Source organism: Leuciscus leuciscus (genome assembly GCF_965113295.1).
Source record: "Leuciscus leuciscus genome assembly, chromosome: 2".
In the NCBI taxonomy this organism is placed as follows: domain Eukaryota; kingdom Metazoa; phylum Chordata; class Actinopteri; order Cypriniformes; family Leuciscidae; genus Leuciscus; species Leuciscus leuciscus.
Genome location: NC_138726.1, coordinates 35,815,642 through 36,103,999, shown reverse-complemented (window position 1 = coordinate 36,103,999; position 288,358 = coordinate 35,815,642). Strand labels below are relative to the sequence as shown.

Here is a 288,358-nt window from a genome sequence, read left to right as displayed (position 1 = left end):
TACTCGCTAGGCTGGGCCAGGCCCTTTGACCTCTGAAGGCTAAGCCCAATTTGGTCTAATTATTAGCCAAAATGACAAATTTAATGTCCTTTCAAAAACCTCCATATAACAGGCTGCATCTCCCCATAGCATGTTTGGGCAGCGAACTAGTCCTTTAACGATGAAAGATACACCACACTGCTCCTTGGAGAACAATCATTCCCATAATCCCCTACTGTGTTGTGACCTTTTGCCCTATCTGTGGATGCAGGATGGAGGGATCTATAAGTTGATTTGGAAGTGGTCAGTGCAGTGGCCAGCGAGGCTGACCACTGTTGTTGCCTAGATGTGTGTTCTGTTTGCAGAGTAAACATACCTCACACTGATTATCCCAGTTTGGAACGACCCTGTTTTAACACTCAGCTTCTGTGTAAAACTGTAGGACAAGAAAAAGAAAAGACGATCATGTACAAGTTTTAGTTGTAAAAAAATTCTGACTGTGTGTGTGTGTGCTCTGAACATACAGGAGCAGTAGTTGCCAAACACCTGCTCTGACTGAAGCATCCATTGGCTGGAGATCTGCTCCTGTCGTTTATTTTTTACACTTCTTCCAAATGGGCTGCTGTCTTTACAAGCAAGGTGATAATCCCACTTTTTATAGCTGTTAAGATTGCAAACTGGCCTGCTTTTGGAGTGTTAAAACCAATGACTGGGATCTGGAAGACAGGAGATCTCTAAACAGCAGTCGCCACAGCCGCTCTGAGCGAGACCTACTGTATGTCTCAGCCAAGCTGGATTAAGTCCTAACCTCATCTTTACAGTGAGATTTAGCACAGGAAACATGACTGTGGTGGGATGGAGAATTTATTTTGTGTAGAGATTAAAAAAATAAAATAAAATAAAATTGAAGACAAATAAGATCCCCATATCTTAAATATCCATAAGGAACAGAAGGAAGAGCTGAGTGATACAGACTGAATGCCATTGTTTGTCTGCATGTTGTTTTTGTGTGAGGTCGTATATTGATGTAACCTCTTATCAGAGCAAGGCAGGTCAGTTTCATCTGAACAGCATTAAATGGAGTCTTTCATACGTGTACCTCAAATACAAACACGCTTCATTCAAGGCCAAATTGTTTTCCATGAAAAACTGATAAAAAAAATGTGTTCATCACTGTGCAAACATTGACCATTATTTACATCTGTGAGGCAAAAAAAAAAAAAAAATCCATTTTGGGTGGAAGGAGCAAGGATTGATGGCTTATAGCTGACAGGGCGTGGGAGGAGTGTTTCATGTGGTCGGGCTACTTGTTACTAAATATCTTTCTCACCCTTTCTGTCGCGCTCTCTCTCTTTCTTACTGTGAGCATGGAATAATATCACAAGTTAAGTTTATTAACTTTCCTGGTAGATGATTTCAGACCTGATCAAGGTCTACTAGACATACAGGAGAAACACAGATGGGAAAATTCCCAGAATTCCAGAAATGTTAGTAGTTATGACCTCAGTGAATAAAAAGCTAGTAACAATTCTAGGCCTTACTGTAAACAGTACAATGCTGGAATCACACACAATGCAGTGTGGTCATTCAGTCATCAAATATTAGGTTAGAGTAATATTGTTTTGCCAGATGTTCATGTTGTTTTACCCCTAATTAGCTCACATTTTTACAGGAAGTTGTGTATATTTATCACAACAAGAGAACTGACTCATACCACAGCTTTTAAACATTATGTGTGGAAGTGATTCACATAACTTAAGCACTTATTTCTGGAAAATCCTGTTTGTTTGTTTTTTGGTTTGCATAAGTGCATAGGTGTACGTTTTTTTACGACTTTGTATTTTGAGGTAATATTTTTTTTTTTTTAAGGGGAAAAAATCTAAATTATATTTTTAAATTAGAATAAATAAAAATATGTTAAAGTGCTCCTATTATGCTACTTTAAAGGTTCCTAAATTTGTTTTGCGGGTCTCCTACAACAGGTTTACATGCATCAAAGGCAAAAAAAAAAAAACACTTCTCATCATATGCATTGCACATCACCTCATTTCACAAAGAGTCTGAAAACAGTTCTTTCGAAGATTCAGTCTCCCTAAACCTCTCCTTTCCAAGAGCCTACTCTAGTCTGATTGGTCAGATGACCCAGTCTGTTGTGATTGGTCCACTGCTTACAGCGTGAGTCTGAAACACCTCTCACCATATCTGAATGTCAGCTCCGGGGGCTTTCTCAGCGCTTGATACACTATGATACGAATGATGCCGCCTTTTTCGCCCGTATCAATTCCAGTGCAAAGTGCATAAAAGCGAAAAGCATTACCGACAACACAAACCAAACTCTTCCAGGCCTCAGCTACAACTACAGTGTTGTCTAAATTGAGGGCGGGTCAAAGTAGATGTCGTTTGTGGGCAGCGAAAAAAAGACCATAGGCTGGCATTATGCAAATTCGTTACGTTGTTACGTAACAGGAAGGGAGGCTGGAATTGCTGACGACTCATTTCAGCAGTTCAGAATCGATTCTTTCCTTTAGGAGACAATAACTTTATTTGTTGTGCACTTTGATCTTTAAAACTTTGCAGACCTGTTACAGTACATTCACAAACAGCTATTACACACTGCATTAGAGGTAATATTTGAAAAATCATAATAGGGGGTTTTAAATCTTTGATCAAATATTATATTACAATTTGAAGAAAAGCTTTTAATAAGATGCAGAGTATAAATAATAGTTGGGTCTTATTTTTGAACTTCCATCATCATCATCCCAGGATGCCAGGGTTGGATCTATAGTATCTTGTTCTTGTCAGTGTCAGATAGAGCCTGCATGTTTAGCCTGCCTGTTCCCAGCTGGAGGAACTGGCTGATCAGAGCAGACAGGTGTTCACAACACAAGCACAAAGGCACTGCCATTGATGACTACATGTACCAGGCACACAAAAATATCTATAAAATAGATCCCTTACTAGCGAAAATAGATAAGGTCAGGCGGTGCGGAAAAAAAGAAAAGAAAGAAATCTATACGGCAATGATGCTAAGAAAAAACACTGTTAAGCAGATTTTATGGTATGCAGCAAGAACCTTTCTAATCAGCGAGAATCTATGAGAGCCGCAGTGTGGGTGTTTGTGCACACTAGCGTGGAAGCTAAAAGCCACAGAGGTATCATAGTTTTAAGTTTGTGTGGAAGAGTGTGTTTGTAGGCAATAGCGTGTCAGGAGAAAGCCACAAAGCCAGATATCATAGTCCTGGAGAATTTGTCACCCCCATAGAATAGCCACCCCACTATGTGCTGAATGAGTTCTGTGTTTTATGACGTTCAAAAAGTCTAAAATAAGTCTTCTCGCCATATACTAGTTTGTGGATACTGATCATTTCAGCAGTTAGAGATGTAGTTGAAAACTAAAGATACATAATGCAGCGATCTCAAGCTTTGTAATTTTCTGTTTTGCATGATCACTTTCACTTAAGATTCTTAATTTTAGTAAATTAAGAAAGAGGGGACGAAAGAGAGAGAGATAAATGTAGATTGCTCTTTCCCAAGCATTTCTAAGATTCATTATGTGCATAACTTACTTAATAGCATTCCATTCATGCTGGCTAGGCGCTATGTCTTCCCTACATGCACTGCAAAGCCTTTATGTTCTCTTGCAATGAAGGAGAGGGGGATGAATGGAAGCTGGGAGGGAGGGAGAGAGGGTGCAAGTGGGAATAAAAAAAAAATTTAGACATTAAGTTTAGTACATTTTTAACATGAAACAAGCTCCAAAAGTGGGGGGGAAATGTGCTATTTGAATTTTGATGCACAAACAAACACACATGCACAGAGAAACACATGAATATAACGAGAAGGGTACATTATGTTTTTGGAAATAAAGCTTGGGGTGAACAAAAAATGTAGTAATAAAGGGGAAGCCACCGCAAACAGAGCTGATTAATCCCCCGCTCCCTTCCTTTTTCTGTCTTTCGTTCTCTCTCTCTTTCACACACACATACCTCTGAAATGGTTGAAAATTATTCAGCGCAAGCTGTGGAGCTTTTGGCTGTGTTTAGAGCAAATGTAATTATGGTCTTGGGTAAGCAGCCTTCTTTTCTCTGCCTCTCTCTGCCCCACACTTCACTACCTGATGATGTCATTGGCCTTTGTGAGATCGTAGCAACTTTTCAAATCAACTGCTCGCCGTGACCTTTTCTTTCTCTAAAGTGCTTATCTTCTTTACCTCTATTTCGTGCTCTCTCTCTTTTCCCCTCAACCATTTATCTTAACGGAAGTCCTTAAATAGTGTATTAGGTCACCGATATTGCCCTCACGTTTTAATGACCCGATCCCGCATGAAGTTTTCACATTTCAGAAGGAAAATCAAGCATGCTATTATTACGCAAATTACATTATTCCAATTTTGCGTTCATTATATTTACTTTGTGAAGGAGTAAAAAATGTAAAAAATAAATTTTTAAAAAGTTACACCCACTGAGTTTTTCTGTAGTAAAGCTGGTATATAAATATGGAGTATAAGTGCATTTTGTTGCCATTATAAATTTTCCAGTACGTCAAAGGAATGCAAAAATCTGGAAAACAAATGTTGTGACAATTGGTCTGTTAGTCTGGAGAGATTTAAAGAGCGTCTGCCTGTTCAGTCAGCGGTTTAAACATATCACACACATCTGCCCATTAAACCAGCGGTTGAACCATATCACACACATGCTTGGAACAGAATTCCAACCCATCTCGATTAAACATAGGCCATATACTGTGGATCAGAACAGAATAGTACAACTCTAGAGTTTGTGTTAATAGCAAATACAGAATATTACAAAATATAGGCTAGATTTAATCATGTAAATTATATTAAGCTCAATATAATATTAGCTCAGTACAGAATAGTTTAATCTAAAAACCATGGCAAGATCATTTCCCATCAGTGCTTACGTTTTACATAAATAACGGACCAAACAGACAGTGACAGTGAATGATATAGTTATTTTCGGTGTATACACTGTATATGGCCCTTTAACATCATTCATTCATCTGTTCTCATCTCTCTCTCTCTCTCTCTCTCTCTCTCTCTCTCTCTCTCTCTCTCTCAGCCCCCACCTTTACAACCTTCCCACCCCCTTTCTTTTTCTTGTTCATCTCTTCCCAGAAAGAGCGATAAAAGACCTCCTATGTTACTAATTTGGCTTGCAGTTTATTAGTGATACTATTATCAGAGGGGCTCTATTCTTGCCTGTCGAACCGTGTGTGAGCGGGAGACAGCATACAGCTTTCAACACTATCCATAACTTAGACAGGCCAGTTATATACCCTCTTTTGTGCTTTGCTCTCTTATCCTCCTCAGCACAGACACCCCTTTTCTTTTCTTTTTTTCTTATCTTTAGTACTTTTATGTTTTTAATATAATGTGACATTTTGCACAGAAAATAAGTGTTTTTAATAAATTCTAAATAAATGTTAATTAAGATCATAATGGGGGGAGGGGGTGTAAATTAAGCATGATATGCTGTGACACAACTCTTGTGTATGACATTTGACTGCATTTAATACTTGTACCTTCAGTTGACTTTTTTTTTAACTTTTTTTTTTTTTTTACCACAGATATAGTTTATTGTATTATTATAATTTTCGTTCGTGATTTTTTTTATTTATATATTTTATATTTAATATAAATATATAAATATAATTTATTATTTGTTTATATTTAATTGTGTACATTTTTTTAACAGTACAAGCATACATACAGGCCTATAGAATGGTGCGCAAGTAAGCAATAAGGTACGAGGGGCTGTGCTGTATCGTGAAGTCACGGCTGAAGGGCGTTGTTAGGCACGACGCGAAGCGGAGCACCTTATTGCTATAAAACGGTTACCACACAATACAAATATTAAAGCCAAAAAATATGTTTAAGAGGGGTTGGATTAAAAATTCATGTTCCGTTGAGTTCGGAAAAGTCTTTGCCTCCAGATTTTTTAAATCTTCTTGCGGACAATCATTTTAGGTGGCGTTTAGTCAACTAGGTGACTACAACACATAAAAAATATACATAACCGGAAATAAATTAGTTGTACTATATCAAAACGGAAGTGCATCTCGAAGCAAGTAGTCCTGTAAACACATTTCAAGGGTTCCGCCAGAAGTGGGCACTCGTGCAACGTGACGTTAGCAAGTGAAAGGGCATACAAATTTGGAGTGGAACAGCCCTGAAGTGTGCATCCGATAGACACTATCCCATGAGACCACGGGAGATGATTTGTAAATGGCAGTGAAGCGACTTATCTGACGCTGGTAGGTCTCGTGATAATGACAGCATGGCGAATGTAGAATGTCCTTATTACACTTATAATACACTTACTCATACTACATAGAATGCACCTTTTTTAGCGGTCGTGAAGTAATTATTTATTCAAATACCTAATAAGTACCTACTCAAGAGAGTATGCTATTTTGGACGCAGCCGATCTTAGAAATCCAGGCTTATTACATAAGAGATGGCCGAGAGAATAGAGACTCACGTTGCATTTTCATTTAATTATTCATTCCAGTGTGGGTTTTGCTTTAAAACACGAGCGCTGTCATATTCTGTGATTGTTTTTCACAGCCTTCAAGTTTCGCGCTGTGTGAAATATAGACTGAACGGAACGCCAAACATCCCACCGCTGTATGGCCAGATGATACGCAAACTACGTTTCTCGGCTGGATAAAGCAAACCAGTGTTTTCGCTTGTGAAGTTTCGATGGATGAGTTTTGCAATCAAGGACTGCGGTGTCATACAGGAACTGTACAGTAAGCATGCGTGAGTCCGTTATATTGATTCGCAAACAAACCGTGTGTGGGCTCTCGACGCACTGATCGCACATTTATGCACAGACTCATTTCAGAACATTCACGCTGTTTACACACACATTCCGGATAATGTTTTGATTTGTCATGCGTGTGTTGCTGTGTTAAGTAATTCTGAATGGATCCGTGTACTGTAGTAAGTATATATGCAGTCAGGTCAAGGGCTAGGCGGTTGGTTTCATAGACAGTAAAAGAAATGGACACACCGACCCCATAGACTTCAACGGAGAAAAGTGAAGTCAATTAAAAGCACTCACTTCCTGATGGCTGAGTGTACTGCGCAGACTCAAACTGAGCTTGACGACGTAGATGTGACGTTAGCAACCTGTCTGTCTTCTAGTAGCCCTGCCAAGAGAAATCTGAATCATTCCCTTCCGAATCGTGCAGAGACGGAGACTGTGAGTAGGAGCTGTCCATGAGCTAGGAGCAGGAGCAACTTTATGACTCTCTATGGGCTTCTCCCTTGACTTTATCAGACTTTATGCCTCCACGTCCCCCCGATTGCCGCGAGCTTCTCCTCCTGTCTATACGGTAATTTCTCTACTGTGCGACAGAGAGTCGGGTGGTTATGACGCAATCGTTAGCCTATTTTTACAAAAACTGCTTCTATGGGGCCTTTTTATTCGATATTCGAATATGCAATCGAACATGACGTGAAATATCCGTAATCGAACTATAAATAAACGATTCGGTTTTTAAAGTGCTATGTGTAGCGCATTTTTTACAGTCTATGATTAGACTGTTTGTTTTTTATTTTATTGTTTGCCATCTCATCCAGTAGCGGCCGCTCTAAACGTATTGTAGCGTAGGCCCATGACCAAATCAAGCGAATAGTAGCCAATAGCCACCCTGTTTTGAAAATGGAAGATAACACACAGAACGGCCAGCCTGAGCGGACAATTACAACCCCAACTCATCTAAAAAGTAGTGTCTGGAAATATTTTGGGTTCTACACCGCACATGGTAAAGTAACCATTAAAGATAAGGTAGTTTGCCAAATTAGCAAAACACGTTTTACTTACTCATCCTCGACATCCAATCTTCGCGCTCACCTGTCAAGTTACCATCTCATATATACCATCTCGTAGATATTTGATTATATTCGAATACATTGCTTGATATTTGATACCCATTCAAATTAGATTTTTCTCAAAAGTGACAGCCCTAGTGTGCATAAATGTATGAATTATAAGGACTCTTTAATATCATTTGGTCCTTTTGGAGTCTCCAAGTGTCCTTTTTTGGAAAGACACCTAAATTTACATTGAAAAAAAGCTTGCAGAAATTACAGTTTTGTGAGAATCACCTTTCAATAGTTGTTTACTTTGCTGGATATAGCAAATGATGACAAAATTAATTTGTTAAACAAGACGAAGGTGTATGCTTAATTTCACGATAAGGGTGTGATTAATCACGTTTAAAAAAAAAATATCTATTGACAGCCTTAATATTTTTTGGTGAGTTTGTTATATGACTGTGAATTAATGTATGTATTTATTTAAAAATCTATTTATATATCTTTAAGGCTTATGCATGACAGCTTGGTTCATTAATGATGCTTTGCCCTGTTGTTTAGTTGTTTATTAGTGTGTTAAAACCTTTACAAATATGGTATTTTTATCCTCTCAGCAGGTCCCAAATGAGAGACTCTTGAGTATTCATCTTCTTCAGCAGTATAGGATCAAAGATGTCCAGCAACTCGGGGTTTAGCAGTTTGATAGACATGACTCCACCTCTTAATGAGCAGCCTGTTGTTTACTTCCTCCAAACTGTCTAGCCTCAGACAGGTAGACAGGAAGTTCATCTCCGCCTTTTAGCGGGCTGACCTTTGAACTGCCTGTAAGAAGTTCAGTCGCTCTCTAAAGCTCTCCTTTTCTAGAGATAGATAGATAGATAGATAGATAGATAGATAGATAGATAGATAGATAGATAGATAGATAGATAGATAGATAGATAGATAGATAGATAGATAGATAGATAGATAGATAGATAGATAGATAGATAGATAGATAGATAGATAGATGGATAGATAGATAGATATTATGTTGTGAATTTATAAGTTCTCATGTACCACTGATCTCTCATTTAATTTATGCTCTTTTATCTCTGTAAATATGTGATCCTCTTAATGACCACTATATTTGAACATCCAACAATACAATTAAAATATTTTCCCACAGCCCAGTATAAAGGTCTTTCTAAAACCACCTACTTAATAATATGTGTGTGAGGTGGCTTAAATGACTCATGTGTTCATTGTTTTGAGCACATGTAGTACCAAATCATGCATTTCCCCTTATTACACAACATAATACACATTATGTTCATGAAATATGAGAATAGCTCACCACATGATTCACAAGGTGTGAGTTTTGTGTTACTGGGTGTCATGGTTTGTAGAGTTCAGTGTGTGTAATGACTCAACTTTGGGACAGGGATAAGGGTTTAGGGAAGACAGAATGTTAAACACTGATGGTTTTCAAACATGCCAAAGTTTACGACATAAGGGATTAACATTTGCTAAAATTGTTAAGATTGCCAGTCCATATCTTTGTGTGTGTGTGTGTGAGAGAGAGAGAGAGAGAGAGTGAGAGAGAGAGAGAGAGATTCTTTGAGAGCCAGTGAAGCCAGGGAAAATTGTTTGTTGACTGCACAACAACAGTCGAATCTCAGCTGTCAACCTCTACCAGACAGCTTTAAATTCCTTTGGGAAACAGATTAATAGTTTATTTTCATGGCAATTGCATTTAAAGAGGGAGAGAAAGAAGCAAAGTAGTTTTGCTCAAATGTAGCTCTTGTCACCCTTAATTCACCCTTTTTTCCCCACCTATGAATATACCTCATAATGCCTGCTGGATCTTGACATATCCCATGCATGGCTTAACATATGCTAATACAGGGGAAGGGGGAAATAATGTTTCTTTAGATGAACGCATTCTTTCACTCTGTCCATCAGCGAGGAGGCGGAGGAGTTTTGTTACCCTCTATTTAAAAAACTACATAATATATGGGAATGAACACTGGGAAAAGAAATCACTGCTTTAAGAAAAGGAAATTCATCGCTGGTCTAAATAGATTGTCATCAAAGACACTCCAGACAAGACTTGAATTTTAAAAGAAATGCCAGTTTTACAATATTTGCCCCCTTTCTCTCAAGCCTTCTGGGAATGTTTTGTGACCATAATTTTAGCAGTACTATACACACAACTCTCGGATGAAATAATCAAAAATAACCACGGGCATAATATTATAGTTGTTATATTAGCATGATGTATTTAAATCATAGTGCCTGAAACAGAATCAGTGTAAAGAATGAAGAAAAGATGTGACTGACAAATCTGTAGCTACAAATCTTCTATTGAATTATTATTATTATAATTTATTTATTTATTTATTTTAATATATTTTCTATATATTATATTATATAGATACCACAAACTTATGACTGTATAAAAAAACAGAACTGGTCCTATACATTAAAACACCAATTTATGACATTTTGAATGTCAGAAAATGTGTTAAAAGCTTTGTCTCATGTGACTTTAGACTTTGGAAGAGCACGTTTCTCCTTGAATATTTTTGTGTCATCCTAACTTTTAAAGGTGTTAAAAAAGCCCTCGGAGGAGGTGATCGATAAGGCGTTTGGCCGTTTACTGTGCATTAGCAGCCACATTAGCCTTCAGTGGATTTATGAGGAAGCCCCTATAAATGAGGAGTGAAATCAGCATAGTGGACTGGGTATAAATATCTGTATAATGGCAACATTGTCCTATTGTTGCTGTTGTATAACAGAGCCATTATCGATTGTTTGTTTAGTATGGGTTGGCTTATCAGTGTGCTCAGGAATCATAAATCTGTAAAAGTATAATCAGGGAGATATGACGTACAGAATGAGAATAATTATCATATTCTGCATGTTTTTTTTTGTATGTATTAAGAGACAGAGAACAAGAGTGTGAATGTACATGCGTGTGTGTGTGTTACATGTGAAGAGTTTAAACTGATCACCCCGTCCTGCATCGGCAGGTTTGCTCTCTGGCAGATAGACAAATGCCCAAGTTGAGCTTTCTGTCATTCTAAGAATTTGTGTTAGCCGTAAGTGTTATCCTTCCACTCTTCACTGCGTTTCTGTTGAACGCTGTCTCTTATTTATTGAAGGCGGTGAGAGCCGCATGTGAAATCCTTTCTCTCACACAGACATTGGTTATATTACACAGAGCATCACTCATGGAGATGGCTCAGGTCAGGGGGGTTTGCGTTGTGCCGGATGATGAAAAGGACATTTTAAACAAAAATGTCACAATAAAAAAAGAGTTCACTTAAATCACAACACATTGTGAGCATAAACTTAACAAATCAAAGACTTTAACAGAACTGTAGATTAGGGATGAAAATCCTTTTTAAGCCAATTGTGTTAGTGTAATTCCTTGAAGGACATTCAGAAACCAATCCTCTCTCTCTCTCCTTGTAAAACCCTCTTTTGAGAATAAGGCATACAAGATAACCCTCTGAGCCTGCTGAGGATAGACCGATCACACACGCACAAATGCATCCTCACTCTCACATACGACATATGGTTCAGGGTTTTATGTGGAATGGTCTTGTTCCAGATTAAAGTTGGATTTCCAATGAAGTACTTTTTCATACTAGATTCATAATGAGCGTTATATTATTCTGAGATCTGCAGTAATAAACCAGGTTTACCTAAGCTGCTTTGTATTGTGCAATATGTATTTCATAGTTGTTGAAATATGTAATTTTCAAGTAAATTTTAAGTATCATTGTCATTTTTGGAAATGAAACTCGATAAATGGCAATATATCACACTGTAGATTAGGGTCCAATTCTCATTGGACTATTAACTACAACTTTTGCCTCAATAAACTCCTAACTACTGCTTATTAATAGTTAGCAAGGTAGTTAAGTGTGCGGATTGGGTAGGATTAAGGGGTGTAGAATATGGTCATGCAGAATAAGGCTTTAATGTGCTTTATAAATTCTAATAAACAACCAATATCCTAGTAATATGCATGCTAATAAACAACTAGTTAATAGTGAGAATTGGACCCTAAACTAAAGTGTCACCGTGTGTGTGTGTGTGTGTGTGTGTGTGTGTGTGTGTGTGTGTGTGTGTGTGTGTGTGTGTGTGTGTGTGTGTGTGTGTGTGTGTGTGTGTGTGTGTGTGTGTGTGTGTGTGTGTTGTAGCCAGTGCCTGTGAGCAGAGCTGAATCTTTCCCTACAGACACTTAAAGAGTTTGACCCACTGAACTCCTCTGCAATGGGACTAATGCAGATTACAATGGGACAAGCGCTGAAAGACTAGACCAGCTGTTTGTAGTCCCTCTCTTTCATATACATCCTCTAGATGTGAGAAAACCTTTTCTTAAAATCTTAAATAAAAATGTGCAATAGTTTAGAGTATTACAGAAATTATAGAGCTGGAGAGAGAGACTACAGCAGTGAGTAATTAATAGGGAGTGTGTGTGAGTGTGTTATGAGAGCGGGACAAGGAAGGGGGAAAGCAATAACTGGTTAGCATTTTCAAAGAACACTCATTTCAAATAAAATGCTTACATTCCACTACAACGTCATCTCCTGTAACTTTTTTTTTTTTTAATCAGCTTTAATGGAATTTGATAAAAAAAAAAAGGACATCTTATTTGGTTCCATAAATGCCTCATAAAACCAGTAGGTTAATGCTTACAACCTGTGAGGTTCACAGTAATGAGATTTTATAATTTCCCTCTGTGCGTGTGTGTGTGTGTGTTTGTGTGAGCGTGTTTGCGACTTTAAAGCTGTGTAATTCATTATGCTTTGTCAGTGGATCGCTCAATGTATTGAATGTATTCTCTCTAAACTAACTGACTAGTATGGCAGAGACAGGCTGAATTACGCCAATAGGCCTCAGGATAGGAAGTTGGACTTGATTTACTACTCTGAATGCTGAGCTGAATCAATGTCCCAACCCCACAAAACCCAAGCATTCCTCCACTCAAATCATTGTTATAGTCCAGAAAAGGGAGATTATGCAGCTCTAATGGGTTTCACTCACTCAGCGTGTTTTTGTCAGTCAGAAATCATATTTAAAGCCTGACTCCTCTCTCTCAAGGCCTCTTTTCTTTCTCTTCTTTCATCTTTTTGGAATATGACAGATGTCAAAAAGAGACTGACCTGTTGCTTCTGATGTAAAGGGTTAGTTCACCCTAAAATTAAAATTCTTTATTTACCTATCCACGTCGGAGCACAAAATTTCAATTTTATTTTAAATTTAAAAGCCCTGGCTTTTATCTTAGTGAATGTTCATTTTTTTCATTCATTCATTTGTTTGACGCTTTCGCAGGAGTAGTTGCCTGGGTGTGTAGATGAGAAGTGTTGTGAATGTGTATTCTGTGAAGAGAGAGCGAGTCTGTTTCCCTTCCCATGAGTGGAGATGTCATTTATCCCGATCAACCAAGAAGGGAGCCACGATTATATTTCCACAACTACTACTGCATTCATTTGCAAATCGCTCTCGTCCTGTTTCTGCCTCTCCCTTCTTCTCTCTCTTTCATCCCTGAAATACTTCTAATTTGTAATGGGAGCTGAGAGAAGCAAACATTTGGCTTTATTCCTGAGTAGCCGCTCCACTTCGCCCCCCTCTTTCTCTCTCACTTTCCTTCTTTTATTCTCCCTAGTTTGCTTAATTTTTATTTCTAATTCTTATTGAATCTTTATCTGCTCTTCTCTCTCATTGTTTATGTGACCTGCCTGACCACTTATCTGCGGAGGGCAGAGTGCATCGGTCTGCACAAAACGATCACATTTACTAGTATCGCTGACACACCAGGGTGGTTTTGCAGCAATATTCCCACAATGCTAATCTGATCAGCTCTAACAGTCAGAGATGCAGGCCAGACTCGAGAGGATGCTGAACACTTACAGCGGCGTTGTGTTTTCTGAAGCATCGATTCAGCACTCGATACGGCTGATGCGGGCACAGATGAATCACACACCAGCCGACTGGACTGCCCCAGTAGACAAAACTCAAACCCTGAAATGAGAACACTGTAATGTTGCAGTGCCTTTGAAGACATTATTTGTAGAATTAATTCATCTCTTAGTCAGTCTAAACCAAGAGGGTTCACAGGCACAGAAATTTCACCATGAGGTCAGAATATTTTACAGTAGAAAGTCAAAAGCCATTATGGACCAATACTGACACACAAACTCTGCGTCTCAGTGGAGCAACGCATTTCGCAGCTCTAACCTTTAGTCTGGGCTATTAGAACTGATCCATGTGGTAATTTTCTCTTTAATGAGCACCAGGCTCATTTTATCCATTGATTATGCAGAGCTAATATGTAACAGTGCGAATCGATGGAAAGTTCATTCACAATTTACCCATCACAGAGCAAAACTAATTAGTCCTGGTATGCTATATTAATACATATTAGCTTAACAAGAGCAGACTGGCATGAATGTATGTAGACTATGCATAAGCATCACTGATGTCCTCCAATAAATGGGAGGTAGCATTGTGTTCTCAAAGCGTGTCAGTGAAATCAGTTGTCTTATGAAGGATTGTTCATTTCAGGAAAGAGTAGAATAAAGGAGAGAGAGAGAGAGAGAGAGAACAAAACATATGTCTGTTGTGTTTGTTCCTGACCTCTTTATCAGGATACAGCATGGTTAAGCTTTCAGAATTACCTTGGATCAACCCTGCACCATATGGGACCTCTATCTTCTGCACACTCAGATATGTCTATTGGTATGATCTCGGTCTCTTTTTTTCCCTTTTCCCTCTGTATCTCTTTCACTCTTTTTTGTCCCTCACAATGATTAACTGCATCAAGTATGATGCTACAGTTAACTTACTTCTCCTATAATGATAAAATCAATGTATTAATAATAATAATAAAACCATTTGTCCTATGTAGAGTCATGGGGATGCTGGAGCCTATCCCAGCATCTCGAGCCAAAGGCAGGGAAACACCCTGGAGAAATGGCCAGTCCATCACAGGTCGCACACACACAGACTCATTCACACTCTCACTCATACGTACTAGGGGGTGTAATGGTTCATATCACTGTTCTGTTTTTATCACGGTTTTAGGCTCACTGTTTTGTACGGTTCGGTATGTGCTATGTTCAGGGAAAAAAGGACTACTGTCAAATAAAAATAAAGAAAATAAGAACAAATAATCAAACTACAAGTAACAGCACAAATAAATACAATTGAACAAAGATACAAATGAAATAGTGCTTTTCAGGTTATTTAGGTATCTTTTCAGGTGCAGAAATCGAATAAAGTAATCAAATGTAAAATAGCATTGTTTTCACTGTATAAATTAAATAAAGATTAATTATTATTAAAGTTACAAAAGCTATTCAGTCAAGAGCAGTGATTTCCTTGTCTTTTGTAGCATAATTAACATTAAAAGCAGATATCAGGTATATTAGGCTGCTGCCACTTTAAGACATGATGCACGGATCCAAAATACTGATTATGATACACATGGGTTGTCTTTCTCGACTGTTTATGTTCACTTTAGACATAACCTACTTTGTTTGCTAGGATACTCGCTAAAGGGTGTGTTGAACACATTTTTGTGTGAATTTGTCCGTTCAAGCTCAAGACTTGAAAGAGAACTTTGTATTTACACACTGTCTGAGAAGCAGCTCGCCAAGTGTGCCGCACAAGTCCTGAAAAGTGAAGACAAAACTTTCGATCGGCCCCAGGTGGCTTGATGCAGTGTAGGTAATAAATCCCACCCTCTCCATGTAATCTAATGGGACGTGAGACAAATTAAACAATCAAATTACACTTCAAATATTTTTTTTCCAAAGATGGTTTCTGTCATTTTAGGTAATTTTTATCACGCTGATGTAAGTTCTAGTGTTTATTATTTAAATAAGTGGATTTTAGTTATTTGTTTAAGGGGTGGTTGATTATGATTTCACTTTCTTAACTTTAGTTAGTGTGTAATGTTGCTCTTTGAGCATAAACAACATCTGCAAAGTTACAACGCTCAAAGTTCAAAGCAAAGGGAGATATTTTCTTTTAAAGAAATTGCTTTTTAAGAACTACAACAAACGGCTGGTAGGGACTACATGACATTCCTCCCGGGTTAGTGACATCACTAACCCAAAAATCTACATAAACCCGCCCCCGGGAGCGATTTATAGATTATCATGACAGAATATGCTAATCAATGACTAGAAGATAACTACACATTAGCTACATAAATCTTGTCACTTCTTCTTGAGTCTCTCCATCTTTGTCTGACTCCAGTTTGAACATAAAAGGCTAAAAGTGTTTGAAATTTTCAGTGCATTGTCTGTGTAAGGTAAAAGGACACAAGCTCTTGAAGCTCCGCCCACTGCATCGGGACAAGCAGATCATTTGCATTTAAAGGAACAGCCACAAAAACGGTGCGTTTTTGCTCACCCTCAAAAAGTGACAACTTTAACATGCTGTATAAAAATATCTGTGGGGTTCACATGCACACTCTGGGGACATCAAAGACTTATTTTACATCTTGTGAAAAGGGCATTATACCACCCCTTTAAAGTTATAGTTGTAAAAGTTATTTGATGCTATAAAAATGGGTGTGTGAAGTCATGATTGACAGCTGTGATTTACAGCTTCTCTGTGCGAAGTAGTCACTGTGGCACCAACTGACTTTTTTCGGGATCTTGGGGAGGAGATTGGAGCTTTAACTTTAATTTCTACATTTCCATAACTGTTTATTTCACACTGAAATACTGAGTTGTTCTGCTGTAAACGGTAATAACCATTTCTGTGGGAGTGTGGACTCCCATTTCTGTTTCTTACGAGTGGGCCTTGATACCGCGGTTCCACTTCACGCTCACTACTGCGCAGACTCGGGTCCCGAATCAGCGCAAGATGTCAACGCCATATTGAGACATTGACGGGCCGGCTTCACTTTTATACATTGGAAGAGAGTGATTCAATGGTGTGCACGCTTCGGATAAGTGCACTCACAAATCAGTGTACGCGAGTTCTCTTTTGTGTCTTCTTGTGCTTGAGTGTTTAAATTGACGAGGCTTAAAGATGAACGAAAGTCTTTTGGAAAGTCTTTTGGGGTTTGGAATTACATGAGGGTGAGTAATTAATGAAATAATTTTCATTTTTGGGTGAACTATCCCTTTAAATGAGTTTAACACAGATAGCAACGTGTGCTGTTCAGGTCTCACCTGCACTCTCTCGCTATCAACAACCGGGGGATGACGCCGTAAATGATTGGTCATATTGAACATACTGCACTTCTATTGATCAAAGTTTTCAAAGAGTTACTGTTTTGTCCACTTTTTTTTTTTTTTTTTTTTTTTTGATCATTGCTGTTGTAACGTGTTGGGAAGCCAGAATGCGTATCCATCAACAGAAACATACATTAGCTGAACTCTGTCTGTCTTTTTTACGGATTGATATTTTCAACTAGCCATATTATAGATGCGTCATCAGATTTTAAATGAACCGCAGTGCAAGGGCATGCCAAATTGTGGGTTGAGAACGGTACGGTTAGATTTTTTTTATTGAGAACCGTTGCACCCCTAATACGAATAGGCAATTTACTGTCCCCAATTCACCTATCGTGCATGTCTTTGATTTTTAATGACAACATCATAACACAATTCTTATTTCATTTTTACTATTAATTTATAATCAATCTCTTTTTGTTCATCTCAGTGATTAACTGCATTAATAATGATAGTACACTTGGCTCAGGATATTAATAATTATCAATGTTGCTTTTACTATTAACTTTTTTTTCTCTTAAAAAATATTTAAACAGTAAACAGCTTTTCATTAAACCCTCCTCTTCCAGTAATTAGTATTGGTCAGTTTGGATAGCATGCACTTCTAAATAAATGGAAAATTGAACCACAGTTGAAAAAAAAAAGATTTATACCAAAACAGAGTGAGCAATGTGTGAAATTGGGATATTGTTCTTTGTGTGCCGTTACTTACTCTTGCCTTGAGCGATTTGAGTGGGGACCCAGCAAGCGTGTTGGGACGTCAAGCCTTTGCTCTAATTACAGAGCAAGAGCAATTACAAGAGACAGAACGAGAGAGAGAGAGCTAAATCTGTATAGTATAAGCATGAATTGCTCCTCCTGATGTTACCTGGGCTTCCAGTGGTGAGAAGTGCAAATAATCCCATCAAAGAGAACAATGGACCTCCACCTGCTGACATCTCTAGCCAATTACACACTGCAAAACATGTCCCCCCTCATCTTGCTCCTTCTCAAGCTGAAAGTGTCTCCTCCAGTCTCTCTCACACACATGCAAACTTTGTCATATTTTTCTCTCTCTGGTTTTCTGCACTTGTGGTGCTTGCTTACCCACTGTATATGCAATGAGAAGTGCATGTCTTTGAGTGTGAACACAAAAGTAAACTTGCCTGTTAGTGTGATTTTGATATCACTCTGATAATGTGGCTCATTATCATGGACGTGGACTGTTGCTGTGGTAATGAGCTGACCTTCAGGAGCGGAGGTTAAGCTCTTTCGCAGTTGAGTTGTCAACACAGCAGGTCCATTGTGTCTGGGGTGGCAACCACAGAACGTCATAGAGAGTGTGTGTGTGTGTGTGTGTCTCAGTGTCAGGGGCTAAATGTTTTATTTGTTGTGATTCACAGGCCACTGTCACCCACCATCGTCAAGTGTTCCCTAAATGTGCACACTGCATTTTAAAACACAAACCATTTCATATGTAACTTGAATCTCACTTACAAGTTTTAGTTTTAGTTTTAGTACAATAAGCTACAAGAGATTATTACATTAATATATGATATTAAGCGGTAACAGGTGTGTTTATCTGCATTTCACAAATGCTTTAAAAGTGGCTTGTCCAATCAGAATTTAGAGTCAGAACTATTCATTTGATAATTGCTTGTTTGTTGGTTATTTATGGATTGTGTTCTCCTTGTTTATTTTTTTATTTATTTTTTTGAAACAACAATCCTCCAGAAACTTACATTGTAAAAGCCCCTCACAGTCACAAAGAGTTTCTCGACAAAAGTCTGGATACCAAAATTCTTTGTGTGTGTGATGTCTAGACCTTGACACTGTTTCCCCCTCCTCAGACTATAGTAAAAAGCTTCATTTAGGGTGGGATAAGAATGGGGTCGTCTGTGACTGCCCTCATAGACTTATGGGAAAAGTCTGAGTCTGTGTGTGTGTGTAAGAGGATTTTAATAATATTTTCTAAAGGTGTTTTCACCTCTCACTCTTAACAGTACAACATTCATCATCACCTTGTTTTTTTGTTGTGTTTTTTATAAGATCTATCAATTTATTCGATGTTTAGCACAGATGTGTGACTCAGCTTGTGCATCTTCATAGGTTTGTTATGCTGCTGGCCAAGTTTAGGCTTGTTTTACTGAGTCTGTTTCCTCTGCCTGTGTTTGAAGTTTTGTGTTCATAATTCCTTCCAAACACTCATACCTCTGTCACACTCACGTCAACCCATGAAATGTGCCGTTAACAACAGATATTACAGTCTGTAAGACACACCCACACAGGATGAATGATGTATTCGATAAACCTTATTTAAAGGGATAGTTCACTCAAAAGGGAACATTCTGTCATCATTTGTTTCCCCTTATGTCGTTCAAAGACTTTATGATTTTCTTTCTGCTGCAGAACACAAAAGAAGAAATTTTGAAGAATGCTGGTTTTGGGGACTTGCACTGTAATCCTTGTTTTTCAAGTAACAAATTATTTACTTGCACTGTAAATATATGAACTTTAAGACTTTAATAATACTTTTTATTTTATTACTTTTTATTCTTTTACTGTACTTTCAATTTAATTTTAGGCTCTGTAAAACATTTGTGTCTCTAACACGTCTACTTAAGTGAATATTTCTTTCATTTATTTTCTCTTCTAATGAAACTCTAATAAGCATGGTCACACATGCACAAACAAGTCCTCACTGTTTCTTCAGGGCTAAATGAGCCTATTGTCTCATGGCAGCGAGACCCTAATCTCTGCAACTACAGTATTCCTGTCATGGCTGACAATTTGATCGTTTTTCACACTTGAGTTTTGCCAGGGTTTGTATTTCTGCTGTTGGTGAGTCAGCTGTAGTTACAACAAATATCAAATCTCCCTACACACAAGCTAGTGTAAGTTTGAGAGTCACGTACACTTACAGAGACTTTGATAGCAATTCAACTGACACTCCACTAATGGTTTACAAGGGAGGATGAGTCTCGGGAGACTATGACTATTTTCATATTTTTTAAGACTGAAATTCTGGTCTAGACCAAGGGTAAAACTGTAAAAATGTACATGTAAATGTATTTGTACTTTTGTATGTATGTATTTTTTAAATAACAAAATTTTATAGTACAAAATAAGCAGTGAAAGCGTAATAAATCAGTTTCTAAGATATTTTTAATGATGATTACTGATTTGATTTAATTAAGAGGGACAGACAGACAGACAGACAGACACTTGGTAACACTAACACATTTGTGTTATTAACACAGTTCAGTTGCATCTCTTCTACAGTTGATTTGTGGTTAAGAGCCATTCATATACACACATGTATAGATTTCACAAAATGAATCACTGAATTTGTTTGTTCTTGAATGAATCACATAATTGTTTTCCTTTTTTCCACACATATTTATTTAATTTATTCAAAATCCTGATGAATTTGTAATATTAGCAAAAAAAGTTCCAACTAATTAATTGTGTGTGTGTGTGTGTATATGTATGTGTGTGTGTGTATGTGTATATACATATACATATACATACATACATACACACACACACACAATTAATTAGTTGGATAAAAATATAAATACACATATATATCAGTTCAGTAATTCATTTGCATCCAACTAATATATATATATATATATATTCTACCTGTAAGACTGCTGTGTAAATACAGTATTAATGGGTTGCAAGTTTACACCAAAAAAAATCTCACTACATCACTGGATGTTCAATCCAAGTTGCTGCATATCGAGTAGGCACCATTGCCTCATAAATGTGTTTATATATAACTTCAATGATTTCTGGATGATACATTTTTGCAGTTTTTTTAATATATTTTTGGGTTCAGAGGAAGTTTTGATTTCTGAAAATTACAGTTAGTCCTACATGTTCTTATAGTACATTCAACTCTTTTATTTTAAAGGATTTTTCATGAAACAACCCCTTTAAAGTGAAGGAAAAAGAGGTTATGGGGTACAGGGGGTCCAAAGTTACAGTGTTGTTATTTTAGCGTGTTATGTGCTGAACTATGAGTGGTACAGAACAAATATTAATCTATGTGCAGACTTTGTTCCCTGTTTTCTGGAGCAGGCCCAAGAGCCCTGTCTAGCCTACATATGTCTTTGTATTTGTGTGTGTGTGTATTTATGCTGATTTATTTCACAAACCCTCTCTCCAGTCTAGATTATCACCACCTCCTCCTTTTGTCACCCATGTGTGAATGCAGAAGCCTTTGACCGGTGCTGACAGAACACATTTTTCTTCCTGCTTAATATGCACTCTTATGCTTCATAACAAAAACTTGACCCGAGGCGAGAAATATCGGAGGACGTTGTTCACAGTGCAGTGTCATGATAATGTCACGTGGTGTCACGCTTAAGGCGAATTATCTTACGTTTCTTCAGTGTTCTGACACTTCAGTGTGATGGGGACCACATTGTGCCTAAATCATTCAAAACAAGTTGCTGATTCATTGTTTCCTTCATTGAATGTCACAGAATTATTTACATTCGCAGTCATGTTTTAGATTGAGGTATAAGCGTGTTGACAAATGGATGGCGGTGATGTTGATATAGTTATTTAGCCTTGTATATTTGTCTATTCACCTGATGATCTGCATAAATGTGTCTGTAATCAGTTGTTATAGCAGGTGTCGGGTTAAGTTTGGTGTGTTCTAGTTCTCAGAATTAGTTCAGACGCATATACAGAAGTCTAGTCTGAACAAAAGATATTTGTTATTTGCAATAAATTCTTTGAAGGGTACCTATTTGGGTTGAGACCAGTAGTTATGGTACACTTTCTTCTCCTTGTGAGCAAAACACATCCGCTAGCAGGTGTTTTACAGGAAGCTTCAGGCTTGGTGTTAAATTTCAGAATGTTTATGCTTTTCTTGCAGCGTTTAATTTTCTCATGCCTCCCAATCACTGTGTCAGTGTGATTGCACAGAATCCCACTGGCACAAACATTTCATCATATTTCGCTGATAGTATTATCTGAAGATTGCTTTATCTAACTGAATTTGTTTCCCCTTTAGAATATCAGTTTTGTAGTTCATTGACGTCGGTGTTGTTCTGTAAGCTTTAGCCACCCCAATCAGAGAGGAATTCAGAGTACAAGACATACTGATGCAACATTTAATCATTCATAGTAAACATAGTGAGCAAACATGCATTCTCATAAGCTCTCCAGACTAGAGCAAATCGATGTGTGCTGTAATCTTTGATTTCTGAAAATGAAGGGAATTTGCTGGAAGAACAGAGAGGTGAGAGAGGTAATTTTAAGCTCTCCTAAACATCTGAAATGTAACTCAAGACATTTACTTGAACACTAGAGAGATCTTGGCTTTAATCCGGGCACCATTTGAAGATTGACAAATTCATGCAGGCAGACACAGACAACCCTAAAGCTGCGACTATTAATCTGGCTCGATTATAAGATGCTCTTTATCCCCTTCAATCCTGACCCCATTACGCACAAACACACTGTTTACAGTAGCTGTATGGAATGTCAAAGGATGTCATATTTTGTTAGTTTACATTGTGTTTAGCCTTTAACAGCATTTAGTACTATTAGTATTTGATATTTAATCATTAATAATTGCGCTAAAGGTTGTGATATATGTTATTTATTTGTTTTTGTTTTATTCATAACAGAGAAGCAGTAAGGATTATCACTCAGATTCATTTTATATTTCATTATAAAAAGCTTGGCCACAGATGTGTTCACACAAGGATCTCCTGAGCTCTATTCTGGGTCATTGTGCCCACAAGCTGGAAATTAATACTGATAAAGTGTCTCAGCCCCCCCGAACCATTCCATTCCCAAACATTTTTTTTTTTTTTTCATAGTAGGAATGTAAGCAGTGAGCATTGACGCTTACAGAGATTCTGGCCTTTCAGGTAATGTTAAAAACTCTGTACAGTGTGTGCTTATCTTGCCTCCATTTAGTAGCAATACCCAACTTCCGACTGTCCAATCAATTCCCGAGGACAAAATCAAGTCCTGCCTTCATTTATTTTTCTCATTCCAGAAGCCGTTTCATTAGGATATGTCACAATACGGAAGACTATTGCAACTACATTTTCCTGCCGATTTTTAAAATAACAATAAAAGGATTGTAGCGGTATAACATACATTTGCTTATTTATGGTATTGGGAGGAAAAAAAAAACGTTCCACTTGACTGCTTAAACTCTCAACTTGCTCCACACACACATACAGCTGAGAAAATGTCAGATATAGATGCTATCACTAATCTTTATTTCCTGCTGTAAAAGAAGTTAAAATTTGCAATATGGGAATACTTTGGATATCAAAAAAACAAATGCAAGGTTCTTCTCGAGGAAAGATATCCAATAGGCTTTATGCTGAACATCACGTGAACAAACAGGAAAACAGGTCTCATTGCATCCGCTTGTCGGAGAAAGTGTTAACTGCAGTACGAACTGATGCCGATATCTTTGGACATTTAAGGTAATCAGCTAACCTAGCTAGACAGCTTCGATTTAAATATCTAAATGTTAGTGAGAAGAAGAAAAATAAAATAACTTTTAGATATCAATCTGCATATGCGATGGACATCAGTTATGCTCATCTTTGCTCGCTCCTTTGAAGGTATCGTAACACGGCTCTATATTTAACGAAGCACATACAAAAGAATGAACTGATGCAACCTGTTTTACAGAATACAGAAGTTTTTTATGCATAGAGGTCTGCTACCTGACCCAAACCTAAAGGGTCCCGAAGAACTTACAGGTTTTGGGTCGGGTTTGGTTTAATGTTTCATGAATATCTTCTTGGGTGGGGAAAAAAAACTTTTTTATTATACATTAAAATATTACAATAATAATATTTCTTATTTTTATTTAGTAGTAATAATAATTACTGCTTAGTCATATTGATATATAATCACAAAATTGTGGACCAAATTGTGCAGCCCTACGAAAGAGGCACAGCATTGAGTTAAATTTGATTTATTCCCCAAATTGTGAAACCCTATCTTATCGGACATTACTCATAAAGCCTTCCTGATTTTGAGCAAATGCTGATAATTCTAACCCATATAAACCTCAATTCAATTGCTAAGTGTGTCAGTAAGTACCCGGGATGTTGTGTTAGCATATAACGATCTTCTATGAACTTATAAGTGCCGTCACTTAACTACGTCCAGCTTATGAGTTCAGCGCTATAGACTGATAAATCACTCAAACACACACACACATGTATGTTGCGCTGACTCACGCACAGAGAGCGGAGCAGTTATGAGGATGATTCTTGCAACTTATTACGGTTTAGGCTTGTTAAAAGCAACCTCTCGTAAATCAACAATCCAGGGCTGTTTTTGTTTTCTTTCTGTGATATTATAAGGAGGAAGCGACAGGGAAAGCTTTACAAACAGACATAAACTCCTGAGTAATCATTCTGATTGGAGAGGTTCATGTTTAGGACTCGTCTTATAATGGGCTAGAGCAACAGTATTTTAGATGAGTATCTTAAAGAAACAGTCTTGTTGGCTTAGTAGTGTTGAAATACTTGTACTCAGCCTTGAGCAAAAAAAACCTTGGGTACATTTCTCTAAGCTGTGTCACAATATTTTTCAATCATTGACCAATTTTAAGAACATTATGAGCACATGTTGCAGAGTCTGGGAAGCTCACAGAACAATATTATGAAGTAGATAGAGATTTTCACACAGTCAATTTCTCAGAGGGCCCTTCAGCTATGTGGGCTGGGGTAGTGTGAGCTTCTTTACGAACCATTGTATCAAATGCATTAGTATGCTTACATAACCCTCAGTCTGACAGGATACTGTTTTGACTATAAATGACCATTGTGATTGTATGTGTGTGCTTACACGCATATAAATATGCGTGTTACCGATTCTCTTCGGCGAGGGTTATTAGTGATGACATAGTAGTGAGTCACCCTGCCCCCCCTAGTGTGAGTAACCGCAAGCGTCAGTTACAGGAACACACACACACACAAGGACAGTATAAGGGAACCCACGCCTGTTCATACGTTCTCATTACTGAATCACTCAGCAGTATTTAACAGCTCCAGCCACTTGTAATAGAAACCTCCCGAGACATCCTGAGACAAAAAAGCGGAGAGGAAAAAGGAAAGAATTTTAACTCTGAAACAATATATACCAGATCAAAGAAGGTATCAACTGTGTTTGGATGTCCACAAGACATTGATGCCCATGTGAAAAGTGACAATTCATGGATTTTGATTTTGATTTATATTTATATATATATATATATATATATATATATATATATATATATATATATATATACCTAATCTGTATCGTTTACTAAAAATAACTGTCATTCACTGTATCATAAACTGCATATATTCTAGAAGTGACTGTAGTTTATCTTTTTCTTTTTTCAGTTTAACGTGTTAAAAATATTTAGCGCAATTAATGCAGCATCTCTTTTTTCTGTCATCCTTTGGCTGCGCTACAGTATGTTATACGCTATCATTCATTCAAGTGCTATTAAACCATTCAAGCGCAATAAGATGCAAAAAAAGAACTCCAATCTGTACTGGCACGCTGTCTGTGAAACGACTCTCTGTGAACAAACACCCGAAACACGTCCCGCGCACAGAATGCCACTTCAGACAGCGCGCCAATGATGCATTAAGTTCCCTTTCACTCTTGAACATACAAAAACACATAGTTATATTAAAATTCACATTTGTCAAGTATCCTCGTAAGCAGAGTCTTAAATGAGTTAAAAAGATTTTAAAAGAGTTATGTAAATAGGTGTGTGTGTATCAGATCCGGGTCATGTGTGTCAGTGACAGCAGCCTAATAAACCTGCTGCTGTCTATCATTAATGTTAATCAAAGAACAAAAGACAAAGAGAAAATCACTTACTGCTCTTGACTGAATATATTGTGTAGCTCTAATGAGGATTAATCCATATTAAATATGTAAGTTATGCAGTGAAGACTGTGCAGTGTTTGATTTTCAATTTATATATTTACCTGTTAGACCTACCTGAAAATCTTAAAGCACTGTTTACAAGGTTGCAAGGGTCAAAAGCAATGAAAACAATGACTTGTGCAATTTAGCAGGACAGGTAAAAATCTGAACTGGCCCGACTGGACCAGAAGAAAAAAAATCTTAGCTTTAAGTTTTAAGTTTAAGCCCTGATATATTAAAGGCACAGCTAAATGTGACATTTATTACATTGGTTTATGTGAAGATTGTTGTAAGTTCACTTAAATTAAAAGTTGTTATTTTTTAAAGCCCATTAAAATGATAGCTTTCAAGTATACTGTAATGTTGAATGGCTATAATTAATGTCTATAAATGAGGGAGGAAAATCAATTTAATAGAGACTTCAGCAGTGTTCGAATTGAGGGGGGGCTGTGGGGTCCCGGAACTCCCAAAAGCATTAAGGGACCCCCTATAAGGCCCAAAAATTACCCTTGGGGGTCCCCTGGTTTTTCATTAAAACTAGAATACTAGAAGCATAATATATGACAATAGAACTTTTTTATCAAATTATTGCACTGCCTCTCCCAATTTCATTAGAAGCTTCTCCAAGATTTGCGTCTGAAAAATGCGCTCAAGTGCAGCACACACTGTTTTATAAAGGAATTTACAGACAGCAACGTCACTGTGTGACAATGGCAGAGTGGATCATCATTTTCACCTCACGATTATGGTAAGATATACATTTTCTTTGTTTTATGATTCTTTGGTACAGCTAATTTACTGATACTGAATAAGTGTTTGTCTTAGAACCGAACAGTCCCTAGATTATTATAATTTTTATCTGCAAGTCTTATACACGAAGCTAGCTTACTATTGGACAGTTGTAATTAGTCATTGTAACGAATGTTAGTTGTTGGAGGAGGCGGGAACCAGCGAACATTCAACACACTTTAATCATCCAAAAATAAACCAACACAAAACTAAAGTAAAAGCGGCAGCCCCTCACGGATGACTGCCGCACACACATAAACAAAACAACATAAAATAGTCCAGGCCTGGTCCTCTCTCATCCTTCACTGTCGTCGCTTCCGAAGCTCCTCCGTGAGAGATACGAGACAGGTGCAGGTGACGCTCATCATCAATCATCCTTCCCCCGTTCTCTCACGGCCCTCGGCCTCGTCTCTTGTTTTTTTGTTTTTTTTTATTTGTAGAAAAATTTCATCTTGATTGGAGCTAGCAACCCATTCTGAATTAAACAAATAATTTTAAATCAAGTAGCCACAATGTGTCTATACAATGTGTTATCTATGTAGGCAGATTAGCTCAGTGTGTATGTCTAGTGAAGCAGTATCAAAATAACTCATAGTAATCGCTCACAGAACAAAGACTGGCATTGTGCTACTGTGAAGAGAAGGCAGTTCACATACTTCCTGTTACTGACGGCCTTGGCATGACCAATATTTACAGAAATGTTATGGGTTAGACAGCACACAATTAAACTTGTCATAACACAACTCATCCAAGAAAAAGATGGGAGGAGAGGTGAGAGGATGATGTCAGCTGGCAGAGAGAGAGAAGGAGAGGAGGTAAACAGCTGTTATGCTTGGACAGTCAGTCTCCTCACATTTGTGTGTGTGTGTGTGTGTGTGTGTGTGTGTTTTCTTTAATGTGCCTTTGTAGGGCAAAAGATCTGAGTTTAATGGGTCGAACCTCGATGGTTTATGATGATGCATTTCTGTGCCACTATTAATCTGTCAGTTTCAACTCTTTGAAGTTGATCTGCTTTTTGAAACATTGCCTTGTGATATTACAAAATTTGAATTATTGTGGGGATGTTAGTTGGAAACCTTATACTGGTGTGTGTCTGTGTCTGGGAGGAAGGAAGAGCAAGGTTGACCCTTTGCTAAAAGGTTGGTGTGTCTGTTTGGATTTGAACTACTAGACTTTCAAAGAGGCTTACCTTACCTAACAATGTAAAAATGACAGAAAGAGCTGAGTGTGTGTGTGTGTGTGCGCGCGCACGTGTGTGACAGGCGGGGAGAGAGATGTACAATGCTAATAGAACACTATTCAAAAGCTGTGTTTGGTCCAACTAACATGTTAAATAGTATGTACTTGTTCAGTCCTAAGGTCAATCCTTAGGTAAGCCTTATGATTATTGTATAATAGTGAGATTTGTATTCTGCCATTTAATATAATTACAAGGTGAAAGGTTAACAGTGGTTATTAGCTAATAATATTAGCTTCCATGTACTTCCTATGTGTTTATATAAAGTTAGCTTGAGTCTTTGAGAGATGCGGTCTGTGTAAGTTCTTGAGAGAGCAAATAACATGTTTTCTTTCTCTTCTTTCGTCTTTTTTTCTGGTGAGGGGGAGGTTTTGAGTCTTTATATTTTTTTCTTCCTTCTTTCCTCCTCCTTTTCTAAAAAGCCAGTTGTCAGTGCATCATATAAAAGAAGATATACAAGCGATTCACATGCTAATGCTGGGACTGGTTTAAAAGAGGACGCAGAGGAGAAGAGGGGAAAAGTGCTATTGATGGAGAAATGGGGGGAGGAGAGGAGGGGAGGGGGGCAAGAGAGGCCAGAGCAATGGGAGGAGTATGAGTTTGCTGCTGTAGAGACAGAGAGGTATTTGTGCGTGTGTGTGTGTGTGTGTGTGCGTGCATTTGACGCAGGCCTCTATGTATCAGCACTACAGAATAATACCATAAAAAGAAGCCTTACCTCATCTGCCTGGTACAGCCAGGACATAAAGAAAGAAAGAGAACAATACCGTCAGTTCTGGCCTGCCCCTCATGAGCCACTGTACCAACACAGCCAAGAGATTAATACTCTGCTTAATATCATACAGGGAGTAGATGAAAGGAAGAAAAAGACTTCATAATATTGTATTTTGCAATGTGTTGTTATTTGCATACTGATTATATAAAACCTCGATATTTATAATTCAATGTTAGGCTGCATAGATTAGGTCAGCCGGAACCAGGAACACTTCCCATAAATCCTGATGTACTCGTTACATCATAAGAAGAATGGCGTCTACGCTAATATTAGTCTCTCTGTTTATCCTACCGCAGTCCGCCGGATCCAGGGCGTATCCAGATCTGATGAAGGACCTGTGCCTTGACGCGACGACAACGCAGTCCTGAAGTGTCAACTAGTCTCTCTCCTGTGAAGGCCTCCCTCCCCTCCCTTTACCTCTCTACAGATAAAGCGTTGTCGGGATAATTCCGGTTCGCGTGGAAGCGATAACAATTCTGTATTATAAATTTTAAGGCCAGACAAGTAGTTTGTTGAGGGTTGGTTTGTAGGGAAGGACTACACGCCTGCGCACATATATTCAAACGCGCATACCTATAGACTGAACTTTTTTTGAAAGTTTGCGCAGAAAGAAGTTAAGAGTATTCTGTTAAAATTGTGTCGTGTTTGCAGCCCCTAAGTTAATAACTAATGATTGTTGCGACGGAAGTGGATCAATCAAAACTAACTTTAGCTGGGCAATAACTTTATTCTAGAGCTGAAAACATATTAGGCTGACACTGTAAGTGACATAAAACAGAATTAAATTGTTAATCGCAATTTTTTAAATGACAATTAATAAACAGCACAAAATTCCAGCATGCAAATGCTTTAGGCCACATCCACACGAAGCCAGAGCTTTCCCTATCCGATATTTTTTTTTCCCGTTCAAAAAAAAAATTCCGTAAACACGGCGTCGTCTCAAGAAATATCTGCGTACACACGAAACCACTGAAACCGACTCAAAACGATGTAGTATACATGCCAGACCAGTATGTGGCGCTGTAATTCTGCCTCAGACATACACTAAAAATGGAGAAGAAGACTTGGAGCTCACGCATAAACCTTGCGCGCTGTATACAACAATAATATTAGGCACAGTAGCTTCTTTTTTTCTTTTTTTCTTTTTTAATCAAGAACTTTGTTGAACAATATGAAAAACCATAAATGTAGTTGCTGTGACTTAACGGTGTCTGACTAGTTGACACTTGGTGTGATGACATCATCGTTTCGCAAAATATACGGATTGGCCGTACACACGAAAACGCAAGGGCGGCGTTTTCAGATTTATCCACCTTGGGACCCGGTTTCAAAAAATAGCGGTTTCAGTCTCCGAAAACGCCGGATCCGTGTGGACGAAACGCCAATACGATAAAAAATGTATACGTATACAGCGAAACGCGTCTCCGTGTGGACAGGGCCTTAGTCTGACTGGAATCATACCTTTCGGGTTTTTGTAAACAGACCTAAAGTGTCTGTAGTTCGGCTTCATTAAGCATTTGTACACTGTAATTGGACTACACTAGGCCTAGGAGTTGTGCACTTGGTCCGAAAGATAAGAGATGATGCATGAATCGTGTGTATTTAATCCTCCTAATATTCACTTAAACATTATCATGTATAGGCCTACTTAATAATAATAATAATAATAATAATTCATTACATTTATATAGCGCTTTTCTCGGCACTCAAAGCGCTTTACATGAAAGGGGGGATCTCCTCAACCACCACCAATGTGCAGCATCCACTTGGATGATGCGACGGCAGCCATATTGCGCCAGAACGCCCACCACACACCAGCTTACTGGTGGAGAGGAGACAGTGATGAAGCCAATCAGTATATGGGGATGATTAGGAGGCCATGATGGACAGAGGCCAAGGGGCAAATTTGGCCAGGATGCCGGGGTTACACCCCTACTCTTTTTCGAAGGACATCCTGGGATTTTTAATGACCACAGAGAGTCAGGACCTCGGTTTAACGTCTCATCCGAAGGACGGAACAGTCAGGGACAGTTTCTTGAGAAGACTTGACTTCTCAAAAAAAAATCAAAAAAAAGAATAATAACAATTTATATTTACATTGGTGTGTTGTCATTTCTCTGCAATCTCATTAATTTGGACACCTCACAAATCTTCATGAGCAACAGTATATGTTTGTCTCCCCAAATACTTTATTTATAAAGTCACAGCTATATTTCAAATATTTCATGAGATATTTATGAGTTTTAATGCACTATCCGGCATACAAACATTTAAATGTGTGGTCTAAATGTCTAAAATGGTAGCATTGTTTGGTCATTTACCTCAAAAACTGTTTTGACTGATCCTTCCCTTTAAGGACCTCAAGTACCTTGAAGCTGCTCAAGACCGCAGTGCTAGAGTGACATTTGAATATACCCTTAGTTATTGTGTGGAGCTCCTACACCACTGTCCATAATTCATTTGATAATGGATTTTGAAAGTACATTTGCCAGTAGTTGTCACAGCTAAAGTTACTTGGGGAGGGAAACAGCCGAAATAAACTCTTTCATCGCATCGTTTTTGTTGTACATGAACAGATAAGCTTGCCAGATCATGCTGAATGACCACAGTTTTCCCTTTCAACACGAAAAAAAGCAGACAAAAATCTATTCTCAGAGCGAACAAATAAAATGTATGTATACCTTGTTCAGTGAAGTGTTCATGAAAGTCCATTGTTGTCACAAGGATTCAGTTATCGACCATTCAGTTACAGAGAATCAGATGCATGAAACATAATTTGCATTGAATAAAATAAACTATAAACCCCAAAAGGTTTCTAAACTTTACTTTGCTGTTTTTGTATTATAAAATCTGAATGGAATTTTGCCAGTAACGTACAATTTATAATGCACACATTTTAAAAATTATTTGGTAGCTTTATTTTAAATTTTTTTAAAATTTTTTTTTACTAATTTTGCCCTTTTTTATCTTTTTTTTTTTTTATCTCAGTGTATTAATACGTTACTAGTCTTATGTACTGCAGCATCTTTTTATGAATGAAGGCCAGTAATATGTCTCGATGAAAAGATTACCCCCCCCCCCCCCCCCCCCCCACACACACACACACACATTTAAACATTAATTATAGCCATTTAACATTACATTATATTGAAAGCTATCAATTTGTTTTAACATATAGGCTTCAAAAAATATAAACATTTAATTTAAGTGAAAAAAAAATATAATCCTCACATAAACCCATAATAAATGTCATATTTCTGTGCCCTTTCTACCTGTCTAACAGGTAGGAAATATACAGAAATTAAATAAAGTTATCAGTGTGCACTTAAATTATTAATTAAATATAGATGAATCCTTATTAAAGCTACAAAAGTTCTTTAGTCAAGAGCAGTGAGTAATTTTCTCTGTTACCTTTGTTCTTTGATTAGCTTTACTGACACACAGCATTAGTGGCTGCTGTCACTTTAAGACCTGCCACTGCTGCACACGACCTGGATCTCACACGCGTCTCATTCTCACACAACTCTTTACGTTCATTTAAGACTTTATTTGTGACTTGACTTTATTTAACTATTTTAAGACTGTTCTTATGAGGATACTCGACAAAACAGACATTTTGGCATACATGTGTGTTATTGTTTGTTCAAGTGCGAAAGAGATCTCTATTCTGGCGCACTGTCTGTGTGTCTTTCTGTGCGTTGTGTGTGTGTGTGTGTGTGTGTGTGTGTGTGTGTGTGTGTGTGTGTGTGTGTGTGTGTGTGTGTGTCACATAAGGGCAGTTCTCTTTTGTCTTGTCATGCTTGAATTGTTTAAAAGCATTTGCTTAAGAAGAGCGTACTCATATAATGTAATTCTAGGATCAAAATACGTATTCTGCGTTAATTGCGTGAAATATTTTGAAGCGTTAAGCATGCGTTAACATTGACAGCAGCTCTAATAGCTAATGTATTGTTTAAATAAAAAAAAAACAAAAAAAAAACATTTTGCAACGACATGAGGGTGAGTAGGCCTAATTGATGATCATGTTTGGGTAAATATCCATTTAAAACAATAAATAACTGCAATGATAAACATATTAATATGGAATATTTTGTGGTTTGTCTGTGAAATTCAACTAAAACAAGAAAAAGTGATAAATGAAGTCTGTAGCAGTGTACTGATTTTAGTCTTTAAACATGTAAATATTTTGGTGGCAATGTCCAGGAATGATGAAAAGTGTCTATTATTCTGTTTAGCTCTCTCTCTAATTTTCTCTTTTTCTTTCTCTTTCTTTCTCTCTGTCTCTCTATTTCTGCTTTCTCTGCCCTCATTCACCCTAAAATTCATTCTTCATTCTCTTTCATTTACTTGAGTATTCAATTACATTTCTGCAGCTTCTCTCTGAAAAACATTCTTTCCTCTTTTACGCACACACGCATACACACACTTATTCTCTGTCTTTCTTCAGGTGATGGGTCCAGTGTGTGGCCTGAGCCTTTCAAAGTAATTAACCCTCTCACATTCCTATTTCCTTCTCTCTCTCTCTCTCTCTCTCTCTCTCTCTCTCTCTCTCTCTCTCTCTCTCTCTCTCTCTCTCTCTCTCTCTCTCTCTCTCTCTCTCTCTCTCTTTGATCCAGTGAGCGGCTGCTGCAGGCTTCATTAAGTTGAGGTTCTTTTGTGTGGGACGCTGAGAGCTGCTTCACATCCTTCCTGTTTGCTCTGGTCATCATGTATCACAGTTGACATCCCAGAGAGAGCAAGCCGCCCAACAGTACAGAACACACACACACACACACACACACACACACACACACACACAGCTGCAACAAAACACATACATAGCAAGAATATTTTTTACTTTGCGGTGTATTAATGCATTTAATTTATTACATACTTAAATGGAAATACTTCTGAAGTATTTGTACATTTTAACCACATGAACTCAAACAATTCTTACATATATGAAATCTATATTCACCAACATGCTTAACCAACTCTCATAATACCCTGCAAGAGATAGTGAAAAATACTTGGATATTGTATATATATATATATATATATATATATATACATACATAAATATATGAATACACGTAAATACATCATTTCAATATGCTTTGTTCGATCACATTGGTGATAGCACATCTTTGGACAATCAGTCTAATTATGTAGGTTTGTTTGCATGCAGTCGTTTTGTTGTTCTGAATGGGTGAGTTTTTGTCAAGAGGTTGCCTTCAGTAGTCGGGACACACAGGGCTTTGTGTTGTCGTGTGTCTGTTGCTAGGTGCCAGGGGGCAGGATGTTTCTCCTCTTTCCCTAATGAGTGTGAAGTGCTTCTCACTGGACACAGGCCAGCTCCTGCTGCACACCTGGGGAAACCCGGACACACTGCTCAGCGCTAACCTGAGCTCAGCTAATGCTGTCCCTCTGTATTAAGTCTGCCTCTCTCACTTTAACACTCAACATTTCTCACTGGAGTCTGAATAAAGATATCACACAGGTCATCTCTAATGGACATGCAAGGTGTTGAGGAACAGATGGATCCCAGCAGCCCCACGGTTTGCTTACACTACTAGACACTAACACCTTCTGTTTATTGCATTTTGCAGTATATTTTCCTTTCCGCTACACTACCGTTTAAAGGTTTGGGTTTGGTATTTTTTTATTCAGCAAAGCCACATTAAATTGATTAAAAGTAACAGTAAAGACTGTAGTTGGAAAAATTGCATATTTTCCAACGTTGATCAAAAATAAGTAATGTTTCTTGAGCAGCAAATCAGCTTTAGACTGATTTCTGAATGATCATGTGACACTGAAGAATGGAGTAGTGATGCTGAAAATTCAGCTTTGCCATTACAGGAATAAATTACATTTTAAAATATACTGAAATAGAAAAATAATAAATTGTAAAAATGTTTCACAATCAGTGTTGATAAGTTACTGTAAAAAAATAATTAATTATAGCTACTAATTAAATTAAATCTTCAGCAGTGTAATTAAATTACTGTACTAATTATGCTCTCTAAAAAGTACTGCATTATTTATTACTAATTACTTATAGACATGAAAATAATCTTTTAATTCTTTCAATAATAAAAAATTGCACATTATTCTTGAACTGTCCAAAGTATTTAAAAGGTTGCATTAAAAACATACATTTTACCATTAGATGTTAAAATTTGATGTTAAATCCAGTATTGTTTTACATAGTATTGTTCTAGTCTATACAGTATTTAATGCAATTACATAAGAAGCAACTGTAATTAAATTGCAGAAAAAATAAGAGTAATACCTTACTTTACATTACAGTAATTACACCGAACACTGTACACCATATTACTGTTTTTTATGTATTTTTGATCAAATAAATGAAGCCTTGGTGAGTTTTAAGGGACTTCTTTCAAAAACATTGTACCAAAACTTTTGAATGAATGGTAGTGGTACTTTATATATGAGACAGCAGGCTGTCAAACATGCATACATCTGATTTTAGCTTGTCTCTCTGTTTTTACAGGTCTGTTGGCTAACCAGCTGACAAAGAAGCCAAACCTGTTAAAACCAGCCTAAACCTTCATAAACCAGCGAAGACCAGCAAACTATCTTAGGGTGGTTTAGTTGTGGTAAAATGTTTCACATGTATTACTTTACCGAACATCATATATTGCAATTCAATTATAAGTGATTGTTTTTTCATAGTTCAACCAAATAATAGTTTTATCCCAAATGACCATTTGCCATCGGGAATTAATCCAATTCTACATTATAGTGTTGGATTTTTTTGTATTCTGTGTCTTGTACCCTGCACCTGTGTGTGTGTGTGTGTGTGTGTGTGTGTGTGTGTGTGTGTGTGTGTGTGTGTGTGTGTGTGTGTGTGTGTGTGTGTGTGTGTGTGTGTGTGTGTGTGTGCGTTCTCAGATGTACCATAATGAGCTTTGATGTTCCAGCTCCACCGTCTGCTGTGATTTTTTTTTTTTTTTTTGCCTCCATCTAAATATGAGCTAGTAAATTATCTACTATTCTCATTGGAACATCTCCCATTAAATCAGCTCACATTGTAATCTTTGTGTGTGTATGTGTGTTTTCTCACACTCCTCCACTGTCATATAGAGAGGATACCCCACTAATCATACACCCCCGATCGCACAACCTCCCCAAAAAAACACACAGACACACACGCTCTCCCAGTAACACAAGGTGTGGGTCGACACCTCACAATTACTCGCTCTGTGTTTGCCGAGAGGATGTTTGTGATTCGCACTAACCCTTGTACAGGAGCCTGAGCTCAAATTACAGCCTTGGCCGCTGCGCTGGGAACTTTATTTACTCTGCCACCTTTTCTTTTCTTTCTCTGTCAGTGACAGTCGACAACAAAACCTAATTAGAGCTTTCAGCCCAACGCCCATTAACAGCAACCCGATCCCTCCGCAGCGCAGAAAAGACGAGGAAAATAATTATGACATTCCTAGTATTAAATCATTGGTTATGTCTTTATCTCCGCCGTGGAAATATGATTTGCTGCGGTACAAATGGTGGGACCTGCTCTCTGTTTGCTCGCACTTAATTACAGCCGTGGTATTTACAGGAAGTAATTTTGTTCAAAGGCTTTTTGCCAATAGAAGCAGCATGTCTTTAGCTCCTGTAAGAGACCGCCATCGGCCAACGCACTTACATGAGACATGTGCCGGGCTATTAGCGAGAAAAAGATGTGTGTGCGTAAAATGCTCTTGTTGTTAGGGTCACTTTGAGGCGTAAAGAGGTGTAAGTGTGAGTAAAAACAAGTAAAAAGCCCCGATCCAATGAACTGGACAAAATGTGCACACACATTATGGCTGTATGTGTAAGCACTTGTTCACACATCGTGACTGTGAGTTTCAAGAAACACAAGCTTCTCCACTGTGATTTAGTGACTCAGCTATAAATCATCCATCATAGGAAAATATGCAAAGTTATACTAAATATCAAATTGCATTCCCATAACGTATCCTGTAACGCGCTTTCATGCGTAAACGACTTGTTACTTTCCAGATGCTTTTCATCTAACCCCCTCATGAGTACGAATTGAATGGCCAGACGCCCTGAAGCAAACTCGGGTTGGATGGTTGGCTCCAGGACACAATGGGGATAAACCAGGATTGTGATCTCAGTCACTGTCCTGTTCCTGGGTCATCCCTGCTTGGAACCAAAACTGCAATCTTTGCATTAGCCATCCAGATCTTCAATGATTAGGATTACAGTACTTTATTCATTTGTAATTCGCAAAATGTTATCCACATTTATATCAAACAACCTGGCAGGCATAGTGGCCCACTTACATTGTAAATTCGTAAATCTGGATCTGTTTATAGATGTTTTCCACAGTTTACGAGTTGTGTATCAGACATTGTTATTCATTATGGTTAAGCTCTTCCTTGCCACTTACGCTGATCCAATTTAAACCTGTCTCGACTGCATGCTGGATAAGGCAGAGAGCCTCTCTCTTTACCACAGGTAAAGGGCATGTCAAGGAACTATGATTACAATTAAAAGTGTGTGTGTGTGTGTGTGTGTTATTAAAGTCTGAGTCTGTGAGTGTGTGCGGAGGGAAATGTTAGTCAGGTGAGCATTAGAGTGTGTGAGAACATGTTGGGGGCAAAGGTGAGATGGGCTAATCTGCTAATCCAATTGAGCGGCTGTGTACAATTCACATGATCCCGTATTCCCTGAGACCCACACGCGTATATGTTTTAAAATATGAACAGACCGAATTCCGCATCAAATGCTGGTTAACGCAGAATCGCGCAAGTGTACTTGTATAAATGGAACGAATTAACTTTGAAACAGTCTCTCTATCTCTCTTTCTCTTTCATGTGCATGTCTAGTCCTTGTGACACGGCATCGTTTGATGTCTCTGTGAGCGGATTATCAAAGGTGACTTCTGCGACCCGAGAGAATTCCGTCCCATAATTGGCAGAATTTATTAACCAATTAAAAGTGCATTCTAAAGAGCGTCACCGGAGTTATTCCACTGCTATTATTGGCCCCTGTGATCCGATCAGCTCAGAACATTGCAGACTCAATCTGTCTACATCCTGCATAATAAAAAAGACATGTTGCGACTCACTGACAGGTCAATTTAGCTCAGTCATGGTCAGCCTCAGCAGATTATACTAGACAAAATACTATAGGTTTATGCATCTGCGCAAACATTGTTTGTCTCCAAAACCAGAATATTGACTCCGAAGAAAATTATGGTGCCAAATTCATCTCTTTGGGGCTGTTTACACAAAACCATTTTTTTTTTTTTTTTTTTTTTTTTTTAAAGCCATTAATTTACACAACAATGTTTTGGGGGCCTGAAAATGCTAACTTTTGAAAACAGGTTTCATAGTGCAAAGTGCTTATAAACTACAAAAACACGAATTTGTGAAAACGGTGATGTTGTGCACATGCGTAATGTTCAGTCTATATGCACAAAGTTTTTCTTTACAAAGTTCCATCGCCAACTACTGGCCAGGAAGGAATAATACAGCGTTTTTAGTCATTTTCGCAACGGTAATTGTTTTAACAATGATGTTGTCTGTACGCGAAAAATGCAAAGGAAAAACGTTTCCGTTTTTTGTACATCGTTGTCATGTAAATGTACCCTAAATCAATGCAACACATCTGGGGGATAAACAAAAGGCTGTTCACAATCACATCCCCTATCCCATTTCCCAAGCTGCACCTCACCCCCAGGCTCAGTGTGTATACATGTGTGTATGGTTATGTGTGTGTGTGTGTGTGTGTGTGTGTGTGTGTGTGTGTGTGTGTGTGTGTGTGTGTGTGTGTGTGTGTGTGTGTGTGTGTGTGTGTGTGTGTGTGTGTGTGTGTGTGTGTGTGTGTGTGTGTGTGTGTGTGTGTGTGTGTGTGTGTGTGTGTGTGTGTGTGTGTGTGTGTGTGTGTGTGTGTGTGTAGATAATTACAGGAGAGGGTTGCTCTTCCATGACGTAATGCGCTTCATTAGGATTGCAGAATTCCGATATATTCATGAATACTTTACTTTTCTACAATCTTTTTGCATGAAACTCTTTTGAAGAATTTTAAACTTTTAAAAAGTTTAATATAACATAAGTTTAGTTTAATATAATATAGAATTTATACTGTATATATTTGTATATACATATATATTTATATATTTTATATATAGTATATAATATTTATAGTAATCCTTTATTTGTTTTATTGATAATAAGATTAATGTTTCTAATTTATTTTAAGTTTCTTATAATATTACAATGATAGTTATAATAGAATTGTAGAGCTCCAGCGATGCTGAAATTGACATTTTCATTGAAATCTCGGGCCTGTGATATCCGTCTCTACTTTTTTTTCTGCCTGTCCTCCTCCTTGTTAATTTTTATATTTGTTGTTATTGTTCTCAGAAAGGGGGATAAAAGAAAGTAGCAGTGTACTGAAAAAAGTGCATTATTTGCATGGTTTGCCTCTCTGTGTTTACTTCACTCAGCCTTCAAACAGCTTTTTGACCTTGTTTACACCTGGTAATAACAGGTTGCAAATCGTCTTGTGTGACCACTTGTGATCTTGAGGAGAGGATCTCTGATTGTTATAGTATAAGCATGACATTGTGTTTGCGTTCTTGGTGTGTTACTATGTGTTGATAAAATATGTGACAAAAAAAGAACTTCCAGTATTGTGTGTGTAGAATTTATTTTGCACAGTTGTTAATTAACTAGTTAGTAAGCATGCCTTTGCTGTTGTCTTGAACACATCAGGATGTTTTTTTTTTTTTTTTATGTTTACACTTTTAAGTACAATGTCACCAAATGTGTAGTTGAAGTGGGCAAATCAAATCAAAACTTTTTGGATGCCATTGACAACTGTATTTAGCGTTCTTTCGTTTCACACATACCGCCTAAAAACAGATGTTAATACCAAATCTAATCGGGACCTTAGTCAAACACACTTAGAGATATGGCAGGAAGTGACACCATCCAGAGCATGAACCAATCAATCACCCCTGCAACACTCCGCCTTGTATTTTAGGGTGGCTCTGAAATTGACAGACACCTCTGTGCGAGTATGGACAATGAAGCAGTGCCAAAGACAAATATACATCAGAGAGAGACAGATAGGTATCGAGAGAGAAAGAGAGCAAGAGAAGGGTGAGAATCTGCAGAGGCAATATTTGACTTGGCCAGATGGCTGCTACATGCAGACCAATCACATCTGTAGCTATTTAGTTTGCCTGCGAGCCACCATGTTGATGAGTGTGTGTGTGTGTGTGTGTGTGTGTGTGTGTGTGTGTGTGTGTGTGTGTGTGTGTGTGTGTAAGTGGGAAGGTTTCTTCCCCTGTTAGGTCATCAGTGTGTGATTGGCGCGACATGACTAACCTCAACCCGGAGAAGTACAGTACAGTGACATCACTGGTGAACAGGAGGGTACTGTAGTTTTATGAATATTCGAATTTCATAATAGCTGAATAAGAGTAAAATTTGAACTGATTAGTGATTTTTAAAATATAAAAACATGATGGATGAGGGTCAAGCTGGCATATAAGCCAAAAATATGAATCGGAAGTCTTAAAGACTGTCTTTTTCTCTCTCTCGCTGTCTCATGGTGTGGTCTGTTGCATCACAACCCGTCCCCACCACGTTCAGAAGCTGTGCTTTCTCAGCTGTTTAATATAAATTCTCAGTGAATATCTTTGTCCAGATGGTTTATTTTTACAAACAATACACACAGCCCACATTCCAGTACAGCACCCCTTCACTGTCAGACTACTCAAGCACACAGACCGAGAAAGAGAGACATGAGGGTACATTCGAGGACGGATGCAGGATGAACAACAGATGGTTAGCTTACACAATAAAAAAGATATATGCACTTGTACAGGTACAGATACATAACACACACACATTCATATTCAGAGAGGGTATGTGGGCAGATACATTAAGGGAGAGAGAGTGTGTGTATGACAGAGGGTTATTTCAAGATGACAAAATGCTGTTTGTCGTTGCTCACAAAGTCTTTACATGGAACCATATGACAGTTGTTTAGTTTTATTAATGCCACTAACATCACCCCTAAAAATCTCTTCTGTTGTTACAAACTACTGGCAAAAAAACCCTCTCTCAGACAGAGACACACACATACACACATCCTTGGTTTCCTGCCGGCCTCTATAGACCCATTCACTCCCAGCAAGACAAAAGAAGCCCCTCCAGATAGAAAAAAAGAGGCAGGGGTATTTGGCCAGGATTACAGCCCAGTAAGAGAGCTCAGCCTGGGCTTCCAAACGCCCCTCAGCCCTCCCCTCGCCTGGAGCTCACTGAAGCGAGGGAGAAGAGAAAAAGAGCGAGACTAGAAGGACGAGGCAAAATTATTAGAAGGAGAAATATACAGACATGGATTAAACTTAGATTACAGTAGAAGCTTTTCCTTGAAAGTTTCTTGCCACATTAATTGATGGACTGGCTCCTTTCAAAATTCAATCATAGTTAAAGAAAAAAAAAGTAAATCTGATTTTTATGAAATCTGATCATTAGGGTTGTTGCCTTGAATTTTATTATTAATTTATTTATTTAGTTTTAGTTTTATTGACTTTTTCAACATGTCCTGGTCATAGATGGAATTGATTTATAATAATTTTAATAATGCTCTTTGTGGTCTTTCTGTGGGTGGTGTAATGAATAAAGGCCCTGATATTCTTCGAGCAAAATTGAAAAACAAACTGGTGTGACGTCATTTAAAACAAAATCAGGCCAAAACGAAGTTTGTTTGGTGTTCGTTTCGGGAGTTTAAAACAGCTTGCCAAAGCGAACTTTCCAGAAAAGTTTGCTCTGGCTGGCAAATACCTTAAAGCTGCCATTGGTCCGAGGCAATTGCATTATAGGTAGGTGTGCTCTGAGGCTCCGCCTTCTTTGATATGAAAATCTTCTCCGGTTCATTTCTTCTGTTCAGTCTGTAGAGTTCAGACGTCTGCAAGCCCAAACATGAACACACTGGAGAGCCGCTTTATAGAAGAAATTGAAGTTGTAATTGTGATTGAAAGAGACAACAACACTGTTTTTCATGTTTAGTACAGTAAAGCTGCTTGCTTAAAAGCAATCTATTGCATAAAGTGCTATATAAATAAATGTGACATAACTTAACTGGAGTTTGTGCAAACATCCACATCATTATGATCAGATGTTTTCTTAACTGCTGTTTTCTCACCCCTGTCATTTTTTGCTGTTTATTTTGTTGTTGAAAGGAAAGAGCACAGCACATATTAACATATTAATTTAAACGAACAAAGTCCTAATAACTCACTAAAGGCATAATAATTCATATGAGATGACAAACCTCTTTACCTAAACATGATTGTAATAATAATTAATATTAATAAACACATAAAAGTTTTACCTTACAAAAATTATTTTATTTATTCATTTATTGTAATGTGTAAAAAAATAAAATAATGTTGTAACTTTCTGTACAAGCCAAGTCGTACAAAATCTTTTGATTTTGTCATCTCATATAAATTATTATAAGTTGTTGGCTGTCACCTTGAAGCGAGGCATCTAACCCTATAATTGTTGCTAAAATAAGTCTAATGCGAGTCGTTTTGGTTAAAAATGTTTTCTAAGTATACTTCTGTTTTTAACTGTACTTTCCTGCACTCTTCTCTCCCCCACCCCCTACTCTTTCTCATTTAACTGTAGTGGAAGTCTTTCTGACAGGTGCATAAAGGCAGGAATCAGCAGTGCTAATGAAGCGTATGAAAAAACTGAATGAAAAAGTTCCACAGTTCCATTTAGAACATAGCTGCCATTCCAGAGGTGAGGTCATCAACCTGAGACCACCGTCATTGAAGTTACAGGGATTTCCGTTCCCAGGGGAACCGAAGACAGTGGCAGAAAAAGCTATTGAGCTCACAAAGTATCCAATAACATCAGAGATATTTGTCATGAGAAAGACAAGGGCATGAGACTGGAGTATATGAGTTCTGAACATCTGCAGCCTCCTGAGCGAGACTGCAGATGGTTATGGGTTTCTGACAAAGGTGCAGATGATTTTTAGCCTTATGGCTGCAGTCGATCATGGATGCTGCTGTCAGAAGTCTGTCAAATGTTTATTTGTCAATCTTTCTCTTAAAATAAAAACTTTACAGTAAGATTCAAGTCATTTAACAGTTATTAATATACACTGAAATAAAATTTGGTGTAGAAACAATTTCCACTCAGATATTGCTAGTAAATTTCACAAATAATGACAAAGAAACTGCAAGTAACACATTGAATTAAACCTGAAAATTTGAAGTAGACTGACAGAAACAGACTTTTCTTGTAAAACATACTCAACGGGAAGAAAAAAAATAGGTTAGGTATCATAAACAATGAACAATTTTCACAGCATTTATTAATCTAGATTCACGGTCATTTAGAAATATATTTATTTATATGATACATTTTCTATTATAAAATATTCTTGTAATTTATACATTTTTGCTCATTGGTATTTAAAGTTTTTCATAATATATTAATGTTAAGTTTTATAACTTGAAATGTTAAAGCTTGTATTGGTAAATATAGAAATGAACATAAATGTAGGCTACTGTTCATTATTAGTTCATGATACCTAATGCATTAACTAATGCTAACAAATTAAACCTTATCATAAAGTTAAAATCAGAGCTTCTTAAATTCATATGTGCACACGACATTATGTACATACACTCGTACCCACTTAACACCCCTCCACCACCCACTCACACTCCCTGGAGCTTCTCCCAGAGTTTGCCCCCAGAGGCTGATGTCTGGCCTCAGCACGGAGCTCCTTAGCCAGGCTTGGCTCTCAACGCCACTCCCTGGCTGCAGCGGCGGGTTTGTGCGCGGACGCCAGCGCAGCGGCAGCCAGCCGGGCCCGTGTGATCCCAGTAATTGATGCCTTACTCTGGGGATATATTTAATCACTACTACAAGCCTCTCAGAGGAAGAAATGGCCTTGTAAAGACTCGCTGGCTATGCCGAAGCAACACGCGGGAATCAAAACTATGAAAAAGGGTGGAGGTACAAGCTACACCTTCCTACTACAAGCGCATTCTACCACACACACACAGACCCAAGCAACTCCCGCATGTCCACACATTGTTCACACACACACACACATACACACACACACACACACACACACAGATATATTCAGGCCAAAAAATCGGATTCCAGCTGCCCTAAAGCGGCCAGTTTTAGAGGCCTGTAATTATTAGCGCTTCAGATGTGGCTGGGTCGAGAAAAGCAGTAAATGAAGAGGAGAGGGGGTGCCAGCCCTAAAGCTGTGAGAAAACTGAAAACAAATGATCAAGCCCTCCTCTGGTCTTCTCACTCCCCCGCACCCCCCACAAACTACATGTGGAAACATGTGCGGATGGAAGTGTGTGTGAAAAATATGAGGGACGATTGGCAATCCTGGTCATTTCTGGGTGGATAAATCTACAGCTCCAGGGTGCATCGTACCCCTTCTCTTGTCTCTGGAGCTCAGAGGCAAATTGGCAATGGTGCAGAAGAGAGTTAGAGGAAGTGAGACGGGAGGACAGGTGCATTGGGATGTTACATCTATTGACACAGAGATATTTAGAAGAAGCTGTGAGCATATTTATACACATTGAACAGTGATGTATTCAGGTTTGAAGGTGAAATTATCTGTGATGTTTGTGTGTAAGACAGAGAGCGAGAGAGATAGTTTATGAGTGTGTGTTTGTGAGTGTAGTGTGAGTGTGTGTGTGTGTGTGTGTGTGTGTGAGAGAGAGAGAGAGAGAGAGAGAGAGAGAGAGAGAGAGAGAGAGAGAGAGAGAGAGAGAGAGACCGTGTCCGGGTGACAGTACCTGGTCTAACACTAGTATGTGTGTCTGTTGTTCACTGTCTGGCCTGCCTGTCTGTAATCAAGTCTTTTAATGGTTCCAGCCAGTAATTGCACTGTATAGCCCCAAGATAGCAATCAAAGGACTCAAAGATGCTGGATTCTTCTCTCTTTCTCCTTCCCTCCAAGTCTATCGTTCTGTCTCTCAATTTTCTATGTAATTTTTTTTGCAGACCGTGTAACAAAAGCATCTTGGCATCTGTTTCTTAGTGAAAAAATCAATTCAAACTGAGCTAATGGCAAAATGGATATTTCTTTGAAGACTGGCCTGGCCCCCAACCCCTCCCTCTATCTTCTGAGCATTGTTTTCCTCTTATCTTTTCCCCATTACTTGAACACACTAATGGCCCTTTTAAGTCTGCGGCCATCTGCATTTGCTAAAAAATTATGTCCTCTTCATCTTGAGTAAAACACAGTCACTTTAAGGTTAAGTCTTAGGTCCGTTTCGCAGTACGTGGTGTGCATGTTTCTTCTTCTTCATATTAACAGGTAACAGCATTCACTGCCAGCATAAGCATTGGAAATGCACAGGTGAAAGTAGAGTTTGTTGGTCGCTTTGGATAAACGCATCTGCTGAATGATTAAATATATATTTTGTGATGTTCAAAAGTTTAGGGTCAATAAGAATTTTCAAATCTTTTCGAATCTTCTGCTCAGACAGGCTGCATTTATTTGATCAAAAATACAGTAAATCTCACAACCAATTCGTACAAATTCGTACGACCTCACTCGTACAAATTTATACGATTTGTCTAAACCTATACGTGATGGGTAGGTTTAGGGGCAATATGTACGATTTAGCAAAAATCATACGAGTGAGGTCGTATAAATTAGTACGAATTAGCCACCTCGTAAAATTCGTACGAATTGCGATGAGATTGGGTTGGTAAAAACTGTAATATTGTGAAATATTGTTACAGTTTAAAATAATTGGTTTCTATTTCTATTGTCATTAGTAGACAGAATGTCAAACAGATGTCATTTTATGAAGAAAAAGACTACTAATCTAATCTTATATTGATTGGCTGACTCCATCAGTTGATGCCATTTACAATAGCTTCATCTCCACAAAATCTCTTTGTAACTGTAACTTATAATCGTTCAGTAAATATAAACAATATAGAATGAGATAGGAGGACACCTGCATATCAGCAGATGTTCCATCCATTATCACTTCACTCCTCCTCTCCTTCTCTTCCTCCTATTGGTTTGGGCTTGTCAAGACACTGTTGCACTTCTCTGATGTTTTGTGTTATAACGTAACCTGTACATTTACACTGTACAGTGTTTATATGCCCTTTACGTATTCTGCAAAATGTTAATCATTTGAACAAAATAAGAGGGATCATAAAAGATGCATTTTTAAGTCTTGTTTGTCTGTTAAACTGCCCACTGTTCTTCCTCCTCTTCTTCTTCTTCCAAAAAAAATATATATTCCAGGTCCGGCACATTTTTGGGGGGTTTTCCAGTATCTTCTGCATATTTTAATCCATTCCAGCTGTGTCTGTATAATTTTGAGATCCATTTTTTTCACATTAACAACTGAGGGACTATTACAAATTATTAGGTTCAAACATTCACTAATGCTCAAGAAAGCAACACGATGCAGTAAGATCTGGTGATCCGGTGTCCTCTGGGAAACATGGAAAAAAAAAAAAACACATGGAAAATATCTGAAGAGCAGTACCAAATGAAAAAAATAAGAGGCATCCTTTTCAGAAGTTTACTATTTTAATGTATCATGTTTTCTTTTTGAGTATTAGAGAATGTTTGCATGTTTTCCAATAGTCCCACTATTGTCCTCTATGTGCAAAAAAATTAAATGATCTCAAGATCATACAGTCACCGCTGGAAAGGTTTCAAATATGCAGAAGAACCAAAAAAAATGTGCAGGACCTGGAGCTTCTTTTTGAACAAGAAGAACAACAGTGGGCAGTTTACATGCTTAGGACAAAGAAGGCACTTGTGAAAAATTATCACACACAAAAAAAGTATTAAGAATCAAGCATATGTAAACTTTTGAACGGGGTCTTTTTTCTAAATGCAGCTATTATGTTGTCTTGTGGACTATATGCAAACATCTGTTTAAATATAAAATAGCTTATTCAGGGTTGTGCTGAATTAAAAACAACCTTCAAATTCTGTGATGCCTTTTATTTTTGATAAAATTATAAACATTTTTCTGATTCTACAAGGTGTGTGTAAACTTAAGGCTGCAAATGAATATGGAAGTCTATTACCTCTGTGTAATGCTTTCTGCAGAATAATGAACATTAATCTCTAAACCATCACATCTTGATTTGCCTGATTTATCTTGGAATGTGCTTTTTCACACTGTAGCTCACAAACAAATTATTTAAGGTGATATTTTATTCATCACTTACAAAAGGAGCTTGTAATTTTAAATAATGAATGTTTAGGGTTTATAGTCACATGAGTGAGTTCCGTCCTCTGAGATTTGTAAACAGCAGATACTTACGAGAAAGAGAGAAGGACTCAGTATGTGCTTAATGTTTTTGCATTGTTTTGAAGTCTGGGTGATCCAGAGAAAGGTTGCAGTCTTGTTTTGTAAGGCCTGTGTGTGTATGTCTATAAGAGCGCAGCTGGTCGCTCTCTTCTTTTGCCCTGAACAGAATAATCACCACAGTCAGGTTAACACGACCCACAGAAAATGAAACGCAGTGCAAATGAGAACACTTGTACTCTTTGCAGTGCTCTCATCTCCTTTTCTAGGAGTTTCACTTTTGCAGTTCGAGGGACAGTGGGGGAAGTGGGAGCAATGAGGGATCTCTGAATTTAGTAAACTTGTGAGTAGTAAATCATATATTATAGAGTCACTGTGTGAAATACTAACTCTCAACATTAACACTGATGCCTTTGTTTGAGACTTAATGCAATAATTGTTCACATATGTTTCGCAATGAAGTTCCAAAGAAAAAACAATGACATTCTAGATACGATTTTCCACTGAGGTGTAAAAGTAGTTTGAAGATGTTCAAGAAATCATCAACATCAGGACACAAAATGAATATTAAGCTGTTTTAACAGATTTTTCTTTATATTATTATTTATTTATTTTTGCAACCCCATTACCAAAACACGGCATGTCCCTGGATTATTTCCCAACACAGGCTCATTAGAAAAACATTTTTTATATAGCAAAAATGTTATTAAATAAAAAAATTAAGTAAAACATTTTCAGTGTTTTGTTATATAAAAGATGAAGATCATGCAGTAACATTTGGCAATTTTCATTATTATTATTTTATTTTGTTAGTAAAATAATTTTTTTAATTTGCTACAATGAAAATATTAAGTAGTAATCTTTTGAATTACATACAATGTAATTATCTTAAGTAATAAAAATCCTTTATTTTATCAGTGACATTTACTCACTTAAAATCGTTTCTGAGTTTGGCTACTAAGGGGTCAGGGCTTCTTTTGACAGCCTCCAAAATCCACCTGTCTCTTCTCCTGTCTAATTCTTTATAAAAACTCTGACCTGGTTAATATAGTCTCGCTGTCTCTTTCCAACTTTCCTCTCAAATTTACGATGACAGGGGTTGAAAGTTGTAATAATATTTTGGTTGTTTCACAGAAAGGCTTGTGATGAATGCATAGGAGAATTCAGGCATTGAGATTCTGAGCATGATACTGGCACCAAACAACTTTATATGGCCACGGGCCATTCGCAAAGGATGGAGTGGAATATTTGGGGGTGAGAGCAGGGGAGTAGAGAAGAATCTAAAGGACAAGGGCTTTATTTACACAAGGATTTTTTTGGTATTTAACATTCAAAAGAGACAGATCAGAAAAACAACATCAACAGCAAAGACAAAAGTAAGTAGCCTATCATAGATGTGGAGGTGTGGAATGAACTCATTTCTATGTGTAGCACTTTTCATCAGTTCATTTCGTCTTTATTTGGTGAGGTGTTACAAAGTGTGTTTAAATCATGTCCAGCACACCTCGGCCCTCTAATGACTCCAGGCATATGCTTTTTGAAATCTCGTTCCCTCTCTTCCGCTCTCTCATTTTCCTCTCAGTGCCTCGGAGGCTGTGTGCTGGTTCCTGTAGTATTAAGGCATGCAGACTCCCATTACTAAATTGTATAGTGTCATTTCCACCAGGGCTTATGATTAGAGGAAAGAGGGTCTTCATGCATCAGATAACATCAGTTGGGAGAAACGGGTGAGACCCCTGCCTGAAGGGTGTGTGTGTGTGTGTGTGTGTGTGTGTGTGTGTGTGTGTGTGTGTGTGTGTGTGTGTGTGTGTGTGTGTGTGTGTGTGTGTGTGTGTGTGTGTGTGTGTGTGTGTGTGTGTGTGTGTGTGTGTGTGTGTGTGTGTGTGTGTGTGTGTGTGTGTGTGTGTGTGTGTGTGTGTGTGTGTGTGTGTGTGTGTGTGTGTGTGTGTGTGTGTGTGTGTGTGTGTGTGTGTGTTGGGGTGTAAATCCCAAAACAAAGTACCAAGTATCCGCTTTCATTGTGAACATCCTCAGTGATAAGATCAGAGAGAGGGGTGTGCTGGTGTTGTTGTGATAGTAAATGTTTTACCTGTGTGGTTTTGTAAAGAGCAGGATCTGCAGACGATATCTGCGATTTACAGGTTTACATGCTGATAAAAGACACAAAAGACCAGCCTGGGCCATGGAGACCAGTGATTTTAGCCACCCAGCTAGGAACATATCAGACATAGACACTCATACGCACACAGATCAGTCCTTTCAATACGCCGCTGACTGCAACATCAATTAGCAGAGGAGTGTGATAGCGTGATTGTGTGTGAGTTTGGGAGGGGGGAGGTCTGTTTATAAGGGACAATGAGAAGGACATGGAGGAGGGTGGGAGAGAGATAAGTTTGTAGGGTATTGTCTCATGACAGAGACCTGGATAAATGCCTTGTCTTTCAGTTAATGGAATGAAAGGCAGAATTATTCATTTGTTTCTCATATGTAGCCAAGACAGCTGGAGAACAATGGAATACAAGGCCCCTTTCTGCTCCGCTGCCAAGCTACTGTACAGCACAGCTAAATACAGCTCAATCAATCACTGTATGATTAGCCTGAATGCAACACACATAATATAAATATATGTAAACTACCTTTCAAAAGTTTGGGGTCAGTAATTATTATTAAAAAATGTTTAAATAAATTGTTCAGCAAGAATACGTTAAATTGAAATACTGCAACTGTAAAGACATTCTTTCTTTTAAATGTTCTATTCATTAAAAAATCCTGAAAACAAAATGTGTCACAGTTTGGCTGATGATAATAATAAGGATTATTTATTGAGCAGCAAAACAGTACATTAGAATGATTTCTGAAGATTTGCCATCACAGGAATAAATGAATTTTAAATTACATTTTTAAATAAAAAATAAAAATATTACTGACTCCTAACTTTTGAACAGTTATGTATTGATTGATTTGATTAGTCAAAATATTTTATTTATTTATTTTGAAAGCAAAAATAGTGATATGATGTCAGAGGGAATGAAATTAAAAAGTACTAATTCCCTGTTCATGTATTAAATTGACACTTAACAAATATCTTAAAATCTTCACTTAAAAACAAGCTACACATCTGCTGGTATTTGTTATCAGTTTCAAATAATCTTCTCTATAGAATTTAACTCAAGATCTTTTTAAAAACATCTCTGTAAAACATGTTTACACAAGGGATTATCAGGCCAAATAGCACAAATATATTTACACCAATGTCAGGAATCACAATAGGATTTTCTGGTCTTTAATGCGTATGTGGAACAGCTACGTATGTTTTCCGTTTTAAAGAGGATGAGTTTAATTTAGCTTGGCAATAATTATTTTGAAACAAGCCTGGCTGTGCTCCTAATCTCAGGCTTCAATCTGTACATATATAGTCAGATTAAATGCATTGCATCTTCCATCTGTTTTTCTGGGGGGAGGGGGGGGGGGGGGGTTCTGCATGCCCAGAAATACACATTTTCTTTAGTAGAAAACAAGAGCATGTGGATGTGAATGGCGCTCGGAGTGAGTGTTTACCAGATCAGGAGAGATTCATCCTGGAGTCTCTCCCTGGCACACATGGGAGTGGGCACTTTTTTTGACGGACACAGAAACGCAACATTCCTATAGTTTCCAAAGTGCACACTTAAATACGCTAATGCAAATAAACACACATACATTGTTCTCATTACGGTGCCACTGACTTTATATGCAATCAGCTTGTATATTGCTTGGATGCGTTCTAAAAACCACAGCAGTGAATTAAGGGTTCAAATTGACAGAAGGATTAATCAAACGGATGATAAAACGAATGACATCATCACATCCCTGGACTGATTCAACCAGAATGCTATGTCAGACAAAACAAACTATCCCCCCCCCCTCTCTCTCTCTCTCAATCACTAGTTTTATGAATGTACTTAATTGTAGGTGTCCTTGTAGCTTTGATTGTTCTCCAGGCATTTTCTGTGTCTTTAGGTGACCGCTTTTTTAAAAGCTCTTAGGCCCACTCATGCTGCCGTTACCTCTCCACTCACTGACTCACTCACCTGTATTAAACAATGAGGAGGAGCCAAAAGGACAGGAGAAATGCTGTTTGCAGGTCGCAAAGGATCAAGAGGCTTGGCAAAGTGCTTTTAAACATCTCAACTTGCCTTTAAACATCTCAACTTGCCAGACTGCTTTTAAAAGAACAGTGAGAACTTCCAAGATGAAGCTCAGTAAACAAGCTGCTAGAATTCCATCCATAAAATCTCACTTTTTATCATCCAGGTACACAATGATGCAATGCTGTCCAGGCCTGCAGCAACTGAAAATAACTTCTGATCATGACCAAGTTTTCTAAAGCACTTAGCAGCACAAAAGTAACTGACAGCTGGGTCATTCTGTATCAACTCAACCAGAGGTCCCTGACCTTTTTTTTTTTTCTGGTGAAAGAAGAAAACCAAAATATAAAATTTCATGAAAGTATATTTACTGAGTAATTCACGGTTTTGTAGAGGGGGGGCAAAAATGACAATTTTCACCTGAGATTTGGATCCAAATTAAAGGAGGTAAAAGTGGACATCACAGCAAATTTGCGTAACATGAGCAAAAACTGTTAAAAACCAGAATCTAAAAGGATATTAAGATATCTTTAATACTAACTGTCACCGTAAGCAAATAATGCAACAAAGATAGCTAAAGTAAACAGATTTTACTAATAGACCTACCAATCTCTGTGTAAAAATAAATGTTCAAAAAAACATCCATTGTCTATTGTCAGTAATGTAACACCGAAGTCACTTTCAAACCAAGCAGCTTTCTGTTGGTCAGCACAGCAAATTTGCTTGTCATGAGCAAAAACGGTGAACTTTTTCACCCTCACACAAAAAAAACTCTCAATCGTGTGGATTCCCATTGAAATTACTGGATTTCGTCCATGTAATTTCTTCAAGCAATGGTAAATGTGACCACACCTTATCCTGAAAGTATAATTTACAAGGTTATCGAGTTATCGTGTCACTGCTGAACAAATACATATACTGTAGCCATGGTTCTACTGTGTTCTAAAACACGTGAATACGTTTTTGGTACAGATTCCCTATAAATGAGTCAAATAATTAGGGCTTTTCAAGTGCAGGTGTGTTTCATGTGAAGTCAGTGAGATCTAGAGAAGGTGAATCTGAAACAGATGTGTCTTGATGCTTCATTCTGTTATGATGGTTATCAGGAGTTCATACCAATGAGGTGCAAGAATGAAAAGGTTTCTAGCTAGATATGGCTTGGAGAAGTTCTGAGGGGTAGTTTTGGCCCATGCCAGGTCAGGAAAAGTAAAATATTTTAGCAAACACACTTTTTGGAGGAAAACAATGTCCATGCAATAGAATTTTGGATGCACACGAGGACATAGCAGATGGTGTTACCTTCAACTGAGAAGTACATCTGTACTTTATTTGTGCTAAATTGTATATTATATTATATTTTATGCTATACTATTTAAAAATCAAATATCTTCATTGGCTGGCTAAATGTTAAACCGTACAGAGAGGTGGAATCTAGTGATGAGAAGATGAGCTTTACAACAACACATGTTCAAATGTGTTAACAGAGACTTAACAACTGTCAGCAAGAGCTAAAGTGTCTTACTCCTGTCTGACTGACCTTAGTCTGTGTGGCTGTTTCACACTCCAGTTTTATTTTATCTGTAATGCTAATACTAAACAAAAGTCATAAATCTGCTCTCTCTGCAATAGTTTTCTCTGTAAGCTGCTTGCTTTTGCTCCTGTTTTTAATGAGTGTAGCAAATCAGATATGTGCAATTGGCAACACATCCCGTCCCCTCAAACAGCATGCTATTGTGTGTTGAGGGGACATGCAAGTGAGAGAGGTTTCTAGAGTCTATGTCTGTGATTTATGTCATAAGAAGTTGTATCACATTGTATCTGACATTGTGCAAGCATGCTATAGCTTAGATTCCCATGTGTTTATGCGGCATGTATTTTTGCGTTTCATTATGGATGCAAACAGATTGTCTCAGTGTTCGTGATGAGTATGTAACTATAGTCTCATGTTGCAAGCAGCTGTTGTGTTATAAAGCTTTTCTTTTTTTGCTTTGACAGGCATAAATATCGTGTGCCATTGGCTACTGTTGTTTTAGAGAGATACTACACTTCTGTTCACAAGATTAAACTCATTTCAGGTGTTTCTTCAAATGTTTAGGACTGTACTCACAAATACAATCCATGGAATAAAAAGGTTATGATTATGTCATTTATTTGGTTATTAGTAATTTAAAAATAAAGGTGAAGCAGTTACAGATAAAAATGTTTAACAATTGGTTTGGAGGTTCGTGGGAGTTTTGTGGAAGATCTTTAAGCACTCACACAGACACACACTAGAACTGTGTGGAGTAAAAAAAAAAATCATCCATTCCACTTTATGAAGCAAGAAATAAATTTCACTCTCATTACAAAACAACAGGAAGATAATACACATATTTGTCACCACACACACACACACACACACACACACACACGTGCGCGTGTGCGCACACGTGCACACATACTTTACCAAAAGGAAATGGACGTTAAAAGCTGTCATAATTGACCATGAAATATGTTGCCATATTTTGTACCTTTCCACAGTTGCATGATGGCAAAAGATGAGAAATTTCATAAGTACAGTTATGACACATCCTCTTGACTTGTGTAATGCTTACATTATTATTTTCAGCTAATGTCAAAGTCCTGTGTTAATCTTTGTTGCAAATAGTAATACAAGCCTTATACCAGTCATGTTAACAAGTTTGGCTTAAAATGTACACTGATAATAATTAATCTGTGGTAAAGTAAATACTACAGGAAATTTTTTTTAATTTCTACAGTTAATTTAGGCAAGAATTTTAAAAAGTAAATTGAATTCTATATTAGTACTAAATTCAAACTTGTAGAAATTCAAGTTTGAACTTAAAAGTATACAATGTTTACAATGATTATTTGAGTAAATATCAAAGTTATAAAATTCTGTCTATCTGTCTGTCTGACTGTCTTTCTCTGTGTTTTCTTTTTTCTTTTTAAGGGCAAGAGAGCTATGTGACAGACTGCATGGAAGAAAATCAAAACTCCCTCAGGTAAGCTACTTACGCTGTCTCAAGAGCCTCTTACACAGATCTTCATAAGGATGGGGGATGGGGGGGGGAATTCATATCTCATCAGCTTGTGCTTCTTGGCATGTCTTGTTATCACTGAGTGCTGATTCTGCGTGACGATGTTAAACAGCATGATCACTGACCCAACGCTACTGTAGGGATCAAAATGTCAGCCTGCGTATGCGGTCACGGTAATTGTGTGGCTGCCCTCCAGGGTGACTGAACCGAGAGAGAGAGAGAGAGAGAGAGACAAACACAGCAGTTCAGACATCGCAATCACACAATCACAACACAGTTTTTGGGTCAAACTTCTTGCCCACAGGTAACTTCTTGTATGCATATGTGGATGGATGAATTGGAAAAGTATAAACAAATGAGGTGAAAAAGAGCCACAAAGAATGAGAGAGGAAAGGAGTGATGGACCTTCTCCACACACAGAGGTGCTTTGATAGAGGAGCATCTCTGTGCTAAAACACTCTACACTCATCTCTCTTTCTCTCTCTCTCTCTCTCTCTCTCTCTCTCCCTCGCTCACACTCTCTCTGTCACTTAAAGAATGCTCTCCGGTGCTGGATTAATTAAACTCTAAACATTAAATATTGATTGATGCATTATCAGCGCCTCCCAGTCGCTTCCGCCCGGATTGATTTCCGACGTGATTTATTGTCATATTTGTAGAGTCATTTCACTTGATAACAAAGAGGAATTGCTGCTCGCAACCTCAGACCACCCTCCGTTTCTACTTCCTCTGCCCCCCCCCCCCCCCCCCCCCTCCCCCCCCACACTCACTTTTCCCTCTGCTTCTCTCTCTCTCTCTCTCTCTCTCCCTCCATTTGTTAGGTGTAAGATATGTCTGCACACAGCCCATGTATATTATCATTATTCAAATTGAAATGATAAAACAGCTCATGACTGATGTTTTTCCTCTTTGTCCTGCTTCCTATCATCACGCTCTGAAATGAATCCACAGAGAAAGGGGCTGGTTAAATCAGCAGCTATAATTCATGGACAGAGTCTTCACCTTTTATTCAGTTCAAATTCTCAGAGGTTTGCTGTTATTAGTTTGAAGTGAGAAAAGTTTTGACTAAATTTGAATGTGATGAATGAAGGATATGGACCATATCAGAACCATCTAGGCTCACGTGATGTTTGGGCCTTTGTTTTATAAGCATTTGACTAGATTTCACACTTAATGTTTCTCTTTCTCCCTTGTATGTCCATGTTAGACTTTGTTAGAAAAATATTTATTTAAAAAAGTTAAATGAATATACGCACAATACAATTTGCACATTGTTTTACACACACACTTGGCCTATTTCTTTCCATGTTTTTTGTATATACAATTGCTTAAAAAATCTACAGAGGAACCACACGGTCAAAGTTTCTTTGAGGATAATCACTCATCCAGGCCATCACACTTCCTTCTTCTAGTCTCTATTTTTTCTGTTTATTGACAGCATATGTCAAGGATCACATTCTGTTAAACAAATTGACCTTTTATTACTTTCTCAGCTTCTCCAACAGAGTTTACAAATAAAATGAATGGACCTTTATGTGGACTGATTCCACTTTTAGAAGTTTTTCAAATTACCAATGACAGGACGAGGCTTTATGAATTGGATGTGGTGTGAGAAAGCATCTGCTTTACTGTTACAATCCAATTATTGTCTCTTCCAATAATCCTAGTGGTATTTTTAAACTGTGCAGTAGCACACACAAGCTTTTATTTTAAATTTGTGAACACTATATAATTCTATTTGTTCATGACTTCCAGACAAACAAATACTTAGTTTATTTAAGCATGTTCTCTATATATTTAGAATGTCTATTCTTTTCAGCTGCATTTGGTGAGGAAACTCAATTTGACTCATGTCAATTGAATTTGGTGACATTGAATTATGAGACTGCGGTGGTGTCTTTGGGTCAGGAGTTTGAAAAAAGAGGACAGGGGCATGTTTATATGTGTTGTGTGTTAGTAAGTAAGTATCCCCCGTGACTAACTCTCAGGCTCATGTTAAATATTCACTCTTATTGTATTTGTAAATTACAAGAAGCTCTCATTTGAGCCTTTAAGATGGGTCACGGGCAGGTTAATAGGTTTACGAGAAAATGAGGATATTTGGTGTCTTGCAAAAAAATACAAGAGATCCTCTTTCACCACTATAGCACTAACAATTATCAAAATCAGCATTGTGACATAACTAGAGGCGAGTTCTTGACTTTTTCTTAAAGACAGGATTCATTTTAATATTGCAATTTAAAAAAAAGTGAGAACATTGGACAGAATAATTACAAATCATTACTGAAGCATAGGAGAAATTACACAGCAATTAATGGAATGACAGAACCAATTATGGAATATATTAATAGTTATTATTATAATGGTTAATAACTATTAGCTAGGGGGGTAAGTTAAGTGCACTTAACAAATTAATGGTTTGTGTAGAGAAATAACGCTACTCGTTTTGAACAACCTTTGAGACAGATAAATCACTTTTCTCATTACTGATACAATCAATCTCCATTTCTGCAAAGGTTATAAGCCGCTGACATTACATTGTGTAATTGAATCATTAATATACCTAATCTCATTAACAGCAAAATTAAGGAACAAATTTGCCTTTTCTTTATAAACCTGCCACTGATGACCAATGAGAACTCTCAATATAATTATATTCATCATAATTAGTGCATAGTAATAAGTGATTAACATACAATAATGGCTAAGAGAAGCTCTTTGTTCCTAATTGCTGAACATGTACTCTAGTTCATACCTCTTTTGTGTTTAATTGATACCCTTTTGCAAATGATTAATCTTATTCTTGAGTGTTCTGGTATTCTAAATATCCCTGTACTTTTAAACGTTGAAGCGTTATCACTGTATGTATGCATATATGTGTGTATGAATGTACATTCATACAGTGTATATGAATGTACAGTGTATATATTTTGACACACACAAAGTGAATATATATATATATATATATATATATATATATATATATATATATATATATATATATATATATATTCACTTTGCATATCACTTTGCTTATTTTTATTCATTTACTTTATTTTATATTATTATTAAATTCTATTTTACCCCACGCTCATACAGACAGAAAAATCACACACTTTCTATTGTATTAGATTTAGCCTCCTCTGATCAATTGTATTGATCACCTCTGAAACGGCATGAGGATCAATAGAGTCTTAATGCGAGTTTGCTGTCCAATCAGAGCCTGTTAAAATCAAGAGAAGGTCTTCAATAGACTGTCTGCTTCCTGTCACATACACCAGGAGATAAATGTGCATAGTGGTGTCCTATACAGCACACACACAGTCATCGCAGATTTAAAATGTATGAATATAAAAAGTCATTATACATATATTAGCAAAGAAATTCTAAAACATAACAGTTTATATATTCCTGTGTCTACATATAACATATGCATGGTTAACCATTTTAGAATGAATACATATATATCTTATATAATCTTCCCACATTCCTCTGCTGATAGCTCTGAAAGAGACTGATCTATAGTGGCACCACCTTTAGATGTTTGTCAACTGTGTATGTTTGTTCTCACAGGGCCAAAGTTGGCTGTGACTCTAGAGGAGACTTTGTAAGTGCCTGGGCTCTTACTGTGAATATTAACGAGAGAGAGAAAAAGAAAGGGAAGGAAAGGAGAAAGAAAGAAGGAGAGCGAAACAGAGGGAGAGAATAAGGGCATGAAATCTTAGAAAGCAGCTGAGATAGAGAAAGAAGGATAAAGAAACAGGGGAAAACTGGGCCAGAGAGGGTAATAGGCTAGCACTGTCACTTCTCTCTAAAACCTGCACAAAGGAAGAAAGGAAGTGATAGTGGGACAAGTGGGAGGGAGCCAGCCAATGGAAAAGGAAGCAATAAAAACAACAGCAAACTTCCCTGCACAGGAACCTGTGTGTGTGTGTGTGTGTGTGTGTGTGTGTGTGTGTGTGTGTGTGTGTGTGTGTGTGTGTGTGTGTGTGTGTGTGTGTGTGTGTGTGTGTGTGTGTGTGTGTGTGTGTGTGTGTGTGTGTGTGTGTGTGTGTGTGTGTGTGTGTGTGTGTGTGTGTGTGTGGTCAGTAGGTCAGTTGTCCTCAAACATGTTTTGTTACATGAAGCTATAAACATGAACAGACACACTGTTACAGTTAATAATGAGATAAGAGGGAGAGAAAGAGAAAGAAGAACTTTGCACGAAACGTTCTGTCAAGGAATTTTTACTCCGCATCTTTGGCTTAACTGATCACTTGCATGCTGAAAATGTCATACTTGTTTTTTTGGTTTTCTTTCCAACGAGTGTGCATGTGTGTGTGTTTTACTGTGTGGTCTTTGTGAATGAGACTGCTTAGTCTGCTTTTCAAAGACAAACTCACATATTGCTTATCCTCCCTCCAGACAGTGGCAGTTTCAAACCACTGAAACCCCAGTTCCGTCTAATGTGTGTTATTGCTTGTTTTAAAGAACAATTAAAAATGAAAAGCTTGAAGTTAATGTAGTTTTCCCTTTGTCGGGTGCTGGAAAGATGTGAATGAAAGCGCAAACATCTTGAAACATTCATTTTACATTTCTCACATTGAAAATGCTTTGATTGTGCCATGCACTGCATCTCCTCCCAAACATCACAATCATTTCTAAAATGTGCTGGAAATTCCTTAACCGTGCAACAATAACAAAATCATATCATAATGTTCATGCGGAAGCAATTTTTATATAAAAAAGCATCACTTTTAGCCTTTTTAAAGCTATATTTAAAGTTATTTATCTGCTGTTTCTCTTTCCACTTTTTGATACTCATTTTAATAATCTGATCACATGACTCCTGCTAAAAGAGGCTTATTAGTGAATTGTGTATTTTTATATCATAAGCAGCTCTGTTGTCACACTCTTTCTCCTCATTCTTACACACTGACTCACTCTGTATCCGTGCAAGGCTGTGAGTGTATGTGTCCTAATATGTGTTCAGGCAAAGTGGATCTGTGAGAGCTCTTTCTCTTTTCTCTGACATACAGGCAGAGTGTGTCAAGTGTGTGAAGTATGAATTATTGATAACATTTATTAGTATTGAGTTGATTCAAATAATGTAATTCGTTTAGCAATGTTTTACGTGTGATTTCTGGTTTTACAGGGTGAAATGTGTCGTCATATAGTCTCCCTCTGCCACAACAACATGCTGAAGAGCTCTTACTCCAAATACCATTCTTCAGTGTCATAGGAGAAGTGAATGTGATTCATGTAGGCCAGTCGTCATCAGCTCTGCACACCTTATTATTACATTTTTAATGTTAACCATGCAGTGTTAGTTCATCAAAACTAACCATAAGCACATCTGATGGAGATGTGTGTTTGTATAAGTGAGAGTATCCACACACACACACACACACACACACACACACACACACACACACACACACACACAAAAGCTGAACCAGACCATGCATGTTTTGACTAAAGAGTACATTTTGTTTTAGTGTTATCATATTTTTACATTTTCTTTGTCCTCCAGCATTGAAATCGGATGAATTCAACACTGTACTTTTAAATATGTGAATCCGGGATAAATTGTGCTACAACTAGCCAACTCAAGATCACTAAATCAATCTTTTCTGAAGAAAAGAAACCCCTACATACTCACCTAAGATGCTTGCTTGTAAGGATGTGTAATTAAAAATCAGGACATCCGAGCATGTGCAGCAGCTGCATCTCTTTCCTTTCATTTGTGCTGTGGTGCTCTTTTTCCAGTAAGTATTTTGGGCTTTTACAGTGGTAAAGCACTGGTAGTGGACGACGACTCTATTCTGAGGAGGTCACTGAATTCTGTCTTATTTTGATTCTACACTATTAGTATCATAATCGTCTTCTCTTGTGCACACAACAAGTACAAAAGTGTGGTTCTGTGACATTTTTATTGTTTACTTGTTTTCTCAAGCAGGACAGCGCCACTAGAGAGAGGTTCTCTCTGTGACAATGCAAAAACAAACAAAGTCTATTGATGTAGAGTGACTGCATTGGACAATGTCACTGCAACAATTACAGAGATAAAGCCTATGTTGGATCAAATGTTGGCTGTGAGCTTGTGTTTGTGGTAGTGGGAGGGTGGGTTCACTAGAGGACAAAAGCTCCACTCTGATCTCTTAATTAATGGTATTCTTATGGCAGGCCAGGTATAGTATTCTATCTATCTATCTATCTATCTATCTATCTATCTATCTATCTATCTATCTATCTATCTATCTATCTATCTATCTATCTATCTATCTATCTATCTATCTATCTATCTATCTATCTATCTATCTATCTATCTATCTATCTGTCTGTCTGTCTGTCTGTCTGTCTGTCTGTCTGTCTGTCTGTCTATCTATCTATCTGTTTATCTATCTATCTATCTATCTATCTATCTATCTATCTGTTTATCTATCTATCTATATATCTATCGTTTGTTATATCATTCGTTCTAATGTTCCGTCTATCTACTGTAAAGGTTTTTAAATGTTTTAAAAGTTTTTCCTTGTTTAAGAAAGAGCTACGGGTGAATTTAGAAATATAGTTTAGATTGCAATTTGCAATACTCTCTCTCTCTTTCAGACATATAGTATAACTGGAAAAAGGGGGAATTATTACTGACTTAATATATAATTAATTAATCCCTTTTTTCCCTTTATGCTAAATGTCTGTAAAAAAAAACTGTGTGTGTGTGTGTGTGTGTATGTGTGTGTGTTTGTGTGTGTGACATCTTAGATGGTCATGTTTAGTCATAATTAAAATCAGTATGATATAGGCCTATTTGAAGCAGGCTATACTGCTGTTCATTACTTTGTAGTTGAAATAGTTGAAATGGAAGTTATTTGCATAATAAAATAGAAATGTATTTTAATATTGATCATAAGTTCAGTTAACTATTGATTACTAACACAGAGCAGCAGCTGGGGTAAATAAAACTATATGTTATTAATTTGTAATATAAAGCATTCACCCCCTGAGGTCTGGAACTTAACACATTAGAAAACTGCCTCAGTGGCTGCAATAATCCCCGTCATCTGTTGATAACAGATGGTAGATGTCATCAGGAGGCGACTGTCTGCCGCTTGACATGATCATCACGCCTGCCATGGAGACAAGATCACAATTTACAACACCAGATATACGCACTTAAACTTTGTCCACTTTATAAAGAACAAGTCAAGAAATCAGTCATAACCATGATTTAAAATCAAGATCATTCCGTTCTTCCACATCTCTAGAAACTATGAGTTTCCCACTGTATTTTGCATTCCACTCTTATCCTGCAAGAAGCGATCGAGCGCAAATGAATGTGGATAAACGAAGCTGGAAACAGTCGTGCTTCTACCTCCAACAGGCAGAGTGTAAATCAGCCTGATAAAACAAAATCCTCAAGAGGTAAAGTAAAGAGAAACATATTTTATAACACAACAGTTAGAAGGATGCAAAGAGTAGGCGCTTTTCCCTGTAACATGAAGTTTAACATTTTATAAGGTCCTTATTCGCCACTGTTTCGATTGGATCCTATGCGAAGTGTGATCCAACTGTTTGTGATTCTCCGCGCAGAGCGTGCTGCAGTTCAGCTCCTCACTGAAGGCTACATGTTGAACTCTGCTAAAAGAGGATCTCTTTTAAAAGAGATAAAGGACATAAAACGGTGATATCTGGCGTCTACACACACACACGAAGGCGAAAAAAAATCATCCATACTGCTTATGCTATTCAATTATGCGGTCAAACGCCCTCTGTTTCTGTGGAATGATCAATTATCGGTTGTCACTGATAATAGTGAATGATGACCCCACGCGCTCCCGCTGCTATATGCTTCTTATCGATTAGCGCATGACACCCCGAGTGAGCGCGAGCATCTGCGCTCTAGAAAGAGCCCTGACTTGTTCGTTGCTCAATCTATGGGACACGTAATCTTTGAGAATTCTTTCATATTCTGATGCTCGTAATACATGTTCTCACGTCTAACTTAGGAAAATGTTTCACTTTAAAATGAAACTTTTCGTGCGGTAACGCGGTGTCACCCAGATAATATTTCCAAACATTTGTCAGCCCTGCCAATTAATTGCCGCCGCATAATAGTAAGAGGGAGGGAGTGTTTGAGCGCTTTCACTTAACCCCTTCCCCCATTCTTGTGGTGCACCCCTGACTTCTCTCGAGTCACAGCCCAAATTTCTCGCCGTTAGTGTCATTCACGTGGTGATTGTCCGAGCGCGCGCAGGGAATCTCATTTATAGCGTCTCGCGCTCGGCTGAGCTGCAAATCAGCGTGTTTACAGCCCCACACCAACACTCACATCAATTAACCGAGCATCGATCCTCTCACCGGGGACATCACAATATTGCCCCCTTCTCACAGTCCGTATTCCTGCATTTATGGCACGATATGATTTTCAGCTGTTGTTGCCCTGTCTTGACTTTTCTTTAATAGCCCTATCATTTATTATATAACTTGGTGATGAGGAAGAAATAAAGAATTTGAGATAAGTCCTGTTATGGAAGCTATTTTCGGGGAAAACATATTTATGCAATTAATATGGACAGGTGGGAATGCGTTATAGGCCAGTGTAATAAAGGATTGAAATAATCTAAATAGCTTTGAAACAAAGACATAATCTGAAGAGCTTTAAAAAAAAAAGTAATACATTTATTTTTACTCCGTATATGATTTTTTTCTCAACCAAAAGCACACGTCGTCCGTTTACTCCTCTCTTCTTTCCCTCTGTTCTTTCATTAATAAGTAAATAACAGTCGTCTTAAAGTATAGATAGCTGACGCTATAGGACCTGATCCATCTCGCCGGCAGCAGTTCGTTAAATATTCAGTGAGAAATAATGGCATCCGAGACATCACCTATAGTAACGTTATTATCTTCATTTCTCAAAATCAGCTAGACTGATAGCTTCGTTTGTCTTTTCCAGGGCATAAATCTTCAGCTTTGCTGGTCGCTGCAGTGCAATCCGGGGGGAATCTCTCTTCTTTAAAACACTGCCTATTTATATTAATGGTAGATTATTATTTGTATGATTATTATAATAATAATTATTATTAAAATATAATAATATAATGGAGCACTTTACACAAGATTTTGAATAACATCAAACGTAAAGTACCATGGACAGATTGCTACGTTTTGAGTGATTAAAAAAGTCTTTGTTTTCACATATGTAGCTAAAACATATTTGTTTTTTGCATATGTTGGCTACTGATATTTTTAAATATGTAAATTCTTACTTTTTAAAAAGAAAGATGCAAGTGCTTCAGCCGTTAATAAAACGTTAATGCAAAATTTTAAGTTGCTCATATTGTTTCCTCTTATTTCAGTGGTCATTTATTATTTTTCATGTTTAATCCAAACTTTTGATTTTTGAAAATATATAAAAAATAATAATAATGATTTGAATATGTGTCAATATACAGCAAATCTCGTTAAAAGAGCAAACTGTTTAGCAGAGACGTAGTTTTTAATCCTGGTTAAATCGATTTTAAATACAGGCTACTTGTCGTTTCCAAACACTTTCTTGATGGTTTCCATACTTTTGTCACCTTTGCGCGACTTCTAACGTTTTATCACTAAAGATTCATTAGATGAGGACTTCTCTTCTCGGCGAACGCCTCGAAACATAATATGCTAAATTTGTTTTGCGAAATCATTTTCAAACAGGCTGATCGAGATGGGATGCGTTCGCACAGCTGACGAGGTTTGCTATGAAGCGCGAGCGTTCCTCTGTCTCCGTCGCGCGGTGAGAGAGTGGGAAGGAGAGGAGGGTGCGAGACTGAGAGAGACAGAGAGCGCTAGTTATGATAGAACAGAGCACTGACCAATAGAATAACAGAGGGTGGGGCTGACAATTTCTCACCGTTCTGCATGGGCCCTTAAAGTTTGTTTGTTCGCTGAATGCGGCGTGTGATGAAAACGTGTTACTGATCCCGTTCGGCAATAATCAGATGAATCTGATTTAGGACATCTGATACATTCTTTGGACTTTCGAGACGCCGATAGTTGCCATTACGCACGAAACTCAGTTGACCGACCTACTTTTAACACCGTTGCCTTGAGGAAAGAACGACTTGGTTAGAAACGGTGCGCTTGTAATCGTCCAGGAGCTGAATTACAACAACTTTAATGCAAATCACAAACGAGGATACGCGATACGCTCCGCAACATCTAGCTACGGGAAAAAAGGCTTTGGAAGATCTTTGGCAGACAGTTTGGCTATCCGGACACTCTTGGGTGAATTGCAACTTTTGAGCACCAGTTTGATGCCATGAAAGATCAGAAGATACGGTTGGTCTTTCGAAAGAGAAATTGACATTCCTGTAGTGGCTAAGTTAAGCTCCAACGTAGCCACCAGATGGTTGCTAAGAAGGGTTAAACTGTATCTAAAGGGAGTTGGAAAATCCAGCCTTTCTTCCACACGGATCAACTCATTGGGTGGGAGCAGCAAGAGAGACAAGAGTCCCCAGCAAATCAGCGGCTAATTGATTAAAGAGACTTCATTTGAATAGGGGGCTGGCAAGGTGCCAATCGCCTTTCAGAGGACCCCCCCACCCCCCTCAAACCCCCTCCCCTCCATGATTAATCGTGAGGCATTATTGATAATCATAACAGGACACATGCGCGGTGGATGGGCTCGATTTCCGTAATTTTGAGCAGATTTGATAGTAATTTTTTATTCTTTCGTGGCTGATGCGTGAGCCAGCATGTCGCGGAGGAAACAAGCGAAGCCGCAGCATTTCCAGTCCGACTCGCAGCTGGTCCCAACCGAGCACAATGGTGAGTGCAAGCCCTTATTACACACATAAACTCACTCTGCACTTTTTTTTTTTTTTTTTTTTTTTACCAAAAAGGGATTTCTAACTTTATTATTATTTTTTTTATTTTTTTATTGATGGTTTTAACGTATTTAGTGTGACTCTTCCTTGTTTTTAATCTCAGGCAATGAATTGGTAATCGTAATATCCCTATATTAGTGTGCTGCTGAATGGAATCGCTTAAAGAGCTCTATTATTTAAGTAGCCTACATTTGAAAACTTTTACACTCCTCGTGCGATCATCAGAAACTATCACTTTATCCTAAAACAAAAACACATTTCATCTTGTTCTGTTCGATTCTTTGGAGTAAGAATGACGTTGTGCCATTATTGTGTGTTTTTTAAAAGTTGGCTCATGAAAGCTGACTGATGAAAGAAAGTGGCCTATATAGGTTAAGTTATATTTTTTAATTTTTTTTTAAAGGTTTTCCAAAATTCACCAGCAATCATTTGTAAAAGTTAAAACTCATTGAATTAGTTTTGTTCTGGCCCGTTGAAGTTGCCCACACAAGAGGGGATTCGCATGGTTTCAGCTTTTCACCCTCTTCCCCGCTTCTGTAGGATATTATATTGCATCTCTAGACCTCAGCAGAGTTTTATTCCATGTTATCACCGTTATCGAAAAGTAGGCTGTCATGCGACTGTTCTCAAAGGTTGAGGCTAAATCAGCTAAACTTATTTTGTTTAAAAATATTTTCCCCTAGTATCTCCAACTTTTGTGAAACTTTATAAGAGGTAATAATTAAACTAAATTAAACTTTAATGGCGTGTAGTCACGGGCGATCGAACAACGAAATCACACAATCTCATGTAATCGAGCTTTTCCATAATGACTTCATACTTATATAATTTAGACATTTTTTTGCGCCGTATTAATTTTTTATGTACCTTCTTATACAGTAGACGGGTATCGCAAAACTTATATCAATATGTTATCTCGTTCGTTTGCTTTTAAATGAGTTTCAACTTGAGTTTTGTGATCAAGAGCTCACTAGCTAGCAGGCTGTGCCATGTAGTTTCCGACACACACTGTGTCCAAACTCATCTTTCATACAGTGCGTTGTCAACTTTTAAAACAAGCATTTAGTCTACTACACATATATTAAGCGTTTTTCGACCTAAATGAGAGTGCAAATTATTATAAATGTATTATTTTCTTTGGACATTGTAAAACAACGATATAAGCTAACAAGCCATAGCCTAATTGTATGGGGCTTTTTTTTTTTTTTTTTTTTTTTTTTTTTTTAAATATGCTTTCATGCTAAATGTAGTCTTTATAATTTCATAGTTTTCAGTGTTGGAACAGTCAGGCAGGCAGTGACTGAAGATTTTGCAACAGTCAATAACTAAACATTTAAAGTCTATAGCCTATCTGTTTTACTACTGCTAAACTGCATGTCAAAGTTCGTCTCACGTCCCATCGAGCTATAAAGAATTTAAAAGACATACTGGACATTTTGATATGTAAAGTGTCTTATTTGAACCGTTTTATAGCGCAATGTTTCGGGGGAACTGTCCTATCTCTTGCTTAACTCAGCGTTTTCTAGGCTATCATGTTTCTGATTGTGGGACCTTTGAAGATATTTTGTTTCAAGTCGAAACTAGATCCAACTAAATTTCCTTCAATTTATTTATTTTTTATTCTTTTTGTAATTTAATGCATTTTCAATTCCGTCGTGAAGAATTAGTATTAGTTATTATACGGTTAATGCAAAAGGGAAAGCTAGTTGGCTATTACATAGCACACCGTTCTTTTAGTGACGTTTCTACGGCAATCTTTAAGATTCATAAAGAAGCATTAATCACTGGCACACCGCGAGTATTAGTTATCTAATAAGGCGGTGGAGATCAACATTATGTTATGCTTCTTCTCTTTACATTAAGTTAATTTGTTTTTTAGTGTTCTAAATAAAACAATCTAAACTGATTTTCGTTACAGTTCAATGGGCCGCTATATAGGCACCAGTTGCTTTCAGATGTCTGAACTTTATTAAACGGTGTTCCTTAAACCTACAATGTATTGATGTTTGCTTATAAGAAAAAACAAAAACAAATATAGGCCTATATATCAATGATAGATAATTGTTAAAATATTAAGATTCTTAATTTTAGTGTAAAAATGTATACTGATTTCCGCGGGTCTATGTGTTGAGATACAATATTAGCCTATTGCACAGCATTGTATTTTAACATAGCTTTAACAGTTTAACCATCTATAACCTACGTTCTCTACAAACTAATTTGTAGAGAACATGGATGTACAGAAATCAGCTCAGTGTTATTAAAAATGAATACGAGAACAGGCCCAGATTTACATAAGCAGTTGGTTAGCGACTTACGTGCGAAAGGCATTCATAAGTGAAGTTTATGTGATTACTGCTAGAATTTAAGAAATGGAAAAGAGAACAGTTTTTCAAAACCATACCATTGCTGGATCTTCCCATTTAAATTTAATAACGAATTGAATGGTAGGATTTGTCAACCACTGTCAGCTGACCAAGTTCACATTTTTGCCAAATACAGCTTGCCTCATTCAAAGCAAGAGGCAAATGCACAACCTTAGTGTTCACTGTTCAGAGATTTGTTGCTGTCTTTTTGACTTCAGCATTTCTTGGTAACGTTTTTCGCTAAAATTCAATGAAAACCAGGCCTCAATAAGTAGGCCTACAGATAAACTTCTCTTGTTGTCTTCTCTTCTGAGAAAAACTTAAAGCAGAGATGCTAATTTTCTACCTATGCTTTGTGGCCTGTGTGGGATATTAGAAAGCAGTCTATACGGCTAGACTGAGGTGAGGAGTCTGTCCTCTCTGGCTTGTCACTAAGGGTGGGATGTAGAGCTTTTTTAACCTTTGCCAGGCTCCCTCGGTGGGGAGGCAAGAAGAGATCAGGTCACGGTGTGTTCTTGTGTACCATGTCTCTGACCTCCAACATGCTGTGCTATAGCCGGCCAAACAGGGGCTCTTACTTTTTCCGGGGTGGTGTGTGTGGGGGTGAGGAGGTGGGGGTGATGTGGATTGAGATCAGTGTGGCTGCTTTCCCCTTTCACCTCAGCAAATTTGCCACACACCCACCCAGAGAGATTGTCAGGGAGGTCCCCCCTCCAAAATACACACACAAGCATTGCAAACAACAGGGATTTCGTATCTTGTCATTTTGCAAGTGTTTATAGTGGATGCTTTTGGAAGTTGTTTCGACCAAGTTTTTTTTTTTTTTTTTGCTATAGTCCCCTCTCACACCAATGCTTTTAAGAGCATGTCAAAAGAATTGAGGATGAGGGCTCGGTGACCAGTAGAGAAGCCTTTCCCAGGCACACCATCTAGTGTTCAGTGGGAAGTTTTCTATGGCTTGAGAGAGAAAGTGAGGGAGGGACGCAAAGGGAAAGCATGAAAGTTGAGGGCGGGAGGAAGAGAGTAAGGGACACAGAAGGAGGTTTTGAGTGAACGGTAACTCACTCTTCGAAGTCACAACTAGCAAGGCGCCTGCAGCTGAGAAAAGTAATGTAGACATTACAAATTATTCTCATGTATGTTTATCCTCTCTTTTTTCTAGTTACTCTTTTTTTTATACTTACCACATTGCCAATTTTCTCTCCTTTCTCTGTCTTGATTTGCTTGGGATGAGATCTTTGACCTTGCTCTGTAGCATGCTGATGATGACCCAAAGCAACCACGCTGTAAAAAAACTGTTCTCATCAAAACTAGCTCTGTCTCACTAATCTACACAGCCGTACACAGAGTACAATAGCTTTCATAAACTAGCGTTGTTTCTTGCTTTCCATTTACTATTGGCTGTAGACACACATCTGGCTTTGTAAGTTGCCTATTACGCATTGTCATTATTTTGGGTATAATTAAGTTCCCGAAAATATATACTTTTCTAAAACTTAGAAACATTTATTTCTGTTGCCTTGTCTTGTTTTTGAGACGGAAAATAATTAATAAAAGGATAATTTATTTATTCATTTGTTCTAATGTTAATTTACTTTATTTATTTTGGTGCTTGAAGATGTCCATTTTTTTTGTTTGTTTTTTTGTACCAGTGTCAAAATTATCTGATTTGATATGACATAAGAATTTATTTCATCATTCATATCTGTCATATGATGATCGTCAAATAATTGTTTGGCAGTTATTAGTTCAAATGTCGACATTCTAGCAAATACATCTTGTTAGAAAACAAGGTATTTTTTAAATCTCGAAAAAATATTTAATGAAATTTAAATTTCGAAAAAAAATTACATTCAAAAAGTCCACAGTGGTGTAACTTTTGAATATGCATTTTTAAGGATATAGTATCAACTTCTGTGCATAGCAATTACAATTTTTTCAGAATTGTTTATCAATGATTTCCAAAGACTTGTGCTGTTGTTCATCTTTTAGTAAGTCTTTTATAGTAGCTACATATTCACTGAGAGGGAGAGACATTTTTTTTTTTGTATTTTTTTTTTCATTTTATGATGAGGTAAAGTGACTATGAAATGAAATTTGCCAACCGAAAACAAAGGTCTTCAATAGGTTGCAGTTGTTTAATTTGTGAGCTGAATTATCATTACATATGACTGTAAATAAACAAGCGACTGGTAGTGTGCATTATCATTATGATTATTATTATCATCATCATCATTATATTATCAGTAATAGTAGTTTTTGCTATGTGTTTTTATTGGTTGTTGTTGTTTTGTTTTGTTTTGTTTTGTTTGTTTGTTTGTTTGTTTGTTTTTGTTTTTTACGGGGGGGTATATTTTTTACAATTAATTAATTAATAAAAAAAATGCACCTACCCCAAAACTATATTCACACTTTCCCTTTCATTGGCCTCACTTTAACAGACTTTTAATATTAAAACTTATTTATCAAAAAAGTTGACTTTTTTCCGTCTGGGCAACACATCGTTTGTGTGAGACACGGCTTTACTGTCATGGCAACTTTAACGTTATCTGATGTTCCAGCTCAGAGAGACACAGGGGGAAGATAATCCCTGAATTAAACAGGATCTGCTTTAGAGCCAGCCGTGATGAGCAGGCTGGGCCCTCGCCCCTCTCCCCTGCTCTGACACTCCCATGCTGGGGAACAATGGGGAGCCATCCTGTCTCTCCACAGGGCTGGGACACACTTCTTGCAGGGGTTTCATTTGCAAATGAATCTCCACGCTGATGAAAATGTTGAGAGCAAAGCCCCACAATGAGTTTGCCTCACAATTTGTAAATCAACTTGTATGTTAAACAGCATGATTTTTGAGGGACAAAAAGAGAGGAGGTGGGGTGAGAAAGAATGAGGAAACTGAAGAAAGGCCACTGCCCTAGAAGAAGGGAGGGAGGGAACAGAATAGTTTTTCTCACTTTCTATTTCAAATTCTTATGGTTCATTTTCTAGAAAAAGTTTCAAAACCTGTTCCACTGTATAATTTAAATGAAAATCATCATGTGTTCTGGCACATGATATTATTAATGTACACTTAAACATTGTTTGAACAAGCAAAGAGTTTCTTGCTTAGTGAAATGTTCAGTAAGAGTTTTTTTTTTATATATATTTGTGCTTGCATTGAAATGCTGCATAAATCATCACCTAAAATAGTAAGAAATGTTCTTATTGATTTAATAATTATTTAGTATTCCAAATAATTTAAAAACAATGCGCTGTATTAAGATGATCATGAAATTACTTCATTCACGCTTAGCCTTGTATGAATGAGTTTGAGCTTCTGCAGAGTGCATAGCAATCTGAATGCCAAAGGCTTACTTGTTCCTGTCAGATCCTGATTGCAGGCTGACTGGATACAAATTAGTTTAGTGACAGGGATAACCTGTCCAAGATGCCTGCCGTTGGTTGAAAATGAGCAAAGTTGACAGCAAATTGAAAGTCTAATAAGTCCTTCAAATGGTTGATTTGTGCCTAGTGGACATGTAGACAGTGAGGAGTATGAAATATTGGAAATCAATGACCCTCTATGAAATTTCATTAGGGCCCATTGTTCTCAGTTCATAGTATTTTTATGTTTTGATGGATTATCTGAAGAAAATGATTACCTAAGGTGGTCGAATTGATGGGACTTTGATACACATCTTCAAAGATCACTTTTAAGCAATATTGTAAAAGTGCTATTGATTTTGTCTCTTTTCTTATCCTATTTCATCATAGCTCTACATAGTGTGAAGGCCTTTTCTTTGAGTTATTTGGTATTTGTTTCTTTTTTGATGGTTGTTTTTTGAACGTATGAGGGGGATAAGCATTAAACTGATTAACGGAAGATTAACAACAAAAGAATTTGAACAGATAAAGCTGCTTCTTCAGATACAAAACATCTCTAATCGCTAATCCTCTTGTTCCCCCCCCCCCCCCCCCCCCCTCTCTTATTTTCTTCTGCAGGGGACACAGAGACCAACCTGGACGTCTCCCCCTGTAAAGACTCGGGTGCCCATGTCTGCAGCAGATGTTGCGAAGAGTTCTTTGAACTATCGGACCTTGAACAACACCAGAAGAATTGCACTAAGAATCAATTAGTTCTAATTGTGAATGAAAATCCAGTGTCTCCTTCCGGAACCTTCTCCCCAGGATCCTCTCCTCATAATCCTGATGAGCAGATGAATGATACAACTAATAACACAGATCAAGCAGAGTTGACCGACCTTTTGGAGCAGAACATACTTGACAAAGAGGAGGCCATGGACACAGAGATGTCAGGAGTCTCTGCACCCCATAATGATGGAAGTGGATGTATGGCAGGTGGCAGCCCACTCAGTGGTGTTGGAAGCAGCCATGGAGCTCTCGGCAGCTCTGGGTCCAGTATGGGGAACTCTGTCATCTCTGTCTCACTACCTCAGCTGGGTAACTTGACTGAGTTGGGCAATTTTTCCATGATCAACAGCAACGTCATTATTGAAAACCTACAGAGCACCAAAGTGGCTGTGGCCCAGTTCTCTCAAGAGACCAGAGGAGCGGGAGGGCAAAGGGTGGCTGTGCCAGCCCTCATGGAGCAGCTCTTGGCCCTACAGCAACAGCAGATCCATCAGCTACAGCTCATCGAGCAGATTCGTCACCAGATTCTTCTGCTAGCGTCACAGTCACCTGAGCTTCAAGCACCACCTAGTTCTTCCCCTGTGACTTTAGGTTCAGGTACTAGCCCGCTAACCACTCTTAGTTCCCATTTATCTCAACAGTTGGCAGCTGCTGCAGGGTTGGCACAGAGCATAGCTAGCCAGTCTGCAAGCATTAGCAGTTTGAAACAGATGGCTAATGTTGTGCAGCTACCTCAGAGCAATTCCAGTGTGGGAGAGTCATCTCAAAGCCTCGGCGCACCAGTGCCAGCTACAGTTAATGCCCAACCTCCAGAGAAGAGACCAAGCAATGCAGGAAGCTTGCATCCTCAGTTAGGAAACCCATCACTTGCAAAGTCATCCACACCTGCCTTTGCAATGGGAAGCCTTTTGAATCCTGTGGCTAATACCCTTCTACCTCAGCCCCCACCAGGCAACCCAATATTTTCCAGTGCACTGCCCAGTGTCGGTACCACAGTTGAGGATCTCAACTCACTGGCTGCACTGGCTCAGCAAAGAAAAGGCAAGCCACCTAATGTCTCATCTTTTGAACCGAAGAGTAGCTCTGAGGATACGTTTTTCAAGCATAAGTGCAGGTTTTGTGGCAAGGTGTTTGGTAGTGACAGTGCGTTGCAGATTCACTTACGTTCTCATACAGGTGAGAGGCCATACAAGTGTAACATATGTGGCAACCGCTTTTCCACCCGTGGTAACTTGAAGGTTCATTTTCAGCGTCATAAAGAGAAGTATCCACATATTCAGATGAACCCATACCCTGTCCCAGAACATCTAGACAATATTCCAACGAGTACTGGCATTCCCTATGGTATGTCTATGCCTCCTGAGAAGCCAGTGACTAGCTGGCTCGATAGTAAACCTGTTCTGTCTACTCTGACATCTTCTGTTGGCATGTTACTTCCACCAACCATACCAAGCCTGCCTCCATTCATCAAGAAAGAAGAGAATAACGCATTGGCTATAAGCAGCCCTTCTCATTCTGCAAAAAGCGACTCAGGTCCTGCTGATACACCTATGAAGAACACAGAAAGTGTGTTGGAAGAAGGTGAGAGCACAACCCTGCCTACCTCAAATGGAAAAGCTGAAGAAAACAATCAGTCATCCAGTTTAACAACAAGCATGAGCTCTGCAGTGGAGGGTACCATTGAGTACACCACCTCCAACAGCCCTCCAATGGCCACTAACCCACTCATGCCCCTGATGTCAGAACAGTTCAAAGCTAAGTTTCCATTCGGAGGTCTCCTTGATCCTCTCCAAGGCTCAGAAACATCTAAGCTTCAGCAACTTGTTGAGAACATTGACAGGAAGTTGACAGACCCCAATGAGTGTGTTATCTGCCACCGTGTTCTTAGTTGTCAGAGTGCACTGAAAATGCACTACCGCACACACACTGGGGAGAGGCCTTTCAAATGTAAAGTGTGTGGTCGTGCCTTCACCACCAAGGGCAACCTCAAGACTCATTACAGTGTCCATCGAGCTATGCCGCCACTGAGGGTCCAGCATTCCTGCCCTATTTGCCAGAAGAAGTTCACAAATGCGGTGGTACTGCAGCAGCATATTCGCATGCACATGGGTGGCCAGATCCCCAACACCCCTTTTCCTGACAACTATCCAGAATCCATGGGGTCCGATGCTGGCTCATTTGATGAGAGAAATTTTGATGATCTTGACTTCTCTGATGAAAACATGGAAGGAATTGAGGATGGACCAGACAGCAGTATTCCAGACACACCAAAGTCAGCTGATGCATCTCAAGACAGCCTCTGTTCATCCCCTACTCCACATGAGTCATTAGGTATGGAGAGCCAGAAGTGTGCCAACCAGGGAGCAGTAGAGGAAGTGCAGTGTGACCAAGGGAAATCATTGGAGAACGGATTAATGGAAGGAGACAGACTCACAAATGACTCCTCTTCACTTGGAGGCGACTTCGAAAGCCAAAGTGCCGGAAGTCCAGCTGTCTCTGAATCTACCTCTTCCATGCAAGCTCCATCACCCTCTAATGGTACTATCCAACAGCCAAAGTCTCCGAGTCTGGAGGATCGACAGCAGAGGGCATTGTCATTGGAGCACATTAGTGCATGTCTCATGCAGTCTCATTCTGCCAGTCCTGGAGCTCTGGATCTTTCTTCAATTAACTCATCAAAAGATCCTCTTAGCATGCTTTTCCCCTTCCGTGAGCGAGGCACCCTAAAGAATACAGCATGTGACATCTGTGGCAAGACATTTGCCTGCCAGAGTGCCTTGGACATCCATTACCGTAGCCATACCAAAGAGAGACCGTTCATTTGCACAGCATGCAACCGGGGATTTTCCACCAAGGGGAACTTGAAGCAACATATGCTGACGCATCAGATGCGAGATTTGCCCTCCCAGCTCTTTGAGCCGAACACCAGTCTTGCCTCCAGCCCAACTCCATCCCTTCTGTCTGTTGGGCCATTGACCTCCATGATGAAGACTGAGGTCAACGGCTTTCTGCATAGTTTTCAACCTGAAGTAAAAGACTTGCCCTCAGCATTAGTGACCTCATCTGCTTCCACTTCTCCAGTACTTTCGACTGCCCCACCACGGAGGACGCCTAAGCAGCACTACTGTACCACTTGTGGGAAGACATTTTCTTCCTCCAGTGCCCTGCAAATCCATGAGAGAACCCATACAGGAGAGAAGCCCTTTGCTTGTACCATATGTGGACGAGCATTTACCACCAAAGGAAATCTCAAGGTAATTATCACTGCATATTAGATGCAAATAATTTTCTCAGATTTTATGAAATACATGATTTGAGCATTTCCAGATGTTTTTTCGCTATTTATATTTGTGAAAAGCCAGCCACAATGGGTATTGACCGTATAAACCAGAATTGATTGGGGAAAACAATTAGAATGCATTGTGAATTATAAAGGGGGGAAAGCACAAGTATAAACAGCATTGCACAAAACCAAAGGTGTGTGTGTGTGTGTGTGTGTGTGTGTGTGTGTGTGTGTGTGTGTGTGTGTGTGTGTGTATATATATATATATATATATATATATATATATATATATATATATATATATACATATACTGAAATAATAAAGGGGATGCAGAAATGGGATGTTGAGTCATCCCATAAAGATGAATATTGGTCTGAAACCTGAGCTTAAAATTGGTGTAACATAGCCGGGAATGCTTTACTTAACAGGCTTTAATCACAGTTACCAGCAGCTACCACCCTTAGCAGTGGCACGCTCACTTTTTTTTCCAGAGTTTGTCACAATGATCACAATAAAAAAGCCTAGCACACAAATAAATAGAATCCTGAATCCTGCAGAATTTCATATGAATGGGGAATGGATCATTTTAGAGCTATGTAAATTGTAAAAGGAGCTTGGTTAAAATTGCACCTCATAATGTTCAATGCTACACTAAGGGTTGCAACAATTAAACAAGGTTATTTTCCCGCTAAATGTATTGCATGCTTCAAGGGTGAACTGGGGGCAACTGTCAGATACAATACTGTCCACCACAATGAGAGTGGACAGTGCAATTTTCTCAGAACACATGTCTACAGACCCTTTCTTTCATATGCAGACCACCATTCTCACTGAGAGAATGTTACATAATTTTAACCTTGTTTTAATAATTAGACAAATGCTGCTTCCAGTGGGCCTATTTTAATACTAATTATTATAGTACTACTCCCCTTTTTCCATTGCATCATCTCACGTGTTATTCATTTTAATTTCCAAACTTTAAATGATGTAGCTCTCCTTATCCTTTGTTTTTATACTCTTTAATCCTTTTTCTTCTACTTTTTTTCTCTTTCTCTCTCTCCCTCTCTCTAGGTGCATATGGGTACCCACATGTGGAACAGTGCTCCTGCACGCCGTGGTCGCAGGCTTTCAGTAGATGGTCCCATGGCTTTCCTGGGCACCAACCCTGTAAAGTTTCCTGAGCTCTTCCAAAAGGACCTAACTAGTAGAGCTGGAAACGGAGACCCAACCAGCTTCTGGAATCAGTATGCTGCTGCTTTCTCTAACGGCCTGGCCATGAAAACCAACGAGATCTCTGTCATCCAGAATGGAGGTCTACCCCCTCCACTGTCAGGGAGTGTGGGCAATGGGGGCAGTTCTCCAATCGGAGGCTTGACGGGCAGCATGGAAAAGCTGCATAACTCTGAGCCCAATCCTGCTCTGGCTGGCCTAGAGAAAATGGCAAACACAGAGAATGGGACTCACTTCCGCTTCACACGCTTCATGGAGGACAAGGAGATAGTGACAAACTAGAGAATCGTTTTTGATGTGCTCATGAACAAATATACACTCTTTAACTGGCACACACAAGTGCTCCAGAATATGCGTCCATGAAAGAGAAAAGCAAGGAAAAAAACTGTATCAGCTTTTGCTTGCCATTAAGACTTTATGAAGAGGAGTTTGAAAAGAACTTGCTTTTTTTGTACAATGTACAACACGTTATAGTTTTTGGAGCTTATTTATTAGTGATTATAACCTTGCTCGAAAACCAAGTGGAAATATTAACAGTTACTTAGTTTTTATGTTATTTTCCGTTTTATCAGCAGAGTGAATCTGTATGAGTGTTTTAAAGTGTGCTTTTGAAACTTAGCTTTTCTTGGTAGAAGACTTCACCATGACATTAAATTATTTTCTATCTGTAGTATGTGTTAACAAAACTTGATGTTCATGTAATGATTTAGAGCTTAAAGTGCAACGTAAGGCTGTAAATACTTTACACTTATCTGTGCTAGATGGTTTACAAGCTGTGTAGAAACTTTCCTCTGAGAAATATCAACATTTCATAAATCCAGGGACATTGGTTAGTCCTTTTCTCTCTGTCTTAGAAGGTAAAAAGAAAAAAAAAGAAATGTAAAAAAATGGGTTTCACCTCAGCTGTTTATTTAGACCTTAGTATTTTCCTTTTGCTTTTTATTACATTCAGTTCTCACTCTTTATTTGTGCAAATAGGATATAAAGCTTAAAGGGTTGTTAGATGACAACATGAAGAGGTCCACACACTCATGAATGAGAGGGGAAAAGACAAAATACCTTGTGTGATCTTTGAGGTTTATATTTTGTTGGGCTTTCAAACTGCTGCTAGGTACTAGCATCTACTGCACATCATGTGTTGACACCCTATACATTTTTTTTTTTTTTTTTTTTTTCGAACGTGGAGCAACAAATTCCTTTACAACAATTGTACATAGTCTTACTCGACAAGACAAGGTCCATCTCGGCCAGGGGACAAATGATGATAGTGTTTTTATAAATATTATATAAATATATATATATATGGACTGTTACATGCACTTTCTTGAAAAGTTGAAAGATCTTTTAGGGCCCAGTTTCTCTACAGTTTAATACCTACTAACAACTACGATACTGTAATTCTTTACTCTAATAATCAAATACATCAGTTTTTCAAAAGAAAGAGTGTCTGTCTTGATGATTTGTATTGTGTTTTACCGCGTTTATGCAATCAACTTAATTATTTAAAATTATATATTCCTACGTTTATTTTTATTCGTTTTTTATTTATTTTTTTATTTTTATTTTTTATTATTTAAAATAATTTTGAGTTTCTCCAGTCGATATCCTGTTTTTAGTTCTGGCAGAATTTCTTCTGCTGATGGACTATGGATTTCTTCTCCCGACAGAGTGCATTAAACGTGTGAAATGTTAATCCAAAGTCGGTTACATATTTAACTTCAACGTGTCAGACCGAGTCCGTCAGGATGCAAATGCAATTACAGAGTGCTTCATTAAAACACATGCAGCTCCTCTGTAAGTCACATTTCTGAGTTCATCATTCTGGCGGTTGACAGGCTTCAGCATCTTTAATTAAACAATCGATCGTTTTAGAATCCCCTTTCTTTCAGCGTTTGTTTAGATGGATTGGTTCACCGTTCCTGTCTCATATAAGGGAAACTTTTCATATTCGCTTGGCTAATCCGTTTTCTTTAAGTTAATAGTTTTTAGATGAAAATATTTTCATATTGTAATGATAGTTAGGATGCTTTAATTTGGTAGCCTATGATTGTCTCATGTTTCCCGGAGATTTGGGTTTAGTCGGACTGTAAATGCCCTTTAGCCAACATTTGATATACATGATACAAATATAAATGAGCCTATTTATATTTATTTTGCGCTCTACAAACGAATAGTGGCATTTGCTTTATCCTCTGGATTTATCGTCGCCCTTTAACATTTTGTCCTCACCAACAAAAGCCTAGCCTAAAAAAATCCTGTTATCGGGGTATTTTATTGTTATTATATTGTTATCGATTCGTGGTAGTCTACTTATTCAACTACTTTTAAAACATTAAGGCAATAAACCCTTTAAGGAAATGTCACTGATTAATAGTGGGCTTTAAAAAATTAAATAATAACTATCAATCTATCATCGTTTAAAATAAAATATAGCCTATGTCCAGCTTTTTCACCAGCTGCATTTAATTTAACACACCATTGCACTTCCTGAAACGCAGGATCTGTTAATTCGAGGCTTGCATCCTCTCGCCCCACACCGCCTCCTCCCCGGATTTTATAGCTGGCTAAATTCCCCAATATTTACAAGATCGCGATGCTAAATGACCCCTGCAAACAGTCCGGGAGCGGCAGAGGGTCCCCGCCCCTCTCAATCTGCGCTCTCACCCCGGGACAGGCACTTTAATTGTTTGAACAGCCCAGTTTCCGGATTCTTCAATGACAGGCAGCGCGCACTTTATTGACATCATTGACACCAAACCCCTCTCAATTATGGCATTTGTCTCACGGTGTTTGCAATAAAAGTGATTTGATTCACACCCGTTAAATTTTGCTCCTGAACCGATGCATTTCATATTTGCGTTAATTTCGTCAATGTATAGGCTACATTTCTTAAGGCCAATCATTTCATTGTAATGTAAAAGTAATGTTGTGCACCTAATAGTTTCTCAATTTGATATGTAATGACTAATATCGTTGAATATTAGGCTATTAAACATAATGTTTATGCCTCCCACATCATGTTTTATGTTAACATTATGACGTCAATCAATATAGTAAGTACAGCTTGAATAATACCAATTTCATTTTAAACCACAATATGAGACACATAGTTAAAAATATAAGAGAACCTATTTTCCTAATTATTACTAATGATAAAAATAATAATAATAATAATAATAACAAATAAATAAAAAATAACTTATTTTGTAATTTTCTACTTTTAAATAATAATTCCATATTTTTCATTTATTCTCTTAAAAATAAATGAAGAAATATAGAATATTCTTGTGGAATTTTCGTGAACTAAAAAACAGAGAAATGTTAATCTTTAATATGTATTTAATAATCTTTAGTCATGTTCCTATTTCTGCAGTTCTTATTTTGAGTTGTAAACATTACACTGCATATCTGTAATTTGAAGTATAATTCCCTAATTTGTATTTATTTTTCCTCTTCTTCTTCGTTCTTTTATTATTAAAATAATAATAATAATAATTATTATTATTATTATTCACTGCTAAGTAAATGGTCTTCTTATTTAAACCAGTCAAAATGCATGGATGTCTCATAATGTGTTTTAAACTGGAATTGAACATTCTCTGAAATTATTTTTTATGAAGCCGACAATTTTATACAAAATAACTGATTAGATTTTTTTTTTTTTTAAACACCTGAACAGCAGAATGATCAGCAGAAATGAAAGTGATCCAGAAGAGAGATAATATTTGTGTGTGTGTATAAAGGCCTTCTGTACTTATCCTGTAAATGCAAAAGACAGAGGCACATTTTTATGAGACAATGAAGACACTAATGAGACAAGGACATAAAATATAAAATAATTAATAACAATAATAATAATAACACTCTTTACCCCCTGCCTTGCAGCATCCACAGAAATGAAAACAGATTCGTGACACGTTTTCTGAGACCTGTTGTTGCTTGAGCAAATAGGGCAGTGCATTTTTAAAAACACACAGAGATGAAGGAACTGAGTGCACTTTTCCATCTTTGAGTTTCTCATTGTTTTATTGCTGTTGTTTGAGCAGTGTTAAGTGTGCTCTATTTCATGCTCATGCTTCAGAGTATTAATCAGTTTCATTGGCTTTTATGAAACAGGACATGGGGTCAGTAAGCCGTATGCAGTGCATCTAGGCCACGTTATTTTACGTTTTCATTATTTATAATTTGACATTAGCAATATTTGATTTGCAGGTTAGTCTATGAAGATGCAGTTTACTTCATTACATTTAATAAAAGGGGTAGAATGTGCAAAAGAACAAGATTATAATGAGGCTTTTTCAGATTGATATGTGGAGTTACCTTGTTAGCAGAAAAGGCTGATATAATGATAATATTACAGATGAGAGATCTGCAGTCTGTACAGTTATGGAGGTGTGGTGTGAGCGAGTGAATAATAAGGCAGGTGGTCGTTGTTTCAGTTTCTCAAAGGGGAAGGTTATGAGATCTGACAGGATTCAGTATGAGCCTCGGGGAGTTCTCAATGGAGCGTGCGACCTCTTCACGTAACGGACCCACCTCTGGTCTATAGTGTCTGTACTGGCTTTAGCCCCGGGGGCTGGCTGTGACTCCCTGCTGTGTTTTTGGTCTACGCAGGGGAGATCAAAGACACCTTTGGGACAATTGAAGTGCTGCTCGACCGAACCACTGCTCAGCACCACACCTGCCCACCTGTCAATCATTCCCAGGTGACAGGCGTGTGTGGCATGTAGGAGCAAAGGATACAATTAGGGCAATTAGCATTGTCTTTTCATGGATCCACTGCTCATTTGGATTTTCATCTGTTCGTTGTCTGTTATTAGTGTTGTCCTTTATCCTCACTTTCATCCTGATTAGTCCGGTATTTTCTCCCTTTTTCTTAACTCACTCCCGCCCTCTGTTCTCATGGTTCATGATTTCCTGAGGAAAGAGTCTCAGTCTCTGAGACGTGTACACAGCTGGCTGAAAGAGAACCTCTAGATTGAAAGAGCAAACATGGAGGAAGATTTCTCAGCCTGTCTTTGTGTGTGTGTGTGTGTGTGTGTGTGTGTGTGTGTGTGTGTGTGTGTGTGTGTGTGTGTGTGTGTGTGTGTGTGTGTGTGTGTGTGTGTGTGTGTGTGTGTGTGTGTGTGTGTGTGTGTGTGTGTGTGTGTGTGTGTGTGTGTGTGTGTGTGTGTGTGTGTGTGTGTGTGTGTGTATCATGGCAGAGTAATCAAACTGCAAGAACAGCACAGAAGCTGCATCTTGAGCAGCATGTATACAATAAAAATATGACTTTACACAATACTGTTTAATGCTGCATAAAGGAAGTATTAATACAATAACAATTCACAATTGTATAAATAATTCTAAGAAATAAATTTTTGTTAATATATATATTTTAAATATATAATATTTAAATGATACATTTTGAAATATGCTCTGTCATGACAGAAAAAAATAAAGGCTTCTTTGATTCATTTACACAGAGCCACATGTAATACTAAGGGCTGAGGTTGTATATTTTATAATATTTTATTTTCACTAAGGTTTGTGCACCATTCAGAATTAAATTGATTGAAAAAAATCAGGTAGTAAACAGGGTGCAGAATTGAGTTAAATAAGTAGAAAGCCATTATTAAAAAAAATATATATATATATATATATATATTGTTTATATATTTACATCATGTTTTATATATTCCATCATATTTATTTAAATCACTTTTGTGGACCACAGTTTTTTTGAATTTCAGTTCAGTACGTTCTTCTCCCCGTCATAAAAAAATAAATAAAATCATACTCGTGAAATGAAAGTGAACTCTGAAGTCTTTCAATTTAGAATTATTGCACTATCCCAATTTGAATATGCATTGTGTCTTAAATCAGAATTTGGAGCAGGTGCGAAGTCACCTGTTTGAAACAGTTCAGTAAAAAGTACAACTTTCTCAATCTTTCTGTTTCTTACTCTTTCTGTCTCATTCTCTCTCTCTCTCTGTCTCTCTCTCTCTCTCTCTCTCTCTCTGAATCCTGAATCAGGGCTCTGTCTTCTGCTCAGTCTGGCCGCAGGTTCGCTCTGAGTCTGAGGTGGGACAGGGGCCTGGCCGCAGTCCAATTGTGCGAGTCATTTATCTGTCCACTCCTTCAGCTTTTCTCCTGGCACTGAGCGACACACACACAGAGATATTGTATTACAGCTGCCATTGTCCCTAGACAGACAGGTGGGACTCTCACTGTGGGGTCCTAAAAGCCAGGCGGCAGTGGGCAGACATTGGGTGCGTACTTTATTAGTGCACTCATGCCTGCAGAAGCCTCCCAACAGTACGAGGGGAGGGCGTACAGTAAGGTCTTGTCCCTCTCACAGAGCAATGGCTGTCTCAGGCTTGGGTTTATCATCACTGCTGAAATTGCTGGAAGTTCTTTTGTTGGGGTTTTATTGCAGGACGGGTATTTAGCCTCTTTCTGATGCTAATGCCTTAAATTTTAGGGACTCTGAGCTCATTCTCCAAGTCTCAAGGCCGCAAGGGTGGTGACACTGTCCGTTATGAAAACAGTTCCCTCTATCTCTCCCTCCTTTCTTTTTTCCCTTGTGAATAAAAGAAGAGAAGGGCTGCATTTAGGCCATCTGTGCTTCCAGTGCTTGAGTGTAATTTAATGTGTAGGTCCATTTTAAGATGAAGCCCATGTACTCTTGTGTGGTTTGTCTGTAGAATGGAGCCCAGATCGGTTTCCTCTTCCTTTAAGAGCAGTGGGAGATTAAGTAGGTTGATTGTGTTCCTTTCACCATCAGAATGAGGGCCGGTAACCTTAGCCTGCACTGTCTGCCATGGGGCTCAAAGACAGGTAGATGCTCACTCCTTCGTTAATGTCATCCCGTAGATTACGTTTCCTCATCGTCAGAGTGTCTTAAGATGCACTGTAAGGACATGCATTCCTCCTCTATCCTCACATACTGTACAATGCCAACGGAGGAACTGTTGTCAGAAAGAAGGTAAAACGACATATTTTAGCCATAAACACACACACACACACACACACACACACACACACACACACACACACACACACACACACACACACACACACACACACACACACACACACACACACACACACACACACACACACACACACACACACACACACATATATACATGAATTTCTATACACTGTGATCAGCCTCATTGTAGTATGAAGACATCCTAATTAGTTCATATATCTACACACAAAATGTTCTTCTTTGCCCACTTTTTTCCAGCCCCATTTTCCCCCCCATTTTATATATATGGTGGTACAATAATATTTAATAAAAAAGATACTAAATGATTATAAGTATAATGATAAAAAAATTCAATTATTATTTCTAATTATTAATAATTATTTCAGACAAGAGCAGTTTGGTACACTTTAAAAAATGATCAATAAGTTATGGAAATGGTTTTTAGATTACATTAAATAAGTTAAGCAATTTCAACTTTTTTTTTTTGAAGTTATAAGAGATTCAGCTTTTTTTTTTAAGTCTGGTTACATTAATATACTTTGTTTAAATGACATACAAAATTACGTAAAAATTTAAGGCAGAAAGTTCTATTACATGGATGGAAACTTCTTAAACCTTCTGTCAGTATTGCAAAATTAATTTATTGTTCATCATATTCATCATGTGAACAATATGCGAAACTCAAGAATTACTGTAAATTCAGAAACAGCAATCTACACCGTTTGTCTCTCTCTTTGTTTTTTTTCTCTCTCCAAGGTTTTGAACTTGGATACACAGCTCATTGTTTAAAACCTCACGTCTGATTTTACTTATTTGTAAATCGCTTTGGATGAAAGCAGATTAATGATTAAATGTAAATGTAAAGTTTGTTGTATTCAGCGTTTATCACTAATCTGTCTTTTTTTTTTTATCTTCACACCAGACCTGCATGTCTGCTTTATTTCCTTTTTTCTATAACACTTGTGTTCGTTTCATTCGCGTTTTCTTTCTGTTTTCCCCCCTTAATCCATCTCTTTCTCTTTCTTTCTCTCTGGTGTGGTCTCAGGAGTAACGGCTGAGTTTTAATATTAACCTGTTGCGATGAGGGCCGTGAGGCAGCGCAATAAACCTTGTCAGCATGAATATGTATGTGTGTACTCTAAATGGTGGGAATAGAGATACAGGCCCTGATAGGTCTTTTTAGGACTCTCTCACAGGAGCCATTAAGTTTCCAGTGTTGCATTATGGGCTTGGAAAAAAACCTGTAGACATTCATACTGATATCAGTGGTTCTTTCCAGGATGCCACAATTGACCCATGCTAGGATTTAAAACACCTGAAGCTTTGTGTGTTGCTGATCGAGATGCCGTAGTCCTCAGGGCCACTGACCCAGATACCTTTTTTATGAAGAGTTCAATCCAAATCTTGCTGAAGTGAGTCTTTGAATAGAAATGAATGCATCAAAAAGATGTTAGTGTGCTCTCGGGCCAGACGTGACTATGGCATCTGGCATGAATAACAGATATTCCATCCTACAAGTTAATTTTTAATTGATCGACTGTTGGGAAAGCCCAGTTTTAACAGTCAAAATTAGCCCTGCAGAGATTTTTACAGTTTAGGATATTGTGTTTAGCAACTCATTGAAGAAAATATGAATTCTAATTAGTTGCAAGTGACCAATAAAGTAGAATATTCCTTTATAATCTAAAATATCTCAAAAATCAAACATGACAAGACAGGAAATATTAATGAATAACCAGAATTAAAGGGATAGTTTACTTGCGCTTGTTCCCAGAATACTTGTGTTTTCTGCATCTGCAGCACAAAACATTTACTTTCCAATAGAAACAGAGTCCACCCTGTAGTTTAAAACCTCTAAGAGTCCTTTGGCTTTTTTATTAGATAATCGATCCATCCATATTAAAACAACAGAGTAAACTTAGTGTTTCTCATATACTTCATTATTGCAGCCATTTGACCAGGCAGCATATTATAGCAAACTGCATGTCACAGACCATCAATACAGCTCTAATCAGGGTTAGTTATGGCTGTACTATAATGGCCAAGCCTCCTGTGGTCAGTGGGTCCACTGTATTCATGTGTATGTGTGTGCTTGGGGGAAACATGGCGGAAAGAGAATGGGATGCTCAGCATTTGCACTAACAATTTGATTATGTTGTTGAATTACTGTTATATAGATCTGCTGAGGTCTTCATTTCACGGTATAAGAGAGAGAGATAGACAGTTTGCGGTATGTGAATACTATATGCGTGTTTGTTGTGGTATCTCCTTTTTGTGGTATTGGGTTTTGTTTTATCACTGTTTATTTAGTTTGCTGTGTGGGTGTTGTTTGTGTTCCTCTGAGCGATTTGCGGTGAAATACAACCCTTGAGCTGTCACTATTGTGAAAACAATTCTGATAGCCTGGTAACGATAATGCTATTTTGTCTGAGAACATTGTGCATGTGGACGGCAAGACTTGTGCAGCCAGTGCGACTGCGACCCAAGCAATGATAAAAACATTTCATTTCATTTTTAAGAACTTTAAAGAATATTCCATTTGACATTTAGTAGCTGACATCGGCCTGTCAACGATGCCTGTGATTCTCAACAGTTGGTTTGAGACTCACTCAGTGTTGCAAGCCTTGTATCTTTACAGCGCTATATTTTGGACCAGTCGCCTCCATTCAGCAGCAGTGCGGACACAGGACAGGTGTCATCTTCCCTGGCCATGGAGGCAGGTAGGCCTGACCCAGGTAAGATTATCCTCTCTCCTCACCACATAACTCAAATCAGTCAGCGCTATCACCCAGCTCCACGAGGAGCCATGTCATGAAACTCAACACACGAACATGTGACACTTACACCCGTAAAACATCTCCGATATTTAATATTCAACGGCCGGTGTTATTTACATCTCACTCAGTGATAGATGATCAGCCTCCTACCAGAGATACTGCAATTCACAAGAATCACTTTTACATATGTGTGGAATTTCTCAGGTGGCTCATGCGCATCTGATGGAGTCTTCAAAGTAGAAGAAGTGTCTTGAGACACTTCAAAGAGTTATGTCTTTTTGTTTTAGATTAAATTTTAATGTAACTCTATCCTGACTTCTACATTTCTGTAACATAACCCTTAAGTGATGTCAGATGGCAGTGATTAAATATGGATGGAGATTTGGTACATTTTCCTAGAGGGAGAGAAAGACAGAGATGGGTAGTGAGAGAGAGAGAGAGAGAGAGAGAGGGGGGAAGAAAGAGTATACTGCCCCCCAGTTGGGGGTAACCGTTTTTTACGGTTAACACCACCCCACTCCTTCAGATTGAGGAATCTCAGAGGTCCTGTCAGTGTCATCTGCATTCAGAACTAATGGACTTAAAATCAGCTCTACCTCCCAAGCTTTAATGAGTGTTAAATTAATGAAAGAATTCCATCCCCTCCTCCACCCCCTCCCTCTTTTTCTCTAATTCTCTCTCTTTCTGCTTGGTTTTTGCATGACAACATTTTCAGATTGCGTTCTGAGACGGATCAGTCCCTTGTTGGCAGTAATTGGGTGCTGGCCTGGGTTAATGCGCTCACCACCATTAATGAAAACGTTGAGCTGTAAGTGGGACTGTATGAAACGGAGAACGTTCTCAATAGCCTCCAAACAGTCACCAGGGTCCATTCTGCAGCAGGCCGGGCCCAGCTTTTATTGGAGTGAAGTGAAGCATGAATTCTGTGAGGGAAAGATGGAGCCAGTTATATTCAAAGCTGTAAGCCAGACGGTTGAATGAAATAACCTTTTTTTTTTTTTTTTTTTTAGATAAAGAGAATCTCTTGGGTAAGTCAGGTGAATAAAGGCCCACACAGAGAGTAAAAATGCAATGAAAGACACACACACACACACACACACACACACACAGACATTTTGGAAATACTGTGCTAGATGAAATCTGTTTATTTCTCAGGATACATAAAAATTGCAATTAAATAAAATGTAAAAGGGAATACAAATTTAAAAAAAATCCCAAATGTGTTTATTCATTGACATGCAATCCAGTGTCATAATTTTAAAAGAAAATCCCCTAAATATATTCATGACATCATTCAGTGAGAGTTGCTTAATTTACTCTCTCTCTCTCCCTTTCTGTATTTGCTTTTGTTGTGATTAATCCAGAAAGAAGCTGACATATTTTCTTGTAGAGTCTCACAGCTTCCTAAACTACCATACACAAACTTCAGTAGTTATAGTTTTCATGCCACCAATGTGAGAGCACAGCTAAAGGAAAATGAAACACACACACACACACACAAAAAAGACTGTAAACTTGAGTCTATGATAAGATATGTATGTGTGTGTGTGTGCGTGTGCGTGCGTGAGTGTGTGCGCGTGCGTGTGTGTGTGTCCGTGCATGTGTGTGTCCATACAGCACCACCAACAGACATTCAGTGGGGTCACCATCTCGGCATTGGTAACCATCGGCAACAGACCTCTTTAATAGGAGTTAATCATGTACCCTGAGGTGACATGAGCAAAGCGGTTCTGTGTGTTAAACTGTTCCATTGAGCTGGAATTGGTTGATGAGGGTTGTTACAGGATTTCCTGTCAACATTGTAGCTGCATTCACACAAACATTATATGGGAAAAACATGGTGTGTGAAATGGTGGATCAGTAACAAAAGTATGTAAAAGGATGTATCTTATTGTACTTCAAAAAAAGATTTTGATAACATTTTACAAGGTAACACTTTACAATAAGGTTAATTTTTATGAACTATCATTAACAAAGATAAATGAATGAATACGGTAACAAATGTATTGTTCATTGTCAGTTAATGCATTAACTAACATTAACTCATTGAACCTTATCGTAAACTGTTACCCTTTAGGTTTCATTTGTTAGCATTAGAATTAGTTAACAAACTAACAATGATCAAATACTTCTAAAGCATTTATTAATCTTAATTCATGTTAATTTCAACATTTAATAAAACGTTATTAAAATAAAAGGTTATGTATATATTATTTAATGGACCTGAGCTAACATGAACAGTTGTACTTTAATTAATTTACGTTAACTAATGGGACCTTGCTGTGTTACCAAGATTTAATAGAGCTTTTTCACCTTCATTTCTTTTCTCTCTCTGTTCCTCTTTCTCTCTATTTAACAGATTTTATTTTGGCCTTGGCTTACATCAAGACACATACTAAGTGTTAAGTCAACTGTTTTTTAATAATTAACTGTAATCAGACTGTGAATGTAGCATTTAATAATCACTTAAATGCTTAGGAGAAAAAAAAGTTCCTACATAATCAGAAAAAGTACAACTACAAAGTAGCTAAAAGAAGTGTGAGACCAGGAGAGAGAGAGGGAAGAGATGAGATCTAATGAAGGGCTGGAGATGAACAGATTGCCTGGCAAGGAAGGGCAGTCTCACAGTGCGGATGTGACTGCCGTATCGACATATGCACAGAATCTGAAATCTGAATTTTAAATTCTGGAGAGCTGCTCACACTCTTTAGTGTCAAAGAAATGCCATCCTGTACAGCTGTCACATGACACCTCAGACCTCACACACACTCACACCATTAGCACACATACATACACGGCGCATACCTAAGCTTGTGCATCCACACACACACACGGCCGTGAAGGAACTAGTAAACACCGGTCTTGCCAAATCGCAACATCTTAGACACACATGCTGCCCAAAATTCTTGTGAAAAGTCGAGAATGAACAAAAAAAAAAAGTAAGAAAATCTCAACTAAAACAAAAATGTTAATTGTAGCTTATTGTTTTAGAAATGGATCACCTTGTGTTATTTCCAGATATCACTATTGGTGTAGTGTAGTAACCATAATTTTGTTTGCTCATTTTCTGTAGCCACTTTTTTATTTACTGAATAGAAATCTCCAAACAACACTATGAGCTTAGAATTATAAGGTTCTATCTCCACTTTTGGTCGAAATTGAGTTTTTGACATAATCTGATCCATTAGGTGTTTATTAATGCCTGTGTGGTGTTATTTTTGTAAAAAAAAAATATTTTGTTAGTAGTTATTAATACAATAAAAAGGTTCCATCTCTCCATTGCCAGCTGGGATGTAAAAACTTTGATGCTCAATATCTCAGAACTACCCTAAATGGAGATAGAACCTTAAAATTCTAAACTCACGACTTGTCAGAGGAAGAAATTAATGTAATATAATATAATATAATATAATATAATATAATTAATATAATATTTACAGCAACATCAGTATCATTTTTTTCTTTCAATTGCTAACAAGCATCAGTCAATAATGAAGCCACATTTTCAAAATTCTTCACACATTTAGCGAAACAGAAGTCTATGCTGACCAAATTTTAGATCAGGGTGTTATGACAGTGTATGTTTTCTGAATGAGAATTGTTGCCAGTGTTGGAACGAGTTTATTTTGAGACATAAATGAAGTGTTTTGTTGGTCAAGATTAATGTTGGTAATGCAGACTGTATGAGAGTTTTGAAAAAGTTGCTTCAGTATTGACTAATGCTTGTTAGAAATTGAAGAAAACAAAATTATATATAAAAATAATTATAATAATTATAAACTTGCAGTCATGCTGCTTTACTGTAAAATTGTATATACTGTAAATAACTAAGTAAATGACCAGAATAAATGGGATACAACAAATAACCTTTTGCTCATCCAAGCAACACACAGACTTACAACAGGAACGGTAATAGGTGGAGTGATGTAAATAATGAAAACTGTATAACAAAACTGTTTGGGGTTTGGGTTTAGAGGAGGCCGAATTAACTGTTGTATTATACATTATAATATTTGCCAATTATTTACATACAGAAATTCTGATGTTTAATATAGGCATGGTGAACCTTGTTAATGAGTAATAATGAGTGACGCATTGGGTGACTGCACAGAGAATAGAGGAAACAAACTTCATGAGTGTGTGTGTGTTTGTGTTCGTCAAGTCTGTGAATGCCTTTGTGTATTTTTATCACACACACACACACACACACACACACACACACACACACACACACACACACACACACACACACACACACACACACACACACACACACACACACACACACACACACACACACACACACACACACACACACACACACACACACACACACACACACACACACACACACACACACACACACACACACACAAAGCCATCCATGACATGCACAGTTTTGTTATACAGTTTTCATTATTTACATCACTCCACCTATTACCGTTCCTGTTGTAAGTCTGTGTGTTGCTTGGATGAGCAAAAGTTTATTTGTTGTATTTTATCCCATTTATTCTGGTCATTTAATTAGTTCATGTGCATGTCATGAATGGCTTTGTGTGTGTGTGTGTGTGTGTGTGTGTGTGTGTGTGTGTGTGTGTGTGTGTGTGTGTGTGTGTGTGTGTGTGTGTGTGTGTGTGTGTGTGTGTGTGTGTGTGTGTGTGTGTGTGTGTGTGTGTGTGTGTGTGTGTGATAAGAATCTTTAACAAGTCTATTGAGGGTGGCTACACACTTACCCCACATCCAGTCCCCTACTGAATCAGATCTGTCTCTGTTGTCAGAGCACATTAGATACAGGCCAACACACACACATACACACACACGATCAGATGAACAAACTATGCACTCATACTACAAAGATGCTCACATCTCTTGCTAACACACACACTGACATTAGCATTAGAAAATGGGCTATCAGCTGCAATAAGCGAGATGGAAAAGAGACAGAATGTGTCTGTGAGAGAGAGAGAGAGAGAGAGAGAGAGAGAGAGAGAGAGAGAGAGAGAGAGAGAGAGAGAGAGAGAGAGAGAGAGAGAGAGAGAAGCGTAGCGTAGTTTACCATACAACACAAATACTTTAGTATCAACAAATAGGTTTCAAAATATCACATCATCCTTCCTGTTCAAACACAAGAAGCACAAACATCTCACAATTGTTCAAGAGTGTGCTAGCATCAATTATCAACCGACTGTAGCTTCATGATAATGATTTAAAATCATTTCGCGACATCACGCTGGGAGAACGAGTGCTCTCTGTACAGCTACGAAAAACCCAGGGCCTGCATCCCCACACAGAAGAACATTTCTCTGTGTCTTTCTGTGACTTTGGAACATAATTGAGTTTAAACACTCAATACAACATTAATTAGTTTAGCCGTCTGCTGGTGATACCATAGATAAGAGACTATGTAATTCATATTGATTGGAATATGCACATTGAATACAACCTCTTAAGACAAGCCTCCTTTATTAAGCTTGCACAAAGAGCAGGTCATCATTTGTACAAAGAGAGATCGCTTTAGATTTTATCTTTCTCATAAAAAGATTTGATTGGGTTTTCTCTCTAAAGAACCATCGCTCCCCACGTTATTCTACTTTGATTATATTACCTCTTAATTAGTTTGCATATTGAGTTGAACAGAGTTTATTGATTTCACCAGCTTTCATTTGCATTGCAAAATTCTTCTAATCCAATATAATCTTATCCATAGCCACAGAGAGAATAATGACTTTCTTTCTGCCAGTTTTCTTTTATCCCCAACCGTTACACTATTTTATTTTATTTTACTTTTCACATTATCTGAACGTTGTGTTTTTACATTATTTGGCTTGTTAGCTATTTGATATTATTTAGTAAGATGCAGAAACTCTTCTATCCTAACCATTACAAATTTCTGTAAATCGGTAAATCAGATCTCACCTTCTGTATTTTTTAAACCAGAAGTGCTTTAACAGTTTTGTGATAACAAACATCATAATTTTGTATTTCATGACATTTTCACCTCGTGTGCGTGTGTTTCAATATTGCGCTATGTGAAGGATAGGCTTGCATGTATTTTCGTGAGTGTGTGTGTGTGAGCGAGACTTCTGTGGAGAGGTTGATGAGGAGGTGTCAGGTCTGTAGCTGTTGATCTCACACACATTGCAGTGGCATGTTAAAATGTTAAACTATTCAGACTAATGAAACACAGGCCTGAGCTAATGACCTTCCTCGGGGAGTAGACCTGTCCTTCTGGCTCTCTCTCTCTCTCTCTCTCTCTTTCTGTTTGTATCTGCATGTTTTAGTATCGTCACCATATATAGATACACTTGTTTTGAAGTCATAGCTGGCTGGCAGAGGTGTTTTCCTGTGGACAGTGGTGATCTCATTCTATGTGTAAGTGTGTTTCATCATTGGTTTCCATGCTGTATGTGAGAGTATGCAACCCCAGGCGCTCTGTATGTGTATGTGTGTGTCTGTGTTTGTGTCTTTGCTTTAGTCAGTGACTCATTCACCCCAGGTTGGATCAAAGGGCTTTTAAATGGGCCACACTGACTATGAGGCAGAGTGAGTTACCCGGGGTTTACAGCACTATCAGCACCCAGACTATCTACACACATATGCACAGTGATCTACAGCAGTTGAGCACTATGAATAACAGCATTGTTCTCCGAAGAGAGCTACAGATTTTCACTACACATTTAAAAAAAAAGTCTTATATGAAATTAATCAAATATAATTTGAAAATATTTATAAAATATTATTTATTATATATTTTGGAACATGTTAAATCTGACACAACTAATCTCAAATTGTACTTTATTTAAGTAATCAAGCGTTGAATCCCCTTCTTCCATTTCCAGTCAGGACATCCCTTTTTTACTGTAATGGTTATATACCAGATGGATTCCAGGCCGTTTGTACATGAACAATAGGCATGGTCAAGATCATGTTTATGTGTCTGGCAAAAGAGCCATGTAAGTTAGTATGGTATTACAGGAGGAAGTGGCTATGACTAACACTGAGGTTTCCAGATCAAATGCAAACAAAGAGTATTAGTTTTCAACATTTGTAACCGCCATGGCGTCTTCTGGTAAGACTGAATGTGTCACATATGTCGCTAAGAACAGCTGTTTTCAAACGTTGTGAGGCCACAGACCCCCAAATAAAAAACTGTGGCTGTCAATAGGATAAAATAATTATGATTAATCTCATGAAAAGTCTTATTTTTATTTATTTTATTTTGTTATAATTTATATAATATTATGGTTTAATTCATATAGCAAATTCTTGCTGAGGCCTTTAGATTGGTTTTGATCTGAAACCCAGTCCTTGTAAAGCATATCTCTTTAAACTTGACATAAAACAGCCTCCCAGTTTACTGGGACCAGTCGTAATGACATGGCTAAATACTTCTCCCACAGACCCTGCAGCCTGAGGGTGCCACATCACACTGAACTCTGACCTTATCAGGTGAGAAGGCGTAAGTGACTTGTAAAGCATGTAAATGAAGACCTGTGCCCTGCGAGGGGTTACATTAGCCCCTGAGGAGGGACAGAGAGGCGGGGGGAGAAGGAGAAAGAATCGGCTCACATATGTACTGGAGTCCTGTTCCTTGATTGACACTGCTCTTTGCTGACTGCGAAGACACAGGAACGTAGAACTACTTTACATGTCTGCTCTGGGAGAGATGATGAATCTACGAAAGCTTTTATTTTAAGACTTTGAAGAATGAGTTGGTTTGTAAAAAAAAAAAAGAAAGTTTTTTAAATCCATAATTGTATTGCAGTTTCACCATGAGTTCTTAAAGATTAAATTATGTTTAACAATACAATGAAGCCAGATGGACAAACCATATTAATTAAATATATAAAATATTAAGCATAGGTCAATAAGGGTTTTTAATGCTAGCTTATTATCATCTGCAAGAGCAAACATGAATTATTTTCATGCAGTCGCCATCTCTCCTCTGCTCTCCATTCTCTTGCCGTCAGTCTTCAGCGTCCCAGCAGGCACTGAATGATTTATTGACAGGGTAAACTCTATATGAATCAGACTTAATCTTTAGTTATACAGTTTACAATGTTTGAGTAACTAAACGGCATGTGTGTACACACAGTTTTCATCCAACTATTGGGCTGAAATCCGTAGGGAGCTGGGGTAAGCCGCATTGAAGGAAATCTCAGTGTCTTAATGCCGAATGAATTTAGAATTGCACCAGTGTGTATAAACTGCTCACGGTAGCAAGTGGACACCCATATAGATGTAATAATAATAATAATAATAATAAACAGACCAGGTTTTCCAACACTGGTTTTTGAAGGTATCCGTGTTTTCTAGCATGTTGCTTAAGAAGCATCAATTTTCCAAACAAAGCAGTTAACATTTTACTCCTTTTTTCCCAAAACATAAAATGTAATACCCCTTTACCTATAACTACAGAATAACTGAGGTGTTAAGAGAACGTTTGAAATGGATGAATGAATACACACAGGAGATGACATTTTTTTTTGTAGTGTATTTTTATTTTTTTGGTTATCCCCCATACTTTAGCAGCATGCATGCCCCTGTGAAGTGGCATTTTTCTGGCATGTTTAAGTGCAGCTATTGTAAAAATGGCTGGCTTCCTGTTGCTCTGCTGAGCAAGTGGTTGTATTCAGCCGTAAGGAAGGGGAATAGTTTAAATGCAGATGTTTTCACCCTAAACACACCCATGAGACACAAAGTGTGCACAGCAGACAGAGAAACATGAAAATTATTTTTCAACCAACACTAATTCTAAATTGATTTATTTAAGGCCAGAAATGTAGTAGACAAAATGGGTCTTCATAAATAAATGTATGTATATATTTTAAGTTGTATGTTTGTACATACACTCTAAAAAATGCTGGGTTGTTTTTTAACCCAGAATAACTACAGACTAAAATTGGTGATGCAACTTGTACGACAAACAATTGTTACCTCAGAATCAGATATTGACTCGCATAGTCATTTTTAGGTGAGACGACAGATTAATACAGTTATGATTCTGTATCACACGGAACCATGAAATATGCCAATATCTTGAAAACAGAGGAAAGAGTCGTTTCTGTCACTGACAAGCGAATTGAACAAAGTGAGTCGAGTCACTCAAAACAAAACAATTGAGTAAAATGACTAACAGCTCTTTATTACCATTAAATGTACTTATGTACATTTTTGCATATTTTAAAAATGATTTTGCATTCGCTGACTTTAAAATTAATTGGCTGTCGATTTCACTGCGTATTTAAACCGTTAATTATTTCTTAATTCATAGTTTTACAGTAAAGCACAGGTGAAATTATAAGAATAACCCAGCGCTGGGTTGCCAATTGGGTTCTTTTTAACCCAGCCATTTTTTAGAGTGTATGCACTATGTACGTATGTATACTGTAAGAAAAATATTCTAGATTTTTTCTTTTGTCAAATCAACTATTTTGACTTTCTGTTGATTCAACCAATCTCCTTCATTGTAATAGGCTAACTACATTTTTTATTTCAATGAACTTAAAATGTTAAGGTAACCAGGTTACTTACCAACAATATTTTGTATGTATATATGTACTGTACACTGTAAAAAAAAAAAAAAAATTTAGAAAACTTAAAAGTTTAAGGCAACCAGCTGCAGGACATTTTTTAGTTTTCTCAACTTACGTGTTTGAGTTATCTCAACTTTTTTCATGTTAAATAGTTGAATAAACTTTAAAAACTGAATTTTTCATACTGAATTTGTAAGTTGGATTTTTTACAGTGTATGTATGTATGTATGTACACATGTATTTATGTACTTTGTACATATGTATGTACTATATGTATGTATGTGTTGTATGTATTTATTTATTTTAAAGTGCCTTATACACAATTGTATGTGTTGTCTAATGTTTTTCTTATTTACTTTGCATAATGACATCAATGATATACAACAGTGGATTAAATTTGCCCCTCATATAACTCTTTAACAGTTATGGAAAATGTTGCATTTCTGTGCAGTCGTCCTGTGCTAGTTTCAGCAGGACATGTGCTGTCTCTGTATTCTGGCCTAGAGTCAGCTGCTTCATTGACAATGAACATCAAGGAGTTTTGGAAACAGCATACAATATTGCTGCTCAGAAGCATAAAACTTGTGAAGAAGAGACAATATTTTAAGATAGTAAACTATTTGATTTAGGACGGCCTTTTCTACTGTTATTGAAATTGTTATTTCATGAGGATTGTTTTGCTTGTTAACATTATAGTGAGTTTATTGTGCATTAAATTATTCCTGATGTAATTTATGTCAAATGTATTAAGTGTTATATTTATAGCTGAAGCAGAATTACAGTGTACTTGTGTACTTCTTACAACCCCTACTATTCATCCAGAACAAATTGAGGAGATATACACACAACGAGTAAATTAGAAACATTATCAGTCATTTTGCTTTGGGAGATTCTTGAATATGAACATGCAGTTGTAATCTCCATAACTTTCCTAAAAAGTACACAGCATATTCCCTCCTCCTGGTTACAATTATTTCCATCTTTTTAAAATGGCTGTGCAACAATTAGCCCTTGGGTTTAATTTGTGTTGTGTTTGAGATGTCCTCTGATCACCGATTCCTTTTCAGACCTTTTAATATGATGTAATTGCTTCCATAGAGAGTTTGGGGGCAGAAGTGAGAGAAGCAAAGGGTTTTTATCAAAAAAGTATGTCACGACTTAAGAAGTGACCTTGTCTAATAACTAATGTAGTCAGTCTCTGTTGGTTTAAATTTTTAAATGATCCCAATGGACACTGAAACAGCAGTTACCTATAGGCTTAAAATAAATTAAAATATAAAATAAAGTTTAAAATTATGTAATGAATAACTTCATTTCATATGCATAATTTGCACATGAATGTATGGGATGAATTTGATGCAGAGGAAGCGCTCATGACCTCACTCCTTTGGTATGCTGCATTGGTTTTTGTGCTTTTTTTATTCTTCACATCCCACCATTACCTCTCCTCTTAGTTACCCCCTCTGCTTTCATCCCGCCGCTCACCCTCCTTGGTCAGCTCTCTTTTGTCCTCACCCTCCCCTCCATTTTGTCAAGTGTTCATCAAGGGGTCAGTTGGGGTGATGTGAGGCTGTAAAATGGCCCAAACCATGCTGACCATAGAAAGAGAAGAGTTTAATCTCAGTGGTGCTGACCTCTGACTGCTGAGTCTGAGTTAATGTCAGTGCTGAGCCTCCGGCCCCGAGCTGCCAATACCACCATGATTATGACCAATCTGCCCCTCCTAATGCAATTATCTGATCAATCTCCCATTTTACTGAATAAATAACGAGGGAGAGATGGACAGAGGGATGAGAAATGAGGGCAAAAGAGAGAAAGAGAGAGAGCTCTGCAGCAGCACGATTCTGAAGAACACTTTAAGAATTTTAAAGATGTGTGGGACACATATTTGAAAACTGATGTATTCAGTAATAATGCTAATATAAAAGGTGTTAATGCTAATGTAAAACAGCTCAGTAAAGGTGACTGTAGTAGCTTCTCAGAAATGTGACACAGTGCCCCAAACACCCACATTTACTGATACCAGGACTTGATGGAAACCTCTTCTATTCGCTTTTGAAGCCTTCTGGATATTTTCATTCCGCCCAGTCTTTGGTTAGTTTGGACCTAGAAAAGAAAAGGCAAATTAGAAGATAAAGATAAAGAGATATTGCCTTTCAAAGAGGAAAGAGAAAGAAAAATAGATTTTTTTTCGAGAGAGAGGTTGGTGTAATTCATATCTTAGTGTGAGTATATTATCGTTGAGGGCAATGGTTCAATCTCTTACACCGGGCTTCACCTTTCTTTGCTGAACCCTATAAATCTCTCTCACATGTAAGTTACACCCACAAGAGGACATGACGAACACAGTGGAGGGAGAGCGAGAACAGCATTTTTGAGTGATGTAACCAGACTGCGTTCTTCGGTGAGAATCCGAGAGCGCGTGATGCCTGAGCCTTACACGATATTCAGCCGAGCTCAACCGACAAGGAAGTGACACGACAGTCCCTCGTCATTTATTTACCTGTGGCTTTTTGTAGCTCGCTTCACTGTGTGCACCTGACACCCGACTCCCCTCTCCTTTTCTTACTGTTCTCCTCGGTTCCTCCAGGCTTAGCTTACATCTTTCTCTCTTTCTCTCATCATCTAACTTTAATCAAGTAAATGGATGCATTTAAATGCTACTAATTTCAGCTCGGGCAATTGCAATCCATTAATTAAATTTGATCAAAAAAGGCGTTGTAAGTGATTGGAAATGTCCAAAGTCACAGAGTGATTAAATCTTTTCCGTGCTTCGGAGGGAAGATATTGCCCTCTAGTTTTACAAACCTTCTGTACAGGCAGAAACGCAGGCATTGTTTGGGCTATCATCCGTAGAGGCGGTAAGCTAAAACGGCTGGGGTTTTTTTTTCCTCAGAAGGGTCTATAAATGGTAGTTGAGTGTGGTAGGTGGCCAGCTGTGGACAGTAACAGTGCACTCTGAGTACGATAACATCTGGAGATCAGGTTAGTATAGAAGGACTGTTAAAGAGAGAGTCAACACGATGAGAGAGATGCCAGGATGAGGTAGTGCTTAAGAGCAACAACAGGTGGCCGCTGGCAAGAGATGTTACAATGAATCACAAGTGTGTATGTGACCCTCATTTCATCTGTTGTCCTTCCACGGATAATGGGAATCCCTACTTTAGATGCATCCATTGTGGAGACCCCTTTTTATGGAATATTGCAGTATTTCTTATAAATTATTTATCCAAGTTATTTTTTGTCTTTTTTTAATTAATTTTTTTATCATGTGGCCTCGTAACCTTTAATCAAAATACCCTTTCTTTCCTCTTGCAGTGACATCTCTTCTCTGATGATGTTTACAGGCGCGAGGGCGAGACAACCTGTCACTCACATGAGATCACATAGCAAACCACATTTTTTCTTATCCGTGAAGCCTAGTTTGTTTGTCTGACTGGTCTGATGGCTGTTTTTAAAAGGGTTTTGGGCACTTTCAGGCTGTCAGAAAAGGTAAACCAGCTATAACTAAATCAGCTTGGGCTAGTTTAAGTATTTTGTTCATCAAGGATATACATTTTTGTTTACTTGTTTGAGTATTTAACTCAAGTAACTCAATGTGAGATCGGTTGTAGTCATCCTGAACTGAAGGGTCTTATCTTGCGCGTCTGTGGTTTCTAAGGATGGACTGTTTGAGCTGGCGTGGAAACACAGGTCTTTCCATTGATAGTGTTGAAGTCTGGTTGCTCAGTGAGTCTCACTGTTTCCACCATCTTTATCAGAGCAATGACAGAACACAGGACTTAAATTCAGACTTTCTCAGGACCTCACACACACACACAGGACTGCATACAAAGACACATATGCAGACACTGACGTGAACACACACAGACTCACAGATAACAGGCTCGTAAATTGCTGCTGTTCTGCAAGATTGTGTGTGAGAGAGAGAGAGAGAGAGTGTGAGAGCGAGTAATGTCTGTAAGCTCAAGCATCTTCTAATCCTTCTAAATACATTTTTGTTTTATTGTTATGGGTGATTAAAACAGGTATGGCAAGAAATGCACAAGTTGACTGTGTATCAGTGAGATGGAAATAGTAGCACAAGACTTTGTTATTTTAAATTGAGGGACAAACTTTAGAGGATGAATTTATTAAACCGATTGCAAGTAGGCCACAAATGCAAACAGAGAGGCTTTCCGGCATGACAAAAAAGCATTCCGCTTGGAGGAACAACCGGTGGCTGCAACCAAGCAGCAGGGATGAGAGGAGAATGTAAAATGAAAGCAGCTGTATGCTGAGACCGAAACTTTGAGAGAAAAGGGCAGGAGAGAGTGTTGCATTTTCATGAATGAAAAGAGAAAAATAAAAGCAGGGAGAAATAAAGGGGTGTAAATGCATGCACATACTGTTTCAAACTTTGGGGTTGGTAAGTTTTTTTTTATGTTTCTAAAAGAAGTCTCATTTGCTCACCAAGGCTGCATTTATTTGATCAAAATACAGTAACAGTAGTATTGTGAAATATTATTACAATTTAAAATAGCTTTTTTTTTTTTTTATGTATTTAAAATGTAATTTATTCCTGTGATGGCAAAGCTGAATTTTCAGCAGCCATTAATACATTTGGTAACAGTTTACAATATGGGTGCACTAATATGCATTAATTCATGCTTAATTAATGCACAGATAATCTTGAGTCAATGTATGACTTATGAAGTCATGTGCCTCAAGAAGTAAAGTCATAACATGATAATTTATGTGCAAATCATTAGCTAATGATTAATTAAAACAGAGGGATGGAAGTTGAGATACATGGCTTCGACCTATTGTGATAATTAACACATTAATTTACACTGTTAGTTTAAACTATGTTAATAGGGAATTAATCCATGATAACACATTTATTAACAGCAATTCATATATTAATCTTTTAACTTATCTATTAACCAGATAGACACGTTATTAGTTACTGATGTGGTAATCATTAATGAATGGTTTAGTTCTTCATGAGTCATACATTAACTCAAGATTATCTGTGCATTAGTTAAGCATGAATTAATGCATATTGGTACACCTGTATTGTAAAAACAATGTTACCAGACATTTCTTATCACTCTTTGTGTTTACAATTACAGTAATATATATATATATATGTTGAACAACTGTCTTTTGAGCATCATAAATTGTGAGTATCTTTGATTTTTAAAGTGGATATCTTTTTTTGTTCGTAAATAAACCACTTTTCTACAGTTATGCCATAGTTAACAATAGTTCCTTTAAATTATTTTATTGATACTGGCAACGTTTGTGAATCATTCTTAACATGCACTGAAAGGTGATGCTTGGTAATAGGAAGTTGTGTACTCGTCCTCTTTACACATTCTTTTAGGTAATTACCTAAAATAAAAATTATTACATAAAAAAAAAAGAAGCTAATTTAATATTCAGTGTGACCTCCTGAGGTGGAGCTATTGTCTGAAGGCTAATTAGTCCTAATTAAAATCCATACATGGGAAGAAACAGTTATCAGTTAAAAGCCCACAGAGGAAGCAAAACATTCAGTTCTCTTACGAGAGGTCTCTCGTACTGCGTAAGATATCTTACGCTAGGGGAAAATCCTTTTTCCGCGAGATATTGAAGCCAAAAATTATCCTTAATTTTGTAATAATGCAAAACGCGTTGCAGCAGCAATGCAGACATAGGCGAGACAGCTCGCGCGCCTATTGGCTGCTCTGCGGCAACTGCAGCAGCCTATCGAGCGAGGCCTGGCGTGACGTCAGACCCAATCAGGGCACTTCGCGCCCGCTGTGTCACGTCCCGCCGAAATGGGCGTGGTCTAGGCCTATAAATATCGCTCGCAGGCAGCTATTATCTGATTTTTCATCCTTCAAGCGAAGCACACGCATCGCTGGAGCTGGATTAGGAGCCGCGCCGTCGAGAGAGAGCACCTTCAGCGGGACGAGTCACTGAAGTCGCTGGCCGCGCCGCCTTCCTGCCTTCCTGCTGCGCTTTCCGGCGCTTATATCCTTCTCTTTATTACACTGTATTTCTGTGTGTGTGTGTCGCCGCTGCGACACACATTTCTAAAAGAGCTAGCGTCTTTTTAAAGATGCCTTCCTGCGGCTCGTGCAGAGCCACACTCAGCGACGGGGACCGCCACGTGATCTGCGTTTCCTGCCTGGGTGAGGAACATGCAGCTCTCGCGCTCGCTGACGGCGGATGCCCTCACTGCGAGCTGATGGCAATGGCGACTCTGAGGACTCGCCTAGCCGTCTTCACCGAGACTGCTCCCCCGCCCGCCGCGGCGTCGCGCCGTAAAAAGCGCCGTGCCCAGCGGGCCCCGGAACCCTCCCTCAGCCGCCAAAGCTCGCCGGTTCGCCCGCTTGCTTCCCCGGCTTCTTCTGTTTCGCTTCCTGACGGACAGCGGCCGCCGTCTGCCGCCGCTTCCGTTGATATCGCGGATGAGGAAGCCCTGCTGGGAGAGGATGATTCCTGCTCTATCCTGGCGTCAGGCAGTGAGGATTGGGCGGGCTCTGAGGACCCCGCGCCCCCTGCCCGCACTTCGTCAGGCAAAAGAGCTTCCATCGAGACGGAACTCATGCGAGTACTCGCACAGGCCGCGGCGAGCCTCGGCCTCGAGTGGTCTTCGCCTGAGCAGCCCGCTCACAACCGGCTGGATGGATTTTTCCTGCCTGGGGAGCGCGCTTCACCTGTGTCCAGACCGGCGCCCTTTCTTCCTGAGTTACACGAAGAAGTCGCCAAGTCCTGGAGCGCCCCCTATTCTGCTAGAGTGCGTCCTGCTGTTTCTTTGGCATTCTCCGCCGTTGACGATGCCAAGAACAAAGGATACCTCTCGCTGCCGCCGGTTGAAGAGGCGATAGCGGCCCACTTATGCCCGCCCTCCGCTGGACGGCGCGCTAAGCCGGCCCTACCCTCTAAAGCTTGCCGCACGACGTCGAGCTTGCTCCACCGCGCTTTCTCCGCCGCCGGGCAAGCTGCGTCAGCGTTGCATACCATGGCAACGCTCCAGATCTTCCAGGCCGATCTCCTCCGTAAGCTGGATGAGGAAGGACCTGACGCGATCTGCGTGCCGGACTTAAGGAGTGCCACGGACCTCGCCCTCCGTGCTACTAAGTCCGCAGCGCAAGCCATTGGACGGACTATGGCTTCTCTCACCGTGTCTGAGAGACATCTATGGCTGACGCTCTCGGAAATGGCCGAGTCTGAGCGCACCGCGTTCCTCGACGCCCCGCTTTCCGCCGCAGGCCTCTTCGGATCCTCCGTCAAAGATTTCGCGGAGAGATTCGCAGAGGTACAGAAAGCGTCTCAGGCTATGAAGCACTTCCTCCCGAAGCGCTCCAGCTCTGCAGCAGGCCGTGCGAAACCGTCTGCTCAGAGCTCACAGCCACAGCCACCGTCCACTGCCTCCACTTCACAGCGCCGCCAGGCCAGAAGCGCGAGACCGCGCTCCCGCTCATCCGGTCGCCGCCCCGCAGGACGCGGCCCGCGACCTAAGGTTACGGTGAAGCCCGAGGCCCCGAAGTCGTCCTAGCACAGCTAGGAAAACGACGGTGTTCCAGTCCCGCTGCGGCCGGACTCACACCAAAGCTATTCGCTCGTCCAGTTCCAGAAAATGTGACTGTTCCAGTGTTTTCTGCAGCCAACAAGTCGGTTCTGTCACCCGCTTGCCTGCACACAAATGCCGTTTTCACGGCTACCCAGATAAATCCCCAAAAGAGCGTATTTTCTGGTGTCCCGGCCACGGCCGATGGTGTTTCGTGTGTAGTAAGAATGCCCACTGCCCAGTGCCCATCCCTACACATAAGCACAGCCTGTCACACAGGGCTCGCGCACATAAAACCGACTCAGGTCGGTTGCGCTTCAAACATGGTGAATGTGCCCACTACCCAGTGCCCACTAACACCACGTTACGCATGTCTCACGGTTTCTGTAAAAACGAAACCAACATGCACTCGCTTCACGCAAGCGAACGATGTTTTCGGTGTGATAAATGTGCCCGCTGTCCCGCGCCCACATCCACACATAGACATAACAGTTCCCACGGGAACCGCCCAGCCCTCCCCCTCGCGGTTAACCACCGTAGAGGAGTCGAGCGCGGGCAATCTGCCCGCTGTCATCAGCGCGCCCCATGCCTCAAATGTCACGAGCGACACGCTTGTGTTACAGCACACAGAAGCTTCTCCATCGCTGAGCGAGCGGAGCGCGCTTTGTATTCGACCCCTAGCTATCCATGCAGACGCATGGGCAAAGCTGCCCGGGGTTTCGAAGTGGGTGCTGAACATTATAAAAAGAGGCTATTCGCTGCAGTTTCGCCGACGCCCTCGCCGCTATGTGGCGCGCGTCGAGACCACGGTAAAAACAGAAGTAGCACATCTACTTCGAGCCGAAGTGACGAAACTATTGAGAAAAGGGGCCATAGAACCCCTCTCTCAAGATCAGAGCGAAGGAGGGCTATACAGCAGATACTTCCTGGTACCGAAAAAAGACGGGGGTCTCAGACCCATACTAGATCTAAGGCAACTGAACAAAGTGCTTGTGAAGCGACAGTTCAGGATGCTCACGACCAGGCAAATCCTTGTGCAGATTCGCCAAGGAGATTGGTTTGTGTCAATAGATCTGAAAGACGCGTATTTTCAAATACAGATAGCGTCACGTCACAGGCGATTTTTGAGATTCGCCTTCGAGGGCCAGGCATATCAGTACACAGTCCTGCCGTTCGGTTTGTCCCTAGCACCCCGTACATTTACGAAGTGCATGGACGCGGCGCTCGCACCCCTCAGAATGAGAGGCATGCGAGTGCTGAATTATTTGGACGATTGGCTGATTCTAGCGCAATCTCGCGCAGTGCTCATAGAACACACGACCATTTTACTCGATCACCTCGAGGATTTGGGTCTGAGTGTCAATTGGGCGAAGAGCTCCCTGTCACCCAGTCAGAAAATATCTTTCCTGGGCACAGAACTGGACTCACTATCCATGATAGCGCGACTATCACAACGGCGCGCGGTAGACATTCGACGCACAGCGAACTCTTTTCGCTGCGGCGCGTCTGTCCCGCTCAAAAGATTTCAGAAGATGCTAGGTCTCATGGCCTCAGCATCGTCAGTACTCCAGCTGGGTCTGCTCCGCATGCGCCCGCTGCAGTTTTGGCTGAAAGCGCGAGTCCCACGCAAAGCGTGGGCACCCGGTTTGCTTCGCCTCAGGGTCAATCAGAAATGCGTTACAGCGCTGAAACCCTGGAAAGCGAACGACTGGTACCAATCAGGTGTAAGCCTGGGGACTTCCTCGAGGGTGAAAGTGGTGTCCACGGACGCGTCCACCTCGGGATGGGGAGCGCTGCTCGAGGGCAGACCGTTCTTCGGCCAGTGGTCAGAACGGGAGAAGCTCCTGCACATAAACTGCCTCGAAATGCTGGCAGTAGACAACGCGCTGACGCGTTTTTGTCCCCAAATAAAAGGTCACCACGTCTTGGTCCGCTCGGACAACATGTCTGTGGTATCCTACATAAATCGCCAGGGCGGCATCAGATCCGAGAAACTGTACAGGCTGGCAGAACGCCTCCTGGTATGGGCTCAGTGCAACCTGCGCTCGCTCAGAGCAGCGCACGTGCCAGGGATCATGAATATAGGACCAGACAGACTGTCCAGGAACAACGTTCCGGCAGGCGAATGGTCCCTACACCCACAGACAGTCCAACTGCTGTGGAAGAAATTCGGCAGAGCGGAAGTGGACCTGTTTGCGTCTCAAGAAAACGCTCACTGTCAAGAATTTTTCTCCAAGAGCAGGAGCGCGCTGGCCCATGTGTGGCCCCGCCGCCCGCTCTATGCTTTTCCCCCCGTCTCTCTCCTGCCTCAGGTGATAGAACGGATCAGGGAAGAAGGATGCTCAGTACTGCTGGTAGCACCGTTCTGGAAAAACCAACCTTGGTTCCCAGCCGTGATGCAGTTAGCAAGTACTGCCCCGTGGCCAGTACCAGTGAGGAGAGATCTCCTCTCACAGGCCCGCGGCTCGATCTGGCATCCTCACCCGGATCTATGGTCCCTTCATGTCTGGGCCATCAACGGGTACATGTTGGACTCCCTAAAGGAGTATTAAACACGATCACGCAGGCTAGAGCTCCGTCTACAAGACGACTCTATTCTTCGAAATGGTCAGTGTTTTCGGGCTGGTGCACAGCCCGTGGTGTGTCACCCACAAATTGTGATGTGACGGAGGTGCTTTCCTTCCTACAAGAGCTGTTGGATGGGGGCAGGGCCCCCTCCACGCTCAAAGTTTATGTGGCGGCTATAGCAGCGTTCTCAGAAACAACGCTTGGTCAGTCAATAGGAAGGAACGATTTAGTCATCCGCTTCCTTAAAGGAGCTAGGAGACTGAATCCTCCCAGACCTCCCTCAGTCCCCGTATGGGACCTTTCTACGGTTCTGGAAGCCATGAAAGGTGCGCCATTTGAGCCTTTACAGTCAATCGATTTGAAACACCTGTCTTTCAAAACGGTGTTTTTGCTGGCTCTCGCTTCGGTGAAGCGCATAGGGGATCTGCACGCGCTCTCTGTGAGCGCGGCGTGCATGGAGTTTGGGCCCAATGACTCAAAAGTTATACTCAAACCTAAGCACGGTTATGTTCCAAAATCCCTCAACACACCGTTTAGGGCGCAGATTATCTCTCTGTCAGCCCTACCGGTCCCTGATGAGGAAAGAGACGCGAGCCTCTTTTGCCCAGTCAGGGCATTACGAGCTTATGTGTCTCGCTCGTCTGTTTTCAGACAGACGGAACAGCTCTTTGTTTCGTTTAGCGGACGTTCTAAGGGACTAGCCGCGTCGAAACAGAGCCTATCCAGATGGATAGTTGATGCTATAGCGCTGGCATACGCCTCCAAGGGCATGCAGTGCCCTTTGGGTGTCAGAGCGCATTCCACAAGAGGCATGGCCTCTTCGTGGGCTTGGTCGAGTGGGACTGCCTTGCAAGATATTTGTATGGCGGCAGGCTGGGCCTCCCCGTCTACATTTGTAAGGTTCTATAACCTAGAGGTTCCCGCCCTGCAGGCCAGGCTGCTGTCGGTCTAGACTACCAGTATTATCTGACCTGATGCGTTCAGCTCAGAATGCTGCGTTTACTGAGCACAGCTCAATTTTCGACAGCTTAAAGCTGGGCAAACTGTGTAAGACCCACATTTTTTTCCATCAGTTCAGGCCGTACCCCGCCCTGTCTGTATGATGAAATTTGCGTCCCTTCGACGCTACTTTATGTGGAAAGTGAGGCTGCACCCCTCCTTCTTCCCGGACTCTCTGTGAGTTCACTGAGTGATTGTGCACTATATGTACCCCGGGCTTTCGCCCTTGGGTCTTTGGTGTCAGATCTCAGCACGCACGGCGTTTTACACTGGGTCCCCTAGCGTAAGATATCTTACGCAGTACGAGAGACCTCTCGTAAGAGAACGTACTCGGTTACTAACGTAACCTCGGTTCTCTCTAGAAGAGGGACCGAGTACTGCGTATCTTGCCGTGCATGCACACGCTCTGGTTGCTTCGATGATGAAAAACCAGATAATAGCTGCCTGCGAGCGATATTTATAGGCCTAGACCACGCCCATTTCGGCGGGACGTGACGCAGCGGGCGCGAAGTGCCCTGATTGGGTCTGACGTCACGCCAGGCCTCGCTCGATAGGCTGCTGCAGTTGCCGCAGAGCAGCCAATAGGCGCGCGAGCTGTCTCGCCTATGTCTGCATTGCTGCTGCAACGCGTTTTGCATTATTACAAAATTAAGGATAATTTTTGGCTTCAATATCTCGCGGAAAAAGGATTTTCCCCTAGCGTAAGATATCTTACGCAGTACTCGGTCCCTCTTCTAGAGAGAACCGAGGTTACGTTAGTAACCGAGTACGTTCCTTTGCTTCTCATATCAAAGCCCAATTTTCTTTATTTTGTTGTATCAAGTTTGTTTAGCTGGAAATATATCTTCAGTTAAGAGAAGACCTTGACTTCTCCTAGCACTAGGTCATGATTCTGCCATCATGGTTTGATGCCTCTTGCTATCTTCACACAGCAACAGACTCTCTCCGCTACCGTATCCAGGACACGTCCAGAGTGATGTAATATCAGTCAGCACGGTAACGGACACGGGTAGAACAGCGGATGGGCGATCTAGTGACTCTTAATTATGCAGCCCTCTCTTTTGGACCGAGCTGTGGAATGGACCATTAAGCAGGACACAACACACAGGCCATGGGTCAGAACAGTAGTTGCAGAGGGGACGTGACCTCTGAGTGTTCAGCTGAGATAAAATAACAGCCATGCTGGGATAAAGTAGATCAGTTTGATTTTAAGTTGGCCAATCTATAATCTGACTAAACCATTCAATATGTAATTATTATGAAAGCAGATTTTAAATGCATTGCTTTTACTCTGGGTCAGATACATGATACCCATTATTTTGTCTTGTCTATTAAATATTCAAAAATATTTTTTTTATTAAAATTTATTTTGATATTTTTTCATTGCTCATGAAAAACAATCTTGGAATGAACACCTAAAGTAGGTTGGCACAATCTTTAATTATAATTTCTTATTAATATAAAAAATAAAATAAATAAAAAAAACCTCCAAAACAAACTTATGTGATCCAATAACCTGCCTGCAGAAAAACAAAACAAAAAACATAAAACATGGAATCATATCGTAGAGAGGACCCTGTAGATCCTCGTGATTATGTCGAGGTCAATAATATCCTTTTTATGACAAGGCAAGGTTAATTCAGGTTTGTCATGTCATGTGTAAAAATGAAATGTCAATTAAATTTAATTATTCATGATGTTTGTCCTAAATACTTACCTTTAAATATATATTTTAAACTTATAAATAATGATATTAAAATAATGATTGTGAAATGTTTTTGAAAATGGTATAAATGCTTCTTTTTTTTGTGAAGAATACATTTCTTAGAACTAGATTTTTTTTATTTTTTTTTTCATTTTCTTTATTGTGGACACTCTTTTTTGCCATTGACCCCTACAGCAGTTTTTCACCTGGGAGATATTGTACATGTAAGGCTGCTGTTTAAATATGATGAGTTGTGCTCAACAGTCACTGTGGGAGAGCTTCAGGCCCTCTGTCATGTTTGACACGGCCCACTACATTGATGTAACTAGCATAATCCAGCATGAGAAAACACACGCGCTGTGTGTAAGATCAGTGTGTGTATGTGTGTGTGATAGCCCCTTTGAGATCCAGTGTGTTTTCATGGATGAAGCTCTGTTCGTGTGAGTGTGTGACAGGGGGCCATCAGTGAGTATGACGGGCAGTGTAAGATATGAGCTGTGACAAGCGTGGCCGTCACGGGTTATGACTGCTGGAGGGGGCAACACAGTGTTTAAGGAAGAAAGAGAGTGTGAGTGTGAGAGAGCATCCGGCACACGTGGCGGACTTGTGCTACATTATCCGGCTGATTGAGTTATGACAGCTGTGTTCCGCACAGGGAATCGCTCCATCTCTCTCTCTCTCTCTCTCTCTCTCTCGCACACACACACACACACACACACACACACACACACACACACACACACACACACACACACACACACACACACACACACACACACACACACACACACACACACACACAGAGCTGATGATGATGAAGAGATCACTTTAAACAACAATCTCCATAATATTTCATGCTCAGTAAGCACCCAGAGGCTGCCGGCTCACTTCTCCATCAATTGATTTGATTCACTGCCGGGTTCCTGTGCATACACACACACCTATGCCTAGCACTCAGACTTGAAGATAAATGGCAGGTTAAATGAAAATAATATGTATGTCCATAGGAAATGGGAGTGTGTGTTTGTGTGTGTTTGAGAAAATGGGTAGTGGGAGGTTATTATTTATCAGACTAAAACATCACAGGAAGCATTGAGATGAATTATAACTGTCACATCCCTTCACACTACCCCACCCTTTTATTCTTTAATTCATCAAAGTGTGAAAAATATTGTGATGTGATAAAGACTCATAGAGCTCTGTGTTTTGTTTAAACAAGCGTTCAGTTCAATTAGCAAGATTACATATTATGTGTTCTGATTATTCCTTCAATTTTACTGTAATTTAACTGAATTAGAGAACTGTTATATATTCATCCCACAAAACAAATTCTAATCACTTTGAGTTTTATTCTGTTCCATTCTATTTATATTCAATTTGACTGGATATCTTTTCATTTTGTTACATTATATTGATGTTCTGTGTTCTATTCTTTTTAATCTATTATTTTATGTTCCAATTTATTATTTTATTTCCCCATTATTATTTGTTGCAAAAAAATTATCAGGAAAAAAAGAAAAGAGCATGAGACAAAGGCTAGCTTGCACGGCAGCTTCAGGATTCAAAGAAGAAGATAAAACGTGGATGAAGGAGTGCAATGGATGTGTCAAGAAGACATGGCAAAACGTGTGTGTGGCCTGGTAAACCCTACATTACGGTGACAAAATGTCCGCACAAAGATGGCAATATCCGAAATCGTGTGTGTGTGTGTGTGTGTGTGTGTGTTTATTTGTGTGAAATTAATGTAAATATGAGTGCATACATTTACCTTGGAAGTAGTTCTAGACTCTGGGGATATTTTCGTTGTTGAACAGTGTACTAATGAGTCCACTGGAGACTTCCTCTACTGGAAAGGGGAGAGAGAGAGTGAGACAGATAGGGAAAGAGTGAGAGAGGATTGGACTGTGGTAGGATTAAGTATCTCTTAAAGAGATCTACTTTCAGAGTCTCAGTTATCAAACCAGTAGTGTGTATTAATTAAGCCTAATGTAGGAATGGGTTATTGGAACTCTCTCCTGAACACACGCTCATTATGCATTTTCACAGACATCAACATACTTCCATATAACACTCATGTCTGCATACAAATACAGACATGTCACTCTTAAACGCATAATTAGTTGCATAGCTGAAACACAACATGCTGTTTTAATCATAATATTAAGTAATAGCAGGTCTGTGTAGCAGTGTTCTGGTTGTTTGGAGGAGAGCTGGTTTCAGGCAGCCCTCAAGCAAAGCTCTGCTTTGATGTCCGGGAACATGTTTCCTGGTGCGAGACTGGGATCATATTAACCGCCCCTTTCTCTCATCACTCTTTGCTGGGTCATCACTGCTGCTTCCTATAGTTTCTGCCAAAATACCATAGTTACTGTAGTTGTAACAATAACAAAATAATACAAAATCACATTGTACAATAATAAAACTGTATCAAGGTTCATTTACATTTAATAAACTATTAAAATGAAATAAAATGTCTGATATAAAAAGAAGAGAAGGTCCCATTTTAAGGAGATCCTATATTAATAACATGTTTTACAGTGTGTTAATGTGCATCATTGTACATTTTTGTCAAAAGATTTATCTATATATGCTTTACTGTAAGTTGTTTCATTCTGTCATTTTGTGTAGTTTTAAGCATGTATCCATGCTTGATAAACTAGTATGACACACAAAATCTCACTGCAAATTATGTTAGAGAACATATCAGAAATTTCAGAAAAGGTGAAAGCAACACTGTGGTGTTCACGTACATTTTAAAGTAAGTGTGGGGATAGAGGAGAGAGAGCTGGCAGGGGTGCACAACTGTCCTGGCATTCACCCTTTAACTGAATTGTTAAAGGCATGGGTAGTTTGCCAATGTTGTGTCAAGGTTGTGCCAACATTTGTATCAGATGTAGGCCAACTGTGCCACTTATGGGTGGTTTCTGATGTCCGCTTCCAATCAGAGATCAAGAGGGCCAAATGGAATAAAACAGCTGTAATTAGCATCTCTGTTAAAAGTTGGCTGTGTTGGTTCTGCTACAGGGCCACAGAGCATACTCTCATTTTATAATGTCAGATTTCATCCCTACTATCTAACAACATATACTGTAGCCTAAAATAAATGAAGCATAAAAAAACAGACCTTAACTTTAGTCTTAGTGGTTGACCTTTAAAAAGTAATTTATACATATGTTTGAGAGATAACTTTGAGCATTAAACTATATATGTGGTTAAACTGATACAGTGGGGAGAACAAGTATTTGATACACTGCCGATATTGCAGGTTTTCCCACTTACAAAGCATGTAGAAGTCTGTAATTTTTATCATAGGTACTCTTCAACTGTGAGTGACGGAATCTAAAACAAAAATCCAGAAAATCACACTGTATGATTTTTATGTAATTAATTAGCATTTTATTGCATGACATAAGTATTTGATACATCAGAAAAGCAGAACTTAATATTTGGTATAGCAATTTTTGTTTGCAATTACAGAGATCATACGTTTCCTGTAGTTCTTGACCAGGTTTGCACACACTGCAGCAGGAATTTTGGCCCACTCCTCCATACAGACCTTCTCCAGATCCTTCAGGTTTCGGGGCTGTCGCTGGGCAATACAGACTTTCAGCTCCCTCCAAAGATTTTCTATTGGGTTCAGGTCTGGAGACTGGCTAGGCCACTCTAGGACCTTGAGATGCTTCTTACGGAGCCACTCCTTAGTTGCCCTGGCTGTGTGTTTTGGGTCGTTGTCATGCTGGAAGACCCAGGTCCGAACCCATTTTCAGTGCTCTTACTCAGGGAAGGAGGTTGTTGGCCAAGATCTCGCGATACATGGCCCCATCCATCCTCCCCTCAATACGGTGTAGTCGTCCTGTCCCCTTTGCAGAAAAGCATCCCCAAGAATGATGTTTCCACCTCCATGCTTCACAGTTGGGATGGTGTTCTTGAACTCATCCTTCTTCTTCTTCCAAACACGGCGAGTGGAGTTTAGACCAAAAAGCTCTATTTTTGTGTCATCAGACCACATGACCTTCTCCCATTCCTCCCATGGTCATTGGCAAACTTCAGACGGGCCTGGACATGCGCTGGCTTGAGCAGGGGGACCTTGCGTGCGCTGCAGGATTTTAATCCATGACGGCGTAGTGTGTTACTAATGGTTTTCTTTGAGACTGTGGTCCCAGCTCTCTTCAGGTCATTGACCAGGTCCTGCTGTGTAGTTCTGGGCTTATCCCTCACCTTCCTCATTATCATTGATGCCCCAAGAGGTGAGATCTTGCATGGTGCCCCAGACCGAGGGAGATTGACCGTCATCTTGAACTTCTTCCATTTTCTAATAATTGCGCCAACGGTTGTTGCCTTCTCACCAAGCTGCTTGCCTATTGTCCTGTAGCCCATCCCAGCCTTGTGCAGGTCGACAATTGTATCCGTAATGTCCTTACACAGCTCTCTGGTCTTGGCCATTGTGGAGAGGTTGGAGTCTGTTTGATTGAGTGTGTGGACAGGTGTCTTTTATACAAGTAACGAGTTCAAACAGGTGCAGTTATTACAGGTAATGAGTGGAGAACAGGAGGGCTTCTTAAAGAAAAACTAACATGTCTGTGAGAGCCGGAATTCGTACTGGTTGGTAGGTGATCAAATACTTATGTCATGCAATAAAATGCAAATTAATTATTTAAAAATCATACAATGTGATTTTCTGGATTTTTGTTTTAGATTCCGTCTCTCACAGTTGAAGTGTACCTATGATAAAAATTACAGACCTCTACATGCTTTGTAAGTAGGAAAAGCTGCAAAATCGGCAGTGTATCAAATACTTTTTCTCCCCACTGTATATATATATATATATATATATATATTAGGGTGGCCCATAAAAATAAGCAAAACAAATAAAGTGATAAATTCTATGATTTGAACCTTGCAAACATGGACCATAAAGACAAAAGGAATAGGGTTAAAATTTCAGCTAAATTGAAGATGATTTAGAGGTTGCACAAGCCCCTTGAAGTTTTGAGAATTTTCACTTAAACAATGTTAAATGGCAAAGCCGTGTCAGATTATTACATTGCTTGTCTCTGTAATCTGGTATATATTCATGAAAAATGTACTTCTTTTCTACAAATAATCCCATATATTTCATTAATAAGTAATATTCTCTTGAGACACTATTGCCATTGAATGATTTAAACAACAGCTGTGACAAGGCAGAAAAAGGCAGAATAGTGTACCAAATGCTGACCGCTAGCATGTTAGCTTAGCACATCATCAATACACGACAATATATGAGATTAAAACCATGTTTGTGCTCCAAACTTACTTTATAACGCAAGTCGAGTGTTTTAAATAATCTTCTGTGATCTAATTTGGCTTCAGATAAAAAAATCAGACAGAAAATATATTATTTTATAGTATTCTGCACAATGATAAAGTCTATATCGATTAGCTATATTCTCCATCTGAATTAGCAAATTGAACAGACTTGTAGAAATACATTAGTATAAGGTTGTTGTGTAATAATATTCACTATTAAAATGGTAAGTTCTCTATAATATGTACCAAATAAGTTGCAGTTTATGCTTATATGTCCTTTATGTAGCTCCATGTTAAGTTTAAGGAATAAACAACATAAAGATTGACATTTCAGCAAATATATTTATATACCGCTAATCAAGTGATATAGGTGATTTTTCTTTTGTCTTGTGCAACCCCTAAATATCATTTAATTTAGCCAATTTTTTTATGTGATAACTTAAACTTGTGGTAGACCAAAATGCAGGGTTCAAATTGGGAGAAAAGAGAAAAAAGTTTTTTTGGGCCATATATATATATAATACTTAAGAAACAAAATGTGTTTATAAAAGTGTAACCATTTTATTGTGCTGTTCTTTCACCATTTTGTAAATGTAAATGTGTTAATGGTAATCTTTGATTTCTTCTGAGGCTGTCACTGTTGGACCTATTGATTCCCACCCTGAGTCAACAGACATGCCACAGATGAGCCTTTCTCCCTCTCTCTTATTCTGTCTCTCTCGCTTCTTCATGCTTATTATACCAATTATCGGTAACAGAGAAACGTTTCACTTTTTTGACTCCCTGCTGTGTGATTTGAGCAGATCAATATCTCTGATCAGAGTTGCCTCTGCAGCATTCTTTATAGGGTCCAATCACATCTTGTAAAGAGGTTTGTCCATCAGATGTGTGAATCTAATCTGTACCAAATATCACACAATAATGTGTTTTATGCTATGGCAATCAGCAAAGGTGGTAGTATATTTGCATGAATGGCACTGATGTCTTTTTATAAACCGCATTCGGCTCCGTAAACGTTACAGTGTGAGAGATGAGATCACCAAGAGCACAATAAGCCGCTGTCTGCCGCACATGTCTCACTCTCAGTGTGCCTCGGCATTGTCTAATTACACGCCACAATCACTGGAACTCATGGCCGTGTCTGACCTTAATGCTATAGACACACAATCTACAGGCCAAAAGTGGATTAAGCGCTCTGACTCCACCAAAAATGTCCCCCGTTTTGAGCGAGACGGCATCGGACAACGTCCGCGTGACCCGAACATCCAGCTGAGACTGAGCTCCGCATTCAGGCTCCGTTGTTTTCCCTGGTAATTTGATTGACAGGTTGTTTATCATGCAGCTGGGGCTGACACTTTCAGAGCTGGAGGGTGCACATGTGTTTGTGCGTTGCGTTGGGGGGAATATCCAATCTGTCTAACTCTCCCCCCTCAACAGCAGCTGACCCCTCTGGGTCGTCACGACTTAAGTAAGAGTGAAGTTGCTTAAACAGAAGAGCTCTGGTCAGAGGGGCCTGGCCCGAACCCACAGCTGCACCGATCTCCTCTCACGCTCAGGCCTGTCTGTGATCCTTTAAGAATCCATACATATTGATTCAGACTGATAATAAACAATTTGATTAGCCTTCTTCTATAGGCTGTCAGTCCAATCACTCTCAGCGAACTATCCGAGTGGAAGAGGAGGGGAGGGGAAGGAGGGAGATAGAGAGATAGAAAGTGAGCGAGAGAAAGCGGCGTAAAGCTGAAAAGGACGGATGGAAGGTACGCGGCCCAGGGGCGAGAAGAAGGGAGGGCAGAAAAAGGGATCCTGGTGTGATTAGGCGTCAGCGTTTGCTGAATTGGACAGGACAGCTGAGCTGCCTGGTTATTAACTCCCTCAGAAAATTCTCAGGCTCTCGCGAGCGCGCCTGAATACTGCCATCTGGATCGATAAGCAATCTCCGCTGTGTACTGAGCAACTGCACCTTTCATTTGTCTCAGGCGGTCCCACTCTTTTACTCTTGCCCCCTCACCATTGAACAGGTGTATTGTCCAGTCAAGAGAGAGGGAGAAAGAAACTTCTTCTCCGCTCTTCCCATTTCTGTTTCTCTCTGGCCATCACTCAGATTTGGTCTTTCTTCTTTCCTCACTAACTCTTCTGCAGTCTCTAGCTAGGGACTCTATCACCACTAACATAATGACCCTGGGGGAGAAAAGGTGAAGCCATCACTCCCCAGCACAGGCGAGCATTCAGAGGGGATGCTAGGCTTTCGCTCGGAGGGGGATGGGTTTAATGTTTGATACTTGACAGCGGAGCAGATGTCATGACCAGGGCTCCACCTCAGCCCAAAAAGGACAAGCATTTGGCAGACACTAGAGAATGGGAAAAATTACAAAATGGGAATTGGACATGTTTCGCTAAACACAGAGGATGCCTTTAATAGGATGATCTAGCGAACACACCTGTGTACGCACCATATCGCTCGGCAGTGTGTGGGTTTAATAGACCCTTAAACACTCATTTGCGTTTGCAAAATGGGATCCGTGCTTGGGTTGAAGCATCCGCACATAATGGCAATGTTGTACAGTTTTAGCTAATGTTTTGGCAGCAGCGGGAGGGAGAGAGTGTAAATGTGTGTGTGTGTGTGTGCTTGCTTAACGCTGCGAATGGCCTATGTGTGTGTACTAAAAAGATGAATGTCCATACTGATTGTGTGCGCGGATAGAGCAGGCCTTGGGCTGATCACTTTGAGTGATTCTGCAGGCCATTGATTGGGTGGATGGATCTATTGATGAGCCAGGCAGCTGATGGGGAAGATGGGATGAACATTAGCCCGTCCTCTCACAGCACATACATTTACTTCACAAGGATTCAGAGGATCAGAACACAAATGCACATATAAACTGCATGAGGAAAATCATAGAATGTATATGAGGACCCCAATGACTCACCATACGCCTTATCTAAAATACCCGTATAGAGAAATAGTACAATAATGATGAGATATTTAGTGTATTGTTTACAATAAGTGACTTATTTTTGCAATAATGTCATTGTTTGTCCTTGACTGACCAGCACTAGATATTTTATTATTATTATTTTGATGTACACAGAGCATCGCTGTTGACCATATTTCATAAATCAGTGCTATTAGTCATTCTTTTTACTTTTGTCTGTTGGATTCACAAGTATTATGCAAGAGCTACATTTTGTGACCTAAAGCAGGTTACGCTGCATTTAAGGAAACACAATCTCGTAGTCTCATTTTCACAGTAGCCTGTTTGAGCAACAGGAATGCTGTTTTCAAAAGTAAGTCACAACAGGAAAGTGATAAATGTGGAGGCACAACACAAACGCACAGCACAGCCCTCACTAGGGATGTACTTGTCATACACAAACAACATACACTAATAGACACAATACAAACAGCACTCTAATGCCACCAGACAAAATAGGAAGAGCAAATCATGAATACACTTTTAATCAGTGCAAAGCTGCAGCTGTGTGGGTGTTTGGAAACACAGATTATGGAATACGGCTCCAATTTTCCCACATAATGATGGATAATTCCTTGTCCTGAGATATATTTAGAAGGAATGTCATAGCTGCTGTAATACTTAAAAATGGAATATGTGTAGAGTAAATATAAATTCATGACAAACACTGGTACTAGAATCACTGTAAATCAGTATTTTGAATAAAGTGATCTTTTTACTTTAAAATGCTTTTCTGGACCCCACTGGTTTCTTAAAAGCATAAAAAACTGTTCTTCCCCTACTATCAAACTAGGTTAATTTCCTGTTGATGTTTCACTGATGTAGACACTTTTCCCTAAGAGGCTTTTTTTATCATGTCTTTGTCCACTCTTCTTTCAAGGTCATTTTCAACCTGGAATCTATAAACCTCTAAATGGGCAAAGTTATATGAATTCTTACTTTTTAATGAGCAAGTTAAAATATTTCCATCTCAGACTCACCTATTTAAAACGATCCCACAATCTACTGAGTGGAGAGGGTGAAATTACTGTGCAATTACTGCTTTCTATTTCTGTCTTTCTCGCAGTCAATCGCACTCTGGGATGTGACATGCCTGTCTGTCGTCTCTCTCTTTGAAATTCAGAATGATTCCGACTGCTTGATGTTGTTGGTGACTGTCATTACTAAGCTTTTAGATGATGCAATTGTGAAGGCTGAGAAGTGATCCATGATCTGAAGATCCCACAGTCCGTCTCTCAGTTCTGCTATCAATAAAAGGCTCTGATTTACTGTCACTGGATATGTCTTCATAAAGCCCAAGGCTCAGTAGGCTCAGTAAACAGATACAATGTTTGGGAGCATGACAGTGATGGTAATATGTGGCTAGGTGAGCTGCCTCCTGGAGTTGGTCACCTTTCACCACCTGTCATCCACACCTCATATCAAACACACACAACTACTCGCGTATGTTTTACTTGCTGAAGCATCTCAGAGGTGCTAACATGCCCTAACCCTGCTAACTTCTCAGGAAGATTCATCTGACGCTCTTTAGATTCCCCTCCAGACATGTCTCACTCTCTGAGGCATTGATATAAATGAGATGGGATTGCATGCTGTTTGTCTGAATCTTCTTTCTACCTGTTTGTGATCTATAATTAGTGTCCATGACACCTGCTGTCAATGGGTAAAAGTGCAAGGCAAAGTTTTAAAGCTTGTAGAGCAAAAAAAAAAAAAGACCTCCACTCAAACATCACTTATCAAACAGCCCATCCTTTAAAAACGATATATGTGTTCTTAACTACAGAGTCTTGCTTCTGAAGATTTTGGTTACATTACATAAAACAAACAGTACAATCATAATGTGCCGTATTTAAGCACTTGCATTTAAGCACGCAGCAGAGATGCCATAGATTATGCTCTCTCGGCTGCTTCTTGGGAAAGTGCATATGTAGGCATCATACAAATTAGAATTCATTTGATGACTTATGGATTTAAATTTGCAACAAATTTGATTGAGGATGATTCACCGGCTTGGAACCGGATCCATCCAGCCTTCTGCCCACTGTGTCCCTTGATTGATTTTTAAGTTAGCGGGAAGCAATCGGTAAGCACCACCCAATCAAGGTCTACGAACATAGCGCAGATTAGACAATTTGTGGTAATCAATGAAAATATTCCATGATTTGCTAGCACTCAATCGGCACCGTAAATCAAGACCGTAATGCCTGAGTTAGTTAGCGATAAAACAAGAGCCCCTGACAGGACAAACTATAATGGATGAATTAGAAGGGCAGGTCAGGAAGTGGGGGGTGTAATAAGGCTGATATACAGGTTTCATACCCACCAGAATCCTGCGCCCGCACCAGAGCTGTCAACTGCTAATGGGTTAGCAAAAGTACTGGTGTTTATCATCTGTCTTCCGTCCACATATTTATTCATTTATTTAGTACTAGTGATGCAGAATCATCATTTTCAATGTTTAACATCCTGCCATCAAACACACACACACACACACACACACACACAAGCTCCTGCTGAGCTCTATTACAGTCAAAAGTAAGACAACCAATTGAATGCTGTTTTTTTTTTTTATTATGTATACATGTTACAGTGCCGTTTGCATCACATTTTAAGCATATTTTATGACACAGTTCTGATACAACAATCTGCTGATATAAATGTCTACTAAAGTTCTGAGCCTCTTCTCTTCAATTGTAAAAATAGAGTTTAGCCAAAAATGAAAACTATTTCAGCATTTACTCACCTTTACGTTATTTATTTCTTTATTCCAAAAAAAGGTCTAGGATTTACTTTGAAACTATTTTTCACTCAGAAATTGCTAGTAGATATAGTAAGTAATTATAAAGTAGCACATTGAGTTAAACATTACATTTTGATAAATATTTTTCAATATTATCACAATCTCTAATCAGTTCTCATTTAAAAAACACACATTTTCACATTCACTGAATGCAATTATTTAGATTTTTTTTTTATAAAATCTATTTGAACTGCAGTTTTCTTGAAATCACTCAGCACATGTGCAATGCTTTTACAAATGTTTTTAATGTTAAAAGAATTGAGCTCTAACACTGAGCCCTACAAACCCATAGGTCGACCCTGTCTCGGCTCTTCGAAAAGGTAAAAAGAATCTCATTTGGTTTGGAAAAGACAAGGATACCTTAGACTCTTTTGCTCTTGCCCCCACCTGTCTTGTTCTTTTGACAGGTGCTGGGTCTTTGTTTTCTGTTGTAATGGCTTGACTAGACTGATGCTCCAACGGCTGACCTCTACCAGAACATTTGATTCTATCATCCTCTACCCTGCTTGGGGGTCAGACTGCTTTATCAGAGGAATTACCTAAAGTGCCTGTTATTTCATCATCCTGCCCGCCAATACAGGCTATTCCTTTAATTTATAAACCCCCAAAACAACTGCAGTCTCCATATATCACCCTCTTCCTGCAAGAGGTAAAATATCACTCGCTCATCCGAGGCCAGGGGTAGAATCATTAACCTCTGTCGTAGTGAGAGCAAGGGGCTATTATGGGATGGAGGGGATGCCCATACAGAGAGAAAGAGAGAGGACTATTGTGACTTGAGCTGTCCTTTAATATACACTTCTCAGACAACGGCATGCATCAATACACTGACTTCCTGCTCCAATAGGCAGCTGCTGAACTCAGGAATGTGAACTGACGTGTAGGACTTGCATTTGGTACAATTCCATCCTCTGATGCGGGAAAATCTAAGAAATAATTACTTTAAAGGAATATTCTCAGTTCGATAAGTTAAATGGGTCATGAGTTGAGAAATCACATTTTCAAAAGTTCCATGCGTGCGGTAGAGTTTTGCATGTGTGTGAGACAGAGCTACTTTTTTACAAAGTGAGACTTTGTTGTGTGCTTGTCTAGTTGACTAACCTAAAATTAAACTGACATCGCGATTAGTGGGATTATAAAATCACAAAGTTTTCATTAAATAAGTGTGCAGCGTGAAGCACTGCACTGAGATCAGAGTGGATCGATCGGTTCACAGTAAATGCTGCTCCATCACTGCAAGCGCTGCGAGTCAAAAACAACACGCGCCAAACATCTTTCCAAATAATGGGAAGCGTTTACAAACCTATTGTCCAACATAAATATTTATGACATGTTTTTATTCCAAACTCACTTCTTAACATCAGTCAAATGTTTGAAAAAACTTCATTTTGTGATCTGACGTGGTTTCATATCATAGAATGAGGCAGAAATTATATTATAGTATTCTGTACAGTGATAAATGTCGATTAGCATTGCAGTATACTTTATTCTTATGAAAATACCCAAGATGTCTAGAAGGAAACAGATAAACCATATATCTATTGTATTTTTATTGTCTTCATGTTTCAGTAAGTCAAAACATCATTATCTGCATTTTATTCTGCAACAGCAATAATAGATGCCTTTGTAAAACTTAAGTACTATACTATACTATACTAAGGGATTTCCTGGAACATCATAAGTTTTATGACTTCTATGAGTCTCACTTGTGGACTTTCTGTGCTAGGGCTAGGGCTATGAGTATGAATGAAATGATTATGGCTGCATCATAAGTCAGAAATCAGGTTGTGGATCAGTAGCGTTCAAATATTTCATCCAGTTCCTTTTGCTTGAAGATTGGATTCATTACGCCAGTTTGGAGACAAAGCTAGTCATAGGGACAGTGCAGAGAAATTGTCTGGTTCTTGTGGTCTTTGCTGGGATCTGTGCCAATGGCCCTCGTGACGACAAGGCCTTCACAGGGGATTGTCTAGTTGACAGGATCTGTCCTTCAGGGCTTCGTTGTGGTCGTGTCTAGGTGCAGGTCCACCATTTGATCTGGATGGACTGGATACGGCTGACTACAGTAACCTCGGGATAAACAGAGAGACTAAAGCCGCTTTTCCACCGTCAGGCCAAACCATTCTCTTTGCTTAACCATTCCATTCCGTGCCGATCAGGGCCGGCCGGTACAGATATGGTTTCCACTGTGAGGCTGATGTAATACAAATGTATCAGTCGTTGCCCTGGTAACACAACAGTTTACTGATGATATGAGATGTAAATAGCGACCGCATTATGGATGATGATCAGATATTTCTTAGCCAATCGCGCTGAGAAATCCGAGCCGAGAACGGTTTGTAATCGTGCTGTGCCGTACCGGGCTCAAGTGGAAACATAACTTGAACCGTTCCTTACCGTTCTTAGAACCGTTTAACCCAACGGTGGAAAAGCAGCTTAATATTAACGTTGATTCTGTTCTTCTTACAATGTAACAAGTACATTGGGTGTTATGGGAAGTGTTCCCAGTTCCGGTTGACCTTATTTATGCAGCCTCACAATCCTTTAACAGATGTAAATTATAGAAATGTGATAATGTGTTATGTGTATGTATGCCAGGTTAAAGTGATGTGTTTTTAGTCTAGATTTAAACTGACAGAGGGTGTCTGCTTCCCGAACAAGGCTAGGAAGACTGTTCCAGAGTTTGGGTGCTAAATAGGAAAAGGATCTACTTGATTTTGATATTCTAGGTATTATCAACTGGCCAGAATTTCGAGATCGCAATAGACGTGAAGGACTGCAATGCGTTAAGAGCTCGCTCAAGTACTGAGGAGCTAAACCATTAAGTGCTTTTTAAGTAATTAGCAAGATTTTAAAATGTATGCAATGTTTAATAGGGAGCCAATGCATTGTTGACAGAACAAGGCTAATTTGGTCAATATTCCTGGTTCTAGTAAGAACTTTTTAAGTGCTTCCCTGTAAATCAAATATTTGTGATAATCAACATGTGCTGTCAGTTGATCTTAATGCTTGCCATAGTATGTGAAAAGTTTCAATGTGTTGTAGTACCATTCTGCTTTAACAAGACCCCTGTGAGAATGCGCAGAATCTGTCTGTAGCTGTAGTATGTTGATGTTACAGTAAGGGCTTGCCTGACTTTGCTTACCCTTGGAAAGCTTCTTTCTCCCTATGATCCAACATCTGAAGAGATGATAAAAACCCCCTGGTAGCCTCAGAGCAGCTGCCTGGATTAACATTGTCAAAAAGCTTTTTTTACTCCCCCCATCGCTTCAACCTCTGGTGTGTATTTTATTGAGCCGTTCTCATCCCTCCCAACTGCATAAGCTGTGTTCAAAATGTATTTCCCTGCTCATTAAAACGGACAGGCATGCACACTACATACAGACACTTTCTTGTTCTGAGATCAGACTATGAATGTTCTCTGAACTTACTTTTAAGTTTTCACAAAATGAACTTTAATATTCTATAACTTCGATAAGTAAAAAAATATTCCATCCGCACTGTTTTTGTAATCGTTTGTCTTTGTGCAGGTTCATCAGACAGATGAACTTCTACACAGCCAAACAATTTTAAGATGCCTGAGGTAGTTTGGAACATGCATCTCCTGACCCTTTCTTTTGTTGCACTCCAGCTTTTTTGAACACAAGAACAGCCTCCCCTGTCCTCAGTAAGTGTTGCATGTTGCCTTTAATAGCAGTATAGCTACAACGGTAGGGATGTTAAATCCGGTTCAGTGGGCATATAATTGTGAGTTTTTTTTATTTTATATAATTATTTTCACAGAAAATGAACGTGTTAAATTGACGGCCCAATTAATAATACACTGTATGAATATACAAGAAAGCACAACTATTAAAAAAAATAAAAAAATTACACCGTGTAGAAGCTTACCTATGTATACTACAGGTTTCAAACCTTAATATACCTAATTTACTAACTAGAAAATTATAAAAACTGTGTATATTATAATATGCATATTATTTTTATCAATGTTTACAATGGTTCTTAAAAATTTATAGCATACAGTAAATAAAGTTCCCTTTAGAACCAACTCAATGGAGCATCGTCATATCTTGAGATAATTTAGATATTAATTCTTTACAGGATTACAATCTTTTTCATGTTGACATCTCTAAAACACTCAGTAGTGATTCAGTAATTTGTCTCTAGGCATGCACAAATACAATGGCTGAGGTAAAGTTGTGGACAGAAGAACTCTCTTGAGACTTACAAAGGCTACACTTAAAGCATTGCACTTCTGGAATCCCATATGCTCATGCACACCTTAAATGTCTTCACTGATGATGACTTGCTAAACTCAGCCTCATGTGTAAAAATGCACCAGCACAAATCTTTCTAACACCGGGCAGACCTTTTCTTCAATGCATTAAGACCAAACTCCCTTAGCGCCCTCACAAGGGTACAGACAGCTCCCAGTACACTTCATGGGCTGTTTTCATCTCATCTCCCATCATACAGAGCAAATATCAAAAATGTGATTTGAATGTCAGGGAAAATTATCACTGAAGGACAAAGGAAAGAGGTTGGCTACAAAATGACAAACTCTTTCAAAAGCACATTCGGTTTTCTTTTATTGGAATCAAACGAGCCGTCTCCCCCTCTCTTTCCAGTACTCCCTTATGTAAAGACCTCATGACTGAGAGAGGGAGAGAGATGAAGAGGAAGTGAGGGAGGGAGAGAAAGCCCGAGCTTCTACAGACAGTAGGCTAACAGCCCAGAAGGTTAATTGAAGTCTGGGAGAGTGACTTTGGTGGCCTATCTTTAACAGGATGACCTATAAATGTTTAAATGTTTGATTTCTGCTTAGCTATAGAAAAATGGATCTTGTGATCTTTTTTTGCATGGCTAATGTCCTTGGACAAGGACTTTGGACAGGTTATTGAGTTAGTGCACTAGATAAATCTGAACACCAGTCTTACATTACTCAACTAATGAGCTAATGAAATTTGAAAAATCAGTGCACTTCCTTCAGGGGATTGGACAGGAACCGAGACATTAGCAGGTGGCATGAAGATTGTTTGGAACTTTGAAAAATGCCCTGACTTATAGGGGAATCGGTCAACAGCGTTTCATCCATCAATGGGAACCTACAGATATTTCAAAGCCATGAAACTTCAGGCCTATCTGAGAATGAAATCTGCAGAGCATCCTAAATCTTTAAAAACTAATTTAGTTAATGACTTACCGCTGGCGATTAAAAGCTCTGCCTCCAGTTATACTGGCCTACTGATCAAAGTGTTTCATGATTTACTCTGCAGCATTTGTGTGTCCCTGTGTGTTTGAGTGTGCGCGGGCATAATCCTCCTTTTGCATCCTCGTCATTTGCGAGATAACCTTGTCATCGATCCGCAAAAAATGCCTGTAGATGAAACGTGCATTCTTGAGTTCTCTTAATCAAGAAGCTTATTGATTATATGACTAATGATGGGCCATTAAGATATGGCTGAAATGAATGGTCTGTCGTATCATACTGAGCTCTCAGCTAATAGGATGTTTCAATCAAGAGATGTTCATGATATCGCTTCTGTTACAACTGCTCTCTAATTTTATCTGTTCTTTAAGATAAGTTAATGTCCTTGTTATGTCTAGAATGCTATTGATTTGCCACCGCTTGGGTATTACAACACTATTTCATCTCTTTTCTTCTGCACATAAAAGTATGATACGCTCTGGAGGGGGGAAGAAGCAGTGGACAGGTGTGCTAAATGACTGACCGAGCAAATGTTTCACTTCCTGTGTGATTTTACAATGACTTTTCCATTTAGTTTTTATGTACTTGTGTTGTTTACCGTTTTACCATACCATTTCAGAGAGAAATGAAATTTAATTTAAACAAACACAGCTGAGAAAAAAAAATGCAGGTCAAAGAGGGTCAGGCAGTAAAATTAGAAAAATTAGAATCACATGGGCTGTAAGTTAACTGAGATGTGTATTGTGTTAGTTGTTATATATCTTTAAAAGGTAGTGCCAAAGCTAATGGTTTAAAATGGGGTGTTCGGATTGGTTTGAGGCAAAATCAATTTTAAGAAAATATATAATAAAATAAAATAAAACTGAATATCTAAAATAATATGGTACAAAATAATAATAAAAAAATAAATAAAATAAAAATTCATTACCTTTCAAAAGTTTGGGGTCAGTATGATGTTTTTAAAGAAATTAATACTTTTATTCAGCAAAGATGCAAAAAGTGACAGACTTTCACATGTGACTGTGCACAGATGTCATGGTTCGGTTCGTACCTCGGTTTGGGGGTCACGGTTCGATACGAGTTCGATGCATTTACATCTCATTTTCATTCGAAACTGTACAGGTCTATTTTTATTTGTGTTCAGTCACAATAAAAAAAAAAAAAAATGTGCTTTTGTACAATAAAGAAAACAAAAAGGATGTCATTCCGGTTTCTTTTTCCGTGAAGCTTGTGGAGCGTGTCACAAAAATTTATTGAAACTCAGCGTATAGGCAACTAGCAAGCTTGTGCATGCCATCTGAACTCTTGTTTTGGGTTGGTGCATAGATAGTCTCTTCTTCTGCTCTTTTGCCAGTTGTGTCAGTTAGCAAGCAGCATTGTAGCCTATTAATTTTTTTATATATTGGGTAGAGGAACCAAAAGAATATGAATCATATTAGTTGGCTTAATTTGTTTAGTAAAAAGCAAATTTTCAGGCTTTTCCCAAATCACGGAAGTGACCTTGACGTCCGGGTTAGCGGTAGCATAAGCCATCAGGCAAGTGTTATTTAAATAACTCCTGATGTACTTACAAACTTTCCAATGCCTCGTTTTATGAATACAGAACCTATTTGTACTACTGTAGAAGTTTGGTATAATTCTGGGCATTATTAGTGGGGTAATTTACGAGATACAACCTTGGATCAATTAGCGCCTGCACTAAGCCATTCAAATGATATCTCTAAATAAGCTCTAACTTTAATAATGTTCGACCAAGGGAAAAAAAAGCTTCTGGGGGGGGGGGGGGGGTTTGCTCGAGGTCATGGTGCAAAGGACCCTATGTTGAAATTACTCCGAACCATCCCTTTAAGTAAGTTAAAATGTATTGTATGAGCTTCTGTTACTTTTACTGTTCATTCTATTGCTCTGTCATATTTTATCTATCATTTAATTGCACAGCACATATTTAGAGCTGCTCCAGCAGGGCTCAGTGCTGAGGATTGGGTCAGCGGTTAAAATGTTTAGACACCAGTGAAATATCACAATTCTCCATACCAATTTTTATACTACAGGAATACAAGCCTAATTAATGTCAATTTAAAACATTATAAAATACAGGTAAGCAGTCTGTAATAAAATAACAACAAATAATCAAATTACAAGTAGCACAAATAAATACAAGGCTACAAATGAAATAAACAGCTGTTTTGGGGACCTGCGTGAAGTTGGCCCCCCACCCAACGCAAAACGTCGTCAAACTATGCTCAATCGTTTGTGCTCCGTTTGTGCTGGTTTGTGCTGTAAAATTTTTCGTTTGTGCTGTTTCAGTTTTGTAGATATTAAAAAAAATATTTTTAGGTCATTCTGAGGTCACTCAGCCCCCCCACATGCTCCAAATTCACCCAAAATAGTCTCGTTCGTTTGTGCTTTGTTTGTGCTTGTTTGTGCCGGTGAAATTTTCGTTTGTGCTGCGTCGGGTTTTAAAATATCAGAAATTGAATTATAGACGATGACGTCACCAGCCCCCCCACATGCTCCAAATTCACCCAAAATAGTCTTGTTCGTTTGTGCTTCGTTTGTGCTGGTTTGTGCTGTAAAAAGTTTTGTTTGTGCTGCTCCGGTTTTTTAGATATTAAAATAATATTATGTGGTCATTCTGAGGTCACTCAGCCCCCCACATGCTCCAAATTCACCCAAAATAGTCTCGTTCGTTTGTGCTTCGTTTGTGCTGGTTTGTGCCGGTAAAATTTTCGTTTGTGCTGCGTTGGGTTTTAAAATATTATACATTCAATTATTGTTGATGACGTCACCAGCCCCCCCACATGCTTCAAATTCACCCAAACTATGCTCAATCGTTTGTGCTTCGTTTGTGCTTCGTTTGTGCTGGTTTGTGCTGTAAAAAGTTTCGTTTGTGCTGCTTCGGTTTTTTAGATATTAAAATTATATTTTTAGGTCATTCTGAGGTCACTCAGCCCCCCCACATGCTCCAAATTCACCCAAAATAGTCTCATTCGTTTTTGCTTCGTTTGTGCTGGTTTGTGCCGGTAACATTTTCGTTTGTGCTGCGTTGGGTTTTAAAATATCAGAAATTGAATTATAGATAATGACGTCACCAGCCCCCCCACATGCTCCAAATTAACCCAAAATAGTCTCGTTCGTTTGTGCTTCGTTTGTGCTGGTTTGTGCCGGTACAATTTTCGTTTGTGCTGCATTGGCCTTTAAAATATTAGACACTGAATGAAAGCGAATTATAGACGGTGACTTCACCAGCCCCCCACCTGCTCCAAATTCACCCCAAACATGCTCAATCGTTTGTCTTCGTGTGTGCTGCAAAACGTGTATATATATATAATTTTTTTTTTTTTTTTTTACAGTAGCTAGTTGAAGTAACAAGGTAAGACCGAAACGGATTAAATTAATCAAAAGTGAAAAAATTATCAAAAATTTAATTTTCCACAAAAAATATTAAACATAAAAAAACACACAAATAAAACACGCAATATTTATTAAAATAATACAAAATACAATACAAAATAAGAGCCTTTCTTAACTGAGCAGTGAGCACCAATAATAATTGAGCACAAAATCAACATCTTATGATTTCTAAAGAATAATGTGACATTGAAAACTGGAGTAATGATGCAGAAAATTCAGCTTTGACATTACAGGAATAAATTACATTTGAATTATATTAAAACATTAAAATATTAATTATATGAAAATATCTATTTATAGGCTAATCATTTTTCTCAATATCAGCAGCACTCCCAAACTGTAATACATTAGGCCTACAGATTACTTTATTACTTTTATTTAAAGGTAATTATTTACCTTACAATAAAGGCTGTCTCAGAATTGTAATGCATTAGCTACTCCAGTTACTTTCACCAAAATAACTACAGAAGTAGAACTTAACATTTCTAAAACGACTAGGGCTGTGTAACAATATGCAATATGAAACCGAAATCCCGACGCTCCATCCACGAACCTGTGTTGCGGTGTGAGAAGGCAGAATCGCGACACACCCCTTCCAACTCCAGAGTCCAGATCCAATGCTACTACATCTTCATATCACTATTATTTGAAGTTAACATTATAAAATACATAGACTTACACCACAAAAATAGCTGTGGATAAATTCTTTAAAATTGGTCAATTCCAGCGTTATGGACGTGACATTTGCAAGTCAAAACTTGAAGTATAAATTATCAGAAAATGCACTTAATACATTGAAACGTCTGTTATATATCCATAGGCTTCTCCCTTAATAAAGGAGTCCAGACATTAGAAAAATATCAGTCTACTCATTGCGTTTTATATTTATGAGGGAAATAGCATGTGCGTAAATTTTTTTTAGTAATTCTATGAATTACACTGCGCAAACCAAAAGTAGTACTAGCCAGCCTACCGGATGAAGAAGCGTTGTCTCTCTGCAGAACATAAATTATTCATTTAATTAAATTTTTCGTGTTTGCATTTATGAGGAAAAAACAATGTAACGGACGGAGAACTGCGTTACGGACTGACCGCTCTAAAAACGGCACTAAAAGACTGCTTTAAAACTTTCACAGAGACCTCAAACAGAAAGCACAAAGCCTTTCTTTAAGGTGAAATTCGTTTTGTATTAATTGTATCTTAATTTTAATCATTGTTTCATCTACCAAATGACAGGATTTAATAGGCAAAATAAGAAGTAAATAGGCCTATATCAGACAATAGATAATCAGGACATAGAGGCGCCGGCGCCTAAACTGCAGTTGGTCTCATAAATGAACCGAAACTCAGCGCCTAGGCCTACTTGCATCACAGACATGTCTACTTTTAAACAGAACAATTCAAAACGAAAGAAAACAGACTGCTCTCTGCGTATGTATGAAATGTGCATTTCTCTGTGGTGCGTTCACGAAGATGCAGGCTGGTTGAAGTCACCGTCATTTAATGGGCTGGTGAAGTCACCGTCTATAATTCGCTTTTCATTCAGTGTCTAATATTTTAAAGGCCGATGCAGCACAAACGAAAATTGTACCGGCACAAACCAGCACAAACGAAGCACAAACGAACGAGACTATTTTGGGTGAATTTGGAGCATGTGGGGGGGCTGGTGACGTCATCGTCTATAATTAAATTTCTGATATTTTAAAACCCAACGCAGCACAAACGAAAATTTTTCCGGCACAAACCAGCACAAACGAAACACAAACGAATGAGACTATTTTGGGTGAATTTGGAGCATGTGGGGGGGCTGAGTGACCTCAGAATGACCTAAAAATATAATTTTTATATCTAAAAAACCGAAGCAGCACAAACGAAACTTTTTACAGCACAAACCAGCACAAACGAAGCACAAACGATTGAGCATAGTTTGGGTGAATTTGAAGCATGTGGGGGGGCTGGTGACGTCATCAACAATAATTGAATGTATAATATTTTAAAACCCAACGCAGCACAAACGAAAATTTTACCGGCACAAACCAGCACAAACGAAGCACAAACGAACGAGACTATTTTGGGTGAATTTGGAGCATGTGGGGGGCTGAGTGACCTCAGAATGACCACATAATATTATTTTAATATCTAAAAAACCGGAGCAGCACAAACAAAACTTTTTACAGCACAAACCAGCACAAACGAAGCACAAACGAACAAGACTATTTTGGGTGAATTTGGAGCATGTGCGGGGGCTGGTGACGTCATCGTCTATAATTCAATTTCTGATATTTTAAAACCCGACGCAGCACAAACGAAAATTTCACCGGCACAAACAAGCACAAACAAAGCACAAACGAACGAGACTATTTTGGGTGAATTTGGAGCATGTGGGGGGGCTGAGTGACCTCAGAATGACCTAAAAATATTTTTTTAATATCTAAAAAACTGAAACAGCACAAACGAAAATTTTTACAGCACAAACCAGCACAAACGGAGCACAAACGATTGAGCATAGTTTGACGACGTTTTGCGTTGGGTGGGGGGCCAACTTCACGCAGGTGCTTTGGGGGGGTTTCAGGTAGGTCTAACAGTAGTTTTCAGGTAAATAATTTAAATAAAGTAATCAAATGTGAAATAATATTGCATATTTATCACTGTATAAATTAAACATAGATTAATCTTTATAAAGTTACCTAAGTAATTCAGTCAACAGCAGTGAGTGATTACTGTCTTTTGTAAGGTTTAATGGGCTGCTGTCCCTTTAAGACCGAATGCACGGATGCAATATAGCCTGCCCTACTGTACATGCGTTTTCTTTGTTTACGTTCATAAAGATATAACCGACTATGTGAATTTTGTGTAAATTTGTCCATTCAAGCGCAAGACGTGAAAGAATTCTGAGACAGCTTTCAGGGCGTACACTTCGGATGTTTGCGTTCATTAAACTTCTTGACCTGCAAACGTCCTGTAATAATGTAGGGAAACACTCTGTATACATAAATCAAGTAAAAGTTTATGTTTTACTTACATATACGATTTAGTTTTAATCCAAATTATGCATGTGTGCTGAGTGAATGATCAGCAATCAAGAGCATGCAACAGAAGTGCACTCTTTCTCTCTCTCTCCCGTCAGTTAAAGCTAGTAATACATGCCTCGTTTGTCATTTTACTTTCTTTTCCATTTACATATCCGACCGAACTACAAACCTTCCACTGATGTCTGTGAAAAAGGGATGCGCTCGACAAGCTCAATCCATTGCCTTTTTGCGCTTATCAGGTTGCGCAACACAGCTTTATAATAGGAGTTACTATATTTTGTTTAATATTTCACTAATTAGATACATTTACTTCATAGACAGCCTTCATATATACTTCTCTTTTATCCCCATTATACTCTCTGTTGTCAGTGTTCCTTTGTCTGGACACAAACACAGTACACACACTGCATAGTATCGGTTGTTGGTATTGGAGCATTTTTACGAGTACAAGTACACAGGAGAAGTATCGGGCCCGATACCGATACGTGCATCCCTACCAGATGGCAAGACTTTGTTGACCTCTGCACTGGTGTGTTTATGCAGAACGCCGGCCCTCCAGAGTGGTGTTGGGTTTCACAATACACAAAGGCCATAAGTGGTGTAAGCTTTGTTAAACGGAGAAGATTCAATAGCTTGAAGACGGGTTCAGCTACATCCCTGACCAGAAGGGAAGCACGACAGACATCCCAGGGGCGTGTGTGTAACCTTCACTTTCGAAGGGGCCTCTGACAGTTTCCACATGGTGTGAGGGGGTGTGCATGAAGCCGTTGAATGAAGACCACTACAAACATGATACCAGATGCACTGCAGACCAGGTGTCAAACAGCCAGCACCCAGAACGCACCACTGCATGTCAGGGGACATCTATAGACTAGGATGAGGTGTTCAAATGAGTGTAAATCTGTCGATCATCTGAAGCATAGACAGAGATTTGTTGTACGCTTGATCTTGAACCAGTAATGAAACGAACATAAAGAATAATGTTGAAAATGTCCATCCCGTGATCCCAAACAACTCCTGACCCCAGTGCATGTGTGCTAGAGTGCATCACCTGTCTGGGCTTCAGCTCAGTTGTCTATTCTGTCTGCATCTCTGCCACGTCCTTGTCTGCTACATCTCCCTCCCCGATCTTGGGTTCATGCGGCTATAATGGCAGGCGCATAAACAGAGTGTGCAGCTTGTCAGACCTAATGGTGCAATGTTAAAACATGAGGCCTCTTGGGGTCCATATAGCTTCGCACCCACAGACCATCAAACCCCCTGCCCTCAGCCAGCATTATGATCAAAAGCTTCACCTTGCAGCCGAAGGTGGAGAGAGGCAGAGGAGAGATGAGGAAGAGTCCTCATTATGGCTCTGAGACATCCATTTGGGCATTTTTAATATGTGTATCCTATTAAGCTCTTTAAGTGCTTTTTGATAATTGTGCTTTGTACTTTTACAGCACTCCAGTCTATTCCCAGTTCAATTTCCTCTTTTATCGGACGTTTGAAATATTGATCTCTGACAGATAAAAGCAAACACTATAATCTTGCTCCTGAGAGAGAGAAAGCGAGAGAAGGAGAGAGCGAGGCAGCGCTGTAGGAATGCACTGGGGACGTCTTTTCCTTCCAAACCCTCTTTGTTTTATTGCGTTTCTTTGTCAACAGAATTTGCTTACTGCTTACCGAGATGCTTATGTAAAGCACCTGCTCGCTGATGGCTCGTTGATATGACTGTCTCCCTCGGTCTCATTTACCTCTATCTGACTCTCTCTCTCACGCTCTCCATCTCCCTTCATCCGCCCCCTCCCTCGTCCCCCATCAAATCCCACACACCCCCCTCGACATTTTGCGGAGCGGAGCGGAGGGGCGGCAGAGGTGCTTTCGATGATTGCCACAGCTTAAACGGCTGTCACGCCAGCCTGAATAAGCATGATTTATCCCCGTAGTGCTTTATGGAAGTTAGTGTTTTCTGTTAACCTGAGCTCTCAAATGCAGCTTGCTGCTGCCTGGCCGTCACATTAACCTGAATCAATCACATCTTGATTTTTCCATAAAAGAAAAGCCAGCTGTAAATAACTGGGTGGACGCCGTGCGAGGATGAATGCGCGGTGCGGCGTATGGCCGGCTGCTGCGGCTGCCACTCAGCACTCCAGCGGGGACTTATTACAGCGCTGCCGTTTCTCCACCGGGTCTTTTCTGGGGGCTAGGAGACACGCTGTTGGGCTCTCTTTCTTACACATTTCACATTCACTCAGTAACTGTAAGGATGATGTGTTTCTGTCTCACTCCTCCTCAGAGCATCGTTTTTATGTGAGCATCTGTTAGCTGAGACTCACAACCCTTCTGACGACTCAGGGATCTCAGACTTTTGCAGTTCTGTCAGTTTTTTATTAGGTAGACAGCAGAGAAAGAAAAACCTAAAGCAGCTCTTCCATTTTTCTGCTGCCGTTTTCAGGCTTTTTAGCTTTCACAGACACTATTTAAGATTTACTGCAAACATTTGAGCATCCAACCCACTGTATTGACTCCGTTTGACAAGCGTAATCCTTCTCCTCTTCCCCGTCGTTTCCATCCCAAGATCAATCACCTCATCAATGCTGCCTGACTGCTATGAAGTGCAGGCAGGAGGTTCGATTCCTGCTCAGCACCCTTACGGACTTGCTATAATATAGAAATTGATTCATCTTCAAAGTTTTCTTAAGTGCTTGCCCTGGTGTTGGGGGATGTCACTGGTTTTGTGGAAACCAAAGTGGAACTTCTAAGAAAATAGCCCACACAAATGGATCACAACAACAACTAAAAGCTTCTCTGTAGCTGTGAGGTTTTTCTTTGTCTGAGATAGTCTGAGGTAATTAAATCATTTCACCAGCCATGATATCAACATATACTGTAGTGTGGAGAAAATATGACCTAAATATTGATCAATTCGCAATAAAATCTTACAACATGGAATTGGATATATTTGAATAGGCATCCAGCAAAACAAGAAGATAATGAAATGAAAATATATTACAATATAATCGCAATGTACAGTATTTGAATAATGAATTAAACAAATAATATATTGAATAATTTCATTTAAATTAAAAAAATTTGAAAAATAAATCTTACATTCAAATATAAAAGCAATGAATCTGAATAGAATGAAAAAAAAAATATATAATATAGCTATTATATATATATATATATATATATATATATATATATATATATATAATTATGTGGGTAACCACATAAAGAAATTGTAAATAATATTCTCTGCAAAAGAGTGAGAGAAACAGAGAGAACGAGACACCAGACACACTTTAGGTCATTCATTTTCTTCAATTCTACTCGGTCCAGACAATAACTTATAGCTTTTCAAAATGCCTCTGACATATTCATAGACCCACAGCTCAACCAAGAGAATCGAGACTGTCAATTTTACTTTAGTCCCCTCTTTCATTCAAAGCATACAACTGAAATGGACATCTCCCTCTCCCTCTCTCTCTCTCTCACCTTGGGCCCATTTGATGAGTACACATGTTCCCTTATAAAGCAATCTCCACACGTGTATATCTCCACTGAGCCATATATTCACAGTATAGCCACATTGTGGACTCTAGTTCTTGCTAATATGCCTAGGTTAGCATTTGGAGAGCGAGTGTAGGGGTAGAGCTGCTGGTGCTAGTGTTTTGGGAAGTGTAGTAATTACTGTTCGGATGGTGTCAGCGACCTCCAGATTGCAGGATCTTGTCTCTTTTGTCTTGGCTGTGCCACTCTCTACACCGGCTGAAATTGTATCTATTCACTTTGGCTCTGTTAAAAAAAATGCTGGTAGTATTGGGAGCCAGTGAGCCGTGATGGTAAGGGCTTCTTCTCTCGCCCAGTAAACACACACACACACACACACACACACACACACACACACACGCGCACACGCGCACACACACACACACACACACACACACACACACACACACACACACACACACACACACACACACACACACACACACACACACACACACAGACACACACACACAGACACACACACACACACACACTTAAATGTGAGGTTCATACAGAGCAGCTGGGCCACAGGGTATCAGAGGTTATTGAATATGTGTAAGTGTGTGTGTGTAGAAAGCTAGGGAGAAGTGAGGAAAAGGAAGAGAAAGCATGAAAGGAAGGAAACAGAAAGCAGCATGCTGTGTGTATAATTTGATGATTATCAGGTGAATGCCATGCCCCACCCGGACTATTGACAGGTGTCAGGTGACATGTAGACCGTGGCAGTATTTGTCAGCTGTCTCTCTGAGTATCTCTGGAGTCTTGAGTCATGCATGCACACACACACACATCACACAAATATATTTAATTCAATCAGTCACTGTGTTTGCGCTTCCCCCCTAAAATTTCACACTCTACATCCTGACTGTTTTCCTTAACACAACGAGTCTGTACTGCCCGTTGCTTGTCTGTGGGACCCATTAAGATGCTTCCAGCCTGATACACCCCAGCACTTTGGCCTAAGTTAGCATGAGCGGTTAGCGTTTAGCGTCAACATGCTAATTGGTATTCTGCAGCGTGGTGGGAGGCTGTTCAGGATGTGGGAGAGTGAACCAGTGTTCGATCCTATAAGAACAAACACTCTGTTCCCTGCCCTGCTGTCAGAGCATGGCGATACGAAGGAGAACAGGACCTGACATTGCATACACACGATTCAGAATAGCTCAAACACACACCTACACCGTGGGATTTAAAATGCATGCTGCTATTTATATCGTTGGATAGTAAATGGATAACTATTTCGTAATAGATTTTTCTAAACCTTTTTCATTTCATTGTTGGCCTGTTTGTATTTTATCACGGAATGAAATGTTAAATTCACTAATAAGTCTGTTAATTTTGTTTTCTGTTTGACCGGTTCAAAGCTATTTGTCACTCTCAAATAGTATTTTATAAGCAATGGTGACCATGAAGCACAGCACAAATTCTGAAATAATCCTTTAACCTTTTACAGGGACCGTAAATATGCATGGCACAAATCAATATCATTAGCTGCAACAAAATACATAAAATAAAATCAATGCTAATAAAGTGACATCAGTCATATACTCTGCTTCATTTCCACCCTTAGCCTATTGCACCACGATTCCCATAATTCTTTGCGCTACCATATGCTACAGCATGGATCTTTTTCATTACAAGTGAGGTCGGGTCAATTAACAGAGCTGTTAACACTCTTTAGCTTAAGTTCACACAGCAGCCAGCTGTTATTACCATCCTATTCTTAAGTAAAAGGGTCCGGGTCCCTTTAATCTACTCTGTGTGAAGAGACAAACTCATTCAAAAAAAAAAAAAAAAACTGTATAATGCTTCTCTTTTCAGAGAGGATGACCAAACACTATATGATTTAAATTAGATTTTATAATGTGTCACACTACCACAGTAATAATATCACACACAACAGTAACAACATCTGTAAATCATTTAAAAATACATGTAAGCAAATCCTCCATGTGATGAAATTTCCACAAAAAAAACAGGGAGAAAAATATGGCTAAATATGTCATTGGTTCAAATGTGTTCAGATTTTCATGCAATGATCTTGTCAAGGCATTTCTGCATTGTGGTTTTTTCTTTTATGTATGTGAGAGTCTGTGTTTGTGAGTAAGGCAGTGTGCTTGTAGACCCTCATACCTGTGGGAACCCTGTGGAGCCCAGCGTGTTTCCTGCTCTTGAGTTTGAAGTGCTCTCCAGCTCAACCGTGGCCTCCGAAAATCATTAACACGCCTTTGTTTCCCAACGTCATCCTGCAAAAAAAGAGAATGAGAGTGAGGGCAGGTTTTTAAAATAAATATAAAGGCAAGCAAAATGAGTAGATGCTAGATGTTAAAGTGTTTAAATTCATGTCCTCTAAAGTAATAATTTAACAGGATATAATTTTCATTCCTTAATAGTTTTTAATACTTTATATAAATATTGCTGCATCATGCTTTGTGGAAATTACATTTCAAAAAAGTAAATTACACTTTTTATAAATCCAGATCATTTAAAACAAGTATGCATGTTATATTTTCTTATGTGTAAGAAATGTGTAATTTCTTTACACAAAATTGTATTTAAGCTAGTAGAAACATCCGAGGCCAAGATGCACGGCATGGCATTAAAATAAATGCAAAGACTGAATTTAAAGCAGTCATGGATTTATTATAGAGAGAGGGGTTAAAAGTGCTGCACTGTTAAATTTAATTTAGTAAATAAATAAAGGTTTAATCGATTTTTATAATACTTACATTTCTTACAGATTTAACCCTTTTTGATGAGAATAACTTCATAGTGTTTTGGTTTGTGAACAAAGAGAGAGATTTACGGTAAAGACCCTCCTCTTTTTGACGACATTCAAGCAGGAAACCTGCACAACGCGCGCACACGCACACACACACACACACACACACACACACACACACACACACAGGCGCACGCATACACACACAGGCACACAAATGGACTCTAGGGGTTTGTACCCATCATGCCAGTCTTGCATAAACATGCATACACTTTGGGAGTCGTGTAAATTGCCCTAGAAGGGAGGTCAACTAAGTGTAATTGTGCTGAAATTGGCCATGTATCCGCCCTGCCATTCCTCTGCCATTACTCCATTCACTACCTCTAAAATAAAAATCCCACAAACCTAGGTGAAGAAACACCGTAAAGAATCAATAAAAAAAAAACTCAATTACAATTTTTTTTTTTTTTTTACAAATATATATTGTGATGCATGTATTTTATTTAATACACAAATAGACAATATATAATTTTGGTTTTCACCCAAAAAACTAAAGCCGAATGAAATCAGAATGAAAATCAGCACAGGTGAACTGAAACTGGATTACTGTTTGTCCTACAAACCCAGATATTTCACTCACTGTGCATAATAACCCTTTATTTGATTTAAAGTAATATGTTATTTGTCTTTTCTCGAAGTTAAGCACATTCCCATCTGACAATGACATCTGTCTGCACTGCAGATTTAAAATGACATTAGCTGTATCCTCTCAGCTATGTGAGATTGGACACACTCCCGATAGACAGAACCCTCTCCTGACATTAAAGCTCTTTGTTTCAAAATAATAAAAATAATAATAATAATAAAAAGAAATACATACATAAATGAATTCTATGTCTAAAGCAAGTCTCACTCGACATTTGAGAGTGCATGTGTGTGAAACCTAAAAAAAAACACGCTGTTGAATTCGTAGTTAAAGTTATGCTGTGAACTGGAGTGCAACGCCTCCTAGTGGCTGTACATGGGAGCGCGACTCGTTTCTCCAGCCGTTCACGTGCGCGTTCGAAAAGACCGAGATCAAGAGCGAATTTCCATAAAGGCACGAGAGATCCCCGGTGCCGTTTATCTTTTGATCAGCTATGACTGATGCTCAGTTAATTCAAATATAACGTCCGGGGAGAAAGCTTCATTAATGTGCATGTGTGCGTGTTTGTGTGAAGGAGAGATGCTGGAATGCAGATGTGAGAGGAATAGCAGGTAATTAGTAGATAAGAGTTCTCATTTGAGTGCAATACACACATCATACATAATAAAACGACTCGTGTTATTATTATTATTATTAGATAGATATAACAGGCCTACCCAACAGAATATAGCCTCAATAGTAAGACCAAAAATAAATATTGTGTGAGGTTTTAACGAGCTGAAGAAAACACTGTATGCGTGCGTAAGCTGGAATGAGATGTGCAGGGTTAACAAATGCTCGGTGCGCGAGAACAAGAGCTGAAAAAATAGATGAGCTGCAGATAATGATGCTGTGGTAGTATATATATATGTATAATCGTTCATAAATATGTAAATTAATAAAAAAAAATTACTAAATCACATCCAGAGAATCTTAGGACTGTAGCAATAAAACCTTACTCTTCTAAGCAAGATTATAAATACGATAATAATAAAATTGTTATACATAAGGTGTTTTTACACAAGTGGCTAACTCTGAACAGGCTCTACCCTGGCTATTGAGCTATATTATATTTTACTAGCCCCGAATCAGATTTATTTTTCATGTGTGCACTGCAGCAATTTTAAATGCAATTCTAATTAATTTAATTGATTTTTGACTCTCATGAATAATGATTGCTGAAGTTTTAAGAATTGTCAAACACTTTTGAATAAAGTATATCATCTCCTTAAGGCAGGTCATTTTCTGCTTTGGTTCTGTGTAAATATCATGCAGTAATAATAATTTAAAAAAAATTAAGAACAGAATTTTTATTGATAATTTCATGTTCTCATTAATTGTTTCATTCATAATTGAATCATTAATATTCATAATTAAAACAATTTCATACCGTAATTTCTACATTTGTAATTCCTGTGTTAATGCATTTATGCCAACTGTCAGATACAACTTTGCAGTTTAAAGGTGACAAAAGCTTGTTGCTTTTATCGAGAATTAATGACAATGACAAAAAACACACACACACACACACACACACACACACACACACACACACACACACACACACACACACACACACACACACACACACACACACACACACACACACACACACACACACACACACACACACACACACACACACGCATCACTCTCACTGCGTATGAGACAGAGACCCAGAACATTTTCATAATAAAAACTCAACTGGACAGTCTAATTATTAAGCACAAAAAATGTCAAACATTTCACAAAAGCTACAACTAAATGGAGTAAATTAGAATGTTGTCTGTCCCTAAATAGATAATTAAAACTGTCAGAATTCCTGAAAAGAAAAAGAAAAGTCCTGACAATGTACAGAGTCAGCAAATGCTGCCTTGCCGTAGAGACATACAGACCTGGTTACTGCATACTCAACTACACACTACAAAACCATTTTCAGTTTATATCCACTACCTTTGATAAAAGTATCAATTAATTCATTTTCTAATTTCTTGCTATGAAACCCTATGTTTATCATTCCTAATAAAACTTCTTTAAATCATAATAAAAGGACGACTGTTGTTATTGTCAGTGGACACACTGTTTGCCGTTCCTCTTTATTACTTTTTGCTACCCCCTTCCCCCTCTCAGTAATTCTCAGACACTTTTAAATCTTTCACACACACTTAGTTACACATACGTACACACGCATTCACACTGTCTGTTTCACACACTTGTTAGCAGGATAAGTTATTTGAACACTGTACTAGGACCTGTTGACTGGAAGTGTGTCACTTTAACCCCTACTCACTCAAAACACACACACACACACACACACACACACACACACGCACACTAAAGTGTCATCCCACTCACCGCGGTGGTCCACATGCTGTTGAGAGAGCACTGCAGAACCACTCCTGACACACACACACACACTCACGCTCTCTATCTCTCTCTTGTAGCACAGGGGGTGTTAGTAGAGCTGTAAGAACATGAGAGCGATGGTAGTAGCAAAGACGATGTGTGTTTGTTTATGGATTAAAAGGATATTGTGGCAAACTCAGTGAACTGTACATCATTATAATGAAGGGAGAGAAAATAGTCTATGAGTGTGTTATTCTGGAAAGGTGACAGCGGTGAGGGAAAAACTTCATTACTTCCCAAAGCAGCAGAGTGGTTTAGACTAGGAGCACACGCTGCTGGACAGTACAATAGCACACATATGCGTAAAAAACTAAACAAAAAAAAAACCTACAGCATTTTTTATCCTTTAGGAATGTGCCAGTTATTTTGTGAGTGTTACTAAATGTTCTTACTACATGTGTTCACAAAAAAAAAAAAAACCTTTTACATTTGGTGTAATCTGGATGTCTTGTTCTCTCTTTTAGAGCAAATTTAGTCTCAATTGTGTGTGTGTGTGTGTGTGTGTGTGTGTGTGTGTGCGTGTGTGTGTGCGTGTGTGTGTGTGTGTGTGTGTGTGTGTGTGTGTGTGTGTGTGTGTGTGTGTGTGTGTGTGTGTTTTTCTCAGAAAGTATGTTTACAAGCACTTTAAAGGTTTGAGTTCAGTCGAACTAAAGCAATAATTTGTCATGATTTAACTAATAAATAATGAGAATGCAAAAAGGACCAAATATATTTTTATAACTAAAAATATATCATGTTAACATGTTATATATGTTTGGCATTTATTTGCATTTATTTGATGAAAATACAATACAAATAATATAGTGAAAGTATTATTGCAATTTAAAATATCTGTAATTTATTGCTGTAATCATTAATATGCAGATATCAATAATATGCTGATTTGGTGCTCAAGAAACAGGTCTTGTTATTATTCATGTTGAAAATTTGATGAATAGAAAGTTCAAAAGAACATAATTGATTTAAATAGAAATCTTTTGTAAGATTATAAATGTCTTTACTGTCACTTTTGATCAATTTAATGCGTCCTTGCTGGATAATTAATTATTTTTTTTAAATCGTACATTACAACACTAGTGTATATACAACATATACACACGCATAACTTTTTGCGTTATTGTAAAATACTGTTCTGTCAGGCTTTTAAAAGGTCTACCATTATCACCCGTGTCTATGTGTGTGCGCACAAGTATGTGTACCTTTGTGTCTATCAAAGAAAGGGCTGTGCCACTTTGTGTATCAGTTTGTCAAAGAGTGTGTTTATCTGTCCATAGAAATGTTTGGTTAATGCTGCCTTTATTCAGCCCCACTCTCTTGCTCTCTGTCTCCTTGTCTTATTGAATGCATTACCAATGTTTGTCTTCAAACATCATTCATTCTGGCTCAGGTTTAGAGATGTTCTCCATATTAGTGATAATAGGCAAATAGTTAAGAAGAAAGCAAAGAGGGTGAAACTCAAGATTGCAAGTGCAAAGTGAACTGACTCACTGTGGGCAATAATTGGCCAGATTGAGGAAGAATGCCTTGTGAGCAGAGTGGTTTTCATGGATGCACTGAAAAAAAACAAAATAATACAATTATTCAATGTTATTAAATATTACTATTAAGATAATATTATAAAATATTAAATAAAACAGCATGTGTACAGCTGTTTACAGAATTAAAGTAAATTGTTTTGTCATTCAGTCTGTATTTGTGGAGATGCAGGTGCTCTTCTGCTCAGCCCTGTGCAGACGGAGGTGGGGTAAAGCCGGTAGGGGTCACCAGGTAGAACAAGGCTAAAATCTAGTCAGGAGCCCTGTGGTTGTCATTTAACCCCAATCCAGCACCTCACACACAAACACCGTGTCCCCCGGTCTGAGGCCAGGAGAGACGGGCTATTGATCGTTAGCAATGAGAGAGCCAGCTGCCATTACACCATTACAGCTCTGACAGAAGAACTGCACTGCATTGATCTGCAGGCCAAGGCCCTCCTGCTGGTATTTATAGAGGTAGAGAGAGAAACATCCTTACCCCATCCTTCTTTATATTTCTCTCACTCGCTCATCCTCCCTCTTTTCTTTCTCTCTCTCTCTCTCTCTCTCTCTCTGATGAGGTGTAATTGATTGTAAATGAGAATGTGTTTCCTACCTGACCCCAGTGCACTGTGGGTAAGATTGATTACATCTAGCACAATTATGATTGATATGATTCAGTTGCTGAACACAACATGTGTTTACGTTTATAACCAGGCTACAATGGGTTTTTCATAATTTAACTACTACAGTCTAAGTATATACACAATGCACAATCAAATATTTCAAGTATTAAATATACATTGCGCGTCACCTCTGTCTTTTGGAGCAAGTGCACAATACCAGTTGTAGTTTGATTATTAACGTAAACATGATGAACAAAGCTGTGTAACAATCACATTATCTGGGTGGTTGTGCTGGTACGATTTCAGTCGGACTAAAGCATTTACCAGGGGCGTGGCTAGACCCTTTTAACTGGGCCATAAGCCCCATTAAAGTTTTGTTGTGCACCAGTAAAATTTTCCTGATAAAACATTGTCTGATGAGGTAGATTACAGATATGTCTAAAAACAGGCTTTCCTATTCATTATCATTTACATAATTTGAATAATTTAAACCCTGAAGACTGAAAACCTTAACACCAGCTGAAGCGAAAATATCCAGTCAGACGGACGATTATTCATAATACAATGTTGTACAGTAGCTGAGGAGTGGTAACACTTATCGCTATTATAATGAATAGTAACGCTATGATAATAATTTGTATTATTTAGTTGAATGAGGACATCCCATTTAACATATCTAATATACTTGGCTCAGATTTGATAGATAACGTTAGCTTGTTAATGGTAGCCATTAACTGTTTGGTGGGGCAGAAACCTCTTATATCCATATTTCGCCTTTTTCCCCCCCTATATCATACTATTGGTCACCCTTTACGTCTATCTGCGACTCCATTGGCTCCTCAAACTGTCAGTCAAACCTCATAACTCCATCCCGCATGCCACACACATTTTGGAGTGTTTCTGCTTGTTGGCAATGCAAAGGTAGATAAAGAACTGGTTGTTTCAATAAGTACAGCGTTTAAGTCTAAAAGTCTTATGTTTTATGTATTTGAGGAGCGGAGAAGTGTCTTATACAGCATTTGCCGTCAAGTCGCAGCCAGTACTGTATTTTTTATAATTTTTTTGCCTTTTATTGTGACAGGACAGTAGAGAGTTGACAGGAAGCGAGGTGGGAGAGAGATGGTGGAAGGGATCGGGAAAGGTCCACGAGCCGGGACTTGAACTCTGGCCGCCTGAGCGCAATGGCGCTACATGTCGGCGCGCTGACCACGAGGCCATCGGCACCGACGCGGCCAATACTGTCTTAAATAGTGTGCACTGCGTAGCAGCACTTCATCTTTTTATAACATGAGTTTGTGGCCAAATGACAGAAAAAAACTAAGCACCCACATAGCTACAACTAGAATAAACTTCATAACCTGTATGTTGATGAAAACTTAAAGGCTAGCAATAGCGAGCATTCAGTCTTAAAGGGACAGCAGCTTAATAAACCTGCTGCTGTGTTTTTAATGTTAATCAAACAACAAAGGACAAAGAAATCACTCACTGCTCTTGACTGAATGACTTATGAAACTTTAATAAAGATTCATCTATATTTAATTTATACAGTAAAGACTATGCAGTGTTATTTTACATTTGATTACTTTATCAAATTCTGTACCTGAAAACTACTGTTAAAACCACCCCAAAATCCTGAAAAGCACTGTTTATTTCATTTGTATCTTTGTTATTTTGTATTTATTTGTGCTATTTGTAATTTGATTATTTGTTCTTATTTGATCACTTACTGTTTACCTGTCTTTAGTAATGTTTTAATTTACATTAATTAGGCTAGTAGTTTTTGATGTAGACCAAATTGTAATAGAGAATTATGGTATTTCACTGGTATCTAAACATTTGAACCACTGACCCAACCAGGCCAGTAGAAAAAATCCTTAACACTGGGCCCTGCAAAAGCAGCTCTAAATAAAGATAAAATAGTATAGAGCAAAAGAAAGAACAGTGAAAGTAACAAAGGCTTGCACAATACATTTTAACAATCATAATTAAGCGTGAAAATAACTAAAGGGAATAAATATTTGCTAAAAAAAATATTGAATCAATGAATGCGTTTCATATTCTTTTGGTTTCTCTGCCTAGTAAATTAAAAAAATTACAAATGCAGTGAAAATACATGTATTGGTATTGGCGAGTACCAAAAATCAAAGTATTGTACTGGGAAAAGGGGTATCGGTGTAGTTTTAGAACTACAATATGAATGCATCGTTATAGTTATCATCCTTGGTGTGAACGGCCTTAATGCTGTGTTCCATTTACCTCGGAAGAAGGACGTAGGAGCTGGGAATGACGTCACACCCAAGGTCACCGCATTCCAGTGCAGAGGTCGAAAAACTAAGATGGATGCATCCAGACAAACCTTTGTTGTGCTTGCTTTTTTCAGAATACATAAAAAATTAGTATTTTGCACAGATAATGCCGAATATGTCCACAAATAGAGGTTAGATAGTACTGTGTGCACCACTGTGTGAGTTACAGACAAACAGAAGTACTCATAAACAATATTTTACTACTGTTTCACTATGGTTGATGTGCTGAGCAGCCAAATTTGATTCTGAAATCAGGGTTGTTTCACTTCACCAGAGTTCCCCAGTCGCAAATCCTACTTGAGGGGCGATTCCAGTTAAAAGTTCCTACTGGGGCCTAAATGAATGTTGATCACCATAAAAGATTGATTCTTGTGATTAGAATAAACCTGGAATAAACTAGAATAAACCTAGCCTAGAAATCTAGACGCACCCTAGCGGCCGCAAAAATCATTTTGCAGCCAGGGTAGTCTAGCAACTCTCCGTTGACTTTCGTGCTGGAAAAACCTAAATTGGGTCAGGCCAATCGTGTATAGAGTAGGCGGGGCGGGCTTAACATAATGACGACAGAGTTGCGACGGTTCCCTGCTACTTGAAAACAAAGAAGAGCTGCTGCTGGAGAACAGTCTTTCGAATCGGCTTTGGCCGCGACTCTGGAGGACTTGGAGTTAAGTTTTTCTTTGAGAAAAGAGCAAAGAACGGCACTTAAGTCATTCTTAAAAAAGGAAGATGTGTTCGTAGTTTTGCCGACCAGATTCAAAAGTTGAATCTATCGACTAACGTTAGCTCCTCCGCTGTTGGGAAAACGCTCTGGTTGGTTGAAGCACTGTCCTATTGCGTGCCAGAGGGAATTTGAAAGACAGCCATTTATCCCGCCCCTCGGATTGAGCCGTGTCTACGGTGAGATGCCAGACCTAACATCTTGATGTAGGTCTGGCTTGCCAGGCTAGAATAAACCTTCATGATTCCTATTCTTTCCATCAACAAAGCACTTGACCGTGACAAGCTCATTCTTCACAAGTGGGAAGAAGGACATTTCTGATAGCATGAAGGCAGCATTAAGAATCGATATCGGTTATTAAAATAAGATACAATATTTTCAACCCAGCCCTACTTTATATGTTATTTTAAAAAGCTGAATTATAGTTTTAGTCCAAACTAAAATCAAAGTTTTAAAGAGCATCTAAATGCCTGTGTGTATTTGTGATCTATTTCCCACAGATCCATGAAAAGTTTACACATTCAAAGTTTGTACATCCACAAAAGAAACCAATTATGAAAAAATGGATGTTTAAAATCTCACTTAATAAAATCCCACCTCTCTTTCTTTCTTTCTTTCTTTTCCTTTTCACCCTGTGATATAGCACATAATCACCTCTTCTTTGCCAGTGTTGTGACAGCACACTGTGCCACGGTGAATATTTCAGTATGTGTAAAAGTTGAAGCAATCAGCACCGGTCTTATACTGCTTGCTTAGCGGGAGGTGTTAAAAAGTATTGGCAGCTGACATAGCCTGACTTAATATCCAGCTAAGTGATTTAATAGCTTCTGTTGGATGCTTAACTGCTGTTTTTTCTTGTATTGATTTATGAGCTCATCAAATGTACAGTGACTTTTCACCCACCATGATAGCTATTGAACCCACCATTTGATATTTCATATCAGCTCAATACAGTAATTACGCACAATTTGGCAACCTTTCCATCTGAGAATATAAGGTGTAGAGACATCACAGCAAGAATGTGAGTCAGTGAGTGATGTTTGTTCTATTTTGGATGCTTGAGAACATGCAATGTATGTGTCTGGTTGCTTCTATATATATTTTAACGGAAAGTTATTTTGCTGTATGTAAATCCATCATAGTTACTCATGCGTGCTTCTCACTGGCTGTTTTTAGCCAAAATATAGTGCATGTTGAGCATTAGGTGAATAACATCAGTGTGTCCAAGAATCCCAAGAACTACCATATCTTTCCCTGTCAATAACCAACATACTGCTCCCCATCAATCCATCTTCTCCATCTTTTTATCTGTTGGAGTTTTGTCCTCCATAATTCAGTTATCGTGGGAAACCATAATGAAATTTCTGCATTGTTTGTTATTCTCTCACAGTCAGTAATTCATCCCATCATACAACTAAATTGAAGTGTCCTTCTGTTGGTTAAATGCAGAGAAAGAGTCCCTTTATATGACCCGGTTATATTTCAGACCTCTCTGGGCAGTCTGTCTCTCTGAGGGGAATTAAGTTAAGCATGTGGTTGAAATGGTTGGTTATGAGTGGAAGCATTACAGCAACAGGCTTTTAAAATCCATTTTGCTGTCTCTGATTAGATTTGGTGTTATCATCACTGCGGTGCTGAAATGACTGTAGCTTGTTCATATTTCTGAAGAAAAGCATAAATCCAGATAATTGTGGCCTGTCTGCTCCAGTTAAGGCTGATGAAGAAATATTGCCCGCAAAAACCACAAGTCACTTACGTCTCCTTTTAAGGCTGCGCCTGGGGTCTCTCTGTTTCTTACCTCATCCATCCATCCATCCATCCATCCATCCATCCATCGTACTATATCTACACTGCTGTTTGAGGTCAGTAAGGTTATTTGTTCATTTATTTATTTTACTTGTTTTATTTAACACATTAAATTGATCAAAAGGGACCATAGAGACCTGTTTAATATTACGATCGATTTTTATTTCAAATAAATGCTGTTCTTTTGCATTTGCATCTATTCATCAAAAGATCCTGAAAAAAATATGTATCACAGTTTCCACAAAAATCATAAGCAACAAGATAACAATAACAAGAAGAAATGATTTTTGAGCACCAAATCAGCATATTTGAAAGATTACATTTTTTGAAGGATCATGTGACACTGTAGACTGGAGTAATGATGCTGAAAATTCAGCTTTGCAATCAGAGGATTAGAATATCTTAAAATGCAAAAACAGTTATTTTTAAATTGTAATAATATTTCACAACTGCTGTTTTAACTGTATTTTTTGTCAAATAAAAGCAGCCTTGGTAAGCATAAGACGGTGTTGTACAGCATATCTAAAAACAGCATGACATTTTGGTAGTATTTTTAGGACTGCCAAATTTAATAAATATTCAGAGCCAAATTTCTGCAAGTAACTAACAAGCAAGTCTCTCACAACATTTACAAAGTTAAATCTTTTTCCTCAGGGTTACATTACCCTCATGGCAAAGTGTAAAGCAACCAGCTGTGTAAAACTATACTAATCTGGCAACGCTACTGCAGTGAACCAACACTACAAAACTGGCAATCACTAAGTATGGGATGCCATTCACTGAGTGTGAGCAAAAGCTAAAACTCCACTTTTTGCCAGAGTTCCTAGCACCTGCAGAGCGGTGGAGTGTGTTGTAATTGCAGTTGTATAATGGCCTGTTTAACACTATGAATAGGAACAGTGCACCTGATGAAAACAATGAGCAAACCCAAGAGATTGAGTGTCTGCCAACACTAAACCCAACCATTCAAACTGCACACAGATAAAGTTACAGTTCACTACTCTGGACTGCATTAAACTAATGGCGTTCATTGATATGGCTCAAAATGGAGTTGTTTTTCAAAATATTCTTTAGAATAACGAATGGCTTGAGTGCTTAACATATGGCTCAGCAGATTACTAATTGAATATTCCGTCTCTTATTTTGTGTATCACCTTTCGTCAAGGCAGCATACAACCTCTCACATATTGCATATGGTATTTCGTCCATAAATTACATGTGGCGTCACATGATATTATCAGCTGTAATCATGAATAGGGAGGCAGTTGGCCATTAGTGTCGGAGGATGAAGATGAGTAGATTAACTCATTGCTTATCACATTTTGCTAGAGAGCATGTGAAATCTATACAATACACACCATATTTAGATTGAAAACTATCTCTGTAATATATATGGACATTTTGGGTAAAAGTTAAAAGCACTTCTAATTTTAAAACAGAATAGTGAATTTAAGTTTTTTTAATTAGAAATTAATATTTGTATTCAGCTAAGATGCATTAGATTGATCAAAAGTGACAATAAAGACATTTATGTTTTATTTCAAATAAATGCTGTTTTTTAACTTGCTGATCTTTTGAACTTTGAACTGCAGCACAACATTTATAGTAAGAAATGTTTCTTGAACAACAAATTAGGATCATGTGACACTGAAAACTGGAGATACGACTGCTGAAAATTCAGTTTGAAAGTACAATTTGAAAATTGTAATTGTTATAATATTTCACAATATTATCGTTTTATTGTATTTTTGATCAAATAAATACTGCCTTGATAAGCAGACTTATTTCAAAAACATATATACACACACATACAGTAGGCCTATATGTATACGTGCGTGCACATTCATTTTTTGTTATTTCATCGTAAGAGAAGCAGTCCAGTGATAATGTTTGGGTTGGTTTTTAAAGGTACAGCAGAAGCTGAGAAATTTCTATTCACTCCTCTTTTTTTCGGAGATTCTGTTTGAACGGTTTGTTCAGATTAACATATGTTAAAAGAGGGAGCAATAAATGATTTTAGTTTGCTTTTAATGCAAGGACTGTAGCCTTAACCATAACTCTGACACAAGCCCACTGTCTAGGGCTGTTTTATGATTACATCACAATGGTAAAGTTATGTTATGGCTGTATTGTTTTGGATCAGTGGTATATTGCTTTTGATATCTGTGCTTTTATAATAAGTACAGGCTCCATTTGGGTCATTATGTTCTCTCTAATGCCTGTTCCTTTTGTCAAAATGTTCTACAATATATCTAGCAAGGCATGCTTTGTGTGAATAATTGAAGATATCAGAATTTTAGAAGTTAATAAGCTCAGCGTTCGGCCATGTTAGAGGCGTACTTTGACAAATGCATTATATTTCCTCTTCCCTGATGCACTTACTATCTGTTACAGCTAATATAAATATGCAAATCTGCCTGTTGAACTTTACTGGGGCTGCTGTGATTCGTCTCTTTAAGATATTCATTTGCATGGCTGAAGCACCCATGCATCATGCCAGTGTCATTCTGAAAGCAAATATTAATCAATTTTGCGTGATGTACCCCATCCCCCAGAAATCCCTGTTTCTTTGTTTGACAGTAACATTCGCTTTTTAACGTTTACTTGCTTTACAATTTAAGAATGGTCTTTGTGCATGACCCAGCTATTGTTGTATCTGGCCCTTGTACAATAGGGAACAGAGATGGTGGCATAATGAAATTGATTCATCTGTGTGAATTACAAATGAATTTAATTAGATTGAGTTATGTCCAATATCATCACAAAGGCTCTCTTTGAACTTAAAACCAATATTTCCATGAGCGGGTGATGTTCTCCGGTTCTGATTGACAGTGGTGTGGTGTGGTGTGCATTTCTACAACACTAAAAAGGAGAATTCAGTGACTCCAGGATAAAACCAGAACCTGAAATCCATGAATGCAATTAGAATAATAAGACATTATAGGGGTATTGCCAATCAAATAATTATCTTTGCACTGCAGAGGTGGCACTGGCACAGTAGCTGCATCTGAAGTGGCATTTAGCTGTATTTTCACAGACTGTTCAATGCTGCTCAGAGATGCACATACACCGCAGTTACAATTGCATAAATAATGTTAAGAGATTAATGTTTTAAACATAAAATTTATTGAAGATAGTCGCTTGTGTGTGGCGGCAAATCACTGTCGTTCATTCAACCAATTCGCTCAAAACTTCATGAATGAGTCTTTGAATCATTGACTCAACCGATTCATAAAAAAAATGCTGAATCATTCAGGAACGAAACACCACAGTAAAATAACAGAAAAGGTACTGGCAGCTTATTACCCCGACATTATCCAGTAATTTTACAGACATTTCCATTAACCCTAAGACACATCGCAATGAAGTTCAAAATTCAGAATACAGGTAAAACATATGGAAAATGCTGTCAAATTAATACAGTACATTGTGCCCTATTTTTACGGAGTGTGTGTCACTTAATATTAACTGAAACATTGCTGATTTTAATTAATTAATTATACCATTGAATAACGCATAAAACAGAGATGATCTCAAGGCTGTGCCGGTAGGCAGAGATGGTATTTCAAAACTGGATATCCGACCTAAAACCGGACAGATGGCCAGCCTAGGTAGGCATTGCAGTATCTGCATGAACTCATCTGGATTAATGCATACAAACCCTACATTTACACTTACCAACTACAGTAAATGTTTTATTCTAAACTCTGTCATGCTCAGTAACATTTAAGGAAACACAGATATGGGTCTGACTCACTCCCTGAATTAAGTTTCCATCATGATTCATTCATAGCAGAACATCAGAACTCCAACAGCCTGCTACAGTCAAACAGACAATGGGATAGGAGCACAAAGTCAGCATGCTTTCTTTCTTTCTATCTTTCTACTCTGTGTACTCTCTCACCGTCTCCAACAGGGTTAAGAGCATTGAACTGCACACATTCATAACACAAATAAACTAGATGTTAGATAAATAGCCAGTTATTTGCAGCATAGCTGGAAATCAAAACCCCAAGACTCGGAATACAATACAAACCTATCCAGAGGGCCTGCTCTTTGTGTCTCTGTCTCTCTCTCTGTCTGTCTCTCTCTCTCTCTCTGTCTCTCTCTCTCTCTCTCTCTCTGTCTGTCTCTCTCTCTCTCTCTGACACAGCCCCGGTGGGATCCCCAGTCAGACAAACAATGATAAAGTAGTGCTCTTATGCCTTTGACACTCTGAGGAGATGCAGACCTCAAAACGTCTAACTAATAAACCCTGACTGCCACAAACCTGTGTACACAGATATCAAATGTAATGTTAGTGATGCCTCTGTGTTTCTTGAAGAATATTGTTTATTAAGGTATTGCACATGTTCCCCAATCCCATTGGAAAAGGTCAATGTAAGGTGAGATAAAGTAAATCAGGCCACCTTTTGTCACTGAGGTGATTCTTTTCTTTTCTTTCAGAATTCAACCTAATAGCCGCTGAAAAAGACAACATGTGGTCCAGATGAGCAATCTTCCCTAAAGCCTGGCTCAGACTACAGGAGTTTTTATATCTTAAACGATTGTGAAATCTGGTTGCATCACGCACATAAGGAGAATCTTTACAGATTTTCTTCTTTCAAATGTCAAACCTGCACACACTACAAGATTTAAAACACAATCTTATTGTGCATCACACAAGATATACCTGTACAGTTGCTTGTTGTTTTGCGGTCGGCCGCCACTTTATCAGTCACTTCCGTCTTCCGTTTGTAGACTTGTTTTTCATTGGCTATTGTGGAAGTACTGACATAATCATAGTCGCAATCATTACAATTAAAAATCCTAAATATCAAACATGTTTGATATTGTCGGGCGGATCGGGAGGTGTAAGATTTGAACGCCTAACATTACCAGATAACTAGGCCGAACATCGGAGCCAACCGATGCCCTGGACGTGATTTTTTTCCTCCATAAGTCGGGAGGGGTAAATCGAGCATAAATCGACCTGAAACTCCTGTAGTCTGAGCCCGGCTTAAGTGAACAAAACAAAACGACTGGGATTCATCTGGGTCCCGCTGAAGTAAAAGGGCACATGAGGAGAGCAAAAAGTTTGATTGTGCGCAAGACCCGCGAAGTAACGGAGGGAGGACGGATGAGTGGATGGGTGGGGGTGCGGTTGCCGAAAGGTCAAGCATGTAATATAAGAGCAGGATCTTGGCCGTCTCCGTCAGACAAAAGCCTCCCGCGGCAGACACTCCTCTGTTCTCTCTCTTCTCTTAATTACAGTCATATCACCCTGCCACCGCCGCCTGTCCTTAACATATTCCTCTTTATTTGGAGTCCTTTTTTCTCAGCTAATGGAATGTCAGCTCTCTGCTATTCCCTCTCCTCATCTCACACCGATCAAAGTGACCTCTGCCTCTCCGCCAGCGCGCAAATCAATACGCACACTGACAGAAAACCACACAACATATAATAAATGACAATCTGCGCACACACGCACACGGGCCGTCCCGTGGCATATCTGACAAAAGCCTTTCATAGCAGTCATTCTGGCACGATGGCAGTGAGTTATGTTTAAGAGAGGATTGGCGGAGCGCTCAGGTCTGCGCAGGTGTGGATATTACAGGGCAGGGTCGGTTAAAGCATCTCTCCTCTGTGTGTGAGAACACCTGTCCCGGCCCAGGGCTGACAGCACCAATGCCATTACAGTTGTAGCTGTTTATTGTGGTTGTCTTGCTGGGAGAGGTTCTATCCAAAGCAATTTTCCTCTTAAGGGGGCAAATTGCTGGCGGAAAATTGTATGTGCTGTCGCTCAGCCATGATTGGCAGGGAGGCCGAGTTTGGCAACAGCGAATAAAGGAGAATGAAAGGATTTCATACTCTGAGCTGAGAGCAAGTGAGCAATGGAGGGATGGATGGAAGAAGGAACGAGAAAAAGCACAGTGCATATTAAAATGTGTTGTGAAAAACTGGTGTGAAATTTCACACAATTCTGAAAACGACTGCTGTTCTTCCAGGTGGAGAGAGAGAAGCCAGGTGTTTGTGAAGACCTCATAGAACTAGTAAATCTCTCCCTCTATCTTTTTTTTCCATCGGTGTGCGCTAGCTTTGTAAAGGATCAGGAGGATTTGTAACAGCTGGCATTCTTCCAGTCACTTGAAACAAAGAGAGAGAGAGAGAGAGAGAGGAGGAAAACGGTGAAGTGATGGAGAGAACGGCAGACGCTTGCATTCAGCCAACTTTGATAGCAGTTATTATCTGCAGGCACTCTTATTGAAATAAAGGGGTGAAGTGCTGTGAACTAGTTGAGTTGTCTAAACTCTTTCATTCTTTGTTGCATTAACAGTGTGGGCAGTCTCTCTCTTTGGGGTTCTGTCTGATTTGCTTTTGTTCTGTTCATAAACAAATATGAAACATTTCTCTTTTCTTTCTTTCTTTCTTTCTTTGCTGTCCAAACTTCCTTATTTTCTGTCCATGCTTCTTTCTTTTCCTTCCTCCCATCCCTCCCTCAGTTCTTACGATCTTCCTCCCTCCCATCCTCTTCCTTCCATCCTCTTCCTTCCTTTCTCTTTCTTTCTTTCTTTCTTTCTTTCTTTCAAACTTCCTTATTTTCGGTCCATGCTTCTCTCTTTTTCTTTATCCTATCCCTCCTTCCCTCAGATCATTCTTTCTTTCCTCTCCATCTTTCTGTCTTTTTTTCGTTATTTCTCCCTCCCTCCCTCTCCCATAATTTTTTCTTTCTTTCTGTCTCTTTCTGTCTCTACATTGCATCCTTCCTTTCTTCCTTTGCTGTCCAAACTTCTTTATTTTCTGTCCATGCTTATTTATTTTCATTCCTCCTATCCATCCCTCCAACCTTCAGATCTTTCTTACTTTCCTGTCCATCCTTCTTTCTTTCTTTCCTGTCCATCCATCCATCTTTCCTTCTTTCTTTCTTTCTTTCTTTCCTGTCCATCCTTTTCTTTCTTTCTTTCTCCCTCCCTTCCTCTACCTTCCATCGTTTTTTCTTTATTTCTTTCATTCTTTCTTTCTTTTTCTCTTTTTTCTTTCTCCCTCCCTCTACCTTGCATCCTTCCTTCCTTCTTTCCTTCCCTCTCATCTTGCTCTATCTCTCCTCCCTCTGCAGATGGCTCAGCCTCATCCATTAACTGTTATTGTTTTTCCTGAACATGACATTGATTCAATTTAACACCAATCAATTTCAAACGCTTCTGACATTCAGATCTGACCTTAAGGCAAACGACTCATGAACTATGATCAGAATTAAACTTTTGCTAACGAGGTGATCTCTCAGCCTTGCCCAACAGCAATGTTCGCTAAAAATTAGATCAATTATTATAAGGCAAACAGACCCTAAGTTGATTACCCTGCCCTCACTAATTTGTGTAATTAATAACCAGGCCTGGACTAGAATAAGAAGTTTATTAATCCATATCTACAAGCCAGTAATGAAATTGCATGGGCAGGTCATCCATTTAGATGGTAATGTCATAATCAATGCTGCCACACCATACATGTTAATGAGCATTGTTATGAATTGTTACAGTTAGAGCTGTGTGTATGGAGACGTTGGCCTTTTATGTTGTTATGTATGGCAATCAGACGCGTGAAAATGGCAAATCTAATTAGGAATTCCGACTGGAGCGGCTAGGAACACAGAGAGCAGTAGACGGTATCGGAGCTGACAGCTGCCAGCCGGAACGCCGAGTGTCGGAACAAAACCAGCATTCTGCACCACAACGGGAATGACAGGAAAAAAGGATGTATCACAAACGAATAATTGCACTCTGCGTGGCCTCTTGCCATATAGCACAATAGAACTGCCAGCACAGGAAGAAGATGCTATTGTGTGTGTACAAGCACTCTTTATGAGTTTTACCTTAGAGTCGAGGGATAGACTCGTGTCATCTGCATGGCGATGAGGCTCCTGTTCTCACATTCAGTCTTCCTCTGCAGGCCCTGTGTGGTGGTCCTCTTCTGCATGCTAGATACTGCACTGCATTCATCTGCTAAATTCACACATATAGAGAACTCATACTAGTTATACGATTCATATATAGAGGGTTTACACTAATCCATAGTATAAGGTTTCCTTATATTATGAATTAGTGTGTTAAAGTTTTATTGTGATGCAAGGGCCTTAAATATTTGCCATGAGAAAAGTCTGCCACATTAGGGCCATTGGATCCCTTTGAAATAAAATATTCTATACGTACACTACCGTTTATAAGTTTGGGGTCAATACAAGGTTGTTTTTTTTTATTATTATTATTTTTAGAAGAGAGCAATATACAACAGAAAAAGGACAAGCCAACAAAGGTAATACAGAAAACAATACAATGACAAAAAGACAATAGAAAAAAAACTATAGAAAAAAATAAATAATAATAATTAAAAAAATAGTTAAAAAAATACATCCTTAATATGTCAGCCATTTTCACATTTACACTAAAAATTAACTCTATAACAACCAGAAACAGAAAAAATCAAAAAGCATAAAAAATAAGTCTTTATAGTTCTTTATCCCATTTTTTAGTAATGCTAATTTTTAAATGCTAATACAAGGTTTTGTGTGGTTTAAAACAAAGTCTCTTCTGCTCTGATTTCGATTAAACCCTTCCTTCCAAAATACGAAATGTGCTGTGATTGGTTAGCTGGCCCAGTGTATTGTGATTGGCAGTGCTTAGCGAGTGTACTGGAAACATCCCGCCCCTCCATTACTGCGAGTTCTTCTCTAGTGTAAATATTAAGGTAATTTCAAACCAATTTAAGCCTGATTCAGATCCTGACAATATTAATGAACAGAAGGGTCGTGCAGAACAGATTTCATGCACAGACTTTGCAAGCATGGATTTACCAGGACATTTCAGAGTGGTATGTTTTTTGTAATTGTATTATACATTATAGATACAATGTTATCAACCATTTAATCATGGTATTTGTCGGAAAACTAAGGTAATACAAACAGTCGATTGATCACAAAACAATGGTTAATTTTCCTAAAGGGATAGTTCACTTTGAAATTCATTTTTGGTATGTTTTAGCTTACCTCAAGGGCATCCAAGATGTAGGTGTCTTTTTTTCCGCAGTAGTTTCAATTTTTATATTTTTAGGTCAAACCGTTCTTGTCTGTCAGTCATATTATGCAGGTCTATGGTCACGGTCTCAAAACACAAGCACAGAGTCCAAATTAAAACAATTCCCCGTCGTCCAAATTAAACAATTCCCCATCGTAAGTACACATTGATGGCCTGAGACACGAAACGAGCGGTTTGTGTGAGAAAACGAACAGTATTTATATAGTTTTTAGGTCTTATACGCAGCCACGTCCAAGTGATCTGAGGGCGCTCGCGCATCCTGGTGTGTGACGTGTACGCAGACTGGTGCATAGATATATATACACTAGATGTCGCTTTGTCTACGGCAGTTCATTGGAACGAATGTCTTTAAGGCGACATCTAGTATGCACCAGTCTGCGTACACGTCAGATCAGATCACTCGGACATGTCTGCGTATAAGAGGTAAAAACGATATAATACTGTTCGTTTTCTCACACAAACCGCTCGTTTCGTGTCTCAGGCCATCAATGTGTACTTACGATGGGGAATTGTTTAATTTGGACGACGGGGAATTGTTTTAATTTGGACTCTGTGCTTGTGTTTTGAGACCGTGACCATAGACCTGCATTATATGACTGACAGACAAGAACGGTTTGACCTAAAAATATCAAAATTGAAACTACCGCGGAAAAAAAGACACCTACATCTTGGATGCCCTTGAGGTAAGCTAAAACATACCAAAAATGAATTTCAAAGTGAACTATCCCTTTTCCTAAGGAGCGGTGAACCGTCTTACAAAAGCGAGAGCTTACAAAAGCAACAGAAAACAAGCTGTTCTCCATAAAATGTGCAGCACACTGATAAAAGTTGGGGTTATAATGTGCAGGCTCCAGACTAACTTTTTTTACTAGGAGCGCTGTAGCCCGACTGAAAATTTTAGGAGCGCAAGCAGAAAATTTAGAGGCACACACACCTTAAATCAGCTTGCAATGCAATTATTCAAATTTCCCCCAAAACAACTGTAATACTGACAAATTCTTTAATAATAGATAGACTTAACGTACAGATATTACAATGTGCAGTTTTATTTTAAGTTCACAGGCTCCAGACTAACATCTGAGGGCAGCAGCACCGGAGCCACTGAGTTCTACAGAAAATATCTGGTAGCACTGGGGCTGACAATAAAGCAATAAGCTTAATTTAGTGTGGAGATGAAATTAACTTTAATTATTAGGCTATCATTCATAATGTCTTAATATTAATTTAAAAGCAAAACGAGTGAAAAAATGTATGTTAGGGAGTGAAAATAGCCAATAAGCATCCTACTGTTTACAATGGTTTTTTTTATATATATTTTTTTTATATATATAAGTGTTTAAATAAGAGTTTTCCTACATCTTAAAATTTTTTGTTTTAGGACAATCTTTGAAGGATGAACAAAAAATGTGTTGGTCATAACATTAAAAATATCCGGTCGGCAAAACAGCAAAAACGCCCTTCTCGCAAAGGAACGATTTGAGCGCCGTCTTCTGTTGCTCTTTTAGATAAAAAGCCAAGTCTAACTCATTCATTGTAGCGGCCAAAGACATTTCAAAGTTACAACTGGTGTTCATCCATAGCCATCTTGCAATGTTTACTAATGACTTCCTGATACTGTTCGTTGCTCAGACTCGCTCTCCCAGTTTAAAACTAGATTAAAGTCGCATCTCTTCAGCCAGGCATTCATATAATCCTACAGTTCAAACTACAATCCGGCCTCTATCTCATAAATGCCAGAGGAGAACTGGCCCCCGACTGAGCCTGGGTTCTCCCAAGGTTTTTTTTTTTTTTTCCATTAGGTCACCTGATGGAGTTTTAGGACACCATTAGGTCACTTGATGGAGTTTTTCGGTTCCTTGCCACTGTTGCCTTTGGCTTGCTCAGTTGGGGATATTTTGGGGATATTTAATTTAATTTTATCAATCAATAAATTCCTCTTGAAACAAACTTTGTTGTATTATTTAAATGTAATACTGTGAAGCTGCTTTAAATTGATACAATCTGTATTGTGAAAAGCGCTATACAAATAAACTTGACTTGACTTCGACATCACAGCGCTGTCGTCATCTGTTTAGTTTGCCTCTGGCCCGCCTATATCAGATAACCCGATGTGATTGGTGCAGCTCAGATCGAGGGGCATATTTAACAGGGGGCAAATGTTTCGGAAAAAACTGAAGCTTCCCCAGGCGCCGCCATTGATTAGCAGACCCTCACCTGCTGTTAGCATGCCATTGACTCCCATTCATTTTGGCGTCACTTTGACAGCGAATAACTTTACATCTGAGGCGTTTAAAGACTCCATTTGTCCATTATTTATTTCTAAAGAAACACGAAAATGTATAAAAGGCTCCATTACCTTGTATCTTACGTTATGGCCCCGTAGAAGCAGTTTTTGTAAAAATAGGCTAACGATTGCATCATAACCACCCGACTCTTTGTCGCACAGTAGAGAAATTACAGTATACAGGAGGAGAAGCTCGCGGCAATCGGGGGGACGTGGAGGCAAAATGACAAAATAATGAATCAGAATACCTAGCAAAAGTTTCTCCTGCTCCTAGCTCATGGACACCTCCTACTCACACTCTCCGTCTCTGCAAGTTTCAGAAGGGAATGATTCAGATTTCTCTTGGCAGGGCTACGAAAAAGCGAATAGTTCGTGTGCGAATAGTTCGCATCAAAACCATTCACATCAGCCGCGACGCGAATTTGCGACGTCTGTGACGTTCAGAGAGCTTCAACATTCCAAAACTTTCGCGCGAATCGCGCCGACAGCTGAGAAAAAATGGACACTTCATCATCATCATCATCCAGTCATAGTCATCATAGCATCCAGTGAAGACGAGCTTTTCATTTTATTTAAAAGACAGAAAAGAAGGTTTTGGGTGCACCCAATCTTACAGAACAGAGAGTCTGAAGGGGAGTATGTGCACAGGTTTTTTTTTTTTTTTTTTGCGTCTTCAACTAAACACAGTGCGTTTTGTAATGTAACTACACATTACATGTAACACACGAAGTAAGTAAGTTAAAAATCATTCGACTAGAAACTGTAGATATCACACAAAGAATGTATAGTATAGGCCTACTAAAAGCAGCCCTAAATAGTCTCACTACATTTTGTTACGTGTTCAAAGTAAACACGGTCTCTGTCTCTATCTCTGGGATAGAAAGCTAATAGTGTTAGCTTTCTATCCCAAATGTAGTTTGGCCTGCTAGCCTACACAGCACAGGACTATATGACTAAAACTATCACACAACAAACTCACAGTCAAGATAACCGAGTTGGTTGGCAATGCTACGCCACACATTGTCTTTCAAATCGTTGTCCTTGTAGTATGTGATTGGCTGAAGCCTATTCTGTCGCCGCAAAAGTAAAAAAAAATCGACATCGAAGCGAATAAAATAAAAGTCGTTTTTTCGCCGCTGCGCATTCGCATTCGGTGTGGAAGCACTCATTACACAAACAGCTGATCGAAAAATAAAACCATCGCGCGAATGATTCGTGCGTCAAAATCGCGTCCAGTGTGAAAGGGCCTTTAGGAAGGTCAAACAAATGAGTTTTGGAAAAAAGCAGTGTCTCTTTAGTGTCTCTCAACCAGGCCTCGTCCCCTTTTTTCGCGTATTCTGTGGGCGCGGATTATTTAAATGAGTAACATTGTGACTTCATATTCAAATTGTGTTGTAGTGACTCCAAACGAGTCATTCGTTGTAGTTCTTGAAAAGGGGATTCTGTAAAATAAAATATCTCCCTTTGGAGTGGACTTTGAGCTTTGTAAACTTGCAGATCTTTTTTATGCTCAAACAGCAACATTACACACAACTAAAGTTGAAAAAGTGTTAAAGCATAATAGGACCCCTTTAAAAAGGAAGTGTATGTGGGGTATATAGAGATATGCAATTCACTCACACTGATTCACTATTTACTACTATTAAATAAACACTAGCAGTTGGAAGGATATATTTGATGAAACCTGAATTTACTGTAAGTGTACTGTAAGTAACACAGTCCTTGTGTCCTAGTAAGCACCTGTAAATAATGCAGTGTTAGAGACAGATGAAAGGAAAGAAGAGAAAATAAAAAGTGCACAGGTGTGCAGTCAAACACACCAGTCCTGCCACAAGTTGCACGCCGATGCTAACTGCTTTTAGCACCTTACACATGCCACTGTGTGTAAGTGTGTGTGATGCCTGTTATAAGCTTAAATATTTTACACATGCACGCTGCATATGTAGCTCTGCAACACCTGTTCTTCAGAGCAAACTGCAGCATCTGCTACACAGCTCATTAATGACTACACAGATACACACCAACATGTATTTCAACAATGTGTATTTTTCTCCCATCTCTCACACCTTTTGCAGTTCGTATTAAACCTCTATAAATTTCCCTTTGATTAGTGAAGACTGTGTTTTACAACTAAAATGACAAAGTCTGATCTAAGTTTGATCACAGGCATCAAGATGATCATTAAGAGCTTGAGATGAAACTTTATCAAAGAGATTGTTTAAAGAAGGGTGAATAAGAAGAGGTAATGCTATCATCAGTCATCATCCCAGCATTACCTGCTCTAGTTTTTGAGCTTTGAAGACGGCCAATAAAAGCTGCTGTTAGGATGAAGTTAAAGTGATTCTCTGGGTTTATATTGGGTTAGTACTGATTGGCTTTAAATTGCTCTGTCTCGAGATTCCCTTTCATCTTTACTGCTGGAAATCACTGTTTTCCTGTTGTCTGAGTAGGTTTAAACATTTACTTTCTCTCTCCCTCTCACAGGTTTGCATGGATGTTTTCCCTTGGGAACATGAGGAGGAACAGCTCAAGGAGTGAATTTCAAATAACTAGCAGTAAAGCTGAAGAACAAGACATTGAATCAGTAAACAATTGTCAAATCACAGCCAATGTTTGTATATTTCCATGCTGAGTGCACAGATTATAGGCATGTGCACTATGGAAAACCAGATATAGGCAAAGCTGAAGGCCAACCTGTGAAAGATGCATATTCACACGGAGTGTTAAGAAAGACATGAAGTGATATTTGCTTCTTGAATCTCTTTTCATTCATTTTCAACATAGGCCTACTTTATCTTTGTGTCAAGAAGGCAGCAGCTCAGAAGCTTCAAAGCACTAATGCTGCAGCTACGGTGACCAAGTTACTAGCTCTAAAACGATGTTTTGAAATTAGCAAGAGAGGCTTGGGGTAGTTCTACACACACACACGAGCACTTTAAGGACAAAAACCTGACAAATGTCTTGAAATAAAACGCAAACAATGTCTTAAAGTAGCTGTGGTATAAGTAGAATAATTGAATCTGTTGAATTATTGAAAAATAATGCAAAGCTAACCCACGTCAATTATTACTTTTTTTCCTTATGTAGGCCTATATTCAATATTATTTATTAGAGTAAGCATAACATTTTAATACATTGATACATAAGATAGTTTTCCAGAAACTTTGAATACCTTTAGCGTGAAGGTCGATCGTCTTAATGCTGTTCAGGGGTGCGTTTCCCGAACAACGACGTAACTCGCTGCTTACAGGGTTGCCAGGTGCCAGCGAGGTGCCAGCCCAAAACCTCGTCAAAAACCGCGAGAATGCGCAAAAAAATCGCCCAATTTTTTTGTGTGGCTTGTTTCTCGTTTAAAAACACTGAAATCATTAACAAGCTTTAAAATGACCCATTTTTCGACTTAGCCTATCCGATTTTAGAAACAATATTCAATTAAATGAACGCAAAGGTAGGCTACAACGACTTCAGTCAGACTATTCTAGGCCTACTATTAAACTATAAGCTCATGTTACGGAAAATAATGCGATCAACTTAGGCTATCAATGAGTCTGTTTATTGTCACTAAAAGTCGCTTGGAACAAAAGCATTCAGTAACATAAAAACATCGAGTAGATATGGACATAAAAAATAACCCACTTTAACATTTCAGTTATTTCAAATGGCAACATGAAACATGCATATTAGGGCTGGGAGAAAAAATCGATTCACCTAGATATCGCGTTTTAAAATAAAATAAAATAATTTGTAATGATTTTAAAATCGATTTTTTTATTTTTTTATTACAGAATATTACAGATATTAATTCAAATTAAATTGCTTTATTTTTGCCCTTGCTTATAGATGAGGTTGACAGAAGTTTGCCACTTTCGATTCAATAGAGGATGAAATGTGTCATTACAGAGCTGCACGATTCATCTTTAAAAGTCTGTGATCTCGATTCAAACACCCACGCGATCTTATTCCATTCCGTTTGTCTATTAAACCTTTGACAAAATCATATTCAAATCTGTGTTGGCGCTGCCGCTGACCAACAAAGAGTGTCATGAACAGGTCATGAACCGCATTGACAGCTACCTAAGTTTGAAAACCCCGCAATCTACTCTTTTTTTTTGAGGGGCGGGCGGTGCCGGCGTGCGTCACTTTAAGGTAGTGGGAGGGAGTGTCTGTTGTGAGGTTATAGGGGCACGTCAGCCAGAGTTGTAGTGTGTGTGTATGTGTGTGTGTGTGTGAGTGAGACTGCATGCTGCCTGCTGAACATTGGGTCGCAGGAATAAGGATCTGAAGTGCCGGTGTTTCGGCAACAAAAACCGCCGATCTGATCCGAAACCAGCCCAATTTTTATCCACCCGCCCAAACCCATTTTTGCCCGCAAAATAGATTGCAAAACCGCCCTGGCAACCCTGGCTGCTTAACTACCATAGTACGATGCATCGTTGAAGAAATCAACTAGCTAGTCACGACTGTTTCCCGAAACCGTATGTCGCAAAGTTTTTTTGTTTTTTTGTTTTTTTTAAGACACTTTATTCAACAAATGCACAGTTCGTATGTCGCAAAGTATCGTTCAACCACGTTGGTTTATGACGTCTCGCACGTGGTGGACTAATAATTAATCTGTTTGAGATCGAATATGACGCTAGATTTTGTCATATAAGTTAAAGACATGGCATCTGAAGACCATTTCTAATTTTTCTCAGTTGTTTTGCTTTATTACCAGTCAATAGGTGTGTTCGACATCGGCTGCGGCTGGATGTAACCGATCGGCGAGAGTAGCCGCGTGCAGGCGGGGAGGAGCTGCAAACGGAGACGTGAAGTCGGACACTTTCTGGTTCCCGTAGTGACCGCTCACGTGGTGTTTGCATACTTTACCACAGCTGCAGTGAAATAAATGCAATATTTGCCAAATAATACACAGATGTTTCATTTCATGAGACATGTTCATTCAATACTTTATGTACTGCTTCATACAGCGTCTGTTTGAACAAGAATAAAGTTCAACATAAGCAACTATCAATGAAGTGGAGTCTACGTTTTTTAAGCAGTTTTAATTTGATAAACATGACACAATATAACATGACAACGACATGAAAAGAGTGTTCACTGTTATAATAAACTGATTTGAGAGCATTAGAGGAACTAAAGGTGTTCGAATAAACACGAAACACACGTGATCGTTGTCATGCGGTGAATCCGGCCAATCGTGGAACAGCTGTGTCGTCATCAGCCCTCCTGCAGCCCAGTGCAGCCGCTCTTGAGAAGCTGCGCTGGCTGAGTTCTCCGGCTACTCTCGAAACGCTCTCGCGGTACTTTGATGCCATACGTCACAGTCACGTGGCGTCGGCGCTGTATCAAGTCGGACAAAATTTCTAACCGGCATGCACTGCTTCAAGTCAGCCGCCGATCGTTCTGCGCAGAGCTGCATGAAGTCGAACAAGCCCAATATTTGGCTCGTTCTTACATAGTAGAGCACGTTAGCACATGCGCAGTCTTCAAAAACGGTGCTTTAAATCTCTTGACAAACTAAAAGACGTAAATTACATTTGTATGTATTCTAAATAAATAACACGGGTTGTACTGAATGTCAGCTTGCTTATTTAGCTAAAGATAAGGATTTATTCAGTCTACATCTAATGTAAACTAGAAACTATGCTTCTAACCACAGCTCGAGAGCTGTCGTTCCAACCACACAAGTTTGCGATGCTGTTTGCGAACGTTCGTTGGAACGATGGTTTCGGGAAACACCAAATCGTTGAACTATGCTGATAACGACGGAACTTGCGACCATAGTTGGCTAACGATGCTCTCGGGAAACGCACCCCTGTTCTGTTGGGACACTTCCTCAAGATTTAATTTTGGGCGTAATTTTCGCATAATTTCCATTAACTGCGCTGCACCAGAAGTTGTGGTGGCAACTGAGGCTATATGCAAAACCATTAATTCCCATGCAAAGCATGCTGGAAATTAGAAATCATTAACCATTTTCAGTTAATAGCAACACATTTTTTTTTTCATGTAATGTTAGTCCCAACATAAACGGATTAACCCCTTTTACCCGAAGTGTTAGGCCTACTCTCCTAAATGCGGAATAATTTGCCGATAAAAAAAAAAAAAAAGGTCTCACGGAGTAGAATACAAAAAGCGTAATTGTTTGGGGCAAATTTTTGTACCTGAAGCTCGCAAGCCCCATAGGCTATGTATGCGAAATTTGTCACGTTTTCGCTCGTAAATTCATGATCGTGAAAAAAAAAAAACCATGATATTACAGCAGATTCTCACAATAGGACAAAAAAAACTCCACAGGCGCTAACTAAAAACAAATAGCTTTATGTAAAAATGTAGCTTTCATGGGCGCTTTCGCTCGTAACTTCATTAAACATGCACAGATAGTAGAAAATGACACATTAGGCTATACTTACAGTGGATGCTCCCAACTGAAATGAGTCCAAAATTCATCGATAACGAGGAACAACCATTTTAAAAATGCCAATTAGGTAGTGTCAAGGGCTAAACAAAAAGGTTACAAAGGATGTAACTTTTGATTACTTAAAGGTGCACTGTGTAATATTTAGGAGGAATGCAATATCATACCTATACATAATGAACCGTTATGTTTTTATTACCATGGAATGAGCCATTTCTATCAACATACACAGTGGTCCCCTTACATTGAAATGCGCCGACATGTGTCTACAGTAGCCCTTAACGGACAAGCGGGTTTCGTCACCATGTAGTTCTTCGTGCAAATAAGCTAGCTAAACTGACACAATGATGAACAAGTAACAATAATATTCGCACTATCATATTGTTTAACTGAATAATCACATAAACCTAATTTCTTATTTTATCTTTGTGAAGAAACCTCATTGATTAACTGGCTACTCTCTGCTGTCTCAGACGACAATATCTTTTTCTGTTGGCCACCATAACTTCTGTTGGTTGCAATTCGCAACCTCACCACTAGATGCCGCTAAAAATTACACAGTGCACCTTTATTGCTATCACCACTAAATTTGATCCAGATGCAGCTTATATGCAGGGACACTTTACCAAAAAATGATTATCCTCCTACTTAATTTCCTTCCTGGGTTATTGCATGTCAAACAAGAAAGATATGTAAAATATTTTTTTTATCATAGCTTTTATCAGCAGTTTCTCAGCATGATAATGTCCAAATGTAATGATTTTTTTTTTTTTTTTTTTTTAAATTGAAAAAGTTTTCTATCAAACAATACCTACCTTTTGACTCCTTGCTATAGTTTTGGAGTTATGAGTCTACTTTTGTGTATGTCACAAAAGCAACTCTAATAATGTCTTAAGGGGTTAAGTAAACTTCTGTTTTACAAATTTAAGTGGATTGCACAAAATAAAGTTAAGTTAAATAAAATGTTCAAGAATTGTGTTGTTAGCTTATTGAACAAGCAGCAAAAATTATTTTTTGAGTCCGCAAAGCAAAAGCACACATTAAAACCAATCGTTATATTCCTGAACTATCATCGGGAGAGTACACCTCTAACAACAGCAGATCTTCTGTTTGTCAGAATCAAAGTTGACAGAGAAGGAAACCATATGCTTTGATTTTATTTGACATTCACCCCCCAAGGCAATAGTCTAATGGTGAGAATGGCAATACTGTTCTCCATCTGGTCAGGTAGCGCCAGCGTAGGGTAAATTAGCACGTGGCACACAGCAGGCATATGCCACAGCATAAAGCTACAAGAGAGCATTGTGAGCCAGCTGTTGTGAAGACGACAGATACTAGAATGACAATTGTGCAGTTCGCAGGCTTGAAATGGACGTGAAACAACAAGACTAAAAGGACTGTTGGAGTTGCTTAAAGGGATAGTTCACTTTGAAATTAAATTTTGGTATGTTTTAGCTTACCTCAAGGGCATCCAAGATGTAGGTGTCTTTTTTTCCGCAGTAGTTTCAATTTTGATATTTTTAGGTCAAACCGTTCTTGTCTGTCAGTCATATAATGCAGGTCTATGGTCACTTGTCTCAAACAGCATGCACAGAGTCCAAATTAAAACAATTCCCCATCGTAAGTACACATTGATGGCCTAAGACACGAAACGAGCGGTTTGTGTGAGAAAACAAACAGTTTTTTTATCGTTTTTGATCAGCCACGGCCAAGTGATCTGAGAGCGCGGGCGGGTATAGATATATACAATAGATGTCGCCTTGGCTACGGTTTCGCAGTAGGTAAAAACGATATAAAAACTGTTCGTTTTCTCACACAAACCGCTCGTTTCGTGTCTTAGGCCATCAATGTGTACTTACGATGGGGAATTGTTTAATTTGGACGACGGGGAATTGTTTTAATTTGGACTCTGTGCATGCTCTTTGAGACAGTGACCATCGACCTGCATTATATGACTGACAGACAAGAACGGTTTGACCTAAAAATATCAAAATTGAAACTACTGCGGAAAAAAAGACACCTACATCTTGGATGCCCTTGAGGTAAGCTAAAACATACCAAAATTTAATTTCAAAGTGAACTATCCCTTTAAGTGGAGTGTACATTTTTATTTGTGAGAAACCATTTATAAACTCCAACAGACTTAATTATGAGTTTCCAAATGCACAGTTGACAAAAAACACTTTATTTTAATGTGTCCTTGTTACAAGTTAGATTACTATTGTAACAAGAGTAAATTATCGATAATTACTAGCAACTAACACTAAACTAACCCCTTAACCTATAGTAAGTACGTGCTTTTAATGAATTACTCAGTACTTATTTGTGTAATTACACCATAACAAGGGCACATTAAAATAACCCTGAAATGTATATGGCTACATCTACTGGTACAACTGAACATGTAATGGCCATGACCATACGAGGTCACCAGGGGCGGGGACTCAATGTGGGGTGTGTGTGTGTGTGTGTGTGTGTCCAGTTGCTGAGCCTTCACTACACATCAGCCCCATCTGTCCAGCATTGGTGTGTTTGCTTTCGAGACCACATCATGCCCCGGCCGTGACACCATGTTAATGAGATCCACAGAGGTGACAGGTGAAAGCAGCAGCACCGCTGGCAGTAGACAAATCCCCACACAAACACTTGCAGACTTATGACAACACTGAAGGCAATGGACATCCAAACACACCTCTCCTGCCTGCCTGCAGAAGACAGTCTACAAACACACTTTCACACACGTGGCAGATGAAAACACTGTTGGCATCAAAGCACAAATGCTGCACGCATCTCGGTGACATGCGAAGACAGAGATTCTCACAGCTTGGTGGCACATCTGTCAACTTTTCAAGGTAAATATCCACTTCACATACACACACAAACTGCACTCCTTCCTCTTGCTTGTCTTCACTTCTATTTAAAAAAAAAAAAAAAAAAACTTTTTACCAGATATAATCCCAAATGAGCAAATCAAAAGCAGTGCAGCCATTACCACAAAGAGCTGTTTTCAAAATGGCGTTTTAATTTAGTTAACATTTAGGTGAACAGCACAGAGATAATAAAGTCCACCTGGCTTCATTTTACAAGTACACCAGTCGTCATCCTTTCTCCCATTACAGCCGCTCACGGAGAATCTCTCCCATAGTGTACGGTTACATTAGCAGAGATTAAAAAACAATCCCAGTGCATGTTTCTTTTCATAGCTCTTCAGTTATAACCAGGCTGTGTAAACAATCCAGTAACCCATAGGTAAAGTGTGCATGGTACATCAAACCAGTATTTCGATGAACAGTGTTACTGCAAATTTGCCAACAGTGCTGCAGTATAGCATGAGACAGCTCTTGCCCATTCAACCTCAGCAGTGAACACTCAAACCAGAGCATGGCATTTACAAACAGGAATTTGAATCAGCTTCTTGTCCTTGACTGCAAAACTATAACTTTTTGAATATCATAATGTTATCATAATACTTGCAAAAATTTACTTGTATCTGTAATAAGTAACGTACTGATATTTTTACCACTTCGAGAGCATGGCCTGGGGAGCTGCTATTATTTTTTGATATTTAAAAAAACAAACATAATATCTATATTTATATATAAAAAAAATATTATAATAAAAATGAAATAACTCCTAATTCAACAAGAAAAAGCTCAATTATATTATTCTTCATGACAAAAAAAATTGTGTGCTTAATCACCTCATTCGTCGGACCAGTGCATGGCAGTCGAGGGCTTTATGTATGTGAACACACCTGACAAAGACTTCACAGCAAAATATAAAGGCAAAAAACAGGGACCACACACAGTCCGTCTGAACTATGATTAATGCTGGATGCTGCAGTGCATTAAAACGGGACATTGATGAGTGGAAGCATTCAGACGGAAGGGAGACATCTCGTTTTGGTCCTTCATCCAAGGCTTTATTTACAGGGGTAGAGTATGTTGCCGTTTGGAGGGGTCAGTTCTGGCGGGAGGAGGAGAATGTTAAGCCATCAGGTGAGTGAGTGTCTGCGATATGCTGGAAAGGGCTGGAAAGATCGTGGATTCTCTCCATGTAGCAAAAACGCCACTCCGAACACTCAAGAGCTTGAGCTCAGTCAAAGACGGCACAAATCAGAGAAAACAACAACACTTCAACAAACACACAAACACATACGCTCCCACACAGTGCAAATAGGCTTTTTCCTTCATTCTCTTGATCTCGCCTTCACTCATATGGCCGTATTTACCCTGCGGTATTTACAGAGATGCAGAAGAGAGGATGAGGCAACTGGACATGGAATATTCAATCTTGAGTGCGTCTTCCTGGGCACTTTTCTTCTTTTTTTCTTCCTCATTCTCTCTTCACCACAGCCCCTTTGTTCCCTCGTTCCATAATCTCTCTCCTTCTCGGCCATTTTCTTTCCTACCTTTCCGTCCGTCTTTATTTCTCCCTCTCTATTTATAGAGGCTCATGGTAGGACTCTGGTACATGCACATATAGGCGTCACAGAGAAGTCTGCGTGCATAGCCCTGGATGTTCTTGGGGTCCAGCGCATGGAGTTCCTCTGGGGTCATCTTCAGGTAGGCCCCTACTTCTGGGCACGGAGACACCTGTGGGATGTTAAACCCGTTCTGACCACCTGCCACCAAAAACAGAGAAAATGAGTAAAAAAAGAAAAAAATAAAGAGTTAGAGACAGTAAATTCAATAAAAGGTAAGAATGGTGCATCAACTTATTATTGTGACTCAAAAATGAGTGAAAGTTCAATAAAAAATAATAAAAACAATAACACAAAAAAGGTTTATAAGTCCTCTGTACCATCGCGGTCAGCCATACTATCGAAGAACAGCCAGGCCGAGTCTGCGGATCCGTATTTGACAAAGGCGACATAGTGGCTTGTCTCAATGCAGAGCACGGCAAACAGCTCCATCTGCTGGTGAGGGTAAGATCCCTGCCTCCACACTGACTCCTGAAGCTCTTTAGGGACAGATAACTTAACATACCGATGAGACTTACGCCGTGGGTGCAGATGTACCTAAAGGTCCAGGAAGTGAACACATATTCAGTGTCAAATATTCGGAAAAAACAGGTACACACATATATGCACATTAATCTATATTTAACCACTGTCAGGAATTGTTATAGTTGTCTGAACTTAGGTAAATGCATTTGAACAATGATTTATTTGGAAAAGCCTCCATCTAGTGGATATCAAAGGTATTGCAGACAAGATGAGAGCTAGAAGAGCACCTTTGTGCTTAAATGTGCATAATCTGTGTGTGTGTCCTACCTGTGTATTGCACTTTTCACAGAACTGCTTTATCTTTCCTGGTGTGATGTCACAATCTTCGTAGCACTCTCTGCACTCGTAAAGAGCCAAACAACCACAGATTCGACATTCTCTAGGGGCTGGCAAAAACATTTGTTATACCGTTTTCCTTTAAACACTGAAAACACAGAGCACAGCTAGAATGATACATTACTATAAAATGAGTTCTTTATCTCAAACACAGATTCATAACTTTGGTATGTGGAATTTTATTCAAATAACTGCAATCCATTCAGTTATTGAACTGACTCACTGTCATCTAATAGATCTGTGATGTCAAGCTCCAAAGAAGGGAAGATCTTATTAAACATCTTAAAGTCCTTCCCAAAGCGAGGCATCTGAATTATAAGGCAAGAAGGGGCCTGGACAGAAACAAACAGACAAGAACATGACAGCCCCCTTCATTTGTCCTAAGCAACAATATTTGGATGTGTAAAGTCTCCTCTGAATGCATCTTTCTCTTTTAATTTTGTGATTGTTCTATGTGCTTATTTGGAGAAATTCAACATCAAATTTATAAATGAATAATAGTAGTAGTCATATAATGTGCAGTATAAATGTAAAAGATCAGAAATAGTATTTCAAATTGATTTAACAATTACTCTACCATTCAAAAATTTGGGGTCAGTAAGATTTTTTTTTTTTTTAAATGTAAAAGATTTTTATTAAGATATTGTAAAGAACAATAAAATATGAAAGTAAAAGTGGCCTCTCCACTAACTACAGTCAAACCAAAATTTATTCAGACACCTTCAACATTTCTCACATTATCACATTTTATTCGCTATAGTTTCGAAAATGGTAATCAAATATAACAAGAACTATCAAATCAGTTGATATTTCACTGGTTTTGGCCATCCTTCTGTTAGACTGTCTCACAAATGAATTAGGTTGAATAGCTGTCAACTGTCATCTGTTAAATTTGAGTACACAATTAGATACTACCAATTTAGGTCAACCAGTTACAAAGCAATGCTTAATTTTGTTCAGTCTGTGATGTCAAAAGGTCGCATTCGCAATTAAAGAAAAAACACTTTAAGCAAAACATGGTCAGGTCAAAGTGTCTGAATAATATTTGGTCTCAAATTTGTATACATTTTACTGGTAGTCCACTGTATGAAGAATTTTTGGGTATAATATGTCACAGTTTACTTTATTTTGCTATCCTCACTTAAATAAATGAACTATAGTATCCTGCACCCACTAGTAAAAAAATATCAGAAATGATATCTGGTGTCTGAATAATTTTTTATTTGACTGTATATGGTTATCAATGATACAGAGCATGTGTACATACCTCTGCAAATTTTAGATCACTGTTGATGAAGGACCACTCCAGAAGTTGCTGGCTGGTTGGCACCATAACTTTATCTTTCTTGTCCATAAAGATTTGATAGAAGTAACAGTCCTGAACCTTCTGCCCTGCAGACCTGCAAAAGATAAGATAAAAGATAGAAACACCACTTTTTAATACTAGCTTTGTTGAGTTCCCAAATATGCTGATTCTAGCATGGAGTTGAAGGGTGTGTGAGAGGCGCACCGAAGTTTGAGAAGAGGGTCGACTCTCAGGATGTGATGAAACAGGATGTTGAGGAACTCCTCAGGATCTGAACAGAGAGAATAACTTATTTCAATTCACACCATACAAATCAAAATGTGAAATAACTTAAAACAATTAATCTATTAATTATTTGTCGTTAATATGCAGACCTTAATAAAATAAAATATATTTTTTTAGGTGTTTAATATATATCCCATTGAGGTCCCACATAATTTAAAGATGCAGTAAAATAAATATTTAGCATTTAATACATTTTTGGTGCTATAGATCATGTGTGTTTTGATGAAAAACTAGGTTTTGAAAACAAAAAGAAAATAGCATCCTTAAAATTAATGACTTTATCTGTAAAAAATTTTTTTTACTCTGCTTGTACAAAGAATGTAATGTTCTGTGTGTCATAACAGGGCTGTGTGTGATAGCTTCATAAAAGCACAAAGTGGACATAACTGTGCCACCTGTGTTTCAGTATGGAAGCACAATGTTCCCAAAAACAGCAGGATGTACTCAATAAAAGTAAATGGGAAAAATCCATTCCCAAACCACTTGGTATAATAATAACAGTTTTTGAGGGGATACTATATTATGTTTTATGTTTTAACATCTAAGAACAAGATGTCATATAACAATATTATGACAGGTCTGATATAGTTTTGCAGTCGTATTGTGTAACTGAAAACATTATTTCTTCATATTTTGTAGTATAGAGTTAGCCTGGAAATCCAGACCTAAATCTGAAATATTAATGGTCTGGCATCGACAAATGAAAATCGGCCAGCTCGAGGGGCAGCACCAAGCATGCATTTGAAAATCTCACTGCACACGCAATTGGATAACACTACGACCAATCACAACAATAAGCCCCCTTAGCTTCCAGCGGAGCTAACTGGTAGATAAGACTCTTGCCGTATCCGGTCGGCAAAACAGCAAAAACGCCCATCTCGCAAAGGAACGATTCGAGCGCCGTCTTCTGTTCCTCTTTTAGATAAAAAGCCAAGTCTAACTCATTCATTGTAGCAACCAAAGCCGTTTCAAACAACCGGTGTTCATCCATAGCCATCTTGCAATGTTTACTAATGACTTCGACGTCACAGCGCTGTCGTCATCTGTTTAGCTCGCCTCTGGCCCGCCTATATCAGATAACCCGATGTGATTGGTGCAGCTCGGATACAAGGGCATATTTAATGAGCATCATTACTCGACGCCAGAGTAAACTCGCTGAGCAAATTCAACTTGTGCTCTCGCGAGAACCGTAAGTATAGAGTACTGTTTTCCAAACAATACAATGTAGTATCAACATTTCCTGTAAAAAATCATGTGGATAAACCTCTAATAATTAATTCTCTATTTGTGTTGTTCCTCAATATTGCAGATGCTCAAAATGAAAATAAATCAACTGCTGAATAAAACGCTGTAATTTTTAGAGTGAAAATCATTTTCTGTTTGCACCTACAGAGGGCAGTATCAATACATTTCTTCTACAGTGACATGAAACATGAGACTTTTCTCACCCTTCTCTTCTGAAGTGAATCCTGACGCCGCCTCCACTTTCTCCAATATCCTTCTAAGTTTCATGATTTTAGTGGCGCACACGTAGCCATGTCTAAAAAATACACATGAACACAGATTAATAAAAGATTGTCACAGAGAATAGGTAAAAGAGAATTTGGATGACTATTTAGATGCACAATATTATATTGGCTAATAGAGATGAAGCAGCCAAATAATGTGTGGTAATAAACTGTGTTTCACTCACATTCGTAGTGGGTTGACTATTTCTGTGCGCAGTAACTCTTGAGTCTCTTTGTAATATTCTACATCAGTCTTGGATCTTGGCCTTAAGAGTACTGTATCCAACACAGAACTAAAAGAGAATAAACTGACATACAGAGAGAGACAGAGAAATACTTACAAATGTAACATTATATATTAGTTTATAATCTGTTAAGCATCTTCTATGCATTGCATGTCAAACAAATGTAATATGTAATGCGTAAAGTAATATACTTTTAAGTCTCTGTGTAGATATCATGGAGATACAGAGATATTAAACACTTGTGTCTAAGTCAGTATGTGTGTGTGTGTGTGTGTGTGTGTGTGTGTGTAGTGTACTGATTTGACCTACATTATGAGGACCATCCTTATATTGTAGTGTGTATTTAGGTTTCAGGCCACAGCCCCTACATTATAAGCACATGCCGTTGTCCTTGTAATTCAAAAAGCTAAATAAACATTCTAAATAATTATTTATTAAAAACGTAAAAATGCATAAAGTTTTTTAGGGTAGGTTTAGGGTTAGGGGCTAGGAAATGTCATTAGCTCATTACTCCATAAATGTTATGAATGTCCTCACTGGACTACCAACATGTCTGTCTGTCTGTCTGTGTGCGTGTGTGTTCACCAGAACAGCGTAGAGTCCAGGTAGCAGGAGTTATAATGTCCTTGAATTCCTTTCTTCTTCCCCACCATCACCTCCAAACCGTCATTCTCCGTCCGAGGAGGAGTGTTCTCATTAACCACTTCACTCAGATAACCTCCAAAAGCTGCAGCAAAACATACTGATGAGTCACATCAATCAAGTACAATATGAGCTTCAATGCTCTGAGATTTAAAAAAATGGGTTCAGACATCAAAACATGTTAAGCTCTACTGACAGCATTTGTGGCATAAAGTTAATTACTACATATACCACAAAAAGTCAACTTCAACTTTCAGTTAACAAAATATACAATATAAAAACATGCTATTTTCAGAGTATAGTCAAAAAACAGTTTTATTGTACATGTTAACAAAAAAAGGTTTGACAGAATCACTTCCTACTCTTATCTGTGCAAAGTTTTATTCAAACTGTTTTGTCATGGAGAAGTAAGCTTATGCATGATTCACAAAAAGACACTAGAAAAGGATGTGATATACACCTATCAGTAAACCACTCTAAACTTCAATGCAAACTTCACCCACACATCTGTAACACATAACCGGTAAGTTCATCCATATGAAAAATATTCGCACAAAAGAACTGTACAGATAAAAAATAAACATTCCTTTAACAAAAATACTGCTTTTAAACCCTCTGGAATGCTGGTTCATTCACTGTTAAGCCAAAAGTATATTTCCCTTGCCTGCATTCGGCTCCAGCCCGCAAAGGCTTCGTAATGTAATTTTCATCATCAGCAAATAATTTTAACGCTCAAACACAAAGGTCCACAAGGTAGTGTGCATGCACCAAATACGTCTAACCATGTTCAGGGTCAATAGAGTATACTTTTAAGGGCTTGCGCTCTCAATAATGTACTAGACAGAGCGGAATGTGGAAAAAGAAGAATACCTGGGCCTTTAATATGTTAATGTAACTGCAAAATCTGCTCTAGATCAGGCCCTTCCTATCGGAGCATGCAACACAACTCCTTGTCCAAGCTCTAGTTCGATCCAGACGGGACTAATGTAATGCTCTCTTAGCAGGCCTTCCAGCATGCACTGTCAAACCTCTGCAACTGATCCAGAATACTGCAGCAAGAGTGATCTTTAACAAGCCGAAGAGAGTGTACTGTACGTAACACCTCTCCTCATCAATTTGTACGGGTTGCCTATAGCCGCTAACATCAAATTCAAGGCGCTGTCATTTGCCTATAGAACGACCACTGGCTCTGCACCCCAATACCTAATCTCATTCTCACCACTTCAAACTTATATGCCCTCCAGAAGCTTGCGTTCTGCAAGTAAAGGGTGTCTTGTGGTGCCATCCCAAAGAGGCACAAAATCACTTTCACTGATCTTTACCTGGAGTGTTCCCTGCTGGTGGAATGACCTGCCTAACTCACTTTCAAAAAACGGCTAAAGATGTGTCCATCATCTAAAGAAGACCATTATCTATTTCGTCAATACTTCACCAATAACTACTAACACTTACTATACTATTCTGTACATCTATTTATTTTATATTTGTTAAAAAAAAACTTGCTACATGTACTATGATAGACTAACTAGGATTAGTCACAGCACTTACATATTGTTTCCCTATTGTTGGATATTGCTTTGGATAAAAGCATCTGCTAAATGATTAAATGTAAAAGTAAACAATACTGTAAGCTTATAATAACCGTATGCACTGACACATCTCTGAAACTTGAAGTGTGTTTATTACCTATGGAGTTGCATCGTTCTATGGGGTTGGGTGAATGATGTAAGGATGGGAATCGTGAGTCTGGCCTGCAACACTTCAGTTTGACAAACAGAGCTTTCTTTGGTGGACAAGTGAAATAACGAATCCCTTTAAATGTGCCATCAGTGCAGCCCACACACTCCTCCTCCTAAACACACACATAAGAAACAAACAGTTTATAATATAGCAAATGTATACACTAATATACACTACCTTTCAACAATTTGGGATTGGTAAGAATTTTTTATCTTTTGCAAATAAGTCTCTTAAGCTCACCAAGACTGCATTCATTTGATCAAAAATAAAAATATTTTAATATATTTAAAAATGATAATTTATTGTTATTTAATCCTGTGATGGCTGAATTTTCAGCAGCCATATCTCCAGTTTTCAGTGTCACATGATCCCTCAGAAATCATTCTAATACGCTGATTTGCTGCTGAAGAAACATTTCTTTTTATTATCAATGTTGAAAACAGATTTCAATTTCAAATTTAATGCATCCTTGCAAAATATTAATCTCTTCAGAAAAAAAAATCATACTGACCCAAAACGTTTGAATGCTAGTGTTTTTATGTTCACTTCATACTAATGTTACAGTACAGCAAACACGCATGAATCTACTGACCAGCTCTAGACCAGCTAGTGGCTCTTGTAGTCCTGGAGGTAGACCAACCCAGCGGATGACCCCACACAGCGGTGGGTTCTCTTTGACCTCCACCATCGACCCGACCTCTAACCCTGGCTGGCCTTGTGGTGGTGATGGAGGCCTCTGGACAGGCGTGGTAGCAGGTGGCAGGACCTCCTGCTGCTCTCCCATCACTGAGCCAGCAGACAGGGAGAGGGGGCCGTGGCTCATGCTCCCATTGGGGCCAACTTTGCGGCTCAAGCTGAAGGGCAGGGAGTGGAACTTGTTATCAATGGGCAGTGAAGGGTTTGTGAGTGGAGCTCGAGAGGGGGACGAGCTTGGGTTGAAGTCTGGGGGCATGTCCGTCAGGGATTTGGCTGGGTCCTCACCGACTATCAAGAAACAAAGCCAAAGAAATGAGAGCCTGTACCAAGAGGTCATAATAACCAGAAAATGCATCAGTGTGAAGGACCAGGAACTGATCAATCAATTTAAACCGTCTGATGACATTCACAACTAATGTTATGAAATTATAATAAATGGTTCAAATGGCTTAAATGAAACAGTTATGTCATTAAGGAGATTTACATTAATACACTGCTGTTCAAAAGTTTAAAGGGGTCATATTATGCCCTTTTACGAAGTCTTGATTTAGTTGATTTAGAATATGTTTTCATGCTTGATTGTTCAAAAAACACATTATTTTTCACATATTTTACATTATTGCAGCCTCTCTCCCTGGTCTGGCTCGAACACGCCGATTTCGATAAAGCCCCTCCTTCCGAAATATGAAATGTGCTGTGATTGGTCAGCTGGCCAGGTGTATTGTGATTGGCAGTGCTTAGCGTGTGTTCTCGAAATGTCCCGTCTCTCCATAACAGAGAGTTCTTCTCTAGTGTAAATATTAAGGTTATTTCAAACCAATTCAAGCCCGATTCAGATCCTGACAATGTTAACGAACAAGAGGATCGTGCAGAACGGATTTCATACACAGACTTTGCAAGCATGGATTTACCAGGACATTTCAGAGTGGTATGTTTTTTTGTGTGTAATTTTATTATACATTATAGATACGATATTATCCACAATTTAATTGTGATATTTGTTGGAAAACTAAGGTAATACAAACAGTAATCGATCACAAAACCATGGTTAATTTTCCTAAGGAGCGGTGAACCATCTTACAAAAGCAACAGAAAACAAGCTGTTCTCCATAAAATGTGCAGCGCACAGATAAACGCTGGGGTTATAATGTTCAGGAACAGTGTTTAAAATAAACTAAGCACTCTAAGTTCGTCAGCCTTAAGCCGGTGCGATTTTTGCTGTCGTGCGACCTCACAGGCGATTTTTTTTCACTCGGGCTCTCTACAGGCTGTCCCCTTTTGCCAAATCATAAATAACCACGTCATATAGGCTAAATTGATTAATTTTATTAGGCTATAGCTCAGTGGCTGCAACCATACAGCGTGTGCATGCATACACACACACACACACACTCTCTCTTTCTCTCTCTCTCTCTAGTTGTTTCTGTTGAAAGGAATGGCTGCTGTTCTCTGCTTTTCAACAAATCATTTGCACACAAATCCTTTTTTTTCTTTTTTCTATCCGAAGCTAGCAGCAACATTGAAAGCTCCAGTCTCTGTGTTTAGCGCGAAAGTTTGTGCGATCGCCACCGGCTCGCCGTGCAGTACAGTCGTGTCGTGTACCAGCTGCTTTGATGCGATTATCAGGTTAACTGACTCGTAACGTGCAATATCTCACAACCTCCCAAAGGTCCGAACTTGCACAGTGTACGCCCGCCTTTAGGAATGTTGCGGAAAAACCAGTGTCTCTTTGGCATAGTGACAACACTGTCTTCTCTAATGCAGCTCAACCAGGCCTTTTTTTTTTTTTACATATTCCGTGGGCGCGAATTATTTAAATGAGTAACATTGTGACTTCATAAGATCCGGAAAAATCGCGTTGTAGTCCAAACGAGTCATTCGTTGTAGTTCTTGAAAAGGGGATTCTGTAAAATAAAATCTCTCTCTTTGGAGTGGGCTTTGAGCTTTGTAAACTTGCAGATCTTTTTTTATGCACAAACAGCAACATTACACACAACTAAAGTTGGAAAAAAATAAAGTGAAAAAGCATAATAGGACCCCTTTAAGGTTGGAAAGATTAATGAATAAGGTTGGTAATATTTTTGTAAGAAGTCTCTTATGCTCACTAAAATGCATTTATTTGGAAAAAAAAAATACAGTAAATAGTAACCGTAATAGTAACTAGTAATATTGAGAAATATTAATATTAATAATATAATTCCATTGTTTTCTATTTTAAAATCTGTGCAAAGCTGAATTTTGAGCATCATTACTCCAGTCTTCAGTCACATGATCCTCCAGAAATCATTCTAATATGATGATTTGGTGCTCAATAAACATTTCTTGTTATTAATGTAGAAAACATGATAAAAAAATCTGTATTCTTTGATAAATAGAACGTAAAAAGAAGCTGTTCTTTTTTACTTTCAATTCATCAAACTCAAAAAAAAAATTATCATGTTTTCAACGGTTTTCAACATTTATAATAAGAAATGTTTCTTTGAAATAGAAAACTTTTGTCACATTATAAATGCTATTACTGTCTTTTGATCAGTTAATGCATACTTTAAAATTATGAATAAAAGGATGAAGAATAAAAAGATGAATTACATTTAAAAAAAATCTTACTGACCCAAACTTTTGAACAGTAATGTAGTGTATACTAAACCACATTAGCCAAAATATGATGTCCTCTCAGAGCTGATCAGTGCTGGTTATTTTCTCCTCACTGAAGCACATACTAACACATAAAATATGAAGATATTGGTAAACATTGTTATGCGTTGCAGGAAAAAGTCACCATAGGAATCAAGCATAAGAATTGTGGTGAACAGACAGCCTGGTGAAGGAGAACAAAAGCAGCACAGGCCACAAACACAACATAAGACCCATAACCAATAACAAGCCGCCCCCTGCAACGTCCTCCAATAGTGCATGTTAGTATAGTGTGACATGAAATATGAAATAGTTACACAGATGAAAGCAATGTTATAAGGAATACAGTGTCCCAATATGTTCAACGCCAAATACATATGCACACACATACAATCACAGTGGAGATATGGCTTGATTGTACCAGCAATACCAAATATAAAAGGCTTTCACAAATCATACAAAAAATTAAACTAGTCACAAATACTAAATATGCCATATATGCTGCAACTAACAAATTAATGCAGTTTACAAAAAAAAATGATATATATATATATATATAAATTAAAATATAATTAATTTAAATTTAACTTTTTTTAATTAATTAATTTTGTATTGCCTTATAGCTAAATTTAGTTGAAAACTGAATATGAAATGCAAGCACAAATGTCTGTAGTACAGAACATTCAGAAAAAACACCTGAGATGCTCATTTTCTGATCAATGATGTCATGCTATGAGGTTGCATGCCACTCACGTCACAGTGAACCAGACTCCCAATAAAAGATCTCAGCAGCAAGTTGCTTTTAAAATCACAGCTGATGTATTCAAAGTCATTGATTAACATGTGATGACTTATTCATGACAAGATTATTAAAGGAACTTAAAGTGAAGTAAGTTCTAATTTTAGGCTAGATATCTGAAGGGCGGCACCTTGCTGTTAAGATGTTTATCATTAGAGTTCCGCAGTCTTCCATTTGTATTGATTATTGATTACCTTCATCTATGTACCATGTGCTTTTGGCTTTGGACTGGGCAGGGTGATCGACCGAGCTGCCATTTAGTGTATAATAAAACTCAGACTTGCTCCTGCTGCCAGGCTGCAGGCCTAACCCTGAATAAGAGTCACGATAGGAAGATAGACAGTAAATAGTGTGTGTGTGTGTGTGTGTGTGTGTGTGTGTGTGTGTGTGTGTGTGTGTGTGTGTGTGTGTGTGTGTGTGTGTGAGAGAGAGAGAGAGAGAGAGAGAGAGAGAGAGAGAGAGAGAGAATGCAAGAAAAAGGGGGAATATGTGTTTCTACATGTGGGATTAAGTAAAATCTAAGAGTTGTACATGGATGTCATGTCACCATAACAACTCTATGACATTTGTGTGTATTCTTGCAGAAATGAGTAAGTGAGTGAGAGAGAGAATGAGAGAGAGAGAGAGACAGAGAGAGACTCCAAAGCGAGTCATGCAGTGTTCAGCAAAGCTTATTATGTCATATCCAGTTCATGTTAAGATAATAGAGAATGGTTCTAGAGAGGGATAAAAAAAAACCTCAAATACACAATTACCTTAAAGAGGTCATGACATGGATTTTTTAAAATTATTTTAATATGTTTCTTTAGGTTTACTTATAATGTTGCACAAAAAAAATAAAAAAATATATATATATATATATATATATATATATATATGCAGAGAAATCATTATTTAAAACTTTCATTCTGACCCGCTGTCTGAAATGATCCTGTTTTTTAGAGGCGGCTCCTTTAAGGCTTGTCAGTAAACAGCCATTGTTATGATAGTCTAACGTCATTGCATAGGAAACAGTATGAATGCCCGCTCGTTATTGCAAGCAAGTAAGTGTTTCGAAAACATTATCAATATAATGTAATTTACAGACATAGCATTATGAAATAATTTACTTGTGGTTTGTGATGCAGCTGCTGTCAGATCCAATACATCTTTCAACAAAAGTTAATTTAAAAACTCTCCATTACAGTGTGCCTCGATTATAAATCAAAATGCTCCGAACAAACATATAATCCTCCGATGCGATCCGGTACACAATTAAAATAAACCATCCACTTGTTTACGATTCAGGGATCCTTCTGAAGTCTGTACAGAAATGTAAACGTGCTGTTTAAACTGGACACGACCAAAGTGAAAATTATTTAATTCTTACATTTGTCCTGTTGGCGACAGACTCAAGTGCGTGGAGTTTGTCAGAAACTGAATGCGCATCTGTATACTGTATCCAGTGTAGACAGCATAAGTGACGTGATGATCGCATCTAGTGTCAGCAAATGCAATGAATGAAAGCGGGCAGGGCCTATGGTGCAATGAAGTATAACTATTCATCAATGTCTTGCTCTGGACGTAGTCATATGCAAATGTATTTTTGTGATGTCACAGATCCCGCAATATCAAATAGCCTATGTTTTTGGAGCTTGTTATAAAAAAAAATGCTTTGTTTATAATGAAGAGGATGTTTTAAGCTCTGAAACTTGCAGGATGTTTTAATGGTATAACACCTTATATGTCACCTTATATGTCAAGAGATCAAGGCAAATTTGATTTCTCATGTCATGACCACTTTAAAGGATGTCCATCAGTACCAAAGAATGACTGTTTTCTGCTTTCTTTTTTTGTTAATATTTCTTTCAAACAAGTAGTTTTCCAAACCACAGACTTTCATCATATCAAGTAAATAAAATCCAACAATTTTAACAACAGGCGTATGATCTTTATGTCAGGTATCCCTAATATAATAGCACTGTCAATACTAGTGATACCTATGAAGAAGAATCCAACAGAAATTGCACTACACAATTCTAAAAACAGTATATAAAAAAATTGTCAAATCTCACCAAAATGGATTAGGCATAATAAATGCATACTATAGCATCACATTATATACAGTTTAGTGTCTGACAGGCGCCTTCCTGTGTGCATGCTCTGAGACAGGTAAAGTATTATTTGGGCTTAAAGGCCATTTCACATGGGACACGGCAGTGATGAGTGTCTAGTTTATTTTTCAAAGGAGACCTGTGGAAAGGGCAAGATGTAGGCAGTTTTTCTGATTGCACGCAACCAGTGAAATCTTGCTTGGTGAAATGCTGCCTAGTCAATACTTGCTCGTCATTTGGGCTCATGACTAAATGGTCAAATACTCACAAAAATATGTCAAAATCTCCATCTTGAAGAGCATTCACATAAAAAACTGTTGATTATGTCTTAAGTGAATGTAAACAGTTGGAAGAAAATCGCATTGAATATCAATAATATATATGATCCGTGCATTAGATATTAAAGTGATATTAGCTTGCTGCTGTCTATGCCTTTATTTTAATCAAACAACAAAAGAAAAAGAGAAAATCACTCACAGCTCTTGACTGAATAACTTATATTCAATAATTACTTAAGATCTTTTTATTTGCTTTGGCTATGCTAGTATTAGTCTCTGATGTGGTCTCGAATTGAAAAAATTCATTAGCATCTAAAAATGTTATGTTGTAAAAACATACAGACTACATACATATATAACAGGATAATTACCTTTGCTCTTTGGTTTGCTCTGGCTGCCAGGTTTGTCGCTGCTGCCCCTGCAGGCAAAGACTTTGGTCAGCCTCTGATCCTGCATGGAGTATTCTGTAAGCAAATAAAGACACACAAACTGCTCACATAATCATGTCATTCAAAATCCATAAGATTCTCTTCTTTACATAGGACAAAGGAGATAGTTTTCTCACTTAAATATATATTTTTTAAGTTATTAGATTTATCCAATAACATTAATAATGTAATAATCTGAACTTTCAGTTTGATTCCAAAAATGTCCACATACAGCGCGAGTTGATATTCTGATCATATTTTTTTACCCAAGCACATTTTACCAATTCCAAACCACATAAATCTTAATAACTACTATTAATTTTGTATTTAATCATTTATAAGTGATATATAATTGAAAAAAATATTTCACATCACTTCAGCTTGTGATTCTTATTAAGTGTGGGTCATATTTCAGGATTCTTTACCATAGCAAATCTCTGAAATCCTGACAAATTGTACTTCTGGAGACTCCAGGTAGGTTGCCGTTGGCAACTGGAGACTAAAGGGTTCTTGATGGTTGGCAACTGGAGACTAAAGGGTTCTTGATGGTTGGCAACTGGAGACTAAAGGGTTCCTGATGGTTTCACATCTAATTCTTCACCTTCATTTTTTTTTTTTTTTTTTTTTTTTCAGTTAACGTGTATTTTCTTTTTGGTCTGTTTTTGTATGACCCTGCTAAACCAATGAGCTTTTTGCTGTCCATTGGTTACGCCTTAATTTTGCAATTTCTACTATTGCATTGGTATTGCATTCTTCTCATGAGCATTTAATAATTTTTGACTTTTTAGTGCGAGTTAAATCTCTTTTTTGGCCCATTTTTACTGAAAAGGAAATTATGCACACCTGAATATAAGGCAAAAATGTACAGTAGTTATTAAGATTAATGTGGTTTTGAATTGGTAAAATGTACTTGAAAAAAATGATCATAATAATTATGCACGCACTGTATATAAATCGCATACAGTATCACACATAGAGCAGCAGGCTATACCCTGAGTAACTGTGTTAAATATCCCTTTAGTTCCACAGATTGAATAAGGAAGAGTGGTAGCTTTAAGACATTAACAACCAAGACATCTTGCCCACACACATGAACATGCACACAAACAAACAAATCATTAAATAGAGAGAACAAAGAGAGCTCCACACACTCCACTCACAAAAACAAGACCTTTAGACAAAAGAGCTTCTGTTTCCTGCGAGTTAACATGACTCACACACACACACACACACTGTCTGACAACAAATATTTAGCCTACACCCTGACTTGAAGTCTAAAACACACAATGAAATATCTATATCTATAAACAATAACTCAATAGAAAATCAATTTAATAAACTATACATTTTTAAATAAATGTAATGACTGTTTTTTTTGTTTTAAATTAATTTGATATTTTATAAAAACTTTCTTGTCTTATGATTTTTATATTCTTTTGTAACATCCAAGTACTAGTTGTAAAACTTTGCATCTGAGGTGCTCAAACTCAATCTAGAAAAGAATAGTACAACTAAAACCAGGTTTCTAGCAGTAAGTAACCACACTAAAAGCCAGAATAAAATCCAATACAGAAGTATAACTATGAAGTGAGAACCCTTACCTGGCATCACATCACAGATCGGGACGAGACGGGTGTGTTCAAGACTAGCAAAATTACACAGCTGTTTACCGTCGATGATCCCATCCCAGTCTCCAATGGGATTGTCCTGAGGGCGAGAGGTACAGCACCCTATTACTGCACCTGACCTAGATCATCTCAAAAGCATTCACATCTACAACACTGTAATTTCCACCTCAAAATAAACCCTTTCCAAACAAAAGTTGGCCTGTCTCTATCTTCAACTGCGTTCCTGTTCTGACCCAGACAGGACCCATTTCACTAACTGAGAGCTGTAATTCTCTAATGGCTACACTACACAACCTACACTATCATCAGAATGACTGATGTATCTGGACTCTAAACCCACACCCTTCACATGCCAGATCTCCACTGTTTTTTTGTTTTAATTTATATTTCTAATGTATAGCCCTTTCCTTGTTACTATTTTATGTATCTACTTGACCAAATAAAGCCAAACATATCAAATCTAATCTATTCAATCTATTATTAAAGACCAATAGCAAACTAAAAGTAATAAAACTCATCAAAACCTAAATGCTATTCACATCATTTAGATCTCAGTGATAGCAAGTCCAGCTGAGCTCTACTGAAAGAGCAGTAAGAGTTTAACAGAAGAGAGAGAAACAAAGGGTGAAAAGAGGAGAACAGTGGAATGGCGTGTGTTGGTTGTGTCTTGTGTGAGCATTTGGCAGTACGCCATTATGGTGGTCACACAGAGCAAACTGAGCTGTCTCTACATTTCTCCTTCAATCCATCCCTCCACTCTGACGTCAGCAAAAAAACAGCATTAATTTGAAATAGAAATCTTTTGTAACATAAAAAATGTGTAAACAGTCACTTTTCATCAATTGAATGTGTCCTTGCTGAATAAAAGTATTATTTCTTATTTCTAGTATAAATGTTTTTATTACCAACACTAAACTTTTGCGTACGGTACAGTATGGCATACGGTGGCGTATTTTATCATGTATTTTATATTTTTATAGACTGACATTACAGTTTGTTTGTTTTTGTTTGTTTGTTTGTTTGTTTGTTTGTTTGCTTGCTTTTGGGGGGGGGGGGGGGATATTTGTTTGTTCATGCACATTTCTCCTATTTTTTAGGTTACCTTTGCCATCAACACTCACTTAAAGTTAATATTTAAACACACTAATACATTAATTAAATAGTTAAATGTAATCTTTATCAAATCTCAGAATTAATATACATATTCTGTACATTAATAATATTCTGTAATGCCTATAGCATGTGACATTTTAAATTACTGAGTTTAGCTTTCAGGGATTTAGTTATTTATTTATTTAGACAAAATCAAATATAATTTATCGGTTATCAGATAAAAAATGCATTGCATAAGCCAGAATTTGTATTCCTTGTATTCTATTGTAATAATAATAATAATAATAAACTTCACGTAAAAAGCACCTTCTAAAACATCTGACCTACCTGAAAAAAGACATATCTTAATGCAAATGCTAATATTAAATTGTAACTTTGCCGCTAAGAACAGTTATTGCCATCTGAACAGTCTAATTAATTTACCATATCAACACCAACGTAGTATCCAAGACTCTCGTTGCCAGGCAGTAAGTCACAGAAGATAACAGTGCCCCGTTCCGGGCCGTCCCGTGTCTGCACCAACACTCGAGAGTTGATCTCCAGTGGTGGTACTTCGCCTTCCACTTCCGGGTCATTATCCTCTAGCGTCACACGCTCCACCTCCAACTCCTCATCTTCCCAGAGCTCAAGTTTATCCAGTGCAACGAAGACACCGCATTCATCTTCACAGCGAAACAGCTGCTGACCCTGATAAGAGCCCTCTGTGAAACCTTGACCCCGGCCCTCCTCCTGAAAGACAGAATGGTTTTCAGAGGATAAAAAGACATTGCATACACCAATCCAGTCATAAGAACTCACATAATAGTGTCACAAATTTGCCATATGAACAAAGGTTATTGTTGATGTATGATGTTTGAGTCTGGCCTTCACCCACACAACAGCCTACAGGCTATAGTTATGCTCGTTCAAATCTTCCAGCTGAGCCCTGGAGACAAATGCAGCTTTGTCCTGTAATGATCACACGCTCAAGGGCTGGGTGAACCCAAAACCAGACAAACAACGCAAACAAGACAAACAGCATTGCTCACCAGTAATTCAACACCAAACCAGATCCCGCTCAGCGCCCGGTCAGGCAGCAGAGCTCCTTTAAAGCGGACCACGCCTGGAAGGGGCTCGTCCCCGGACCTCAGCTGCACTCGGACTTTTGATCCACAGTTGATGTCATGGGCCCTGTCCAGGCGCGCTCTGTTGCACAGCAGACTGTAACGCTCTTCGCAGTTGGTGATGGGGAACAGCAGCTCCGCCAGCTTCTCCTCCAGCTCCATCACGTCCCGTTCATCCACGCTCACCACCACATTGGTCTGGTCCAGGATGCGTAGGCTGCGCTTACCCTTGCTGGGAGGGATTGTGCGACCAAGGCTGTTACGTTCCTGGCAGGCCTGACCAAGGCTGCCACGTGGGATGCGCTGAGTCTTTTGACCCGGCTTTTCCACGGTGCACTCCTTCACCACAATGTAGAACCGCCAGTCGTCCCGGAAACTGCCAGGAGGCTTCTCCTGGCTCCATAGCGTAGAGCTCATGGCTGCATAGCAGGAGTGGGTTGAAGATGACAGGAACACACGTCGAAGGTCAGAGGGTCGTGAGGGGTCAGTGGGACCAGGAAGAGGGAGCTTTCATGACCTTTTCAATGGGAAAGGGATAGATGGATTGAACGGACATAAAGAGCTGTAAAAAGAGAGAAAGTGGAGATTTAATCAACAGAGAAAGTATAGAGGTTTAAGAATGAGGTTGGTCTTGTTTTTATTTTTTTGCCAGTTTCAGATCTTGAGTAAGTTTTAGGATGCCCCCGACTGAATATTTTCTAGTCGACTAGTAGAGCTGCACGATTCAAACACACACACAATCTTATTCCTAAATGACAAAATGACAATTTTATTGCTATGTCTATTAAACATTTGACAAGTACGATTACAGTGAAACACAGCGTTGCCGTTGCCGCCGACTCAGAGAGAGCAGTTGTCATGTACAGGTATGAAACAGCTTCAGAAACAGACTTTTCAACCACACAGTATAATTATTTCTCTGTTACAAATAGTTCAAATTATCACAAAAGTACTGGAAAAAAAATTATACTCAAAATAAGTAAGTAACTTGATGCTTCAAATAAAGATTGTATCGTTTACATCGTTACACCCGTAGTTGGTGACAAGTGACTGTTAATAAAATGTATTTGTCACTGAATCATTCATTTATATGTATAATGCATAACACTGATTCATCCAGTAATGAATGAAACAAGTAAAGTCTTTATGAGTGAGTCAATGAATCATTAATTATATATTAAAAAAAGGTCAAATTAACTCAATATATATTTAAATAGACTGCAGCAAATAACATTTCGTCAGAATCTAAATTATGTTGTTTTGTTCAGTTGTCTATTCAGAATTGTGGGAGTATTGTGATCTCTATTTAAAAAAAAAAAAAAAAAATTGTGATTTCTCAATTTATCCTGAATTATGCAGCTCTATTGACTAGTCAAGTCAAGTCAAAATGTATTTATATAGCACAATTTATACAGGCAAGCTGACCAATGTGCTTTACATAGCAGTATAAAATTACACAACAGACAAAACAGACAAAATTAAAATACAAATTACAGATTAGTAAAAGCAATTGAATAAAAGTAGGTTTTCAGACGTGACTTGAAGATTGACAGGTCAGATGCAGATCTAACATGAAAAGGCAAGCTATTCCATAATGTAGGGCCCGCAATGGCAAAGGCGCGATGACCTCTGTGTTTGAGCCTGTACTGTGGGATAGATAAAAGTTTCTGTGTCCCTGACCTAAGACTTCTGGAGGGATTGTATTGCACTAATAGCTCAGAAAGATAGAGGGGAGCTAGGTTATTTAGGCACTTATAGACAAATAAGAGAATTTTAAAATCAACCCTAAAGCGAACCGGCAGCCAGTGAAGTGATGCTAAAATCGGTGTAATGTGTTCACGTTTGCAGATGCCTTTTAAAAGTCTCGCTGCTGCATTTTGGACTATCTGAAGACGTGTTAGAGTAGTGGAGTTTATTCCATAGTATAAATAATTACAATAGTCTAGTCGAGATGATAAGAATGCATGGATCACCCATTCAAAGGCTTGGGGACAAAGAAAAGGCTTAACTTTGGTCAGCAGACGAAGATGGAAAAAACACGATCTGACAACAGAATTTACTTGCTTATCTAGTTTCAGGACACTATCTAACGAAACACCATGATTTTTCACACAGGTGTTCACTGACGAAGAAAGTGTATATACTTGAGGATGGTGGCTTAAACTACTTTTAGAAGGGCCAAAGAGTATTAGTTCAGTTTTGTTTTCATTTAATTTTTAAAAGTTTGCAGATATCCACTTTTTAATTTCATCTAGGCACGCCAGCAGGGGCTCAAGTGAATTTTTTCCTGCCTGTTTAATAGGAACGTAGATCTGAATGTCATCTGCATAACAATGAAACGACACATCATATTTCATAAAAATGGATCCCAAAGGGAGCATATACAGGGGGAAAAGCGTAGGGGCCAAAATTTAGCCCTGAGGGACCCCCCATCGAAGGTGGGCAGCAGAGGACACAGAGGAACCAAATCGGACAGAAAATTTTCGATCTTTCAAATAAGAACTAAACCAATTTAGTACTGTTCCTTTCAGCCCCACATCATTTTCGAGTCTAGACAAAAGAATATCATGGTCCACCATGTCAAAAGCAGAGCTAAGATCTAAAAGCATTAAAATAATAGAATCTCCAGCATCTGTTGTCAGATAGATGTCACTGAGAACCTTCAGTAGTGCTGCTTCAGTACTGTGGAGGGCTCAAAATCCAGATTGAAACTTCTCATATATAGAATGAAGGTTTAAATAGGAGTGTAGTTGATTTGATACAACTTTTTCAAATTTAAAAAAAATAAAAGGCAGGTTAGAGATAGGCCTGTAATTATTAAAAACAGAAGGATTGAGATCTGGTTTCTTGATTGATGGGACTACCAAAGCATGTTTGAGGTCAGCTGGAAAAATCCCTTGACTAAGTGATTTATTAACAATGGTGAGTAAGCTTGGCCCTAGTGTATCAAAAAAGTTGTATAAAGCTACGAGGTGGAATAATGTCCAATGAACAGACTGTAGGCCTGAGATGGGCAATAGTTTCTTGTAGAGATTAAATAAAAAATAGATTCGAATTCGTGACAAACAGAGGAGCATGGAGAAAGTATAAACTGAGTGTTATCAGTGTTATGAATGTTCTGAGTTTCAACAGTACCTGGCCTTTGATTTGCTATCTTAGAGAAAAATCTAAGAAAGTCATCACCATTTAGGTGAGAGGGTACCGGATAAGCTTTAGTGGGAGGATTTAAAGCTGAGTTTATAGTAGCAAAAACTAGCTTTGGCTTTTGTCTATATTTTTCAGTGATTTGTGAAAAATACTGACATTTTGCTTTCTTAACTGCGGTTTGAAAATTAGACAAGGCATCTCTCAGGACTTCATAGTGCACCTGAAGTCTATATTTTCTCCATCTTCGCTCAGCCTGTCTGCATAGCCGTCTAAAATTGTGTACAGTCTCATTCAACCACGGCTCAATTTTTCTTTTTAGGCGTTTAGGTTTTAATGGAGCAACCGAATCTAAAACACTGATACAGGTAGAGCTGAAACGGTTGAAATGTTCATCCAAGTCAATATTAGGAAGAGAGCTGTCTAAAAATTCACTGTCACAGATGTTTTTATACATCTGAGAAAAGTTAGTAATAGAGGTAGGGTTTAGTGTCCGAGACCAATGTGCTGGCTTATGCATTGGAATTGACAGAGAAACCAAAGGTACAGAAAAAACTAGTAGTTGTTCATTTAAGCAGCAAAGAAGAAAGAATATTATATATAACATTGCTAATCTGTTGTACATTACAGAGAAATACTAAACTATAATAATGAGCCTTTAAAATATAGTAAATGAAGGGCTTAAGCGCACACATAAATCTTGCCACAAAAGTAATGCTTATGAGTGTGTCGGGAAAAAAACAGAAAGGACATTTTAATAATTTATTAATGAACTAGTGTTTCCTGAATCAGTGTCAGCAGCAAAGAGAAAGTTGACGATGCTGACTCGTCATCTCCGCAGTATAGTGGATGCGACTACAGAAAGAAATGCAAAACATACAAAAAATGTATATCAGCAGTAATAGTAACATGGTTGACACTGCAACATAGTAGGTGGTGGTATTTCACCACCCATCACTTAAAGGAAAAAAGACAACAACGCAGTGTGCAGGTTTCACTGTGAAACAAAATCTTGTCAAATGAGACAGCAGACAAAAGTGAGACACTCTGCCTGCACCTGAAAAATGTGAGCTCGCCATGGTGGGAGTTTTTTTTTTATTCCGTAATAAAGACGTGGTGTGAACACCCGTTAGCAAGAAGTGCTGATCAACAGCAAGTTCTTTTTGTATGCATATTTGTACAGTTCTGGTGACGGATAGCTAACAGATCAGAGAAAATGCATGAAGTGACCAAGTGTAAATAGGGCCTTTCGTCTAGAACAATTACCTTTTTTTAATTAGCTTGGTCAGCCAGAAATACAGGTTTGAATTATTATTATTTATTTAATTAAATTTTTTTTTTTTACGTTTTTGCACGATTTGAGCTAAAGAAGTCAGTTTATGATACCATTGTTGTAAGATTGTATTCCTGATTTCAAATATGTTATTGAGATACAATGTTGAGAAACAGTTATGTTGATTTTGTCTTTCTCAAGAAGATAAATAGGAACGGTAATTGCATACTGGAAATAGCTGTCTGGGGATGTTACAATTATGGCCGCCGAGTGAACTCTCTTGCCTTAAAGGGACTTTGGTACCCTTGGTGTTGCCACCTAAAATTACCAGCTCTGACCAATCCTTCTTGCTCCCCTCTAAGGAACTTGCAGTGGCCTACTAGCATTTGCCATATTATTAACATAATTAGCAACTGCAAGGCCATGGCTGGGGACATTCGTCTACTGCCAGATTCGTCTACTACAGATATGCCTAAATGAGGTTAAAATTCAGTCGTATAACATGAGGTTAAAGAATATGAGAATTGCTCAATATCAAATGCTGTCGACAACTTTTAGGCCAATGATGCAAACAATGTGTCATCGGTTTCATTTTATTAATGTTCCCATGGTTTAAATAAGCAAATAAAAGCAGATTATACACAGATGACTTATGACAACTAGGCTATTTTCAATTTAATTTATGCAAATGAAATGAATTGTGTAAAATGTAATACACATACCCATTCAGAGTACTTTGACCATGGTTCTGTTCTTAACTAACACAAAGCTAAATAAATACACATCATCATTAGCCTGGATGCCAGCCGAACTTAGCCCCGCCCACAACATTTGAGGTCAGGAAGTTCGGTCTGGACTTGATCCGTTGTGGAGCAACTATGCTCGAACCAGAGCTGTTCGGACCAATGGAATTGTCAGGGCGGGCTTTATACAATAATGGACAGATGATCAACAGTAGCATAATCATCCACGTCACCAAAGAGCGCTTGGGTTGAATTTGTTTACAACAAAGATGACTGCTGCTGGAGAATTGAGATGTGTAGATTCCACCATTGCGTCTGTTATAGAAGATATCGACAGCGCATTAAATTTAAAAGAGGAACAGAGAACCGCGATAAAGCCATTTGTCGATCGGAAAGATGAATGAAGAACATACGTCACTTACTTTGTTGCTCTGATTGGTTGTAGGTCTATCCAATTGAGTGCAGAGGCATTTTCTTTCCTGGTTCGGTTGAAACATGCCCCTTAATCACAGCCCAATGCAGCAGTATCAGACTCATATTCTGACTAGAATCTGAATATGAAGATATCAGGCTACTACATCATAGGCTACAGGCTACAACCAGCTACATATACTGATGATTGTTCAGTAACTTACAATCATGTAGTAAGTCTTGTATTGCATTAAAGTTTGCATGCAGCTGAACATCCCCATAAAATCGCTAATTAGAATCACTGATTATAATGGGTTCTATGTGCTTTTGTTGCGATGTGTCGCGCCTTTCGCATCCAGTGTAGACAGTGTAACCTGCCAGTTTACAGCAATGAGACAAGAATCAACAGTGTCTCATTTTCATATCAATGGGTGCTTCTCATTTCTAATTTGTGCATCCTCGTTACCTTTCCTCGCATCTCAGCTCCACCCCCCATAGGATGCGAGGGAAGGATTCAAGAAAAGAAAAAGATGACAGAGGAATCGAAGGAAATTCTGATTTGTACATTGGAATATTCTTGATCACTCAAGTGTCACTTCAACAGCGTCATCAGAGGATCTGCCCATATGTTGTTGAAGTTTAGTTATTTAAGAAATTCATAAATAATAATAATAATAAAGCATAAATCAAATTAATTGTGACAGACGTGAAGGAGGAGGAAAATGTACACGTGCGTCAGGTTTCTTGACTTCCACATGGGATACACCTGTGCATCTTCGCTCATAGCTCCTCTGGAAGCTTCCTCACTCCTCCCTCCTCGATTCCTCGCAGTGCAATTAGAGAATTGAGATGTCCTTCAAGATGACTAACTTTGATCAGATTCCAGGTCACAGGCTGGAGGAGGGAGAAGCGAGGAAATGAAACATCAATTTAAGTATTGAGAAGCACACAATGATTTTTACTTCAGTGTTTCTGTAGTGCAGCTGCCGAACTACCAGTGAAAACAACTTCTGCGTTTAGCATTCAGACACAATATAACACAATATGCTTTTTTTCTTGTTCTTGTTTTCTATTGGAAAAATTTATATAAATGCTTCTTATTTGCTGATTGGCTACAGTTTGATAATCTACATAATTAAAGTTTCAATGCCAAATTTCTAAAGCATTTATTTAATACTCATAAATAGAGTTGCAAAAGATTGCGATCTCGATTCAAACACACAAGCGATCTCATTCCTAAATTACAACGATTTGCCTGTGTCTATTAAACCTTTAACAAAATCACACTGGAACATTCAAATCTGCATTGGCGTTGCCGCTGAGCCAGAGAGAGCAGTTATCATATACAGCTTATAGGCCTATATGAAACAGCTTCAGAAACCACACAGTTCTCTTACGAGAGGTCTCTTCGCCGAGGTACAGAAAGCGTCACAGGCTATGAAGCACTTCCTGCCGAAGCGCTCCAGTTCTGCAGCAGGCCGTGCGAAACCGTCTGCTCAGAGCTCACAGCCTCAGCCTCCGCCCACCGCCGCCACTTCGCAGGGCCGACAGGCCCGAAGCGCGAGACCGCGCTCTCGCTCATCTGGCCGCCGCCCCGCCCCGCGTAGGCCGCGGCCCAGGATTGCGGTAAAGCCCGAGGCCCCGAAGTCGTCCTAGCATGCCTAGGGAAACGACGGTGTCCAAGTCCCGCTGCGGCCGGACTTCCACCAAAACTCATTGCTCGTTCAGTTCCAAGAAATGTGACTGTTCCAGTGTATTTTGCAGTCAACAAGCCGGTTCCACTGCCTGCTTGCCTGCACACAAATGCCGTTTTTACGGCTACCCAGATAAATCCCATAAAGAGTGTATTTTCTGGTGTCCCGGCCACGGCCGATGGTGTTATGAGTGTAGTCAAAATGCCCACTGCCCAGTGCCCATTCCTACACTCAAGCACAGCCCGTCACACAGGGCTCGCGCACATAAAATCGACCCAGTTCGATTGCGCATTAAACGTAGCAGATGTGCCCACTGCCCAGTACCCACAATCACTACGTCCTGCATGTCTCGAGGTTTCTGTAAAAACGAAACCAACGTGCATTCGCTCTGCTCAGGCGGACAATGCTCTCGGTGTGGTAAATGTGCCCGCTATCCCGCGCCCACATCCACACACAGACATGACAAGTCCTACGGGACTCGCCCAGCCCTCCTCCTCTCGGTTAACCACCGCAGAGGAGCCGAGCGCGGGCAATCGAATGTCATGTCTGCCTCGAAAGTCATAAGCGCGACGCTTGTGTTACAGCACACCGAAGCCCCTCTGTCGCTGAGCGACCAGAGCGCGCTTCGCATTCAACCCCTAGCCATTCATGCAGATGCATGGGCGAGGCTACCCGGGGTTTCGAAGTGGGTGCTAGACATTATAAAAAGAGGCTATTCGCTACAGTTTCGCCGGCGCCCTCGTCGCTACGCGACACGCGTCGAGACCATGGTAAAAACAGAAGTAGCACACCTACTTCGAGCCGAAATTTTTAAACTATTGAGCAAAGGGGCCATAGAGCCGTTATCTCTAGCTCAGAGCGAAGGAGGGCTATACAGCAGATACTTCCTGGTACCGAAAAAAGACGGGGGTCTCAGACCCATACTAGATCTAAGGCAACTGAACAGAGTGCTTGCAAAGCGACAGTTCAGAATGCTCATGGCCAGAAAAATCATCGCGCAGATTCGCCGAGGAGATTGGTTTGTGTCAATAGATCTGAAAGACGCGTATTTTCAAATACAGATAGCGTCACGCCACAGGCGATATTTGAGATTCGCCTTCGAGGGCCAGGCATATCAGTACACAGTCCTACCGTTCGGCTTGTCCCTAGCACCCCGTACATTTACGATGTGCATGGACGCAGCGCTCGCACCCCTCAGGCTACAGGGCATGCGAGTATTGAACTACTTGGACGATTCCCCGTGACCCATTCGAGCCTTTACAGACGATTGATCTTAAACACCTGTCTTTCAAGACAGTGTTTCTTCTGGCTCTCGCTTCGGTGAAGCGCATAGGGGACTTACACGCGCTCTCAGTAAGCGCGACGTGCATGGAGTTTGGGCCTAATGACTCAAGAGTTATACTCAAACCTAAGCACGGTTATGTTCCAAAATCCTTCAACACACCGTTTAGGGCGCAGGTCATTTCCCTGTCAGCCCTACCGGTCTCTGACGAGGAAGGAGACGCGAGCTTCCTTTGTCCAGTCAGGGCATTAAGAGCTTATGTGTCTCGCTCATCTGTCTTCAGACAGACGGAGCAACTCTTCGTTTCGTTCAGCGGACGTTCCAAGGGACTAGCCGCGTCGAAACAGAGCCTATCCAGATGGATAGTTGACGCCATTGCGCTGGCGTACACTTCCAAGGGTATGCAGTGCCCGTTGGGTGTCAGAGCGCACTCCACGAGAAGCATGGCTTCGTCGTGGGCCTGGTCAAGTGGGATTGCCCCGTCTACATTTATAAGGTTTTATAACCTAGAGGTTCCCGCCTTACAGGCCAGGCTGTTGTCGGTCTAAATATACCAGTACTGTCTGTTCTGATGCTATCGGTTCAGAATACTGTGTCTGCTGAGCACTGCTCGATGAGCACTGCCCGCTGATCGACCGCGAAATGCTTATGGGCAAATAAATAAGACCCACAATTTCCCATCAGCTCAGGCCGTACTCCGCCCTGTCTGTATGATGTAATTTGCGTCTAAGGGACGCTGCTATATGTGGAAGAGCGTGGCTCCGCCCCTCCCTCTTCCCGGACTCCCTGTGAGTTCCCCTGGTGATTATGCACTATATGAACCCCGGGCTTTCGCCCTTGGGTCTTTGGTGTCAGATCCCAGCACGCACGGCATTTTACATTGGGTCCCCTAGCGTAAGATACTTACGCAGTACGAGAGACCTCTCGTAAGAGAACGTACTCGGTTACTAGAAGAGGGAACGAGTACTGCGTATCTTGCCGTGCACGCACACGCTCTGGTTAGCTTCGGCGATGAAAAACCAGATATCAGCTGCCTGCGAGCTGTATTTATAGGCCTAAGCCACGCCCATTTCGGCGGGACGTGACGCAGTGGGCGCGAAGCACCCTCATTGGGTCTGACGTCACGTTAGGCCTCGCTCGATAGGCTGCTGCAGTTGCCGCAGAACAGCCAATAGGCACACGAGCCGTCTTGCCTATGTCTGTATGCTGCCGCAACGCGTTTTACAATAATACAAAATTAAGGATAATTTTTTGGCTTCAATATCTCGCGGAAAAGGGATTTTCCCCTAGCGTAAGATACTTACGCAGTACTCGTTCCCTCTTCTAGAGAGAACCGAGGTTACGTTAGTAACCGAGTACGTTTCGTTATTTATGTGATACTGGGATAAAAGTTTAGCCTATGGTTTGGAAATAAACTGATTTCTACGGTAGCGATCAAAGTAGAGCAAATTACTTTTTGAAAGTAACTTGGCACTTCATATAAATACTAAGATTCCTGCAAAACCGGAGGCTGCAGTTTCAGGGCATTTCTATGACCCTAGTTTTTTGTGACAGCGCCACCTAGCCATTGTTACGTCAAAAAGAGGAGACCTGATTAAAACTTTTAAACAAACAGAATAGACTAGACCCACCTAAAAGGTTTTATTTTAATTTTAAAAAATGTAACTTATTTTTAACTTAGGAGTGGGCGCAGCCATTTTAAACTTGAAAGTGCGATGTTTTCGGTGTCAGCACTCTCCAATTATTATTTAGCTGGGCAAAAACAGTTCATTGTACTGCTGGAGGTATTTGTTTTCAAATTATTAAAAATTATTAACATACTAATAAACACACTAATTAGTAGCGCTTAGCACAATTGTTTTAACGTTTACTGTACTTTGTTAAATGGGGTCACACATCAGATGTGAAGCGCCACGCATCTCACACAGAAAATAGTCTTTGTTTGAAATTCTTTCCAAGAAAACTGAATTTAAAACCAGAATATAGGTCCTCATATAGAAACAAATTAGCTTAAATATTCCAAGAGGTTACCAATGGGTTGGTTAGGACAATATATCAATAAAATGTATACAATTAAACAACTAAATCATTCCTGAAAAATAATATAAATAATAATATAAATACAGAATTAAATAGTAGCCTAAGTGCTGTAAAATAAACTCCTAATACATACATACATAAAAAAAAAATAAAAAAAAAGGGTCCTAGAATGGCGGTCCTGAAACTGCAGCCTCTGGTATTCGGTTGCTAAGTCGTGACGTAACCACTCTCCGATAATACTCTTTCCGGGTCCAAAGTCCAGGTCCTCTCTACCTACCTACCGCTTTCGCTAGTGTTTTGGTTAATATTGAGTGTTTTTACAATGCCGCAGTGCTGTGTCCCGTGTCCCGAGCTAACTCACTTCAACCTCGTAAATCTTCTTTTTCATTGATGCCTGGACTCTACCCTTAATTATGCCACCTGAGTGATGAGCTACACTAACCACTCTGTTGGTGTTAAAGGAATTTAAACCCTTTTTGACCGCCAAAGGTGCCTCACTAAGAAGGACGTGATTGTAAATAAATGTACAGGTTCCACCATTGTTATTTCTGGACGAGAGGAGCGCTTGGACCCGGAAAAGGCTAAACGTCACGCGTGACGTCAGACTTAACAATCGGATTGCAGGAATACCCTACTCCTTCGAATAATGATTGTACAGATTACATCGTTATGCCACCAGGTGGTGACAACTGACTGTAAAAAATGTATTTGTAATTGAATCATTCACTCAAGAGATTCAAAAACGCTGATTCATCCAGTAATGCCTGCTACAGACTGTAAGATTTCAACAATCCTATAAGATCATTACAAATCGCACTATACAACATCATGCATCCAATAAATTTGGGTACGACATGAATGTAGATTGTATGATGATGACACCCATTGAATCGTAGGCTATGACGCAAAGTTAGTATAGAAGAATAAAATGTCATCAGCATGTGCTACAAGTAGAGCAAAATGAATCGCACTTGTGGCAATTGTGGTTTTTATAGGCTATATGCGCTGAAAAATAGAGGAGAAAGCATATGAGGAGAATATGGACGCGGTCATGGCTAAGGAAAAGATGCCAATTTGGCTGGCATGCCAATTTTGCGAATTGAGCATGAAAAGTAGTTTTAAGTTTTAGCGCCATGTCCCATTGATCATTACACCATTTCATGTTGCATTTGTATTGGCTAGTCAGTAGACGTACAGTAGGTGATAGCCTAGGTCGTAACACCAAACACACTGTGAGATGATCATGCTAAATTTCCAATACTGTCAGAAAATGATCGCGGGCTATCTTTGGTCACAAGAGTGTGACAACAGCCATCTTTGAACCTCTCTCACTGTACGACGTAGGACAACTGTTTAGGAGCCACAACCACAGAAATTGCCACGTTTGGTCATCTTTCGTCTGGGACACCCCAAAATCATACAATGTGTACGAGACATAATGAAACAAGTGAAGACTTTATGAGTGAGTCATTGAAACATTAATTCAAACCGTTTTCTAAAATAATTTAGACGCAATTATAAATTGTATAAAATTATAAACGCAACACTTTTTTTTTTGCCCCCATTTTTCATGAGCTGAACTCAAAGATCTAAGACTTTTTCTATGTACACAAAAGGCCTATTTCTCTCAAATATTGTTCACAAATCTGTCTAAATCTGTGTTAGTGAGCACTTCTCCTTTGCCGAGATAATCCATCCACCTCACAGGTGTGGCATATCAAGACGCTGATTAGACAGCATGATTATTGCACAGCCTTAAGCTGGCCACAATAAAAGGCCGGAAGAGAACTGTTTCACTGTACAGGGCAGATGGCAGACAGCGTGTGTGGCGTCGTGTGGGTGAGCGGTTTGCTAATGTCAACGTTGTGGATCGAGTTGCCCATGGTGGCGGTGGGGTTATGGTATGGGCAGGCGTATGTTATGGACAACGAACACAGGTGCATTTTAATGATGGCATTTTGATGGCATTTTGAATGCACAGAGATCAGCAGAGATACCGTGACGAGATCCTGAGGCCATGGTAGTGCCATTCATCCACGACCATCACCTCATGTTGCAGCATGATAATGCACAGTCCCATGTTGCAAGGATCTGTACACAATTCCTGGAAGCTGAAAACATCCCAGTTCTTGCATGGCCAGCATACTCACCAGACATGTCACCCATTGAGCATGTTTGGGATGCTCTGGATCGGCGTATACAACAGCGTGTTCCAGGTCCTGCCAATATCCAGCAACTTCGCACAGCCATTGAAGAGGAGTGGACCAACATTCCACAGGCCACAATCAACAACCTTTTTTTTTCTTTTTGGGGGGGGGGGGGTCCCCACTGCACATTTTAGAGTGGCCTTTTATTGTGTCCAGCCTAAGGCACACCTGTGCAATAATCATGCTGTCTAATCAGCATCTTGATATGCCACACCTGTGAGGTGGATGGATTATCTCGGCAAAGGAGAAGTTCTCACTAACACAGATTTAGACATTTGTGAACAATATTTGAGAGAAATAGGCCTAATTGTGTACATAGAAAAAGTCTTAGATCTTTGAGTTCAGCTCATGAAAAATGAGGGCAAAAACAAAAGTGTTGCGTTTATAATTTTGTTCAGTGTGTAATTATATATATACACACCGGTATACCACTGATCAAATGTTTGGGATCGATAAGGTTTTTAAAAGTTTTTGAAAGTAGTCTCTTATGCTCACCACGACTGATCGAAAATACAGTAAAACATTAGGCCTAATATTCTATAAAATTGTATAATTTAATAAAATGTCATTTTTTTCCTGTTACTCCAGTCTTCTTCGTTGTCACAAGATCATTCAGTGCTCATGCTAATATGCAGGTGTTCAAGAAACATTTCTGATTATTATTTTTATTAGCTGAAAACGATTGTGCTACTTATAAAAATGTGGAATGTGAGGTGTTTTTTTAATCAGAATTTTTTAATGAATTGAAAGATTGAAATAGAAATATAAAATGATAAATAGAAATGTGATTTACTTTAAATGATTTAAAACATAAATATTTATTAATGTCTTTAAAAAAAAAATACTGCACATTTTGCACATTTACAAAGCAGGACAGAGAGCAAAAGACACACCCCACTTACCATAAAAAAGTAAGATTTTAAAGGGAATGGACTTATGACTTTAACAAATATGTAAATCAGGGCAGCACTAAACTGGGGATTCAATCTATTTTTCAAAAACAGGATATCTTCAAATGGAGGGATAAATATGATTATTTTTCACTTAAATTCAATTAAAAACATTCACCCAAAATTAGAGTTCAAATCACAGCAGAAAAAAAGCTTTTCAAGAGTTTCAGTAAAGGAAGAACTGAAAATTCTTCTGTAAAAATTCCCCTATGGACATTTCCTAAACAGGATTTTGTAACAAGTCTAACTTAGTGGATCCTTACTGAATGAAAGTATCAGTTTCTTTTAATCTAGAATCGTGCTGACCCCAAACATTTGAATGGTAGTGTAAATATAATAATAGGCCTAGGCCTAATTATAAAAAAAATGCTGAATAATCATCAACATAAAAATTTAGGGAAGACAATTAGACTACATTTTATTTGATGGGGGCTGGTATGGGACCTAGATAACGGGTAGGGGGCTCTGGCCCAAAAAACGCTGAGAACAACTGATCTAGGCCTCCACGGGTTTAGTCTAGTTAACTTTTTAGTAAGACATTGTGCTGAAAAATGGCACAACATCTTTTAAATCATATTTTAAATTAGTGGATCTCAACTGGTGGGTCGCAGCCCAAAAATAGGTCACACGTCTGTTTTGACAGGGTTTCGGAGAGCAGGGGAAAATGGCACTATGAGAAATGCAAATAATAAAATGCATCTATGCAACTTGTGCATAGTTATAGCCTAGTCATAGTACAAAGTAATACGTCTATTAACTTTCCGAAGGAAGGAGAAAAATGCTTCCCATATTTTTGTTCCTTACAGAAAAATGCAGTGCATCCAAATAAAGGGTATTTTGGTGCAAATTCATTTGTCATTTATAGAAGCTTGCAAAAATGGACCGGCTGACAAGCCCTTAACCTCAAAAACCATGACCAAAACATCTCAGGGTAAAGAAAATATGGCCCAGACTACATAATATGATACATATTCTCTTAGAACGAGAATAAACATGGGTTTGTGGTGACCAAAACATCTGACAGTTGACAGTTTCATGTGATTAATTATCGGCTGTCAAGAGCACAAAACTATCAAAATCAAGTTGTATAGAAAATAAAAAATATAGGCCTAAATTACACTTCTTCTGTTTGTGTATTAAAAAATTATTGATTTTCAACAAAATTATATAGTAATAACTTTTTTGGTCCTGTGTGTGTAGTACAATTGATTTAGTTTTTTGTTTAACCCTTTCATGCAAGAATTATGACAAACTGAGGCATTTTTAATGCTCTTATGGGGCATGAAAACAAGATTTTTTTTTAACACATTTTCAAAGAGATTTTCAGATGTCTATGCAATTTTGGTTGCAACTGAAGAGATACTTTATTAAACATAGGCTAATACAGTAATAACACAGCAATATTGTGTGTTTTTAACAAACCAATGAATAAAATGATATCAAATCATATGAAAACTATAAATATATAAAAATATATATATAAACGCAAAATATTGCAAACACAATTGAGTTTGTTCCCTTTCGACCAGCAGCTCGTGTCTATTTCCAGCAGATCCAGTCAATTTACCGATTTGTCGATTTACCATTATAAGCTAATAATTCTGATGATGTTCAAGATGGACAAATTTCTAGCTCTCCTCTCTGAGAAAACCTCAGACTGAAATCTACATTGATCTATTGATGTTTTCCTTTGTGTTTATAACCTCATCTGAAATGAGCAGTGTCAAGGGGTAACAGTAACGGATTACAAGTAACATGCATAATGTAATCAGATTACTTTTTGATGTAGGCTAATGAGTAAAGTAACGCATTACTTACAAGTAACATGTATTACATAACCAGATTACTTGTTTGATGTAACAAGTAAAGCATTACAAAAAACATGCATTATGTAATCAGATTACTTGTTTGATGTAACAAGTAAAGCAATATAAGTAACATGTATTACGTAATCAGATTACTTTTCTGATGTAAATGTCAATTCAATTATAATAACACAAATACATTTATTTACACCAACAATGTTACTGCAGATTAAGTATTTTCAAGAACATCAGTCACAGTAGCATGAATTGTAGCTCAAATATAGTTAATGAGGCATGATGTCCAATTTAGTGGACAGATGAATAATCAGAATTTCCTCCCAATATAAAATTAATACTTGGAAAATGTAAATATGATATGACTCCTTAGATGTTGTTGCTTGATGCTACAACATGTTTTTTCCTGCAAGGGTCTCCTAGGACAGAAGGAATGGATGGACATTCCGGAGCAACTTGGCATTTCTGAATGGCCTTCGGCCATCTTGGTTTGGAGATAAATAATGTGACATACAGTACAACGGCTAGCCATTTGGTGGCAGTGTATAGAGTGATGCATATGTGTCCACTGTAGAGGCTGATGTGCAACTATGCCATCAATACCCATGCATATGCAAGAAAATGCTTTTTGAATAGCTGACCTCTATGCATGAAAGGGTTAACAACCATTTTGCTTACTTATACTTGTGTATGAAAAATTCTGCTACTTTGTTGGGTTACCACTTGGTGTTCAATTTAAAATGTGGGTCCTTAAAGGGATAGTTCATGTTCATCCCAATTTTGTCATCATTTACTCACCATCACTCTTCTGTGGAACACAACAGAAAATATTTTGAAAAAGTCTGTCTTTTGTTCATAAAATGAAAGAAAATATTTAGCAACATTTTCGATTATCCTCTTTTGTGTTCTACAGAAGAAAGAGAGGCATACAGTTTAGAAATGATATGAGGGTGAGTAAATGATGACAGAATCATCATTTATGGGTGAAATTTTCCTTTAAGCAACATCACATGACAACCACTGACTTGGCTAACTGGCATACCTCATCAATGACCACGATATTAGAATAACCAGCCGAACACACTTGCACCAACAGAGACTGTGTGACTGGTTGGTTTTTCCCCCAACAGCAGGGGAATTCACACAGCGAATTAAATCTCACTCTGAGCTTCCTGTATGCACAATAATAGTGCACACATACCACTACTGCATAATGACTAATAGCAAGAAAAGACGAGACAGGGAATGCTCTACTGCATGACCTTTTACTGATATTGCACGTGTCATCTACCTCTGTCTGAAATGTAAGATGTAGCAGCAAAAAAAAGATCCTGCAGTTTGGTTCGGCAGTGATTTGGCCCATCCTAAAAATGACAATACGGTTTTGATAAACGTCTACAGCCTAGCCTACCCATACAGAGATCAGCGTTCTGGTAAATATTAGTGCTCTCTAGGCAAACACGTCAAAGGGTTCCAATTCGTAGGGGTCGTCAAGCCAGCTTAATTCCATATGAATGGATCAAAGATTGCTATAATGCCAAAGCATAGTGTTAGCATTCCCATTTATCTCAATGCACTTGTTTGGCTGTTGTTGTTGTTGTTGTTTTGTAGCTGTGAAACATATGACATGTAAAACAGGGCAACCCTAAGAAAAAAGTTGAGAACCACAGCTCTAAACAACACTCATGATCACTGTGAGGGACTCTCAAGCTTTGAGCGACAATATTCATGCTGACTGTCTGTCCCTCCACAGCCATTGATATTCAACAGAGAGTGATCTGTGAAGTTGATGCTTTGTCAACATAGGAAGCATGCAGAGCCAGGAACACCCACCTGTAATGCCAATGTATTAGCAATATGTACAGGCTTTTGTTAGTCCAATCACTGTATCCATGATGTAATACACCCAATGTAAATATCACATCAGCGTTATGCACTTTCTCTAAACTAAGACTGCCGGATGAAAACGATGCAGTAGAGATGGACAGGCCTTACACTAACTGACAATGACCAGGTACAGAAGGCAAACTATCAGCTTCTCTGTTAACGGTTATTCCTACTCATAGAGCTCGGTTTGGAGATAATGTCATCGCTGGATAACCCTGTGTTGTCATGTATAATCAGCGGGTCTGGTTACAGTTACGCATCTAAAGCTAGTCATGTGTCAGAGTCTGTAGAGGTAAACAGGTGACATCAGCATGAGCGGATCAGACTCCTCTTACCTGACGTTTAAATATCCCTGTATTCACCCGTCCGCCTTCGATGGCATTTGAGATTATTCCAGTGAAACTCTCGTGGCGCTGTTAGTAATGATGATGGTGTTTATTTGACATTGTCGGATGGGCTCAGCTGAAGCCACCGCTGACTCCACTCCGCAATACTACCGGTTAATGGAGGGACAGTCGCCTCCTCCGTGCACTTTAAACCCGCTGGTAATAATCCCGGGTGAAACGATAAGGGAAACTCGAATAAAATCCGGTAATATTGGTATAGCCGAGGCCGTTGTTTCATTTGAAATCAGTGTGAGTATTATTTACAGTGTGGTTGTGTATGTGACGGTTAAACCAAACATGCTACGTTATTGGAGAGAAACCTGCTCTCCTATTGGACAGTGAGTGACAGCTAAAATCTGATTGGCCATTTCGGTTGTCCTTTACTTAGCCCCGCCTTTTGGGGTTTTCCAGTAGTTTGGCTGAAGAGTTTTTAAGGAACTGGCTGGGTGACAGGTTGTACACTGCAGTTTATTTCCTTTCTGTTCTTCCAAGCATATAAATCTAATTCTTACTTGTACAGCATGTTTCACATAGATCCTAGATGAAGCTCAGTAAACAACTGTTTCATGAATGTTGTGTGAGAATGAATAAAACAAATAAATCTATGATTTTCATGAAATAGAAGTCATAGAAGATGTAATTAAAGGGATTTAAAAACATAATAACAAACCCTGACAATCTGTGTTTCAAGTAACAGACATATAGACCATGAATATACAATACAAAAATTAAACTCCCATATACAAAGATTATGTACAATCAATGAAAACTAAGGATGTGTTCAATCAATGGATAAAGTCAGACACATGTTGTGTATGCTCCTGATGTTCTGTGTAGAAGGTCAGTTTGTGTACTGGTTTGGCAGTTTACATCTTATTATTAAGGTTTTCCTCTACTAAGAGTACATTTTTGACAGTCTCGATGGAGCAAGCTGGGGCACAATGGTAACAGAGGATCCCAGTCATTCTCTGGCCCCATCTGATGCTCTGATTGGACCCTGGATATTTAGCTTTTAAGCTACCTCTACTTCAGTCCAGATCAGCCATTTACAAGACAGGCACTTTGACTATGGCTTCCTGCTTGTGTGCAAGTTGTTGTTGATTTTTTTTTCAAGAAAATGATGAGTATTGGATTTGGGAGTTTGGTGGCTGGCATTACAGAGCCTTCTTGCCCTCAGAAGGTCAATCTGCTTTCTTGCTTGCTCAGCTCCTCTTCTTCCTCTGGGCTCAGATTATTTTGTCTCAGCCTTTAAGAGTACAAAGCAAAGAGCCTTTGTATTAAGGACATTAATATTATTCACAGCACAAACCATTCACCAGGCATGGGTATAAATGTAATAAAGTATAGTACAATTGAAATTCTGTTTGCACTAAGATTAATCAAGTCCCAAAGTAGTTGCATGATAAATTCTAATCATTACATACTGGGGCATGTTGTCACATTAAATGAGGTAAGTTTTCACCATAGAACCTGCCAGTAAACACTCTGTTACAAGCCTTTGAGCAAAAACTGTTGAACAACTATGAACAATTCATTAGACAGCAAAAAAAGAAAAGAAAAAAAAAGCACACAAACATTAAAAAATATCTATTGTTTTGGCAAAAAAAAAATTGTAATTAATAAATAGTATGCAAATGTATAACTTAAAAAAAAAACTAAAAAAACATGTGACAACATGCCCCACATTTGTCCTGAGAACCCTTCAGTTGATTCATGACTGCATATGCTATGGTTTTATTGGTTTCACTTGTTGACACATTTATGAGAAATTTGAAACTTGGCAGACAGAATTCTTTTTTTTCTTTTTTATTCTAAAGGGTATTTAGGTATTTACAACCAACATACAAAACCACTACTAAAGAAAACACATGAACATTTATTGAGTAAAACTAGCACACAGTCAGCTAAAATACTGGAAAATTACCTTACCAGACTTCCTTAACACTATAGTTCATTTTCAGTGCCTCTATCAGACACTCAACTCCGTCCCTGCTGATGTAGTTTTTGCTCAGCCTGAGTGAGAGAGATAGAGATGTAATTCTGACTTAAAAAAATAAATAAAATTAAACAAAGTGGTTTAAATAAGTCAGTCACCACAGTTCCGCCAGAGTTTTGCTCTGACTGACGAGTTTAGCCAGAGCGCATGCACCTGCACTGCCCACACCATTATCCACCAGACTGAAACAAACCAACGCAAATATTATTATTACACATAAAAAGAAACACATGCTGCGTAGCTCAGTGCTCTGCATATTTAGTTTGATCTGACTGGGCAACCTTTCCATTTCCACTGTTTAGCATTAGCTAGCTGCAAGGTTTTTTTAATATTTTTTTTTATAGTCATAGAATGCAGAATTAATACAGGATTTTACAGGATTACCTTAACCATATTAGCGATGTGCTATTCTTCAGCGCCGTTGCCAACGCCTCAGCTCCCCTGTCCCCAATTTTATTACCCCATAACCTGAAAATAAGAAGTCAGAATGGAAATATAATTTAATAAAGGCACAGTATTGGAACATTAGAGCACAGTATTCTTTCTCATCATTGACCTCACCCAAGATACTGCAAAGACTGGTTGTGGCTTAGGCCTTCTGCAAGCTGCTCTGCTCCAACGCATGTGATGTTATTATTTCCAAGCCTACAAAGCAATTATAATTTTGGTATGATTAGAATGATCAGCATCCCATAGGCCAGAACTAGAACATAACAACCTTATAAAGTATGCGCTGACCTCAAAGACAGGAAGTTCTGCTTAGCTTTTAGCAGCCAAGCAAAATGTTGGGTGCAAGCATCTGTGAGCTTGTTGTTGAAAAGCCTGAGGAAATGATGAGGTAGTAATAAAACTTGGTTGTATAAGAATAACGATAGAATATACATTATCATTATTCATAAAATGCAGAATTTAGGTGTTTGATATTCTCACGCTATTTTTTGGAAGCTTTCGCACTTCATTCCCTTTTCCAGAAGTTTCCGGATTCCTTCATCTGATATGTTATTGTTCCTTAAACTGCAAAATTCAGAAGTTTTAGAAAATTATGTATTTATCCTCACATCTTCCAAAATTGCATTACCCTGTTTCTTCTGCAGAACAGAAAGGAAGATATTTTGGGGTCCAAACAACACTGGGCATCACTGATTTTTTTATAATCATGTATGGACCAAAAAAAGCTGACATTTTTCAAGATATCTTATTTTGTGTTCCACAATGCATACAGGTTTGGAATGGAAAAAAAGGTTGAGTAAATGATAGAACAAGTGAACTATCCCTTTAAATTAAGAAAAAAAGAAAGCTTAAACAACAATTCAAACATAACCATCAGATAATCTCTCATCTTACTAAAGGGAGTGACAAATATGTAGACACGGTAGAAGCTGCTCCACGCCCACATCTCCTACTGAATTGTTGTCCAACTGAAGCCCAACAGGATTCCGCAGGTACTTCAGCACGTACGCCAGCGCAGTGCATTCCACCGGTCCAATGTTACAATAGGTGAGCTTCAGATGTTCAACGTCCAACTTAGCCACAGCATCTTGAGCAATACTGTTGTCTTGCATTTCATATATGCACTTGATTAGCCAAACAAAACTTGGCATGGCATGCATGCTCTTCTTTTCCCCTTCTACAGGACGAGGAATGGACTTGAAATGTCTCTGCATCCCTTTAGACAATGACTTCACTACTAGCTTGAATTTGCGTTCACGCACAGCAGTAGGACAGCAGTCCAGGAGGAGATTATGGTGCCGCTGAGAAAAAAGTCCTGACACAAACTGAGCTGTAATCTGGAGGTTTGGTGTCTCTGCCACATGGGTCTTCACCTCCTCAACTGAAGGATCAATACAGTGTCCAAGACACCTTTGAGACAGGCCCGACAACTGCCTGTCCTGAGGATGAAAGAGTCTGGAGATAGCAGAGCGATTGTTGTTACGATTCAGAACAACATACAGAGCAGCGAAGAAGCATTGCAAGGTGATGTGCAGAAACTCATACTGTTTGCAGTCTGTCACAGATAGGTCATTGCAGTAAATGAGGAAACCCATGCTGACATCCTCTTCTGTGAGCCCATTTCTTTGCAGCTCATATCCTGAGAACACATAACAAGAGGCTTCCAGGCCTTCCAATGCCAACTGTCCAAGTTTTAACACTGTGTCCAAATGTTCCTCCAACCAGGCCTTTCCCAGGACTCCTTGGGGCTGAGATGACTTTCGCTGGAAGAAATGCTGTAAGACCAGGAGGTAGACATCAGTGATGGTCTGAGGAATACCATCTTGACCACCCAGAAGCTCCTGGTGGCACTTGGTCACAATCCAGCAGAAGACTGGGATGTGGCAAAGACCTAGCAACACTGTGTTACTCTGAAGGGACTCTATGACACGTCTAGCCATAGTAGGGTCGCTATGATGTTTCTTTACAAAGCAGTTGATACCTCTAGGAGAAAAACCCTTCAGGTGCACTTCTTTGCGGAGATAGCGCTTCAACGATGGGCCCACAGCCTGTGACCTGCTGGTGAGCACCTTCAAAATGCCCTTCATTAGTGTACCCTGCAAGAGATTGAAAAGCAATACAGGTATAGGCACTTGCTTTGTGGGGCAGCAGTGACGTTCTTCATCTGTGAAACCCTGTTTAAACTCATCAAGCCCATCAAAAGTAAAGAGGACCATATGAGGGTGGTCTAGGATGTACTGGAAAACCTCATCCTGACTTCGATCAGGCCAGCAGCAGTGCAGGAAGAGGAGCTCTTTCAGAGACAGCTCTCTGTGCTCTGCATTCAGTTTGCGGCAACTGAAGGGGAACAGCAGAAAAGTGTTTGTGAGAAAAGCTTCTCTTGCCCAGAGCAAGTGCAGTCGCTGAAGCAGTGTGCTTTTGCCACTTCCTGCCTCCCCAGACAGAAGAATGGTGTCAGCATCTTCATTTAGAGTCCCTATGGGACCCATCACATCCTCCAGCCCTAATGTAGTAGTCTCACCAGAACCATCCATCACTTCAAGAAGTCCATCAGTGTAAATATCATCCAAGGAGAAACGTCCTGTCCCGCCGTATGTGCTAAGAAAGAGGGACTGTGCAGCAACAGAGCTTCGCAGCTTCTTCTGGTACAGCAGGCAATCTGGAGAAACAATGTAAAGTAGAAGACAAAGTGTATTGACAATTACATTTATGTTTTTGATAAGCTAACTTATCAGAAATAAAGAAAAAAAAAAAGTAAAAATTATTGTATTATCTTGTATTCATTATTATTTATTTCATTATTATTTTATTAATATTTATGAATTTATTTATATTTATTTTACATTTAGATTTTATTTAATTGTCAACATTTATTCAAATATATAAAATTGACATCATAATTATGCCCATTTCTTGCATCTTCTGCAATATCAAAGACAAAGACATGAAAAAAGACATCCTGTCCATACAAATGAGAAATGTCTTATACCAGGAGAGAGGTGACTTTCTTTATCTTCAGGGTTTGGTCTGGTTGGCTCTGTTTGTTCTAGATACTGTAGTAAGGTCTTTGCAGCAGTTTCCCCTTTAAACTTCACTTGGTCTAACAGCCTCCGAACCTGCAACAATCCAATAAGATCACTGGATATACATTCATTAAGCAAGTAAAGGACATTTAGTGTGAACAGGCTTGGAAGAAAGAAATATGTCATATGTCAAACTAATTTGAACTTATCAATTACTATAGGAAAATAGCTCAATTTCTAAAGCATGTATGAGAGATGATATAACAATGTGACAATTTTCATTTGGCAATTGTCTGAAAATTGTTTGGCAATTCAACAGTCACTGACTATTAATTTAGTTATGGGGCAAGTTATATGATAGTTCACGAATTCACACTTATGTAATTAAGTGAAGTAAAGGTTATGGGTATTTGGCGTGCTGTCAGCGGGGAGGGCTCCAAGCTCGGAATTTTGCCCGAACCCAGAGTACTCCCCCGGTTGTTGTAAGAGTGGTTAGGACTAGAAGTGAGGAGAATGGGTGGTGGTGGGATGCTGTTAAACTGTCAACGAACGGAGGTAAGTCTGCTGTATATACCTCTTATTTTGGCAATTGGTTGATTAAAGGTATAGTGGAGGATTTTCTTTTTCCGGGTGGATCATCAAGACTATTGGTCCTCCTAATTGTCAATCATTCTGGTGATATGTTTACGCATTGGCCGTCGTACGTGCTCATCCCTAGGTAGTTTTCGCTTTCTGCACATGCGCACTTTCGGGTGTATATGTGTGGTGAGCTACGGTTTCAGCCATTCATTGAAGCCCGTCGTTCTCACCGGGTTTTTTCAAAATGTCTGAGGGTCGCAAGAGAAAAAGTGTCTACGAATTGTATGACAAGAAGAGAAAGGCCTCTGAAGAAAGAAACAAGACCAGAGTGTTTTTGGGAGAATACTTCACACGCTAGCGTGCGCTAAAAACACAGGTTGGGCTTCCCACAATCCCACTGATGCCTCAGTCGCGAAGTTTCTACTCGACAGGTAAAGTTTGGCATGCTATTTGGAGAAATCCATTTAAAATCACTGCTAGTAAAAGTTAATGTAAGCTATGATTAGCGATGCTAGCCGTCTCTCGTGCACACGTTTAATAGGCGTTCCCTCTCGGGAGCAGAGTGTTGCGCATGTGCATTTTTTCCAAAAGTGGAGAGGGCGGTTCTTTTCTAAAATCCTCCCCTATACCTTTAAATGAGTGTTGATTAACTCTTGTGTTAATTTAGGTTAATTATCTGAACGTGCTCCTCCCGAACTTTGTTAATAAAACATAATTTAGTCATGGGGCATATTCAATTGCAAGGATTTCATAATACAAATAAGTCAACTAATTTATGGGTTAAAGCAGTATTCAATCAAGTCACCTGTTGTGACGGTGTGTATACAGGTAGTTGCACCCCATCACAATCTTTAATGGTGAAACAGCCAGTTGTCAGTAAAACACTCAAAGCTCCGTCAATATTATCTCTGAGCTTTGTCACTAACACTGGCCTGTCAGCCAATAACGTTAAAGTTGCAGTGTCTGGTCTGTTCTTGCCCAGCACAGCGCATCCTTTCCCAAAACACAGCCCAGCCTTCTGCTCCTTTGGTAAGATCTGGCTTATTGCAGCCAAAAAAAGGCTGCATGCATCTTCTCCTTTTTCATACACCACATCTAAAAGTTTCCTGACATTAGAACATAAGGGTTTCTCCGCCACTCGTATGTTTAGGTAATCCTCCCAGACAAGACCCTCCCAAGCCAGAAGTAAGTCCAGAACACAGTCCAGAGGTTCAGCACTGCCTCCACAACATAGGACTGCTAGAAGCTCTGCTCGCTGTTTTAGGATCAACTGAGTGCTCATAGTGGAACTCAGCCTTGTCTCAAAGTCAACAGTCACAATCAGAACCCAACTAAAGGGAGGAGACATAGAAGACCAACATCACACAGAGATATAGAATACTGGCACAAATTCCTATTAACAGCTAGAGTAAATTTGAGCACTCGTTTCCTCATTTTTACCAAAAGCGGATAGGCCATAGGCTACAGTAGCTAGTATATTATTATTTTTTTAATTATGAATAGATAAGTGAATGATGGTTTTAAAAAAATAAATAACTTACCAGACAAGGTTCAAAATATCTCCTGAACGTCATTGCTCCCCCACTGCGAAGTAAATGTTTAATTCATAAGATTTCATACGCGTATGCGTATAACCTGATTTTCATTTCATTTGAAACTTTCGAAATTAATATCCCAAACGAAACACGCCTACAAACGTCTGTCTGCTAAATATTCCATAGCCTGTGATTCTTGACAATCTATATAGACTAAGCTGGAATATGAAAACACCACGAACACAGGCTTATCTGTCTGCATACTCTGTTTGGTCAATTTATGGAAATGATCGTCCGAACTGAAAGTGAAAGAGGAGGCGCTGCTGTCCTCTGAATCTTCAGGAAGTTATCTTACTGTTAAGTCGGTGACACATAAAGCCGTCTGTGTATAGGGGTGTTGTGACACTTTGTTTACATTGTAAGTCATTGTGGTTTTGTGTTAAAAACTTTAAGTAGCCTATATCTGCTTATGTCTAATAGCCTACTGCGTAAATTGAGTGCAGGGTACAAAGAGAGTTGTTCTTTTTTTATTGGGGATGGAATGACATTGTGTTTGTACAAATTTTCTTCCCATAAAAGTGTAGGGCTATAGGCGTCAGATACTTTTTTTCTCCTTTTACTCAATATAAATATTAGGCTACAAATTATAAACTCTTCACTGGGGTCAATCATGTGGTCCAACCCTCCCCGGATCTGCTCTGGTCATGCACACTGCAGAGTTTCGGGAGTGACAACAACAAAAATGATCGGAACGATGGCGCGATGAATGACACAATTGTATCGCGACTGTAAACAACAAGCATGTTTTGCCACATTTTCTAGTAATAAAAAGGCATGCAGAACCACATTTCAAACTCAAGAGGGAACCCTAGCATCATGAAAAAATTAGCCAATTACTTTATCTCAGCAAGCAAACTGTTTGTCTTTTTTTCTTTTTTCTTTTTTTTTTGAATAAATGATAAATATTTAAAGTTCATAAATAATAGTTTTATGTTCATAGTCTTGTGTTCAGCCTTTGTTTTTGTTTTGTTTTGTAAATACTAGGCTACTATCTGTGCACGTGTTTCTATAATTTATTAATAATGTTCAAGAAACATTTTCAGTCAGTTACAACAAATGGTTAAGCCTAAATATTATTTGATTTGCATAACTAGTCGGCTCAACAGCTTCTGGCCTTAAGGCAGTATAGAGGGAATTATTATGTTCTGCATAGACTCAGTATATAATAGGCCTACTGATCAGTTATTACCTTTATGCACTATATATGTAGTCTGCAATCCTACAGTGTCATTTAGAGTGCTAGCAATAGCGTATATTATCTTCTGATGATGAGACACAGGAGTCAACTGGACAGTGGAAGCTGCTGTGCGGGTTTGGTGTTCATCCCTTGTGTGGGTGGGCTGTCTGGCTTTGATGAGACCAGAGCTGATCAGCGTGATGTCTCCATCCCTCCGTCATCCACAGTGTAAAAGACAGAGCCGATTTAAAAACTTTCTTTTTCTCGTTAAAAATACAGTTACATGAATTTCTTTGCATTTCAATTCATTTGAATTCTACCTCCAGTTTTGCTTTCTGTTTCTAACTTCAATTTGAACTGGAACTAGATTTTAAAAGGCATTCTCAATTCATTTCTGAATGACAACCCTGGTAGGTAGAATTTGAGACCATAAACAATTTTGAACAACTGTTACAGTAATGGGCATTTTCTTCCACAAGACTGACTTACTCTCCTTAGTAGCCTCTCAATGAAGTTGTCTATCATGCATGGTGCATTTCTGGCATTGCACTGGACACAGAAGAACAGTCATGCAGTGGCCAGCTGACGTGTGCTGACAGTGACAACACAATTAACCAGTGTCTCAGCAGAGAAACAGAGCAGCATGACAGAAGCTGAAAACAGATTGCCTTCAATTCTTATACTCTGCTTATTTATCTCGGAATTTGCTCTGTTACATGCTTAAAACTCTCGCCAGAAAAAAAAAAGAAATTCAAAAATCTTCAGAGCTAGGAAAAATATTCAGGATTTTAGTCATGAAAACTGAATTAGACACCCTGGTCAAATCAGGCTTATTGGCATAATATCCAAACAATTGAAAGCAATGCAAAAACATATTTTTGCATTGTGTGTGAGATGGATATGAGCCTTTTCTTTGTCTTTGATCTAATGAAAACATGAGAAAGAGAGTTGTTTTGTTCCTGTATTGCCTGTTGTATTGTCATGATTGCTTTATCTCATATTTCCTAATGTGTTATGAGTTTGTCATCTTTCTTATCAGTGTAAAATATAAAGCTCAGATGGGTTTAACAATGACAGATGTAATGATGACAAACAGTGAGGTGTGGGTTGTCATGTTTTCCACAAAGACTGGGGAACAGAGAGGAGAGTTCTGACAAAAATGCTAATATCCTAATCAGAGAAGAATTGAGCTCCCTTTGCATAAATGTTCTTGTCATTTCAGATTTTGTAAGACTGGCTTGCTCACAAATTGTAAATATTGGAGGAGAAAAAGAGATGCAGGATTTTTACAGTCCCTTCATGATGGGGTGACCTTATAATACACGTTCGTGGGTGATGGGCTACATGTATGAGTGGACGTATACAAGTGAAGAAGCACACATCAGTGTTTCGTATAGAATATATATAGCTACTAGGGATGTTCATTTATTACATAAAAAACTCATTGTCATATGGACAATCAGTAAGTAATTATTGGCACAAAACATACTTCATTTCGATACCGACATCATTAAAAAATAAACTAATGATAGTTTGCAGTTCAGTGAGTGAGTCAAATGTTGACTCATTTCTGTTCTGATTAATTGTGATTGAATTATTGAGAAGGATTCATAAGACAAGTCTAAATCGTCTTTTTGACCAGCTCATAAGAGACATTAGGGTGTCATTGTTACAATGTAATTATACATTTAAGTACTGAGTAATAATAATTAACTACATGTACTTACTTTAGGGTTAGGGTAGGATTAGGATTTGGTTGAGGGTTAGTTGCATGTAATTATGTTACTGTTATTAAATTTACTATGGTAAGTACATGTAACATATGTAACAAGGACACTGTAAAATAAAGTGTTACCGACATTAGTTTGGGATTCAGAAAACACTAGTTACACTGACCAGTTCATAAGAGGCATTTGTTTAGGAATCAAACTACACTGGTCTATGTTTTTGATTCACTAAAAATAACTGGTTCATATGAAACATTTGTTCAGGAATCAGACTACACTGGGCTCTATATTTTTGATTCATTAAAAGAACCAGATAAGAGTCATTTGTATGTAAACCGGACAACACTGCTGAGTTGTATGTTTGTTTATGCATGCAGCACCCTGCCTGCAAGTAGCCTGGGAAAACCCAGACAACTTCCGGCAAATTTAGATTTGCTCTGCAAGTAGTCTGGCAAAGAGCTCATTCAAGCCCATTTCTAATCCGTCGAAATCGCGGCACCAATCAGGAACGTTGGGGCGGGCTTTACACAATGACGATCGCTCTGATTGGTTTTAGGTCTATACAATTGCGCCCAGAGGCATTTAAGCGACGTCCGTTGGTGAAGCGCACCAACTTTTAAATGCATTATTATATTTAAATTGCAAACACATGAGAACAGTCTCCATGAAAGACCCACTGGCAGATGAACGTGCTACTACATTTCTCTCCGAAACGGTAGGAAATTAAATTAGATTTAATAGAGGATTTTAACTGTGACAAGATGATTGCCAGGGCAGTTTATGTGACAGGATGCACGCGACAGATCCGTCCGATAAAGATGACGAAGTAGTATGTCCCAAAGCTTGCCTATTTTTTGCTACATATTCAAAAGTAAATACCTTTTCTTCACAAAAAGAGTACATACTTTTATGGCGTAGTGTAACTTAGGCGAATTGGGACGCAGCATATGGCTTTACACGATGACGATCGCTCTGATTGGTTTTAGGTCTATCCAATACGCTGATTTCACCAGGGGGGCAGGGTTGCATATTATTTTGAAGTTTCCCCGGGCGCCGCCATTGGCTAGCAGACCCCTACCTGCTGTTAGCATCCCATTGACTCTCATTCATTTTGGCGTCACTTTGACAGCGAATAACTTTACATCTGAGGCGTTTAAAGACTCCATTTGTCCATTATTTATTTCTAAAGAAACACGAAAATGTATAAAAGGCTCCATTACCTTGTAGCTTCCGTTATGGCCCCGTAGAAGCAATTTTTGTAAAAATAGGCTAACGATTGCATCATAACCACGCGACTCTCTGTCGCACAGTAGAGAAATTACCGTATAGACAGGAGGAGAAGCTCGCGGGCAATCGGGGGGACGTGGAGGCAAAGTGACAAAATAATTAATCAGAATACATAGCAAAAGTTTCTCCTGCTCCTAGCTCATGGACACCTACTCACACTCTCCGTCTCTGCAAGTTTCGGAAGGGAATGATTAAGATTTCTCTTGGCACAGCTACTAGAAGACAGACGGGTTGCTCACGTCACATCTACGTCGTCAAGCTCAGTGAGTCTGCGCAGTACGCTCGACCCCCAGGAAGTAAGAGCTTCTAATTGACTTCACTTGTCTCCGTTGAATCCAATGGGGTCGCTGTGTCCAGTTTATATACTGTCTATGGATTTCACGCAGCCGCCATTTTGAAATCGAAAGTGAGGCTCCAGTGGGAAGAACCCCGGAAGTAAAGATAAACAACAATGCCTTGGACTACCAACCTGAAGCTGCTGCCGCGATTTACACTATTGGATGTTAATATCCAATATAGGATATGTATATAGTTCATTCCTGCTTCTTTTTTTACTTTCTGAATTATATAAAAAAAAAAAAAATTATTTATAAATGAATTTCACTGTATATAGTCTAAAGTATGAAAGAAATGTATGTACAGTTTTAGAATTGACACAACATCATTAAACACAACAATACGCCATCGCATTCATGACTCTCCTGTGATTAAAGGCGACACTTCCGGTTTTCTTCCCACCGGAGCCTCGCTTTCGATTTCAAAATAACGGCTGCGTGAAATCAGCGTATTGCGCCCAGAGGCATTTGAGCGACGTCCGTTGGTGACGCCCCTTTGGAAATGAGTTGTTAATGAAGCTTTGCCAGACCATAACTCAGTTACTACTGAGAATGGTCTGGTTTTAACCAGGCTACCCTGCAAGGACAATTCAATAATAAGACGTTTCCATTATTTCATGGTACACAATATTTTTTATTGCATCACATTCAGTACAGACAATGAATTCACATTCACAACTCCAGTAAAATATAATTTCTTTTGTCGAGGCACCGAAAGAAGCAGCAGCGGGGGAGCATCACTGAAAAACACTACAGGACACACTGGTACACAAGTGATGTCTCTGACAGGTTTGGTACTCCAATCACAAAGTATTTAATTAATAAGTTCTTGACGGTTCTGAATTCTAGCTTGATTTTCAGTAAGGATCTTATTTGACCACAGGCAGGCATGTGCACTTATCACAGAGTGGTTATGGCTGATTGGAAGGGCAGCACACCAGGGAATTTTGGGTATGGGGGGTTCATACCACACTTACCCCAGAGAACATGAAATGAATATCCACTTTTCACAACTCTAAAATAGCCCATCTATATAGATGAACACTAGATCTTTAAAGCTGGATCCTCGTCTGTCCTCAGAGTGTTAGACTGTGTTCTCTTGGTTGAAATATTTAGGCTACATTATTAAAGAAGTGGTTTGCTGAATGCAGTTATCTATTTCATCACATGGAAATGCTAACAATAGCAGTAAATTCATTTTTCTGTCTGGCACACCTTCATGACAACACAATTTATAATGTCTGGTTTTAAAAAATAATCAATTCAAATACATTGTCTCTCTCTAACAAGTTTGTTCTTCTGTTTGATCAGCCTTCAGTTGCATTCAGCCTAACAACACTTCATCACACATCCATTGCAGGACATTTCCAGTTTGAACTCTTTTTCTGAAATAGCATATCAAAGAAACAGGTGAACTGACACTGTTTGAGAGTGATGTAAAACTCTGTCAGCACAGCGGTGGACAATGGCTTCAAAAAGACCGAAGAGGCAAGCTGGTAAGCGATGTCCTAATTGAGTCGAGTCTTGGTGAAATTGGAAGCCAATTAGTGCTGAGTTTAGAGAGACATGCTCTGTCAAAAAGATAGAGATCAAATGTCTTTCAGAGAGAGAGAGAGAATGGAACAGAAGAAGTGCCAGAGCGTGTTGCTGCGCATCTGCGACCGCAGTCGCAGGCACAGGCACGCGCCTTTATCTGTGTGTTTGTGCGGTTGCTTTTGTATTGAGTTTTAATTGACAAGAAGATTAAAGCTCACTTCTCTGGAGTTTTCAGCGGACGGCTAAAAAGAGAGACAGAGGGAGTGAGCGATAGTAGTTAGAGGAGGAGTGTGGGGCGTTGTGTGCGTCGTTGAAGGTTAGCTCTGGCTCCCGCTGCGTGAGCACTGCCTGAGATGGGCTACTTGTTGGACATTCATTATCAAACCCTGTTTGGTCCTTTCATCTGCTGCTCTGCAGAGCCCTCCTCGCAAACTACAGAGGCACCTTGCAGCTTGACATCTTTCCATTCACTCTGTACCTTAAACAGCATGCTGCCACATCAAAGCAGACACAAGCCCTTTGATGTTGCAAAAATAAAGAGCCCCAATGATCTACTCAAAACCAATGGAACTTTTGGTGCCTCTCTCTCCCATACGCTCTCCCTCTCTTTTTCTCATTTTGTTGGCCTCTGATAGACTTCATCAGAGTTTAAGAAGATAACCAGGGCTAACTGTGATAACAACGGCCCGTTTGCACCTTTGAAAAAATGTGAACAGCATGTATGCATGGAATTAACATATCAAGGGCTATAAGTAACGTCAGATGATAAGCAAAATAATTGGAATGTAATTCAATTAGACTCACACTGTGTAAATGCCATGCACCCATCCTGAGTGTTCTTAGTGGAAAACATCTACAGCATCCCGCCAAGGGATCGTTAAAAAGTTAAAAATTTAAAAATGGCCGTGCCTGCTCTAACATTATAAAAGCTTTTGACAACCAAACAAGAAAATAAATAAATAAATAAATATTCATCAGCGAACATAAACAGAAGCTCTTCCGAACCTGCTAGACGCACGAGAACAAATCTCATTGGTTATTGCGGAAGCTTAAAAGTGCTGGCAACACACGAGAATGAACCTCATTGGTTCTCGCACGTCAAGCGAACATGCTTGAGTTTATTTTTACCACAACTGTTGTGTGAGTTGATTAATGTTTATATGTGAATAAAAGACAAAATTTTCATCATATAAAACGATCAAGTCTCAAACTGTTCAATTGATATCATTTAGTTTTAGGATCTCTTCATGAACATCTGGAAGCGTCAGAGTGTCAGTTCCATAGCTGTCTATGGAGGGACAGAAATCTCTCAGATTCAAATTTTTTGGTCAACCCTTTAAATAAAAGACTCCTCTATCCAGTGCTGCGTGAGCATGCAGTAGATTTGACTAAATGAATCATTGGTTTACTGTGGAGAATCAAGGTTATTCAAAAAAGTTCATGGCGAATATTCCAAATGCCCAGCAGAAAATGACTGAATGCCAAAGGCAACATTTTGTATTTCTGACTTGATTTCTATCTTTACACACTTGCAGTTTTAAATATTATATACTCCTCATTCTTATTTCTTTTGTCTATTTCTTTTGAGATTTTTTCAGTTTCATCTTTATTTCTCCATTTTTTTTTTTTTTTGGACCTTTTTTCTATTTAAAACAACCCATGTAAGACAGAAACGCACTTTTGGAAGTAAAAAAGTTCATTTCTGTTAGGTCAAAGACAGACAATTTTTGGGTAACACTTTATTTTAATGGTCCCTTTTTAGACATTCTACTAAGATACTTTATAACTACACATCAACTTATTCTAACCCAAACGCTAACCTAACGGTCTACAGTTAGTTGACATGTTGCAACGTTACTAATAGTTAGTAGAATTTCTAAAATGGACCATCTAATTATCTTTTTTATTGAATTGTCCAGTTGTCTGTGATGTCAAATAAAACTCTCACATAATGTTGCACATAATGTCATAAGAATATACACATCTGGGACCACCAGTTTAGGTGGACCCATAAATCGGTTGATGGGTCAGTCGTAATAAGACTTTCTTAACATATCTCACACTGATTCACAATGAAGAGATTCCAGAAGCTATTCAAGACTCATTCAAGAACTCATTCAAGACTATAGGATATGCAGGTGACTCATAAATGATCCAAGCAGACTTTGAGAAAGTAAGTAGCTTGAGAGGAACAGGGAAAAAAAGGAGGTGAAACATAATCAGAGACGGAGGGTTCATTTGAATCCAATAAACTGAGCAGAGAGTTAAGATTTGTACAATAGTCCAGATTTCTTGGAGCACTTACTCATATCTGCTATCTGTAGCTCATTGTTTCAAGCCAAATGAAGAAGAGCTTTAATGTTCATAAAAGCTTGATTATGCTGTGAAAGTGGGATTTACTGCTAATTGGAGAGACATGAGCCGTGGTCTCAGCGAAGTAACTAATCTCTTCATGATGATACACATCACATTTTGGTTCTCTTTATCAGTGTGCATTTACCATCTAAAATGGTATAATTACAGGGGTCTTGGTTGAAAAACAGTAGCCCTCAGGCATTTTCTCTTTCTTTTCTCTCTCTCCTTCAGAATAATTCACCACAGTTCATTGGCACTTTATTTATTTATTTATATTTACCATTTTTGGTTCCCCAAAGAACATTTCAGTGATCAGTTCTTAAATAAAAATGTTTTTCTAGTGTGAAGAATTTGGGTTCTAATTTTTTGTTTAAGTATTTTTTTTTTAATCTAATATTTACATTTTATTTAAGCTCTGATTTCATTTTTGATTTCAGCAGTGGTTTTTTAATAGTTTTAGTTTCAGTTAACAACGATGATCACAGTGAGGAATAAAGAAAAGCCATTATTTAAAAGGGCATTATTGACTATTTACATAAACAATAATATTTATAACAATAACATAATAAAATCAATAACACTGATCCTCAGATATTTTTTCATAATTAATTTTTATTTTTATTTATATTAATAATTAATTCTAATATTTTGTAAGACTCAGACATAGCAAGACTTACACTGTGCGTGTGCACTCTAATAGAAATGTGCAGCCTGCGACATTCACACCTCCATTTACCATCTCCTTCTCAGCTGTCACGCATGCCCTTGTGATTACAACGGGACGCTTTTAATCTCAATGACTGTTATCTCATCATACCCTTAACAGGAGTCGATATGGAGCAAATGTCAACAGGGCACCGAGACCTTGAGTGCTACAAACAAACAAACCTCAAAGACAGACAGAGGGAATTTGAACTTTAGCACTCTGTCAGCATCTCGCCTAATTCAATGAACTTGACAGTTAATAAAGTGCTTTATATTCGCCCTTCTTCTCATACATAAAAGCTTACCACACCAATTAGCTTAAATTCAGGTTTTTTTTCTCATCTCCCTTTTCTTTTCATGCTCTTGAGCCTGCAGAAAGCACCATATTCCAATCATTTGCATTATCCAGAGAATCTGCTTTGAAGTTGTGAGATACTGTAAGAAAAAGGGCTCCACTTATCCTGCAGAAAAAAGCGTTCAAAGCCTCTAAATACTCTGGAACAGATGTACATTATCATTGGATTTGCGTTTTCGCCTCTTTGCTCCTGTATGGGTAATAGTGTAGCGCGCAGTCGCGTGTCCCTCACATCCTCTGTGTTTAGCATCTCCTCTCAACAGAAGCTAGCACCCCACTGGGCCAATCCGCACTTCAAAGCACTGTGTCTATCTACAGGAGACAAAGCACACTCCACACATATGGAAGCAGCCTCCTCACTCACGCTCGAGTCAATAGCATCATTCGCTTGCTCGCTCGCTCACTGTCTGTTTGTTTTTGTGACAGAGATATGGCTCTTTCACACCTACAGCCCTCACCACACAAATCCAGCACCCAATTTGAACCTGGTGTCACTTTCATGTACTTGTGAAAATATTTGTTGAGTTGAGGAGAAAAAGAGAGAGAGGAAATTAGGTTCTAGTAGCGTTCTACTAGACCTAGATCAAATGTTAGAGCATGGCGCTAGCAACACTATTTGGTCATGGGTTTGATTCACAGGAAACACACATGCTGATAAAAAAAAATGTATACCTTGAATGCACTGTCGTTTAGGCTAAATGTATATTTCTGGTATAGACAACACTGAAAAAGCTGTTCTGTATAACATAAATAGAATTTGGTTAGGTATATTCTCTCTCACATTATGCCTTATACAAAATAAGAATAATCGATAAAATAATAAAATATTTATTTTATTATTTTTATTTATTAATTTATTAATAATTTATTAATAATATTAATAAAATAAAATAATCGATCCACTCAAACCTTATGCTTCCAATAATCCTATTGCTCTGCTACTGCATATTGTATTTATTTATCACAAATTAAATTTCATAATCTACCATTCCAAAGTGTGAGATCGGTAAGATTTTATATTTGAAAGAAATTAATACTTTAATTTAGCAAGGATGCATTAAATTATCAAAACGACATTACAAAAGTTTCGTAAAAAAAATAAGTATCATGGTTTCTACAAAAAAATTTTTTTTAACATTGATAATACAAAATGTTTATTGAGCAGTACATTAGTATATTAGAATGATTTCTGAAGGATCATGTGACACTGAAGACTGGAGTAATGATGCTGAAAATACAGCTTTGCAATCACAGGGATAAATTACATTTAAAAACATATTTTTAAAAGAGAAAACAATTATTTGAAATTGTAATAATATTTCACAATATTACTGTTTTTACTGTATTTTTGATCAAATACATGCAGCCTTGGTGAGCATATAGAGACATCAAACTTTTAAACAGATGGAGATGTGTTAGTAGCCAGTTGTCACTTAAAAATTAAAACTCAGTACTTTCTTTGGCCATGTGTAAGACCGCAGCTGTGGGAAACATTTGAAGCGAGACATGCAAACAACATAGAGAGCATGCAAAAGTATTTGCACTTAAAAGTAGAAAAAGATGGAGTGTACATGCATGCAAAGAAATCATCAGAAACATTCTCAAAAACAACAGGCAAAGAAATCAGGGCCACCCACTCAGTAAGCAACAGTTCAGCTTTTAATGAAATATTTTCTCTTGGCACAGGTCTGCTATTAAATAAATAAAGCAATTATTTCCATCCATCTATATAAACAAACAAAAAAAAAAAAACATGAAAAATTGTTAGGAAAGTCACAAATTATCTGTACTAGTGTTCAGGTGAGGCATGAAATGCTACCACATTGTGTTATTTATATACAATCCTCTCCATGAATCACTTTCTTTGAGTCTGAGGGAGTGTGTGTCGTCCTACACACTCAATCACACCAAACAAAAGCACAACATAAATTGATAAATGTTATAGGTACAAATGGCAATAGCCGATCATCTGGATAAGCGCAGAATTAGTCTAAAACACTGGTATCATCAGCACAGCGGCCAACTCATGTTGTATTTACAGCCATCAGGCCACAGCTGATCCCATCAGACATCTATACAATACCAGTGTTAAAAGATAAACAAGAACACTGCAGGACATTCATGAAATATTATTATAAATGAACCTACTGCCTACTGTGCATTTAGATGTTTCGCACAAGTGCCGTTTTTAAACCTTTCATTTACTCATGAAGCCATGGGTTGGTTTTAGCAGCAATACATGTTTAAGTAATGGTCAGAATCATTTAAAATAACATCTCATACTATCTCACTGTAAAGAGAGAATAAGAAAATGAGAGGGAGAAATAAGCTCCACAGCACACATTCACTCCCCTGCAACAGCGAGACTGAGTAAAGGTTACTAGCTGTAATGAGACCACCCTGAAGTTGCAGGTGAGTTTTCCAGAGTCTCGTGTAGTGTGAAGCTCTCACATTTCCACCATACTGAGCAGAAGAGTCAACTGATCTAACTCTAAACATTAGGAAGTTGAACAGGTTCTAACCAAACATAATGTACACGTCTCGTCACTGACAAAAAATTCTTAATTTTGTTTGACTGCTGTCCATGTTGAGGCCAAAAATCGAAAGTGCCAAACTGGTACCACATGGAACTAAAGTTGTTGTTTTTAGCATTAATATGTGTTTCTGTGTTTAAAAATCAAAGAAGAGAGATTAAATCAATTATATCTGACTCACTTGGATTATTAAAACACCTGCTGTGAGTTTCAACACACACACACCTGCTTGAGTTTGAGCGAAGGCTTCTCTGTTTCGTAATCTTTCGTAGGGCTGGTTTCAGATGCACACACGCTCATTAACTCTCTGTCAGTGGGGTATTGGTGAGTTATGGGAGGACTGGAGACTCCTAGGCGGCGATACTGTCATCCTGCCCCTGAGGAATGAGACAGCTGCCACACACACACACCCCCTAGGTGACTTGGGATACATCGAACCTAAAATAGATTCATAATGTACTATTTAAATGCTGTTTTAAACTGCTGCAGGGAGCAGATGAACTCCAAATCAACCAGACTTGTTTTCTCACTTCAGCCAATAAGTGAGCACTTCTGAGCTAAAGGCACTACCATACTGTCTACAAGATCCTAATTCAGTCTGAGGACATATTATTGGATTCTGAAAGAAATTAAAAAGTCCCAAAGGTAATTCTCTACCAAAATATCCTTACAGTTCAGTGGTTTACTGCTCCCTTCAAAACAGATTATATCGTCTTGTCAAATCAATTACTCAAACATGAACAAATTAACCTGAGAAATGAAAATACTATTTTTTCCTTGGCAGAACAGTTTCCTTTACACTTGAATTACTTGAATTATCTTATTACTGAACTGATAATAAGGAAAGGTTGAAACCACAACTAAACAAGCATAAGATATATTGGGTCAAACAATATAAACTCTATTCAAAGTTTCCCAATCTTTTGATTTGACTTGACATAAACATGACAGGAATATGTTTTTCAAATAAATTATTTTTTAACAAATTTCAGAACATTATTATACAATCATCAGAAGATTATTTTAAGATCTCGTATTGTATGATAAACATAACATTATAAACTCTGATACCTAGTGGTCTTACAATGCAATTAGCTTAAAGTTACGGGGACAGGAAAACACACAAAAAAAATAAAAAAATAAAAAAAGAATATAAATGTTTCAGTAATAGTTTCCGTAATAAAGCTTACAATGGATTTAAATCCAATACATCTCAACATAACTGCAGATTGGTGGCATATTAGAACATACAGACAAATAAAAATAAAATCTGAATAATAAAAAAATTATATCAATAATACCGATAATCATAATAATACTAGAGGTAGCAGCTGATTATGATGCTCTGTTTTCTTCATGTAGATTGGTAGAGTGTAGTTCTCATTCTGTCCTTCAACAAAGTCCTCTCTGACGGTTTTAGCGTCTTTACAGGCTCTGTCTGTACATGTGTCCTGTATTGCATTTTTACAGGTGTTGATTCAGATCTGTTGTTTCGGAGAGAAGCTCTTCATAGATAAAGTGTCTTGAATGCAATGGCACAAGAAGTGCTTTTCAAGTGGTCTTCAGTGGAAAAAAACAAACAAAAAAAAAACAGGATAAGTGTAAAAAAAAGACACCTTAGGCACACAAAGAGCAGACCCCCCCCCCCCCCCCCCCCCACACACACACACACACACACACAATGTAAATTACAAAACCAAGGAATTGTATTCCTTCAAAAGTGGTTTAACTATTTGACAATTCTTCATTTAACAGGGCTGACCCCCTTTTCAACCAAACAGACCAATCAGATAAGCATTATTAAAAGTGAGATATCGAGGGAGGGAGAGAGAGAAAATAAGTGAAGCAGACAGAGTGAGAGTGAGAGTGAGAGAGAGAGAGAGAGAGAGAGAGAGAGAGAGAGAGAGAGAGAGAGAGAGAGAGAGAGAGAGAGAGAGAGAGAGAGAGAGAGAGAGAGAGAGAGAGAGAAGGGAGATATAGAGCACTTATGTAGAATGTAAACCTGTCCTAAGCTGACTAGGCCTACATCAACACACATTCAATCCAACACACATGACCTCTCTCACACACACTTATATATACAAATGCGAACACACTGTCTGTCACTTTGGCATGAACATGATGCCTTGTGTCCTTCTCAGCCTCAACGTGACCATAACCAAGAATATTTAAGATCATTTGTTACATGTTCCTTGTGTTTCTTCTTATTTATAAGAGGTTTCACTCTTCAGGACTGATAAAAGTGATGATAGTGATGATGATGTTCATGATGATGATGATGCTCGTGCCGCTGGACCACCTGAGCTAGTCCTCCTTCATACAGCACCAGACTCGGCAGATCCCTCACATGCTCTTTCTCCACTACCGGGCCGGACGTCGCGGTCGGCCCCAGAGCCCGATAGTGCAGTCCTTCTTTCGGCCTCTGCTTGTGCCGTCGGTACGGGCCTGAGCTTTGGTGCGGAGGGGTCTGCTTGGGGACCGCTGGGGGAGGTGGCGCTCCTCTCCTCATCACCCGACCAGCAGAGGCCTGAGTGGGCGGTGTGCGGTGCGTTTTGGGGGAACGGACTGCGTGTGTGTGCCGGGTGAGGATGGCAGGAGGATCCGTAGAGATGGTCTGTGAGCGCCGATGGTGAGCGGGGTAAACGTGGCCATTCTCGGGTTCTTGTGATCGTGAGCGTGTCTGATTGGATGAACGTGTGGTGTGGTTGGGTTTTGCTGGTTCTGTGGCAGGAGCTGCTAAAGAAAGCACAAAATAATTATTTTAATTGTTATTATTAGAACTTTTTTAAGTATTCATCACCACACACACAATATATACAGTACACTACAAATGCTGGATCACACAAGACAGATCCAAACTCCAGGTGTAAGTAAGGCCTATCATTAATGATATTGGCTCCATTTTCTCTATGTGATTAAGATCTTACTTGTTCCAAAGCGGGATGTGTAGTTTTCAATGCCGGCCAGGTCAAGGTAATGGTTTCTTCTCTCCAAGTTCTCATCCACACAGTGCCGCTGGCAACCCTGCTGGTTGTGGTGGTCAGCATGGTAACGCCTAATACAACAACACTGTGTTGAAATGACTGCAAGTACATTGCTCTGAGATTGTGTACACAAAGCAGGCTTGAACCAATCATTGTCCATTTGTCAATTTCTTTAAAGTTTATATTCTTAATGTTTTATGTAATTCCAGACACTAATGTGTAGTGTAATAAGTTAATTTCATAATTACCTAAGAAAAGCTCTTGACTTTTTCTCTGAAGGCTTGGAGTCCTCAATGCACTTTTCTCCCTTGTGCTTGGGATGGGGAGTGTCTGATTGAGAGGGAGAAGGAGAAAGAGAGAGAGGAGGGGGAGGGGTGGGGAGGGGGGTGTCTTTATCAAAGTGAGTTGCACAGCATCACACACACGCACATATATTGCAGCAGCTTTAAAGACCAACCAAAATAAGAAAGAAACCTTTGTTCCCTGTTTTCAATTTACTTTGAACGTTCATAAAAGAAGGAAAAAAAAGAAAAACAATGCTTCATTTATTCTATTTTGAACCTCAGGCCTCATATAAATCTAAAAAACACACACTTGTGAATTTGCATGAAGACAGCTGCTGTTCAAAGACTCTTCTCTTTCAAGTACATGACGGGTATAAATAGCCCAAATGACAGCACTAAACAAACAGAAACACTTCTGTTTCTTCAGAGTACTTTCTGTTCACCATCACATTGTTTTTTTACCAAGTTACACAGTAAGAAAGTGGCTAAATGTGGATATATTTATTTTTCAAAAAGCAAAAGACTTTCAGAGAGGGATAAGATAGTACTTTCCAAAAGAAATCCAAAAGCTCAGGGCTGCAGAGGTTTGTGTTGTTTCTCCCTCTCATCTTCTGCCTTTGACTATGAACTCATCTTACAATATATACAATGACATGGAAGACAGGGAAAAGGAGGAAGGCAATAGTGTAGGTGGTAGACAGCCAAAAATTCTGTCATTATCTACTCACCCTCATGTCGTTTCATGTTTTTTCTTTTTAAATGGAACACAGAATTTGGTATTTAACAACATGTCTAGGCTGCACTGGTCCAAAGAAAATTAGACTGTGTGGCAAGCTCAAAAAAGAAAAAGAAAAACATAAAAAGTATCATGGCAAATCACACATTGCACCTATACATTTCAGCCTGTCCCTTACATAAACCTCTTGCATGGCTTCAGAAGACTCCAAATACAGTCCTATTTACAGAATCAACATTCTGCTAAATCTTTTCTTTTGTGCTCCATGTCATACAGGTTTATAAAAACATGAGGGTGAATAAATGATGAAAATTTTATTTTTGGGTCTCCCTGATATTGCTCAGAAAAATATATCTTAATCATGGAAAACACACTCTCTCTGTGTACCTGTGTTGGTCTGGGTGACGGTCCTCCATCTCTGGCTGGAGTCTGGGGCGACGGAGAGTTTCACCCTGAGGGTCTTACTGCTGCTGGGGGAGTGATTCACTGATGAGTCCACCACCTCATATATAGTGTGCAGTAGACTGGTGATGTCCTGGACATAGAGAGATAGAGAGGAAAAAGAAAACACATTCAGTTAAGAGATCTTCACTGACACTAGACAGTCGATTAGTCTTTTATATGCTGTGCAAGCGTGATATATAAGATACATGCATTATTCATAATTCATACACAGGCATGTCCATAATAATGTATTAATCAGAATCTCCATAGCCTCAGGGAGGGTAAACAGATCCTGACGGCAGTGGAGAGCACATGTACACGCAAACATGAAACATGCTATACATCTGAGGCTATTTAGCATGTGAAAATGAAATGTAAATGCAGAGCAACTATGAGGCTGAGGGAAACAGTGAGAAAGTGAGAGTAAAAGAAAGTTGTGAGAGATGAAGTGAGAGATGCAGAGACAGGACAGACGCAGTGACACGGTGGAAGAAAAAAGACAGAGAGCAACATCAATTTATTGTGTCCTGTTAGTGTTGTGTTGCTGGGCTTTTTTCCATGACAAAAGACATCAGTCACTGTCCTTACTGCGCAGAGGTCTCAGACGTCTTACCTCTCTTGTGACCTTGCCGTTGTTATCGAAGTCGTAGAGGGTAAAAGTCCACTCCTGCCTGTTATCTTCTTCAACTGACACAGCGCACTCCAACTCCTGATTAATAAACAACAATGATAATCGTTGCTTTAGTAACACACACATTCAAATAAAATTTTCAGCAGTCATTACCCTTCAGAAATCATTCTAATGTGCTGATTTGCAGCTCAAGAAACATTACTTATTATTATCAAAGGTTGTGCTGCTTAATATTTTCATGGAAACTGTAATACATTTTTTTATTCTTTATTGAATAGAAAGTTTAAAAGAACAGCATTTATTTGAAACAGAAATCTTTTGTAACAAAATAAAATGTCTTAAAGGGATAGTTCACTCAAAAATGAAAATTGTGTCATCACTTAAGATATTTAGAAGAATGTCGGTAACCAAACAGTTGATGGACCCCATTGACTTCCATAGTATTTTTTTTTCCCACTATGGAAGTCAATGGGGTCCATCAACTGTTTGGTTACCGACATTCTTCAAAATATCTTCTTTTGTGTTCAACAGAACAGAGAAACCCATACAGGTTTAGAACAACACGAGGTTGAGTAAGTGATGACACAATTTACATTTTTGAGTGAACTATCCCTTTAACACTTTACTGCCACTTTTGATTAATGCATTAGTCTTGTGTGTGTGTGATTAATATATGTCTTAAAAAAAAAAAAGACTGACCCAACATTTTTAAAAGGTATGTATATGTGTGGTGTATACTGACCTCAAACTGTAATTGTTTGTGTGGGTCGACGGTGGCAGAGCCTTCAGTGTCCTGCATTCTCTCTTCCACACTGCAGCTGTCAGTCTTCTCTGGGGGCAGAGCCACTGCAGAGGGACAAACATTCACATAATGTTGAGGAAATCTGAACTCAAGAAAGATATTTCATGTTTTTTTTATTTAGTCCATAATGCAGTCCTCTTGGCCCTATAATGACATCTTCTGTATGTAGCATCACACAAAAGCACAAATGTGTTCAGTTACAGATACTATTGTAGAAATGTGAAATTCATAATCAGCTATTTTAATAAATTATTCAAAAAGTGAACGATTCCAATAATGGGGTTGATAAAGCCAGTGATATTTGGCTGGTCAAGTGATCCAATGGGTTTCCACAGACCACTGATGTGTCTTCATCTAATTTGACTGTACATAATTTTGTTCAAACATTGTTCAAAAGTGCTATCCATTTCTTAGTGTTTTTTCAATGAGGAAAATACTGAAATGCACCTTTAAAAAAAAAAAAAGTTATTGTGCATGTATGACAGAAAATTGACAGAAAAGGGAAAGAGTTAAATGAGAATGCAAGCACCTAGTTACTTTTTAATCCAACCATGTCATCTACTGCAGTCCAGTCCCAAATACTGAAGACAGTCACACAGTCGTATAGTATAGTATAGTATAGTATAGTATAGTATAGTATAGTATAGTATAGTATAGTATAGTATAGTATAGTAATAAATCACATTTTATACAAAATTTGCTATCTTATCCTCAATGTTAAACTCAGAAGTACATGTTCCTCTACACACTTTGTTAGAGTCTGGGAAGGCATTGATTGACATATGGCACACACGTTGCTCATGCCCAAATCTCAATTCAGTACCATTTTTTTGTGCAAAGGCAGTGCTTTCACAATGGATCTCCTGAAAGCATCCTTACAAGCGAGCCAACAACAACAACAATGGTGAGGAAAAACTCTCTAAGATGTTTAGGTAAGATGATGAAGAATTGAGAGGAACCAAGACAGCAGATGTAAATGTAAGCAAATGTAAGCAGTTTAAATCAAAACACATAGTTTCGACATCAATTACATTAAACGCCACTGGGTTCTTGCATGTAACTTTGACATCCCAAGTTTAAGTACAACTGAAATTTGGGTTATTTGGCTAAAGGCATGATTTTCAGTGAAGAACCACTTTGATTTTGGTCTGTGGCTATTATACAATTTTGAACATAGTCATATGAGGTTAGGTTTATGGTGCATTTTTACAGGGGGAAAAACGTCATACAGGTTTAACCAAAAGACGTCAGAATTTTTGGGTGAACTATCCCTTTAAGAGCAGACTTCGGGAAATCAGCTATATGCCTGGATAAAGCTGCAAGTATAAATGCTTAAATAGACTAACTTCTGACATCACAACCTAAGGCCAGACTTCAGAAACATCCCCGATATCCTAATTGTGTCTATGTCTGAAAACACAAGCAAATATAAAGTGAGAAAGACAGGGTCTAACAGTGGCCCGTTCTGAAGTAGAGAATGCCTGTCAGGATTAATCCTGAACTCAATACCCACATTTCAGAGGCAGTTTGTCTCTTTGTGTACTGGGTAATAAGACGGAGATGTTTTAAACGAGAGTAGATCTAACGCAGCTCAGTGAGGACACGGCTCAGCACCAGGCTGGGTCCTGCAGGCTAAATCCTCCCCCCTGCCCCAAATCCCTGTGCTTTGAAGTTCCATTCTCAAACCTTTTGGCCCAGGATCAGTCCGTCTGTAAAACAGAATCTCTAATTAATTAAGCAAAGTCAAATCTGAAACAGTGTTTGTTGTACGAGCCAAAAGGATAGGCAGACACAACAGTATCTCTCTCTGTCTTCTCTCTCACTCATTCACTTCTCCTCCGCTGATCCGCTCAGATCAAAGAGGACCTGTCTTGTCCCTCTGCAGCGAGAGGCAAGGGAGGATGAAAACAGAAAAGAAAAGAAAAGCACCAGAGGATGAGAGCAGTCGTACCCGGGGAGCTTTTACAGGTTTTTTGGAGGGAAACAGCGTCAGATCAGGGCTTTTGATCAGGGCCAGAAACTCAAAGGCAACGCTGAGCTCCAGGGCCAAAGCCTGCTTGCCAGCCAGCTCACAATATACAGGAGCTGTTTATCTAGAGGACTAACAAATGGTCACAAAAAAACTACACACATACCATACACACAAAGGAAGTGCTAACTCTCACAGCAGTGGTCAAAGTCCTGCCCCACAGAGTGATGAGACAGCCAAACCCGCAACAGAGCACTGGTGACGGAGCTTAAATACAGCGCTATACAACACAGGACAGCTTGGCGGCGTCCCAAACGTGGCTTTGAATCTAAAGGTTCACCTGGAGTTCACAATAAACTGCGAGGTGACTGAAGCCGAGTGAAACTTTAACAACAAGTTATCATTTCATGTTGCTAGGTAAAAAATGCTGGGTAAAAAAAAAAAAAAAAAAAAAAAAACACTTGCCTAAACCTTAGATAAGAACCTTGATCCCAGTCCGATGCTTTCATTACAACAAATGCAGTTGGAATACCGTTTCTTGTTGATAATTTTTTTTTTTTTACGTTACTATGAGCTTAATTTGCAAATTATGACATCCAAGGACTGATGACAAATCCAGAAGGTTTGGGGGGAAACTACAAAACTACATCACTCCCATTAAAATCAAAGAAGCTGTTTACACTCCATTGTTTTTTTTGTTTTTTTTTTTTTTATCAAGAAAGATAAAAAACTTTCTTTTCCACAAATTTAAACAAACTAGTATACAAACTAAACTAATATCTCACTTATGTCTGTGTATATGTCATGTGGAGATGTTATAGACACATAAACATATGATTAACAAAGAATTGCACATTTTTACAGATCCAATAAAAAAGGTGCCAGATCCAATTCCAGAGGTAACAGATCCAGGACAAATTTAACTCCTGACTATGAGGCAACCATAACACCACAAACAGCTTAGCCAATAACATCTCTCCTCGACTCACCTTTGACCCGCACAGATATGAGCGAACCACTTACAAGCACACATAAGCTGTAAATCTTGCACAGGAATCTGACCTTGCTGTAGCCTTTTGATCAATCAAATGATTCAATAAAACATCACAAGAAAAGAATCATTCTGTGCCAACACTGTGACTTCATCGAAACCCTTTCTTCTCATCACCATAGTGATAATATAGTATTTAATCCAGGGGGAGAAATAAAGAAACTGCTCTTTATATGCAAGAGAACATCAGTTGCTAAGATGATATAGTGAGATAGTTTACCTTCTAAACGATAATGTTCATCGCTGATGCCCTCAGCATAACCTTCATCCAGTGGGTCCTGCAGAGACAGAAAGGAAGAGAGCGTTAGGCCTCTTCAAAAGAATACAATTATAATATGAAACTTCTCAGATTAGAAAGAATGCCAAACTAATGCAATTATAGCATTTGAAACAACAACTGAACGTATACATATTTTGGTGTTTTTGTGTAATTTGTATTATGAAGACAGGAAATTGATGACAGGACATAATGCAGGCTGGATATTAATTTGCATCCCCCACACGAGCACCTCAGCATGGGTGCGAACTGCTAGACAACACCTCCAAAGACTAGATGGATGACATCACAGATAGAGTGAAAAACCTAGAGTAATTCTGGAAGTGTCTCATCCAACATATTAAACCATTCTACCCATACAACACAACACACAAGCAGCAGTCTACAACATTTCTTTCATCTTCCAAACCAGAAATCAGTTTAGAAGAAGACTATTGTCTCAACACACCTGCTACCTTTGTCTAATTTTCACTCCAGCTGTCTGGATACTAACGATTCATTTCTCTGGCCCAAAGACTGACCCGACAGCATCCGCTGAAGCTCTGCAGCTGCATGTGTGTACATGCTGTTTTTCTGCCAATGAGGGGATGCTTTGTCTTCATCCACACTAGACAAGCCCACTAAATGTCTTGCTGTAGTGCCTCCAGCCATACACTGGCCGCTAGAGACACAAAGCCGCGCACACAAACACACACGTTCACCATAATGCTCGAGAGGTTAGCCAACAGCATGCGAGGGGAATGCGCTAATTATGCGTTGTCTGGATGATGGATGAGATGTATTATAAATATGACTTCTTTTCAGTTGGTTGAAATGAAAACCAGTCAGCAAAATTTCTCCTACTATTTCTCTTTAACATTTTTCTTTCTCTCTATCATTCAAGGTCAAGTTTGGCTAAAGCACTACTTGGCCCTTTCAAATGAGTGTGCTGTGTTTGAGAGTGTGGATATGTGTTGTTACGCAGGACATTGAGGGCTGTGAGAAACTCACTAATCCCTGAACTTCACCTCTAAGTGGCGTTTAGCACAATCACTGTGGCGTCTGTCCGCCCCTCTCAGTCACTCTTAAAAAGCTCTATAGAGTCCACCAGTCTCCACCATATATTAAAACCTCTTTTCTCGTTTCTCTGCTTCTGTTTTCTCACCCCCCACCCTACTATAGGTGAAACCATCTTGCACAGCCCTTACAATAATACAAATAATAAAATTAAATAATATTTAACAACATGTTGGATTTCACAAGCCCAAGGATGTTTCACAATGCATTACAAAAACAATAAAAAATGATTAGATGCATAACAATGAACAAATTAATGAAAATATTTGAGTTTAACATAGGTATTGGTAAGACCTGAGAATGTGAGTACTAGGGATATATGAAAAATAAATAAAATTAATAAATACAAATAAAATTAAAATACATAATAATAATATATTTTTAATGAATTATTATTAAATAAGTTATGAATTATCACTATTGTATATAAAATATTACATACATTTTTTTTACACTTATTAAAATTTTAAAAATATATATAATATTATACACACCATGGAATTACCCTGGTACATGTCCATGTTACTTTTTAGATCCAGTCACCTTTCAAGCAAATAGTGGAGTTTGTCACTACATGGCACACGGACACACTGTACTACAGTGACCTTGACAACTAAAACAGTCCTTTTTAATTAAATAACATGTTTTTGTACACTTGCCAGATAACATCAGAGGTTAATTGGCTGTGGAGAGTGTAATCAATAGAGGCTGATCTCTCTTCAGCGGTGTAATGAGAGGCTGAAGTGGGATCTGTACACACTGCGTGAGGGTGACCATGTGCTTCAGGTCACTCACTAATGTATGGAGACTAAGTGCCATTTATAGCGCAATTGAAAACTCACTGAGAAAAAAAGGGACAGAGTTTGCGTGCGAAGAGTTAGAGAGAAGTAAAGAGGATTTGATTAAAATAATTATCTTGTAATTTCACAGATTAGGCCTAAGTCTTGTGAGCAAAGGTGGGCGATCTGACAAGATCTGATAAGAGTAATTTTATTTCACTTCTTTAACACTGCATTGTCTTCAGTGTGTAAATTAAACATACATGTATTCTTATTAAAGGTAAATGTAAAGGTACAAAAGTGATTCAATCAAGAGCAGTGAGAGATTTTCTCTCTTTAGTTGTTTGATTAACATTAAAGGTAGGGTAAGCCATTTGTTTCATAAACACTTTTTTGTTATTCTGGTTTAAGTTGAATTCAGACTCAGATTGATGCTATTTTGAGGGTGCATGCTTGGCCATAATGTAGTGTGTGCTTTTGATTCTCTCATCTACACAGAAGCAGCAGTTTTTATTTTTGCAAATCATAGGCTACATTATTACAAGGAAAAATATTAACACACGAGGGAAATCATTGTTGTGTCAATGAAGATGTGAAAAAATAGGCATAAATCTAGCTTACACATTTACCCAAATTATCATACGCCTGTTTAACCGAAGCTAATTTGGGTGGGTTTCTCCCATCCCCAATGTCACTTCTCTGTCTTTTACGGCCCTGATGAGAACGTCGGTCTCCTTGGCTGTGAACCGCTCCTGGTGTGCGCCTGGCAAATCCGCCGTTATAATAGCAAACCGCCATGGAACAAGCGCGCCTGCTCTTAAAGGGAATGTGAGATGACGCTCTGATTGGTTTATTTCACGTTACGCCCAAACCACACCTATGAATAATGAAGCTACTTCAGACCAACCCATTTTAGATTTGCGTCAGACCGGGCGCAAGAGTCATTTATCCTGCCAGTATAATAGCAACAGCGCCCAAGATCCGCCCACAAAGTTACTTGCATTTCGCGTTTGATACTTGCGTTTCAGATCGTTAAAATAGGGCCCATGATGTATTTTAACGTCTTTTATGACGCTTCGCTGAATCTGCTCTGGCTGTGCGCGACCTGCGTTTTCATGTGTTTTGGAGGAAGCGTGGCTTTGGAGACGCTCTGAAGGGAGAGTGAGATCTAATGCTTTCAATGCTAGCTTGCTAATGCTAGCTTCTCCAATATTGCCTACCCTACCTGTAATATGGAGACAGCAGCAGGTTTATTATGCTACTGTCACTTTAAGACCGAATGCAAGGATCCAATATACTCGTGCGTTTTCTTTCTCAACTGTTTATGTTCATTGAAGACATAAATTACTGTGTTTATGAGGATACTTGCAAAGGCGGGCATTCTGACACATTAGTATGTGGCTTTAACTGTTCAAGCCTAATTAGGTGGCAAAAAGAACTGTTCAGTATCAGTACCCACACGTTCTATGAGCAGCGGCTTCATGTGAGCACGTCTCTCAGACAGCGCTCAGAAACAATCTCTCCGACAGCGTGCACATTGACTATAGCAAAATGAGTCCTCATTCAAATTATAAGCTTTCATGACCATGCAGCATAGCAATGTCAGGTGAGTGTGTAACTATGATAGAGACAATAGTCTCTATCTTTACCGGTTGATACATTTCTACAGATTAATAGTGTCTACCAGTATATTGCCCACCCCTACTTGTGAGTGACATTTTAAACAGAATGAAAAAAAAAGTCCTGTGACAAACTCCTGGTGTGAATACATTCATATCCATATTTGTTACTGTCTTGTGTTTATAAATGTTTATAACAGATGGAACAATGATATTTCTGCTGTGGGTATTTTGCCTCAGCAGCATCATGAAAAGGCCTGTGAAACATAAACAAGGGCTTCACTCAATCTGTGCCAGCAACCAGAAACTCTTTCCCAGACACCATGTTTCACACTCTGTGGAAAACCAACTGGATCTTTTTGTTTTAACACGAGCCAAAACAGGAAAGAAGAGAAGTTTGAGTACTTTACTACAAATGGATGGCCACAGAACCCAGTGCAACATTACTGATTTGCCATAACACATAAACACATACATCAAGCACTCAATTGCTGTTTTTGTTGGCCCTGTTATCAGTGGAATAAGCCTAAACGAATCTTTCAATATGAAATTACAAATACAAGAATGAAATAAAGTTAAACTAAGAGATACAGAGTAATGCCCGGTACACATTGTGCGATTTGTACAATCTTTCCCAGTTGAAAGATGACCAATTTCTGTGGTTGTGGCTCCTAAACGATGGTCCTACGTCATACAGTGAGAGAGGTTCAAAGACGGCTGTTGTCACAGTTTTGCGACCAAAGATATCCTGCGATCATTTTCTGACAGTGAAAAACAGTGGACCAGTGGGGCCATATTCTCACTTGAGGGCATTGAGATACCAATGAGTGTGTATATGCTTAATACTATAGACTTAATGCTCCTCTAAACAAAAAATGTAAATAAATAAAAAGCAGTTCTGAATGACTTAATCCTCAATAAATTATACATTAATAAATGCAAGTTTGGTCCACAACAGAAAATACCACTTGGCTAGTGCCCCCAAGGAGTTGGAGACTCCTGGGCTAGCTGTTTTTAACGAATAACCGCATCTTCTTGAGGGTAATTATTTGTGTGGTCACCCCCAAGTGTCTGGACTGGCACATTAATATGTAAGGACCAGGGCTGTACACAGGTTTTTATAAATACCGAGGTCCTTGCTATAGTGATCCTGCTATGGGGGTTCGGGGGCATTTCAATCAAATGTCAATGCAATACTTCTATGTTCAGTGGCAAATTAGCAATTTATATGAGCATCAAATATTGGTTTCAGCAACTTGTTGGACTAATCTGTTAATTTAATGGTTCAATTGTTCACTCATGAAGACAGTCACTTGTCACCACCTACTGGCTTAATGATGCAAGTTGCGCAAACACTCCCAATGCTGATACTGGTGAAATATAACATATTCGAGGACCATATACAAATATTAATATTTATACAGTACTACTATTATGGCATTATAATTAAGGTGCTTGTGTTGTTAAATTGAGCTTATATTTATTTTCCACTGTAATTAGCAGAGAACATTTATATGTGTTAAACAGGAATACATTGTAATAATGTTAATCTCATCATGGGCACAGTATACAATACCTGCTCTTCCCCTCTCATCTCCATCACATTCTCTCTTACTTCTTCTCGCAGTCTCCTAATCTTTGCCTGTATATCTTATCTTCCCAAGCTGAGCTTTGATTGATACAGTCTTTGCAAACTGATTGTTTCTGTTACTCGTTCAACAGTTGTTTTATCGTAAACAGTTGTTTGGTTTAGCTACTTACATCTCGAAGGCCAGACTCGCACTATATGACCTTTAACTGAAAGCGTGTTGTGAAGCGTCGCGCTCGGCTCGCACCTTCTGTGAACATGAAGCCCTAAAGCCTACTTTGATTTGGACCTCAATGGTGCGTACGGCCCTGGTAAGGACTATGAAAAAAATACACAGAGAAAACTGCAAAGAGAAAGCTAGGAGATTTCTCACCCAGGTTAAGTATGGGGATATGTGTCTTAATTAGATTACTCATATGAATGTGGCCTTGTTCATTTTGTCATTATGGTATGTGTGTGAATTCATGTATGTGGGTAAAGGAGTGTTTGTGTGTGAGTGTGTGTGTTGTGGAAAGTCCCACACAACTCTGTCTGTATTTTCTGTTTGCTTGCCACGCCACAAGGGCTGATGGACAATTTACAGTGCTGATGACAGTTCTGCATGATCATGGGCCAGACGCACACACCCACACATAAAACACACAGACAAGATCAGTCGCCAAGCCTTCACTACGCCATAGCCTTGGAACGTCATCAAACCCTGGAAAACTTAATTAAGACCGTCGACTCTCTCTCTGTCGCCTTCTCACTCCTTCTCTGTCACCTTCGGTTTTCACACTCACAGACCAGTCCTAATCATATTAAAACCAGGAATACAAGATGGAAGGCTGTGAACGGCAGCCAACCAGAACCACTCCATTTTTAAGACAATTTAAGCCTTCACAAAGACACATGCACCTACAGGTGCCATATTTCACCGGCGAGACAATCAACCATGAACATAATATAGTCACGAGCGCTGACGGAAAAAGACTTGCAACTGAATTCCTGATTAATCTTCTGTGTCTGTTATCTTGCTTAAGCATATACGGTTACATGCGCAGGATCTCTGGAGAGGGGATGTATATGCTAGCACAGCCCCCTGCACCGAGGGCACGGCAAAACCGGCCCTCGCTAGCTATGGGCCAAATCCAAAAATGACTCCCTGTACTCCCCCCAGTACCCTACATACTTTCCTAAATGTGAGGATGAAAGCGTCTGGAGTGCAGTGACCTACATAAGCACTTCATACTTTATAATGAGCAGAACAGACAACCCAGACAACCTAGACAACCTGAACTACTGACTGGAGTGTCAGTACTGCACTCTTAAAGGGATAGTTCACTTTGAAATTAATTTTTGGTATGTTTTAGCTTACCTCAAGGGCATCCAAGATGTAGGTGTCTTTTTTTCCGCAGTAGTTTCAATTTTGATATTTTTAGGTCAAACCGTTCTTGTCTGTCAGTCATATAATGCTGGTCTATGGTCACTGTCTCAAAGAGCATGCACAGAGTCCAAATTAAAACAATTCCCCATCGTCCAAATTAAACAATTCCCCATCGTAAGTACACATTGATGGCCTAAGACACGAAACGAGCGGTTTGTGTGAGAAAACGAACAGTATTTATATCGTTTTTACCTCTTATACACAGCCATGTCGAAGTGATCTGATCTGACGTGTACGCAGACTGGTGCATAGATATATACACTAGATGTCGCCTTAAAGACATTCGTTCCAATGAACTTCCGTAGACAAGGCGACATCTAGTGTGTACATATCTATATATAAATATCAAAATTGAAACTACTGCGGAAAAAAAGACACCTACATCTTGGATGCCCTTGAGGTAAGCTAAAACATACCAAAAATTAATTTCAAAGTGAACTATCCCTTTAAAGGGAAAGGTCACCCCAAACAAAATATATTGGGTCATCATTTACTCATGTCATTCCAAACCTGTATGAATTTATTTATTCTGTCTTTTCTTTTTGTTTTTGTTTTTTTGGAACATGCAATGAAAGTAAATGTTTTGAACCCCATTTACTTTCATTGTATGCACAAAAACATCCTTCAAAATATATTTGTTTATGTTCCACAGAAGAAAGAAAGTCATGTGTACGAGTAAATGATGACAGATGTTTCATTTTTGGATGATATCCCACACTGACCAATAAATAAGGCGATGTCTTGCTGCCTGTCTTGAATTTTGTGGGTGTCACACTCCGATTAAGGCTGCTAAAGAGGTAACAAATGAAACGACTCCCTCTGACTCTCGGATTCAGTGTCATATATTGTAACACCCTGTTTTGGCAGCTAATCAATGTGAAGAAAGAAACGGCGTGCAAATGGAGACAATTGTATCAGGATTCAAATCATGGAGTGACTTCACCCTATGCATGCGTGTGATATGTAGCCTATTTGTCCCTTCGGGGCTTGCCCTAGAAAGTATGAGTTCATGTGCGCCGGGAGCACTTGTCAGCTTCAGAGAAAAAAAGATTTACATTCTATAAACAGATTGTTGACACAATTTTCCTTATTAAACTATTCATTCAAGTTTAAGCGAATGCCAGGAAAGCGCTCAGTTACACAGCGTTTATGACAGACTTGTGTTTGATAGATTGCAAACAATATAGCTCATCAGTTCTTCAGTGTGATCTGGAGGAGAGAAAGAGCATTGTTCACTGCCAATGCCATGATATCCCACCACACCCATAAGAAAGTCAATTGGGCCATTAACTCAGCAGTAGGGCTGCACGATATTTGAAAAAATTGACATTGCGATATTTTGTTTTTCTGTGATATATATTGAGATATGAAAAAAATATCTGTACCCTGCCTGTAAATTCTCTAAACATCATGTATATATGTACCCTGTTGCTGATGAGAGATGTTGGCGATTGCACTATGGACAGAGTAAACCTCCTCCTTGTCATTACTAACCTCTAACTTATAACACTACAGAATGTATTAACTGAAGTCAATATAGACAATCCCTAAATAATGTTGGGTTTTTTTTTCAATTATGAATACTTTGGGGGGGGGGGGGGGGTCTGCTTTTATGTCCACACCAATATCAATATCAAAATCAAACCTAGACCCTTCGATTTGGACTAAACACCACAACTGATCTGGTGTAGAGAAAAGAGCAGAGCGATTTGCAGCAGATGGACTGTTAAAGATTTTAGCATACAGTCTGTGTGTAAAACAGCAGTTGATTCAATGTTTCAAGCATTTTATAGTTACAAGTCCTGTTAATCGTATAACCGCCCTGGCACAAAATGCCCATTCCACGCATCCAGAATCCAAACACATCCTGCTAATTTACTGAATCACAGGTTTCTAAATCAAGGCAAGCTGAGCAACAGAAATGTAGTGGATGGTTGTGTTTGCAAATCCATGCTTCTGTTCAGATGGTTAGCTTACCTCCAACACAGGATGGAAAACACCACTTTCGTCTCAATACACACCTCTCATCAAACAGCCATAGTCGAAACAAGGGACAGATTAGAGAATACTCATTCAGCAAAGAGAAAGAAAGAGAGAATGAGCTGAGTAAGACAGTGACTACTTCAACCAAAACAGTGGTGAAGAAAATTTTTAGTCGTAAACATTACTACATAAGCCCACAAATAAACTTGTCATTACAGTCATATGACCTTTCAAAACATAACATTCCTAGTAATTAAAATAAGCATCTTTCTGTCATCAACAAACTATTTTTGATGCATTGAACAGAACATATAAAATGAATAAATATCATAGCAATCACACATCATTTATTTGTAGACTGTAAAAAATGTTTTGCCGGGTAACCTAAAAAATGTGTGTTTACAGTAAGCACAACTCGCACATATGCCTTGACTTTTTTTTTGCACTAATCATTAGTTGACCCACAAGCTGCCGACATTGGCCCGGGCCGTTGTTTAAAAGTAAAAAAAAATAACAATAAAAAAATACTAAACAACAACAAACATCTGGAGATGCAACAATAGATGCCCATGTTGACAAGCGTTTGTGTGAGGGGGTTAAAGAGATTCTCAAAACTAGAGATTCTAGTTTAAAAGAGTATGTAAATTTGTATTACTTATACCTTCTGGAGACAAATAGCACACTCTGGACAATGATGAAACTTTCTATTATGCATGCATTGAATGCCTGTGTTTGTGAATGCTGTTAATGGAGTATACATTGCAAGACATGCATCAGAAAACATAACATTCATAAAGTCAAATAAAGTGCATATGTGTATGCACATCCATGTGTTAATTGTGTGAAGTATGTGTATGCACGTATTACAGTGTAGGCTAGAAGGCCATGTAAACAGGTCAGTTGTGTGGGGTTTATAGATGTTGAGTTTGGCTAAGAAAGTGATTAGCAAAACACTGCTCAATACCAGCTACATTTGGCAGTCGCTGTGTTTGGAGTAAGTGTTGTGTCTTGTATCCTCGAAACTGGTGATTAGACCGTAACCTTGCATATGCATCAGTACAGTTCATGCTCTTTTTTATATTGTCTTTGCAAGGTGGACACAAATAAATCATTATGGTGTGTGTGTGGGCAGCTGCTTGTGTCTGTGTCTGTAGAGGCTCCTTAGTAATTTCTCAGATGAGATTAACATTGCAAACATTTCCTCACACATTACCTCATCCACATCAAAGTGCTCTATGCTTATGTCACCACACACTTACTGTCCACACACACACACACACACACACACACACACACACACACACACACACACACACACACACACACACACACACACACACACTAGCCTTTCTTACTCATATACACACTTTCTGTCACTATATGGAGATATGGATATCATATCTACTAGTTACAGAGATTTTAACAAATGCAGATTTATTAAACTGGATGTAAGCATGATTGTGTTTATCAAGTATGTTTGATCGTGTATTTTGAGCATTCAAAGACCATGAAATGACTTAACAAATGCAGTAGTTCATATTTAAAAAAAAGTTGGGGCAGGATGTGGGCAGTTCCTTTTTCTTAACAGAGAATATAGGCAGACATTACAAATACAGGAGCTAGAAGGACACTTTTCCATCCCAACATAGACTATATGACTAAAACAACAGTCAGTATCACTGATAGACTCAAGAGAAATAGGTTGTTGGCAGAAATAGTTAGTGAGAGATAAAAGCATCAATCTTATCACTTTGCAGGCAAAAACAGGACACTTATTGAGCTAAAATGATGCAAACATAGTACTGGTGAGGCTATGCTCTCATTTACTAGAGACACCTTAAAAGCATGAAAGCTGCAGAGAGAGAGCGCGCGCTTTGAAGCACTGAAAATGAAGCAGCGCTCCCCGTTTGTTCTACTCTCTCTTCCCCTTAGGTGATCCCTCCTTTACCCTCTCCCCATTTCCCCTCTTCCTTTTCTTTTTAAAGGCAGAGAAAAGGAATAACTAAGCTGCCCCAAAAATACAGAGAAAGACTTTTCAAACATTGTGTTTGAAACTCCAGCCTGTTTCCTCTCTGAAGGACTTTAAACACCAGAGTAACAGAAAGCTGGAGATTTGTGGAAGTCAGAGATTTATCAAATCCTTCAATATGACTATTTCATAAGTACTCTAAACACAGATAGATAGCAATAAAATTATGAATTAAACATGGTAACAAAAAATAAATCCCTGCTATTTGTTATTACTGTCTCTTAAAAGGTGATAAGCTAACAAATATAAAAAAAAAAAATATCAAAGAAATTTGGGATCAGTATGATCTTAATGTTTTTGAAATAAATAAGTATCTTATGATCACCAAGACTGCATGAACTTGATTAAAAATAATAATATATTAATGTTTTATTGCAAAATATTATTACAATCATTATAATAACTGCTTACTATTTGAATATATTTTAAAATATAATTTATTCCTGTGATGGCAAAGCTGAATTTTCAGCATCATTACTTTAGAGTCACATGATCTTTCAGAAATATGCTGATTTGGGGCTCAAGAAACATTTCTAATTATAATCAATGTTAAAAACAGTTGTGGTGATAAATATTTTTTTTAAACTGTGATACAATTTGATGATTTTAAATATGTTTGTAAATACATACTAGTAGGCTAAATGTTTATTTACAGATAGCAAATCAAGTATCTCATTCTTCCCTTTGAAGTACGGAAGAAACATAAATGTGTCAGAGCAGCTGAATAAATAGGGGTGTTGAAGAGGTTGGAATAACACTGTCCTCAGCTCTGCTGCTTGTGCCTGTGGTTGAGTGTGTGTGTATGTGTGTTTAAGGAAATTTGGAAAACACAGCCCAATTCTCAGCTGTTAATCCTGGCAACTCAGTCCACACATTCCCACCATGCACTTTGATCTCTAGAGCACATCCGGACAGACGTGCTTTAATGCACAACACACACACACACACACACACACACACACACACACACACACACACACACACACACACTTTCTCTCTCTCTGATGCACCTAGCAAGGCGCCATCCTAGCCTCCAGCCCACCCCCATGACACACATACCTGAACACTATTTTTACACACATACTTGCATACTTGCATACATGCATTACTCATAGTTGAATGGAAAAACACATACAAAACATGGGGCAAACCATTTAAAACACCTACAACTGAGATGATTGCCATGCTTTCCATGTGTACTTACAACCCAGCATTGCATGTCTACTAACCAAGAGTAACTCGAGAAGAAAGTCTAGTCACCTCAAAGCTGCCTTTCAAGTTCCACATCTCTTTACAGGTTATCCCAACATAGATGCCGTGCACAAGCTGATATTCCTGATACAGACTCATTCATAAACCTCAATGAATGAATCAATGACAGTCAATGCATTTAAATAGTTTAATTACAGTATAAACAATAATCTGTCTTTTTAAAACATAATGCCAGCACTTAAGCTTAACTAAAATAGCGCCAGTACATTTCTTATTACGTTTCTTACTACCAGACCTAGATAATGTGATTGTAGTTCCGCTTCGCCCAGTATTTATACATTTTAATGAGACTACAGTTGGCCTTGACGTTGTGAAGTTTGGGGCCACTAAGAATTTTTTAATAATTAATAGTTTTATTCAGCAAATCGATCAAATGTGACAGTAAAGACTTTTACAATGTTGCTAAAAAAATCCTATTTTAAATAAATTATGTACTTTTGAACCTTCTATTCATCAAAAAAAATCCTGAAAAAAATGGGTAAACCTTTCACAGAAAACTTTCTGCATTTTAAAATTGTAAAAAAAATATAGGTTTTCCCCATGAGGACCAAAAAAGATGTCCCCGCAAGGTCAAAAATGACTGGTATTGCTATCCTTGTGGGGCATTTGGTCCTCATACTGTAGGGTTTACCAGGAACACATACACAAACACACACAAAGTATGGAAAAGAAATGTGCTAAATGTTTTATTTCCTCAGTTCTGAACAGACAGATATGTTTCAGGATGTAAGAAAAATGGAGTGAGTTCAGTCTGTAGCAGTAATGTTAACATTAAACAATGTAAAATACTTGATAGAGTAGATGACAGAGCAGCCACCAGCAGGTCCCTTTACTATTCTGGTCCTGGAAGAACTCTGTTCCCCTCCTCCCTTCTTGTCTCTTATCCTATTTTCCTTTCTCATAGGAGACCCTCAACAGCCCTACACTGGAGCCAGGTGCTGTCTCACTCCCCGGAGGCACCCTCTTCCCTTTTCTTTCTCTTTTAGACAGAAAAAAAACCCATGGCTTTTCTCTTCCGCCCCCACCCTCTGTCTTTCAATCTCTTTCTGTCATCCTTTCTTAACCAGCCCTGGAGAGACATGGTAAAGCTGACGTCTAGAACAGAAAGAGAAAAAAATTCTAATGGTAAGTGTGTGACAACTACACTTGAAGCTTAAAGTGAAAGAAATACTTTGGATATTGTGAAGGGAATAAAAGAGACAAAGGAATATAGTGCATACACTGTCAGTCTTTGTGCTACAATAAAGAAAACTCTGAAGTAAAGACAGAAAGAAAAAAAAAAGTGTGCATGTTGTCTGGAAGGGTTTAAATAGTGATCTTTGGAATCCCAAAAATTTTCCCAAAAGTTCTGAAATTCCTGAAGAAATTATTTTTAGAATTACAGTTCTCTGTTTGATCTGGGCTTCAAAGTGTTTGGTCCCTGAGCGATACTACACAGAGTGATACAGAATGCTTTCAAAGTCATGATCAAGCCTGGTTTATAGTTGACCTATTGGCCGCTTTTGACTGTGGCAGAGATTATGTTTAAAGCTGTGATGTCTGGTTTGCCCTAGTTTAGAACTGCTGTGCCAACTGGTTTCAGAGTGGTTTTCAAAAGCCACATTTCAAAGCAGTAACATCGTCTGGTCTTGGCACTTTGATTCTGACTGATTTTAGAGCTATGATGTTGAGTTTCTTCTTTGATAGTGTTATTCGGACAGGTTTTAGCGCTGTGGTGCTAACTTTTTTGAGAAGGTCTGGTCTCTGTTTAAATTATGACTATAATAGCTGAGGTTTACTACAGCTTGGTAATGGGACTAACACACATAAACACGACTGTAAGCCCCACATTGATAAAAGCTGCACCACATGACAGAACACCAATCAATCAGTTTTAAAGGAACAAGAGCATCACTGCAATGACTTCAGACCAGAATACAAAAAAGTGAAACAGTAGGTCTGAAAAGCTGCATAAAGAGGACAGGAAATGATGGAGCTAGACTTAAATTTACTTTCCCCACATGAGAACCAGAGCTCAACCTGCTAACAGCTAGGCCACAAATCTGACCCTCACCTCTTTTTGAACAAGACCCTATAGTGTAATTTACAAAAAGGCGCAGGACCAATGCAAAGTAGACTGGAAAATGGGCAGTTCTACATAAGAAAGTTGTGTGTGTGAAGGCTAGTTAACACCGCACAACACAACACACTCATCAAACAGGTTCCTGACTCCGACTCCCCACCATCCATACCATCTGAACCACATTAACAACACAGACACACACAACTGTCCACACAGCTGCTATAAATAACTAACTCTCCAGGTAGCCTCTATTAGTCCCAGTATCAGCCTGCTTTTATGAGTGAGGTAAGGTTTATGCTTTCTTCATGCTCAGGGAGTGAGGTAATTCTTCTTCAACCAGTCCATGGCTTTTCTCAGTAAGAAAGAGAAATCTTAAGTAGATTGTTTAACTTAAGTAATTACTTTTGACAAGCTAATTTTATAATATAATTATGTAGTATAGTATCAACATCATGCTAAAATATCTCCGATTCAGAAGATCAGGAAATAAGTTGTGGCTACATTAAAGCTCAAGAAACATTAAGAAAACAAATGAATAAATAAAATAGGAAAAACAAATTTTCAGTAAAAACTCCACACACTGATCCAATCAACAATTCTCACTAGAATAATACAAATAATGGTTGAAACATTCTCAAATAGTTCACTTGCAATCTAAAAAGGGGGAACCAACAAAGGGATGCATATCCTCCTTCCAGCTAAACCAGCCTCAAATTTCATCACTCCATAAAATATTAAACTGTTCTGGAGATTCTTTGTAATGTCAAAACAAAATAAGTATTTTGAAAAAAAATATTTATGATTTCAAACACCTTCTCGCCTTCTCTCATTCTTTCATTCCATCACTCCATTAAGCTTAGTCGCTTTGGATAAAAGCGTCTGCCAAATGCATAAATGTAATGTAAATGTAAATGTAATGTAAAGCTTATGTGATTAAAAAGATTGTTCAAATGTTTGAATTCTTTCAGTAGGGATCCTTTCCCAGCCTGGACAAATCACTTCACACCAAATGGGAAAACATACACTCCTCAGTACTGCTATTGTTTCTTAAACTTCTCATTAGTACATCAGAAGAAAAACAAGCGGGTATTGTTGGACAATTCCTGATTCATTTGCAGACTATCATATTGATGGAATGAAATGCAAGGCAAATGTTAAAATAGAAAACTGTTTGGCTTTAAAGTTAAGTGTGGTGAAATCCGAATACCTAAATAAACAACAGGTAAACCAATGAAGTCATTTCAGACTTTGTAACTGTTGTTCAATGCATTATGATCTCTCCAGCTACAATAAAACCTCCTTCTCACAGTAATAAACATCAAACTGTGTGAACTTTGTGCGTTCCGTGCACCTTAAACTTATTTTCTCCCCTTTAAAACACAAGAGCTAAAATCCACACTTCACAATTTTGTTGCAAAGTCTTTGTTTGCAGTGCAGTATTATGCATGCCATCTTACATGCCAAATCACTGTTTATGGCCATTGCTTTCTTAGTGATTTGAGAAGAAATCGAATGCAGCATTTCTCCAGGAACATTCCTGATTCTGAAAGTTTGTGTTGTGTTTGGAAGTCCACAGGACTGGGTTTTAAGAGGCTGTGGCTGTACTCTCCTGCTGTTTAATATTTCCTCTCTCTCTCTCTTTCTGTCACTCTCAGCATTTCTTGCTATCTCTCCAACCCTTAAAAAAATTCTTTCGAGACTCCACAACAGCCCTTGACCAAAAGAGGCTTACTCTGAGGTATTTCCAGAGGATTTCTCCTCTCCAAAACGACAGTGCTCTTATGTGTTTACTAGGATGCCAAATCTGAGACAGACTGGCCCTCCCTCCACCCCTCTCTCTACTTCACAATACAGCGCTGTCACCAGCCTGTCAGCCTGCAATGCTTTCAACCCGCCGTGATCTATTACCTACAGAGAGAACTTGCATCTGTTCCTAGCCCTCACACAGTTCTTCCCACCACGTTCAAATAAACCATTTACCCATGTGAGCCGCCGGTGAAAAGTTGATGCGCCTTTTGTCTAAACATGACTGCTATAACATTTTCCTTGTTGGGCAAATTCAAGATTCAAATACACAACTTTTTTGCTTGCAATATAAAGACGTTAATATTCAAATATATACTTTCAAATACACATCCGCCTTTAAGATACCAACTGTATTTAGGCTCTTTATTTACCCATTGATATTTCCCCTCAAAATGACAGCCTGAACCTGTCTGGAAACCTGATTTTACCTCTTCCTATCATTCAAAGGAATAACAACACAAAATCTCCTCCTCTGGCTTCAAAGGCAGCAGCTGAAACCGAGGAGAGCGTTTTAACAGACATCATTAAAGGGAAACGTGTATTCAGAGAATGTTTCTCCTTTAATCACGGCTGGTAATAACGCCGCTGGCTTTCATAGTTGGGCTACAGAGTGTTTCCAGAGAGTAAACTATTGTTCTTGATGACGTCACAAAACAATGCCAAGATCGTTTTCAAAGCGCGTGAATTGGGTGGTCTAGTAGCGCGTGTGGCCTCGAAACAACGATCACACTGCAACGCGAATATCACCTACAACCGAATACGGGTAGCTGTCATGTAATATTTCCATTAACGTTTAACTTCTATTCAACATCGACATTCAAAATGTAGCCTACACTCGCGCAAAGACAAATTTACCAAAATAATTTTAAGTGGTCTTGTGATATAATAAATAGGCTACATTTTAAAATGACAAATATTCAATTTAGTTTCTCAATTAATTTGAGATCATAAAATTGCATAGAATTGGAATTCTTTGTTTAATATAATTTTAGATCAATTATAGCACGTCACATCGCAGGACACCGCTAAAACGGCTCGATATCATGTCAACTACCCATAAGCAATTAATGTAGATCAACAGAAAGAAAAAGAGTTGAATTGCGACAGTTGTAAACGATGTTGTCTTTATCACAACAAAACAACGTTTTTGATCAGTTAAAATACGAACTTTCAACTGCAAACAGCTCAGTTGCTTGCTTCAAAGTGCGCAACATTTCTCCATAAAACTTAATACCCAAACAGTTGATTGTCGTGTCTTTAAATGCAATAAAGAGCGAAGGCGATCAAGCGCAAAGGTCACTTAGTCCAACTTTCTGAAACTCCGAAATCTTCACACGTGTGATAAAGAAATTATTAAAGCCGTTGACGTACCCGTGGAGACAGTCCGCAGGTATTTTTCTGCTGGCCGTCCTGCTGTTGTACACGAGAGCTCGAGCAGTAATACTTCTGCTTAACCATCCAGTCATCCAGTCCTTTCCTCGCCAAACATGCGTTAACTACAAAACTATCGCCTAAACAGCAAGAAAACACAATGTATACATGAGTTTACAACTATTACAGTCAAACAGTTTTCAAATATAGTTTCTAACGCTTTTCTTTTTGTTTTCGCCAAATGTTTAACGGTGCTGCTTTGTTTTATCAATAAAATAAAAAGCGTTATTATTTGTATAATGAATAAGTGTACTCACCTTCAGGACTCTCCCTCGCTTTACAAATAGCAGCTTTGAAAAGGAAAAAATATGTCGTATTTAAATGTAAGCTATTACTCGAAAGAACTATATCACAAGTGCTTTAAAATCAAAGACTTGCTCTACAACACCAAAGAGATGCCGTCTTACCATGTTTGGAATGAAGTTTACCCATTTCTCTGCATCGGAGAGCAATTGAGAAACATCAGAAATGAAAAACAATCCAGAAGGAATGCGATATTTGTGAGCGTCCTTAAAGAAGAGCGCGCGGTCTCCGTACACATCCAGCAACGGCGGAGGATCGAGTGATCTGCAGCTCCAGCGGACGAGACGAGAGGCGCTCCAGCCACTCAGCGAGCGTGATTGACGCCTCGCGCAGGCCGCCTCTCCTTCCGTCTGATTGGACCGAGGCGGCACATGAAAGGGAAGCGGGATTCTTTTGGAGTCTCCAAATATAAAAAGAGCAGCGCAAAGCCCCCCGTGGGCGCCATGGGCAGGAAGGACGTCAGCTAAACACGTCCAGCCGAGCGGACACCAATCGCTGGTTTGGACAAGAGCTGAATAACATTAAAGAGTGAAAAACGATTGACTGGATGAACTGTAAATTGGACTCTGGGCACAATTAGCTTGAAACTTTACTACAATGTAGCCTAATGTTTAGGCTAAATGCAGAAAACTCACAGATAGAAATGACTTAAAGACTGCCAGCAGAAAAATACCCGTGGATAATCTATCTATCTATCTATCTATCTATCTATCTATCTATCTATCTATCTATCTATCTATCTATCTATCTATCTATCTATCTATCTAAATCAAATCTTTATTGACAGTAGGCCTATTAACAATTATAATATTGCCAAAGCATATAAGGCACTATAATGGCATTATAATTGTTAATAGGCCTATACTGTCAATAAAGATTTGATTTAGATAGATAGATAGATAGATAGATAGATAGATAGATAGATAGATAGATAGATAGATAGATAGATAGATAGATAGATAGATAGATAGATAGATAGATAGATAGATAGATTATCCATGGGTATTTTTCTGCTGGCAGTCATTTAAGTCATATCATTTCTATCTGTGTGTTTTCTGAAATAAAATAAAAAAGTAAATATGGAAATGTAGGTGATATATGACATTCAAAGACTATTTGGGAAAAAAAACTACAACAACTTTAGCTCCTCCAATCCCTAATACCCTTTATCTCTCCACAGCGCATTAAGAAGCCACAGCTTGACACCAGAACATGCAGGTTACACCACTGATACCAAGAGAGGGAAGAAAGGAACAGAAGTCATCTCTCATACAAATCAGCAGCATAAGATGATTCTTTCACTGTGCACAATGTTCTACCGATGACAAACGCACAGTATGTGTTTGTGGTGAAGCTCACCATGCTTTTGAGAAACCCATTTCTTTGATTCCAACTTGTCTACTGGCAATGGCATCATTTCATTGTTTAAAATGGATGCAGTCTTGAAAAAACATCCTGTAATATCTATAAAGAACAAGTGCAAGTGCAAACAACTGGCCATAAGCAAGCAAAGTGTGACATAAATAAAGTACTAATATTAGGTGCCAGACATAAACAGACATGCCAACTGAACAAAACGTTCTAATGAAATCTGAATGAGGTTTGAGAGGGTCCGAAGAAAGACATTCCAGTGGATCACTCTCTTCTGTACAAGGAGAGCCTTTCCCAGGACAAGTCGTGCATGTCCGTGGTCTTGGAAAAACTCATCCTGATACAAACATGTGCATATGCCAGAGTGGGGCATCAACACCACAGCAGATTTTACATCCTGTCTCTCAAAGCACAGGATTCTGGTTGGCTTTGAACCGACACACACGTATATACAGGCACAGAGATTTTTTCTCTCTCTCTTGCTCAAACACTAACACACGCAAGGGCTGGGAACCAGCCGGCTAGTCGCTTTGACACACTTCCTGTGCTTTGAAGCGGCCAGCGGAGAGATGGCTTTTCCCATCATCGCCTTTGAAGCCTGCGTGAGGAGGAGGTTGTGTGTGTACATGATATGGGGGAAGGGAGGTACTGACATTAATTCATTGTAATGGCTCATCAGTTGTTTTTTTGCTGAGAAACAATTAAAGCATCGTGTAGCGGTTTTCTTCAGAAAGTTCTTGTCATTTTCAATATCTGATCTATAAATGATCCGATCTCATAACCCTTCCTGTGGCTCTTCTCATGATGGTCCTGCAGTAATTATGCGGTTACATTCCAAAATGGTCTTAGAAACATAATAAACATAATTAATATTCTATCGCTTTAAATCACCTGTAAACATTTCAGCAGATAGACCGCAAGAGGAGGACAAGGCCAGCAGCTGTGGAGTGTTCAGCGGACACGTGACCATTGCTTTTTTCTTGTGGGACAAAAGAGTGCTGGGTGTGTGAGAGGGCAGAGGGCAACAGTCCTGCAGTACAGTGCAGAGTCCTGGGACGGCTGCAGAATGGGGCTTTGTAAAGACCCAGCATGCTGTGTGTCAGAAGAAGGGGGCCTGAGACAGTTGTGTGTGTTGGGGGAGGGTGGTGAGAGACAGCAGGCTGGCATGTGTGTAGTGTGTATGCCCACTAGATTAGCACCATGTCTAATGATGTCACCATGTTGTGCAATGAGTGCAGATACAGTCAGAAGATGGGCTTCTCACGTGATGGGTAACCCAAACCACCATGTCTACAGCACTTTACAGCATTATTTACTGCATAATTCCTAAATCTTAAAGGGATAGTTGAAACAAAAAGAATCAAATTTGGTCATAATTTACTCACCTTCATGTCATTCCAAACCTGTATGACTTTCTTCTGTCCCAATATAATGTATGCTGTGCTCTAGGAGTAAAGCATCTTACTGGATAAGCTTATTTTTTTAAAGGTTCGTCTTGTAATTAAAAGGATGCTGATGTGGTGTTTTATCTTGTGGGCTCCTGGTGTAAAAAGGGGAAACTGTGGTGTCCCACTTAAGAATGCCGTTTTATCTGATGAGGCACACACAAACATCCAGACACATACACATACTCCAACACATGTAGGGCTCCTCATAATCAGGCATCACAACCAAGAGTGAATAACACCAGACGTTAACTCTGGTTAAAGGTGAACTAAGTAACTTTTTTTTACCTTAACTGAACAGCTTCGGTTGAATGGTGGTCGTTTCGCACCCCCCTGGTGCCTGTGAGCGGAAAATACGCACTTGCAACTTTGAGCCGGCGGGCCGCCGGCCGCTGCGTCAGGATGTCTTGCGTGATATCAGGTCTCGCGATGTAAACAATTGCTTTACGGCCAAAAGAAATCTGCTAAAATGCTGTCATCATTGCGCTCCCTCACGCTGTCCGAACCCGAATGAAGAAGACGTTTTAAAGAATCTCCCATCTGCTTTGATGTCGTTGATCTACTAGCCTCTGGTGTCTGAGAATCGCCAACGAGTTTTTACAACAGTGTTGTCAAATATCTATTCCGAAGCTGTGGGGGGAGCTCTAGAGAGAAACCTGCGAGCAAAAAGCGAGAATACAGCGAAGAAATCCCGAGGCTACTGAGAGCTGCTTTAATGGAGATGCATTTACATGCACTTTAAAAGTACAATTTACGTTGAACTAAAGCAATAATAAATAATTTAGTCTGACTGAAATCATACAAGTCTGGTTTTTGTCAATTCAGACGAACAGATAATGTCATTTTAATTTGGCTTCATCCATCATGTATAGCACGTTAATCGGACAACAAGTGGCATTTGAGAATGGTTAATGTGTCCTTCATGGTTATTGACGCCCTTTTTGTTCATAGGTCGCAGCTAGCTTAGCTTCATTAGCTTTAATCAACACTTTTTTCTGACCTTTATGTGCACAAAGTAAATATAGCTCTCTCTTACTGATCTAAGAACAATTTTCCAGCCTAAATTCTTAAGCATTACTAGGGAAATCACGAAACCGATCACACGGAGGCATAAAAGTAAAACTTCTCCGGTTATCTGAGTGTGTGTCCCTTCTCTGAGCTATATGTGCCCTGCACTGGCTGGTTTTGAAGCAGTTGGGGGTTTTTGCCCCATCCAAAATGAGGACACAATTAGAGCGCTGAGCGGAGAACAGTGGGGATCCCTCTTTGAAGTGCGGATCAAATAGAAGAGCCGCATGGTTTTGTTCAGAATGACAGAGCTGGCAAACTCACCACAGCACGGCTAATAGAGAGAGCGCTTTATGATGCTCGTTAATTATCCTTTCTGTCACAGGCCATAGAGAGGAGGAGAGAAAGGAGAAAGGAAGGAAGAGAAGGACAGAGTATGAAAGAAAGCTACTGTAATGGCATTGTGGGTGGACGTAGGTGAGTGGTAGACTGCATGCGGGGAACACTGAGACGGCTGGAGGGAAACTGCATGTGGTGAACAGGAGAAAGACAGACATGATGAGCAAATAAATGTTGCTTAGTAAGAGTTTAAACAGAGTTTGTTGGTTATTTTGAATGAAGCAGATGGTCAGAGACAAAGACAAAAATGATAAACCAGGAATAATGTCAACAGGAAGAACTAAACAGGAAGCAAAAGTGGAGGGAAGAAACAAAGCAAAGGGAAGCTGGAGATAAACAGTTTCCTGAGATAAGAGGTGCCACCAAGACAAATCCATGCTTGAAAGTGAGATACTCCCCGGGGGCCGCAGCACGATAAACCTTTAACCACAGCTTCAGAGAAAAAAATCCTGCTCCTGATCCAAACTCTGGCCATCCAAAAACATCCTATGCTCTCTCTCTCTGTTACTCTTAGCTTATTGCTCTCTGAAGTGACATATGTCCTTCAACATAGCAATTTCAACAAGTTTATAAAACATTGGCTAATGAGTATTTAAAAAATCCACAGCAGAGTTGCTGAAATAAATTGCAAAAAGTTGCAAAAAAATTGTTAAAACAAAGAAAATGTTCTGCTTATTATACTGATCTGAAAACAGCAGAAATTAACCAGATTACTTTGATGTCTTCAGCTGCATTAATATTAAACTAAAAGTCCATAGTAAGGTTGAAAGTATACTTGATTTGTCTTTTTCATCAACAGCACAGTCCGCTGATGTCTGCGCTGTGTTAAGACTTGTGCAGTGCATGTGAGAATGATTTGAGCGTTTGAAAAGAATGGTCCACGAAAGGATCTATACGAGCTCACGGTCAAAAGAGTTTACTTTGAAAGGCTTAAGCACTCAACTGTGCGCGAGATGCAGCGGAATGCGGAAAATACCTGGTCTTTGAGAGCAGTTTAAATGGCAGGATACATGTTTGTTTTTTGTGTGTGTGTTTTTTTTAAGTACAATATTTGACCTTTCACCTTTTACTACATTGTTGGCGCAAAGTTGGTGTGGAAGGTGTCAAACGGAGGTGCAGATGGCAGTCATCCCTGGATATATGAAGAAAGAGAGGAAGGGTGATAATATGTCCAAGCGTACACTGCATAGAAAACACAGTAGGATGATTGTGTGTGTGGAATGTCCCTGTAATGAGTTCAGCTATAGCAAGAAAAGCAAACAATACAAAAGAGAAACAGATTTTAGGGAAATATTTTGTCAAGCTCCCATGACACTATAATTTCACTCAAAAAGGATGGAATAAATACCTTAATTCTAAGTAAATGTCTTGAATTAAAGGGTTAGTTCACCCAAAAAGGAAAATTCTGTCAGTAATTACTCACCCTCATGTTGTTCCAACCCCGTAAGACCTTCGTTCATCTTCGGAACACAAATTAAGATATTTTTTATTAAATCTGAGAGCTGGACCACTCCTCCATAGGCTTCTAAGACATTATAACTTGCTGGCCCAGAAAATGTATTAAAGACATCGTTAATATAGTCCAAGTGACTACAGTGGCTCAATCTTAAGTTTATAAAGCAACTAGAATACTCGTAGAGCCACTGTAGTCACTTGGACTATATTAACAATCTCTTTAATACATTTTCTGGGTACATAAAACATTCAGTACATAATTACTGACAGAATTTTCATTTTTGGGTGAACTAACCCTTTAAGTGTCCATGATCTTATAATCAATGCATGAATTAAACAATGTAAACTTACTAAGCACAAAGAGACTCTGGAACTTCCTTCTGGAGCTATTTGCAATCTTGACTGTGAATCTGTTATATGAACCACAAAAAAAACTCACGTGCAAGACGCTATTTCTGCAGGGGGAAGACTACTGAAAGCAACACTGTTAAACATAAGCTTACATTTTTTTTATTTTTTTTTTCTGTTGGTGAGGCGTATGGATCTGTAGATCTGTGATGCAAAAACATTCGGAGAGCAAACAACAACTTTCGTTTCTGCTCTGATTGCCGCAAGACCACGGTGAACATGGTTAGTGCGTATTAGAAATCAGGAATGGTGAGATAGCCTAACATTGTGCTTAGTAGGCCTACGCACGATCAAACCAAATTTAGCTGATCAGCCGACGAAGTTTAAATCCCGTCTGCCTAACGTGCTTCCCATAATGTTTACGCGTTAGTTCAGCAGGCTGAGAATAGGCAGTCTTATGTGTTTGTCCAAACTCGTTCGACGACATTAACATACACTATGCATTAAAGGGGTGGTTGATTATGATTTCACTTTTCTAACTTCAGTTAGTGTGTAATGTTGCTGTTTGAGCATAAACAACATCTGCAAAGATACAACGCTCAAAGTTCAAAGCAAAGGGAGAAATTTTCTTTTAAAGAAATTGCTTTTTAAGGACTACAACAAACAACTGGTAGGGACAACACGAGCTTCCTCCTAGGTTAGTGACATCAGGAACCCTAAAATTTACATAAACCTCGGGAACGAGATTTAAAGATTATCATAACATAATATGCTAATCAATGAATAAAGATTTCAAAATAAAGATTTCAATCAATCAATCAATCAATGACTAGAATAGAACTACACAATAAATACATCAACTAACCATTCAGAAATGTTGTCTACATTTTGTCACTTCTTCTTGAGTCTCACCATCTCCGGTTTGAACATAAAAGGCTAAAAGTTTTAGAAATGTTCAGTGCATGTCTGTGTGTGTTTTCAGTGCATGTCACATGAGATGTTGTAGCTCCACCTTCTGTGCCAGGAGCAGCAGCTCATTTGCATTTAAAGGGACACACAAAAACGGTGCGTTTTTGCTCACCCTCATAAATTAACAATTTTAACATGCTATATAAAAATATCTATCGAGTATTTTGAGTTAAAACTTCACATACACACTCTGGGGACATCAAAGACTTATTTTACATCTTGTGAAAAGGGCATTATACCACCCCTTTAAGCAATACGGTCAATGCGTTTTTGACTAGCTCTGGAAGTGATTGAAAGTGGACGAATTTACGCAATTATGGACGTAAATATAGTGTATGCAATTATTCCAAAATGTCCGTTTTGTCGAGTATCCTCATAAGAGCAGACTGAGCAGTCTTTTTTAAATGAACGTAAATAGTTGTAAGATCTCTGTCAGCAGCGGCAGAACTTAAAGGGACAGCAGCCAATGAAGTCAGTACATTTAATCAAAGAACAAAGGGAACAGAGAAAATTACTCACTGTTCTTGACTAAAGAACTTTTGTAACTTTAATAAGGATTCATCTATATATCATTTAAACTGTTTGCTAACTGTATTAAATTTCTGTAGATTTCCTACCTGTTAGACAAATATTTAAAATATACTGTCTTTGTTTCTACATTAAATTATTACATTATAAAATATATTAAAAACTTACGTTTTTTTAATGGTGATTAACCGTGATTAATTACAGAATTAATGATTAATCTAGTTAATTTTTGCAATCGATAAAAAATAAATAAAAAATAAACATGAATAAGTCTTATGTCACATAGACTTATTCATGGCAATTATTCATGGTACACATTAATAGGCAATTAATGTGTATTTAGCCTGCCTCTGCCATCCAGCACCCCCTATAATCGCCCCCCAAAACACCCCACTTTCTCACTTTTTTTTTTGAGAAAGTATTAGGTTAGACAAAAGAGATTATGGAGTGACAGGAGAAACGTCAAACTAGCAGCTATGCAGGAAATTAGTTGCATGTGGAAACGATCTGGGAAAACAAAAAATGTTGACCACAGAATGTTGAATGTTGTATTCAAATACAACAGCTGTATTTTTTCTATATATTCCCATATCAAATTGTCATCTCTTTCTATAAGGTTTGAATCATTCTCCTTTTCTGTCAATACTCTCTTCTCTCTATAGTCAGAACCAATTTGAAGGTTTAAGCCGAAGAGGACGAAGCAATAGTGTATGTTTAGTTTTGTGTGTGTGTTGATCTGGGACCTTGTCCTTTGCGAGAGGAAGTTACAATTTCCTCTAGGATTTAATCAAAATGCCTGGCAGGATCTCTCACCTCTACCCAGAATCCCCGCTCCCCCTGACACATTCAGCAGATGTGTGTGTTCCTTTGCTTGCGTGTGGACTCACCTTCCCTTTTAATAAACCACTTGACTTTTGTGTGACTGCACTGTGAGCATGTACGTGCACATGCTCTACTGTCATGACCTGCCATTGGTCTTCTGTGAGTGTTCAGAGGACCTTGAGGAAGAAAAACATGCTTTAGTCTCACGCACAGCCTGGGTCAGCTCTGCTGTACTGAATACATGGCACATTCAGTTCTTCTACTTAAAATAGCATTACAGTGCAAAGAATGTTTGTAGAACAATCTGTGTGCATGTTTCAAATTGCCTAACCTGTTCACCACTACGTAAATAGAAATAATTTTGCTCAAAGCTAATCCGCCAAACCTTAACCCATAAAACAGGAAACATTGATTGTACTTTACTGTTATTCTGAATTATTTATTATTTAAAGCTCTTTATCCATCAAAGATAAATCTCAAATGATTAAGAAAGAATTTCTCAAATTTAAATGACACTACAGTTCAAAAGTTTAGGGTAGGTAAGATTTGATGTTTTGGTAATTCTTTTTAATCATTTTTGTCAAATGTTAGTCAAAGTTTTGTATATGTTAAACAACCAGGTTAGTTTTACATGACTATCCACTTTCTCTCTCTCTCTCTCTCTCTCTCTCTCTCTCTCTCTCTCTCTCTCTCTCTCTCTCTCTCTCTCTCTCTCTCTCTCTCTCTCTCTGACCCCTTAAGTCACAAAATTCTTACTACTACAAGCTTAATGTGTAGTTGCAAGTACAGATTCCTACTAAATCTCCTGTATTAAGACCCCTTTAAATGTTTCTATTCCTATTATTAAAGCGCCATTAGATACAAACTTGTCCAGAGATTTTCAGAACATTTCTTATTCATGAATTCATTTTTTATTCTTCTATAAAGCATTTAAAAACCAAAAGACAAAATGAACACATAGGGCCTAATTCTCAGCACACATATTAGCAACAGTATGAGTGTGATTGGAGTCAAACGATCATGCAGTTATTCATGACTCAAATCATCACACTTGCCCATTTATATTGTTGTAAAGGCTCACAGATTGAATAATTATTTACCAGTTACTTACTAAACTTACCGAGGTGTTGACTGTTTCTTTAAACAATGTTTTGATGTATGGTAAAAAAGTATATATATGCTAAATATATTTTGACTACATTCTCAAGCAGTGTCAGAGTAGTTCTATTGTTTGAAAACTATTTAAAGCATTATGTTCAAAATTACATGAATAGGTGTGATTTCTTTTAGAGATTTGGACTGAAACTGCACACAGGGCTGGAGCCCATAGCACAGAATCAGTTGGACTAATTTTTTTATACACATTTTAATGTATAATTAATGTATTCAAACTTAGAATTTAAACATAATTGTAAAATATTCTTTTTTTATATAATTATTCATAATTTATTATATATTATAGAAAACAGGACTTAGATAAAGTTAGACTGATTATTGTAAATTGTGTCTTAACATTGATGACAATGGGAGAAGAGAACAGGAGAGCATATGTCTAAGAAACAGAAGAGACAGCAATGAAAAGAGGGAATGGTGGGAACGACAGATGTATGAGCATAAGAGGAAGCAAGGGTCTAGTAAGCCAGCTGTTTCATGACCTAAGAGAATCATTAATTCAGGACATGTTTTGTTCTTCAATGGACAACAGATAGGCCTACTTCATAATGAATAACCAACCAAACGATACTGAGTGTCTCAATGCATGATTCAGAGTGTGATTGAGAGATTTACTGCTCACTGTAAAATCTGTCTATCTGTCTATTATCTATCTATCTATCTATCTATCTATCTATCTATCTATCTATCTATCTATCTATCTATCTATCTATCTATCTATCTATCTATCGTTAAATATCTCAGTTTGGCAAATTTGTAAGAGTATATCTGTGTGAACAAAATCATTTTACAATTTTACAAAAATCACTATTTGAACAAACTAGTTTAAAATAAATGTAAAAAATGCGGAAATAGAGAAGGCTGATAGTATAATTCTTATTATCATCCATAAACCTGTACTGCTAAAAAAAATAACTGATTATTAAATAAATATATAAAAAGAAGCACCCAGATCTTTGATCTGAAGCAATTTCTTTCTCTCAATTTTCAGTTTCATCATCAGTTGGAATATTGCCAAAGCATCAATGACAATTAAAAGAAAAGAAAAATAGCAATAAAATTCAAAGGGTCCTTGTTTCTAATGGTGTGGCATTCCAAAAATGTACTGGTTGCATGGCCTTCCTCTCCTAATAAAGGTTTTTTTATGTAAAAAGTTTGTTCACACTTTAGATTAGGGTCCAATTCTCACTGTTAAATAACTATTAACTGTTGACTTTTGCCTCAATAAACTCCTAATTGCTGTTTATTAATAGTTAGTAAGGTAGTTGGTAAGCTTAGGATTAAGGGATGTAGAATATGACCATGCAGAATAAGGCTTTCATATGTGCTTTATAAGTACTAATAAACAGCAAATATCCTAATATGCATGCTAATAAGCAACTATAGTCAATAGTGAGAATTGGACCCTGAACAAAAGTGGGGGAAAAAAAGAACTGGTTCAGTTTCTTTCAAGAACTGTTTATTGAAAGGTTATTTGGGGAACCCCAAAATGGCTCTTCCGGCATATTTGTGAAAACTCCTCTTTGGAACCTTTATTTAAGAATGTAGTATAATTCGCATTTGTTCAGTTTCAGACAGAACAGGGAAGATACTCCATACTCTCTCGTTCTCTCTGCTGGTGAGATGGTGCATTTAAGCGCTCTGAGGAAAGTCTCCATGAGCTCACTAATACACACAGGGTTCACTGACCCTTGAAGGAAAGGTCACTATGCGATGCCCTGATGTCCAGCATGAGCCCACCCAACTATGATCCTTGAGGACATACACCCACACACACACACACACATTCCCTGGAGAAGAGAAGAGAAGAGAAGAGAAGAGAAGAGAAGAGAAGAGAAGAGAAGAGAAGAGAAGAGAAGAGAAGAGAAGAGAAGAGAAGAGAAGAGAAGAGAAGAGAAGAGAAGAGAAGAGAAGAGAAGAGAAGAGAAGAGAAGAGAAGAGCTTTCCTCATCCAGGAGGATGATGCAGTGATTGATTGATTTGGTTTTCCTATGTGATGATCCAGTAACAGTAAATTGGCGTGGTGTTTATAGTGAGTGAGAGGGCAGGAGGGATGCGTGAGAGAGTGCGTGTGAATGGAGGGGAGGAGGTGTGGGAGGATTCTTCTTAAGGGCCTGGTGATGTCATCTGAACCCGAGCATTAGGCTAGTGTTGTGTTGCCCCTTCAAGGCCTGGGAAAATGTTCCTCGGAGTGCGACAGTGTCTCTGTGTGTGTGTGTGTGTGTGTGTGTGTTAGGTCATGTGTTTGTGAGAGTGTGTGCCTGTACTAAGGGAAAACAAAGCCTGAACAAAGAAACAATGCCATTCAAAGTATTCCCTGAAGATGAGGGAGGGAGAGAGAGGGTAAGAGAAAGGAATGTGGGAAAGATGGAAAGGGAAAATGAGACATGGATGGGTGTTTGTTGAGATGTTGAGGGCTGGTTGTTCTTTCATACAGATGTTGGTTTACTATTAAATGCTCCAAAAAATTGATAACAGACCAACAAAAAAAATAAAAAATAAAAAATAAAATAATCTGGAATGCTTGGGATGAATTCATGAAATGTAAAATAATGAACAAGTCTGTCCTTCTCAGAGTTTCACATGTAAAAGAGGAGGGGGTGCGGTCTGAGCTCTCCGGACGTGGTCGTGATGCTAACCAGCCCCGATCTACCATAAAGAGAGACTGAGTGTGTGTGTGTGTGTGTGTGTGTGTGTGTGTGTGTGTGTGTGTGTGTGTGTGTGTGTGTGTGTGTGTGTGTGTGTGTGTGTGTGTGTGTGTCAGGGCCTTCTCTGAAGGTTTTCTTCTCATGTCTCAGCTGCGTGGAGGAGAACATCTGGAGAACGTATGGGCCTGTTCTATTAAGCCTGATTTTCCCCCTTTACGTCCACTCTTTTTCTCTTTCCCATGATCACTCCACTTCAATCTTTCTCATACTGTAATCCTTCTCATACTGCTAGATGTTTTTCACCATCTTTTTCTTATTCACCAAAAATAATCTATCCATAATCGATCTAATTTAAAAATACACAAACATGCACACACACACACACACACACACACACACACACACACACACACACACACATACAATATTCAAAGAAATGAAAAATGGCATCAAAGCTGTCTAATTTTGTACTCTGCAATGAGTCAGGTTAGATAAATATTGAATTTGAGATGAAAACGATGCTAGACGACGTATCTGTGCAATGGCATGCACTGTATAAAGGTACTATAGATCACATCATTTTCACAACTATCAACTTTTTTTTGAAAGTTTTATGGAGTTTTTACATACTGAAAGTTTTTTTTTTTTTAAGGAAAATGTTTCATCAGTTGAAAAATCAATATCTTGATAAACAACAGTACAATCCACTGAACGCACTCTATCCCTCATATCCTTGTTTTCATTCCTGTCAAACATTAAATATGGCGCTACCCTGACTAAGGTCTGTTGTGACAGACTTTTATATGATGATTTAAAATGTACCCAGAACAACAACCCTGTTGGTCCTGGAACCTCATTTCAAACCAATTAGGTTTAGATTGGGCTCGTCTTAGAGCTTAGAACATTTTTATCAACCTTTTATCATCTGTTTTTAAAGGTGAAGTTAGTGATTCCGGTGTTATAGGATCACTAAAAAAAATTATACACATCATCTATGCAAACATTAATGAAAACTTGCAGGACTTGCATGCAAGATCAAAATAAAACGTGCTAAAAAATAAAAAGTAATCAGTCACCAAAGAGATTTATTCCATGTAGGCTACATCAATCTATATAGTCAAGTCAAGTCAAGTCAAGTTTATTTGTATAGCGCTTTTCACAATACAGATTGTATCAAAGCAGCTTCACAGTATTAAATTAAAATAATACAACAAAGTTTTATAGGCCTAAATTATTCAGCAATAGCGGTTATGATTAAGCCAAATTATGTGCTTCATGGTACAAAAAAAAAAAAAAAAAAGAAAAGAATCACAAAACAAAATTAAATACTTTTATGTATGCCAAATAAACAGAAATTACAGTTATTTAAACTCCATCTCAGCCAGCCGGTTGCCTTTTTGGTCTTTCACTGAAACAGTATATAATATGAACTAATAAAAACAGTAATGACTGGCTCTGCAGTCGAAGTTGACCTTTCCAGTGTTTATAACAATCCATCAAGTTATCCGCAATGTCTTATGTTCTCTCTTTTCAAAGGCTCCTGAACTTTGATCCTTCCCCATTAACTCTGCCATAATCCCAGATGAATATTCTAATATACCGATATGAGTTCAAACCCTCTCACTTTATGTTAAATCAGAGGAATGCTTTTCAAAACATCACTCCCTGCCAAACTGAAAATGGAAGCCAGTCAGCCATGAAAAATAAAGAATGCAGGAAAGTGAGCGAGAATGTGACCAAGAGATGCAGAATGGAAGAAAAACACAAGAAGAATTATGAAGATGTTTTTTTTTTTTGGTCCTTTTTCTCTCTTTTTTTACACTCAGAATTCCAAGGATCCTGCGAGTTTGATCATTACTGGGAAAGAACTTACTAGCAACTACTGTAATTTATTGTATAGTTTGTAAGTATGTCTCTTTGTCACTTTTTCTTATTATGTTTATTAATTTAGCAGATGCTTTTATCCAAAGTGACTTCCAAATGAGGAACAGTGCAATCAATTTATCATACGACACCACAATATATGCTGCACTGAAGTTTCAAGTGTAAGTTAGAGTAGCTAGAGCAGAAGTGAAATGAAGAAATGCAAAAACGTAAACTACCGTTCAAAAGTTTGAGGTCGTTTATATATATATATATATATTTTTTTTTTTAAAGAATGTTTGCTCTTATGCTCACCAATGCAGCATTTATTAGAACATAAATACAATAAAATGGGTGATATTGTGAAATATTATAAAAAATTTAAATTACTGTTTTATATTTTAATATATTTTAAAGCTTAACTATTCCTGTGATTTCCTTCAGAAATCATTTAATATGATGATTTGCTGCTCAAGAAACATTTCGTTATCAATGTTAAAAACGGTCGTGCTGCTTAATATTTTTTTGGAAACCACGATACATTTTATTTCTGGATTCTTTGATGAATAAAAAATTCAAAAGAACAGCATTTATTTTAAATATGGAAATGATAAATGTCTTAAATGTCACTTTTGATCAGTTTACTGCATCCCTGCGGAATAAACATAATTTGAGGTATTTAAAATGGTAGTGTAGATAACATGAATCTTGTCATAATTCTCAGTATTTGGCCACTTCTAGTACATTTTAAAATATAATTTCAATAGCGCAATCCGTTCAGTATAACAGGCCAATACTGCAATGTACTATACAATATACAATGCCCATACTACTAATTCTGACTCCACACCAAGCAATGCTCTGTTCTGCAAAGTGTGTTCAGTCTGTTTCCCGGGTTCTCCCAGTTCTCTGGCTGCTGTTGCTGCCCCACAGCAGGTTTATTTAGTGGAGGTCTTTCTAGCAGGTTTAATAACCCTCTGAAGCCCTTTCCCAACCGTGAGTGTTCTGAGGATTTTTCACTGGATGTGTGTGTGTGTAATTGAGAGCAGACGCTGAGGGGCCTGTGGCCTCTGCGTGTTTCCACAGTGATGTCAGCTCTGGCGGTCTGTGGGCGATGGGGAAATGTGCGGCAGAGCGGAATGTCTGGGAGGACGCACTCTCTCTCTTTCTGTATTGTTTCCTATATCTGCTATTGTCTCAGTCGAACCCATGCAACAAGTTCATCTCTGACGCATTCTCTCGTTTTATCGCTACCTTACTTTAAAAAAAAGAAAGAAAGAAAGAAAAAGAAGAGTAGACTATTACACAACAATTGACAGTTGTTTGGAAAGAGCATCTTGTCAAATTAAGGGCAATTATGTCTGACTGCTGAGGCTGTAAATCTGCTCCTGTTAGGATATTTGTGTTCCACATACTTCACTGTAATATGAGATATTATTCCACCATGCACAAGTGGGATTAGTGAAGAAAATTAATACATACAGCCAAGCTTTTGGTATTCCCTTAATGTGACAAACCCCCTCAACTAAGCAGAGCGGAGACCTTAAGGGGAACCAATAAACACTGCCTTAATTACTCTCTCTCTTGTTTCCACTCTGTGATTTTTAAATTTAAATATCTCATTAGGCTCTCTGTAGACTGCAGAGCTCAAACTGTAACAGGGATTTAAACACACACAACATACAGATGAACACATGCATCCAGACATGCACACGCTCCCAGCGTGCAGCACACATCATCTTCTGTTTCTGCCCTGACCCATTTCAGCATGCTTTGGATCATTTGCATGTGAGGATGCAGGAGATGAATGCCAAAATCAACATCAGTTATAGCTGTCATCATCTAGCAGCCAAAACAGCTGCGGCTTTGAACGGCACTGCAGAGGCTTCAAACATGGGTCCCTTTAAAGCACAGCTCTATACAGACTAAAGGCCAGGCTGTTTATAGACCACACATAGCCTTTCTACCACAAACATAACCAGAATGATGACCTCTGCGGAAGATTACATGAACTAATACATGGTTATTAAAATGTGGAGTGACACTTTGTTAGTGATTAAAAAAACAATGGTGTTTGTCTATTTGCGTACATGAAAGACTGATCTCACTTTTTAAAAATGAGGTGTAGATAAAGGTTTGTTTTGAACAAAAAACTTTCTTGATTTACCCATACAGAAAAAAAAAAAATATTGAAATATATTTTAAAGTGTCAAAAATATATGTGCCATATATTCCAAATACAATGAAATATATTTGCATTGTTGTTCACTTATATTTATCATTTTGAAATATATTCTGAAATATAACAAAAAATATACAAAATATATGATGTTAAGTGTGAAATATATTTACATATATTTAACTAAAATATATTTATTGGGCAAATTTCGAATATTTGCATATATTCCAAAAATATATTTCAAATATATTTATTTTGTGTATGGGTAGTAAGATCTAATCTCTTATCTGTCTGAACTTACACAATCATTGTGTGTAAGAGAAGACAGATTTTTGTATTAGTCTGTCTGGAAACTGAAAGTTGTGGTATTCATCCAGATGATGTTTGACTAATCACAGATCAAGTTTCCCAGGTTAGTGGCATCAATCCTTTGAAAAATACTCTTTTTGTTTGATAGGAAATAAACTGCTAGATATCCACGAGCATCACTATATAAGCAGCTGGGTTTTTAGTTATGAAGTGGCCTGTACTTATTTTGTACAGTACTGAAAAGAACTATACAGTATCTGATTCACAGTATCTATACATTTTCCCCTATTTTTCAGCATGCTTTCTGTAAAATCGTTCACAAAGACTGCCACAGCATTATTCAAATACATGTTGTTGTTGTTGTTTCAGTGGCCTAATATTGTGGGATAAATTACCTCAGAAATATCCAGAAAGAAACCTCACCAGCAAAACAAAACGGACTGTGATTGATCGCTTTACATGTCAATCAGTCCTTGCACAGAATAAGCAGCTAGACTTTTTTGTTTGCTTGTTTAAAGTCAAAAGGTCCTGCTACTTGAGACAACAAAACTCCAGTGTCTCCCAATACATACCAAGAAATCAGCAACTGTAGGTGCTTTGCTGCATTTTTGAAAAAGAGTATAATTATGCATAAACCTCATGTTATAATAATTCAGACTTTCGATGGTCAGCAGACCCTGAGAAGGTTTAACAATGGTTTAGTCTACAAATTCATTAGTAATCTTTCTTCTGAACCACTACAAAAAAAACACCAACCTGATCTCACAGAAAATGTAACTACGAGGTGGTGATTTCATATCAATTTCTACAAAGTGAATCATACAAAAACTCATGATTATTAGGAAAAAAGTAAACATGAAGGTCCACCCCTAAACATAACTTCAATGGGGCATGAGCAGATTGTACGAAAACGTACAAATGAGATCATACAAATTCACTAGATTTAGCCACCAATTTTCCAAAATGTGAAATAGTTATGAATTGCCAAGAGATCAGCTCCCATGTCAACTCTATGTCAACAGCACGGTCACATGTCAACTAGATTGTAGTCTATATGAAAGAATGTACTGTAAGGGTACTGTAAGTCCAATCGTATTTCTTTGCTATTATTGCTATATCCGAAAGGAGTCTCTGAGATTAAACACAGAAGATTACAGTAAGGAGTATATTGTGGAAATGACAAAGTATACCATGAGTGGTGTATTATATTCCACAAGAAGCAACAGATAAACCACGAAAGAAGGTATTTTATAGCACATCAAAACGCTAAAATAAGAAACCGCATGTTACGAAGCAGGAAGTGGCATTGCAGGGAGAGAAGAGCAGGTTTCTCATCTAAATGGCCTCCTTCAGCACAGCTCTTTACTTAAAAGGACGGGTAATTTAAAACATTAGAATGAGAATTAGAACAGGATGAGAGGAGAAAAGGCAAAACCCAAAGGCTAAATGTTCAATTGAGCCCACAGAGGAGGGAGGGAGAGGGACAAGATTTCCAATCCTCTTTGATGTGAATTCTTTAACTGAGGTCTGCTCAGCGACCGCTAGACAGCAGCTTAGAATTGCCTTCTTTAGAGTCGCTCTGCTCTGGATGGTCAATGTAATTTTGAGCCACTTGGCCTGCTTTGATCCTCCATGCCTCCATCACAGATCCTAAGAATCTAAGAAGAATCTAAGGTCTGACTGATTTCATCAATACCGACTGAAGCGCGGAGCTAGAAATCAGAGAGCGTGCTCATCTGCAATGAGCTGCCATGCCAGCTGACAGCCAGCACTGTTGAAAGCACTTCCTTATGTTGACAGTCAGTCGCAGTGACTAGCTGCTAATAGGTTGAACATTTCATTCTCTCCTCTGTGCTCTCTGTTTTCTCTACTTTGGCACTTTTGAGGTTCTTTTCACATCGCTGAGGTGCAGTAAACGCAAGTAAATAATGACAAGTGCTTACACAACAACAGCTAAGCGAAAAAAGTGGAACATGCTCAGTTGATAAGATTATTTATAAGGCAATTACTTGGTTGGCAGCTTTCTGGAAACCCAGTTTTTAAACATATCAAAAACCCATTGTTCTTGTCGGAATTATTTATTTGCGAAGCGCATATCGGTTTTCAAACTACAGACTAAAGTATATATTTCTGTGTTTAAGCTCAAATGTATCACTTTTATTCCTTCCTATTTTGGTCTACAGAAGACCAGACAGGTTGTTCTCCAAGTTGTGGGAAGTAAATTGCGAACTCCACTTTGAATCAGTCCTGGAGATTACAGAAATATTTTGTGTCCAATTCAGGTTGAGCTCACTCAATAGCAAATGCTACTGTTCAAAAGTTGCATGGTGCATTAATCAAAAGTGTCAGAATTTGTTTTATTATTTATTTACAAAATTTGGTCAAAATATATATTTTTTGTGCAAATTAATGCAATTCTTTTGAACTTTCTATTTATTAAAGAATCTTGTAAATGATGCATGGCCGTTACTGCAAATATACCAGGCAACACAACTGTTTTCAACAGCAGCATATCAGCATATTAGACTGATTTCTGAAGGATCATGTGATACTTAACTGAAGACATGAGTAATGATGCTGGTAATGGAACGGTACTGAACATCCAGCATCTAAAATCCTAAAATAATCATAAAAACAAAGAGAACAACAACTTTACAGCTCAAATAGAGCTCAAATGTTTTTGCAGAATAATCAATGTATGTGCTTTCATAAAATGATAACTAAAGTTTTCCGCCCTTATCTGGGCAAGCATACTAATGACACTTAAGCAGTTGTGGGCAGGATTTACTCGGGTTGAGTGTTCTTGGGAGTGGTCCCATGGTTCCCACAGTTTTCTGTACTACAGAGAGAGAAAGAAAGAAATGGAGAGCAAATGAGACAGGGAGAGACAGGAATGTTCCCAGTCTCCCATGCAGAGAATGGGGCAAAGAGAAAAGAAACGCATTAAACTTCCACACAAACATGCAAGAAATCTGAAAAGAATTTGCGTGCCTCCTCTGGGTGGCATTTGCACATTACTGGCTAATGAAACTCTGCCGTGTGCAGCTTGGTGCTTTGGAGTGCAGCCCTAATGCTAATTAATTGATTCCTAACAAAACTGCATGGCAATTACAACATTTCTGCAGAGCCGAGCTCCAGTGCGCCGGCATGTTCAACATTTATAGCATAACCTTCATTTGAAGAGAAAGAAGAATTTGAGATGTCTCAAAACAGCTTCTGCTCATTAGAAGGAAATCTGTTGAGTCGTCATTAAGGGATTTCTTCCCACCTTTTCCCTCTTTCCCGTTCACCAGAACGGCAACGGAAACAGCAGAAAAAGAGCGCTTTATTTCCCTGAAGTAGCCTGTAAGTGGAAAGCTCCAAAGACATTTGTTTTAAGTTGTAAATGGTCAAGCATTCAATATTATTCTTTATTTTATATGAAAAGGATGAAACTTTAAAGGCTGTTTTTATGCTAATGCAAAGCTTAATTGGCATTAGCAAAATTGCTGTGGCATGCTGAGGGGCTGTGAGATTAGCTAGAGAGAAAGAGCGAGATAAAACCTTCAAAAGGCCTATTTCAGAGGAATTATGGGTTTCCTTTGAACATCTTCCAAGATTTAAATACATTAAAAGCCTGTTGGCATACATGTAAATTAAGCAGTACCAAAGCGTTCCAAAGAATTCATGCCGAATAATACCAAGGGTGGGAGGACAAATAAGAAAGGGCCCGATCACAGGGGAAGTGCAGCCAGCGATCCCTCCATTGCCTGGAATCCCTCTCAGCTCATTCATTCTTCCTCCCGTTGTCCATCGCTCTTTCTCTCTCCTTGTCTGTCCGCAGGCCAAGTGGCTTAAGAGATGAAAAGGCATCAGAGTGGTGAGCGATCCCAGAGAGGCAGATACATCTGAGCCCACAGCTCAATGACAGAGTATCACAAACACACACACACACACACACTATCAGACACAAAAACCCATTTAACACCACTCAGTCAAGAGCAGTCACAGCAAGCATTGCAGAACATGCACACACAGCGTCTTCAAACAGGAGTTACCTGATCTGAATCTGACCAATGAACACAGCTCTAGTGGATGTAAGGCATATGCATGTGAGTATCGCTGTCCCCTAGATCTACAGTATGTACCAAAGCCTGACAAAATGTAAAGCTTATTTTTATTCACACACACACACACACACACACACACACACACACACACACACACACACACACACACACACACACATGCGAATCATCTGTTCCACTCTCCCACTGTCAATACAAGATCTCGACCAAACATTTATACATCTCTTGAAGGAAATAAACACTGTGACTTTGCTTAAGGTTGTCGACACAATGCTACGATGAATGCACACTGCAATCAATGCTAAAGGCTTTAAAGGTATAGTTCAGCCAAAAATTCTAATTAGCCCATGATTTACTCACCCTCAAGTCATCCTAGGTGTATATGACATTCTTCTTTCAGACGAATACAATCGGAGTTATATAAAAAAAAATGTCCTGGCTCTTCCAAGCTTTATAAAGTCCATAAAAGTGCATCTATTCATTATAAAAGTTCTCCACACGGCTCCGGGGGGTTAATAAAGGCCTTCTGAAGCGAAGCAATCAGTTTGTGTAAGAAAAATATTCATATTTAACTCGTTACAAAGTAAAATTCTAGCTTCTGGCCAAACGGCCATACGCAGTCTTTCTTGTGCTTAAAGCGCCAAAGAAAACAGGAAGAGTTTTATCAATAGTACATTGCTATCATACACAGATGCTACCATCTTCTTAGCCTTTAAGCATTATTAAAGCATTTCACTGCAACCTTTGCATCATGTTGCACAGGATGTTAAAAAGTTAGAGAAACAGAAAGAGAAACACACACAGAGGCATTGTGCTTCATAGACGGATTGTCTCATTTTGACACCATATACAAAACAAAGACACATAATCTTTAACAGCCTGAAATACTTCAGATGTGAGTAATGACATCCTTAGCCTGTGACCTCTATCAGAGGCCTGAAAGAAATAGCACGCATTTTAAGCTCCTGTGTTAGCAGTTACCTCACCATAGCACTTCAATGCTAATTTCATCAGGACAACAACAAACATATACCTACATAAGAGGAAGAAAGAAAACATTATTTTGGTGGGTCATTAGCAATATTGCAAAGAAAGTTCAAACTGTCCAAACATACAACACTATCAAACACCCTCCCTCATTCTCACACACTCACTGATACACAAATACAGGCTACTGATGATATTTAAGTTTTGGAGTTTTGTAAATGTGTGTTCTTATATGAGGTTCTACGAGCGACTGAGTCAGAGACCTTCATTTCCAGACTTGCTGGAATCAGATGAGCAGTGATTGAAAAGGCTTGGACACCTCAAACAGGCCATAGCAGTTGATATAAAGTTAAGAAGATTTAGATCAAAAGGTTTGCGAGGAAAAAAATTAAAGGGCAACTCAAATGAAAAATACTGCCTTCGCAGTTTTTAAGCTGCGTGAGTTTCTAGACTGATGTAAGACTCATAGCCTCTGAGAGATGAAAGAGCAGATTGTCCGGTAGCGAGCGCCACATTACATCCTGCTCTGTCTGACCATGCAGCCAGCTGAGAGAAAGCCTGGCAGAGTTTGTCCATAGATGTGCTGTGAGAGTGGCCCATTACAACTGTCAGAGTGGGGGGATTTGTATGATGTTAATTATTTTGGCTTATGATGAGTTCACTGTGTGCACTGTTGTTTGACTGGTGTCAAAGGGAGGACAAAGAGGACTGTGAATCTGCTTTCTTTTAAAAACTTAATGAAAAAGCATTCAATTAACTTTTTCTCTTCTCTTTGTTCAGGACACCCCTTTTCACATATATCTATTCCCCCTTCAAAGTACCCTTTAAAAACAGCTGGAGTGCTTTAAGATGTTCTCAAGCACCCGGTGAGTATGAGACAGCTAATTGGTCAGCTCTTGCTGATCTTTTATCACCAACAGAACAAGCATCAAACAAAATCAAATCAAATAAGAGAAAAACAAACATCAAGCAGCAAGCTGAAATCATGGGGTATGTAGAAAGGAAAGCAGCAGCACAGGGACTCAGCCGGTGCTTGCAGGTGGCTAATGGCTAAAGCAGTCTGGACTCTGGAGTCATATTGATACCGTTTACAGGCCCAGCTGTGCAAATGACAGCTAAGTTAATTAGCCCATGCCGAGCTTTTACGCTAAGCCAAAACATTTAGTAAGGTGAATATTTCATATTGATTTGAATGGATTTGCTAAGATTGTATTTGGTTCGTATCAAATTCCAGTTTGTCAAATATCACATTTGAAGAATGTCAAATTAAATAGCTAATGAAATTGATAGAAACAAGAAGTGAAATTATTTAAGTATCATGTTAAGTTTAAACGCTTGGTTCAGCCAAAAAAAATAAAATTCTGTCATCATTTACTCACCCTCACGTACTTCCAAACCCATAAGACTACATGGCTAATCTTCAAAACACAAATTAAGATATTTTTCACATAAAAACAAATAAAAGCAGACGCATACACAGTGCACAGTGCACATCAAATATGGTAAAAATGCTTGATGCATGAGAAACAGCAATGTTTGTTCTCGGGCATCAAACAGCTTCGATATGTGTCTATTAATGTTCATAAGCCTAAAATAACAAGTTAATCATATAAAGTGATAGTGTCTCTTCAGATGACCATCCGACCTAAATTCGATAGTTTCTAAATCCTTAAATGATTTAAGTTTAGCAATGGCGCTAAGCTGGAAAACGCCACCACCAGTGACCACAGAATTTGTTTGGCAAATTTAAAAAGTTTAATCAAATATGACAACAATCTTAAGTTTATATATTTTAGTAATTATAATATATTTATAAACTAAATTCTTGGAGCAGAGTTTAACAATATTTTCTTCTCGCTAAGAGCAGATTTATTTATGTAAACTGCAGAATAAATACCTCCAATAATTAATTAACGATTCAGTAATATAAAAAGGAAAATAATTAAAACACGGGGATAATAACAATAATTTATCACAATTCAGTAACAAATGCCATGAAACTAAACACTGATGAGCAGATTCAACTGAAATTAAGTTTTCACAGTTGTATTCTTATCAAAATTGTTGAGCCAGATGGAATGTTCTGCTCAATAGCTTCATTTTAAAGAGGTTTGAACAGGTCTCTCACAGTGCCAACATGTGTGTGGTCAGACATATGATACCTATACAAACACATACACACATGGGACATATTAGGATGAATTAAAGGATTACTTCACTCAAAAATGAAAAGTTTGTCATCGTTCACTCACCCTCATGTTGTTCCAAACCTGTATTATTAGGCAGAATCGGGTGTAGTTGGCATTTTAGCTATGGAGGGACAAGACGGCCATTTCCTTTTTTTGAATGCCATTCAAAAATAAATAAATCAGTAACCCATCCCCAGCAGCATATGGCAAAAATAAACACAAAAACACTGTATGTTTAAAAACCATTAAATGTTTTTTGGAAACTAGATTCCAAAAATCATGTTTAATTGCCAAAGTCATAGCGAAGGACAACACAATACAAAATCCTGAAGAGAGATCCAATCAGATTAGTCTACGGGCCGAGTCCCTCACATTACTTATCATAATACTTTAGTAGTTCACTCACTCTTTAATTTTTTTTAACTTTTTTTTTACTTCTAATGAGTGTTTTTTTTATATATTCCTACATTTTAGTGTTATAGACAGTATATTTCTACATTAAATGAAACGAAACCTCGGTTCTTTCTAGAAGAGGGAACGAGTATTGCGTAAGTTGCTTACGCTACGGAGGTAAAGTCATCTTTTCTCGAGATATTGAAGCCAAAAATTATCCTTAATTTTGTATTTATTGTCAACGCGTTGCAGCAGCTAGCAGACCTAGAGCGAGCTAACTAGCGCGCTCATTGGCTGCTCTGCGGCAACTGCAGCAGCCTACCACTGAGCCCTTCGTGACGTCGCGCCCCCACGCGTCATAGCCCGCCAGAATGGGCGCGGCTTAGCGTATAAAAGGACGGGCTCGGGAGCTGGCGAGACCAGCTCGAGGCACGAGCACGGCAGGTTACGCAATACTCGTTCCCTCTTCTAGAGAGAACCGAGGTTACGTTAGTAACCGAGTACGTTCTCTTACAAGAGGTTCTCTCGTATTGCGTAAGTTGCTTACGCTACGGGAACCCCTTGTCAACGCCGTGCGCGCCAAGCATCATCCACATATGGTCCCAGGGGCACACCCGGGGAACACAGATTAGTGGGAATAAGACGGCCAACTTGAGTGGGCCAGTACATGTACGTAAGCACACAGTGTCATGTGGCAGGGAATACAGAGCGGCACAGCCGGTCCATACTGAAATGGGAATATCTACCCTTATAGCGCAGCTCAACCAGGGGAGCTAGGATTAATGTGAGAGTAGCCTGCGCACGAACGAATCTGAGCAGAACATACTCGTAATTTAGACTGACAAAAGTCTAGCTTGCAGGGCAGGAACTTCTAGGTTATAAAACCTAACAAATGTAGACGGGAAGGCCCAGCCTGCCACCATACAAATGTCGTGAATAGAAATCCCGCTGAACCAAGCCCACGAAGAGGCCATGCCTCTAATGGAATGAGCCCTGACGCCCAAGGGGCATTGCAGGTCTTTAGACGCTGCTGCTGCGATAGCGTCCACAATCCACCTGGACAGACTCTGTTTCGAGGTGGCGAGGCCCCTGGCGCGCCCACTGAACGAAACGAAGAGCTGCTCTGAGCGCCTGAAGGTGGCGGAGCGCGTGACGTAAACCCTTAACGCCCTAACAGGGCAAAGGAGGTTAACATCGACTTCGCTACCGGATCCCGGTAGGGCCGATAATGTAATAACCTGCGCTCTGAAGGGAGTGCCAAGCACTTCGGGGACATAACCATGACTCGGCTTGAGGATGACTTTAGAGTCATTAGGTCCAAACTCGAGACACGCGGCATTAAAAGATAACGCGTGTAAGTCACCCACACGCTTGACTGATGACAGGGCTATCAGAAAAGCGGTTTTGAGCGAAAGGTATTTCAGATCCACGGTCTGTAAAGGTTCAAAGGGATGTGCTTTCATAGTCTCCAGGACTATAGAAAGATCCCAAATAGGAACCGACGGGGGTCGCGGGGGATTCATCCTCCTGGCTCCTCTAAGGAAGCTGATGACGAACTCGTTCCTTCCTATTGACTGGCCGCGCGTCGACTCTGCGAACGCCGCAATGGCCGCAACATACACTTTGAGCATGGAGGGGGTCCTGCCCTTATCTAGTAGCTCTTGAAGGGAACAAAGCACCCCAGAGACCCCACAGGTTTATGGGTCTAGGCTTTTGTCAGCGCACCAGCTAGTAAACACAGACCATTTAGACGCGTAGAGCCTTCTCGTAGAAGGAGCTCTAGACTGCGTGAGCGTGTTCACAACCCCTTCTGGCAGGACAACGGGTATCCGTTGATTATCCATGCATGCAGAGACCAGCGCTCTGGATGAGGATGCCAAATCGAGCCGCTGGCTTGAGAGAGGAGATCCCTTCTCACCGGAATCGGCCATGGGGCTAAGTCCATCAGCCGCATCAGCTCCGGGAACCAAATTTGGTTCTCCCATCGCGGGGCTATGAGGAGCACCGAGTGGCCAGTCTCCCTGATTCTCCTGATTACCTGTGGTAACAGCGAGATCGGGGGAAAAGCATACAGTGGGCAGCTGGGCCATGCTTGGGCCAGCGCGTCCTCGTTCTTCGAAAAGAACATTGGGCAATGAGCGTTGTCTTTTGACGCAAATAGGTCGACTTTCGCTTTGCCGAAAAAGCGCCACAGCAGCTGGACTGTTTGAGAATGCAGGGACCATTCTCCCGGAGGGACGTTGTCCCTGGACAGTCTGTCTGGACCGTCGTTCAGGCGACCAGGCACATGCGCGGCTCTCAGCGAGAGCAGGGAGTGCTGAGCCCAAACGAGGAGGAGTTCCACCAGAGCTTTGGGATTTTTGGATCTGATACCGACCTGGCGATTTCCGTAGGCCACCACTGACATATTGTCCGTGCGAACCAGTACATGGTGGCCCCGCAGGCATGGGAGGAAGTGCCTCGGCCCAGGCAGAGAGCGCAGATCAAGTGGCGGTCTCCATCGCTGAGCGGGGCTCTGCAAGAGCCACAGGAAAAACGAGGCATTTTGATAAAAACGCCTCGCGCTCTTTTAGAAGAGAGAGTGTGTGTCGCAGCAGCGAACACGCACTGGCAGATAAAGGATAATGACGCCGGATAGCGTAGCAGGTACGGATGGCTGAAGGCGGCGAGAAATCGTCCGGCTTCCTCAGGCGCTGTCCTAAGCTTGCTCTGTCGCTTGCTTCAACGGCGGCGGCTTCTCTCAAAGATCCAGCAATGCGGAGAGCTTCGCTGAAGAGATGAAAATCAGGTAAGCAGCTCCCGAGCCCGTCCTTTTATACACTAGGCCGCGCCCATTCTGGCGGGCTATGACGCGTGGGGGCGCGACGTCACGCAGGGCTCAGTGGTAGGCTGCTGCAGTTGCCGCAGAGCAGCTAATGAGCGCGCTAGTTAGCTCGCTCTAGGTCTGCTAGCTGCTGCAACGCGTTGACAACAAATACAAAATTAAGGATTATTTTTGGCTTCAATATCTCGAGAAAAGATGACTTTACCCCCGTAGCGTAAGCAACTTACGCAATACGAGAGAACCTCTCGTAAGAGAACTTAAAATGAAAACGTATCTATTGGTGTTATCTCTTATATATCCCCATAATATCTCTTATTTTAATTTTATTTTAGTATTTTATGGTGAATAATTCTTTTAATAAATCCAAGGAACAGCAAATATACAGTGCCCTCCACTAATATTGGCACCCTTGGTAAATATGAGCAAATGCGGCTGTGAAAATAAATCTGCATTGTTTATCCTTTTTATCTTTCATTCAAATAATTCACAAAATTCTAACCTTTCATTGAAGTAAAATAATTGAAAGTTGGGAGAAACTCACATTATGAAATAAATGTTTTCCATTATCTGCGAAAACAACTAAAAACGGTGTTAGTGGAAAAAAACGTTGCAACGTGATCTCATTTACATTTACTTATGTTTTATACACACAGAAACGTATAATACTGACGTATTTAAAGCTATAAAACGTAAAATATTTACGTATTGACGGCACAAAAATGTAAATTATTTACGTATGAACAACTCTACCGACGTACAAATTTGAACATATTCCTATTTATGCATATAAAAAAAGTGCCATTAATGTTTTGACTCTATTGTATTCAATTGTCTTATCAATTATGTTTTCAGTTGCATTTATTAAATGTAGTTTACTAATTTAAGAAATAATAACATTTCACTCTGTTCGTGCCTTCTGCTGCAAACTCGTTTCGGAGGATTAGCCTACATGATGTTAAACAAGACTACACTTTAAAACCTTAAAAATACCTTCTTTAATCGTTTAACCATTTTGTAATATTTAGTTTATTTACCGTGAGACACAAAAGGTGTTTTCTCCTATAGAACCATAATACAACAAAACACATAATACACCCAAATATTATTTGTACATTGGAATATTCTTGATCACTCTAGCATCATCAGCTGCGCTCAGAAGATCTGGCCTAATGTTGTTGAAGTTTGGTTATTTAAGAAATTCATAAATAATAATAAAGCAAGATGCCCTGTTGAAATATGTGAGATGTATGGTTTATTTAAACTGCAATGGAAAAGCAAAACAATTGTGACAGATGTAAAGGAGGAGGAGAATTTACACGTGCGTCAGGTTTCTCGACTTCCACATAGGATACACCTGTGCATCCTCACTCATAGCTCCTCTGGAAACTTCCTCACTCCTCGCTCCTCGATTCCTCGCGGTGCAATTAGAGAATTGAGATGTCCTTCAACATGGCCAACTTTGATCAGTTTCAGGGTCACAGGCTGGAGGAGGGAGAAGCGAGGAAATGAGGAAGCATCAAATTGATTATTGAGATGCACTCCCTGTGTTTCCTGAGTTCATTGTTCGGTGTCATCAATGTTTAATGGTTGTAATATCTGTTTCCCTGAGTTTTCCCTTGGATTAAAGACTGTATCGTATTCTCCTGTGTTGTGCGCTCTGTGCACACAGCCACCTGTGACAACAATATATAATATTAGTTTGTACTAATAGTAAGTTTAGTTTGTACTATTGTTCAAGAATCAGGTATCTCTCGCTCTGTCTTGGAGTTCACAAACTAGGAGAAGCACTCTTTTTCTTTCAAATCTCTCCTTCCCTACAGTTGTATTTTGTCCTGCTGTAAAGCCGCTAAAAACAGTTATGAATAATCCAGTGTCATTACAGAGCACTTTTACTACAGCTTCCCAGCCCCTGTTACACAGCTCTGGTAAAGGGCTTTAATCCGTCTGCCATGGTAGAGCAGTCTACGGAACAGGTGCACCGCTGGACACACAAACTCCCCCTCACACACACATACAGCTCTAAACACTATATCTGTATGCACTTTAGAGAGGACAAAAGGGACAGAGTGAGACACGAGTGGCCATTGAATTTTGTGTTGCGTCAACATGAGATGACATTTACAGTGTCTTCCAAAAGTCTTCCTCTCTCTCTCTTTCTTGAATTCTCTCTTTCAAGCTCTCTGTATTTCTCCCTCTCCTGCAACATGCCTACAGGGTTTTGAGGACAATGGCGCTCTTCTACTTCAAGTAGCTTCAAAGGCTTAGCTACAGCAAGCAGGCGTCTGTGACTTCCTCTGAAGTGCCTCGCTATAATATATCATATCTAGATGTCCCCAGAGTGCCGGCCAGGCCTGCAGTCTGGAACAGAACCAGAACCATACAGGGGTCTCTGCCATTCCTCATAAAGCACTTTATAATCATTCTGATGCCATCATTATGGTGGCCCAGTAGTGCACAACACACCGAAATTTAAAAAGCAAACATAAGTTCTAGGGCTGCACAATATATAGAAATTATCGAAATATCGCAAATGTAGGCCTATATATCGCAATATGCATATCGCAACAGCTTGCAATAACTGGGGTCATGAACAAAAGACAAAGAGAAAATCACTCACTGCTCTTGGCTGAATAACTTTTGTAGCTTTAATAAGAGTCAGTATATATTTAAAACTAAGCAGTGTTTTATTTTTACATTTGATAATTCAGTTTCTGTTGTTAAATAAACCTAATGTAGTATAACCTGAAACCCTGAACCCCGTGGTTTACACTGATGTTAAAATAACACTTCTTATGCTACAGTACACTGCTGTTCACTTTCAGAAGTTGTAGGGATGTTTTCTTGTCACAAAAAGAATTTGAAACACATATGTAGGTTAATAAATATATTTTAAAGATAATTGAAGTTTATTTTACACACTTTAAGCATTATCATATCGCATATCCAATATCGCATTATTTAATGAGTTATCGCATATCACATTTTTCGTGCAGCCCTAAGAAGTTCACAATACAACGATATTAAAATGTACAACACAACGGAAATAAACCACAATACAACGAAATAAAGCCGCAACACAACGGAAATGCTCCCGACCACTATTAGTGGGGTAATTTACGAGATACATCATAGGATCCATTAGCACCTGCACTAAGCCATCCGGTTGATATTTCTAAATAAGCTTTAATAATGTTCGACCAAGGAAAAAAAGGCTTCTGGGTGGGTGTTTGGCTCGAGGTCATTGTGCAAAGGACCCTAGGTATTTTACTCCGAACCATCCCTTTAATTTAAACATTAATTAAAACATGGTGGCTGGTGGTGAGCAGAGTAGCCTACTATATTTTATATGGAATTGGCACATAATGTAACCATAACCAACACCATTGTTCTCTATAACCCTGTACCGTACATTACATTTAAATAGTAATCTCGGTTGGTTCTTAACCAGGGATCATCATTGTTTTAGAAAGTGCTAGCTTTGAAAGCATGAGATCCCACCCTCCCTTCACAGCGTCCCCAAAGCCACGCCTCCTCCAAAACACATGAGCACCATGGACTGATGGTGGATGAACACACACAGCCAGAGTCTGCAAAGCGTCACGAGAGACGCTCTTAAATTATCTCTGTCTCAAAGCACATACTATTACAATAATAAGGAACGTAAACAACTTACAGAGAGCTCTTTCTTGTACCAACTGACTGCTGCAGTTTCATTTCGGTGTTGATAGTGTTGACATAGAAACGCATAAATCCAACTCTGAGGATGTGAACAGCTCCGAGTAGAACGTCACAGGTTGACTTCTTGTAATTGCGGTTACAACATGGTGTGAACGCAGCAAAAGCCCGTTGTTTTGGTTCAGGAGAAACTATAAAATGCTGCTGCAGTTTGTTTGTGGTGCTCGATGACTGTCTACAACTCTGCATATTCTTACGGAATGCGCTGATGACATGTGTTGTCTGCTGCGCGGCGGAGGTATTGAAAAACATGTTGACAGACAGGTAGGACATTGTCTCATTGTGTTTGGACCATAGCTTCGAATATTGTCTTGCGGTTCACATTAAGGTTCCAAAACTAAAATATCATGATGATTAAGGATAAAAGGCTAAACTGTCACAGGGACAAAACAAATTTTGTTTAAGAAATACAGTTCCATGACCAAAGAGAAATATTGATGGTTGGTACATTTTCTCAGTTGACCCACCATGGCAGGTGTGGCAAGTTCACTTCAGAGCCTGTCTCCATACGTAAGAAATAATAGATCAAATTTATTAACATTTATATCATTTTTGCATTGTGTGGAATGTGCATCCACAATCAGATAGCAATCTCATCGATCAGGATGCATGAAGTGACTAAGTTTAGCCTTCAGTGGTTTTGAAAGCTTTGAAATCAGGATACAAACAAACAGAAGATGTGAGCCTGAGACAGAGCAGGAAGCAGAACTCATTCTCTCTTCTACCCTTCTGTATATGTATACCACGTACGTTCTTTTCCTTCCTTCATCTTTTTCTTACTCTGTCTAGTGCTTCCGTCTTTAAACATTGCTCATTTGAAAGGGAGATTCATCAAAGATGGAATTTCAGTCCAATTTGTCTTCAAAAGAAGGTAAAGTCTCTCATTATGTGGGCTGTTCCCCTTCTTTCCCATTAGAAGGGCTGAGAGAAAGAGAGAGAGAGAGACAGACAGACAGAGAGAGACGTGTTAGTCATGGCCACTTATCTAGCAACCTTATGAGCGCAGGATTAAAAGATGAAAGAAGAGAGAAGGGTTAGTGTTATAGAGAATGTAAGCTGTTCTTGAGCCCTACAGACTCAGCCTTTAACTCTTTCACAACATATCCAAACCTCTCACTGTCCTGACCAGTGGCACCAAAAAGAAGAATTAGTGAAAGTGTTGACTGGATTCTTCCCAGTGATGATTCAGCGGGTCTGCACTGATACTCTGCTTTTAACACACATAAGCAGCACATGGACATTTGACAGAAAATTTAAAGGTTGACACGTCCTGTGGTGTGACATGCAATACTTCATCGAACTATTTAAAAAATGTCAATTACATTTTTTTTTATTTTACAAATATATATAGAATTATTCACAGGACAGAACTATTTTAAAATGAACTAGCAAAGGCACAAAAGTGGTTTTAAAATCTTTAAGGAAATGGTAACCAGCACCTAACACTTTCCATTATATATTCACATCAACTTCACAAAAAGGTCATTGACATGTTACAAAAAGTATTTGGAGACTTAAGCTACACATACATTTATGAATATCTTTACATTATATAACAAAATATCAAACAAAGTGTCATTTATTTTAAATATGTACAACACACCTTTCAAGTAAACCTTTTAGCAAGTTCATATTAGGTTTCAAAACTGAGACAAAACATATTTGAAAATAATTTGGTTGTATGTTCATGGTTAATATGACAACTATTCCTGTGATTGCTCTGAACTTAAGGGGAACTGACTTTATTATAGACTAAAAATCACCTTAGATCACCTTAAATCACCACAAGTAATTGCAAAAAAATAAAAATAAAAAATACATTTAATGTATTTTAAGGGACTTACATATCCAAAAGTGTCCAAATACTATATGTGCCGTCTGCTCATATTTAGGGTTTCCGTTCCTTGAGTCGTTCTCAGTTAGGATTTAATGGTTTGGTATGAAAAATTTGCCTTTGATGACTTACACAAGTTGCAACTTAGCCTAATTTTAATGTAAATGGACTCTAAGTTACAACTTACACACTACTAAACATTTTTGTGTTGCACCATTAAATTTAGCTGAAGTGATAAACTAAATATTTAGGGAAGCCTCTGATCAGGAGTAGCCTAACAGTTGAAATAAAATAGCAGACAGACGCACTGTATCAATAAGCTCTTGTTTTACCCAACAGACCTTAATTCTTTAGACAATTCTTTAGGCATTTAGATAATGCTGACATTTACACTCGCTTACATTTTAAGAGAGAGAACATTATGGGAAAAAGATCACTTTGTTAGCGGCTCTTTAACACATACCCGTCCCAAACAGCGCACTGCTGTGTGCATCGCTCAGTGTTGTGCAATTTTTGTATCAGTAGTTGTCACACGTTTGGCTGCGTGAGGCACGTCGAAGCAGACTCAGATGACAGGATGAAGTGACAACAACAATTTAATATAAACAGAAACGTAATATATTTAACAGAGACGGTGACTAACAGGTGACCGTGACAGTACTCCCCCCTCCCGATAGGCGCGTCGGCCATTGTGGCTTTTCCATCCAATCCCGGTTCGGCCACTCTGGCCGGGGACTTAAGTGCTGCGTTCCAGTCCACTTTTAGACACGCACTTGCGAACTTCCCTAAGCACTTCCCCTTGGGGGAATCCCTGCCGCCATTTTGAAGTGCGTTCCACTTCGTGAAGTGGATGAGGGAAGTTTATATGGACAGACCCTCGTTCCCTCGATTTTGACCGAGGGAGCGAGTCTGCTTCAAATGTACACTTCAGGCACCTATATGTCCCACAATGCAGTACGACTGTGACGTCACCACAAAACTCATCTAATCACCACCACAACAGACAACTCTATGATATATTAATAATATATATTTTTAATTTAAAACAACCCAAACACACCTATAAACATTTGGATGCTGCATTAAACAAATTCTTAAAGGGAAAATTTTTTTTTAAATAATAAATCAACTCTACAGCTGATTCCAAGTGATCAAGGGCTTAGGACGTTCCAATTCAGCCCATTGCAGTTTCCGCCAGTAGTGAGCACTCGCAATGACGTACATCCGAGTGAACGAGACGGAGGGAAGTTTGCGAGTGAAGGGCATGACAATTTTGGACTGGAACGCAGCCATAGTCCTTGGGGCAGGAACCGGTCGAGGGACAGGAACAGGTCTTCGGACAGGAACGGGTCTACAAGTTGAGGGCTCAGGCGATGAGGTGGCGGCCATCTTGGCTGAGGGCTCAGGCGGGCGGCCATCTTGGAACGAGACTCTGGCGTGGCAGCGTATAACTTGACTGAGGGCTCCAGGGTTGTAGCTGATGATATAAATCGGGCTGGACATCACGATCTGCAGGCAGGGTATTGATGAGGAGGGCAGGTGATGGTGGTTGAGCGGCAATGTCATCATCAGCCTCACTCACAGTGAAGGCTGAGCCGCTGAACAATAGCACATGGTCCAGATATTGGGCAAACGTGCCTGGGATTGCTGCCGCTGGAGCTTGCTGGTACAGATACGAGTCCAATTTTCCAGGAATTTAATATAAACAGAAACGTACCAAAACTACAACTCAGTGTTGACGTGAACAATGAGGAAATAGAAAGACAAGGTGACAACAGCTGAACATTGTGAGTGATGATGATCGCTGGCAGGTGCGGGTAATGGTGAAGTGAGTGCAGGTGTGAGCCGGAGAGGATGATGGGACATGTAGTGAAGACAGTGACTAACAGGTGACCGTGACAGTAGTCCTATTTATTTATTGATCCTTATTAACTTCGTTCCAAATACAGTTTCTGAATGTTATTTACATACAAAACACTTATGTTATTCATGAGTACCCTTACGAAAAATAGTTTATTCAAGTGTAGCCTACTTTTAGTATAGGTTAGCCTAGCTTACTTCTTTTAAACTAAAAATAAGAAAGTATGCTTTCAGTCTACTTTTTTTTTTTTTTTTTTTGAGATATAGGCTACTTAAAAAGTATAATTAGGTATTCTACACTGTAAAAAATAAAAGGTGCCTGGAGGAACCTTTTGGGGTTCTTCACTTTGCCACACCGGCGGACCCGTCTGTAGATCCTCTATAGGCACCGTGTGTAAATATATTCGTGCAAGAAAAAAAGAGCATCTAAAGTGATTGTAAACAGTTGGGTGAAATTATCATTATATTAGTGACATTAGCCTCATATAGGCCTGTCGTTAATGTTAATTAAACAACAAATGAAAAAGAAAATAATTCAATTGTTATTGACTGAATATCTTTCATAGCTTTATTAAGAATCTGTTTATATGTAATTCATACAGCGCAGTTCATACTGTATATTGTGTTAAAGGCATGGTAGGCAGGATTTTTCTAAAAAACTTTTCCCCAAATTTGTTTAAACTGTCTTTATATACCAATACATAATTAAAATGTAATTACTCTGAAAAAGAGAGTATAAAAATCGAGTGTCTGTAGTCCTCTCAGGGCTGCAATAAACACAGCTACTTATTCCATTCACTCCAACCCCCTCCCTTCTGGGCTCTTTCCAAAGCCACGCCCCCAAAACACATGAACGCGCGATGCCGACCGCTCAGCTGGAGGACGCGTTTACCAGCGCCGAGCGGAGAGAAGCGCAGTGCATGTAGTGACATCACGTCAGAATCACATGTAATAACATACCTAACTTTATCATTATGAATATAAACAACTAATGGCTGTTAGTACTCACTATCAAGCTAGCATATCGATAAAGTTTAAAATATATTGAGTTTGATTCAGTAACGAGCTAGTAACATAAGGCAAAGCTAAAAACAGGTTGCATTGATACACGTTTTCCCATTACCATCAGTTACACTGTGATGAAGGTGAATTTCGTGTAAGATTCATAACATATACAGTGTTTTGCATGTAAGAGCTTCCACGATGAAAGCACTGTTGGCTCTGATGAGGACTAACGTTACACTCCGGAGACAATTAGCCTACCTTTCTATCTTACTAGTTCCTTTTTTTGCCTTGTTTGCCTTCGCTGACTGTATATGCAGGTACTGGGAATTTTGACTGCTCTTTCTCTGCCATAATTGTGATTCTTCCTAACTTCCGTGCCTCTTCCACTCCTCGAGTCAAACGGGTGCGCGCATGTGGGCAGCTCCTGTAGCAGCAGGGGTGGTAGCCATGGTAGCGAGGGAGAGTGACAGTCGCCCAGCCAATCATTTCATTCGTTCCGGATGGAAATAAGTAGCTGTGTTTATTGCAGCCCTGAGAGGACTACAGACACTCGATTTTTATACTCTCTTTTTTGGAGTACTAACATTTTAATTATGTATTGGTATATAAAGACAGTTTAAACAAATTTGGGGAAAAGTTTTTAAGAAAAATCCTGCCTACCCTGCCTTTAAGGGAGGCCCATTGTCTTTGACTTTGAAAACCCTTGGTGTAGCCTACAATTATGCAAAGACACAATTCGATTACACATCGAAGGAGAGAGAAGCACTGAGACCAGAGTGATCTGTGAGGTGTGGAGTCATTATAGTAATGTGCTCTATATGCATTTTAGCTATAGAAATGATCAGAGGACAAAGAGTAAAGACAGATAACAGGAGGAAACAGAAAACAACCCACAAAAAACAACAGAATAAGAAAACAAGAATAGCAATGCGAGGAAGGAATGTGCTTGTTATTATTATTTTTTACAATAAATAAATAAATAACTTTAAAGGTCCAGCTGACCTTAGCAGCAGAAGGATTATATTTCGTGACAAGGTCAGCTGGAGAAGGATTACTTTACCGCTCTGTGTTCTTGAATGTGGCGTGGGGGCATGTTTGAGCGGGAGGCATTCTCTAAACAATGCTGAAGCTTTTGAAGTGCTTCATCTTTTCATCTGTTTCAGCAGCCTATTTAAGCTCTGAAAAGTGAGAATGACGGGGGAAGAGAAAGAGAGGCTGTGTGGAGTAGATGAACTATGGTCAAATAACCTGTCAATTATGTTCAGAAACAGTCATCATAAACTATTCACATGTTCATAAAGATACATTTATTTGGCTTGCTGTCCATGTTGGATGGCTTGAGCACAAGACTCACATGTGTCTAAATTTTATATATAATTAGATAAATCTGCTGCATCTGAAATTTCGAACTCTCTCAGAAAGTCGAAGTGCTCCCAAGTGCTATTCCGCCATACATTATAGCTATCCTTTTTACCCGCTTAGAAAAGCGCCACGTTTTATTTTATGTCACCATACTTGGTCGTGTAACTATACTCATGTAACTGTATTTAAATAGGGAAAACGAGGAGGTGTTTGGTCGCTTCTAACTTCATCTCTGTTTGGATCCTAATGAATGAACTGGGCTAAGCTAAGTGCTTTCAAAGTGTTGCCGCGCGCCAGAGCGATTGATTGCACGCACTGAGACGAGAGAGGTATCAACTCGTCTTAGTTAAAGGACAATTCCGGTGAAAAATGAACTTAGGGGTAATTAACACATGGTTACCGAGTCGATCGTTCCCTGGGATGCGTTTTCATGAAAATCGAATGTAAAGAGTTTTATCTTAAAAAACAGATTATCTTATAACGCTAGTATATGGGGCACAGAGTAAGTAAAAGTAAATTGCTAGTTAATACCACTAACAAGGCTCAAAATAGCCTCACACTAACACGGTAATGAGGGTCCCTACATGCAAACCGAAGCATTGAGAACTTTGTAAGTGTACAGACAGTTTAATAAGAAGATAATTTATAAAGACAGTACATTACGCGTTTACAGAGAGGATCCAT

At 38.8% G+C, this 288,358-nt stretch overlaps 4 protein-coding genes and 1 long non-coding RNA gene across 9 annotated transcripts; 1 reads left to right on the top strand and 4 right to left on the bottom strand.

Annotated features, from left to right (window-relative positions):
• Window positions 1-64,155: 64,155 nt before the first annotated feature.
• Window positions 64,156-77,564, top strand: sall1a (spalt-like transcription factor 1a). 2 transcript variants are annotated; one of them, XM_082161127.1, is made up of 3 exons: window positions 64,156-65,056; window positions 71,460-74,863; window positions 75,965-77,564. In XM_082161127.1, the coding sequence occupies exons 1-3, from the start codon at window positions 64,984-64,986 to the stop codon at window positions 76,403-76,405; spliced, it is 3,918 nt and encodes a 1,305-aa protein (XP_082017253.1). In that variant the 5' UTR covers window positions 64,156-64,983; the 3' UTR covers window positions 76,406-77,564. The 2 variants fall into 2 exon arrangements, with proteins under 2 accessions (XP_082017253.1, XP_082017254.1); XM_082161128.1 differs by lacking the exon at window positions 64,156-65,056 and adding an exon at window positions 65,112-68,588.
• Window positions 77,565-94,144: 16,580 nt separating this feature from the next.
• Window positions 94,145-155,244, bottom strand: LOC309492276. Its single transcript, XR_014203493.1, has 5 exons — window positions 155,116-155,244; window positions 141,785-141,849; window positions 136,617-136,729; window positions 109,996-110,073; window positions 94,145-97,518 (listed from the first exon to the last, which is right to left on the bottom strand). It is a non-coding gene; the product is annotated as an uncharacterized lncRNA (long non-coding RNA).
• Window positions 155,245-168,038: 12,794 nt separating this feature from the next.
• cyld (cylindromatosis (turban tumor syndrome)) lies at window positions 168,039-204,985 on the bottom strand. Of its 2 annotated transcripts, XM_082161138.1 has the most exons (17): window positions 204,665-204,985; window positions 186,804-187,440; window positions 186,199-186,504; window positions 184,636-184,741; window positions 182,978-183,070; window positions 180,430-180,546; window positions 176,699-177,090; window positions 176,053-176,218; window positions 174,310-174,451; window positions 173,665-173,787; window positions 173,420-173,511; window positions 171,891-171,957; window positions 171,648-171,780; window positions 170,604-170,712; window positions 170,312-170,430; window positions 169,840-170,056; window positions 168,039-169,660 (listed from the first exon to the last, which is right to left on the bottom strand). In XM_082161138.1, the coding sequence occupies exons 2-17, from the start codon at window positions 187,293-187,295 to the stop codon at window positions 169,476-169,478; spliced, it is 2,859 nt and encodes a 952-aa protein (XP_082017264.1). In that variant the 5' UTR covers window positions 187,296-187,440; window positions 204,665-204,985; the 3' UTR covers window positions 168,039-169,475. The 2 variants fall into 2 exon arrangements, with proteins under 2 accessions (XP_082017264.1, XP_082017265.1); XM_082161139.1 differs by lacking the exon at window positions 180,430-180,546 and having other exon boundaries at window positions 204,665-204,984.
• Window positions 204,986-205,162: 177 nt separating this feature from the next.
• On the bottom strand, window positions 205,163-212,588 carry nod2 (nucleotide-binding oligomerization domain containing 2). 2 transcript variants are annotated; one of them, XM_082161135.1, is made up of 11 exons: window positions 212,305-212,587; window positions 211,569-212,094; window positions 210,151-210,277; window positions 208,056-209,820; window positions 207,642-207,725; window positions 207,450-207,533; window positions 207,273-207,356; window positions 207,096-207,179; window positions 206,810-206,893; window positions 206,645-206,728; window positions 205,163-205,961 (listed from the first exon to the last, which is right to left on the bottom strand). In XM_082161135.1, the coding sequence occupies exons 2-11, from the start codon at window positions 212,043-212,045 to the stop codon at window positions 205,889-205,891; spliced, it is 2,946 nt and encodes a 981-aa protein (XP_082017261.1). In that variant the 5' UTR covers window positions 212,046-212,094; window positions 212,305-212,587; the 3' UTR covers window positions 205,163-205,888. The 2 variants fall into 2 exon arrangements, with proteins under 2 accessions (XP_082017261.1, XP_082017262.1); XM_082161136.1 differs by lacking the exon at window positions 211,569-212,094 and having other exon boundaries at window positions 212,305-212,588.
• Window positions 212,589-223,476: 10,888 nt separating this feature from the next.
• Window positions 223,477-251,313, bottom strand: nkd1 (NKD inhibitor of WNT signaling pathway 1). 2 transcript variants are annotated; one of them, XM_082161169.1, is made up of 10 exons: window positions 251,006-251,313; window positions 250,856-250,888; window positions 250,539-250,678; window positions 233,491-233,548; window positions 230,191-230,294; window positions 229,431-229,526; window positions 228,761-228,908; window positions 227,602-227,683; window positions 227,297-227,424; window positions 223,477-227,102 (listed from the first exon to the last, which is right to left on the bottom strand). In XM_082161169.1, exons 1-10 carry the CDS (start codon window positions 251,028-251,030, stop codon window positions 226,597-226,599), a joined length of 1,320 nt encoding a protein of 439 aa, XP_082017295.1. In that variant the 5' UTR covers window positions 251,031-251,313; the 3' UTR covers window positions 223,477-226,596. The 2 variants fall into 2 exon arrangements, with proteins under 2 accessions (XP_082017295.1, XP_082017294.1); XM_082161168.1 differs by having other exon boundaries at window positions 223,477-227,105; window positions 251,006-251,304.
• Between the last annotated feature and the right edge of the window lie 37,045 nt (window positions 251,314-288,358).

Bases quoted from the DNA above. Each gene is read 5' to 3' on its own strand.
- sall1a (XM_082161127.1), top strand. From the start codon at position 64,984: ATGTCGCGGAGGAAACAAGCGAAGCCGCAGCATTTCCAGTCCGACTCG. The intron at 65,057-71,459 runs GTGAGTGCAAGC...TTTCTTCTGCAG, and splicing joins GGTCCCAACCGAGCACAATG to GGGACACAGAGACCAACCTG. The intron at 74,864-75,964 runs GTAATTATCACT...CCCTCTCTCTAG, and splicing joins CCACCAAAGGAAATCTCAAG to GTGCATATGGGTACCCACAT.
- cyld (XM_082161138.1), bottom strand. From the start codon at position 187,295: ATGAGCTCTACGCTATGGAGCCAGGAGAAGCCTCCTGGCAGTTTCCGG. The intron at 173,788-174,309 runs GTGAACACACAC...TCTGTATGTCAG, and splicing joins CTGGACTCTACGCTGTTCTG to TTTATTCTCTTTTAGTTCTG. The intron at 173,512-173,664 runs GTGAGTGAAACA...TGTATTTTTTAG, and splicing joins ATAGTCAACCCACTACGAAT to ACATGGCTACGTGTGCGCCA.
- nod2 (XM_082161135.1), bottom strand. From the start codon at position 212,045: ATGAGCACTCAGTTGATCCTAAAACAGCGAGCAGAGCTTCTAGCAGTC. The intron at 207,534-207,641 runs GTGAGAATATCA...TCATTTCCTCAG, and splicing joins GAAAGCTTCCAAAAAATAGC to GCTTTTCAACAACAAGCTCA. The intron at 206,729-206,809 runs GTGACTGACTTA...TCTCTCACTCAG, and splicing joins AAAACTCTGGCGGAACTGTG to GCTGAGCAAAAACTACATCA.
- nkd1 (XM_082161168.1), bottom strand. From the start codon at position 251,030: ATGGGTAAACTTCATTCCAAACATG. The intron at 250,889-251,005 runs GTAAGACGGCAT...TCCTTTTCAAAG, and splicing joins TAAACTTCATTCCAAACATG to CTGCTATTTGTAAAGCGAGG. The intron at 229,527-230,190 runs GTCAGTATACAC...TTTATTAATCAG, and splicing joins ACAAACAATTACAGTTTGAG to GAGTTGGAGTGCGCTGTGTC.